Raw genomic sequence first — 288,358 nt, forward strand, 5'->3', positions numbered from 1 at the left:
CATTTTAATTCAGAAAAGCACACTTCAGATACCAGAGGTGTGAGTCTGTGTTCACAGTGTGTTTTTTGGTTCAGTAACATAGGCAAATGATGAATGAAAAGGGGTATAGGAGGACGGCCCATATTCTGCATTTTTTGGCTATTGTGTACCAATCTGAGCAAGTCTGTTAATGACAGGATTTTTAGAAGTCGTTAATTCAAAGAGTCGCCGTAAGTCAGAAGCAACTTGACAGCACATAACACACACGTCAAGTTTTAACTCTCTCCTAGTGGCATGTACATACAACCCTGATCTGGCGTTTCCTGGACTGTGCTAATGGTTGATTCTGCACACGTTGGCTAATGCACTTTCAATGCACTTTAGCAATAGTTTGGAAGTGGATTTTTTGTTTCACACACATGAAAAATTCAGTTCCAAATGATCTCTAAAGAGGATTGGAAGTGCATTAGCCAACGTGTGCGGAATCATTTTAGTGAAATTATTCTTTGGCTAATATGTGCGTGTTGTATTTTAAGGTAAGCTTTGGAAAAGAAAGCGGTAATTGGGGATGGTTCTTGAGTTTGCTGAAACTTGGGAATCTCTAAAAATGCGTGCAGCCCTATCTAATAAATATTCCAGGCTCCTAGTTATGAGGGAAAGGCCTTAATAAAGTCTACTTTGCTTGGAAGTTGGGTTGAGAGCAGTTATACTGTTAGGTTCAGAATTTAAACGCTGCAATTATTAAGCAAAGAAAAAAATCACACATAGCTGACATCAGACCTGCCCCCTTTTGATTTCATGATATTTTACAGTAGGTTTGATGACCTGTTAGCTAAAACCTATGGTCCTCTGGTAGCAATTTTCAGTCGCTGTAGGCGATGCAGTATGTGGCTATTTGTTTTTTCAAGGTCCTTCCAAAGTGATTCAGGTACACACTGGATTTCATGTTCATCTCTGAGTTTGAAAGAAATAGAACATGGGGTTGTTAGCTCCAAGTTGGAAAATACCTGAAGATTTGTTGTAGAATCTGGGGAGGGTTGAGTTTTGGGAGGGGAAGGAATGCCAATACCTTCCAAAGCAGCCATTTTCTCCAGGGAAACTGATCTTTGTAGTCTGGAAATTAGCAGTCATTCCAGGAAAACTCCAAGCCTCACCTGGAGATAGGAAATCTTATACTTGTCAAATTCTTCTGCTGTCACTCTGGATAGCAAGCAGTCTTCATCTTTGAGCTTGTGTCGTTCTGTGGTTAAAAGCCTGAGCGGAAGTTCTCCCTCCCTTCTTTCAGTTCAGATCACACCTTGTCCATGAACTAGCGCTTTGGAACCGGCAGGCCACTGTCTCTCAGCCTCTTCTTCCTCTCCACGCATCCCCCGTTTCCATTTGGTAATGGGAGGGTCAGAGCTGCTGAACAAAACGGCTTTCAGATTTTGGAACAAGCTGTGGTTTATAAACCATCATCTGAGAGTTGCGACACCCAAGTTCAGGTGGTTCGACAGATCAGAGTTGGTTGGATGGCACCGAACTAGAGCTTATGGCTGCCTTTTAGAAACCATTATTTTGTACTAATTGTAGTTTATTGCAGTATTTGAACTCGTGGTTTGTTTAAAAGCCCTGCCCTTTCTGTCTCTGTGGACGCAGAGATGGCCGTATTTATTATTTTTATTTTATTTACTTCATTTATACCTCACCTTTCTCCCCATTACATTACTGCTTATGTTGTTCTCCTCTCCTCCACATTATCCGTACATCCACCCTGTGAGGTAGGTGAGGCTGAGTGTGTGTGGCTGCCCCAAGGTCACTCCACAAGCTTCCATGGCAGTGTGGAGATTCAAACCTGGTGTCCCAGGTCCTAGTCCAACATTCTAACCACTACATTACACTGAATACTGAGAGGTTGTAGGAAGCAGGCAAACTGAGGTTGATGCATAAACTAGGTGTTGTTGTTTACATCTGGTAGACTAACCAGAGTTTGCATCCATAATCTCTATGTCTTTACCATAGAGATTCAGGGTAATTTCTAGAGCATCACCTGGAATGTCCTGAAACTCCTCCCTCTCTAGGGACCACTCCCCAAATCTGCTGGCATTTGCTAGTGCAAGGCTGGGAACCCTAGCTGCAATCCTTAGGCTGTTTTACTTGGCGTAAGCCCCATTGAGTAACATGAGACTTACTTCTGCGTAGACTGCTGAGGCTTGCTCCCTTAGTATCTCAGAGGAAGGAGGGTAGGGAGCACACCTCTGTGTGCAGTGGATTTATTTAGAAATGTTTTTATTTGGAAAATGTGTATGCCACTTCTCTAGAGATCTGCTTGAGGTGATTCACAGAGTAAAAATAAAATAAAGACATAACAATAGTCTGATCAGTAATAAACAAGGCAGGGGCATAAAAGCAATAGTCAGCAGCCTAAAATGGTACCTGTAAAAACAGTCTTCAGGTTAGAAGCAGACCATAGAAACAGTTTAAAAAGATGGAACCCCTCAGTTAAAATCCTTGGTCTATGAGTCTCTCTACACAAGGCAACTTTCATGAGGTTGCTCAAGTGTAGGGAGACACACTTGACAAACTATGCTGGGAAACATTGTTTAAAAAGGTAGAGCTGAAGGCTCTGTCAATTTCACCTCTCTGCACAGAGCAGGTGGAGATTGCTCCTCAGAGGGTTTGTTAATTTCATCTTTGCCTCCCCAAAGGCTCTGTCAATTTCACCTCCCCTTCAGGGAGGCAAAGATGAAATTCACAAACCCTCTGAGGAGCCATCTCCTCCGGCTTTGTCTTTTTAAACTACCTTCATATAGAGAGGTGAAAAACTACGCTTCCCAGCTACCATTGCGGTTCCCTACACTAGGCGCTTCCTCTTGTAAGATGGAATGTACATGTACAGAGACTCTATATTATGTGGCATTTTAATAGTCACCTAGCTGTGGCAGAGGAGGGATCCACTTTTTAAAATCAAGGCTTTTTGTACTACAGAGTTACCACTGGTTTAGAGTTCTAGGGGTGGCAAAGAAAGTGGGGTAGGAAATCTCTTTCCCCGTTATCTGGAAAGTGTATGTAATGGCAATATAACCATCCCTCCCAGTTTGTTTGGGGGTGTGCTGTTGCACATCTGAGCATTTGGGTTGGTTCTAGTTGTGGTTCTGTGTTGGCGAGTGGAAGTTTTCAAGATATGAAAACCTTTACTGAAGTTGCAGAGCAACATCCAAGTCCAGTAGCACCTTAAAGACTAACTAGATTCCTAGGCTATAAGCTTTTGAGAGTCAAAGCTCCCTTCGTCAGAGTTGTTACAGATATGTCGGTTACAGATATGTTGGTGCGGTTCACGGGAGTCGTTTGTGGTTTAGTGGCATGCGGCAAAGAGAATGAACTGTAGCCTGGAAGGTGAGTCCTGATTCAAATCTCTGCTGTGTGAGAACTCACTAGATGACTCTTAAGCAAGCCGTGTACTCTTAACCCCTTTTCTGTTATATGGGGTAATAAAACTGGCCTACTTTACAGGGCTGAAGTGCTTTGAACACCAAAAGTGTGATGTTAATGCAAGCTGTGGTGCTTATTAGATCTGTTGCTTGGGAAATGCACATTGCAGAACTTTGCTTCTTCGAAGGCACAAAGCAAGCATGTGGGATCACTCAGGTAAACTCAGGATGGATCGTGCCTACCAGATCGTAGTGCCAATGGTGATGATCCATCTCCGGATCCAATAGGAATCCTGTAAACATAAACACAATTGCGTGGTCTGTGTAAACTCTAGATTACTTGGCCTTATATTTGCGACATTTCTCTGTGGGGTTCATTCTTTTTCATTAACAAGGTCAGCTTTTAGTTGTATTACATTTGATAGAAGTCCATAGGTTTTGTTTAAAGTAATAGTTGGGTTTGAACATGGTTGTATTAAACTTGTTGTGCAATCCTAAACAGAGTTACTCCCTTCCAAGTCTGGGCTTAGAAGGGTATCACTCTGTTTAGGATTGCACTGTTAGATTTCTGCTCTCAGTTTTGAAGAGAGACTATAACTAAAATGAATACGGGATAAAATTAAAAAATGCGTTTGATTAACTGATTAACCGTTGATTTTCTTTTTATCTGCCTGTGCTTTGCTTTAAAGTTCATGCTTGTGGGGTGAACCTTCCCCTTTCTTGACTGGTAACAGGATAGGGAAAGCTGAACTGCTTTCAAAGCAAGCAGGGCTGGAGAGAGGCTGTCTCCCCTTTCAGTGGCTCGCTGAGTGTTCATTCATTCTGTTCGCCATCTGTTCTGGCACAGGAGTGTGCTGAGACGTTTCCTCTGTCTGACCCACTTGGCAAAAGGACTTGAAAATATGCAGGGCTCTCTTGCTGCTTGATGGGGAAAGCCTTACAGAACTTAAGCAGCGTATGACTTTTTAAAAGCTTGCTTGTTTGCAGCGAGCTGTGAATTATTTTGTGACACAAGGGTAGCTGTAGAGGGGGAGGGATCAATCTTCTTTTTTACCCCTCTTGTAGAAGTTTACCCTTCCTGGTCGCCCGGAAGCAGTATTTTTCTCGCCAGTGGTGAGCTGGCTAAATGCAACTTGCAAGCTTGTCTTCTCAAAAGGCGTTACAGATTTGTAATATGCGATGGAGGAGTTTTTCCTTCTTTGTTTCAGTAGCATACATTCAAACACTGCATGCTGTCCCAACTGGGAGAATTAAATAATTTTGATTTAGAGACTGTTCGCAGGTTTCATAAAGCAGACATCCGTTGCAGATGAACAGGCCCTCAAAAAAACTGCAGAATGCCTTCCCTTTAAACCTCTTTGGCTAGGCGAGGACAAAATACTATTTTGCTATCAAATGGGTAATGTTGGGGGTGTGGTGATGGTGGAGAGTGCCCTCAAGTCAGAGTTGATTTATGGCGACCCCTGTGGGGTTTTCGTGGCAAGAGACTAACAAAGGCATTTTGCCATTGCCTGGCTCTGCAACCCTAGTTTTCGTTGGGGGGCGGGGTCTCCCATCCAATGACTAACCGAGGCCAACCTTGCTTAGCTTCTGAGATCTAACAAGATCAGGCTCACCTGGACTATCCAGGTCAGGGCGTGTGTGGGGGGGTGTTTCCTAGTTTTCCCTTTCCAGTCTTATGTAGGGAAGTATTGTTTGAATCATGACACAAACAGTTAGCACAGCAGGTTCTACACAGCAGATGTGGGTCTAAAAGTGTCCCTTGTTGAAAAGATTCTCTTGTGTGACCCTGCTTCCCTAGCAGGATGCACCAGAACTACTTTCTTCCGGGATGGAAATATTACGCTGGAGTTTCTTGCTATTGACTATAACTTAGTGCAGCCTGGTCTTTGATCAATTTAGCACTTTGCTGCACAAAGTGGGTCAAAGAAACCTATAATTTGACTTGTTCTGTGTCAAGCTTTTAGTTCAGATGTGGATAAAGTAAAGAATTTGATCAAATCCATTTGTGTCAGATGTGCTTTGAAATAATTGATGTGGGATACTGGCAGGGGTTACTGCTTGGCCAAGGGTCTTGGCTTGCAGAAGGACAAAGAGGACCTATTGGGGGTTACACGCTCTGGTTGTGTTGCTTGACTGTATGGTGGTTTGATGAAACTGAGTTTTAAGGGTGCAGGCACGTTGGGGTGATTGGTGGCTGGGCATAATACCGGTTATGTAATGTCATCTTTTGTCCTTTATGGCCGATTTGCACACAGCATCAGTATTTGCACTGCATGTGTGGTGTGTGACAATGAATGCATGCTTTCACTTTTCTTCTCCTGAGTGTGAAATGTTCAGTGTAGATATCGCCCAGCGTGGGAAAGGTTGTCAGCCCTTTTTGAAGTGAACCGATTGCATTTGTGGGTTGGACTCTTGAGGGCTAGAAAACAATTTAGGCAAAGTAGCAGGGGAGGGGGGATCTGCGAAAACAACCGCCTTTTCTTCTGCAAGCGGAAATGTGTCATTGGAGGAACTGCATGTTTGGAAAGGTTCCAGGCTTTGCAGTTTAGTCCAGAAGAACAGCCGTATCATTTGGTTTACAGCAAAAGGGGTGGAATCTTAAATAAGCTCAGAAATGTTTCTAGATGGTCTGCCTATAGAAAGCCTACATCGGTGGTCTTTGACCCATAGGTTGCAAGTTCCTGCTGAGCCTTCTTTTTGTGTGTGTGTATGCACCATTGTTTGGAAGGAACTTGTGAGTGCCACATCTCAGCTTACATGCTGAGAGGGCAAGCAGGATGGTGAGATAAGGTCACTCGGAGAGAATGCGGACCCTTGTCAGTCGCTTTCTTGCTGGGCTGCCCATGGTCCGGATGTTATCATTGGTGTCTTCATAGGTCTGGCTCCTCCTTTTCCTGTCACGTGATTATGAGGTCATGTGCTTGCAACTCAGAGGATCCCTAGTTAACATACAGATATAAAGGTGGGCCTAGGTCTTCAAAAGGTGGGGCGGAGCCATGGCGCAATGACAGAACATCTCCTTTGCATGCAAAAGGTCCCAAGCTCAATCTACAGCATAGACGTATCTGGTAGGAGATGACGGGAAAGACCTCTACATAAGACCCTGGAGAGCGGGCTACCAGTCAGTAGACAAGAGTGAGTTTCTTCGTCATAATCTCTTCATGAATAATTTTTAACTCAAAAACAACTTGAAAGAATCTTGAATTGTCATCTGCAGCAGGGTGGGGGAATCAATGGCCACCTGCTTGTTCAGTCGCCTCAGGATGATTCTGACGTTGCCCCAGGTGACCAGATGAATGAATTTCTGCATATTTTATCTTTTACAGCAGGCTTACAATTTTGGCAAATATTGCATAAAAGATCAATTTTGGGGACCATGTGTGAAACTAGCCTCCAGTGGGTTTGGAGGTGAGGCTGTTGCACGCTTAAGAGTGTGTGTGTGTGTGTTTGCATTTTTCTCCTGTTTCCTGTGAACTCTCCCAGCCAACTTTCCTGATGCCTTTTGCTTATTTTGCCTAGTGCTTGCTTGCAAAAATCGCGTTCGGCCAGCTGGCATTTGGGTAGAACGAGCCGTGCGCACTGAGGAATGCAACACGAACAATCCTGAAACCAAGGTTCCCCTGGCAAAACTGAGTGTTATCTCCTTGTGAGAGCCTTCTTCAGAAAAAAGGACGTGGTTTCCGAAGGTTGTTGCTTAACTTGGGGTGGGCAGACTTGATTTGGCTGGTTCCGTTCCTGTAGTTCCGTGTAGCTTTGAACTTTTGAAGATAATCTTCCTGAAAGCTGTTGTGTTGCCTTGGCATAAGCCTGTAGCCTTGTCTCTGCATGTGAGTCTAGCCACAAGTGGTTTGCAACCCCAGAATGAAGGAACAGACACATGGAGTTAGTTACAAACCTCTTGTTTAGGCTCAAGAGTGCTAGCAAACAAATGTTAGGTAGACAGAGGGCTATCTCAGTGCTGAACGAGACTAACTTGAGTCTCTCTGGGTGAAACTCTCTGCCGTGAGAATGGGAGGTTGTTGCTGAATAATTCATTTCTTTAATTTATACCCTGCCTTTAAGTCCTTCACAACTACCCTGTAAGGTAGGTTAGGCGGAAAGTGACTGGCCCCAGATCACCCAGTTTGCTTCCATGGCAGAATGGGGTTTCGAACCTGAGTTTTGCAGATCCTAATCCAACACTCTAACCACTACGCAACGCTGGCCGTCTCCTCTTAAGGGAATGGAAGAAAAGCTGTCCACTTTTGTCACACCATGCGAAGTTTTGTAGATGTCTTATGCCACTTTTGAAAGCTAAAAAGCCCTAGAGTTTGGGGGGTGGGCTAGAATTTGAGGCACCCCTCTCCCCTATTCTGGAGAGGCTTCCAGGGTGAATGCCACACCCGGCCCTGCAGTTAGAAGGCAACACTCCTGGGGCCTGCTTTGACGTGACTTTCCCAATCTTCTTTCCAATTCTCTTCTCTTGAGAGCTTCAGGCAAAGTTCTGTGCCGTGGGCCTTCCGTGGAGAAATTAAGTTGTGATCTCTCCCAGAAAGTTTTGCCCTTTTTCCCAGGCCAGAGCTTGCACCTGTGCTGAGACTTTAACCCTGCTAGTGTTTTGTGTTTTGTTCTGACCCAGCTCTGTTGCATAAGCTTGGGTCGTGTGTTTTTTCAGCTTGTGTGTTCCCAAGTAACAGGTGTAGATTTTACTACTCATATTCTTATTCCGTACTCCACCCTCTGTTGCATTTATGGGGTTCCCCTCTTTAACTCTCTCTCTCTGTCTCTGTCTCTCTTTCTCACACACACACACAGTCTCTGTCTCTCTCTTGGGTTTTCTCCCCTACTTGGGGACCCAACAGTGGCTTACAACACCATTCTCTTTTCCTCCATTTTTCTCTCACCACACCAACCCTGTGAGGTAGGTTAGGCCGAGAGAGAGTAACTATCTCAGAATCACCCAGAGAAAAGCAGGATGTAAATAGATAAAATAAAGAAATCCCAGAGACGGAAAACGGAATGAAGTTGCCTCCCGTTTTTTGACCTGTACCAATACTGATCTAGAATGACTCTTTTTTGGATTTCAGCACTTTAAAAATATCTCACATGGTAAGCTGTGTGTGCAAGTATTTACATTTTGTATGTTTATGTTGAAACTTCTAAATGATGTTTATATCTTTTTGATACATAACGAAGAATCTTAAAAAGATACACACAGGAGATCCAACTGCAGATTTCCTAGGCAATTGTTTGTTGATTTCTTATTTTTCACCCCTTTTTAACATCATTTTCAAAACAGAACCGGCAATTGTTCCTCAATTGTTAGTTTCTGTTTTGAGGAACTACTGATGCACTTTTCTTGACCCCTCATCCTTCCATCATCACCTTTCTGCCTTTTGGGCACTGATCCCTGTGAGAGCTACCAATTTACGGAGCACAGCGCAGTCTTTCTCTAGTTATAATGGCTGGGACTGGCAGAATGGGACCCCATTCCATTGGCCAGTGTGCTCAACCCCGTTTACCAAAGAGGAGGAGATGGCATCTTTCTGTCGATGCCTTATTTTTTTTTTAAGCGAGAACAGTTGCTTTCGAGTTAGGCCGCATCTAGGCCGTTTCCACACGTGTTACCTTTTGCCAGAACATCACGGAAGACAGCATCTTTGTGCGCGAAATTGCACTAGGAAGATGCGGTCATTGCGGAAGACAGCGGCTTCCCATGTGATTTCGCGCGAGAAGACGCGGTCTTCCGCGATGTTCCGGCAAAAGGTAAGAAGTGTGGAAATGGCCCTGATCTTTTGCCTTCTCCAGGGTTTTTTTGGTACTGTAATTTGGAAGTCGAGACTGGTGTTTTGAAATACAGAGCTGACCATTTTCCAGCATGCTTGAGGCCCACCTTGTTTGGAGGGTGTGTAAATAGTGTTGCTCGTTTTTGACGGTGCCGGATCAATACGCTGGGACAGTGCCTGGCTGCCTTTCTGCTTCAGGCGGATCTACGTGAAGAGTATCGCTTGCAGCAGCAACTTCATAGCATTATAGGCCAGATTCCAACAGTGGGTTGGATCCAGTGCAAGGGTTGTGAATCTTGGAAAGGCCCCACAGCCCCCATACATAGACTGTCCTGGGGTTGGAGAGGATGGCTGGCTGCAGGGGAAAGCGGAGAAGATCTGCACACGTCAGGGCCTTCTGCTGGAACCTGGTATCTTCTGATTAAAAGATTCATATTTATGGAGGGATGGCTGTTAGGGTTATCTCTCAGGTTAGCTGAATGCAACAAGAGTAGGGATCCCAGACCCCTGGTGGGGGAGGGGGATCCCCTGCCCCTGCCCCCGCTCCCCCCACCCCGCCCCCGCTTACCTAACCGGGGGGGGCGCACCTTCCCTGCGGGCTTCCCTGCGGTGCTGCGCGCTTCTGTGCGCAGCTGCCACCGGGATCGGGCCCGTTTCAGCCAGGATCAGGGCCACTGTGGAGCATGGGAGTGCTCCTGTGCTCCGCAGCGCCTGGTCCATCAGTGGCTATTAGCCACAGGAGATAGATGGTATTCTCTTTGTGGGGAGGTGGTGCTCTGTTGTCTTGGTGCTGGAAGGAAGGCAGTGGGAGGGCATCTGGTGTCCTGGCCTCACTGACAGTCCTTTAGATGGCACTGGATTTCTAGCCACTGTGTGTGACAGAATGTTGGACTGGATGGGCCACTGGCCTGATCCAACATGGCTTTGCTTATGTTCTTATGTTCTTATGTAAAACTGGCCCAGTCCGCACTGCAACGGGCTCGTTTTTGGGTACTGGGGAGTGCAGGAGAGCTCCTGTGTGCCGCAGAGCCCCCAAACAGGCCTGTTTCGGCATGAATTGGGCCCATTTTGAGGCACTGTGGAGCACAGGAGCGCTCCTGCGCTTCGCAGTACCTCAAAAATGGGCCCGTTTCAGCACGGATTGGGCCCGTTTTGAGCCCCAGCAGAACCTGGACGTGCTCCCAGGGGCTGCGCGATGACCTCACTTCTGAAGTGACATCATCACGTCTGTGGGGGGCGCGTGCCCTTTGCACACGCGCACCCCCTCTCCTGCAAGGGAAGTGCCAGGCCCCTATCCCCCGCCTGGAGGTTGAGGGGACCTGGCAACCCTGAACAAGAGGCAGTATTCCTCTGAATGCCAGTTGCTGGGAGAGGGGAGGGTGACCCACAAATAGAGTTGCCATCTCTGGGTAGTGAAATTCCTGGAGATTTTAACAACAACCGTATGCTTATATACCACCCTTCTGGACAGGTTAGTGTCCGCTCAGAGGGGCAAACAAAGTCAGTGTTATTATTATCGCCACAATACAGCTGGGGAGCTGGGGCTGAGAGGAGCGGCTTACCCAAGGCCACCTGCAGAGCTCATGGCAGTCGAGGGATTAGAACCAGCAGAGTGCTGATTCGCTTCCCAACCACTGGAGGTGGAGTGGGGAAGATGAGTTTTGGGGAGGGGAGGGATGAGACCTCAGCCAGGTATAATGCCATAGAGTCTACCTTCCAAAGCAGCCATTTTCCCCAGGGGAATTGATCATCCGGAGATCAGTTACAAATCTTGGGAGATCTCAAGCCACAACCTGGAGGTTGGCAATCATACCCACAAAAGAGTCCTCTTTCCTTCATTCCTGGCTTTTGTGCTTCCTAGAGATACTGGGTTGGCCATCACAGAATAAAAGAACCCTGAACTCGGATTTGATTGAGGCGCACACTTCTCGTCTTCCTAAGCCGTTTTTACGAATGGAACGCCTTTCATGCAAAATATTCTGCCATCTTTGTAATTGTCCTTATCGCGTCTCCTTTGGGGGAAGAAAACAAGGAAGTGACACTTCCTTTGCCTTTTGTTTCGTTCCTTCTCCACCGGCCAGGGTAGGCAGGGGATGGTCACAGCTGCTGGCTGCTGTGTCAACTGCTAGTCCTTTGCAGCTGTGTTCAAAAGTTTGGTTTTGCTGGCTTCGCACAGCTCTTTCGCCTCCCCCCCCCCCTTTCCCTTGCCTTTCATTCACCTGGGCCCCTCTATCCTTGGGGTTTATTTCCTGCCCTCCTAGAATGTTAGCAGTCACGGCTTCAGTAATTTATCTCCGGCTTTGGTGATTTATCTCCAGCTTTCTCCCCCTTTCCTTGCTTGGCACTGGACCACGGGATTCCTTTGTGGAAGACAACATGATATAGCGTGGGAATAGTCTCGGTCACCGGGATAAAAACCAACCCTCCGACTTGCTTATTTAGGCTATCATACCACCTACTCCCACAGCCTATCAACTGATTCCTGCCCACCCCCCAACATTGGCTCTTGCAGTGTCACGGATCGATTACTTTGATGCTTTTTAATCTTTTTGCAAAGGATAAGATTCTGGCATTGTTTCATATTCTCTGCTTGCTGTTTGTGGGGGGCTTCCTTGAGTTGTAAATAACTTTCTTTGAGAGTCTGAAGGTGGAGATTTGGCAACACAGATCTCGTGCACGTGGCAAAGATTCTGCCAAGTGACGTTGTCCGGCAGGACAGCCAATCACATGTGTGACTCGGACCTTACCCTTGTAACTCCCTGATCGTTCAGTAAGATGCACAATCGGTGTATTTCTCTCTCGAGCAATATATGTACAACCTGCAGAAATAAATATACTACTGAGCGTATCTCTCCAATCTGGTAATTCCCTCCCATCGCGGAGCCTTCATGTTAGCCAGGTTCAACCTCTTTCCCTCGGCTGTCTCAACAGGTAGATAAAAAGGTATTCCCTATAAAGAAAGAGTTTGTACTTGCTCCTACAATGAACCTGACTCTGTGCAACATATCCTCCTTCGCTGTCCTCAGTACTCCTCTCTGCGTTTCTACCTGATCCGCCCCCTTCTGCTTTCTGCAAAGACCTTGACAGCTAATGAAACTAATTTCTTGCTATCTTACAAGTCCCCCGAAACCACCGCATCTGTTGCCGAGTTCCTAGCACATGTATGCAAGCTAAGAGCACGAGTTTATAATACCTCGTGTTTATTGCACATTTTCCTTTTTACTTAGTGTGATATTACTGTGGGATCTGACCAGTGGGGAGCCCTTATTTTCTGTCCTATTGTTTTTATTTATTTATCAGTTCATTTTCTTCTTTCCCTTTTATAGTATGCCAACAAAGGTAATTGAATTACTACTGAGCAAAACGGTGAAATGGTTGGTGCTGGATTGCGCAATAGACAGATGGTGTTTGATAGTATTGTATAGCACTTTTGGTGGGTGTTACTGCATAAGAGAATGTGACTCCAACTGTTGTGTTGTAGTTGTGGTTGGGGCTTGCACAAGGGGCTTATTGCTTGTTGTTTGGCCTGGCTACCAAAATTTTATAGTCTGAAGCCTGTATCTGAAGCATTGACTCAAAAACTCGTCCCTGAAAATCTTGCTGGCCTCTAAGGTGCTGCTGCGTTCAAATCCTGCTGTTCTACTATAGACCAACACAGTTACCTACCTGAAAATGTGCAGGGTCCAGGTGTTTGTTGGGGAGATTTCAGTGGCAGAGTGTATGCTTTGTGTATTCCAAGCTTAGCATTTGGGTTTTTGCATAGCATCTCCACTGTCCTTGTTTTTTCCTGTTAGCAGTTGTAAAGCCTGGTTGTGGCCAGAGGCACAAATGTGACCCAAAGAACACTTGGCCCTTGGTTTTTAGTCTGTCTTGAGGCCTTCAGGGATAGGCAGGTTAACAGTTTTAAAATAAATAAGAAAATAAAACTTCAGTGCTCTTATATTAGCATACGTTATGTTGTGAGTCAGTGCAGTATAGTGGTTAGAGTGTCAGACTAGGATCTGAGTGATCGAGGTTCGAATCCCCGTGCTGCCTCAGAAGCTTACCGGGTGATCTTGGGCCAGTCATACACTCTCAACCTAACCTACCTCACAAGGTTGTTGTGGGGATAAAATTGGAGGAGAGGCGAATGATGTAAGATGCTTTGGGCCCGCAGTGGGGTTTTATTCCCCACTCCTCCACTTGAAGCCAGCTGGGTGACCTTGGGTCAGTCACAGCTCTCTCAGAGCTCTCTCGGCCCCATCCAGCTCACAGGGTGTTTGTTGTTATGGGGATAAAATAACATTCTTTGTAAACCACTCTGAGTGGGTGATTAAGTCATCCTGAAGGGTGGTATATAAATTGATGATGATGATGATGATTGTAGGGTATAATTGAAGTAAATGATGATGATTGTAGGGAATAATTGAAGTAAATAATAAAATAAATGATGAATTCATTTATGTAGAAAATGTATATGCCACCTCTGCAAAGAACCTGCTCTAGGCAGCTCACAAAGTAAAATATAACGAAATCATAAAACAGCATAAAAAGCATTAACACTTATTAAAAAGTAGCTCAGAGAGATGCCTTGGTAGGGTCGGGACTAAACACTATGCCACTGGGTATTGTCTTCTGATGTGATGAGACTCAAAGGGAAGTATATTCTGCAGGTGAGGTGCCGCTACTGAAAATGTCCCGACTCTGGTTGCCGCTGCCTTCACCTCTGCAGTGTGTAGAAAGCAGGGCTTGCAAGGATAACCTTTTTAAAAAATTAATTTTATCACATACGATATTACAAATACAGAAATAAGCACATGCGATAAAAGTTTTAAAATTTCTTAAGGATTTTTGATAATATAAGGGGAAATTTGGTTATTATGATGTTACTGCAAGGATAATCTTTACTGTTGCTCTGTATAGTACAGCAGTTTTATAGTTACATGGGGATGCAAGGGAAAAGGGGAGGGTAGAGATTCCATTTCTGAAAGAGAGCAAAATGGTTTCTAATAAAGCACTAAATCAGCATTCTAACCCATTCTTAACGGCTCCTCTCTTCTCGAACCCGAACCTTGTCTCAACCTGCTCCTGTTGTTTGATTCTGAGCACTGCTGTGCTTGGTGGGTGAAAATTACTGTGTTCTCTCATAGATCCAGAGGAGTTAGCTATGTTAGTCTGTAGTAGCAAAATAGTAAAGAGTCCAGTAGCACCTTTAAGACTAACCAACTTAATTGTAGCATAAGCTTTTGAGAGCCATGGCTCTCTTCTTCAGATGCATGAGAGAACACATTAATTTTCATGCATCTGACGAAGAGAGCTGTGGCTCTTGAAAGCTTACGCTACAATAAAGTTGGTTAGTCTTAAAGGTGCTACTGGACTCCTTACTGTTTTGCTATTACAGACTAACACAGCTAACTCCTCTGGATCTCTGTTCTCTCTGTCACTTCTTCATTAAACCACCAATGCAGGGATAATAACCTGGACTTTCAGGGTGGGAGTGAAAACACTGGAGATAGGAGTCTGCCCTGACCTTCCTGGAGGAAGGCAGAAAATATGATAAAATATTCTCAAATAACAATACGTAAATGCTAGTGTTCTCTTACTGTGCAACCTACTCGAACCTTAGTTTTCAGGTAATGCCACAACAGCAATAAGCACATACGTGCCTCATGCCCTTTCCTGAAAGAGCATGGCTAAATCCAGCGTCTGCTCAGCCTCTATGTATAGACATAGACAAAAAAACACAACTGTTGGTATTCCTTGGCCCAAGGGAGGCCCGCCTCAACCAGAGCCAGGGCCTTTTTGGTCCTGGTGGAACTCTCTGTCTGAGGAAACCAGGGCCCAGCGGGATTTATTATCTTTCCACCAGGCCTGTAAGACAGAAATGTTCCGCCAGGCATATGGTAGAGGCTAGGTTGGGCCCCCACTGGCCACACTAAAGATCTGTCCACTACCCTACATGCCAGGGCTTGAAAAGCAGTATTTTATCATCGCCATCTGAAGAGAAGCTGTATTGTATAAAGTTGTTTTAATGTTATTTGTATACTGTTTTATCTGTTTTTAACTGTATTTATGTAAATTGAAATGTTGTACTCCGCTCTGAGCCCACCTGGCGGGGAGGGCGGACTAAAAATCTAACATAATAAATAAATAAATGTCTATATTCTTGACAATACCAGAGGTTCCAGTGGGTACCGAAAGGGTTTTTCTGTGTGTTGCGATACTATTTCCAGCAGGTTTGACTGCTGATGTTCTGTTTTATCTCCAAAAGGGTTAGTTTAAAATATTACAGAGCCTTAAAAAGGAAAGAAAAAAAGTATCTCTCTCTCTCCTTTAAATCCCTCTCAAACCTCTGGTTGCACTTTAAAAATATTTCAGGCTGAAGAATGTCTGCTTTTATGACGGGGCCTTGGAGTGGCGCTTTATAAGCCACTGAACAAATAGCAATGTCCTGTTCTAATCAGTTGCTTGTGCCGTTGCCATGGAATTCTGGCTGCAGAGGAGCTCTTGGTAGGACTGTGCTGTGAGTGTGTGTGTGTGTGTGTTTGTGTGTGTGTGGAGGACCTGGGACCTTGAGTCTGCCAATGCTGAAAAATGCATATTTCCCCCCCTTCATTGTGCATGAAGGAAACAACTGAAGTAATAATTGTTTAACCCACTTATTTATTTATTTACTCCTTTTTATCTCAACTTTCTCCCCCAGTGGAGACCCAAAGCATTTTACATCGTTCTCTTCTACATTTTATCTTCACAACAGCCCTGTGAGGTTGGTCAGCTAACTGTCTCACTTTGGTAAGGCTAAGTCAAGCCTCGCTTTTGAAACCTCTCTTCAGAGCTTTTCCTTACTGCAATGTTTTCTACCTTGGTTAAAAAACAAGTTAAAGTCTGAGCATGAAATTGTGCCCTGATAGCGCATGCTAGGTATCCCGTTCTTTTCTCCGCTACCAGAAAATTGGCTGTGATAAATCTATGGAAAAAGAAGTCTTAGAAAAACAGTGCAATCCTATGCAGAGTTACTCCAGTCTAACCCCACTGATAAGCAAGTTCTTAGAACTGTAGGTTGTGGACCTATCCCCCACCCAATTAATCTTTTATAAAACATTAGGAGGGTTTTTTTGTCAGTATCTTAAAGCGGCTGCAAAAAAACCCTACTGTGGCAATATCAAAGTCAGGGTACCGAAAACACTTGGGCAATATGTACAAACCCTTTATGACTAGTAACACACAACAACAAGGGATCACAACACTGTCACAAGTTCTCCAAATAGTTCAATAACATATATTGGACAATTCTTCCTTCAGGTGTCTACCAGTGGCAGATGGATACCTGGCAACCCTAAATATAGAGGTGACAGTGTTGGATGTGCAGCGGCAACAAAAGGGATATCAAAAATTGGATATAACTTTTCTTTGCTCTGCAAATAATGGTTCATAGAATTTATTTATTTACTTCATTTATTCTCCACTTTTTCTCCCCGTGGAGACCAAAAGCAGCTTGGGTCATTCTGCTCTCCTGCATTTTATCTTTAAAACATCCCTGTGAGGTAGGTTAGACTGGAAGTGTGTGACTGGCCCAAGGTCATCCAGCAAGCTTGAATGGGAGAGGGGGGATTTGAACTTGAGTCTCCCAGATTCTAGCCTGACTCTTAAAACTACTACACCGTGCAGGTTCTCCTTCATGCATTTTTGAGTGTTTGAAATACTTTTCATATGTTATTTTAGAAATCCTGAAAACTGCCCTGTAAGGTGGAATCATATTGATGTATCAACTGTGGAGGGAGACAGAGGCGAGCCAAGTGCGGCAGCTCTGTTAAGGCCACCTATAGCAGAACCCTTGTCTCGAAGTTGAGACTGTGGGCCAAGCTACACATGACGAATGACACTTGAACGGCAAGTGGATTGAGTGGAGGGCAAGTGAACAGGGAGAAATACACTTGCTGTTCAAGTGTCATTCGTCATGTGTAGCTTGGCCCTTTATCTGTTCTCCCTGGCTGTTCTTCTTTGAGTTTTCAAAGGGTTTTTAAGTGGAATGGAAAGGAAAGAAAATGCAGCAAGGTGAAATCAGGGCAGAGATGGGTGGCTTAACTTGCAATTTCCTTGTTGTTGTTAGCTTAAGGCTTGATGCCATCTATTTGTTTTTAAGTTTTTGTATTTCATATCCGTAGTTTGAGGAACACGTGGGCATTTTGAAGACATGTTTTTGTTTCCACTGTAAATGTGCTTGCTGTCCTAGCATTTTTGGCTTGCAAGGCTTCTGTGAACTGGTTTAGGGTATGTCTACCACTCCAGACCCACCTTGCGTAGAAAGAAGCAGTGACATCAGAATAACTAGTGGCTTGCTTAGATCAAAAGGAGAGTTTCTGACTTTCTGTGACTGAGATGATGGATTCTGTTATGGGATATGTGCATGTTCGTGGAGCTCCGCAGAGCATTTTGTGAGACCCATCTGTGTGCAAAATTGGGCTGGACTCGAACCTCTTGCTTTCTGCAAAATGCCCTTTGGTTTTGTCTTGGTTGGGGCTGTGTGGCCTGGCATTTGCGTTTTACTGTTTCTGCTCTGATAGAGCAACAAGAAGGTGGGTATTTACCCCTCTTGTTTACTATATACATAGGGTTTCCAGCCGCCAGGTAGTGGTTGGAGATCTCCCGTAATTACAATTAGTCTCCAGGCCACAGAGATCAGTTCACCTGGAGAAAATGGCTACTTTGCGGTGTGTGTGTGTGTGTGTGTGTGTGTACGTGTACTCAATGGAATTAGGCCATGCCAAGGTCCTGTCCCTCCCCAAACCCCACTTTCTCCAGATTTCAACCCCCAGATCTCCAGGAATTTCCCAACTTGGAGCTGGCAACCCTACATAGTGTTAAACAGGCATGCTGAAGCATAATTTGTGCCATGTCCCCCCCCCCATGTTTTATTTTTGAGGTGGAAGACATGTTACATTTATGTATTTAAAATTTTTAATATGCTGCCTTCCACAAATAGGATCACCAAGGCTGCCAAGAACAGGACATTAAAAACATTAAAACAGCATTTAAAATGTAGATATAAATATTTAACAATACAGTGAAAACACATAAACATACAAATACACACAACCAGGGAGGAGGGTCAGTAAGATATTACTGGCGGTGTGCTAGATGAAACAGAGAAGTCTTCACCTGCTGACAGAAGACTATAACAAAGGGAGACAGACGAATCGCCCTGGGGAAGGAGTACCGAAGTTTTGGTGCCATGACCAAGGAGGCTGTTTCTCAGGTTGTTGCCTATCCAGTCTCCAATGGTAGGAGCGCCTGAAATAGAGTCTTCAAAGATGACTGGAGTGGATGGGTAGGTTCATATGGGAGAAGGCTTCTGTGACTGGCATTTTATTTATTTAAAATATTTATATCCCTCCTGCCCAAGGTGGCTTACAAAGTATAAACATACACAGTTAAAATGCATAAATGTACACCAAGTTAAAACTGCAACCTCAGCAACAAATGTCACCATTAGCTTGCAATCAAAGTAACCGACGAAGTGCTTCTGCCCAAGGTACATTGAAATAATTCTGCTTTGCTTCTTTTATGGAAAGGATAGAGTGTGGGGGCTTTCTATGCTGTATTCGGCAGACTGTTTCAAAAAGTCAGAATGGCCAGTGAAAATGAGTGCGCATGTGTTGTAGATAACTTTCGTTGCTGAATGGGCTCCTATGGGGCAAGGAGGTTCATTAGGAAGGTCTTCTGGGGCCTCTGGAAATAAATGCTAGGAGCATAGCCTTACAATGGAGTACATACCAGCTGTGTGCCATCTTGTGTATTAATTGAATGCATGAAGCTTCTTTCTCCTGAGTCAGACCCTTGGTTCATTAAGGTCACTATTGTCTACTCCAGGGGGTAAAAGGTAAAGGTAGTCCCCTGTGCAACCACCGAGTCATTACTATGGGGCGGATGTTGGATCACAACGTTTTCTTGGCAAACTAGAGGTGGGCACGAACGGCAATACGAACAAAAAAAAGCCACAAACAGCCCGATCAGCTGTTCGCAAGCAAGCTGTTCGTGAGACCCCGTTCCCGACGAACACGTGTTCGTTCCAAGCCTGTTCGTGGTATTCATCAGCCATTCGTCAAGCCAGACAGTCTGGCGCCTTTCAATCAATTCCCTTGGCAACAGTAGGCATGGACTTTCTGAACTCTGTCTGAACTCCTGTTGCCTTGGAAACCCCAATCTAAGCCCAGGGGCACTTCACCCCCGACTCAGCCACTTGTCAGGGAAAACCCTGACAAGCGGCTGAGTGCAGCCTGCTGGGGTGAAGTGCCCTTCTCCCTGCTGCTGCACAGCAGCAGGGAGAGGGGCACTTCACCCCCGACTCAGCCACTTGTCAGGGATTTCCCGACAAAATCTCCCCCCTTCCCTCCAGCCGGTTGGAAGGAGGGCGTCTTTGAAGGGAAGGAGGTTCCCCACACTGTTTGCAAACGGGCGCGGGTGACTTTCTTCCCTTTCCAAATCTCCCCCCTCCCTCCCACGAACAGCCAACCACGAACATGTTCGTGAACAAGGTCATGTTCGTGGTTGTTCGTGATTCTCTGTTCGTGGATGACAACGAACATCGTGTTCAGTTTTTTTCCCTGTTCATGCCCACCTCTAACTGTGACTGGCAGCCTCTCTCCAGGGTCTTGTCTTCAGTAGGGTCGTTGCATTCAGTGTGTGTCAGCTGTATCTTGGTTGCAGAAAACTTCTGAACATTAGCTACAAATTTGGTTCCGTGTATTGCTGCTAGTTGCAAGTCTGTTTGGCCCCGACAGCTTTTCGATGGAATTCTCCAGTGATTCCGTTCTGGAAGGGAGCCGGGTAGGGGGAAAGGTGGTACTTGAATCGCTGCTGAAGCGAATCTTTTCATCCCATCCCTTCATGTTTGTTTTTCATACCAGTGATATAACACCTGTAGTTTCTCCCTTTTTTCCAGAGGAATTAAAAGTCAGTTTCTGCTCCTTGATCTTGGTGGAACTTAGAACCTTCAGCTGGCATCAAGTTTGTGGACGCAACAAAATTGTGTTCAGCGATGTATGCCAAATGTCTAAAAAGAATGGAGATAACCACTGACCATATTTGTTTCTCCTGGCCTTGGAAATCTGTTAATTGAAACGTTCCTTTTCAAAGTTCCTTTTCTTTTTACTCCCCAAAAGAAATCTTGCCTGTGCTCCGCTGTGCCTTTGTGCCCTGTGCTTTTTCACTACTTTCTTCTAATTGCACAAGACATTTACATGAAAACAGGATCCTTGTTGCTTAGGATTTAATCTGCTCCCGCTGTTTGTTCTCCATCTGAACTTCCCAAGAGATCGGTTACTTAGGTAGCAGGCAGGCATAAAGACTCATAAAATCGGGAACGGGCTCACGTGGTGGGTTTGCCGTGGCTGCTGGCTTTGTGTGTGTATGTGTGTTGGAGAATGTGTGTTCATCTACCTGTTTCTGGACGATTAGAGAGAGAGAATTCTGGTCCTTTTTATCTCTCCGTTGGGTAAGTCAATGCACCTTCACTTTCCAAGAGCAAACAACAGAAGAAAATACTCATAGATATTTTTATGCATTTTTAAAAACTTTTATTAGGAAAATGTACAACTACAATAACAAGAGAAAAGATAAGAAAAAGAAAACAGTAGATTTGTGAAATATTAGATACAGATACAATTAGTAGGTAGATTATTTTTACACATTGTTCGCTAAATACACGAGGAGTTAGCTGTCAAAAATCATTTGATATAAATGGTTTGGAGGAGTAAGGTCCTTGTTGGCGATGAATTCAAAAAAAAGGCCGCCATTTTTCATGGAAGGAAGAAGTATGTTGATGTGTGTTGTGTTTTTGTAACGTATACGTTATTTTTTCTAGTATAAATTGGTCCCAGACTTTTGTGAGCCAATGATCTTTGGTTGGAAGTGTATGCTGTTTCTTTATGCATTTCTTAACTATACTAAAGAAATTTCGACAGGAGCTTTAAATGCCAATCTGGTGATTCCAGGGTGGATCCCTTCTTAAAACTTGGTTTTTAAACCATCTGAAGAACAACCATCTTGATAAAGGGTACAATAAGAAGATAAAAAAGAGAGAGAGGTTGAAGGTGTATGTTGCGGTAATGCCAGGCAGCATAGATGCTGAAATCTTAATGTATTGGGCACTTTGGAAAAAGGGCTTATGGCAGATTCTAACCTAAGGACTGCAGCATTTTGCTTCAGCAGAGAGAGCAGATTGTGATACGTGCCATGGGTTCCCTCCCTCCTGAGCGATAAGCGATGTTGCCTTGGTCTTTATTTGAATGTAGCCCCGATCCCTACTATGATGGGATGTAGGAAGGACTTTTAAATTGCAGCAATCCTTGCAATAGCAAAGGCCTCCCTGACAGAGACCCACCCCCAGGTGTTGGATGTTGGGTGGACTTGGCAGGCCAGACAGGGGAATTGGGACTGCCAGCTCCAGGTTGAGAAATTCCTGGAGATTTGGGGCGTGGGGCCTGGAGAGGGAAGAGTTTGGGGAGGGGAGGGACTTCAGTGGGGTATAATGTCATAAAATTAGGATTGCCAGCCTCTAGGTGGTGGCTGGAGATCTCCCGGAATTACAACTGGTCTCAGGCCACATAGATCGGTTCCCCAGGAGAAAATGGCTACTTTTGGGAGTGGACTCTATGGAATTATGCCATGCCAAGGTCCTTTACCTCCCCAAACTCGACTTTCTCCAGGTTTCTCCAGGTTTCACCCCCTAGATCTCCAGGAATTTCCCAACTTGGAGCTGTCAATCCTACATAGAATCCACCCTCCAGAGCAGCCATTTTCTCCAGGGTAGCTGACCTCTGTGGCCTGGAGGTTAGTTGTAATTTTGGGACATCTCCAGCCACTACCTGGAGTTTGGCAGCCTTTACGAGAATGGAGGACACAGAGTTAGCTTAACTGCAACGGGTGTGCTTGGATGCGTTCCTTGAGCTGTACACAGCTATAGGAATCAATGGTAGCCTTTCCCTTAAGCAAGGAAATGAAGGGCACCTTTAGGGACCCCGATCTGCTTCCTCTACCCATTGAGTGTCAAACTTGCTCCTACCTGTATAGCCCCATTAGGGGTTTCCTTTTTGCATTGTGAAGTACGATGTGATGTGGGAAAACTAGCTGTTGTAAAGTTAGCCTGTGTGCAGGATTTTCGTTTCTGTGGAAGTGTAGCTACCATTGCTGCAGGACTGATTTTGTACAGGGCTGTGTGGACACCATGATTTCATGGAGGGGTACTGAAAATGTGGAGACTATGGTGTTGCATGTAGAATGCCGGTTCCTGAGAAGATTAACCTTGCATTTTTTTAAAAAGGCACGTTTCAATCTCTTATGGCAGTGCATGTATGTGAACAGTGCCCTCTGACCCAGAGGTGGTGCTAAATAAAATCTCCAGCTGCTGGAGTTGAGGTTTCAGTCCCGTACCATTAGTTCTTCCTCAGATGTGTCCGTGTCTACCAGAACCTATGTCAAATGATGCAAACTCGTGAAAATGGTACAATAAATTATGCAAGTACGGTTTGTCAGACAAGGTGTGGGTGGCTTTGGTACAGACTTGGAAGTCACAAGGTTTAGAGAGGTTTTTGTGTGTGAAGCAGCAGGTATACGCAGCAGCCAGGAGCCTCTGAATAATTTCATCTGCTGTGGGAAACTATTCTTTGTGGAGAGATTCATTCTCTTCTTACCTCCTCCCCTTGGTTCAAACTATCCTCATTTTATTTATGTTTGTTAATTTGAATATTTACACCCCGTTTTTCTCTCCAAAAGTGGCTTAAAACCCTTCCTCTGTTTTATCCTCACAAGAACAATCCGGTGAAGTAGATCAAGATGGGTAGCTGTGTTAGTCTGTCTGTAGCAGTAGGAAAAAAAGCAAGAGTCCAGTAGCAGACTAACAAAATTAGTGGTAGGGTATGAGCTTTTGTGAGTCGCAGCTCACTTCTTCAGAGAATCTGAAGGTGCTACTGGATTCCTGTGAAATAGGTTAGGCTGAGAGAGTGACTCGACCAAGGTCAGCTTTTTATGGCATAGTGGGGATTCAAACCTGGGCCTCCCATGTCCTAGTCAGATTCTTAAAGGGTTTGACCGTTCAGTTTCCCCACTTAGTTTCACTGTTTGGAACTGCCCCCCACCCCCAGGCTCTGCTCTTAGCATTTTTAGAGGAGAAAAGAGGAGACTTTGTTTTTCTTTTGAAATATTAATAGCCAGGGCTCATTTCGAGGGGGAACGCGCAGGAACACAGTTCTGGCAGTTCCTCAAAGAGGTCACATGTCAGGTGGCCCCGCCCACCTGACTCTCGGCCATTATGGTCCCGTTTCGTCCCGGATTGGGGCTGAAACGGCCTGGATCGGGCCTCTGATGGGTGGTGGATCACTCTCCTGTTCAGCAGTGGCCTGATCCTGACCATTTTGGGCCCCTTTTCAGCCATTTTCAGCCCCTTTTTGCCATTTTGGGCCCAATTTTGTCCCTGAATGGCCAGGATTGGGTCCAAAGTAGCCAGGATAGGTGACGTCTGAGGGTGTTGCATATGCAAATCAGTTATGCCAATGACACATTTCTGGTGATGTCAAGGGGTGTGGCATATGCTAATGAGTTATGCTAATGAGTTCCTCCAGCTCTTTTTCTGCAAAATGACCCCTGCTAATAGCTGAGCAGGGGAGCTGGTTTTGAGTAGTAAAAGCATGAACAGGTTAAATGGTTAAGCCTCTTCCCGGCATGGTCCGAGCCAAATTGAGGCTGTTTAAGGTTCCAGTTTGCATTTTACGGAGGACCCCCAAGACTTGGCCTGAATAATTCTTATATCTACCTCCCTGCCTTTCTTGTTTTCCTATGACTAAAATACCTTTTCTTTTATTCCTACCTAGGATCCAGCCATCACTACTTATGGTCAGTCTCCGTGCCTGATTTCTTGGAGTTTGGCAGAAGTTGTTGGAGTTTGAATGCTGCTTCATGCAGTTACAGTAAGCTTTTGTTCACCTTTTTCAGTTTAAATGCAGAAAATGTACTATGTTTGGAGGCAACTTTATCCTTTTGACCGTGGGGGCTTCAAAAGGGCATGCTTTGCAATACATCTAATGTGCTGGAATTAAGAGAAGAGCATCCTCAGGGTGGGGGAGGTCTTTGAAAAGGAGGCCCCTGGGCTGCTTTGGAAAAATCCTTTTTTGTCTCAAAAGCAGTGTATTTTGTGATATTGGAAGACTGCTGTTTCAGGAGATTCAAGACACAGGAAAATACAAAACTGCTGGCTCGATCCCTTGGTGTATCAATGTCAGTATTTATTTGCTTTGACTTGGATGACCCAGATTAGCCTGATCTCATCCGATGTTGGAAGCTAAGCGGGGTCAGCCCTGGTTGGTACTTGTTTGGGAGACCACTTCAGAAGTCCGGGGTTGCTACGCAGAGTCAGAGGTGAACCACCTCTGTTTGTCTCTTGCCTGGGATACCCGCTGGGATTGCTGTAATTTCACTGCCATTTGGAAATGAGTGCCTCCATCATCAATCGTGTGGCTTGGAAACTTCATAAGAATAGAAGAAGAGCTGGATCAGACCAGTGGCCCATCTAGTCCAGCATTTTGTTTTGCACTGGGGCCAACCTGCTGTCCTGGAGGGCCAACAACAGGGCATAGAGGCCAAGGCTTTCCCCTGATGTTGCTTCCTAGCCCTGATGTTCAGAGGTTTTCCTCCTCTGAATATGAGAGTTTAGTCAACATGGTTGACATCCGGTGATGGACCTTTCCTCCATGAATCGCCCTTCTAAGCCAGCATCCTCTTGGCCGCCATTTTGTGATTGACTGTACCACCTTCCATCTTGGCAGCCATTATATGATGTGCCCCCTAATGTGTCCTCAAAATACAAAGGTGGCCACGGGCTCAACCAGGTTCTTCTGAGCTTGGAAGCTGAGATGGCTTTTCAGGCTGCCCAACTGCTTATGCTTTTTGGGGCTGGAATGCTTCTTAATACCATGTCCCTCATTTTTTCTGTCTCTTGAGTGCTGCAAGGGAAGAAATGGATTAAAACACACACACACACACACACACACACACACACACACACACACACACACACACACACACACACACACACACACACACACACACACACACACACACACACACACACACACACACTTCTAAAAACTAGAAAACTGCCAGCCAGATTAATAAAGGGCAGTCTTTTTAATCTCTCCATCTACTACTCGGTGCCCTAGATTTTTAGGACTGACTTGGAGTTGTGCAGTTGGTAGTTTGATTGCTGCTGAATTTTCCTTGTTCAGTTTTTTTTACTGAAATATTTTTGTGTTAGGCAGTATTGTGAGCTGCCTGGGACGCAGGCGGAGGAGAAGTGTAAATCTTTTCAAGAAGATGTTAACTTTAGGCATGATGCAGTCCTTGGTCGGCGTGAGCAGCACCCACCCTCCTTTGAATCATCTGGTCTGTGTCTCATTGCTGATTTGGCTGCTGATGCTGGTTAGTCCTGAAGAGAAATGAGCTTTCTGTATTCTTATTTGATTTTCTCTACAATCCAAATGGGAAGCAGAAGGGGAGTGAGTTCAACCATTTATAGAAATCCGGAGTAGGAAATAAAATCCTTGCTGAGCTTAATTTCAAATGAAGAATGTTCTACCAATGTATCCACCCCAGGACTTGATGAATCTGGTTTTTTGAAGGGAAAAAAAGGGGGGGGGGACGAGACCAGCCACAATTTTCTTAGAGAAATGAACATACAATAGTCTTCAGAAGGTTGCAACCACTGATTTGGGCAACCTCTTATACAAGACTCGCTCTTCTTTGGAAGCAAATTCCTATGGAAATATCTCCAACCGTCATTTACTCTCCCTTCCCTTTCTATCTGGAAAGCCAACAAGCTCAGTATAGGGCAGTTGAGGATTCAGGGCCCCTATGTTGTGTAACAATCAGATGTCAGTCGTGGGTTTTCTTTCAGCTCCCCCCTGCCTGGTGCACTGTTTGAGGCACTGGTGCTTGCTTGAGTCAGGCAGTGGGGATTCGAATTCAGGTTTCCCAAGTTCATTTGTGCAATCCACAGCACTTGGTGTGTATAAAGCTTCCTTCCTTTAGGGAGTTGTTGTCCATATGGACTTGCCTCTGGAGGAACCCCTAGAGGCTGGGGTGAATGCAACCCCGATACTTCCTACTCCATTGAGAAAAGTTTGAAGCCTTCTTCCAAATTAAGTGACTCTGCCTGCAACATAAGAGCCACTTTCGTTGGAGGAAGGCTTCTTGAAGATGGTTGGACCCAAACCATCATTTGCATGATGCAGAGAATTCTGGGGCATGTTTTTTGGCACATAGTTTACTTGTGATAGGCCTGATGGACAACACCAAATCAGATTTTTATTTAGTGCTCTGTGTCTTTTCTTAACAAACGCGTGATACAATAGAGCCAGTTTAGTGCAGTGGTTAAGAGTGGTGGGACTCTAATCTGGAGAGCCGGGTTTGATTCCCCACTCCTCCACTTGAAGCCACCTGGGTGACCTTGGCTCAGTCACAGCTCTCTCGGAGCTCTCTCAATCCCACCTACCTCATGGGGTGTCTGTGTAAACTGGTCTGAGTGGGCATTAAGTTGTCCTGAAGGGCGATATAATAATAATAATAATAATAATAATAATAATAATAATAATAATAATAAATTTATATATCGCCCTTCAGGACAACTTAATGCCCACTCAGACCGGTTTACAAAGTATGTCATTATTATCCCCACAACAAAACACTCTTTTATTATTATTATTACTCTCCAACTCTCCAATCTACCTACCCTAATCCAAGAACCCATGTCAAAAAAGAAAGCACATGGAAGACACTTGGAGAAGAAGAAGAAGAAGAATAGAAATAGAGGGAAAGAGTGATATTTTTGTGTTCATGGAAGTCCAGAAGAGAGCCATTTCCACACACGTTGAATAATGCACTTTCAATGCACTTTAGCAATCCTTTGGAAGTGGATTTTTTGTTCCACACATGGAAAAGCAGTTCCAAATGTTCACTAAAGAGTATTGAAAGTGGATTATTCAGAGTGTGTGCAAGCAGCCATTGTCCACATATACTCTGGAATTTATTCTCAGTTTCTTGATATACAAATGTCACCTTTTCTTTTGCAGCAAGGTGAAGGTCTGCCCTTTGTATGGTGAACAGTGAACTGTCCTTTACTTTCAGTTACCCTTGGTCTTTTGTTTCTTCTCATTGGGGAACCCCCGGATTTTTTAGGTCACCATTCCAAAGACCAGTGCAATACACCACACTGATTCAAACTAGAGAAGAATAAAAATATTTAAATTCATGGGGTTGAATCCTCTGAATTCCTTCCTCTTAAGAGTCTCTCTACACAAGACCTCTTACACAGGGATGTTCAAGTGTAGGGGGACGCAATGTTAGCCGGGAAGCGTAGTTTAAAAAGACATTCTGGAGAGGTCGCTCCTCACAGGGTTTGTTAATTTCATCTGTGCCTCAGGGAAGGCCCTGTCAATTTCACCTCCCCTTTGGAGAGGTGAAAATGAAATTTACAAACCCTCTGAGAAGTGATCTTTGCAGTTTCTGTTGTATAGAGAGGTGATATTGACAGAGCCTTTGGCTCTGTCTTTTTAAACTATACTTCCTGGCTAACATTGCTTCTCCCTATACTTGAGCATCCCCATTTAAGAGGTCTTGTGCAGAGAGACTCTATGTAGCTTCTAGTGACTCTTGCCTACAAAGGTTGCTTTCACACACATTGGATTATGCACTTTAGCACTGTGTGTAACAGAAAAATCCACCTGCAAACAATCACTAAAGTGATGGTTGTTGTGGGTTTTCCGGGCTGTATTGCCGTGGTCTTGGCATTGTAGTTCCTGACGTTTCACCAGCAGCTGTGGCTGGCATCTTCAGAGTGTCACTGAGAGATCTCTGTCTTTTGGTGCTACACCTCTGAAGATGCCAGCCACAGCTGCAGGCGAAACGTCAGGAACTACAATGCCAAGACCACGGCAATACAGCCCGGAAAACCCACAACAACCATCGTTCTCCGGCCGTGAAAGCCTTCGACAATAAATCACTAAAGTGCATTGAAAATGCATTAGCGAATGGGTGTGAAAGCAGCATAAGTCTTCCTTCAACAGAGAAAGTTTTAGGTGGGTAGCTGTGTCGGTCTGCAGTAAAACAGTAGGATTTGTGTCTTGTGGTACAAGGTTTTGAGGGTATAAGCTTTCGAGAGTCAGAGCTCCCTTCTTTAGATATTTCGGAAGCTTATATCCTGAAAATCTTGTTGGTCTCTAAGATGCCACTGGACTCAAATTCTGCTGTTCAACAGAAAAAAAACTTCCTTCGGTGGAAAATGACTTTTTCTCACGGAGGAGGACTTAATGAAGGGAGTCATAGAATACAGCCCATGGTCTGGGAAAAGTCTTTTAAAGAAATTTTCTCCGCTTAGGCAACGGCCAAATCTTTTTAAGTGCATCCACTTCCTAGAAATGCAGCCAGTATTTAAAAAAAGGCTTAAATTTTGTAAAGCAGGACAAACTCTTCCAATTACAGGAGCAAGCTGAGTAGGGGTGGGGAAAAACTGGGATTTATGCAGAGAGATGGAAATAGACAGATGTGAACGGGTAGTGCGTGTGTTTGATGGGGAGGCGGGCTCCTCTAGATCTTTGTAGAACTTTGGCTCTCCACCAAATTTCCAAGCACAGTTTCCAGGTCCTTGTATTCTGTGCTCTGGAGTTTGTCTTCATATAATATATCTGGCTGTAAGTGTGTGTGTGTTTGTAGTTCCTTCATGACCATGTGAACTTGCACAGCTAGAAGGAGCTTGAGGGTATTTCTCTTCCCTGCAAGGTTGAGGCTCTTCACAAGTTTGTCTCATTCCCATCTCTGCATCTTTAGGATCTGGGATGAGGCCCAAAGGTGAAGTTGTTGGTTCTTCTGCTTTGGGGCACCGGCGACTGAAAGCTGTAAATGATTTGTGAATGCCAGAACTATCGAATGCACAGGCTTCAGACGCTACCCATTATGCACCTGAGCAGTCAGAAAACAAAGCTGGAGAAAGGTGTCAGCACAGTTGCCTCACTTTATGGAATCTGGTAGCACATGAAAAGAGGGAAGGAGTTGCCTTTATTTGTGAGATTGCTTCTGGGGGCTGTGGCTCAACGGAAGAGCCTCTGCTTTGCAGGCAGAAGGCCTAGGTTCAATCCTGCACGTTTCCTGTTAAAAGGACTGGGAATTTAGTAGTGAGAAAGACCTCCCCCTGAGACCCTGGAGAACTGCTGCCGGTTGGAGTAGACAATACTGAACTTGATGGACCAACAGTCTAATTCATTATAACACAGCTTCATTTGTGGCCATGCAGGGGTTCTTCCATTACGACTCTGCTAGCTTTAAAAGTGGATTCTGCTTTGTGATTTTTGCTTACATTTTTTCCTTATTTGGAGGGCAGCTCCAAAGCCTTTTAGGTTCCTGAGGGTGCCAAAGAACAATAAAAAGTCCCTGTCAATATGTCCGCCGGTGTCCTTGGTTGAGTTCCCCAAGTTGAGGCCTGAATCGCTAGGGGTGAACTCGACAGAACAGAGGAGCTTAGACATTCCGATGAAGGCTGAAGGTGGACTTTGAAGCCTTTGGTACTCCAGCAATGAAGCGGGGGCGCAAGCTCTGTCTCTTTTGGATCAGGCTACCAACTCATAAAGGTTATGGCAGCAAGTGCTCTGAAGGGATTGGGGTGTTTTTTGGCCTTATGTGAAGCTTGGGAGAGATCACTAGAGCTGCAGCGGTCTTTGAGTTGCAGTTTTCAAACTCTGAGAGAGAAGGCAGGACTGTTTTCACGGTGAAAGAGCGGATCCCGCATACTGAAGGGGGCTTCTGGAGGTGACTTGGATGCTTCTCTTTGGAGTGGTACTAGGATTTCATCCAAGTCTTTGGCTTCTTTGCTGGGCGAAGAAGAGTAGTCAGCGCCTGGAACTGGTCCCTGACACTTGGGTAGCCACTTGTTTTGTGTCTCTGCATCCTCATCTTGACTTGCCGTGAACGTTACATGCAGACCCGTGTTAGTCTGTATTATATGATTGCCCTGCTGTTTTGTATTAAAAGCAGGAAGAATTAAAAAAAAAACCTGCAGGAAACCTAAAAATAGAAATTGTATTGTTATCATATTGCTATTTTATCAGTAATTCCGTCTCTCTAGACGAGATGAGTCATGTTGACCGAGCAATTGTGTGTGCTCCTTTCTACTCTCTGTACATCATACTTGTAGCAAAACAGCTCACATTGTGTTGCTGATTCCGGACAAGGAAAAGAGGATTATGACAAGGCTGGGATCAGCCCGTATTATTAGAGCCAGCCGATTAATCCTTTTTACACACCCGTTCCCGCGTCAACAATACTCCCATTTAGTTGGCACCGAGCGCAACCGGCTGAGAAGGGTGAGCGCTTTGAGCTCTTGCTGGCTGGCAGCAGGGTTTTTAAAAGTGTGTGTTTTCTAGGGAGAGGGGACAGCGGGAGATGGGATGGGGGGGGGCAGAGAAGAAAGCAGCCAGATGTCTAGGTTAAAGAAGAGGAAGGTTTTAACTGTCCTTCATTCCTGGAGTGGGCGGGTGGGGCAGGGGAGAAGATGGCATTTAACAACTCATCCCTGCTCTTTTTGCCTCCGGGTGTTCGTTGGAGAAGGGGTTAGAGGCTGCATTGCTAACAATTTTTCAGGAGGAAAACTTGAAAGAAGAATTTCAAGATTTCTTCCCAGAAGGACTTTGAATTATTTGCAAAACGACGGGTTCCCCCCTCCCCCGCCATATGTTGGATGTTTTTGTGTTTCTTGAAGTGGTTCTCTTGAAAACAACTAATTGCCCTCTGTATCTGGTATCTCATATGTACGGAGGCTGTTGTCAGACACCCTTCAGGGCAAGAGAGATGGATGAGCAATAAAGGCCTCTTCCCGGCAGAAGCCATTGGGAACTGGAGATGATAAGAAGGCCGTTATCTGATGAAAGCAATCTGAGGCTTGGTCTACATGTGAGGGGGTAAAATGGGTTTGTATCACTCTAGGGAGGGGGGAGAGAGATCTTGGTTTTATTTATTTATTTACTTTATTTATACCCAGCCTTTCTTCCCAGTGGAGGCACAAAAGTGGCTAATGTCATTTTCGTCGTCTCCATTTTATCCTCAAAACAACCTTGTGAGGTAGGCTAAGCTGAGAGTGTGTGGCTGGCACAAGGTCGCCCAGCAAGTTTTCATGGCAGAGTGGGGATTCGAACTTGGGTCTCCCAGATCCTAGTCTGACATTCTAACCACTACACGACACTGGCTAGTGCGCTCTAATATACCCTCATGGAATCTTCCCTGTAAATCAAAGGTTGAAAGCATCTATCCAAGTTTTTTGCATGGTGTGCTGGTTTCTTCATTAATGGGATTAACAATCTGCAGGAATTGTGAAAAATGTAATCTCCCGTGGCCTGGAGTGGCACAGTTCATCCTACCACCTCATACTACTTCATGTCTAGAGCAAGCCATAGTCTGTAATTTTGTATTTCATAGGTTTTGAAATATAAAAAATATGCAGAAAATTCAGTTAAAATTATTTTTAAAATCCTTCTATTTTAAAAGGATGCCTGTGTATGATCCTTGTGGTGCTGCCTTGGTTATTTGCAAAATGAGCCATGTTTATAGATGGATCTAGACAAAGTTGGAATTCAAATTAATTTTATCTTTTTGTGCATGCAACTCGGACCATTGATGCCCGTGCTAATAGGAATGAACGGTGGTCCGCAGGGCAAGGACCCCTTTCCCTTGGCCACCTGTCTTTTCTATATATATATATATATATATCACCCCACACCCAGCCCGAATGAGTCTCCATTGCAGCTGCTGTGCCGCAGCACGTGGTTCTCTTTGCCTCAAACAGGATGCAGCTGGCAAGCAAATCTCAGTGCTGTACGGAAGCCTGTTTGCATCGGGTTCGTCGAAGAGCAGACAACTCGCAGAAGAAGCTGGGATGCTTTTGTTTCAAACATTGGCAGTCCCAAGCAGAACTCGCCCTCCTGAAGGGCACAGATCAGGCTTTGGTGTGACTGTGACGTGCCAGAGTATCTGTGTTTGGCTTTTGTATTTTGCTAACGGCTTGGTCTGTTTTGGGGACCTTGCAGTTTCTATCTCTCCCCATTGGCGTCTAGTCTCTTTCATCACTTCTACCTTCATCATGTCTTCAAGAAAATAAATGCATTATGCCTTCTCTTGGAGACACCAACCTTGCAGGTGACTACATGAAACAGCGTTGTCCGCCAAGGTTGGTATTGTCTGCTCTGACTGGCAGAGTCTCAGGTAAAGTTCTTGCCCGTCACTTGCTACCCGAACTTTTTAGCTGGCAATGCCAAGTTTTGAACCCAGGACCTTGTGTATGCCAGACAGATGTTCTACCACTGAGCCACAGCCCTCCTCCAAAATTGACTACTCTACAAAGCAGTAGCCCACCCACTTCGCACATAACTATGTCAGTTGAAGGTAAGGCCTTTAAAATAAACAAATGCCTTCTATATTGATTAAAGCTGCTTTGTGTCCTTTGCCTAACATTCCATGTAGCACAAGTGATCAGATAGATTGCTCCAGATCGGGGGAGCTCATGTGGCATACCAGTGAGGTAAAAGAATGTGGTGTAGTGGTTAGAATGTCCAACTAGGACCTGGAAGACCTATGGACAATCCCCACTTGGTCTTGAAGCTTGCCGGGTTACTTTGGGCCAGTTGCAGGCATTCACGCTCATCAACCTTGCAAAGGTTTTGTGAGGATAACTCTTGGACTGTGTATGCCGTTCTGAGCTCCTTGGAAGAAAGACATAATCAAAAAATACTCAATGGATTGAGCATTGATTCCAGAGGTGGGTAGCTGAGATTTCTTCACTGTGACAAAGTTGCTTGGTGGCCAGAGGCAAGAGGTGCTCTTTCAGCCTCCGAATAATACTGGCCTCCTTTTTAGGACTATTGGAAGGATTACTATAATGATATCTGTAAAATGCATTAAATACTGAAAGCGGTATACCAGTGATCCTCTGAGCTTACATACGGGGCCCCAAATATTGTTTGGTTATTGAATGCTCCTAGGTCTGCACCCCTGTCCTGGAGAGAGACCATCTCTTCTTCAAAACGGAGGCAGGCTGCAATTCAAGTATATGCATTGGTCTTTAGGGATCTTGGTAGATGCATGCTTGCTCAAGAGCAGTCTTCGGAGCTCCTGTGCTGTGATTACTCAGATGGAACCAAACTGAATGATATTTGGGGAACTGAAGTTCTTCTGTGCTCTAAACAGTCTGGGACAATGATCCTCTTCCCCTTGGCCTCTGTAAACATCCTTGTACATGTCACGTTCGCAGCAGTTGTTCCTTTGTTTAGTCTTCAGCTTGAATTCAGTGCCTTTCCTCCATTATCCCCTCCTTATGTTCACTGCTACAAAGGAACCGAAAGCACTGCTCTGCTTTTAGGAAGACGTCTGCAGGTACCTTGCCCTGGATGGCTCCTCTAGCAGGGCTTGTCAGGCTATTAGGAATTGGCAGCTTCTTCTGGTATTCATCTGGTGGTGGTCGTTGTTGTGCATCCAGGTGTTTAGTAACGAGCAAAGCTTTTGGAAATAACTGTAGTTATGTATTCTCTGTGGTCAAAATGGCCCATGCCTCTGGGCGGTCCAGATTCCGCACCCCTGTGTGACTTTTATATTTTGAGCATATTTGCAGTATGCTGCACAATTCTGTAGTTATAAACTTTTATTTTAGATCGATATAAACCCCGCCTTTCTCCCCTCTGGGGATCCAAAGCCGCTCACATGGTTCTTCTCTCTTCCATTTTATTGTGACGACAACCATGTAAGGTAGGTTAGATCAGAACAGTGGGTTCATCTAGTCCAATATCCTATCTCACGCAGCAGCCAACCAGTTGCCTGGAGGGGGCCAACAAACGACATATAGGATGTTTCCCTGATATGGCCTCTTAACGGTAGTATTTAGAGGTTTTACTGTCTATGAATATGAAGGTTCTCTTTAGTTGCCACGCCTATCGGCCACTGACGAACCTCTCCCCCACAAATCCTTTTTCTTAAACCTGCTATCTACGCCCATGGCCATCGTTCTAATCCTTCCCTACCCCGAGAACAACATTTCTTCAGGAGACCAAATGATAAGCAAGCCCGTTTAAATTGGTACTGCAGGTATGTTGTTTGACTAGAAAGAGGGCTGGCACCTGTGTTTCCTTGTGTTAAATGTGAAAGGAGAAACTATTGATGGTTGTCTTGTAAACTTTTCTAAAAATATCCTTTAAGACATTTGATGGAATGCTTTTTAAAATCCGCAGTGCCCTGTCACTTCCCCCAAATCTCCGTATCTTGTTTCTGTAGAAAAAGACATTGTCTTGGGGGGTAAAGAATCTCTCTTGTTAAAAATACCAGGAGCCAATAGTCTGCGGACTCTTTCTGGCAGAGGGGAACGAGAGAATCGTATAATAAGCAACTGTATAACTCAGTAATACTAATGCCATACATGGAAAAGTTCAATCAGATTTTGAAAACATTTAAAGAACAGTTAATAACTGAGTCCTCACAAAGTGGGAACCAAGTATGGCTTTGCTTTTGAGTTTTAAGACATCCCTGAGCTGGGCAGACTTTTAAGGTATCAGCTAAATTGAGCATTGTCTACTTTGCAGTCAAGAGGGCGCCCAGTTTTTGAATACATATTTTGTATTTTCTTTTCCACAGCAAGTATGAAGTATTAACAGTTCGAGAATTAAAAAAAAAATCAAACCAAGGAGAGTCCAGAATAAACCTTAGAATGAAAGGGGCAAACAAAACCATGGCCAAATAAAGATATATAATTCTCAAGGCTCAGACTAGGGTTGCCAGCCTCCAGGTGGTGGCTGGAGATCCCCTGGAATTACAACTGATCTCCAGGCCATACAGATAAGTTTCCCTGGAGAAAATGGCTACTTTGGGAATATGGACAGTATAGAATTATACCCTGCTGAAGTCCCTTGCTTCCCCAAACTGTGCCCTCTCCAGGGCCCACTCTCAAAATCTCCAGGAATTTCCGAACCTGGTCCAATTGACTTCGGGGCTGTTCAGGGAACGGAGAGAGATTTGGAACCTTCAGCCTCTACCTGTTTTCATACTGCTTGAAATCCGGTCTGTTACTTTGTTTAAAATTGTAAAAGAGGAAAAATATGTTTTTTAAGGATGTCTTTTCCCCCTTTTAAACATGATAATCGTGGAGAAGGGGAGCTGGTTTTGAACGGTGAAATGGATTGGAGCTTGAAGGGGTTAAATTGCACCTCTCTTTCCTGGCTCTTTCAGCACGGAAGACTGCTCAGTATTGCTGGCAAATGGGATGAAGCTTGGTTCTCTTAGAGCGGAACTACAAGTGACAAATGACACAGGTTGTACACTTGTCAGCTACCCTCAAGTTTTGATGGGAAATGTAGGCAGCTTGGTGGAACGTTGGACAAGTGACAGTTGAAAGTCCATTGGACAGCAGTCAGAGAGCCAAGCTGCAAGACCAGGATGCCTACATTTCCCATCAAAACTTGAGGGAAGCTGACAAGTGTCCAACCTGTGCCTTTTGTCACTTGTAGTTCCGCTCTAGTCTGCATAAGCATGCATTGACTCTGTGGTCCTTCTGTCATGTTTATCCTCACTGGTGAGGAAGGTACGGTGTTAACTGGAGCAGCACATTGCAATAGTTTCTTTGATATGAAGTTAGTAGCTGGTGGGTTTTGAAGTTTGGACGCGGTGGTGCAATGCTTTAAGCCTTGCCCATGTAACAGGTGTGTGCATTCTCCCAGTGTACCAGTGGCACACGTCCTCTTTGTGCTGCTCTTTGCACCAGTGGGGGGGATGAGCATGCACCATCAGCAAGGTGTGTATCCAGTAAATTCAATGGATTAAGACGTGAGAGTAGCTGTGCTGGATCAAACCAGTGACCCGTTGAGTCCAGCATCCTGCTTTGTACCGAGCAGATGCCCTACAAGCCAGATATGGTGGCCAAAACCTCCCTCTCTCTCTTCACTGCTGATATTTAGAGGAACATGGAGGTTCCATTTAGTCCTTGCGGCTGATAGCGGTTGCTTGACTGGTTCACCATGAGTTTGCCAGTTCCTCTTTGAAAGCTGACTACATTCTGAAGAACTGGGCTTTGACTCCCGAAAGCTCCAGCTGGAATAAATGTTGTCAGTCTTTCAATATGCCACTGGACTTTTGTTTTATTTGCTTCCCTTGTAACCCCACTTTTCTCCCCAACGGGTGCCCGTTGTGGCTTACAGCATTCTCCCCTGCTCTTTTTTACCCTCCATTTTGTCTGTTCATCTTAAATTAGCGGACATCTCTACAACTCGCGGCGAGTGTGTTCGACATGTAAATTGCTCTGAGTGAAGTTATTTGTCCCTGAATTTAAACCCATTAACTTGGTTGGGTGCTCGCTAGGATTGCCAGGCTCCCTCAACCTCCCAGCAGGGGGATGGGGGCCTGGCCCCCACAAGTGCGATGACATCACTTTGGGAGTGACGTCATCACATGGCCCCTGGGAGCGTGCCTACACTCCACAGGGGCTCAAAACGGGCCCAATCTGCAGCAAAACAGGCCCGAAACAAGCCCGATTTCAGCCGAAATGGGTCCGTTTTGAAGTGCTGCAGAGTGCAGGAGTCCTCCTGCGCTGTGCAGCAGCCCCGATCCTGGCCCAAACGGGCCTGATCCCAGCGGCGGCTGCATACGAGAGCGCACAGCGCCATGGGGGAGCGTGCATGGAAGGTGCATGCGCCCCCTGCTGGTTAGGTAAGTGGTGGCAGGGTGTGGGGAGTGTGTGTGTGGGGTCCCTCGCCCCCACCGGGGGTCTGGCATCCCTAGTGCTCACAGCTTACGAAAGAGGGGCATCATGGCTACAGTTACCAGCTTTGAGTTGGGAAATTCTTGGGAGATTGGGTGGTGGAAACTGGGGAGGGGGCAGGGTTTGGGGAGGGAGGAATCTCAGCAGGGCATAATGCCTTAAAGCCAACCCTCCAGCAGCCATTTTCTCCAGGGGAACTGACTTCGGTCGACTGGAGATCAGTCATAGTTTTTGGAAATCTCCAGGCCCAAGTTCTTTTAATTTTAATTTTTATATATTGAATTTATATACCGCCCTTCCAGAAACTTAACGCCCACTCAGAGCAGTTTACCAAGTGTGTTGTTATTATCCTTACAGCAATCCCCTGTGAGGTGAGTGGGGCTGAGAGAGCTCTGAGAGAGCTGTGACTGACCCAAGGTCACCCAGCTGGCTCCAAGTGGAGGAGCGGGGAATCAAACCTGGCTCTCCAGATTAGAGTCCTGCCATTCTTAACCACTACACCAAACTGGCTTAAAGAAGAAAATAAAAATAAATAGTAAACAATACATAAAGAAACAAAAGCAGGATATATAACAGAGTACTTAAGCTACATAATACTTCTTCTTTCCATCCCTGTACTTATTACTTTACGTCCAACAGTTTATATTCAGTATTTTATGTTTAGCACTATATAATAATTCTTAGTTTTTGTTAATTCCCAGCTACATAATCCAATTCATTCAATTTGTTCGTCCATTCAGTCGTATCTGGACAGGATTCTGCTTTCCATTTTGTTACGTAAACTACTCTTGCCACCGTCGCCATATATTTCAAAAGTTCACCATGCTCTTTTATTATATTACTTGGAAGAATATTTAATAACATATTTTTAGTGCAGCACAAAGCGGAACTTTCATATCTTTTTCATCTCGCGTATTTTTATCCAGTATCTTCTCCTCTAGGTCCAACTTGATGTACCCATGTGTACATCAGTTCATCACAGGCACCGTATGTTGCTCTTTTATTTTATTTTTTGGATCAGAGTTTAAAGTAGCGTACATCTTGACACTTCATTTCTTGGTACTTCCAAACTTTGCAAGTAGTAATACTTGCTTGAGAAACTTGGGTGACAATGTATTGATGTTGCAGAACAGATTATTTCAAAGTCTCTGCCTACATCCACGAGTGTTACTGGATATTTATCTATGAACATTCCCCCACCCCGAAGTAAGCTGCTTGTTTTACTGTGGATGTTGAACAGTATTCTAATTGTAATTTTCTCTTCTCTTCCAGCATTCTGGGTCATGAAACTTAATCCCCAGCAAGCTCCATTGTATGTAAGTAAAATTATATTGTTTCCCAATTTTTTCCAGACATTGGCCGCTTTCACACAGCCAGGCACCTGGAAGATGGCACAAAACTCACGGCATAAAAGCGTCTTCCTAGCGCAATGTCTCAGCACGATCCCATTTAATGGCCCTTTTTCTGATGTCATCGGGCCATTAAAGGGGATCGTGCCAGGAAGACGCTTCATGCTGTGAGTTTGTGCGATCTCCCAGGGCGTGTGTGAAAACGGCCACTGACATTTTAAAAACTAATTTTGATACTTTGTTTCTCAGAAGTAAGGCTTTTAAAAGACCATCTTTATTTAAAATATTTGCATTTGTCTTAAATCTTATTATTGATGAAAAGTTGTCCTGAGCCACTGCCCAAAATCTATTTCTGGCAGCCTCTAACTCAGAGTTTCAAGTAAGTATTGTGAGGTCTGTCTGTTGTTGCATCCTGGATCCCCTAAATGGAATATTTCAAAAAGGGGCATTTCTACAGTTCCCCAAAACACAGGGCTCAAAAATATACCCTAAAATGGTTAATGTACATTATGTGGCAAGCTGAACTTCAAATCCGATGTGGTTAGATGCTATGGTTGCTAGTAAATTCTGACCATGATACTCTTCCTTTAAATACTTGAGATGTGAAGTTGATTTTATATTAGAGGTCAGTTCTCCAGGCCCTGAGAAGAAAATCCTTATCCACTCTGAACAGACCTGCGTCCAGAATCAATGCTCTGACACAAAACTGATTGGATGAGTTTGAGCTCAGCCTTTCTCACTTTGTACTAGCCTACCTTAAAGGGTTGTTGTGAGGATACAATGGAGGAGAGGGAAGATCCATGTACTCTGCACATGAAATGAAATGTTGGATGGTGTGGGAATTCTGTGCCACTTCCCCGCCCGCTCCAGTTTCTCATGCTGAATTTAGGAAAGATGTAAAGGAGCCTCTATTGATATTTTGCTATATGTACACCTTGATAGTACTTCATTAAAAGGATTTCTTCAACTAGGATGTTTTTTAAATATCTCATTTACCTTGTGGTGAAGCAGCTGCCTGTGGTCTCTCCAGTTCACATCAGCAGAACAGATTGCCTTTTCATGTGGTCCTAATATTGAAGTGTGGTTGCAGAACATGTTTGTGTTTATATGCCAAGTCCTTGGATGATATCCCAGAATCCCCCATGCTTTCTGTTCGGTGCTTTCGTCCAGGTATTTGTAATCCTCTCACATTAAAAGGGACCTGTAAAAAAAAAAAAGGGTGGCAAATCGTTTGTTGTGTGCTTGAAGAAAACAAAAAAAAACCGCACTGCTGGCATTACGTCACTGTGTACGAACAGGCCTATTTATTTGGTGCGCCTGCAGTGCCTTTTGTGTAAAAGGTTTCGAGTCATTAGTCTGAATTTGGAATGGGTTTTTGGAGAGGGGAGAATGCGAGCAAAGGAAGAAGAGGGGGGCAAGAGAGGAGGACACAAGAGTGACTCGGTATCAGCTGATCCCACCCTGCATGAAACGGTGAAGGAGCTCATCTGAATGGGGTATATAATTAGCAACCCTGTTCCAGATTCATCCTGCTTATGGTCTTATTTTAGGCCAAAGCTGTGTTTTTTCCAAATTGTGTTCCGGGACCCTTGGTGTTTCTTGGGGGTAATCGGGGTTCCTTGATGAGAAAAATAGTATCAGTTTTTCTGCAAAGAAGCCCCGCTTCTCCTGATCTTCTTAGCATCTGGTACAGCATAGGGTTTAAGAGAAGGAGTAATTGGGGGGGGGGTCTCCGTCTTCATAGCTCACCTGTGTCTTAGAGTCTTTCTCCATGAGACATCTTACACAGGAAAGAGTCCAGTAGCACCTTTACGACTAACCAACGTTACTGTAGCATAAGCTTTCGAGAACCACAGTTCTCTTCGTCAGATGCACGACTAACTCCTCTGGATCTTACACAGAGATGCTCAAGTGTAGGGAGATGCAATATTAGCCAACAAGCGTAGTTTAAAAAGACAGAGACAGAGGCTCTATCAATTTCATCTCTCTAAACAAGGGTAGTTTAAAGATAGAGTACGCATAGATCAATCCTCAATGGGTTTGTTAATTTTATCTTTGCCTCTGGGAAGGGGAGATGAAATTGACAGAGCCTTCAGGGAGGCAAAGATGAAATGAACAAACCCTCCGAGGAACGATCTCCACTGGCTCTGTCTTTAAACTACCCTTGGGTAGAGAGGTGAAATTGATGTCTTTTTAAACTACGCTTCTTGGCTAACATTGTGTCTCCCTACACTGGAGCATCCCCGTGTAAGATGTCTTGTGTAGAGAGACTCTTAAACTTGCTGGATTCCAGCTATTCTCTCTTTGCCACTCCCTCACCTTATGCAGCATAGGGAGAATAATGCTGAATTACTATTTATTTTATGTATTTATATAGATATATTCTGCTCGTCTCCCCAGTAGAGACCCCAATTCACATATACATAATTTTCCTCTTCTCCATTTTATCCTTGCAACAGCCATGTGAGGAAAGTTAGACTGAGAGCGTGCGACTGGCCCAAGGTCAACTAGCAAGCTTTCATGGCAGAGCCTGAATTAGAACCTTGATGTCCCATAACCTAGTCTGATTCTATAACCGCTATCCCATGCTGACGCTCTAATGCATATGAAATGTTTTGGACACAGAAAGCACTACAGAAATAAATAGTATGAATATTAATACTGTTGGATGGCCTTAGGATTTGTATCCAAACATCTGCAAAATGGCTAAGGGAAAATTTTCTGCCAACCCAAGGGAACCTCTAGTCCGTAGATAATCCCAGGAACTTTTTAATTTAAAAAGATTTGGGGGCTTAGAAGTAAAAGGTAAAGGTAGTCCCCTGTGCAAGCACCGAGTCATTACTGACCCATGGGGGGTTGTCGGATCATGACGTTTTCTTGGCAGACTTTTTACAGGGTGGTTTGCCATTGCCTTCCCCAGTCATCTACACTTTACCCCCAGGAAACGGGCTACTCATTTTACTGACCTTGGAACATCCCTAAACTGGTAAGAATGACTTCTGTATATACACAGATATCACAGATTGGAAATCCTTGGGTGAAATTTTGAGTTGGTGGAAAAGGATGGGAGAGGGAAAGAGAAATATGGGAGAGGGGGGAGAAAATACCAAAGGGGTGAAGCGAGTGGCTAGGTGAGAATGAAAGAGCAGACAAGAGTTTAAGCAAGAAGACAGGAAGGGCCCACATGGGTCCATGGGCCCGTCCTGTATTTTTTTTTGCAGTATTCTTGCAGAGGAATATTAACAAAAAAATTCCTGGAGAGGAATACGGGGGCCATCCTTGGATGCACGGTTTGTTTGTGCAGCTTTATGATGATAACCAGCGGGGTGCAGAATGCATCCGATCACTTTCTCTGGGAACCTCTTTGAAGGTTCCCCAGCCGGTAAGTTACCATTGAAAAGACACCCCAAAGTTTAAAATGTTTGAAAACCAGGATATGAAAGCCCTGCAACCACTGAGGGCCCTGATTAACATGGCGTCCCAAAGCAGCCCGTTCTGAAATGGGCTGCATGTCTGTCCCCTCCTATCCCTTCTTTCCTCCTCTTTGTATGGAGTGTCATAGGAGGTGAGGCTTCGCTGTGCTATATGCTGCCATCCTGTGGCAGGTGCTGAACACACAGATTGTCCACTGGTAGTTTTTGCTCCCTTTCAAAGGGAGCTTTATTTCTTTTTCTTTTCTTTGCATAGACGTATGTTATTTACGAAGAACAAAGCAGCTTGCTTCTTTTGAGGTGGCAACAGCATAATAAAGTAAAGATGACCTCCACGCCCTTCTTATGTAGTGCTAAACCCCGTTGCTGCTTTCAGAATGACCCCTGCTTGAGTTAAAGCTGTTGCAGATGCTGCTGCCGGATCTCTTTATTCGAGGTTTAAGAGATCAGACATCAGATATGAAATCACAAGTCCCTCACTGCAGGCTCTGTTTTCCCTGGAATAAACATTCCCCTTTTGCTTAACTGTCAGTGTATTTACTTCATTTTCACTCCACCTTTCTCCCCAACGCAGCTAACAACATTCTCTCCTCCTGCCTTTTATCTGCACAACAAACCTGTGCGGTAGGTTAGTCTGAAGGTGTGTGACTGGCCCAAGATCAACCAGCAAACTTCTGTGGCAGGTGGGGATTCGAACCTGCGTCTCCTCAATCTTTGCTCATGATCCTATTTATAAAAACATAAACTTTGGAAAAGTTTGGTTATTGCCCATAGTCTCTGTTATTGCCAGTTGTACAGCCAGATAACTCTTAGATTTGTTTCCTGTTCGCGTGAGCTTGAATGATACGGAGGAAAAGTGATGGGGCTGTTTTCAAATGATGATAAATGTGTAACTTATACAGTCTCCTATTTTGCTGCTGCAGCAGAGAAAATTAGATCTCCGCTCATCCAGGAAACTGCTGATGGTCGCTTTAATATAGGCAGACTGGAGTCCCCTTGTCTGTATGTTAAACCATTTATATGTACTGGTGTTATGACTCTTGTACTGAGCGTTAAAATCCTGTAATTCCACGCTGATGTATTTGTGGGGAGCTGTTGCCAGTGCTTTGTAACAAATAAATTTGACAAACAGAAATTTTGATAGTGAGAATTAGGAAATCTGCATATATCCCTGTTTTACACCTGAGATAGAATTTTCATGGCATGTATCCCATTCCTTTGATGGAGTGAAGTTTCCCTGAAATCATATCTGTTCCTGCATCCCTTCTGACCCCCTGGAAAGATTGTTCCTAGAGCAGAACCACAAGTGACAAAAGGCACAGATTGGACACTTGTCTGCTTCCCTCAAGTTTTGATGGGAAATGTAGGCATCCTGGTCTTGCAGCTTGGCTCTCTGACTGCTGTCCAATGGACTTTTCAACTGTCACTTGTCCAACATTCCGCCAAGCTGCCTACATTTCCCATCAAAACTTGAGGGAAGCTGACAAGTGTCCAACCTGTGTCAGGTGTCACTTGTGGTCCCGCTCTGAGGGCCAAGCTACAAGTGACGCCTGACACAGGTTGGACACTTGTCAGCTTCCCTCAAATTTTGATGGGAAATGTAGGCATCCTGGTCTTGCAGCTTGGCTCTCCAACTGCTGTCCAATGGACTTTTCAACTGTCACTTGTCCAACATTCCGCCAAGCTGCCTACATTTCCCATCAAAACTTGAGGGAAGCAGACAAGTGTCCAACCTGTGTCATTCGTCACTTGTGGTTCTGCTCCTAGTCTCTTGAGAGCCTTGTGGGTCTCAGTGGTGATGCTGGAGTGAGGAAGGAGAAGGAGATGAAATGGTGCCACAACTTTCTTCCGTAATAGCTGCTTTGCTGAGGAAAGAAGTCAGTTTCATCCCATTGTCCTCCTTCACTCCAGGGAACAGAGGGAAACGCTGGGCAACACTGTAGGCCTTCTTCTGTGCCCAGGTGGTTGGGACTGCTGAATCTTCTGGAAGAAGGCATGGTCTCTCATAGTCTCTCTACATGAGACATCTGACACACGAAGAACACGTTTTGGTAGAAGCAATGGTAGCTGGGAAAAGTAGTTTATAAAGACAGAACCAGCGGCAGAACAAAGGCTTTGCTATACACTGAAGCTGTGAGAAGGGGCTGTGAAATGCCAGAAGGGAAACTTCATCCCATTATAACCTCTCCAGGTTCAAGCCCGGCTCTGGAAGGCAGCTCCAGCCCATTTCCATTCCTCACTGCCGCCTAGCTGCGATTCCACACAGTTGTAGACTGCAGAAGTGAAATTGACAGAGCCTTTGGGGAGGCGGAGATGAAATTAACAAACCCTCTGAGGAGCAATCTCCGCCTGCTCTGTCTTTTTAAACAACGCTTCCCGGCTAACATTGCATCTCCCTATACTTGACAAACGTGTGCCAGCGTATCTCATGTAGAGGGACTCTTAGAATCTATATGTTGAAAAATAACTTTTATCTCCTTCCTCTTTCCCCCTTTGCCCCTTCCAACATGGCAATGTTCCTTTCCACTTATTTCTGGAATGTTTTCGCTTAGAGGCTTTATCTACAGAAAACTGTAACACAGCCAGCAGATGACATGAGTCGTTCTCCCTGCATGCCTGACCCAGGTCATTGCTTTTGCAGAGGGCTGAGTCCCGCCTCCCCTATTGCCCAAACCGGTTGTATCTCTGGAGTTTCTGAACTTGCTCTATAATATGAGCACTCCTTATTGGAATGATTGGTGTTCTTGGCCAATGTACTTTTTGTTAGTGGTTAGTTTCACTAACCACTGCTTTCTGGGTGACAATTGATGGCAAATGTTGTTGAACCTGGGAAACTATGTCAGTGGGAAGCTACCAGAAAGCTCCATCAATGTCCCCTTAAGTTCCATGAAAAAATAAAGTTGGGATATGAATATAAATTAATAAATGCTAGCCCAAAGCCATCCAACTAAGCTCCCTTGTATAATTGCTTGTGTCCAAGAAAGACAGAAATTTTTCTCAGGAGGCATGTTTTTAAAAACGGTTCACTATTGTTTATTTATTTACTTCATTTATACCTAGGGTTACCAGATGGGGTTCGGAGAAATACCGAACCCCGAGGAGAGAAGGGAGTGGCACTCACCAGTTGTTGTTCTTTTTTAAAGCATCATGCCGCTCCAATTCTGAATGGGTGGCTTGGCCAGCCGCTCCCAGGAGGTGCCACAGAAGAGGCTGGGTGGCTGGCTACTCCTGGGTGATGTTGGCGCTTGTGGCCACTCCCAGGCAGCACAGCCACAGGAGGCCAGCCAGAGCCCTGGGCTGGCTGGCCACTTTTGCTGGTGCCACGCAGCCGCAGAAGGCCACACTCCTCTGGGCTGGCAGCAGTGCCACATGACTGCAAGAAGCCACCTGGGCACCCAAGCTGACTGAATGCTTCTCCGGGCCAGCAGTGGCGCCGTGCGGCTGGAGGAAGAGATGGGGATGGGGAAAAGGAAGGGCCAGGAGTCTGGTTTCGGGGGGACATTTTCTCCAGACAGTCCCCCCAAATACCAGACTGTCCGGGTGAAAGCCCAACACCTGCCAATCTTGTTTATACCTCACCTTTCTCTGGGGACCTAAAGTGACTTACATCGTTCATCTTTGTGGCTTCTGTGCAGTCCCACATTGGGACTGCATATGCGTAGGCCACCCGCGGAGAAGATTTCTAGAAGACTACGAGCCACCTCTCTTCCGTTTGGTGCTTTCTAGCCAAAAGCATCACATGACCAGGAGCACTAGTCCCTCCGCTGTTCTTTCTTTTTTGTCGGCACAGAGATAGGCTCTCCATTGCTCTTCTCTGCTTTTTCCTCTCCTCATCCTTGAGGCTGAGAAGAATTATTTCTTTTAAAAGTTTTTAACCACCAGTAGACGTTCTAGTGAAAATTACAACTACATTTAAAGGAGAAAAAACTCAAGGCCTAGCACAGGCCTTCCCTAGCAGTCCTTCAGCAGGTTTACTCAGACATGAGTACAACCTGGGCTGATACTGCGCCAGTATCCTGGAACTAACGTAAAACGTGAAACAGACTCCACAGCATTACAATCGCTGCTATGAGAGAGTTCTTATTGCAGTCGTGTTCATCCTGTCTCTGGGGTTGTTCCTGGATGACAACATTTCTAACAAGAGCTAGTTTTGTATAGTGGTTAGATCATTGGGCTAGGATCTGGGAAATCCAGATTCAAATGCTATTCTGCCTAAAAGGCTTGCTTGTGGCCTTGGACCCGTCGCATTCCCTCGCCCTGGCCTGCATTGCAGGGTTGTTGTATGGATGGAGTGGAAAGATATAAAACAGTAGTAGTAGTAGTAGTAGTAGTAGTAGTAGTAGTAGTAGTAGTAGTAACTGTGGTTATATACTGCTCTTCTAGACAGATTAGTACCCCACTCAGAGCGGTGAACAAGTAAGTGTTATTATCCCCATAACACAGCTGGGGAGCTGGGGCTGAGAGGCGTGGCTTACCCAAGGCCCACCTACTGAGCTCATGGCATTAGGGTGATTTGAACTAGTAGAGTGCTGATTCGCAGCTGAACCAGTTAACCACTGTGCTACAGGAGCTTTGAGTCCCCATTGGGGCTGAAAAGTGGAGTTTAGATAAACTCCACACCCATCTTTTTACAGTTCGTTAAATTGACTGCTGTCAGGGTCCCTGCTGCAATCCTTTAGCTCCCTGCTTCTTTAGAAGCACCTCTGGGTGAATGTCAGTGAGACTCTTTAAGCATCTTTTGGGAAGATGCTTAAAGTTTCTTACTTTGTGAGCTTCACGGCCTCCTCCTTCAGTAAGTGAGCTTGCCGCTCTCCCGATGTGGGAATGCACAGAAGCCACAACAATGAAAACAGGCTTTTGTGCACTAACTGTTGTTCATGGAGTGATCTTTTGTGCAGGCACTAGAGATGAGCACAAACCAGAAAAAACCGAACCATGTGGTTCATCAAATTTCACGAACCATGAACTTTCATGAACCTACCCCCCGGTTCGCGAACTGGTTCGTTTGCTTCGTGAAAACGTCACATCTGAGTCAGAAAACCATCACTTCTGGGTCAGCAAAAGATCTGCAGGAAGTCCATCCCCTGTTGCCTAAGAAACTGATTAATCAGCACCAGGCTGTCTGCAGTGACGAACTAAAAAACGAACCAAACGAACCAGCCTAAAGTTCGTGGCGGTTTGTCAAAAATGGGATCTGACGAACTGCTGGTTCGTGAACCTCAAACCGGCCTGGTTCGTCATGAATTTTGGTTCATATTTTGGTTCGTGCCCATCTCTAGCAGGCACACATCCCTCCCTCTTGCCCTGCTGTGAACTCTCTGGAACCTCAGTTTCAATGGGGGGGGGGGGGGGTTGGGGTTGTCTCTGATGGTGGCATGGAGAGACCTGAGGAAATAACAATCCTTCTGATCATGTAACGATTTTGGTGCTCTTAGTCTCCTAGAAAGTTCTGGAAATCTCTGTGGCTGGCCTGCATGTGTGCAGTCCCGATGTATGCCTGCATGGAAGGCCACTTGGTGAACAACAGTTACGGGTAGCTGCAACTCTTGTTTTCTGCTCTCCTCCATTTTATCCTCACAACAGCCCTGTGAGATAGGATAGGCTGAGTGTGTGTGACCAACCCAAGGTCACCCAGCAAGCTTCATTGGCAGAGGGGAGATTTGAGCCTGGGTTTCCCTGTCCAACACTCACCACTGCACCAAACTGGCTCCAGAGGCCAATACAATAATTGCAATTTGACCCCAGTGGTGTGTTTTGCTCGTTATTTTTACTGCAAAGAGCTAGACATGTTAATAGGTTATATTATTCTCACTCTCCTAATCTATATACCAAGCTGGGCACTTTAATAAAGCAGCAGATCCTTTCCTGACTGACGGCTCTTTGCAGGGAAACCCGATGAAAGGTGACAGAATGTTTTTTCGCACACCCTCATGGGAAATCATCTCTGACCATCTGTGACCATGCTTTTGTGCCCTGTCCTGCTCTATAAAACCTGTCACCAGAAGTTGTTTCACTTCTTCATATGAATAATCTTGTGCTAGCGCACCAAACGAATGTGTTATTAGCAAGTGTTGAAGGTTGTGTTCCGTTTAGCATTCTCCTTTGAATAAAAAGAACTGCCTTTCATTTCTGTTGTGTTTTTTTAAAAAAATCCTGTTGTGGTTGACATTAGGGGTTCTTTAACTAGTTATAGGGTTTTGGAGATTCTTAAACGCTGAACTACGGAGCTCCCCAAAACTTCTTGTAGCTCAGGCGTGCTGCTTCTTGAGAAATGTGATGGGGGAGGGCCAACTTTTTTGCTCTGGTTTTGTGTCTCAACCAGAACACACTTTTTGGAGCTTACACACATCATCACACTCTTTGTTTCTTTGTGGTGACCTTTCTCACACCTGGTTTAATGCAGTCTTTTAGGAAAAATTGCAGTTGAAGCACCTTGGCAAATTGTGTGGGCTGGAAGATCCCCATTTTTTCCCCAAATCCTGCCCAGGTTGGCACCATTCTCCTGGCCTCACTGTGGCTGCCATTTTCCTCCTCTTGGGTCACCAGAATACTTTTTCAGACTTAAAAACAAATCATTAACTGACCCATTGCTATGGCTTAAAAATTGGTAATTGACACATCATTGTAGCTTAAAGCTAAAGCGATATGTCAATTGCTGATTTAAAAGACTGGGAAACCCTTCACTGAATAGCAGCTCCTGGGAACCTTGGGGCAAGAGAAGTGTGGGGGAAATCTACTGCGTGGGCACCCCATTGTTGCTGTAAATGCTTCTGCAGAAACAACGGAAGGCCTGCGGAAGTCCATCAGTGTGTGCATACAGCCTAAGAAGAATTGTTCTCCTTCAGAGTAGCATATCCACTATGCTTCTCTGTGAGTTCCCAGTCTTGGAAGTGGGTAAGCTCAGAACATGGATACAATGGGCAGCCTTCTCTACATCAGGAGAAGTGGACCAGATGTCACTTCTGGTCACTTCTACCTTTCCATCAAAAGGCACAAGGAAAAATATATGCGGAAAATAGGAGACTTTAAAACGAGGCTACGGTTTTCTGCACTCCCCACCCCATTCAGGGGCACCATACCTAGTCCAACCCCTAATTTTTATATTTTGATTTATTTAGATGTTTATACCTCACTTTCCTCCCCAATGGGGACTAAGACAGTTTCAGTATCATCCCCCCCTCCTCAGTTTTATTCTCACCACAACAACCCTGAGAGGTAGGTTAGACTGAAAGGAGGACTGGCCCAAAGTTATACAACAAGCTTCCATGAGTAAGTGGGGATTTGAACCAACATCTCCCAGATTTAGTCCAACACTCTAACCTCTGTGCTCCACTGACTGACACTCACCCTTCAGAGACAGAATAGGGTTATAAACAATCAGGAAAAAAATTATTTTAAAACCCCTGGTACTCTTTCTACATCTCCCTGGTGTGGTGTAGTGGATAGTGTGTCAGATATGGGAGATCCAGATTCAAATCTCCACTCTGCCATGGGGGCTTGCTCGGAGGCTTTGGGCCAGCCACACCATCTCAGCCAAACCTACCTCACAGGGTTGTTGTGCGAATAACCTAGGGAAGGGGGAGAATGTTGTAAGCGTCTTTGGGTCTCCAATGGGGAGAAAAGTAGAGTTCTAAATGAATGAATAGCATGGACGGACTGGGCTGAGTAGAGACATTCAGAAGGTCCAAACTCTCTGAGAGGTTCATCGCTTGAAAGTAAAGATGTCTCTCTCTGTCTCTCTTTTTTTTTTTGCGTTGAATGAAGGAAAATGGCATGTTTTAGTTGGCAGCCAGGCTTTAAGCCAAGTAAACATGATTCAGTCCTAGCTAGGTATGAAATGAAGTTACCCTTGTGTTTGCGGGCCTGTGCCAGGGAAGGGCTTTGATCTTGTGCGACTTTCTCCAAATGGGGCCTGGCAGCTGGGCTTTCCATTTGTTAGCTGCTTAAATTGAAGGGGGTTATAATAACCACCTTGTGTGGTGGTGATCTCAAACAGATGACAGTATTTGGGCAATAATACACGGGGAAAGGTAAACACACTTAAATTAAAACGTCTCTCTCTGGGAGGAAGGGGGAGCGCCGTTGAGAAGGCCTTGCTTTCCCAGGTTTCAGGAATTCAGCTACATTTTGTGTTGATTCTGGAGTTGTTTAAAGTTGGGAACGTTGCGTGGCAAATTGTGAATTTATATTCCTGGCAGGGTTTATTTTTGTGTGGGTGAGCGGGTGGGTAGAATAAATGGGTTGAACCCTGGCAGTCTGTATTTGTTCACCCATCTATCCATTTTTTTATCTTGCCCTTCCTCCAAGAGCTCAAATATGTTTCTTTAACCCTTAGTTTTATCCTCTCAATGACCCTGTGAGGTAGGTTAGGCTGAGAGAGTGCAACTGGTCCAAGGTCACCCAGCAAGCTTCCATGGTAAACTGGGTATTCAATCCCAGGCTTCTTGGATCCAAGTCTCTCTGGCAGTTCAGGGATTCCAATCCAGATCTCCCAGATCTGACATGCCAACCACAACACTGTGATCAAATTTTTGTGCTGTTTTCTCCTTTAGGGCGACTGTTTGATCTCCGTATTACTTACCAAAGACGACAACGTGGAAGGCGACGATGTAGTTTTTTATCTGGTGTTTACCGGTTCTGCTATCCGACACTGTACCAGCACTAGGAAGGTCACTGCAGGGACGTTGGAGACGATTGCTCCTGGTAAGTATGTCTGTCCTCCCCGAAAGAAAACCTCTTTGAGATTTTGTCTGTAAGCCAGGACTACGCAAGTTTTTGCCGGTGTTTGGGCTGACTCGCCTGGTTCCTCCCCAAAGAGGGACAGATGGGTTTTTGTCTGTGATGTTCCCCTGAGCTTTGAAGATAAGTTGTGCACCTTTGAGGCTTAGTGCCATTGGAAAAACTCCCCTCACCCTAACCCTGTCATGCCAAGTGCTGGAGACATTCCCAAATTTTCCTGTGTATCACACAGCGAAATAAGCTAAGCAGGACATCTTTACTACAGAATTGTGAAATGGACTATAATACTGCACATTATAGAGGCTGATGAAGAAGCAGGGTACGGCGAAACGGGGAACCATCGAAGCCGGCATACCCGTTGCCATTCTCCCGCCGGGAGCTCCTTCGGGGGCAACATGGCGTTTAAAACAGCATTGCTGCGTATCAATGGTCTCATGGCTATGGAGGTTTTATGCCTGCAAATATTGAAAAGTAATGGGAAAACACTGTGACCATAGGTGCTGTAGTCACTGTATGACATATTAGATTCTTTGGTTGTACATTGATTGACAATAAGAATTTGTGATGAAGTATATTGCATCTTTTTGGATTGATTGGCCCTCTTCTTTCGTTATCATCTCATGAAGACCATTCCCTCATTGTATTGCTGTCTTGATATGGTAACAGGGGCAGCCCCTTCCTTCCTTCAGCTTTCTTCTGTGCTGTCTGTTCTGATTTGTCTTATGGCTGCATGAATGTGTCTAGGGGGGCATTTGGGCGTGCAGTAGGAGCGGGGAGGCAAGAAAGCCATACTCTGTAGGCAGAAGTCCTTCCTTTCACAACAGGGCTGTGTTGGATCTAAGTCTCTCCAGCTTTTCTGCGCTCCCCTCCAGAACTGTAGAACCAACGTCCCTGAAGTTTGTATAAACAGAGATATGAACACACATTGTTGTTGCTAGGATGGTGTTTGTGAATGCCTCGGTTCCATATTGCAATATTTTAACCTACTGGGGCCCTGAATTGTTGTGGATGTTGAGAGCAGATCAGGAGAAGGCTTTTCTTTCAGCTGTCCGTAGCAGACCTCGCGTCAGAGCAGCTGTGCGTCTTGGCTTTTGTGTAACAAGCAGGTGGGGGATGCAGTTCACTGCTAGAAGGGAAGTTGGGTGGAGGAACTGGCAGGGGCCTGCCTGATGAGACACATGAATTACCGCTGGTCTGTTCTCCTGGGTGAATTCCCTCACATCTAAAATGGTCATGTGTAGGGTTTGTCCGTTTGGGACAGCTCATTATATCAGATGTGGATAATCAGTTCTCGAGTCGACATGTTGGTTTTATTGACTGTTTCTTGCATAGATTGAGGCTGGTGGGTGGGCTGTGGCAAGATGATATTGATAGCTAGACTCCTAGGGAGGAATGCTTTCTCTTGTGCCCCTTGCTCCCAATTCCCAGTGTTTAATCAATGTACTTTTTATTTTAATCATTTGTACCCTATAATCCTCAATCAAAATGATTTTAGAGCGTCTTTTACAAAACAGAACATACAGACAATTTCTATTTTTATTGGTTTAACTTTAGAACGCACGAAGCTTCCTTATACTGAATCAGACCATCTCTCTATCAGGGCCAGGACCGTCTATTCAGACTGGGAGCAGCTCTCCAGGGTCTCAGGCAGAGGTCTTTCCCATCACCAGCTATTTGATTGTTTAAACTGGAGATGCTGGGAATTGTTCCTGGGACTGAACCTTCTGCATGCCACGCAGGAGCCACAGTCCTTCCCGTAGAATGATCAATAAGAATTTAACAGCTTACAAGGATTTAAAATGCAGCAGATAAACAGTGAAGTTGTGCACTGTGAAATATATCCTAGTAATGTTATAAAATACTAGCAACAAAGCCTATTGTGGGAAAAAAATACAACGGGTTGGCAGGCGGGCATGGCCTCCTCCTCCGCGCCTGATCTGAGCTGGATGAAGGGAGGGTGGGGGGCGGGAATTCCGCCTGCTCCGTGCCTGATCCCAACTGAGTGAAGGTGGGAGATGGGCATTGCCACCTGCTCCATGCCTGATTCTAGCTGGATGAAGCAGGGGCGGGCATTACCTCCTGCTCTGCGCCTGATTCTGGCTGGGTGAAGGGGGAGTGGGCATTTCCTCAAGCTTCACTCCTGATCCCAGCCGGGTGAAGAGGGGAGGGCATTGCCTCCTGCTCTGCGACTGATCTCGGCTGGGTGAAGGGGGAGTGGGCATTGCCCCCTGCTCCTCACCTGATCCCAGCTGGGTGAAGGCAGGTGGTGGGCATTGTCCCCTGCTCTTCTCCTGATTCCAGCTGGGTGAAGGTGGGTGGTAGGCATTTCCACCTGTTCCCCTCCTGCTCCCAGCCTGGGCTTCCCACGGTGGCACGCTCTGTGGAGGGACAAGCTGCCTCGCCTGGGCTTCCCTCCGCGAGAGCGCCCTGGGAGGCGCACCAGTATAAGAGGTGAGTTGTCTGGAATACGGTTTGCCTTTTATATAATAGGATCTTTTAAATAATTGTCTCCAACACAACATATTTATTTGTTTGCCTTCATTTATACCCTACTTTTCTCCCCCTGAGAATCTGAAATGGCTTATAACATTCTTCCTCTTAACCACCTTATGAGGTAGGTTACGCTGAGTGGGTGTGAGTGGCCCAAGGTCACCCAGTGAGCTTCCATGGCAGAGGGGGGATTCGAACCTGGGTCTCCAAGAGCCTAGTCTGACACTAACCACTGCACCATGCTGTCAGCATTAATAGCAGTGAAAGCAGCAGGATTTTAGTCCAATGTCACCTTAGAGACAAGCAAGATTTTCAGAGTGTAAGCTTTCCAGAATTAAATCTCCCTTCTTCTGGTCTGCTGCTTTTACTGCAGACCAACATGGCTAGGCACCCGTCTATCCTCGCAGAAAAGCAGGGGAAACAGTTAATGTAAAATCTGGTATGCAGCAAGGCAACTACTTTCAATAAAATGCATGGGGAAAGTAATACTTTCTGACCAGCTGCTGAAAGATTTGGGACTAGATGAATGAAAAGTGGGAATGGTGCCCTAGTGCCATAACCAAGAAGGGCCCTGGCCTTGGCAGTTGTTTTTCTCACTTCAGAAAAATAGGGGTAGATCGAGTAGGCCTTCTAATCTTCCAGGTGGCAGGCAGGTTCATGTGGGGAAGCCCTGAATAGGTTGCTCCTTCTCTGGGAGATCTAGGGAGGCTACCTCCCCATATAGACTCCACCACCATCACCCCATCTAAGTCCCTTCTGATCTCTAGAAGGCATGTTGATATCTTCTGGTTTTGCTAGAGTTGCCAGCCCTGTGCCAGCAACCCCCTGGAGCTTTCATGGTGCAGAGCATAGGGAAGGGCAAAGTATTATTGATGTGGCAATGTCACTTTTGGGTGGTAACCTGGAACTGACATCACTGCATCAGTGATGCTCTAGGAATCCCCCCAATCTTTACGGTAAAGAGCATCAAGATTGGGAAAACTCCTAGAGCTTCATGGATGTGGTGACCAGAAGAGATGTTGCTGCAGCCACAATATCATTTCCCCCCATTATCTTCCGCTGCTCAATTACCCAAGAGCTGGCAGGGGTGGTAGATTGGACATTCATCAGGCAGGCATTTGGCCTTTTGTGTTAATTGCTTGCTTTAAAACCCAGCTGATTCCTCCCTGACACATCTATGTGCAAGGAGTTCTTTTGTGATGGAGGATTCAGGCATATTGTGTGCTCCCCTCCCCGTGCACTCACCTGAAACGGTACCATCTGAGAAATCTTTACTGTGTGATTCTGCTGGCTCGTCACTTAAACCCTGAATGTTCTTTCTAAGTGAGCGATCTATTGCTCTGTATGCAAAGACTGAGAAACATTTATCTGCAATGTGTGGGGTATGCAGAACGCAAGAGGAATAATATGCTTTTGGCTCTGTTCTTTGCCATCCGCAGTACGCCTGCACGCCCCTTGGATACAGCAAGCCTCAACCTGGTAAATAAAGGCCTGTGGTTTGGTTGCTGTTTAAAGACTGCAGCTTCTCCTCCCCCGGTTCTGGCTTTATCTCTGTTGGCCTCGCTCTGTCCCCTGCCGGCCTCTTGCTCCATGCATAGTGAATGTTAATCATGTGTTTAAATTGTATATTGAACCAGTTTCCTTGGAAATCATGGCAGTGACTCAGAGGCAGTATTATTTGACAGTGGAAGGATTAATAATGGGCAAGAGGCAGGCTAGAGCAGAGGCCAGGCCCTTGTTTATCTGTCAGAGTTGGGGGGGATTGAAAAGTGCGCAGCGATGGAGGGTGGTGCGGAGGAAGTGGATCTTAGGCTGGTGTGGCAGCCCCATCATGCTCCTGTGCAAATTTGTGTCTAATTTGTGTCTAATAAAGCAATACTGTAAGAGTAGAATGAGAAATTAGATACTTCCTTGCATTGTGTCGGGTAGGATACGTCAAACAATGCAGAGAATGGGTATTGCAAAAGTAAGAAAACAATGTAGTAAGAGCCAGATAATACATAACATAAACAGCGGTGTAGACTACAGCCCTGTTCCCTTTATTAAAAGCATCTTCCCAAATAATTCTCACATACTGTAGACAGAGCGGGTCAGAGATCCCCACTGTGGGCCAAGCTACAAGTGACGAATGACACAGGTTGGACACTTGTCAGCTTCCCTCAAGTTTTGATGGGAAATGTAGGCGTCCTGGTCTTGCAGCTTGGCTCTCCGACTGCTGCCCAATGGACTTTTCAACTGTCAGTTGTCCAACATTCCGCCAAGCTGCCTACATTTCCCATCAAAACTTGAGGGAAGCTGACAAGTGTCCAACCTGTGTCAGGTGTCACTTGTAGTTTGGCCCTGAGTCACAGTTAGGTTTGCTGACTTAGGATTGGTAAATTCCCAGAGATTCCTGGGGGTGGTGCCTGGGAAGAACAGGGTTTAAGGACGGGAGGGACCTCAGCAGGGTATGATGCTATAGAGTCCACCCTCCAAGCCGCTAATTTCTCCAGGGGAACTGATTTCTGTCATCTGGAAATCAGTTGTAATTCTGGGAGATCTCCAGGCCCCTGTTGGAAGTTGATGGTCCTAGGCACAATCAGATGCAATTTATAGATTATCCTCAGTTCCTGCATGTGTGGTGTTTGTTGAGGATCAAGAATCCCCCCCCCCACACACACACATTGTTTCTCCAGCCTGAGGGGATATTTGGGGAAACCACATGTATCCCAGGGAAAACATGGCTCTCCCCGAGTAGCATAATATTTGTACGGTTGCAGGATGAGAAAATGGCACAGTATTTAAGGTTCACCATTAAACCAGCAAGCAAGCAAATCCTAGTGAAAGCAGCCTCTATTTAGGTATTTATAACCCCATGTTTTTTCTCTGTGGGGGCCCAAATCATTTTCCAAACTTGTTCCCCCTCCTCTGTTTTATCCTCACAGTGACAAACTTGCAGGTTCCCTGCCATGTGACTGGAACCAGCTCAGCCAGTACTAGAATTGCCGGATCCCTATACCCTCCTGGCTGGGCTGGGGGGAGGCATGACACTTACCTCATGCCTCCTGTGTGGTCCTCCCTTTGTATGTGCTTTGTGCACATGTGCTCCTGGCACATGCACAGTGACGTCACTTCCGGGAGGGACATTATTGTGCTGGCCACGGGCGAGCGGTAATTCTGGCCCATTCGGCCCCAACGAAGCACAGGAGCGTGCCCGCAGCCAGCGTAACAACATCACTTCTTGAAGTGATGTCATCGTGCCCCCTGGAAGTGTATGTACCACGCCTGTTCCTGGTGTGGCTGCCAGTGGTGGACAAAGTCCAAGGGGAGGGGGTTTCCGCCTCCCACCGATTGCTGGTGGATCGTCAGACAAAGGGGCAAACCCCCTGGAGCTTGCCCGCAACTGGTGGACACCTGGGAGTTCTAGCCAACACCATGCAGCTGAGCCATAGGGCAGAGGGAAAGATGAAGACAGAGGGGCAGAAAAAGGTGGGTGCAAGGAGAGAAGGAAGCAGAAGAGAAGGGAGAGACTATAGGGGGACTGGGAAGGGAAAGGGGACGTGGTGGGGGATGGGAAAATGAGATGCCTCCCATAAGTCTTTGCAGGCCTTGCCCACATGTAAATATATTTTAAAAAGTAAATTAACTTTTTTGACATTGCCATTCATGTTGCAGCCCCCCCCTCCCCCAGTCTGCTTCCTGGAGAGCTCTTTAGGTTCGCTATAAAAAGCATTTATTTTTCATTTATGAAAATGCTCTTTGTCTGATGAATCCAGAAGAATAAACAAGTTGCGTAAGAAACGGTCACTTGAAAGAGTCATGCGGATTTGTTTTAAAAATATGCTTTATTATGAAACAACCCCCCCCCCCAACCTTGCCAAACCCAACCGAAAACAATCCCCTAAAGGAGTATTATAAAGCTGTGATCAGCAACTAGCTTTCTGGAGGGAAATTTGAGATGAGGGATTGAAGGGGCCTCAAAACCCCCCTCAAAGACACCAGTCAGCTAATTCTGTTGCTAGCGGCTGAAAGTTACTTCCAGTTTCTCTGTGGTAGCAAGTCTTGAAGTGGCCAGCTCCAGAAGTTGCTTTTCGGTAAAGTTGAGACAGATTCCATCAGTATCATTTATATCTAGCTCTTCGTCTGAGGATTTCAATGTGGCTCTCTACTTTATCCATGTTATCCTCACACTATCCCTGCGAGGTAGCTTCAGCTGAGAGTTGTTGGCCCCAGATCTCTTGGTTAGTTTAATGTCTGAAGGGGGGACTTGACCCCGTTCCTCCCCAGACATAGTCTGACACTGTAATACAGAAGGTCCCTGTGGGCGCCTTTCATTCTGACAGAGGTTGGTGGGCGCAATCACAAAATGGCTGCCATGGGAGGTGGAGCCAACCACAAAATGGCCGCCACAGGAGGCAGATCCAACCACAGAATGTCAAGGCACAAGCATATGCATAACTCTGATAGTAGTTCTTCATCATTTCAGAGAGAAGCTCTGTTTAATGAGATGCCTTTGGAAATGAACATATTCTTTAAAAATATTGTGTGCACACAAAATAAGTATGCATATTGAGCTAGCTAAGAAACCCTCATTTGGCAGTATCTGTCTTCATTTTGCAGGCATCTAAAACACTCAAGGAAAAGGACAAATGCTGCTTCTCCTGGCTGTCCCCTTTACACGAGCCCTTTTTTAATGAGCCCATAAGTTTTTAACCTGTACTTACTACTTGTAACAATGCCAGTTGGTGCTACACATATTCAATGAGAGAGCTTTTGGCTAGATTTTGACAGAAACATAAAAGTTATCAGAATTTGATGTAGTGATGTTATTATCAACTTCCCTCGGAATTATAAAAATACATGCAAACTGGAAAGATCTGATGACCTCAGTAGACATCCCAGTTAGGCGCATTAAGCATTTTTATCTATCTGTTGACCTATCCTGTTTTGTCCGAAAGAAATCCCACTGTGTTTTTAGAATATCACTCTGCTGTTTGTACAGGTAAAGTACTTAAATGTAATGTCAACAGGTTTGGGTCATAGGTGCCAGGTTGGTCTGTAGCAGAAGAGCAAGATTTGTGTCCAGTAGCACCTTAGAGACCAACCAGATTCCACCAGTAGCACCTTAGAGACCAACTAGTCTCTGGAAAGCCCATACCCTGGAAATCTGGTTGGTCTCTAAGGTGCTACCGGTTTGGCTGCATCCACTTTCTAAAATCATTTGGTAGGCACCAAGAAAGGTGTTGGTAGGCACCATGGTGCCCCTGGGCAGCACGTTGGGGGACACCAGCTTAACCACCTCTTGTTGGTATACTTAAAGTCAATCTGCTCTTTTTAACCCTCTTGATTTTACATAATGAAGTTTCAGAAAACTTGTGTTTGCACCCCTGGGTATTGGTCTACCCTCCATCCTGGTGATCTCAGGGCCATAGTTATCCTTTGGTCAACTGTATTGGGCCGTGATCGGGTGTGTCTCTCTTAAAATAGCTGCCAAAGCAGGACTTCTATTGTTTGCTCCACTAGAACCTGAATTCCCCAAATAGGCGGTGTGGACGGGGTTGGCTGCCACTCCTGCCTGGAAAGGATGTGAAGTCATGTGTCAAGTGAGGCTTCCAGCAGCTTTGTTTAGCTGCAACAGTGTTTGGTCTCCGTGGGCTCCCACCCAACGATAAGGAGACTCTTTGGAGCGTTCCCACCTGTTCTGCATACAGCTGGCTGCGATGCAAGCCAAGTGCTGTATGTTTTATTTGCTTCTTTAGAGTTTATAAATTTTTTTTTCTCAGGGACGGGCCTGAGTGTTCCAGCCGCTGGCCTTGGACTGAGCTGGAGGGCAGAGAAGTCTTCTGCACAAAGGTTGAGTGCATCTCACATCGTATGCAGGGTATGTTACTAAGCCATGGGGGCTAGAACATGCCTGTTCTATGCTGAGTAGCACCAAGAAGGTATGCTGGCCTGATTGAAGTATGAAGTTATATGGTGTCAGCATACCATACAGCCTGGGATTTCCCCCCTTGGGGAATGGAACAATTGCAGTAAGGCAAAATGGGGTCTACATAGTTTTACCAGTCATTGACTGGCAACCAGCAGGAGAAGGAAGGGGTGCAATGCCACCTCCAGAGAATTACCAGAAGCATGAGATGGCACTATAGGAGTCAGACAATATGGTAAAACCATGGAGTTTTGCCCAAATGCTAGAGTGTCAGCAACACGACATCACTTCTTGGTATTTGCCGAAAGTGTTGTTGCTCACAAAGAAGCAGCAAGCAACAAAGAGGGAGGCTGGGTGACCTGACCCCCCCCCCTGATCCAGATGTGTGCATCTGGGTGATACTGCTTTGATGCTGCCTTGGTGTCCTGCTTATGCCCAGGAGTGCACAGTTCAGCAACCGAGTGGGACATAGGAACTTGGAGCCACCCAGTGAAGTTGATGGGCTAGAGATTCAGGATGGACAAAAAGAAATACGTCTTTACTTGATGAATAATTAAATTCTGTTATTTGCTGCCAGTGGAGATCGTGATGGCAAAGAGTATGGATGGTTTTGAAAGGAGGGTCGACCGATTTAAGGAAGGGAAGGGGCCATCAATGGCTACTAGGCCTGGTGAATAAAGGGAACCTCCACAGCCAGAAGCAGCAAATCTCGGAATCCCAGTGCTAGGAGGCAACATCAGGGGAAGACCTTGACCCCTGTGCCCTGTTTGTTAGCCCTGCAGGGCCACTGCTTGGCTGCTGTGTGAAACAAGATGCTGCACTGGATGGACCACTTCTTAGGTTCTGATTGATATAACTCTTCCATTTTCCAGATATAATATATGCCTTTGGGCATAGTCCATAGCAGGGGTCATTCCGTAGAAAAAGAGCTGGAGGAACTCATTAGCATAACTCATTAACATATGCCCGCCTCTTGCCATCACCGGAAGTGTGTCATTAGTATAACTGATTTGCATATGCCACATCCTCTGGCATCACCTATTCTGGCTGTTTTGGACCCAATCCTGGCCATTCAGGGCCGAAATTGGGCCCATAGTGGTCAGGATCGGGCCGCTGATGAGCGGGAGAGTGATCCACCTCCTGTCAGAGGCCCGATCCAGGCCGTTTCGGCCCCAATCCAGGCTGAAATGGGCCCAAAATGGCTGAGTCGGGTCGGTGGGGCCACCTGACATGTGACCTCTTTGGGGAACTGCCAGAACTGCGTTCCTGTGTGTTCCCCCTCGAAATGAGCCTTGGTCCATAGTTTGAATGGTACAGATTGGAGTATAACTTACCCCACGGGGTTGTTGAAGGGCTGAAATGGAGGCGTGGAGAGAACTGTGTCTTCTACCTGGAGCTCCTTGGAGTGTGCGGGGGGGGGGAGTGCAATAAAAATCTAAATAGATCAATTTCTGTTGCTTTTGTATCTTCCTGCCAGGTGAGGCAAGGATCCTTTCTTCTATTAATTGGGAGGCTGACCGTGCGGTATGCTTACACTGGCCTGCTGTGAATCACGGAGATGCTTAAAGTGGTTGTAGAAGGGGCTTCTTGTTCCTTTTTGACCCCTTCAGGAGACCTTACTGACCAATTTCGTCAGTCTCTGGAAGAAAGCTGTGTGGATTCCAGACTGTGCGGTGGGGCTGCTGTGAGTGGAATGGACAACTGTGATGGGTATCACATACGTTCTTCAACTGTTAAAGACCACCTAAGGGGGTGTAAGGAAAACTTCTTCCTTCTTTCTGCCTGTCTGCTCAACAGTGGTTCTGGCTTCCACTTCCACCAGCAGTAGGGCTGAATTTTGTGGCAGAAAAGAGGGTCACATAAAGTAGAATTATTTGTGGATGTATCTGGACATGATTTCCAGTGCTTTTGTGCAGGAAAGGGAGTATACATTTTTTTTTAATTGCAAGGTTGTAATTTTGCTAGGTTTTTATGCTTTAAAAGTACCCGTACCTCTTTGAAACCCTTTCTTTTGTTGAATTAGATTTTGTGTTGGGGTGGGGGGGTGGGAGGGTTGAGCAAGAGAGGTTGTGTACGTGTATACAGCGTGTGTTTGTGAGTTAAGCAGGCAATCCTTTTAAAACAAAACAGGTAAGAGCTTGTTACGCTTCTGGCTTCATTTTCTTACACCTGGAAACCACTAAAGTCGTTCTGTGCAACAAGTGGATTCCATTGTAGAACGTGCAAGGCAAATGTGTGAGTTCATGCTGAAACAAGGCCGACATATCAAAGCACCGATTGGGGGGGTGGGTTTCAACTTGAGTAATTCAAGCCTCTGCCACGCTCATTTATTGAATAGCTTGCTTTGCTTTTGAACTAATTGCCAAAGTCAAAATTTTGTCCTCTCGGTCTGAAATCTTTGTCAGTTCCAAGGGAAGGACATCAAAGTGTGTGAAAACCAGTGAACGCGTTGCCCTGGAGGAAAACATTAAACTCTTTTGCTTCAGCCGGACACTTGTTTGATCTGATTTAAACTCTACAGTCTTTAATTCTTTATGCTCTCCACCATTTCAGGACTGAAAACAGGGGCGCTCACTTGTCTATTTGTTACAGGCCAATTATCTCTGAGCTATTTTATTTATGTTGTTCATTAATTTTGATTATTTATACCCTGTTTTTCTCCACAAAGGGGGCACAAAGCAGCTTACAACACTGCTGACCCCTTCTGCTTTTTACCCTCATGCAACTCTGTGTGGTAGGTTAAGCTGAGAGAGAGAGAGAGTGATGGCTCAAATCTTTCCACCCAGCTTCCATGATAGAGTGGTGATTCGAACTGGGGTCCCGAGATGCTAGTTGGCCGCTAACCACTACACCACATAGGTTCTCCCTCTCACATTACTGAAAAGACCTATTCTGATTGCTATTGCATTCATAGGTACTGAACCAGTCACTTTTGTGCAGATTTTCAAACTAGTCCTAGCTACAGAACTATATTCATGATGATCATTCCCCACGTGAAATGTCTGGAATTCACCAAGATGGACTTCCCTAATTTTGTTTTTTAAGTTCTATTTTTTTATCTGTATTTGGATGCATGTGCCATAGAATGTGACAAGCAGTTGCTTAGCCTGGGTTTAAATAAATACACAAATAAGCAGAGCCTTAGAAGACCTTTGCCGCTCCTTGCTCCAGAAGTCACCATGACTGAGCCAGTTTTCGTGCGCTGACGTCTGAAATTTCAGTTTTCTCTTTCGCTGGTTTCTGTACTGCTGGGAAAGGAACCTCCTTAGTTCCTATTCCTCAGTGAATCCTTGGAAGTTTTTGAGCCTTTTTTTTTTGCAGGATGGGGGGGGGGGAGAAATGAATCCTTTTACATGCACAAAATGAAGTCAATTAAAAAAGAGGGGTAAGAGTCGATTCACGAAGACTGAGGTAATGGGCAGAACAGCAGTTTCCAGTAATTAATGAATAGTCTGTACTGTTTTGGCACCAGTGGCCGTGACATCACTGCAGCGACGGGTTGTGCGGGAAAGCGAGAGAGAACAGAGTCTGTAGAGAACTTGAAACTTCAACCTGATTATTAAAGGCGCTCCGCTTGGCAATTACAAAACAATGCCCAGGCCTGGAAATATGCAAACTTCCCTCTCTGAAATTGTCACTGGAGATTGTTCCCTGGGTCTCTGCCGTTCGTGTGTTTCTGGGCCCCTGCTAAACAATGTAAACCGCAGAGAAGCTGTGAAACAAAAAAGGATTAACTTTGGCCACTGGAATGTTTGTTTTATTTTGTCTTTGCTCCACGGCCCACAGATTTTGGCTGGCTTTGGTACCCCAACATATGAAGCTGCCTTGTGCTGAGTCAGCCCCTTGGTCCATCAAGGTCAATATTGTCTACTCTGACTGGCAGTGGCTGTCCAGGATCCCAGGCACAGGTCTTTTGCATCACGTGCTACCTGGTCCCTTTTAACCGGAGATGCTGGTGATTGAATTGGAGACCTTCTGCATGCCAAGCAGATGCCATACTACTGAGCCACAGTCCTTCCCTAACACACATTCTGATACCATGGAGATCTTGAGCTAAGACTTTTTGCTTCTCACTGCTTCTCTATGGATGAGTCGTTCTACCTCTCCGGTGTTTTCTGAGGATGGAGTCTCATCCTCAATATCGTGCTGAGCTTCAATGAGACTTTTTAGTCCTTTCTAGACATGGACACGAATGGGGAAAAAACCCCGAACAGGCTGTTTAGTGTTCATTCCCGACGACGAACACGAACAGCCCACCGGACCTTAACATGTCGTGTTCCCTAATGTGTTCGGTGTTCATTGGTGCCAGGGCGCCCCCCTTAGCACTTAGAGAGCCCATATTCACAGGGAATGTGCAGCAGGCTCTTCTCCAGCCACCACCCAAGTTTGGTCAAGATTACAGTATGGATCTTAGAGTTATACATTCTCAAATTCGACACCCCCAGGAAACTCCCAATCAACATAAATGGAGCCACCCTCCCCAGTTCACTTGTGCCCTGTGCAGTGGTCCTGAAGGCGTGCTGCCTCCCCTCTTGGGTTCAGGGGGTCTGGCCACTCGCCAGAGGCACCCCCCATGGCAGCAGCCCTGGAACCAGAGGGGATAGCTTCCTATCCCACCCACCACACACAGAAAAAAGCCCAGCTCCAATGCACTCTCCCACTCTCTCCTCCCAAACGCTATTGAGAGCTCTGTCCCACTCCACAGCTTGCTGAAAGTAAAACCAGAACTGAGAGAGCAATGCCCTTTTATAAGCTGAGGACTCATGGAGAAACGCAGGGGGCCTGTGTTTGGCAGTCAGAACTGCCTAACAGGGTTTGCAGGGATGAGATTGGAGTTCCCATGGCCACAGAACAACCCCCTCTTCCCTCCCTTCCCCCTGGTGTCTGCTCCCACATTACCAATTGTTACCGATTTGCAGCTCCACGCTTGGAAGGAAGACCTGCCCATCAAGCTAAGTTGGGCTTTGATTGGGGTGTCCAGGGCGACAGAGGGAGTGCAGACAGAGTTCAGGCACTCCCCTCCTCCGTTGCCGAGGCAATTGATTGAAGGCGCCTGAGTGTCTAGCTTCCTGAACGGCGGCCGAGCGCAACGAACAAGGCTTGCGCCGACCGTCAGTTCGGCTGGAGTGGCGCATCACGAACAGCCTGTTCGCGAGCAGCCTGTTCGTGGGTTTTTTTCGTTCGTAATGCTGTTCGTGCCCATGTCTAGTTCTTTCCATGTCCTTTCCAAACCCAGCATGAATTCCAAGAGGAGTCTCTGTCCATGTCTTGCAGGGTAAAATGTACTTGCCCCGGCAAGTGATTTTGTAGACCCTTAGGAAAACGCATGGCTTTGCTTTTGCCATGAGAAACATATATGTGTATGGTGGTTGCAGTGGCTGAGAACTGGGGGCACACAGAGTGTGCCTGAAGCTTCTGTAGTGTTGTGTTACTACTGCTGCATACTGTTTGGCTTTTGGGAGCACATTATTTTATTTATTTACTTATACCCCAGCTTTTCCCATAATGTTGACGTGCATCATTCTTCTCTCCTCCATTTTATCATCACAACAACCCTGTAATGTAGTTTAGGCTTGTAAGTATGTGACTACCCCAAGGTCTCCCATTTTAGAGTGGGGATTTGAACCAGGGTGTCGCAAAATACTCTGTGCCAGATGAGAATCTTGTACATATGAAAGCGTGACATATAGAATAGCTATGCTATTTTTCCCACAGTGCAGAGAACAGATTGAAAGTGGTTTAGAAGGGAACAGGTGTGACTTAAGTTACAATGCACTTATACTGGTAGACGTTTAAGTGATGGAATAATTACTCCTGAAGTAGTGTTGCCAACTTTGCGTTGGGAAATTCCTGGAGATTTTAAGGTAGAGCCTGGAAAGGGAAAAGTTTGGGGAGGGAACTCAGCAGAGTGCAATGCCATAGACTCCAGGCATCAAAGCAGCCATTTCCTCCAGGGGAACTGATCTCTGTCATTTGGAGATGATTTGCAATTTCAGAAGACCCCCCAAGCTCCACCTGGAAGTTGGCAACTGTACCCTAAAGTGGTCATCAGTATAGAACAAAAGGTGTTACCGATCTGCGCAAATGCACCCTCTCCATTGCTTCCCTGTTTTACTTTTGTTTCACAGGCCACGACTGCTGTGAGACGGTGAAAGTCTCTCTTTGTGCCGTCAAGCAAGGCTTCCCTGTTCTGGTGGTTGCCGAAGGCAGCTTCCAGTTTGTTCAAGATGAAGCTTATGATGCAGCCCAGTTCTTGGCGAGCTGTGCAGGCAACCAGCAAGCTCTGAACTTCACAAGGTTCCTGGACCGGTCCAGGCCACCCTCCGGAGATGTGGAATTTCTCGACGAGAAAGTGGCTTTGGCTTTCCGTCACCTGAAGCTGCCGACAGGATGGAATGTACTAGGGGCAGATCATACCCTAAATGGTAAGATGTGGTTGCTCGTTGATTGTTGATTGCATTTGATGGTACTGAGTCTCAGATTTCGTGGAGAGGGTAGTGGCAAAGGATAGCCAAAACAATCTAGTATAAGAATCTCAGAGGGGAAGCTGTGTTATTCTGCTGAAGCATAATCAAATGGAAGTCCAGTGGGATCTTCAAAGACTAGCATGGCTTAAGACAAGCGAGTGCCAAACTGGGATCTACCAAGAGACTGAATATTGCATCCCCCCCACCACTTAAATAAGAACTTTCTCTCACACAGTATAGATGCCAGTATTATTAATTATTTAACACATTTATATGCCACCTTTTCACCCAAAACAGGGTCCCCAAGGTGGTGAACAGTAGATAATTAAAACATTAAAATAATATTTTAAACATTAAAATAATATTTAAATAATATATAAACACAATAAAAACATATAGGCATACACACACACACAAGGGAGGACAGTTTACTGTAGGTATGCCAAACAAAACACAAAAAAGTCTTAACCTGTTGGCAGAAGACAGTGACAAGAGAGTAACAGCATGACCCATGCTTTACCCATCCATGACCCATCCTTTATGGAAGTTAGTTGATTCTATTCTTTCTTCCTTCTACTGCTTCTTCCCCAATTTAGATAAGATTGCAAGTTTATCCTACTCTCCCCAGCTTATATACTTTGAATAGTGTGAATTCTTTTTTTTAGTGAAAGTCTTTTTGTAACCTGTCCTGTCTTTCTGTTGCTTGCACCTCTAAGTATAAACATTTCTTCCATGCATGTACACTCCAGACATCTGATGAAGCAAGCTCAGAGTCTTGAAAGCAGATGCTAGAAAATCTTGACGGACCCGCTGCACTTTTCAAGATGCTTGCATGAAGTTCACATTGACATTGGGGTTTTTAAGATCTTTAATTGCTTTAAGTTGTTTTCCATGGCCCCAGGGATTAATGTGGCTTTTTAGAGTGTGTGTGTGCGCGCACGTGGAACATGTCAGGAACCTTTCAGATTTAGGCTTGGATAAATTCACTTTCTTCTACATAGCTGAAGTCTTTGCCCACTTGGGTATTTGGAGCCGCTGGCTCACAGGCTATTGTGTAACCACCCCCGTGTGTTCTTTCTGTAAACAAAACTTGAACACGGTACCTTTTTTAACTGAGCGGTCACAGTGCTGTGTGTATTCAGTGGTTTTGGGAACTGAAGTTTAGCCACACTGCTGTTGGATGCTTGCAGCAGCGTAATGCGCACCAGTCGCTCTGCATATCGTCTCACTTTTTCAAACTTTCTAATTCCCCCCAAAACTCACAGTTGACCTGTCTGTTCAAGAGGCCTCAGATAAGCCACGGAACTCCTGTGGGCTGCAGAGGATTCTGGCATATTTAGGGAATTTATATGCCACCTTGGCAGAGTCTTGCTCACGATGGCTTAACTTTTCCTTGCAGCCAGAATGATACCCAAGGCATGAAGATAAGAGGTAGCTGCCCCAGGAATCCTTTCCCACCCCCTTCTGCATCTTTGTTCAGAGACTGGGCTCAGAAGCTGCTGCCTCCCCACCACCCCTAGCTCTACAAATTATCTTCCCACAACTGGGATCAACTATTTGGAGCAAGAGGTTCCTCCATTGTTCTCAGCCCCAACATATGTCCTAGAAAATTCATTCAGTTCAGTTGGGGCGTCAGCCAAGCCTCTGGGTCCAGCAATATGTACCCGCCTCTGGGAACAGAAATTCCCCCGCATTCTTCTTCATCCTTGCAGCCCCTTCTGACTTCCTGAAAGCATATTCTCGTGGTTGTGGGATCCATGCAGCAGGACATCTGTGTAGGTAGGTAGGAGTGAGGAGGGGCAAGGGAATGAAATTTACCTGTTTCCTCAGCAGAAGCGACCCTTGCAGAAAGAAAAAGGAAGAGTGGCTTTACCCCCTTTCCCCTCCCTCTATTCCCCAACCCATGTAGTTTTTCTCCTTGCGGACCCTATGAATAATATTTTTGCAATTAAGAATGGGAATGCAGGCGAACGCTACATTCCATGCAGCAAGTGGCAAGATAGATACTAGGATTCCTTAAAGGTTCTCTGCAGCTGCATGCTACAGGACAGAGATTAGAGGGGGTGGTACTTGTCTTGGTTGATCATCATATGGAGGAACCTTGGAGTTCTCTCTTTATTAGACAATCAGTTGCGTGTTATATGCCATCAGATCCCTTCTGAAGACCCTATGAATGAATAACCTCCAAAAAGTCTTGTCATTGACAGCCCTGCTGAGGTCTTGCAAATTGAAGTCTGTGGCTTCCTTTATTGAGTCAATCTGTCTCCTGTTGGGTCTTCCTCTTTTCCTACTGCCTCCAACTTTCCCCAGCATTGTTGGCTTTTCTTTCTCACTTTTCCAGTGAGACTTGTCTTCTCATCATGTGGCCAAAGTACCATAGTCTCAGTTTAGTAAATAGTTGATTATCTTTCGGTAATATGACGCAGTCATTAAAACAAATATTTGTACGTGCTTGTTGAACAAAATTCAAAGATCTAGTCTCAGTGGCTACATTGTGTGTGTGTGTGTGTGTGTGTGTGTGTGTGTGTGTGTGTGGTGGGGGGAATAGCCCCTCTTTCAGTAATATATAACATTGTCCCCCAGCAAAGAAAATTGTATCTAGATCTTTGGCTGAACAGCCCAGTTCAGTAGCCAAAAGTGGAACAGTGAGTTAATTTCTGTCTCCTTTAGAGTAAATTACAAACAACAACAATAACAACATACGATTTATATACCGCCCTTTCAGGACAACTTAACACCCACTCAGAGCGGTTTACAAAGTGTGTTATTATTATCCCCACAACAATTACCCTGTGAGGTGGGTGGGGCTGAGAGAGCCCTGAGAGAGCTGTGACTGACCCAAGGTCACTCAGCTTGCTTCAAGTGGAGGAATGAAGAATCAGACCTGGCTCTCTAGATTAGAGTCCTGCCGCTCCTAACCACTACACCAAGACTCGCTCTTCTTTGGAAGCAAATTCCTATGGAAATATCTCCAACCGTCATTTACTCTCTTTCCCTTTCTATCTGGGAATTCTGGGTTCTCCAGATTAGAGTTCTAATCTGGGTTCTCCAGATTAGAGTCCTGTCGCTCTTGACCATTACACCAGACTGGCTCTCCAGTGACTATAGGAGTAACTACAGGAGTGCATGGGGCACAGTCTTTTGCCCTGCAAAGCAAGGGTGGAGATTATCATTGAAGAAATTTGCTTGTAACAACCCCTTCCCTGCTCCAGCATTCACAATCCTATTCAGTTTTAGAAGCTAAGCTGGCCCAGGTACCTGTTTATAGCTCTTGGCATCATTTCACACTCTGTATTTTTTTTCTCCTTACCAACATTCAGTCTGCATTGTGTACGGAACAAAAGTCATTAGACTCAAGGTCCTTGAACTCAACAGACAGATAAAAAGCAGTGTGGCCTGAAACATAGCCAACTGCCATGTGGACCCTATTGTAACTGAGATGATAAGCATGTCTTTGGAGCATGCTATAATAATAATAATTCTAAAAAAAAATCTTATTTATTTATTTAGTTATACCCCATTTTATACCCCATTTTCTCCCAGTGGAGTTGCTTACAACTTACAACTTTGTAAGCAATTTACAAAGTTGCTTTCAACTTTGTTCTCCTCTCTTCCATTTTATCATCACAACAGCCACTTGTGAGGTTGGTTGTGGTGGAGAGTGCCCTCAAGTCATAGCTGGCTTAATTTGTAAATTAATCAGTGAATATTTATTGTCTCTCCCTCCAGTGTGGTTTTACCACCAAGTTGTTTGGCTTTGACGCTGGGGGTGCCTCTTGCTTTGTTTGCCTAGAACCACCCCTGTTAGTCTCTTTGCCATGAAACCCCTGGCAGGGTTTTCATGGCAAGAGACTAACAGGGGTGGTTTGCCATTGTCTGCCTCTACAACCAACCCTGGTCTTCGTTGGAGGTCTCCCTTCCAATTACTAACCAAGGCCGACCCCACTTAGCTTCTGAGATCTGACAAGCTCAGGCTCACCTGGGCCATCCAGGTCAGGGCATGAAGTTGTTTGGGCTGATGGAAAGTGACTGGCTGAAGGTTTCTGAGCGCCATAGAAAAATGGGGGTTTGAACCTGGGTCCCCCGATCCTAGTTTGACACTTTAACCAGGTGCAGAACACTTAAAACATTGCCATGTCGTAGTCCTTTACAGCAAGCTGAGGAGGATTGTTAATGGTTGAAATGTAAGCCTTTGGATCATGTAAGCAAAGAAAACATTGGAAAGGAGGACTCCCTTCTCACAGTTCGTGGGACGTGACCAAAGGACACACGGCCCTTTTGAATATGTCTGCAAGGGCCGAATTGATAGGTCAGACATTAAGCTGCTGGTTTTTAGAAAAGCTGGAGCTGGTGATCGGCTCTGAGCTTATTGAGAAAATGAAGAAAATAGTCAAGATTATGTTGGAACGTAGCAGAGAGGTGGGGAAAGGGCTGCTGAAATGAATCTGTTATGGCTGCCGAGACTTAGAAAGGATTTCAGAAGTTAATCTGGAATTAAATGTCACCAGGAAGCAGATTCTGTACAACAGAGTTCTTGCGATCCTTTATTATGAAATGCCCACATGCCTGCGGGGCGGGGAGAGGGGTCCTTTCTGATTGCAATGAGTAAAATAAATTCAGGGCTGGTGAGAGAGCATGTGGTATGTATGATATGGCCGAGTGGAATGGTAATCTAGCTACTCGAGCTTTTCAAGCGAGACTCTCCTTTCCCTGCCTCAGTGGAACCTGCAGTATATTTCCAGTGGGTGGTTGTATTTAAGCATTTAATGCAAGGAACAGGTCAGTAGTTGAATGGGCTTTCTTTTGTTCGGACAAGTGATGGTTTGAGATGTCTGGAGAACACATTTATTTATTTTGTCATTTATAGTCCGCCTTTCTAACTGAAACTCAAGGTGGATTACAGAGTGTGAGATTAGTACAGTCAGTTTCAAGGACATTTCAATGAATAATGCAATAAGATGTATAAATGCAAATGTACAAAGACATAACCTCTGCAAAAATCCAATACAGAGTTGAAGAAATGCTGAAACAGAGCGCGCAGTTCTAAGATTGACATTAAACAACATAGAACTACCCAGTAGGATCATATTTAAAGCAACAGACAGTATATAGCAGCACATATGTGAAGCAACAGATAGTACATGGTGGGGAAGTCTGTGGTCTGTCTCTTTAGTGAAGCATCTCTTTGAGACCACCGTCCTACAGTACACCCTCCTATCTGAGTAAAAAGCCTTCTTGAATAATTCAGTTTTGCATTGTTTGTGGAAAGCCAGGAGAGTGGGGGCTCTCCTGAGCTTCTCAGGCAGGCTGTTCCATAGGGGTGGGGGCCACCATAGAGAATGCATGTGTATGGGCAGCTGTTGATTTTGCCCATGTGCAGGGTAGCACTTGCAGGAGACCCTGTTCCGATGAGCGAAGCTGCCATGGAGGAACATAGAGAGAGAGGCGGTCCCATAGGTATGTTGGACCAAGGCCCTGTGAAGAGCTATATATATATGATGTCCAATACCTTGAATTGAGCCTGGTAACTGATAGGTAGCCAATGGAGAGATTGCAGAATGGGGGTGATATTGCATGCTCCCGCTTGCTCCTGATAAAAGCCGAGCTGCATTGTTCTGCACCAGTTGGAGTCTCCTAAGTTGACTTAGTTGGGAGACCTATGTACGTTGCATTACAATAGTCAAGTCTTGATGTTACCGTAGCATGGATCAAGGTGGCCAGAACAGCTGTGTCGAGGTAGGAGCCTTCTTCCATGCTAGAGTGAGGTTGGAGAAAGCATTTTTTTTCAGCTGCCTTGACTTGCTTTCCTAGCAGTAGTGCTGAATCCAGTATAACCCCCACGCTCTTAACAGAGTATGCAAGCGTCAGATGAACTCGTCCACTGTGTCACACTAGTTTTTAGTGGAAGTGACGTCAGTGCACTACTGCACTTTCTATTCCCTCCCCCCATTTCCTTCCACCGGTGGCTGATGTGCCAGCAGGCGAGGAGCCGGGATGCTGGGAAGTCTCCGGTTATAGCAGGACGCTTGGCATCTCTATGTAGTGGCAAGCCCCAGGACCTAACAGCCTTTTAGAAAAGGGCATTGGTGACTGCTGGGCACTTGGACTTGTGTTCTGCCACCTGGCAATTTCTTTTGTTACTTTCTTTTTAAAAATCAAGTTCCTAGCCCTTATGATTGATTGCAAAGTTATGCTGAAAAGTGTACAGGTGTGGCCTGCTGAAATCTCTGAAGCCACAAAGAGGGCTGAAAAAACCCCAGTCTCTGACAGCAAGGCTTCAGCACCCTCTCTAGCTCCTGTGACTTGGAAAGACAGGAATAATTTTTGCAAGTTAAGTGTGTGCAACTTTTGTTTAATCTACATAGAAGATCCATGTTGCAGAGTTGAGCTTTCTTCCCCCCCCCCCCCGCCCTTCTTAAAGCACAAAGCCCCAAGCATTCTTGGCTATGCTTTATCAACATAAGAATGCAATCTTCCCATTTACATGCCAGAGGTGTCGTGCGTTCTCACCGTACATTTGTTTAGTTAATCTGGTTGTATAAACTTTCTTTTAAAAAATCATCATGAGATTGCTTGGGGGTGTTCTTCTAGATCCCTTAGCCTAATTGCTCTGCTGCAGCTGTGTTTTATAAAGCTACATAGACGCCAAAACTGGCAGAACTTTTTTTCCCAAGGAAGCCCATAAGTCCTGGCTAAATACAGAAATGATAAAATGCTGAGCTTTTTACCAAATACTGAATGATGCATATGGACTGATGTAGACTTGGTATTTGAAGCTGGTCACAAAACTGAGAGGTGCAGTACCATTGATTATTCTGCTCTTTGTGGGTAAGAGTGTATGCAGGCTTCTGGGTTACACAGGTCTGTTCATTGAATAGAAATGGTTTTGTCTTGCTTAGGTTGCATCTGCATGTATTTTGAGTTCATGTTTGGTGATGTCTCTCACTTTTTTCTTTTTTGAGGTTTGGCTTTTTTTTAAAAAAATGCTTCATGTAAAAATACTATTTCTTTACAAAGCAGTATCTTTACAGAGAGTGCTGGGTGGCATGTTCTGTTCTTTGGGGCAGCCACAGCTCTTTGCTGATGCTACCCTGCAGAGTTCTGCAGCCACTTGTGAATAATCATAATCATAATCATAATCATAATCATAATCATAATCATAATCATAATCATAATCATAATCATAATCATAATCATAATCATAATCATAATCATAATCATAATCATAGATCCAGATAAGGCCTGTTGACTTGTTATACTAGTTACGCTATGGACTAATGCATTTGATCTAGCCGGACTCTTCTTACGCTCGCTCTCTCGCTCTCTCTCCCTCCCCCCTCCCTCCCCCCTTTACTGAGTCTCAGAGCAGATTGCATAGATTTAAGCAGGGCTTTTTTTGAACGGGAACACGGTGGAACAGAGTTCCGGAACCTCTTGAAAATGATCACATGGCTGGTGGCCCCGCCCCCTGATCTCCAGACAGAGGGGAGTTTAGATTGCTCTCTGTGCCGCTGAGCGAACTGGAGGGCAATCTAAACTCTCCTCTGTCTGGAGATCAGGGGGCGGGGCCACCAGCCATGTGACCATTTTCTCCAAGGGCAACCCACTGAGTTCCACCACCTCTTTTCTCAGAAAAAAACCCCTGGGATTTAAGTCAACATGATCTATGGTTGGGACATCCAATAAACCATGCAATAGGGTTTGGGTAGCATAACATCTGAAAACAAGGCGAAATCTGATACAGAGCTAAAATGACTCATGCTGAAATAGCATGAGCAATTTAACATGTCATGCTAAGTGATGCAGAAATTACCTAGTAGGAGCATCCTTACAGCAACAGACAGTACGCAGTAATATAATCTACACTCCCTATCCATCTACGAAAGCATATTTCTGAACCATTTCCTTACACTATGGCCCTCCTGTGAATGTACTGTCAGATCATGGTTTGGCGCTGGCTGATGCTCTCTTGCCAGTGAAATTACTTTGTATGTGCTGTATTTTTTCTTCTGATATGATGATAATCAGGAGAAGGCATCTCGTCTAGCTTCTCTCCCCTGACCATTGCAAGGTATTCATTTACATGGAAGAGCGCTTGATTTAATGAGTTCCCACACCTGCTATCTGAAGTTGTACAGCCAAGACTTCAGGGAATTGACCTAGGGATGAAGTTGACCTGTGGGGTGAGTTTGAGGGCAAGAGGTTGCATAAAGAACAGCAATGGTTAATGATGGACATGCTTTCTTTCTTTTCTTTTTTTTCAATTACACGTATACCAATAACACAAACAACTAATCAACATACAAAAACATACATAATACAGAAAAACAACAACAAAAATCTAAATTAAAAGGTTTCCAGATTTGTCCAAAACAAATATTTGTAATCATGTCAAATCTACACTTTCACTAAGTAATGATTAAAAGCTTGCTTTTTTCTAATGTCAAAATCCCTTAATCCAGAAATCATCAAATCGTTGTTATCTGAATAGTCTATGAAAGGTTTCCATTCATTAACAAATGAATTTATTGACTCTTTTTCTGATCAGTGAAGTAAGCCTTGCCATCTCCGTCAGTTCCATCATCTTTGTCAGCCATTCCTCCATTATAGGCAGGGTGAATTCTCCCAACTTTGAGCGCACTGTAGTCTCACTGCTGTAATCATATATAAAAAGAGAGTGCTGACACTTTTTTCCAACTGAAAGTCCATCATTCCCCACAAAAATGTCTCAGGTTTCAATTGCACTTTAATCTTTACAGTCTTCTGTATCGATGATTGTATTTGTTGATGGACATACTTGCTGAGATTGAACCCATTAAATGCCACGCTTCGGTTATATGCTTTCATTATCGGAGGCTTCTTGACTTTAGGCTTTTGACACGCTGTCGTGCTGCCAAGGAGGTTTCGAGAGACCATACTGGCCTTAACCTGAGGTCCTAACCTTTTTGGTTTTTCTTCGGATTTCTTTCCAGAGAATGTTCCCCGAGAGACGTTGATGCATTTCGCAGTCAGGCTGGGTCTTCTGCGCTTGACATGGTTCCTCTTACAGCAGCCGGGTGGGAGAGGAGCCCTCTGTGTCCCCAACAGCGAAGGAGCCACTCCGGTCAGCTTGGCCTTGGAGAGGGGCTATCACAAGCTGCACCAGCTTCTGACACAGTAAGGATGGCTTTGGATATGGATGGGTCTTCTCGTGCCTGAATCTGCTCTGACCTTTTGCTTTAACCACAATTACAGGTTCTTTCTGCACTGACCCTAACCAGAGCCTCTTAAATGGAGACGGCAGGAATCGAACCTGGGACCTTCTGCATGTCAAGCAGATGGTTGGCACTGAGCCATAGGTTAAATCCACATTACTCATTCTAAGTTGCATGTTCCCCCCATTCCCCATGCAATCCCGAGTGCCGGTCACATTACCTCATTAAACAGACGCATTTCATTCGCATTTCTCCCGAATGTGGTCACAGGTTTTCAACGGGAGTTTCACGGTGGCCGTGAACGGGCCAATGCGCAATTTATGCTGTTTTTTTAAAAACCACCCCCCTTCCTGTCTCTCCGGTCGTTCCGAGAGTTCCTATTGGCTGATTCAACTTGCAAGTGCTCCGTAGTCTGCAAAAGACTGTTTTTGACTTCATAGCATTGGATTTATTGATTATGCTGTTTCTGAATCAAATCTGGTAGTTTGAAAAATCATTTTGGGGTGAATCCATCCTCAGAACGGACTCGCGAAACTTCCTTTTTAACTGTTTTTTATTTTTTTTATTTTATATTACTGTAATATCGAAATTACGAAATATCGAAATAATGACACTCCAAGGAAGTGAAACTTCAGTAAAATTCAGGCACTGAACTGTCCTGCATAGGAAATGCCCACGAAAGCTTCCCACATGCTTCCAAATTTCCAAAAAAGAAACGGGAGAGAGCCATCAGTACTGTCAGTGGGGGAAAGAGAGGCATCATTATCTTCAATGATGTTTCTTTATAAGGCAAGATCGAAATAACGGAAAAGTGCGCTCAAAATTTTTTTTAAAAAATGGGCGGGGAAAAAGGTCCTGCCCAAAAAAAACGGTTTTCGAGTGGCCGTGTGACCGGAGGGACGCGCGAGAAAGACGGATTGGAAGCAGAAATGTGAACAAAGAGGAAAAATCTCGGATTGGAGGCAAACGGAAGATATCTGATAAACATGCGGGTAATGGGTGAATGTGGATTCGACCATAGTCTCTCTACAGGAAGCTGCCTTCACCAAATCTAGGGTTGCCAACTTTGGGTTGGGGAATTCCTGGAGATTTGGGGATGGAGCTTGGGAGGCTGCTCAGCAGGGATGTGTTGCTATAGGGTCTGCCCTCCAATGTTGCTATTTTCTGATCTCTGTAGTCTGGAGATCAGTTGTAATTCTTGGAGAACTCCAGGCCCCACCGGGAAGTTTGGTTTTCTACTATCCGGGTGGATTCCCTTGTTTGCTTAGAGACCCACCGGGAAGTTGGCAACCCTAAGTGAGTTTCTGATCTATCAGGAGCAGAGCCAGTGTGGTGTAGTGGTTAGAGTAGGATCTAGTAGACCTGGATTCGAATCCCCACTCTGCCATGGAAGCTAGCTAGGGGACCTCAGGCCAATTACACATGCTCATCCTAACCTACCTCACAGGATCATTGCAAGGATAAAATGGAGAAGGGCTGAATCTTGTGGGCCACTTTGGAAGGTCCATTGCAAGGAAAAGTGGGGTATATATGAAGTAAAATAAAAGTACGATCACACTTGTCTGCTCTGACTGGTGTCGGCTTGCCAGGACCCCAGATGGAGATCTTTCACATCACCTACCACCTGATCCTTTTAGCTGTAGATGCTGGGGATTGAACTTGGAACCTTCTGTTTGCAAAGCACACGCTCTACCTGGCAAGCCACAGTTCCTCTTCCTGATATGGTCTGTCTCACACCAGATGCAGAGATGCACAGTAGAATCACCTGCCCTCTGCATGGCTTGACTAGAAGCAAGGAAAGACAGAACAGCGAGTTTTCTCACTGTGTTTTCACATGGACTTTCAGTAGGCAACATGCTCTGTGGGCTAAGTAATTAATATTACTTAGTAATTCTCTTGTGGGATTTCGGGATGCACGGGGAAGTCATTCTTGAATTATTATTCTGTCAGGTCCCCAACTCAGCTGTAAGTAGATGTGTCCATAGGGAGCAACCTTAATCTCTAAGGCGAACAACCTTCTTTTTCTCTTCTGACTTCCCCTCCCATCAGCTTGAAAATGGGTCTGCCAAACGTCGTCTTCGTAAGCTGCTTAAGCCGCTTAATTTAAGTGCCTGTAATCTCTTTGCGTCTAATTGTGACTCTGGCACTTTTAAGGAAATGCTAAGGGATAAATGGGTCCGTAAGGAATACTGCTCCCCCCACCAGTCTGTATTTTTTTTTGGACCCTTCAGAGTATTTAAAGGTTGCATTTAAATCTTTGGGGATCTGTGTTCAAGGTTAGGGCAGTTCATTTGGGGGAACAAGCCTGTGATTTATTATCTCAAGTTTCTGCTAATAAAAAAGACTTTTAAACCACGGGTAGGATCTGGCGAAAGGTGGGCTACCTGTATCCAGTGGTCCAAAACCTGCCCAGGTTTTCCCCCTCTCTCTTTTTAATGATCTGAAGCTCTAGATGAGCTGATGGGAAGGCAAGGCAAAGCTGTGCGTTGTGTCAGAGATGGAACGCAGCTGCCAAGTTCAGTCTGACCCAAATGCAGTAAACAAAAGAGGAAACCCGAGTCCATTATAACGGAGGTGGTCTGTGGGCAAAATGGATTCTGTGGCTGCGGTCCAAGACTTGTTTTTACGTATTCAGCATGTAGCAAAGATTTTCCTGGTCTTCAGTATGTAGGCGTGGCCTTGACATATCTGAATGTTCTGAATGCAAATCGGCCGGGGACGGGGAGAACCACAAAACTCTCCACATGCAGAAATCTAGCCTGCCATGCCGAGCCATCTTATGTGCGGAGATTTGTTCGTGGGGATGCCTACAGGGCTTTTTGACATCACACTCGCTGTAGGGTAAACTGTGTCCCCCCCCCTCCAAAAGTTTCAGAATTTCCAGAAACTGTACATTTCGACACCCGCCCCCCCACAGCCTGATTTCAACACTGCACCCATTTATAGAAGTCTTTAGAGAAGGCAGCTGTGAAAAGCAAGCAGAGATAATGTGGGCTTGGAAAGGGTTCAGATGCATGATTTCCCCCCGCTTTTGTTTCAGAGAAGGAGCCAGTGAACCGGATTCCTGGAAAACCTTGTCTCACACAGTGCATTCTGGGGAGTACTCCGTGAAGTACCACCGTGGGCTGAACGTTTACACTCTGACGGACGAAGTGAACCGAGGAACGGGGTCTGGCGTGGAGAATGACATCAGCTGTCTCCAGGCCTATATCCAGAGCTGCCAACTCACGGTGAGGGAAGGAGTTGTTTCGGCACATAACTTGCCTGTGACTGTTTTAACAGTCTCTCTCCCCTACCCCCTTGTTGGGAAGTGGGAAATGGGTTTAATGGGTTGGTTTTGAGAGCAGGGGCCTTGGAAGACAGGGTGGGCCTTAGCAAACACCTGAGGCATGCACTGTCAAGGTGGAGGCAGGATGAGGGTAAGTGGTTGGACCCAGGACTCACTCAGGTAGATCCAGGTTTGAATCTCCACTGTCGTGAAGCTTTCTGGATTTTGTTTAGGTTTTTATACGGCTTTATTCATGAGGGCCAAAGCAGCTTACAACAGCATCCTCACTTCCTCCACTTGGTTCTCAGAATAACAACCCTGTGAGTAAAGTTGCTGGCAACTGGCAGGAAGGTTGGAGGCAAGCACGATGTTGGTTGTGTTGCTATGTCACTTCCTGGGAAAACCCAGAAGTGACATAGGGCAGCTCTAGGAATCGCTAGAAACTTTATGGTAAAACCACAGAGTCTCTGGCAATTCATAGAGCAACCCTTCGTCACTTCTGGATTTTCCCCAGAAGTGGCATTGAAATGCAGCCAAAGTCACTGCCCCCGCCCTTCATTTTTTTTCCTGCTGCCATTTGGAGTGATGGTGAGCAATGAGGACTGCTGGCAGGAGACCTCCTACCATAGTGGGAGGTAGGGTTACCAACCTCCAGGTGGGGCCTGGAGATCTCCCAAAATTAGAAATGATCTCAACAGCAGACTGGGATTTAGAATCCGGGTTTCATAGTGCTAGTCTGATATTCTAAGCTGAAGACATTTTGTTGCACAAGGTAAAAAAGGTGCCCCCTTGCCTTGATAATATATTAGAGATATAGATATTATAGATCTAGATAAAGTAACTGACAACTTGCTGTGCTTTCCTGGGGACCAAAATTTGCTTCTTGAAGAACCCCGCTAGGCTCCACCAGCCCTATGTATGTGCTTTAGTTGCTTAAGACAGAAGTCCGCACGATACTTTAGTTCAGGAAAAATGTTTCTGCTCAGACTGATTATCTGCGTGTTTAGAGATTGGCAATGTTGGGTGCAAGCAGGAGACCTGTGGGCAGAGCTGGGGTAGGAAAGAAAGAGTGTTTGTACTAAACTTGCTATTTTTCTGCTTCTCCCCCTTCTCTCTTGTTCAGATCAATCAATCCGCTGCTGAAAGAGCTCGGCAATTGGACTCTTCCATCATATCTCTTAGCTTATAAAGAGCTGGGACAGGCAGATGAGAGGGAAAAGACAGCTGATATGGGTCAGCTCTTGTGCTCCTGCACTGTCTTCACCCATACTATGGCTGTAGAGATTTGTACGGAAAATACCGCTTGCCAAGTTCTCCCCCACCCCAGTCAAATCAGCATTCCACAAACTTAAAATCCACCACCAGTAGATGGAGCTCTAAGGGGATGTACAGATGCAAATAGAGACTCTATAGGGCAATCCTAGACAACTTGTGTGTTCGTGTGTGCGTGCGTGTGCATGTGTGTGTTTGTGTGTGTGTTGTGAATGGGATGCTTGAGTGTTAATGTGGGACTGGAAACAGGAAGAACTTTGAAACATTCTCGGTTTGTTCATACAGTCAGCGCATGTACATTTCTATCAGGGCTGGGTGTCAATGGAGTCAGGTCCGGCAATCGTCCAGCAATCGCAGAGCAACTGAGCGGGAGGGCTGAAAGGATACACACGCACGCCAAGCATTCCCCCCTATCTCCTGCCTGTCGCCTCACGAACTGGAAAGGAGCGGAGGAAAAGTGATAAATTTGTTTTGGGGAACTGGGGGTGGGGATGGGACGGAATAATGACAGAAGAAAGCAAAAGGGGAAGGGGAAGGAGAAAGCGGGAGGGACCTAGAGAAACAGCTGCACCTCAGGGTGTGCGCTCTGAATGAGCCGTGGAAGACGCAAATCCTTCTTCCAGGCACAAGCCTTCTGGACTCGAGGGCACCCCGAGACCATTCCGGGGTGGGCTGCTGCTGCTCTCTCCCAGGATGCCCTCGTCGGGGGTGAGGAGCGGGGCTTGTGCCCGGAAGAAGGATTTGCGTCTTCAGCAGTTCATTCAAAGCGCACACTCTGAGGTGCAGCTGTTTCTCTAGGCCCTTCCCGCTTTCTCCTTTCCCTTTACTTTCTTCTGTCATTATTCCAGCCCATCCCTCCAACAAAACGTGCGCAATTCTTGTCTCGTTTGGTCTGGCTCTAAGTTGCCCTGTGCTGCTGCCGCCGCCGCCGCTAGCGCACAGCTGCAGGCCAGGTGCGGCAGGTGGCCAGGGCGGTGCAGGACAACTGAGCAGTCTGGTGTGCGCTAGCATGTGTGTGCGTGTGGGGGTGGCAACAGCCCTGAAGCTGCCCCTGGCCTCAGGCGCCAGAAACTCTGGCACCGGCCCTGATTTCTATGGACAGAGGTCCAAGGGTCTGAATGGAGTCTCTTCCGTAAGAGGAAACCCAGTCTCTAGATGGATCAGATAAAATGGGCATTAGGCAGATTCGTGGAGGAGAGTTCCATCTGTAGCTGTTAGCCGCAATGACTAAAGAGAACTTCCGCATCCAGAGGCAGAAACTCCCGAATACCAGTGCTTAGGAGGCAATATCAGGGGGAGACCTCGGCCTTGGTGCGGGACTAGATGGACTGCTGTTCTGGTTGTGAAGGTTCTCTTTAGCTGTCAAGGCTGGCCGTTGTTGGTGGATCTAGACTCCTTTAAAGAAGCCAGTCTTTGTGACCCTCCCTTGTGGCAAGGAGTTCCGCAAGTTAATTACGCATTACATGAAGAAGCACTTTATTTAATGGTTTAGATATTTAACCCTGCCTTTCTCGCCAAAGGGGACTTGAAGCGGCTCACCTCCTCTCCTCCATTTTATCCTCTTAGCAACCCTGTGAGGTAGGTCAGTCTGAGAGTGTGTGACTGATCCAAGGACTCCCAGTGAGTTTCCATGGCAGACTGTGGATTCTCTCAGATCCTAGTCTGATGCTCTAACCACTATTCAATATAGACCTGAACTTGCCACTATCAAATATCATTGGGGAACCCTCAGTTATATGAGAGAAAAACCCATGAATGCTCCCCTTTCCACAAGTAGTGGATGCGGGACTCGGTGTACCAATGTTCTAATCCAGCAGGGCTCTTCTTATGTTCATGTGTATAGAAAGCTGCCTTTGACATAATAGGAACTAACAAACAAACTCTGAGTTGACCCCCTCTGTATCCACGCAGTCTATCTGAATAGATCAGCAAAGCTTTGGCCTGTCCCTCCTCTCCGAGGCCCTCATCTTTTGCTCTCGAAATGGTTCATATTTCAGCATGCTTCAAATATTAAAGCAAAGCTGGAGATACGGATTGTGTGTGGATGTGTGTTGTGTGTGTTCTTTTCTTTTCTTTTTTTTTAAAGAGACCACTTTAAAACATTTCTTGGCACTCCAGCTGTCTGTCAGTTGCTGGTAAAATATGGCCAAGTGCCTGTCTCTCTCCGGCCGTTTTTATTGATAGCACAAGCTCTGTCCTGGTACATCGGAAGGGCTATGTTTAGATGGCCCTTATTCGAGGCCTGCTTTGCTTCACGTCTAATCAGATTTGAATGTGGACCCAGGCCTTGCTATTATTTAATTTCAGTTCATATAGGGTCAGCAGAGAGTCTGTCGGCTTCCTCTGGAAGAAGAGTCTGTTCTTTTCAGCCTGTAGCGGTAGAGCGGACTCCATTGAAAGGGTGGAGAGAGGTCCCATTTTGTGTCTCTCTCTGTCTGCTGTCGTGCCCCCCCTCCACTTCTGAAACACTTGCTTGTTCCAGAACAAGTACTCCTTCTGTCTGTGTCTGCTTTCCCTACTGGCTGGGAGCCAGAACAAGTGCCTTTCTCTCTCTCCCTCTCCTCTTTGCTACACCATTATCAGGCAGCTGAGGCTCCATTTGAACGGGCCCACTGGCACGGATATGTAAGGAAAAGCACAGCTCTTCGCTCCCAAGTATCGCTGCATATTTCAGGAAAGAAGCAAGAACAGATTTGAGAAGTCAGTCAGTTCTCTGTGGACAAGCCAAGGAATCTCTGTACACGAGATGCCTCGACACATGTTCATCAAGTGTAGGGAGACGCAATGTTAGCCAGGAAGTGTAGTTTAAAAAGACAGAGCTGGCAGAGATTGCTCCTCTGGGGGGTTTGTCAATTTCATCTTCGCCTCCCCAAGTCCCTGTCAGTTTCATCTCTCGGCATGGGATAACAACCAGAGGGCAATAAGGAATGGAAATGGGCTGGAGCTGCCTTCCAGAGCCAGGCTTGGACCTGGAGAGGTTATACGGGCTGAAGTTTCCCTTCTGGCATTTCACAGCCCCTTCACATAGCTCCAGTGTATAGCAAACCCTGCCGCCAGTTCTGTCTTGTATCTCCCAATACGTGTTCTTCATGTGTCAGATGTCTCGTGTACAGAGTCTCAAGCACAACTGCCAAACACAGAACAGGAGAACTGAGTGTTAAATCCAATATCCCCCAGCGCTCTAGTTGTGAGTTTCTAGTCCTCAAGGTATAGTAGATGTAAGTTTTAAAGGAGGAATGGGCCATACTTGGTGAAAACAGGAACTGGGGTGCATGTGTATTCTTTCTCACAGAAGCAGCCTTGCTGGGTCAGACCAACCCCACCCCCACCCACCCCAGTCTTGTCCAGCTTGAACAAAACAAAATAAGCTTCCTGATTCCACAGGATGCCTTTGGGTAATGCCACAAGCAGCGCTCAAAGGCAACTGCCCTCTTCTGGTAGCCTTTATTATCTGCTGTTCATTCGGAAGCATACTGTCCCTGGAAATGGAAGTTCCATTTAGCTGTCAAAGCTGGCAGTTGTTGGTGGCTCCTTTTTTATTTTTATATTTATTTATGTCATTTATATTCCACCTTTCTCACTGAGACTCAAGGCGGATTACATAGTGTGAGATCAGTATAGCAAGGACAAGGGCAGGCATTTCCATACAGCGTCAAGGACATTTCCATAAACAATGTCATAGGGCAGAAGAATACAAATTTACAGAGACATAGCATTAGCAAGGATCCAATACAGGGTTGAAGGATTGCTGAAACAGAACTCAATCAGCTCTAGGACTTACACTAAACAACATGAAGCACTGGTAGTACATAGGAGTACATATTTAAAGCAACAGATAATATGTAAGGCAACATAATGGTGAATATGGTTCCTAACTCATAAGCAAAACATCTGGGCCCCCCTCTGTACAATACTGCCCCTTTAGCTGAGAAAGAGAAAAAACAGAAAGAGGCCAGTTGCTGTGGCCCTCTCTTGTGGCAAGGAGTTCCGCAAGTTAATTACACATTACATGAAGAAGCACTGTATTTAATGGTTTAGATATTTAACCCTGCCTTTCTCCCCAAAGGGGACTTGAAGTGGCTCACCTCCTCTCCTCTATTTTATCCTCTCAGCAACCCTGTGAGGTAGGTTAGTCTGAGAGTGTGTGACTGGCCCAAAGGCACCCAGTGAGTTTCCATGGCAGAGTGTGGATTCAGCCCTGGGTCTCCCAGATCCTAGTCTGATGCTCTATTCACTATTCTATGCAGTCCTGAGCTTGCTGCTATCAAATTTCATTGGGGGACCCTGAATTATACGAAAGCAAAACCCATGAACGCTCCCATTTTTACACGTAGTGGCTCTCAAAGGGCTCAGAAAACTTTAAAGAAAAAGTAGAAACCACAATAACAAACACAATAAAAACAAACAACAACAAATATGAGAAACTTCACAGTATGAGAATCCTAAACTGTTCCTTTTATTCTTTGCAGAGCTGCTGAGGGGACAGGGCTGGTGGGGAGGGGCGGTGGGGCGGGGAGCTGGTCTTTCTCCAGGCATCATCAATGGTTGTATAATATCAAATCCCCACTCTAACCTGGGAGCTTGCGTGCTGGGTGGCCTTGGTCCAGTTACACACTCCCAGCCTAACCTATAACGGGGTGAATGGCCTTGGTTAAATCGCTTTGCTCTTCATTGGGGAGAAGAGCAGGAGGTACAATTATCTTAGTAAATAGGTTTGCTGGCTTTTTTAACCCTATCGATAATGGTTGGGTGGCTTTTGCTCGCTCTTGTTTGAAGTATTATCTGCCAACAAATGTGTGCATCTATAGAGTGTGACATGTCATAAAATAATCTCTCTGCTCTGCTTCTTCCAGAATGTGAGCGAACACCCACATCCTCCAATGAAGAGCTGCTGTTCGAACACTGAATCGGAAGGCCACGCGGCCGCTCCAAACCACAGTACTGAAGAAGGAAGCAGAGCCGGTCCTTCTACCCTGGTGAATCTTGATGCAGTGTCAGTCTCGGTCCCCGCCTGCCCCGAAGAGGAAGGCTGCAGGCAACCAGAGGAGCGCTCGAACACTCTGCAAAGTTTGATGAGCCTGGAGGAGGAAACAGAGAAGCCGGAGCCGTCTTCTTACAGTAAAAACAAAGCCAGCTTGCTTCACAAAGAGGAAGAGGAGGAGCCATCCTCTGCCATAAATTCTGGGGTAATATCGGAAGCCAGCGACGGCAAGCTGAGCCCAGAGGCTGGACTTGAGGGTGCTGTGGACCTCCTGTATTGCACAGTGAAGCAAAAGGATATTGGAATGAACTCCCCCGATCTGGGGTTGGAACAAGGCAACCTGGGCGACCAAAGTAATTTTCACCAGGAGGTAGAAACAGTTGAAGAAAGAACTGCTGGAAGTGCCTCCGAGCTGCCCACTTCCTGTGATGCTGGTATGGGGCAATCAGAATGCAGGAGCTGTGCAGGGAATGTGGATGGTCCTGCCGTGATCCCGCAGCATGCGGAGAATGGGGACAGTCACAGCGGACTCTCTGTATCTAAAACTGTGGAAGGAACGTCAGCTGTGTGGACAGATCCTACCGCACCCTGTTTTGTAGATAACGGCAAGGCTGTTACCTGCAGAGGTAAGCAATCAGCGGGCCCTCAAAGTAATGGAAATGTAGCTATCGACCCAGATACTGGACCTGTTGAATCCAGCGGCTGCCAAATGGCAGGGGCAGACCTTCAGGTTGATACGGCAAAGCACCATTTCCCAAAATGTCTGGAGGATCCTGAGCTCCCAGCAAAGGAAGTGCAGAGGTCGACTTCGAGCCCCAAAACAGAAGCTGTGGCAGAGAACACGGCAGCCGAAGGGGATCCCGTTTTGGAGGCAAACAATAACGGGCAGCAAACGGGTGCTGGCATGGTGGTGATGGATCTGAAGAACAATAATTCCGGTGCCAAAGTGGAAAACGGCAGGCCTGATGTGGAGCTTGAGGCTGCCTGGGCCGGCGATAGGATAGGAGAGCTTAGGGCTGACGGACAGCCCGAGCAAAAGACCTGTGAGCAAGTACCACCAGGAACGGAAACCCCAAGCCATGGCTGTGGAGGAAGTGCTGATTCGACCAGCCTCCATCAGGGGGGCATTGCTGCATGTCATGCTCAGAAAGAACAAGCTGGGAAAGATGAATTCGGTAGTGCTTCTGAACTGGGCGCCGGTCCTGCATCTGCCTCAGAGCCGGTTCCAAGCTGTCTCAGTCCTGCAGTGCCATCCTCTGCAAAAGAAGAGCCCCTTAGAGCGCTGGAGGTCGCAGAAAACAGTTGCAAGATGGACCAGTTTAGCCAAAGCACTGAGGATATCCTGGTTGTGGCTTCTGCCTTGCTGGACGAAGTGATCCAGCAGGCCCAGCTTATTGTTGCGAAAGATGGCGGCGCCACAGCGGCCCCTGCTGGCCAGGAGGCATCTCCACACCTGGAAGACCTTGCCCTACCTTTGCGTGGCGAGGGCACGGAGTGTGTGCAGGGTAATTTAATGGGCACACCCTCTGCTGTTCATAATAAAGAATCCAAACAAAACCAGGAAGTCACCGCTGAGGCAGCCTCCCAACCGACTGCCCTCGCTGAACAGGGAAGCCCTCTTCCCGATGAGCTAACTACAGGGACACTCCTGCCTGTGGATCATCCGGAAAAAAACAAAGAGAACGGCTCTCTCTCGCAGCCGTCTGCAAGCAAACTGGGACGGGAGCTGCCTGGCGAGGAGGAGCGTTTTCCCAAGGCCCCAGCGTTGGAGAGTGTTGCGCAATCTCCTCTCTGTGATCGGGGCGAGGAGCTCCAAGCGAGCGACGGTAATACTGAGCCTGGATTAAAGGTGGGAGCCTGCAGCCCTGAGGCAGATAAGAATGTGAAAACAGGTGCAGCCGCAGGTGGCTCACAAGGGCCAGAGGGGGCCTCTGTGTGTGCCCATGGGGCTCCCTGTCCTCCTGCCACCATGCTGAATCAAGAACTGGACCTGAGCTCTGATGCGCAGGTCATCTCTTCACCCTGCAGAGCCCCCTTTTTCATGGACGCTCCTCTGGCCAGCTGTGAGCTCCCTGCGTTAGCTGAGCTTCCTCGAGACGGGGAGGAGGTGGGGAACGTATCTCCCAGGGTATTGCTTCAGCCGATCGCGGAAGAACCCCCCTGTGATTGTGACTCCGGCACCGAAGTCTTCTTTTTAGCCAGCGAGGAAGGATCCAGGCCTGAAGTTGCCCTGTCTCAGCCCAATGAGGGTAGAAAGGAAGAAAGGAAAGCCGAGCCAGAATCTCAGCTTCTGACGTTGTCGCCCTGTATCCCGGCGGAACAAGCGGGAGCAAAAGATTCTGTAAGTGCAGCAGAGGGTACTTTCGTTGACAACATGGCAGAAAACCCCAGTCAGACTACGATGCCACGTGATTCCTTGGGATCTGTAGTCGGAAACCCCACAGAAACTTCCCCTCTAATGGAATCGAGATCCGATGACCAGCATGTGACAGATGCTAACCCCATCTCTGACGGAGAAACGGATTTAAGTTTACAGTCCGGTGGATCGATGAAGAGGGCTGCCAATCTGGAGGTGTCGAGACCCTTTCCTGTTACAGGTAAGCCAATAAGAGTTCTGTACTAGAGTGGTGGTATCTTTCTTGTTTTATATTTTCCTGGTTAATCAAGGGGGGGATATGCTTTTGCTTCTCTCAGCAAATTCATGTGGGATGAGTCTGCCGATGGCTAAAACAAATCCTCTGTCCCCAACGGCCAGTTGTGGGGGATTTGTGTGTGGCAGGAGCCTGCTGTTGTCTCTGTGTCTTGTTTAGGGGTTGTTGAAAATGGTGTCGAACTAGATGGACTCTTGGCCTGCTCCAGCGGGGCTCTTTGCAGCGTTTAAATTGGGTGTGCGAGACTGTCCCTCGGACAGGCTGATGTGATTTCTAAAGCTCCCCCCTTCCCCATCTTGTTTCCCCCAATTTGCTTTCTTTTTTTCGTTCGGAGAAAGTCAATACAAGGGGTCATTAAACTCAGTGCCGTGTAAGAGACGATGGCTTAAACACGACGTTGTTAGGGCTCTTGGTTTTTGTGGCTTTTGTCTTGCAGCAGGTGTCTGGACTCACTCATGATTCAGTCCTGCCACTTCCTCCACTGCTGTCTTGGAACTGGAGAACACAGCGGGACTGTGTTTAAATCTGCCCCCTCCCCAGGCAGCTGTTGTAGTTCTAAAAGCGTCCTTCCAAAATGAGCCAGCCAGGTTCCAAAGCGGTGCTTTTAGGTCACTCGCACAGAGAAAGCGAGCGAGAGGGGGGAACGCTTTCCCCCGCTCCGATCCCTTGTTTGCATTTCCAAAGTCCGAACGCTGTGCCAGAGGTTACCTTTCCCCAGAAAATTTGAGGAGGTTCCTGGGATTCAAGCCTTCGTTTCCGACTTAACAAAACCAAAGGGCGGGGAGACGGGATTTTGGCTGCGGAGCAGAGCTGACAGGAGAGAACTTGACAACATCAGGACAGACCGGTTGGATGCCTTTATTAAACTATTTTGCACCTACTGCAGCAGGAGTCTGCAGAGTGCATTATTATTACAATTCAGTGTTATTATTTGAAAGGTGAAGAGAGAAAAGTCTCCTCCAATCTGAGCTGAAATTCTAGAGGCAGAATGTTTAGTGACCCTTAATGATCGCTTGAGGCTGGCTTTGTATGGCCTCACCTGCTCAGACAGCTATTAAAATGTGAACAGCAAATCTTTCTCCTTCCCCACTGCTATTAACATTGTTGGCCGCAGGGGAATCAAAGGTGTGGCTCCCCCCCCCCCGCCCCTGCCATAACCTTAAAAAAAAACAACCTCTATCCACACAAACACAACCAAAACAAGGGCTGATGGGCAACAAAATAGCTTCCAAGGATCTACAACGAGGCTGTAAAAGCATGAAAAGTTTTCGGTGCTTTTGTGTGTGTTTCTGCTGTGCATGAGCACAAAATGACGGTCTCTCATCACTCCCCCTCCCCTTCTGAACAGGGACTAGAGGTAAGGGCGCTGACGTCCGAAACAGCATGGGGTTGGACGGCCTTGTGTGTGTTTGGTAAAACACACGATTGGAAAGAGTTTTGCTTTGCATGGAAAACCTAGCCGGCCGCAGCTGTCGGACTTGTCTTGAAATGAATCAGCATTTAACGAGCTCCATTTTATTTTTGTGCTATATTGTGGTTTGATATTTCAGTAGCAGAGGAGTGGCTGTCTTGGATCCTGGTTGCTCCTCCTTTGCCGTGCTTTCTCTTACAGCTCAAGGTTTCTACCTCCCCTCCTTCCCTGTCGTGTTTTTTAAAGTCAAGACAGCGAAGATGAGAATGGAGGGAGAGGGTTTGACGGTACAAGAGACGAGTTGCTGGCAATGGAAAGAAGTGCAGCTCTGTGGCGTTTAATATAATTAAAAACCGGCTTGCTAGGCGGCATGCGGAGTTTGGCGAGTGGGTCATTGTGCCTTGAGTTTCAGAGCTCTGACTCCTTCAAGGGCCCTGGGATTTACCCACGTGACGGTGCTGAATTGGAAGCAGAACAAAGAGAGAGGTTTCGTCGTAAAAATGGCTTCTTTGTGGAGCTGTGGGTTTAACAACGCACGGGAAGACACGAGCGAAGAGGCTGGAAATTGAACCTGTAATTAGATGTACTTCCTGAAATGTACCTGCCATGAATTTGACGTTGGGGCTAAAAATGGGGGGGAATGTTCTGAACTGGGGTGTGGTTTGTTCCGTGGTGGCAACCGTGGGTGGCAGGCCACGTGTAGCTTTCAGAGAACGAGGAGCTACTGAGTTCAGCTGCACCTTCTTCTGGGTCAGAACAGAGAGGAGGCATGGGTCCCATGTATCCCTTGCTTGGAAGGGGTAGGGTCTCGAGGGATGAGAGTGGAGGATGTGGGAGGTGTCCAGCAAGTGTCCCAAAGATGTGTCTTACACAGAGACGCTCAAGTGACTTACTTTCTGTGTGGTCTTATATTCAAGTGTATTCCTTCTCCCTAGTGGCGCATGTGTATTCACAGTGGGAGAACAAGTGTAAGATCTTTCACTTGATCCTGCTTGTGTAAGATGTCTTGTATAGAGGGACTCTTAAGTAGCTGCTTGACCTGGAGAAGTGGGGTGGTCTGCCAGATAAAGGTATCGGTGAGTTGGAGGAGAGAGGAAGGAACGTGACTTAGCATTTATATAGTGCTTTCACTATTCGGAGTGTTTTATGCAAGTGTTTTATTTATTTATTATTATTATTATTTTGCAAAGAAGAATCAGGTCTGCACTTTCCCAGCAGTCCAACGTGTGCTGCAAAGTCCCAGCCGCGGCAACTTTTGTGGACTCATTTGGGAAGCTGTGGATTGTACTGATTTATCTTGGTTTACTGAACAGGTTGTTATAGGTTGTGAGACAAAGAGATAATGCTGGATAAGGCAGCCTGTAATTTACGTTAGGAAATAATTGTGCTTTACTTATTTACCGCACTTTTATTCCACCCTTCCTTGGAGGGGTGTGCAAGGCACTTCCCCCCGGTTTTATTCTCACAACAATCCTGTGAGGTAGGTTAGGTTGAGAGAGAGTGGCTGGCCCAACGTCACCCAGTGAGCTCCATGGAATGGAAAACAGAGCTTGGGTCTTCCATATCCTCTTCCAACACTCTAACCACTACGCCACACTGTCTCCCCCTTAACTCTGACTGCTTGCCGTCTTTCTATGGCTGATTCTGCACACATTGGATAATGCGCTTTCAATGCACTTTATCAATCGTTTGAGGTGGATTTTTTGTTCCGCACATGAAAAAATCCCTTCCAAATGATCTATAAAGAGGATTGGAAGTGCATTATCCAACGTATGCGGAGTCACTCTATGGCACTAACAAGTTCTGTGTTCGGCTTAACAATAGGTACCAGAGTTCCTAGCCCGCTTTCTCCCTCGGGCCTTAGGGCGGGTTACAGATTTATTTATCCTCCTCCTTGGAATGCCAGACTGGCCAGCTCAAAAATAACAAAACCTTACCTTTCCAGGAATAATTACCCATAATAAGGGATGAGTCGAGAGTGCCAACAGGCACCCTTTAATCTGACTGTGTCCCAATAACATGGAGAACTTGCAACTTGGATCAGAAAATTAGCTAGTGAACAATCCCCGGGGTCAGCTCACATGTACACAAGAAACTGCTTTATCCAGTGGTCTATGAAAGACAGTGTGTCATAGTGGCTAGAGTGTTATATTAGGATATGGGAAGACACAGTTCTAAATCCCCACTGTGCCATGGAAGCTTGGCCCGGTTGCACGCTTTGCACGTGTAGTTGTGGGCATACGACAGGGGACAGTAAAACAACATCTTTCTTGCTCTCCTGGAAGGAACGGTGGGTTTAAATATACTAGATTCTTGCAACTTATTTTAAACATTTCCCCCTTGAACGGAGCATCCAAGGCTGTTTGCCTTATGCACTCACCCTTTCTGATGCCAGATTGGTCTAAGAAGCAGAAGGCAAGCTGCCTCCTCGGTTGCAGCCGTGGTGCCTAATGTGGTAGATGGGACTCCAGGTTCACAGCGTCCTGTTTCCGTCAGTGGCTGGGGCGGTTGAGAGGGGGAGATTCGGGGACAAAGTCTCCAGGATCCCAGTCACCTTGGAGGTCCACAGAGTTGGGCACGTAATGTGATTTGTGAGCCAGTGTGGGTCAGGACAGCAGGCCACCCGAGAGAATGTTTAGGGGCCCATCGTGGCCCTTAGTGTCCTGACAGAATCTAGTCAGAGGTTTCTAGCAGGTTCACCAGCAGGGCAGGAAAGCAGCAGCTCTTCTTGGTTGTGTGCACCCCAGCAATACTTACAGGTAGAATGCCTTTGAACAGGAGGTTCCATTTTGCTCTCATGGCTTAAGAGCCATTGATAGATCTGGTCTTTGTGCCCCTCACCCCAAATCCTACCTGCTGATGGCTGTTCCCACATAGCATGGGGAGGAAACTGTGTAAGCAAAATATGCTTTGGGTGAGCTACTGGTTCTTCTTGTCCATTGTAACCCTACTGCTATAGGACTGCAAGAACCGTCTTGCTGGATCGGAACATAGGCCTACCTAATCCCTCATCCACAGGAGGCATTTAGATGCTCAGGCACAGAGGACAAGACAAACTTTGTGTTTTATGTCCTCCTCCTGCTAATTTTTGTGTGTGCTGATTCTAAACCTGGAGATTCCACTTAGGCGCTGAAGTTAGTAGCTGGTGGTGCAACTGTCGTGCACACCTCTCCCAGCATAAGGACAGGAACAGCTTCTCTGTCTCCAGGCCGTACACTTCACTCCTGTTTCCCCTCTGTTGTCATTTTTTCTCAAGTCAAAAAGCCACAAACATTTGTGGTGTTTTTTCATCCTAGGGAAGGCGTTTCAACCTCCTGATTGTACCTGTTTTGATATATGCGGCGGGGCATTTTTTTAAAGGGTGTACTACAGGGTTTTTTTTTAAAATTCCCTCCTCCCCCTGAGGTTTTGCTGCCCCCCACAAAAAACCTGGTACAAGATCTATGTGGTTTGTGTGTGTGTCCTTGTGGTCAGCACTTCTTGCCAAGCACGCCTGCGTTGTTTGTTCAGAGCTAGAGCTGAGCTTGTTCTTGCTTGCCAAGACATGCTCTGGGCACCCCCATGTTCCCCTCCCCCAGTTTTGTGTCTGCAAAAAAGTAACCGCTGCTCTGCAAAAATAAACAGAATCCACTTCTGGTAACCACTTTGGCATGCAAGAGGGGATTTGTGGCAAGTTCTATCCACTCCTTCTCCAACCCTTCTTTTAAACTTTTTCAATTGTTGCTTTTGTTGTCAGAATTTTGTGCTGTGTAATTGGAAGCATTCATACTTCTTTCCCCAACCAAAAATAAAGGGGGTGGGGGGTGGGAAGTGACAGACAAAGGAAGAATGCTATGACCAGGGCTTTTTTTCAGTGGGAACACAGTGGAACGGAGTTCTGGCACCTCTTGAAAATGGTCACATGGCCGGTGGCCCCGCCCCCTGATCTCCAGGCAGAGGGGAGTTTAGATTGCCCTCTGCGCTGCTGGAGTGGCACGGAAGGCAATCTAAACTCCCGTCTGTCTGGAGATCAGGGACCATTTTCACCTAGGGCAATTTAAACTTTTAAAAACTCCTTGTTCCAGTTAACACAAAGTGACGTCATTGTGCGGTCCTAAGTTCCACCACTGAGTTCCACCACCTTTCCCCCCAGAAAAAAAGCCCTGGCTATGACAAGCTGTCATTTTGATTAGAAGTACTACCATATGCAATATTGTGTATTTCTGTGTCAGGCGCTGATTTGTGTATGTATTTATGCTATTTGATCTAGTTACACACCATGAGAGCCAGCATGGTGCAGTGGTTAGAGTGTTGGACTAGGATTGGGGGAATCAGGTTCAGATCCTCACTCTGCCATGGTAGCTTGCAGGGTGACCTTGGGCCAGTCATAAGCTCTTAGCTTAGCCCACTCCACAAGGCTGTTGTGAGGATAAAGTGGCTGAATGGTATAAGCCACTTTGGGTCCCTATTGGGGAGAAAGATTGGGGTATGAATGAAGTAAATAATACTCTCTAAAAAAAGTTATGTCTATTTCCAGCAATAAAAGCCCAAGAAAATCCAGCAACAAATAAGAGGATAAAAATGAAATTGAATAGCATTAGCAAAGCAAGCAGATAGCTTGTAAATCTCTAAAAGCATTTAATGATCATAGATCCAGAGGAGTTAGCCATGTTAGTCTGTAGTTGCAAAACAGTAAAGAGTCCAGTAGCACCTTTAAGACTAACCAATTTTATTGTAGCATAAGCTTTCGAGATCCACAGCTCTCTTTGTTAGATGCATCTGACGAAGAGAGCTGTGGCTCTTGAAAGCTTATGCTACAATAAAATTGGTTAGTCTTAAAGGTGCTGCTGGACTCTTTACAATTTTAAAAGTATTAAAATGTCTTAAATAACCATAAAAAATGCAAATGATCAGTGGACAGAACAGGAAAGATAATAAAACCAACGCTAATCTCGCTTAGACTTCCAAGATCAGAGGAGACAGGGTTTGCCTGGGCTATCCAGGTCAGAGCTTTGTATCTGTTGGAGAAACCTTGTGCAGATTTTCATGCTCTTTCAGATCAGCGCAGAACTGTGTGGTCTTTTAACTCGCACATGTAGGAAAACGCAGGAAACTTGGTAGGATACTCAGTGCTGGTATCTTATACACAAAGGCAATAAGCCGCTAGGCCTCATACTTTCAAAGGGAGCGTGGCCATTTCCCCCCTGCTTTTCTCCCCCAGCAGCCCTGGAGTTTCTAGATGCCTGCTTGCATATAACGCCAAGCAATCCTATTCAGTCTGCAACACAAATTCCATTTTATGGTTCCAGAAACTGCACACTCAGGGATTTGCTACTTGTTTTTGGTTCGGGGCATTTGTATCTTGTCCTTCCTCTAAGGAGCTCAGGGTGGCGTGTGCCTCCATATTATTCTCACACAGGGTTGCCAACCTCCAGGCAGGGCTGGAGATCTCCCAGAATTACAGCTGGTCTCCAGATTATAGGTATCAATTCCCTTAGAAAAAATGGCTGCTTTGGAGGGTGGACTCTGCGGCATTATACCTCCCCCCCCCTCCTCGGCCTCCCCTTCCCCAAACCACGTCTTCCTCAGGCTCCACCCCCAACTCTCCAAGATTTTCTCAAACCAGATTTAGCAATCCACAACTGCCCTGTAAAGTTGGCTAGGCTGAGAGGGAATAACAAGCTCAAGGCAACCCAGGTAAAAGTTTATGACTAGTGGAGAGTTGAACCTGGCTGTCCTCCGTCCTGGTCTAGCACTCTTGTCTGCTGCTCCGCAGTGCCTTCCTGTCATGATTCTACCATGCCTTGGTCCATTGTGGTGTTTCCCCTTAACTTTAAAAAAATGTTTTGTTATTAATATTGAGAACCAGCGTGGTGTAGTGGGTAGAGTGTTGGACTACAATCTGGGAGACCCGGGTTCGAATTAGCACTCTGCCATGAAAGGTTGCTGACTTTCCTTGGGCCAGTCACATACTCTTAACCTAAACTACCTCGCAGAGTTTTTGTGAGGATAAAATGAAGGAGGAGAGACTGCTTTAATCCACTTTGGGTCCTCATTGGGGAGAAAAGTGGAGTATCCGTGAAGTAAACATTTTTTTTTTTTACTGTACATTTATACCGGTGAAGATTTCTGTCAGACATGAAAACTTGCACATTGTTTTGTGACATTTGGTGGTCTTAATAAAAGCTGCTATGTGACTTTTGCTTGAGGGTTTCATGATAAGCTTGAGAGTTTCCAGGTTCTGTTGAGAAAATAGGGGAGGGTAGTTTGTGCATTACCTGAAATCTTCTTCTTGTCCGCTGATGTCTCTCTTCTTTTCTGCTGGAGGAAAGAAAACAATGATAATAAAAATAAAACAAACCAGCTGTGTTGGTGGATTAATACCAGCTGTATACTGTTAAAGGGACATGTCGGGGAGAGTTACTTGTTCTGTTACTGGGGGGAAATCCACTCTGTTTTTCGGTTGTACAAAGAAGCCTCAGCAACACTGGGGATGCGGGGGGAGCATTACGTTTATTGAAAAGTACGTGACAATTTCTTCTCCTGTTTCTGCAGACGCTTTGGAGGTGAAAGCGGAAGAAGGGATGGATTTTTTGCGAGGTCTGGCAGAGAACGGCACTTCGGAAGCAATCGTAAGTTCTTCTCGAGACCCCTGGTTTTCACGTGTTCGAAAGGCGTATGGCTCGTGCAAGCCGTGAATTTCCTCCTCCTTCGTTATGAGGAAGCCAGATTTGCTGTTTTTATTCTCTTCCCTTGTTTCTGTTGCTCTTTGAGCAGAGAGCCTCATTGGCTGCTGATAGGAGAACCTTTCAGTCACATCGTGAAAGAAATATCACACGGGCCCGGTTGATTCACCGCCGTACATGTTGGTTTGGGATTAGAGCGTCTCCTTTCTCGAGATGTAGTTGTGATTGTGTAGGCAACAGTGCATGGAGTCCTTCAACCAAATGAGCCAGACTGAGAGTGGCTTGGCCAGCTGTGCTGTACGAGCTTGACCAGGAGTCCAGTTGTGGCTGTTCCAGCCATTTTTCATTGACCTGTTTTGGGAAATGCATGTCTCTGTGGCTGTGTGCAAAGCAGGGCTTTTTTTCAGCTGGAATGCAGTGGAACAGAGTTCTGGAACCTCTTGAAAATGGTCCCATGGCTGGTGGCCCCGCCCCCTGATCTCCAGACAGAGGGGAGTTTAGATTGCCCTCCGCGCTGCTAGAGTGGTGTGGAGGGCAATCTAAACTCCCCTCTGTTTGGCGATCAGATGGCGGGGCCATCAGCCATGTGGCCATTTTCACCAAAGGTGATTTAAACTTTTAAAAACTCCCCCCTTGTTCCAGCTGACCCAAAGTGACATCATTGGTCCTGGGAGCATGCGCGCACATTGCGCACGCGCATGTGGTACCAGGGCTACCACCTCCCGCCAAGAGTTGCCCCCTGTGCTGGCAACTCACTGAGTTCCACCACCTCTTTTCCCAGAAAAAAAAGCCCTGGTGCAAAGCCTGTTGAGGATCGGCAGCTGGCAGTTTAAGGGCTCAGTCTGACCTCCCAGCCGATCCAAGGGATACATCTATTGTCCCAGGGGGCCTTTTGGTTATGCACTCAGCTGCTGAGTACATAGATCATAGCCCAGAAGAAGCATGAGATCGTATTGCATTGGGTTGCATGGGCAATACAGGATTTGTGGCTGGCTTTCTTCTTGGGTTTCTGGTATAGTGGTAAGCTTGTGTTTCCTGTTATGTGAATTGCGTCTTTTGCCAGGTGTCATGGTTAGAGTGTTTGACTGGGATCTGAGATAGTCAGGTTCAAGTCAAATTGCAGCTCTGCCATGGAAGCTCGCTGGGTGACTTTGGGCAGTCACACCCTCTCAGGCTAACCGACCTCACAGGGTTGTTGTGAGGATATGAAAAGATGAGAGGAGAATGGTGTTGGGCCACTTTGGTTCCCCACAGGGAGAAAAGAAGGGCATTGATAAAGTAAATATATTGCATTGATAAAGTAAATATATTGCTGAGTCTTCCGCATTGCTTACCATTCACAAGGCAGTGCAAGCAGCGTTTATAACTGCACAGATTTAGAGGAGGGAAACACTTTCCTCGTTGATTTACATGCAAGTAAGACCATTGGCCCATTTAGCTAACTTCTTTGACTGGCAGCTGCTCTCTAGGAGCCTAAAAAGATCTTTTTCAGCCCTTGAAATCCTTTAACTGGGGAAGTTAGGAGTGGAACCTGCAATCTTCTGCATGTGAAACAGGTGCCCTACCCCTGAGCTGTATCCATTCCTACTGTGTGCCAAGTTGCAAGGGATTTTAGGGCATGTTCTCCGATGCCTGCCCCCGTGTCCATGTGCTTCTGAACCCTTAAAAAGGTAGACAACATTTGATGGCTGCTTTCCCCCCATTCCTTGCCTGCACCAGCCTATGTTCAGAACCAAATTTTCCTCTCTAAGTGGAGACGCATGGGGCTAAAACACTTAATAGCAGTGGCAAGCTGATGACCTACGTAGAATCACTGGGTGGAGGGTGGATTTTGCATTGTAAGTGCACCTTTTAGCAGCCTAGTCTCTTTATCTACCTTTCCCCTCTTTAAGTGAACACATGAAGCTGCCTTATATTGAATCAAACCACTCGTCTATCAAGGTCAATATTGTCTACTCTTAACTTGAAGCCACTCTCCCGGGTCTCGGGCAGAGGTCTTTCACATCACCCACTGCCTGGTCTTTTCAAGTGGAGATGCTGGGGATTGAACCTAGGCCCTTCCACATGCCGAGCGGATGTTTTACCACTAAGACACAGTAACTTTAAGCTGCTTTGTGTTCTTGGAGCTTGCTCAGTTCTTACTGGGGTGTTTGTTTGTTTTTCTTTTGCCTTCGTTAATTAACCAAAGTGTTATTTTTCTGTATACCTGGGGAGTTGCTCAAGATATGCTCCCCCTAGTTTTGCTACTTTTGTGATTAGCACTATACTGTCAGATAAACTGCGAGATGTATCTTCCAGGTTTCTCTATTTTTTTTTTGCATTCGCCATCTCGCCTCGCAGCTGTCACATCTCATGGCAGGGAGTTCCACAGGCTGGGCTCATTGAAGTTCCGCCAGGTGAGGGAAGGCTCTTTTCAGCAAGGATGAAATACCTGTCAACACAGCCGGTCTTTCTACTTTGCTTTATGATGCAGGGAGTAATGTAGTAATAGGAGACACACTTTTGTAGAAGTCGGGCGGAGTCCGTGAAGATGCAGGGCAGCTCTCTGATCTTGCTGAGGCAGGCTGATGGACCTTTTAAAACCCTCCTATGTTCCCTTCCTCTGTCTGATTATGTGCAAGCATTTTCTGATTCATAAAAGAATAAGTGATATAGATTAGCATTTATATGATGCTTTAGAGCATGCTTGTGTCTCATCTGGACAGTCTCAAAACAGCCCTGTAAAAATAGGTCATGTGTTACGTTGCAGGAGGAAGTTCGGATGTTGAGGCTGTTGAAAGAGAGGCATGGCTAAGAGCAAGATTTGAGCCCAGTAGCGTCTTAAACACCAACAAGATTTCCAGGGTGTAAGATTTCAAGAGTCAAGCTCCATTCATCCTTGGAAATCTTGTTGGACTTGAATCTTGCACTTCTACTGCTGACCAATAAGGCTACCCACCTGAAACTTCCAAGACAGGGACTTCCGTAGTCTTGATGCTCCCAGCTGTTCTCCAAGGGGGGCAAGTATGGCTCAGTGGTAAAGCTATCTGCTTTGCATTCAAGAATGCCCCAGGTTCGATCCCTGAATCGGGTAGATTAAAAGGCTCATAATATTTATTAATGAAAAGATTTACACACTGCCTTTCTTCTAGGCTTGAAGGCAGATTACAAGAAATCAGGGCTTTTTTTCCGGGAAAAGAGGTGGTGGAACTCAGTGGGTTGCCCTCGGAGAAAATGGTCACATGGCTGGTGGCCCCGCCCCCTGATCTCCAGACAGAGGGGAGTTGAGATTGGCGGCGCAGAGGGCAATCTAAACTCCCCTCTGTCTGAAGATCAGGGGGTGGGGCCACCGGCCATGTGACCATTTTCAAGCGGTTCCGGAACTCCGTTCCCCCACGTTCCCCCTGAAAAAAAGCCCTGCAAGAAATGAAGTGACAAGTAGTAGGTGATGGGAAAGAATTCCGCTAGAGAGCTGCTGTCAGACAAGTTAGACAATACTTACCATGGTGGTCTGATTCAGTATAATGCAGCTTCTTTTAGGGGAGTGCCCGTGGCTCAATGGTAGAACATCAGCTTTGCGTGTGTCAAGTCTCAGGGTCACTCTCTGGCATCCCCTGTTGAAAGGAGCCTGCAGGAGACCTTGAAACTCTGTGCCCTTATTTATTTATTTCATTGATATCCTGCCTTTATCCCCAATGGGGACCCAAAGGGACTAACATTGTTCCTTTCTCTATTTTATCCTTACAACAACTGTGTGAGGAAGTTTAGGCTGAGTGGCCCAAGATCATCCAATGAGCTTTTAAGGAAAAGCGGGGATTCATATCTGGGTTTCCCTCATCCTAAATGAGAACCAGTGTGTTGTAGGGGTTATAACAGACAAGATGCCTGACGCATGGAGGACACATGTTGGTTTCCCGCAAGGTTCTATGGAAAGTGTAGTGAGAAAGAACCTCTGGCTGCCGAGTGCATTTAGGAGAGGAAGGGGAGCGTGCTGGCAGCAGCAAGAGGGACAAGGAATCGATCGCTGCGGCCAGCTCCCTCTGACCACTGCCAACACAATCGACTCCCTCTCTCCGCCACCAGCACGCTCAGCTCCCTCTGGCTGTGGGGTGCTTTTAGGAGAGCAAGGGGAGCTGGTAGTGGCGAGAGGGAGCCAAGCAGACTAGATGAGACAGCTAGAGAAAAAACCTCTGCCAGGGAGAAGATGGATTCTCTATCTTTTCTCCCTGGCAGAGGTTCTTTCTCACTACATTTCCCATGGAACCTTGCGGGAAACTGACACGTGTCCTCCACGCATCAGGCGTCTCGTCTGTTTTGGCTCACTGTCAGATGATTATCTGAGAGAACCAGGTTTGAATCCCCACTCTGCCATGGGAACTTGCTGGGTGACCTTTAGCCAGTCACACACCGTGAGCCTAACCTACATTAGAGGGTTGTTGTGAGGCTAAATTTTATGAGAAAAAAATGATGTTAATTGCTTTGGATCCCAAGTATAAACAAAGTAGATAAAAGCAGTCCACTATAAACACTGTGATTGACAGGCCACCGGTTTGACCTGGGATAACGCACCTTCCTGTGTGTACATGGGCTACCTGTGGGAACTGTGGGAACTTTCTGGTACAAGGTGCGCTACCTGTGGGAACTGTTCGCTAACCAACTTTCTGGTACAAGGTGCGCATTCTTTACATGACTGGGATGCAGTCAAGTTAAAAGATGCTTGTTGACATGTTCAACTTGCCCCTTATTATGGGTCATTCCTGTGACTAATCCTTGGGTGTTTTCATTGTACATAAAGTCCATCAGTCAGAGGGCTCCTAAAGAACACACCCCGTGTTTTATTTGGTCTTTCTTTCGAGCAACCTGATAGGGAGCTGGTGCTGAGTTGTATTTGTTCATGTTGTCGTTTGCAGTGGAAAAGAAGGAGAAATGCTGCACTTGCAAAACGAGCTGCTAATTTGCTCTTCTCTTGATTTCTCTGCTGGGGGAAATGACCACATGCCAATTATTCCCCCCCTTTCTCTCCCCTCCCCCCCCCCCGCGCTCCTTTTCTAATCTGCCTGTCCTGGTATGGGATTTGGGAGTGCCAAAGCGAATGGAAAGTTTGCCGCAGGAGGGGTGACCGCAGTTTCCTGTTGCTAAGTTTGATGGAAACAAAATATAAAAACTGCACTATATTGAGGCCACTTAAAATGTGCTGAAGCTTTTTTAAAAACCCTCCTACACACTGAGCCGTATAGCTGACCCCAAATGGTTTAAAAAAAAAAAGACTTCTGACTGAAGTTTCTCTTAAAGGGGTAATTGAAAGGGAGACGCAGCAACGTCCTTCCAAGGTATTAGGGGTTTAAATGACCCCAACAGGGTGAAAACTTTCATTTAACACCACGATAGCTGCTTTCTACTGCTGATTAGCAGTGCAATCCTAAGAATATTTTCGTGGTAGTAAGCTCAATTGAATAGACCTGAGAAGGATTCTGAGGAAACCTGCTCAAGATTGCACTTTAAGGGCCAAACTAGATGTGATGGTATCCTCGTGGCCACTGTGGCGATGCCTTCACCATTTAAAGGTCAATTTAAAAATGCCACAAAGGCCCGATCCTGATCAGGCCTGCATAGGGTTGCCAGCCTCCAGGTAGCGGCTGGAGATCTCCCGGAATTACAACTGGTCTCCAGGCCACAGAGATCAGTTCACCTGGAGAAAATGGCTACTTTGGGGGATGGACTCTATGGAATTATGCCACGCCAAGGTCCTTTCCCTCCCCAAACCCCACTTTCTCCAGGTTTCACCCCCCAGATCTCCAGGAATTTTCCAACTTGGAGCTGGCCACCCTAGACCTGCAGTGTGGCAGGGTGAGGTGCTTTTGCCGTCTCCTCAGCACCTTATCAAGTGCTGAAATAGCCACACACATGCTCTCTCTCTCTCACACACACACATGGTTGATTTGGCACCTGAAGAGGCATGTGTGTGGGGGACAGAGAGACAAGAGCACACCAGCCTGTTCTTCCGCAGGCCCTCACAACATTTTTAAATCACTTAACATGGTGACAGTGTCCCCATGGTGGCTGCTAGGATGCAGTCATATCTCATTTGGCCCTAGAACAAGAAACTGTATGATATTCAGTAGGTAAAGGTAAAGGCATTCCCCTGTGCAAGCACCGAGTCATTACTGACCCATGGGGGGACGTCGCATCACGACGTTTTCCTGGCAGAATTTTACGGGTTGGTTCGCCATTGCCTTCCCCAGTTATCTACACTTTACCCCCAGGAAACTGGGTACTCATTTTACTGACCTCAGAAGGATGGAAGGCTGAGTCAATCTTGAGCCGGTTACTTGAACCCAGCTTCCGCCGGGATCGAACTCAGGTCGTGAGCAGAGCTGGGGCTGCAGTACTGCAGTTTACCACTCTGCGCCACGGGGCTCAGTAGTGTTTTCTAATTTGTACACCTTGGCGGTTTTGAGTTGAAGGGAATATGTACGAGCTCAGTATCTGCTACATCTAGGCTTGCCAACCTCCAGGTAGGGCCTGGAGTCCTCTTAGAATTACAACTGATAAGGTTGCCAGATCTACCCTGGCAACTGCCGGGAGGGTGTTTTTGTGTGTGGGCACTCACCCTGTGGCTTCCTTGTTCCCTATAAAATGACGTCATTTCCAGGTGACATCATTGCATGGGGCTGAGAATGTCTGTGTGCTTCATGTCAGGGCTGATTCGTAAAGCGCTTTGGGCCAATTTATCATACATGGAAATGCGTGTATAGATATTTGCCTGGGCTGCCTGCCTCCTCCCGTCTATCACCAGCGATCAGCTGGCAGAAGGGCAAACTGCTGGCATGTTGCCCAACACCAGTGGCTATCGGGCAAGCCTAGCTCCTGACCACGGATAAAATGGCAGCTGCAGAGGGAGGACTCTATGGCATCACATCCCCGCTGAATTCCCTCCCCTCCCCAAACCCTGTCCTCCAAAGACACTGCTCCCCCCCATTCCAGGAATGTCCTAAACCAGAGTTGGCAACCCTAACTACATCCCACAGGAATTAGCTTTGGAGGGCTCATTATAAGCCCCAGAATCTCACTTTTGTACTATGAATACCAAACTTTAATATTCTTTCATTTTAAAAATTACATTACTGGAGTGGTCCGTTGCCTGTTGACCCCCAATACCTGGTGAATAAAGTGTTTTAAAATTTGCGCGTGTAGATCGAAATGGTGAAATGGAGGGATGTTCTTTAGCTTCTGTCTTGTTTTTAGATCTTGGTTTCACTCGGTTCAAGTTTAGGTTCTTAGTCGGTATCTGCGGCAGCTGTTTCTGGTGGCCTTGCTGGTTTTAAATTAGCTGCGTGGTTTGTTGGCTTGTTCCTGTTCTTATCAGGTCATCATCTCTGATATTGCTAGGAAACAAAGCTGAAGGGTTCTGTGAGCTGTTGGGCTCCAGGTTCAGAATAGCGATGTATTTCTGCCGCTTTCCCCATCCGCTCTGGTTGCCTTTTGCATTGTAGCAGAAGCCTTTTATATCTTCCCAAGTTAGTTCTCGGTGGATTGTGTCTTTCCATATCTCGTGTGTAAGGATTGACATGTAAAAAATACTTTATTGTCCAGCTCTTGGCTTGGAAGCTTTGTCTCTCAAATAATTCTTCCGGGCTGTGGACGTTAGGAGCCCTGTGGCTATCACCAGCTCCCTTGGGTAGCGAACAAGGCCAGCTGAAGCTTGGGAAAGATTGACGGGGAATGGTTTGCTGAGCTCAGGAAGAAAATGCAGATTGGTACATGAGTGGGAAGTCTGGGAACTTGACAAACAGAATCTGGATTGGTTTTTTCCTGTCCGATGTCCAGAGTTGACTGAAAAGCTGCAAAGGACGTCTGAGTCACTGCAGGGGGAAATTAGTCCTTGTAAGAGAGGGTGGAGCCTTTGGGCTGCTTCTGCATTTCCTTCTCCTGCTGTGTATCCTGGAATTGGGAAGAAATGGAATAATCTCGAGATCTGAATTGGATTTGAGGCCTACTTGCAAGCTTGTACATCAGCACTGAAGGGAATTGGTTTGACAAACATCAGCCCCTATGACTGGCAGGCTGTATGAAGCCTCTGGACAGGTTAGTACTAGACTTCCCAACCTCCAAGGGGGGCCTGGAGATATCCCAGCATTACAACTGATATTCAGACTGCAGAGACTGGTTCCCCTGGAGAAAATGGATGAGTTTTTATTTTTGGGGGGGCGGTGATTCTGTGGCATCACATTTCTGTTGAGCTGCCTCCCCAAAGCCCACTCTCCTCACGCCCCACCCCCTTAATGTCTAAGCATTTCCCATGCTGGAGTTGGCAGCCCTGACTGATCTGGCTAGCATCTGAAAACTCTCCAGTTGGCTGATGCAAAAACCTGTGAGAATCAGTCCGGGGGAAACAAGAAACAAACAACCAAGGTGAGTCCAGGCAGATATTCTTCATTAGAGTCTGTCTACACAAGATGTTTGACAGGTGAAGAACACGTGTCGGGAGATGCAATGTTAAGCCAGGAAAGGTAGTTTAAAAAGACAGAGGCGGTAGCAGGGCAAAGGCTTTGCTACGCACTGGAGCTGTGGGAAGGGGCTGTGAAATGCCAGAAGGGAAACTTCAGCCTCTCCAGGTCCAAGCCCAGCTCTGAAAGGCATTTCACAGCCCCTTTGCACAACTCTAGTATATACCAATATCAAAGAAGAAATCTCGAAGGTCAAAAGGAATAAATTGATATTAAGAATTTTTGAATTTTAAAATATATTTTAGAATTTCAAACTGCAAAGTGCTAAAGTGTCAACATGCAATTTCTAATAATTAATACACATAAATATCAATGGCTCATCCCATAAATATGCAATAGATATCCAAATATACAATTATGTACAAATACAATCAGGAGTCCAACCGGTAAAGTTCCATCCTATGACGATAATGCAAGTCTTCCAGAGATGTACTCCGTGATGTACTTCTATTTGCTTATTCCTTTATAGGTGTTCAAATGGAGTTTTCTTCAAAGGACAATGCAGTTCAATGGTTATAGTAGATGGCTAAGCATGCGTTCTGTACCATTCTGGCTCTGGAGGAAGGCTGGTGTACGAGAACTAGTGTCTCTTCATTACAGGGGCATGTTTGGCTGGCAGGTAGGTTTGCCAGTCTTCAGGTGGAGCCTGGAAATCTGCCAGGATTATAACTGTTCTACAGACAACCGAGATCACTTCCCCTGGAGAAAATGGCTGCTTTGGAGAATGAACTCTGTGGCATTATACACCACAGATCTCCTTCTCCCAAGCCACACCCTCTCCAGGGCCCAGCCTCAATTCTCCAGGAATTTCTCAACACAAGAGTTGGTAAGCCTGCTTGCAGCGTGTGCTGAATGAATGTGTTGGCTCCCCCCACCATTGCCAAGGCACGGAAGAGAGAAACTAACCAGTCTTCCAACTCAGTGCAGAACTACCCATTCTGCTCAGTGCAGAAAGTCAGTCTATTCCAGGAAGGGATGACCTTATAGTCACTCGGATAGTTTAGTCATTGCTTATCTTTTCTCACACCCACCAGCATCCTCTTTGGGACTTGGGGGGTGTTGATAGAGCAGTGGACTGTGTACAACCAGTTGACTGTTTGTTTGTTTTTTAAAATCCTTTTTCTCATCTTGGCAAACTTCTGATTGAGACCCAGTCTTCCCCATTTGGTGAATATTTTCCCAGCTCAGTTTGCCTCCTGCTTGGAATGCGGAAAGCCCGCTGTCATTGCGAATCCAGCCAGCCATTCTCTGTGACCAGAGTAGTTCTAAATAAGCTGATTTATTTATTTTTTTGGTGGAGGGGGACATCTCATGTGTTGCAGCTTTCTCTCCTTAATCTCATGAATGTGAGTGACACATGCAAAAACAAAGTAACTTTCATTTTTTTTTGTTTTAAAACATTTATTAAAATTAATTTAACTTCTTATAAACAACAATAACATTAAAGATCAACAACAATAACATTAAAGATAACAATAAAACTTGCTGCTGCAAGGTGCGAAATTGACATTCCTATGTTATATGTCTGTTGAGTCAATAACTCAGGTTATCTGCATGGATTCTTTCCGTGTTACATGAGATTGAAAGCTTTATTTTGTTGTCGATTGTTCAGGAGGATAAGATGCATCATGATGAACCAAACGTTTGAATAAGTTGTTTGCACATGTCATTTGTTGTTGTGCGAGGTACGACTAAGGATGTATAGTCATAAGCGTTCATAGATTTGAAATTTTTGTAACATCATGGTTTGGTGCACTGGATTTTTTTGGTTGTCGTTCTTGGCTGTATGTTCAATTAAGGGGAGCCATTTTTCTGTAAAATGTGTTGTTCTGGGGTATATTTCAGCTTGAAGGAGGCCACCTGTGATTTTCTCTATAATGTAGTGGTCCCATAACTTAGAGTACCAGTTTGCTAATGTAGGAGGTTTCTTTGATTTCCACTTTGAGGTTATTGCAGTTTTCTCTGCCACCAAGAAGATCCTTACGAGATCAACTGTTCCATGTTTGATGGTGGTGGTCCAATGGAGAAAAGGTCCCTCCCTGACAGCATCATGTAGTGGTTAGAGCATCAGACTAGGCTCTGAGAGACCCTGGTTCTAATCTCAGCACTGGCCTGAAAGCTTGCTGGCTGACCTTGGACCAATCACTCTGTATTAGCCTAATCCATCTCACAGGGTTGTTGTAAGGAGAAGGGAATGATACAAGCTGCTTTGGGCCTCCATTGGGAGAAAAGAAGGGCATAAATGAAGTGAATAAACTGCAACTTCTTTGCCATTCCCATGCACAGGGCAGCACAACTGCACAGATGTAAATAAGTAAATAAACTCCAACTTGTCGGGTGCATGCAAAACCTCCTGCTTGTCTTCAACCTATTACACAACAGTTGCTGCATTTGGTTCTGTTCCTTGACATCAAACCATATTAGAATGATAGAAGTGAAATGCCTTCATCTCTCGGTATTGCATCTTGCTGTAAGCAAACCTGCTATTTGGCTCCCGTTCTTCCTTCCCGAAGATGGAGAGAGAAAATTGGACAAACACTGACTTTTCAACATGGACAGCTGCTCTTAAAAAAAAAAAATCTTCGAAAACCCACATGGTATCAAAATCTGCCATATGTCATTCAGAGGGAAGATGCTCTTATTTCTCCGCCCAAAGTTGAAAAACAAGAGAGGAGCTCATAGGTAAGCGGTACAGGGTTGATCACATGTATGAAGTTGCCCCAGACTATGTCAGGCTATTGGTGCACCCTCCTCAGTCTGCTCGCCTCTAAGTGGCTGCAGCTCTCCAACGATGTCTCAAGGCACATAGAGATCTTTTGCCATCACCAGCTCCCAGCACCTTTTAATTGGAGAGAGCAAGGATTAAACTAGGGATTCTGCCTTCTTATTTTATGCACAAAGACACAAACCAATGTAGAAGTTTTAGAAATACCTAGCTAAACCCTTCAGTGCTATGTTACTTGGAGCAGGCTTGAGAGAATGGGAAAGCAGCCTTGGCCAGGAACCCAAGACAGGCAGAAGATGCGCTGCCCAGCCCTCGTATCAAGAGAGGCGACGCATGCCAATGTTTGGCTTCCTTGCCCTGCCTCTTCCTGGTTAAGGAAGCCTGCTGAAAACCCTTAAGTTGAGTAGCTCTGAAGTTCTCGGTCCAGTCCCCCTGCAGCTTTTAAAATGTCTCAGGGCCAGGGCTTTTTTTCTGGGAAAAGAGGTGGTGGAACTCAATGGGTTGCCCTTGGAGAAAATGGTCACATGGCTGGTGGCCCCGCCCCCTGATCTCCAGACAGAGGGGAGTTTAGATTGCCCTCCGCACTGCTCAGCGGCATGGAGAGCAATCTAAACTCCCCTCTGTCTGGAGACCAGGGGGCGGGACCACCAGCCATGTGACCATTTTCAAGAGGTTCGGGAACTCCATTCCACCACGTTCCCCCTGAAAAAAAGCCCTCCTCAGGGCCAAGCTACACATGACGGCTGACGCAGGTTGGACACTTGTCAGCTTCCCTCAAGTTCTGATGGGAAATGTAGGCGTCCTGGTCTTGCAGCTTGGCTCTCCGACTGCTGTCCAATGGACTTTTCAACTGTCACTTGTCCATCATTCTGCCAAGCTGCCTACATTTCCCATCAAAACTTGAGGGAAGCTGACAAGTGTCCAACCAGTGTCAGGCGTCACTTGCAGTTTGGCTCTCTGTTATTGTTCACATAGAGGGGCAAATATGTTGGAAAATAATGAATTGGATGGAAAACTGTGCTTTTTGTATTGCCCTGCTTTGTCTTAAGAATCCTGGGAGAGAGTCTGGTTCAGGAGTAGGAGCTCCTAGTAGGCTTACCAAGCAGCGATGTGCAAGATAATTTTCTTCAGCATGTTGAGCTGGTTCTCTTCCTGAGGAACAGAAGTGAAACTCTTAAGGTTTGCCAGTTTGGTATAGCGGTTAAGAGCAAGACTCTAATCTGGAGAGCCGGGTTTGATTCCCCACTCCTCCGCTTGAAGCCAGCTGGGTGACCTTGGGTCAGTCCACAGCTCTCTCAGAGCTCTCTCAGCCCCACCCACCTCACAGGGTGATTGTTGTGGAGATAATAACATACTTTGTAAACCGCTCTGAGTGGGCGTTCAGTTGTCCTAAAGGGCAGTATAAATCGAATGTTATTATTATTTGCCTTGCCATTGGGAGTGGTGGTTTGGAAAAGGGTGATGGAAATGGCTTTTGCCTGTTGTCACCTCCTGAGCTGTCAGTGACCCGAGGCTCTGGCAGTGCCGTTTGAACTCGACTTGCTCCCAGGGTGTCTGGCCAACTGTGATGCTGTCTGTCTTCTTTCTTCCTCTTTTGTCTGCCAACACAACATCTTCACAAGTAAGTGTTGCATTGTTGACACCGCTCCCCACCGCCCCGCCCCGCGTTACTTAAGCATACCGACACCTTATCGTCTCAGTCCATCTACTTAATTTGTTCAAAACATACATATTTTGATTGTCTGAATGTGGCCATTGTGTTTCCCATGGTGTCAGAAAGTGCTGGCGAGTCACCACTGATTTACGGTGACCCCGTAGGGACATAGATCCAGAGGAGTTAGCCGTGTTAGTCTGTAGTCGCAAAGAAGTAAAGAGTCCAGTGGCACCTGTAACTTTATTGTAGCGTAAGCTTTCAAGAACTACAGTTCTCTTCGTCAGATGCAGGGACAAGAGACAAACAAGAGTGGTTTGCTGTTTGCCTTAATGAACCTGGTCTTTCTTGACGGTCTCCCATCCAACTACTAACCAGAGCCAACCCTGCTGAGCTTTCAAGATCTGACGAGATCAGGCTAGCCTAGCCTGGGCCATAGTCGGCATCCAATGTGAAGTATCTTTCCTTCTTTGCCACTACTGTACCAGCAGCAGCATCTCTTTGCAAGTGGTAAGCTGCAAGGCAAAACCAGAGTTTTCTGCTAGAACTTGGTTAGCTTGAGTTCCAGGGAGCATCAGATAAATTGGGACGCTTCCAAGAGAAGAGGGGAGAGGCAAAGGGTTAAATCCAGTTACTCAGCTCAACTCTAGATGGGCTTGTCCTTTTGACCTTGGTGCCGTTTGTCACCTCCCGAGTGTCATGAGAATGCACCAGGAGGCTTTGCTGCTGCCTTTGACCTCCCTCACCACGGTGTGCTGATAATTCTTGCGCAGAAGATAGGAGCCAGGCTAGTGCATTAAGCCAGAGATTGGGGACGTGCTCTGTTTAACATCAGTGGTGGTGAACTTTTCTTCCGGAGATAATAGGACATGTCGTCATGGTTCAGAGCTGGGCATCTGTATCTTAGCGAACCAACTGCTTTATTTTACTGAGCTCTTAAATCGGCCCACCTCCCAAGGAGTTTGGGTGGTAAGGACCGTACATGGGGTTTGGGACTGGCTTTTAACAACAACCCCCCCTCGCACATCAGTTTCATCACCTCCATACATACTTATCAGTCATGAAAAAAACCAAAATGTCTATTTTGAAAAAGTCATAAATAGACCATCTTGTGGTAACGGGGTTCCAGGTCTGTTCCGACTGTTCTGAATTCCCATGTGTCAGTAAACTGTACCCACCCACCCCACATGCTTGGATCCTGGGTATGTATGGTTCCCCCCTGCCTCCCCCAAACAATCCTGTGTTGGCAGATTAGGCTGAAATCAAAGCTGGCGGGTTTTCATAGCTGAGTGGAGGTTTGCCCCATTCTTTAAGCCTCACTCTTTCTGCTGCATCATACTGGCCCTGCCTGTCTTTGCTCAGTGGAGATTTTGAAAATCCACATTGATGTTATGATCCGTTGTTGAGGAAGATAGAGATGAAGGAATGCCTCCTTCTGCACTATGCAGCCTCCCCCAGTTACGATCCTCTTCTCAAGTCCTGCTCTGTGTGCCCCCCCATTCCACAAAGCTAAGCCAGGTGGCAACCAAAGACAGGGATTTTTCTGTGGTGGCACCTTGCCTTTGGAACGCCCTCCCCGTTGAGGCACCTAGTTTGCTTTCCTTTAGGTGCCCACCAGCCAAACATTTCTTTCAGGCTTTTAACAAAGATGTTCTGTCTTTTTTTTTTTTTAAACAACTGTTTTGTGGTCTGCTCCTAGCCTTTTTTGGCAGTATCATTGCTATGTTTTTTAAATGTGCTTTTATGCCCTGGCTTGTTTTTTATTTTTTGGGGTTGGTTTTGTTTTGCTGTTTTTAGTCATGAGCTGCCTCCAGCAGGCCTGAAGAGAGGGCCTACACATTTCCTTAATAAATAAATAACTTCCTTGTTTCGGTTTTGATCCACTTGCTGCCCTACTGCAGGCTCCCTTTCTCTTCCGAAGCCTGAGTGCTGTTCTTAGAGATGATTATCTGACACGCGAACGGTGATGGATCGAGACAGCTGTCATCGCTGTTGGGGAGCTCTTAGTCACTCCCTCCCCTTTTCTTCTTCTCTTTCCATATTTGATCCTGCATTTTTGGACTTCTGTGTTGCAAGGAGGCGTCTCCTTGTCTCTCTACCCAAAGTGGCGAGAGGCAGAAATTTTGATGTGTGTGTGTGTGGTGCAGAATAGCAGCTTGCAACCGAGGCACTGATACATTTCTTTCCTTTTAATTGGTGGAAAATGCCAGTTAATTTTACCCTATCTGTATTAACATTTAACTGGGCTGAGAAAAAATGGCCCAGTTAGACAAAGTAGGGTTCTATAGGCCAGGATTAGCATACAGTCTGTTGGTTGTGTTCCTAATACTGCAAAAGTCCCCAAATACTATTGTGCATCTCTGTCTTGTGTGGTTTTATCCAAGGTTACCTCGAATCAGTTGCACAAGCCTAGGCATAGTGAATAACGGTCGGCAGCTTTCCTGAATGGAGTTTGCTTACAGTTGAAGATTTAATCTCGGTGCTATTATTTGGCTGTAGAGGGCTGTGTACTTCGAACAAACTCATTATATTTACTTACTTCGTTTATATCCCACTTTCTCACCTAATGGGGACCCAAAGTGGCTTACAACATTTTCCCCTCCTCCCATTTTGTCCTCAAGAGCCCTGTGAGGTAGGTTAGGCTGAGAGTGTGTGACAGGCCCAGGGTTACCCAGCAAGTTTGTATGGCAGAGTAGGGATTTGAACCTGGTCTCCCAGATCCTAGTCCAGTACTCTAACCACTACACCATGCTTAGGGCTCCCAGGTGCCCACTGGTGGCAGGCATACTCCCAGGGATTTGCCCCGTCGTCTGTCGATCAGCCAGTGATCGATGGGAGGGGGTAAATTCCCAGAGCTTGCCCGCCACTAGCAGGCACATCAGGAACACGCGCTGTGCACGTGCTCCCCGGCGCGGCGACATCACTTCCATAAATGACGTTCTCGCACCAGCCATGGTAGTGTCCCTGCACTCCGTTTGGGGCCAATTTAGGCCCCAAACCGGCCGAATCAGAGCCAAGCAGAGCACAGGAGCACTCCGGTGACCGGTGCAACAACATCGCTTGCAGAAGTGATATTGCCACACACCTGGCGTGGTGAGGTCACTTCCGGAAGTGATGTCGTCACATTGCCGCCAGAGCATGTGCACATACCAAGATTAAAAACTGCCCTGAAAAAGGTAAGTGCCAGATCCCAACCTTCCCGCCAGGAGGATAGAGGGCAACCCTAACCATGCTGGATCTCCATGGATGCTTTGATGTTTTCCCACAGTTCTAACTCTTATGCAAAAATAAAACTTTAGTATGTATACCTGCCCTGATGACAATTCATCGCCTTTATTCTTCTTTTCCCTACCATGTTCCCTACCCAATGTTCAATTTATATAAATTTAGACTGGATTTACTTTACTTGCTTACTTACTTCGCACATATATAAAAAACACCATCTAAGCCACATAACATTCAAAGTTAAATAAGGGAATAAAGAAAGAAAAACAGATGCGATAAAAGAAGGGAAAAGAAAAGAAAAGAAAAAAGAAATCAGGCAACGTTGAATCAACCTATTAATGAAGGGCTTTTCAGCTTTATCTTGTACTAGAACTCAGAGAGGAAATTTTAATGGCATTTTTTCTAGAGCATTTCCATGTATGCTACAAATCTAATCTCTTCTCCACAGTTTGAGGAAGGGTTCAGATAAATGTTGGTGTTGAGTAAAGTCTTGCCACGTTTCATAAAAATCTAACATTCTAGCATTATCTTTGACAACTCTGAGTCGGTACATCAGTTTTTCCGCCATTGCAATTTACCGTAATTCAGAATACCAAAGATGCACCGATAAAAGATTCTGACGACTTCTAGCTCGTTTCTATCTCCTTACGTGCTGCCATGAAGCAAGAACACTATCAGCCCTTTTGATAACACTTTTCAATTTTGTGTCCCCTAGATTGTGAACAGGGCCAATGCTGGTGCGGCATAGATAACTTGATGTGTGATATTTTTCTTACTTCATATATGCCTTGCCTTTCTCCCCAACAGGGATCCAAAGTAGTTTTATAAGCACAGCAACCCTGTGAGGTAGACTAGGCTGAGAGCGTGTGGCTGGCTCAATGTCACCTGCACCCTGCTTATCTGCCATGTGTGTTTGTTATACTCCGTATTGTATTCTGGGCCTCTGAGAATGTGTAAAGAAATATCTGTGTAGCTGTCTGTGTAGCTGTGAATCGCTTATCTTCCAGGTGGCTACTTTCACTTTCTCGACCTGTAGGGGAAAGTGTCCTTGAAGTGCCCGTGGAGCCGTATCTCCCTGAGACATGAAATGAGCTCATCCTTGTCTTTCCCTCCCCTACCCCATCCAACCTTCTAGGCCCTGTGCGCCTACATTCTAACGGTCCTTATTCTAGGGCGGGAACCTTGCCCTATAACTAACATTGCCTTTCCGCTTTACATCACTTCTGCCAATGCTGTAGTCTGAATGCACTGAGACTGATGGATCTCTAATAAAGAAACTTTAACTGGACTCTTGGAGTGTCTGCAGTGAAGTAACTGGGGATCTAACTGGCAGGCCCTGACATCACCCAATGAGCTTCCAGGTCAGAGTGGAGATTTGAACCAGGGCACGAGGAAAGCGGACTATAAATCAAATAAATAAATCCTACTTTGGCACTCTAACTACTCGACCACACTGGATGCAAGACCTGTTTGCTTGGTTGCTCTGGTGTGACCAAGAAACCGAGTTTCAGGTAGAACAGTGCAGACAAGAGCTGGCTTACAGATAGAGACAGTGTGGTTTAGGGGTTAGGGTCAGTCTGGTCCTTTGGAGACCTAATCCCCACTCAGTCAGAATGCTGATGGGGTGACTTTGAGCCACTATGCCTTTAGCATAAACTACCTCAAAGATTTTTTTAATCAGGATCAGGGGTCATTTTGTAGAAAAAGAGCTGGAGGAACTCATTAACATAACTCATTAGCATATGCCAAACCCCTTGACATCACCGGAAATGTGTCGTCAGCATGGCTGATTTGCATATGCCACACCCCCTGACATCACCTATCCTGGCTGCTTTGGGCCCAAAATGGCGAAAAGGGGCCTAAAATGGTCAGGATCGGGCCGCTGCTGAACAAGAGAGTGATCTACCACCTGTCAGAGGCCCGATTCGGGCTGTTTCAGCCCCAATCCGGGACAAAACGGGCCCAAAATCGCTGAGAGTCAGGTGGGCGGGGCCACCTGAAATGTGACCTCTTTGGGGAACTGCCAGAACTGCATTCCGGCGCGTTCCCCCTCGAAATGAGCCCTGATCAGGATGAAATAGAGGACGGGAGAGTCATGTGTGCTACCCTTGATCCCCAGGGAAGAAAAAGCTGGTGGTGAAATAAAAACCCATTAAGTGTGATTCTTAAAGCCCTGAAGCCACAAGTGGCTGGCAGGGCTGGGAACAGGTGCGAGAATGAGGGCACCGTTACTGCCGCGTGCACTCACCTTTCCTAATAAGGGGCATGTCACTAGTAATAAATCCGTTTCATCAGAATTACACAAGTCTGCTTTGCATTTTAAAAAGTTAATTAAAAAAAAGTGTTCTGGTTTTCAACACAATACCCAAAGCATATTTATGGGATGAGTAGCTTAGTTCAAGCGGCCGTCATTTGAATGCTGGGGGTGGGGAGAGGTGCTGTAGGCTCCAAACAGCGGCCTTCAAGGAAAAATCTTTTTCTACTACACTGAATGAGTCTCTTGTGAGCATATAGACTCCACAGTGAAAACTGGCACCATCTAGCTGTGAGAATTTCCTGGCAATCTATGGCATGTGCTCGGAAAACCCCTTTCTATACCTGTGGGAATTTGCAAATCCCAATCAGGTTCAGCATTTACAAGAATTTATTTTGTATTTACTTCATCTGTATTCTGCCTTTCTCCTCCATGGGGACCCTAAGAGGCTCACATCATTTTCTCTCGCAACTACCTTTTGAGGTAGGTCAGGTTGAAAGTGTGTGTGACAGGCCCAAGGTTAGCCCATGAGCTTCCATAGCTGAGCCGGTAATCAAAACGTGAGTCTCCCAGATCCTGGTTTATCACTCTAGCCACTACACTGCACTGGGTGTAGAATAGCAGTAGCCATCCATAAAGTTCATAAGAATTAACGGCATTATGCATTTGGAAGAGAGGGTAGCAATCTCTGCTGATTCCCTCCTCCCCCTGTAGATCTCACTTGATGTTGTTCTTGAAGGTCTGCTGACCCCAATGATCAAAGTTTTAGAGGGCTCAGCGGAGTGTAGAGGAAGGGAGAAATGAGACAGCTCCACAAAGTCAATGTATGGTTGGATTAGGGTTGCTAGGTCACCTCACCTCACTGTCCTAGTACTTACTGTAGTTTCTTCTTGTGCATACACGCTCCTGACACAGCATGATGATGTCATCATCAGGAGCGGCACCAGGGTTTTCGGTGCCCGCGGCACACGCGTACACCAGCCTGCATGATGATGTCACGTGTGACATCATCACGGGTGCGCACGTGATTGCTGCGGCGGGCAGCTGGGACGGTGCATGGGTGGCCTCCCAGCTCTCCCGCTCGGTTGCCCTGCGCCGCCCCAGACGCCTGCCCTGCGGCTGCTGCGCCTGGCCAGGGGCGTGTGCTGGCAGCGGTGGCGGGGCGGGAGAGCTGAGAGGCTGCAGCTCCATGTCACGCGCTCCCCCCCCAGCGCCTCCTCCGGTGCCCCCTCCAGCACCCCGCGCCCTGAGGCAACCGCCTACCTGGCTTCAATGGGCGCGCTGGCCCTGGTTATCATGCAAACCCCAAAAGTGCTCCCAGGCTTCGTGCCAAGCCAATTCAACCGGTTTGGGGGCCCAAATCAGCCCTGCACAAAGCCCGGGAGCACGTCTGGGGTCTGCACGATGATGTCATCGCGCCTCACTGGGAGCACGCCCTGGGCTTCGCGATCCAACCCTAGGTTGGATACATCCCATTATTGATATTATTAGAAACAAAAAACCCTTTATAATTTTCCTTGTAAGTGAAACAGTGGTTACATTTCTTAGTGTTTTGATTTTTAAAGAAAGGGAGCCTGTCATCAGCTGGTATCTCTGGTTTAGCTGAACTTCTGGTCTTCCTTGATTAGAAAATTAAGGGGGAAAATTCTCCTTGTGTTCAGATTTTGTGCTGGATTTTCCTCCCCCTTGAGCATCTTCATGAAATAAGGTTCTTTAACAAAACTTGATCCGTTTACAAAAACAAAGAATACTGTCAGCGTCTGCATATGGGATTAGTTAATTTTTTTGTTATGTTTTGAATGAGTGGTTATTTTTTTGGTGATTTCAAAAACATCAGACTTTAATACTGAACAATAGGGCTGCTATAGAGGTATACATGGGGAACAAGTGGCCAACCCAATTAATTCACTATTCCCAAACGAGAATGTTTTTTTCTTTTCTTACTTTGCAGAATAATCTCCTGTAATTCTTGTTAGGCCTGAAAATCCTTTTATTGCACTTGTGTATTGATTTCACTAGAATCTGCTTCTGTGGATTATCCTCAGCCTTCTTTGTGACAGTCTAGAGAAAACGGTTCAGCTTTTCAACCTCTAAATAAAAAATTATCCGCTGTATTTTTGGTTTAAATCTCTGGGTAGTTACTGGGCATAATTCATAGGGTTGCATTTGAGCTTCACAATGTGGTGGCCAGACTACCAGAAGAAACGCTATTGCTGTTTTTTGATTGAAGCTCTAGGAGTAGGGGATCCCCTGCCCTAGGGTTGCCAGCTTCAAGTTGGGAAATTCCTGGAGATCTGGAGGGTGAAACCTGGAGAAAGTGCGGTTTGAGGAGGGAAAGGACCTTGGCATGGCAAAATTCCATAGAGTCCACTCCTCAAAGTAGTCATTTTCTCCAGGTGAACTGATCTCTATGGCCTGGAGACAAGTTGTAATTCCGGGAGATCTCCAGCCACTACCTGGAGGCTGGCAACCCCACCCTGCCCCCACCCACAGACTGGCAATCCTATCTAATATTCTGATGTCACTTTCAGGTGATTACTAGGATGTGATGTCACTCCTATAGAATTCCCCAGATCTATATGGTGAAGACCATAGGGATTGGGGAAATTCCTAGAGCATCACTGGAAGTGACATCCCGGTGTCTGTGACATCCTCCCCCCCCCCCCTTGTTTTCTCTCACAGCAAGAATAAGAAGAGCCAGTGTGGCCAGGAGGTTGCCAGCTGTGGCAGGCATCCTGGTAATCTTTGTACTGTGTGATCCATGTTAAGAGTTCCAAAATTCAGTGCCTAAACAATCCAGATACGCATTCTGGAGTTGGTGTGTTCTGTGACCTGGATTAACATCGCCACAAGATGGAGGTTTTACATCGCGTCTGTTGTTTCCCCTTCTACTAGCTGGCTTCCCAAGTCAACAGTTGTGCTTCTCTTGCCACTAAAAAAATTCAGTGGTCCAGACTGGCATCCTCCAAGCAAATCAGAGGGGAAGTGGGAATGGAGATGGAGAATCACTAATGCCACTAGATATTGTCCAGGTAGTGTTTATTGTGATGTCTTTACAACATTCGTATTATTCTAGGATATGTGGTATCCTTAAATAAGTCAATGCAGTCAACAGGACGGGACATCCAATAAGAAATGCAATACAATTATTATCTCCTGCTGTTTTCCCCAACAGGGACCCAAATCAGCACGTCGTATTATTCTTCCCTCCTCCACCTTACCAAACCTTACCCTGTGAGGGTAAATTAATTGAATTTAAATTGAATTAAATTCAGTTTTGGGGGGAAGTAAGGAATAGTCGTAGAAATTAATAGCACTATGTAGAGAGTTGTTTTAGGTGTTGGTCTGCAGTAAAACCGCAGAAGGTGCAAGCTTTCAAGAGACAAAGCTCCCTACTTAAGACACCTGGACTCAAATCCTACTGTGTAAAGAAAGCATTGTGGGTAAAACCACATTGTCAGTCCATCGTAAATATCACAAGTGGAAGCAACCCCTGATGTGATGTTTTAATTCTGGTTATATTATGTGAAATAGTTATGTTTTATGTGTACCTTAGGTGAAGGCATCATCTCGGTCTGTTACAAAAAAGTGTGTATGTGGTTGACCACTGACGAAGACGGCTTTGTTGAAATGGGTTTGCTCTTCCACTGTATAAATGACAACATGTGGGTTTTAATAAGTTTTGTTACACATTTGCATATTTCTTAAAGTATGTTTCCTTATTTATTTCAGAAGTCATTGGATGTATATTTTAGTCCTTATTTTCATGCATACGTCAAGATCTCCGTTTTTTGTTGGTGGCAGGATATTTTCTCTCGCTTTTGGGTGTTCAGTTCAGCATGGCAGTGTGCTTGCTTCGTGCCCGAAGCCAGGGTGCCCTTGAGTTGGTTGGGATGTACTCATGGCACCAACTTTTCTAAAGCAGTCTTATTTTAGTCCCTTGCTCCCATGTAGGGAAAAAAATCCGTAAACAACATACACAATACGCCTGTCCAAGTGCAGTTCTCCTTTCCCCCTCCTCCTCTTGATCATCAGCACGCCATCTCCTCAAGTAGGCAGATGTTTCCTTTTTGGCGTACTCGGCAAAAATGTTGCCTGCTTCTAATATAGCTCATGCGCCACATCAATGTGATGTAGAGGCCAGAGTGTCAGACTAGAATCTGGGAGAACCAGGTTCAAATCCTCGCTCCGCCAAGGAAGCATGCCGGGTGACCTTCGGTCAGTTGCGCACTCTTCAGCCTAACAAACCTCACAGGGTAAGGTTTGGTAAGGTGGAGGAGGGAAGAATAATACGATGTGCTGATTTGGGTCCCTGTTGGGGAAAACAGCAGGATGTAATAATCGTATTGCATTTCTTATTGGGTGTCCCGTCCTGTTGTCTGCATTGACTTATGCTGTGTAATCCACCTTGAGTCTTAGTGAGGAAGGTAGACTATAAATAAATATATACTTATATCATGGCTTGATATTGGGGCCCCGGGACTGGCAAATCATCCCCCCCGGGCATTATCCTGCTGATGCATCTAGCTGATTGTTTCCTTCTTTTTCATTTGTTGGAAGTCCCGGAGCGTCACAATTGCTCCAAGCTCCAGTTGTGCCTGTTTATGATTCCACCTACCTAAATGGCCTTGAGCCAAGAGGAAAGGTGGGGTAGAAATATTTGAATAAATAAATAAACATGCTCCTTTTCCTGCTATCTGGTAGAAGGGGTGAGAAGAGGAGGAAGAAAGCCGTGCCCCCATCTCTCATCCCCAGGATGGGGGAAGAACAGGATCACTGGAGCCTCCACCCATCTTGCACCCACCCACGCTGTGCAGAGTGCACGGTCAATGTCTGGTGGAGGCAGCGGCTCCTGCTCGCCTGGTCAGGAGCCACTTGTTCTGGCATGGCGGAGGTTACTGGCTTGTGGCCACAGCAGCTCTCACCACCCTCAGTGGGTCAATGGCTCCTGCCCACTTTGCATTTGGCCATCATGGGGTCATGGGAGGCCCTCCTGGGCTATCAGTCCACTGGGACTCACCCCAGTGGTCTTAATGTCCAATCTGTCCTTGGTTCATACCCACGGCTGCCAACCTCCAGATGGGGGCTGGAGATCTCCCATAATGACAGCAGATCTCCAGGTGACACAGATCATTTCCTCTGGAGAAAATGGCTGCTTTGGAGGGTAGCCTCTACCTTACTGAGGTCCCTCCCCTTCTTACACCCTATTACCTCTCAAAGCTCAACTCCCAAATCTCCAGGTATTTCCCAAAGGGGAATTGGCAACCTTAGTCTGACTAGTAAAGAGTCCAGTAGCACCTTTAAGACTAACCAGCTTTATTGTAGCATAAGCTTTCAAGAACCACAGCTCTCTTTGTCTCTTCGCCTTTACTACTTTGCAACTACAGACTAACACGGCTAACTCCTCTGGATCTTAGTCTGACTAGTAACTTGTACCAGCCTTGGGTTGTGGTTGAACTGGATTGTTTGTGGGTCAAAGGCAATTAAAAGACAAAGGAGGGTAGGCAGTGTTGAACACAAAAGGAACACTGGAAAGAAATAAACACCTCCTAGGATTGATTCTAAGCAGCACCTGCTTATGAAAAACCAGCTTTCATTGCAAATCCTATTTGAGGTCAAGAACATTGCTGTCTTAAAAATAAGCCATGCGCTGCGTATCATTTTCATGGACATGTTGGATTGTTGCTGTGATTTATTTGCTGATGCGATAAAGACAGACAGGGTATACCATTTTCTGTTTGTTTTTTTAAACCAGTGAATTAAATATTTAGCAGTGCAATTCTAAGCAGAATTACCCCCTTCTAAGTCCCTTGAGTCAGGACTGAGGGCCAAGCTACACATGACAAATGACACTTGAACAGCAAGTGTATTTCTCCCTGTTCACTTGCCCTCCACTCAATCCACTTGCCGTTCAAGTGTCATTCGTCATGTGTAGCTTGGCCCTGAGTCTGTTTAGGATTGCCCTATAAGAAACTTATAGAGCACCTTCTGTGGTTGTAAAGGGCCTCTATTAATTTTTAAATCTAAATGGGGTCATGGCTAGAGCAGTTAATTAGTGTGCACTTTTGTTGATTAAGAATCAGAATAATACATGAACCTTTTAAAATGTTAATTAAAGATTTAAATCTGTATCCCTCCTTTGCTGATTTAAAACATGATTCAAATCAGTCTACGCTAGAGGAAGGGCCGAAGGAAGGAAGAGTAATAGGTTCCGCAGCTTCTCTCAGCCGAATGATGGGCTGTTTGTCTTTATGCTTAGCTGTTTAGAATATTCCTGTACCACCTTTTCAGAGTTCTTCTCAAGGTGGCTTACAGTTAAGACTACATCATGATTTTGTAAACAAGCCATTAAAGACAAGCCGTTGGACATAAAACGGCGTAAAAATTATACATAAAACAGCTTGCTTTTCTCAAAGCAAGTTTAAATGTGAATGACTTCATAACCTTGGATGTAAACCAGCCTTTGTGATCTTTCATTTTACTCAACAGGCATTTGCGTCTTCATTTTGCACACAAGCAAGTATTCTCCTTCCAAGCCCCCCCCCCCCACACCATTAAAAAAATCTTTTCTGTTGAAGTTTCCTTCACTGCCCCTCCTGCCCCCTTCTCTGTCCTGAATTTTGGCATGAAAAGAACAAAAAGTATTCTGGCACCTCGACCTGGAACACTCTTCCTTGGCTCTTAGTCCAATACAGCAGGGTTTAGTTCCAAATAAGGACCAGCATTTGCACGTTATGCATTTCTTAAACAGAAAACACTTCTGTCCTGCGAGAACACAAATCCAATATGTAGGTTGTTTTGCGTGTTTGGTGGATAGATTTGCCAGTGACAGCAGGGGATCCCCACCCCCCAACTTTCACCACCACTGCTTGCAAAAATATGTTTAGGGCCCCCGCTTATACCCTGCCGCTTCTGGTTTTCAACCAGAATTGATGTCATCGGGGCCTCCAGAGTTCACATGCCGGATCAGGCCCTCATGCCTACAGCAAGAACCCTCTGTCTCCCACTTTGGGGTCCTGGCAGCCCTATCGGTGGGAGTATTTTCAAGTTAAAAAATATTGACAAAGGTACATATGGGATTCTAAAACCCAGAACACAATCCATAGAATACCTTTGCTTAGGATAGGGTTGCCAGCTGATGCCCGACACTCAGTGGGGGATTGGGGAAGGACACTGTTGCACATGACCTGAAGGTAATATCAGACCTCTCTAGGAATAACTGGAAACTCTTTGGTAAAGCCGTAGTGTTTCCAGTGATTCTTAGAACAGCCCAATGTCACCTCCAGGTTTTCCCTAGAAGTGACATTGCGTTGTAAGAATGTTTTTTTCTCTCACCACCTAAGGAGTGCTGATGGGAAGCAGGGATTGCTAGAGGGAAGTTTCCCACCATAGCAAGAGACTTCACAAACCCGGATTAAGACCAACCAAATGACACATAAGAGTGCAAACTTTGGAGTTCTTCAGAACTCTTCTTCGCACTGGATGTTACAAAAAAAATAAAGAACAGGGAAAAGGAAGAAGCTTCAGGCCATGGTGTAAAAACCTGATATAGTTTGCATTGTGCTATAGTTGTTAGCTGCAGAGCTGATGTTGTTATCCAGTGATATCCAGCTTTTTTACAACAGGAGTCTATAAAATGATCACATTCCACTGAAAACACAAAGGAAAGCAAATAGTTCTTGTGTGAGGTCCACAGCCAACTCTGGTTATGTAAAGTACCGTGTAATCCAGTGTTGATTTTATTTGGTCAAACGGAGAAAAATTCAGAAAGAAAGTATGTTTATTTTATTGTTAAGACATCTTATTGTTGCGGCTAGAAGATTTTGATGCAGTATCGGGAACAGAAGACATTACCGTCAGTAGAAACAAGGCTTAGAAAGTATCGGTTCACTGTTTTGATGGATAATTCTCTATAAGGAGAACTCTTACGCAGTCGGTCTTATTCACAGATGGAGACCCTTCATTTTATACTGGAAATGAATGGGATAAAACCAAACGAAAATGTTCTATTGGAGATACTGGTGTGCTTGTTACGTTTTTGTTGACTTGTCAGTTTAATCTCTAAGCCTCAGGGGGGGCAGGACATAGGGTGATGGCCACTGACCCAGCTGCTTCCTGAGCCCCCGAGGGGAAGGTGGTTTGTGGCTACCACGAAGCTGGTTCCCCAAGAGGCAGAAGGGGTCGGTGTGAACAGTGGTGGGAGCTAGCCTGCTCTTCTTCTTCTTTCCCCTGTGTTGGGAGGGGCAGGGACATGGCCAGTAACCTCACCAACCCATGACCTGGGGTGGCTGCCCAGGATATCCCGTGGTTAACACCTCTTTGGGGAATGCCCTGCATGAAAGGAGTGTGCACACCCTGTTGCCTTCTCAGAATCCTCTGCCATGCAGACAAATCCTTGTAAAAATTTCCTTGAGGGTAGTAAATTTTGAAAGCCACTTATCAGGGTTCCATAAACCCAACTTCCAGATTCCTAGCGGGGATCCCGCTTTAGGGTTTTCTCTTTCTTGCCTTTACTGGCCATACTATAGTGTTGTATTTATGCCCTGTTTTTTCTCACCATCGGGGGTCCTAAAGCAGCTCACTGCTGCTCTATTCTTCTTCTCCATTTTATCCGTACAACAACCCTATGAGGTAGGTTAGGCTGAGAGAGTGACTTGCTGTGTGAATGCATGAAGCTGCTTTATACTGAGTCAACCTTTAGTCTGTCAAGGACAGTATTGCCTAACTGGCAGCAGCTCTGTAGAACCTTGGGCATGTCTAAGGTTGCCAGGTCCCTTTACCCGCCCTGGTGAGAGGGAGGTTATCCAGTACTCACCTTCTCTGTCTCCTATTCTGTGACATCACTTCTTGTCAATGGCATCACACAGGCGCAGAGCATGCGCATGCTTGCTTCGCAGCAGGCCGATTTGGGCCTCAGACGGGCCCAAATCGGCCCATTTGGGGCGCAAATCAGCACGCAGCAAAATGCGGGAACGCTCTCAGGGCAGTGCAGTGTCATCACTACCAGGAAGTGACATCGTTATGCCACCCTGGGAGTGTGCTCAGAAGGCCCGTTCCCATGCCTTTCCCCTCTGCCGGCCAGATGAGTGGGGGCAGAGGGTGGGGGCAGGAGATCCCTCCCTCCTACCAGGGGACTAGTAACCCTAGGCACGTCATGTCACCGACTGCCTGACCTTCTTAACCTGGAGATGCCAGGGACTGAATCTGAGACCTGGATGCAAAGAAGATGCTCTCAGCCTGGATCCCTCGTCCCGGCAGGGAATAGTAGTTACTGCAGAGGATGGCGGGATTCTCAGCAGAGTCCAAATTTGTGGGCTCCCTGCTTTGACTCCACGCGAATACGTAATGTATGCTGTAATTGTGAGTGTGCTGATTTTTTTTGTTCTAATTCTGGTTAATGGGCTAAGAATCTCCACTGCTGTACTTCCTCTTCTCTTCCTTTTAATTCGGTTAGTTCCTCTCAAGAACGGCTCAGCTCAGAGTATTAATGCGCTGCCGTATTTCTGCAGATTGCATCATTTTTTCAGGGTTTCGTAACAGCAGGGCCAGCATAATATGGAACAGAAATCAAAGAGGTCCTCTGTCTTTTTTGTGTTTTTTTTCTTGATGCGACTATCATTTCCTCATCCTCGAAAAGGTCAGCAAATGGAAGGAGACGAGGGGAAGAGGATGACTTGGATCAGCTGCCGCACAATTTCAACTGGAAAAAAGGGTCTTTTTTGCCCTCTTTTTAAAACTGCAGCCTTAGACTTTGGTTTGGAAATGAAATGGCTGGTTAACTCTGTAAAGTACAGCCCTCTGCAGCGCTTCCAGATGTTTTTAATAATGTGGCTTGGAACTGTCACACCAGCAGCAGCCAAACGGCCCAAGCTGCAGATTTTCTCTTCTCTCCATTTTAAGTCCTTCTCATCAACTTGTTTCTTTTCGAACAAGGAGTTCCTAAATGCATGTATATATTTTATTAGTATTTGAGAGCGAGTGTGGTGTAGTGGTTAGACTAAAATCTGAGAGACCAGGGTCTCTCAGAAACCCTGATCTGCCAAGGAAGCTTGCTGAATGATCTTGGCCAGTCAGTCTAACCTACCTCCTAGGGCTGTTGTGAGGATAAAAAGGAGGAGAAGAGAATATTGTAAACTAGATGTGGGCACAAACCGGGAAAATGGCGGTTTGTTGCAGTTCATGGTTTGTTGTGTTTCACGAACTGTAATGAAATTGCTCAGTTCGTGAACTGGTTCATTTGGTTCGTGACTCCATCACGTTCGGGGCAGCAGGAGGTCTACAGAAAGCCCATCCTTCCCCCACCCCCCCAGTGCCTAGGAAACTGATTGATTGGTACCAGGCTGTCTACAGTGATGAACCAAAAAACAAACCAACTTAAAAATCATAGCAGTTTGTCACGGTTCGTCAAAAATGTGCAAACCAAAAAACGGCCTGATTTCTGACGAACTTTGGTTCATGTTTCGGCTCTTGCCCGTCTCTAATGTAAACCACTTGGGGTCCCCATCGGTAGGGTTGCCAGCTCCAGATTGGGAAATTCCTAGAGATTTGGGGGGTGGAACTTGGGAGAGGGCTGGGTTTGTGGAGGGGATAGACTTCAGCAGGGTATAATGCCATGGAGTCCACCATCCAAAGCTGCCACTTTCTCCAGGAGATCTATGGCCTGGAGATCATTTGTGCTTCTGGGAGATCTCCAGCCATCACCTGGAGGCTGGCAACCATACCCATTGAGGAGAAAGGCAGGGTATGAGTGAAATAAATAAATAAAAAGTATTTATTCAAAACATTTCTGAATCCACCTCTCCATAAGTTGCTGAGGTGGAACACAGTGATATAAAATATCAAATCAAAAGAGTTTATTGTCTATAGCCATAGACCGTAACAATTCACCAAACATTGGTTAATGATATAAAACATAGAAACTAATCAGTTTCAGGTGGGTAGCCATGTTGATCTTCAGTAGAAGAGCAAGATTCGAGTCCAGTAGCTCCTAAAGGCGAAGTGACCTTGTCTCTCGATAGTTTGTATTCTGGAAATCTTGTTGTTCGTTAAGGGGCTCTTAGACTAGAAACCAGGCAGATGAGCTAAAAACCATTTTAATAACGCTGGCAAAGCTAAAGCAAAGGTGAGTTAAGTAACATGAAGCAACTAATTAATCAGCCAATGTGTAGTATGATTAGAGTGTTGCAGTGGGAGATCCAGGTTCGAATCCTCACGATGCCATGGAGTCATTCGCATAAGGGAACAGAGTTCTTCAGCCTTTTCAGTCCCAGAACCCCCTGGGCACATGGCCGAGAGGGGTGCATGCACGTGACAGGAAGTCATGTGATATCAGAGTCATGTGAAAGGAAGAGGGAGAACCAGAGCTGTCTCCTCACTGATGTTGTGACGTGGACAAAAAGAAGCAGATCGAAAGAGCTTACCGCACGAAACACGCACCAATCGCAAGAAGGGATGCGATATGACAGGCCAGGGCTCGGAGGCACGGAGAAGTCTTCTCCATCACCGAGTGAAGTGCCTGGCCATCCTGCTGCTGGGCATGTAGAGAGAGGCTGTGCTGTCAGTACATGTCCACTAGGAACAGATTATTCCAGAAGTCCATACAAAAATTGGTATCTTTTTAGGGCCTTGTGACCTGCCTGAGAGTCCTGCCCCATAGATTGAAGACTCTGCTATATGGGACTAAACCTGCACCTTGAGTTGGGACCGGTAGCAAACAGGTAGCCAGTGAAGGTCTTCCAACATTGCTGTAAATGCTGCCTGTTGTCCTCTTTCAACCGGCAATCTTGCTGCTGCATTCTGGCTTGGTTGAAGCTTCTGGGCGCTCCTTGATGCACACTATCCCCTCCGTATTATAATTTCACCTTTCTATCTGGAAAGTATTATTTATACAACAGTATAAAGGTAAAGGCATTCCCCTGTGCAAGCACCGAGTCATTACTGACCCATGGGGGGATGTCACATCACAACGTTTTCTTGGCAGACTTTTGTTACAGGGTGGTTTGCCATTGCCTTCCCCAGTCATCTACATTTTACCCCCAGGAAACTGGGTGCTCATTTTACCGACCTCGGAAGGATGGAAGGCTGAGTCAACCTTGAGCCAGCTACCTGAACACGGCTTCTGCCAGGATTGAACTCAGGTCATGAGCAGAGCTTGGGCTGCAATACTGCCGCTTACCACTCTGCGCCATGGGGCTCACTATACAACAGTATAAAAGAATTATATTCCTTCAGAAGAGTGCACCCTATGAGTTTCTGCATGAGTCATTGATCTTGGGATGTCTCCAGGTTGGTAAGAGATGGATGGAGGATAGTGACTTATGAAGAGATACAACAGGCAGTTTATCTGAAGGGAGGGTCATTCAGTGTTAGGTTCATGCTTTATGGAGAAATGCAGCAGAACTGTGCACAAGATAATTCAAAGGTGGCAAACCAGATCCGGAAATCATGAAGAGAGACAACAGGCAGCCTCTTTTTATGGTTGGGTGCTTTTAGTGTATTTCCCCCCCTCTGTGCACTAGCTGCTGTTTCATGGTATGCCAGCGTGCACCCAGCTGACGATTTTAGCATTGCTGCTACCCATATGCTTGCTTGTTGTGTGGCTTTTGTGTACATTCAAGACGGCGATCTGTACAGGGTTAACTGAAATGTAAATACTTGCATGCACAACACAACAGCTCCCAAGTCCTTACTTTTGAGCATGCAAATGTTGGCTTCCTTACTTCCTTTTCCTCTGTGTGCAACTGTAAAGCGTCTGGATTGTGTCTGAAATTTGAGAACGGCAAACGGTGGGCGACTGAGCAGATTCCATCCAAATGCAAAGGGAGAACACAGTGGCCTCTTTCCCTGTGAGTGCAAGCACAGAGCCTGTTTCTTACCACAGCTGTTTACAGCATAGAATCTGAGGCCAGCCAAATCCCAGAATGAGGAGGGGAAGGAACTGCTGTTGGTAACCATAAGCGGTCGAGGCCTGGAGAAATAGAAGCAGATGGTCTTAAAACCAAGAAAGGCACATAATCTGTGTGAAAGCCCTGGTTTCTCCAGGTATATGCTGAAGGATGTCCCTGAAACAGGCTTGAGGTTGTGAATTAAGAACTTGTTTGCATATAGCAAGTTCTGCTGTGGGCCAGGAAAGCTTCTCTGATGAAAGCATGAATACTCAATTTATACCTCGTATTCCTCCCCCCCGCCCCGCCGCTCTTTCTCCATTGAACTCACAGTGGTGTACATACCTCTCCATGATATCCTCACAACAGCCCTGTGAGGTAGGTTAAGCTGAAGAGTGTGTGAGTGGCCCATGGTAACTCGGTGAGCATCCATGACAGACTGGGGATTTGAACGTGGTTGTCCTGGCTTCCAGTCTGACACACTAACCACTACACCATATTGGCTCTCTCTCATGCTGAGGTGCTCCAGGATCCCCAGTCTTGTTTTGCTTATGGGCACTTCTGGAATTTTGAAAAACAGTACCAGCCACCACCACAAAATGGCTGTCATGGGAGGTGGGACTAGTTGCAAAATGCCTGCAGTACAGAGCAATTAAAAATGGTGGGACCTTCTAAGCCAAGCATGATGGAAACAACAAGGGCTCATTTCGAGGGGGAACGCAGTTCTGGCAGTTCCCCAAAGAGGTCACATGTCAGGTGGCCCTGCCCACCTGACTCTTGGCCATTTGGGGCCCGTTTCAGCCTGGATTGAGACCAAAACGGCCTGGATGGGGCCTCTCACAGGTGGTGGATCACTCTCCCACTCAGCAGCGAGCCGATCCTGACCATTTTGGGCCCCTTTTCAGCCATTTTCAGCCCCTTTTTGCCATTTTGGGCCCAATTTCGGCCCTGAATGGCCAGGATTGGGTCCAAAACAGCCAGGATAGGTGATGTCAGGGGTGTGGCATATGCAAATCAGTTATACCAACAACACACTTCCGGTGATAGCAAGGGGTGTGGCATATGCTAATGAGTTATGCTAATAAAATGTCCTGGGATCTTCTGAGGCACCTTCTGCTCCACTGAGGTAGATGAAAGCTGGGGCTGGCCCTTTGCTTGGGGTAGGCTTGCCAACTTCATATTGAGACATTCTTGGAGATTTGTACCTCTATATCTGACCAGTTTCTTCTTACCCTCCATGCATCTGACGACAAGAACTGTGATTCTCAAAAGCTTATGCTACAGTAAAGTTGGTTAGTCTTAAAAGTGCTACTGGACTCTTTTCTATTTTGGAGATTTGGAGGTTGGTGAGTCTGAGGAGGACAGGGTTTTGGGGGGGGGGACCTTAGTGGGGTATAGTGAGTCTACTCCCAAAACAGCCTTTTTCTCCAGGGGAACTGATCTCTGTAGAGTGGAGATCAGTTTTAATTCCAGGAGATCTCCAGGATCCTCCTGGAGGTCAACAGATCTAAACTGGGGAAAGAAACTGTGTGAGGAAACAGTTTTATGGGTGATATGTCAGGGGTGACAGAGGTAGGCTACGATTTGGGTTGTGTTTGTTGATGTGAGTGACCCCATTCACTTGAAAAACTGCAATCCTGTGAGGCATTTAATTTTCGTAACAAAAGAGGGAAAAGCTAAATCCTCCTCCTTTCCCCTATTGACCTCCTCTGGGTCCAGTTGAGCTCACGGCAGATATCATAGCCGGGTTTGGTGGGAGGAAGTCTGGGTGATGGAAAATGGGAAGGTGAGCTTATCCATCAGCTGCCATGGCTGAGCAGGTCTTGGAACTCAGGTCTTCCTAGCCTAAGAGCCAGTGTGGTGTATTGGCTAGTAAGTGACAGACTAAATAGACCCTTCAGTCATGAGAATGATTTGATGCATATACACTGAACATGGGGAAAGAGCCATGAGAAAGCTCTGTGTGTGTCATATGGTTGGAGCACTGAAGGGTGGCAGGTGCCGTCTTTTTAAAGTGTGAAATGCTGGCACCGCTTCCTGTTATTGCCTTCTCAGCATTTTGTTTCTGACTGCTGGAAATGTCTGTAGACATCTGTCAGTTGCTGCCTCTTAAGAGAAACCCCATCTCATCAAATGATCTCTTGCTGTTAGCCATTGGGACCAATTTCAATGGAATGGATCTTGCCCTAAGCTTCACATCAGAGTGGGAAATCAAACCTGAGTCTCCCAGATTTTAGTCTTTTACACCCTAGCCACAATAATACATGGGGGTCACTGTTGTGAATCTGCTACGGAGACCCTCCTCAACCATCCAGATTTCTAAGTAGTTTGGGGCCCTCAGAATACAAAATGGTTCCTTGACAGTTAGTTCATCAGACATCAGTGGGAAAAATCTTGGTTGCCCAGTGATAAACAAGAATTTTTATTGGGGGAAGTGGCGATGAACTCAAATGTACTTTAAACCTAATTAAGAGATGTTTTGAACGGTGTTAAAATACAAATTACAAGATTCAGCAATAGAACGATGAATGCTAATATGGTGACTTTGAAGGATTTTAGTACTTCCGTTTAAACTTAAAATATTTGGGTTTCTTTATGCCTTCCTAAGATCCCCTATCTTTTGTTCAGGTATGCTGGTTAGTTTTTTGATGTATCTTATTTTCTGTAGTTGTGATTCATATTTTCATTGGGCAAGAGGTTTTGATTTGGCATTCTTTTTTTTTTTAAAGACATCACCATTCTCTTTTAGTTCCAAAATGCCTTTCTCAGAATTAATGGCTGTAGCAACAACAGCAGAGAATGCTGCACAAAAGTACATGTCACCTTTTGGAAGATTTGGTTATTTTTTTTAAAAAAAATGCTTAACGTTTGACACTATTGCAGTCATCACTGAGTCTCCTAGGCTTTCTTCTCACTCACACAATTTAAAACTAAAAGGCATTGTGAGAAGGCCTGTGGAAGTCTAATTCAGCCTGCCGCATCTCACATTATGCTCACCCATGCCATTCAAAGTCGTCACAACTCTTACCAGGGGCAAAGGATAGAAGAATTTCATTTGCAAATAGAAAGCATTTGCAGGGGTTTGGATTTCCCCCACCTTTTGCACTGAAGGCAATGAGTAATGGCAATAATGTCATGAGACGTATCTGATGTCTGGGGGATACATGTAGGGAATTCACTCGGTGACACTGCAGTTCTCGAACCCTCTTCCCAATTTGGTCATTTTCAAGGCATACCTTATTGAAAGGAGAAGTATCTTGATGAACACTGATCGACATTTTCAGATCTGATCTTCTGATTCAACAACATTGAGCAATACTGGAGGACTGGCATTGTTATACGAAGGGGTGAGAATTGCCCATGGCTCTGGAGAGAACGGGAGTAAGGGTTGTTGTTGCCACAGGACATTGTGAATTATATTGCTTTGGGGGTAGTTCCTCTCTCTCCTGGTTAAGAACTGGTTTAAGAGGAACCAACTTTGCTTTTTTGTGGAGCAAAATGTCTGAGAAGAGAGATCTGCAGCTGGCTACACGGGGGGTGAGCGAAGAATCCATTGCCACTACAACTCCACTATTTTTGTTTCGCACAGAATTTCTTAAACAGTGTGAGAACTTGAATTCTCTGTTCCTTCCCAGTAAAGGTGGTCTGTTGAAGGGAGGTCATAATAACCAACCAGCAGGAGATCCCCGTTAATTCTTGCAAACGGGACTAATGGTTTAGTCATCAGGCTGTTACTCAGACCTTGTTAGGATGTCTGATTTAAAGGTCCCTGGCTAGATGGTCATCGTGCACAAAAGTTTGTAGAAGCTCATTTTATGTATCTCGGGAGGAAATGGAAGCTGAGTCATTCCTGCCATCATGTAAATGTCAATTGCAAGAAATCTATTGATCCCCCTCTTATCTTTCCTCTGTGACTTTGCGAAGAGCTATCGAAACCTTCAATTGCACCACATCAATGCCTTGAGTCTGTGCCTTGGGGCAGTTGGGTCAAGAGAGAGACCACCTCTTGAGAAATCAGATCATGTGGCTGCCCTCACGTCATGTGGAGACGGTGGCCTGTAGGACCCATCCACGTTGGCAAGTCGAAACGCTCCTGCAGAAAGTGCAAAACAGATTGGTTTGTTGGTAGCAGCTCGTTCTGTAAACTTGAATAGAATGCTGTTTTCCAGAAATGCTGAGGGGAGATCTTGGGTGTTTGAGAGACTTGGGGAATCAGTTTGGCATGAGATGGTTTTGCACCCTTTGGTTGTCACCTTCTGTATCTTTTCATGGTTTAACACAGCCCCCCCCCCCTTTTGCTTGCAATAGAAGGCTTGAACAACCGTGTTGCTGTATGCAACAGACTGACTGCCATATGACTGCAGCAACGATGCAAAACGTTGTCACGATCACCAGGTGGCCACTCTTTTCTTCCCTACCCAGCAGTCTTTATAGGTCCTTGTACTAGACCCAGCCAACAGCTACTGCCAACAGCTTGGATCCATACTAAATTTTCCGGTGACTCTTTCCCTCGCTCCCCATCCCTGCATCCCACTGATCTCCAAGAAATGTTTCTCCCGAGTAGAGTTTTCTCCTTCTTTTTAAAAGTAGTTTTATTTGAAAATAAAAAAGTAAGTATTATACACAATAGAAATAAGAATAATAGAAAGAGAACTGCATATAAGCATCTATAAATCATTTCCAGATATCTAAAAGTAAGTCAATTCTCAGTTGTTGTTTATGTGGCATGTGTTCAAATAGGGATAAGGTCTCCCATCCGCTGAATTATGGAAGGGGAACATTTGTCTCTCCAATGTTGTAATATAAGTCTTAGTTAAGGTAAGAGCAGAGAGGGTACATTTTCCTTGACCATTGGTTACAGGAAGGTAGCTTAAAAGTACATAAACATCCTCAAAAATCAATGATTGTTCTAATACAAAATTAATGTGAATAATAACTTCCTCCCAAAAAGATTGAATAACCAGACATGTCCAAAGTGTATGCTTAAGGGATGTGTTCTGTAAGCTACAGCACTGGAAGTTAGACAATGTACTTAACCCTTTACTAAAACGGCATTGTGGTGTCCAATATATCCTAGACATATTTTTTTGCTGAATAAGCAGGGCATTTTTTCAGCTGGAACGCAGTGGCTCTACATGCCATGTTTACTAACCAACACCAAATATTTATAAACAAATATGGTAGGTTTCGGTTTTTGCATAGCTTCATTAAGAGTTTCCCAAAGTAGAGAAGACTCTGAAACACTTAGTGCAGCAGGGCCATATTTGGATACCAACAAATGCTGTAGCTGTAAATATTGCCCATTCAGTGAAATTTGACAAGTCGTATTTAGACCTCAGCCGAGAAAATGATACACTACAGTCCTAAGCAGCGTGACTTCAGTGGGTTTAGACTGGAGTAACTCTGCTTAGGATTGCACTGAAAAATTCGTCATAGCCTATCAATTGATCCAGAGTAAAAATCTCTCACTCTGTGTGAGCGTTCGATAGAACAGATTTCCTCCCTAATGTACTCCGTTTAAAGAAGGGAAGCCTCCAGAAGAGCCCAATATGGATAATCCACCTAGGAGGAGCAGTCCCAATAATTAGTACAAGTTAACAGTCAGGGCTTTTTTTCTGGGAAAAGAGTTGGTGGAACTCAGAGGGTTGCCCTTGGAGAAAACGGTCACAAGGCTGGTGGCCCTGCCCCCTGATCTCCAGACAGAGGGGAGTTTAGATTGCCCTCCATGCCACAATCTAAACTCCCCTCTGTCTGGAGATCAGGGGGCGGGACCACCAGCCATGTGACCGTTTTCAAGAGGTTTCGGAACTCTGTTCCACTGCGTTCCCCCTGAAAAAAAGCCCTGTTAACAGGTATGCCGGATGATATAAATTAAGATCAAGAACGATCAATTCGCCTTCATTAAGCTGAAGTTGCATCCTCTAGAGAAATCTGAGGCCGTAAGGAGTGCCATATAAAGTATTAATTTTATGAATATTTCTGCAAGGTGTGTAAAAAAATTGCACACAAAACATAATTCTAGGTATAACAACAACAGCAGCAACAGCAGCAGCAGCAACAACAACATTCGATTTATATACCGCCCTTCAGGACAACTTAATGCCCGCTCAGAGCGGTTTACAAAGTATGTCATTATTATCCCCGCAACATATTCATTTTAAGTGTAGATCAAGATGGGTAGCTGTGTTAGTCTTTCAGTAGCAGTAGAAAAGAGTAAGAGTCCAGTAGCACCTAACTACTCTAACAAAATTTGTGGTAGAGTAGGAGCTTTCGTGAGTCGTGTGTATCTGGAGAAGTGAGCTGTGACTCACGAAAGCTCCTACCCTACCTCAAATGTTAGTCTTATAGGTGCTACTGGATTCTTGCATTTTGAGTGTGTTTACTTTAACCCCCGTAGTGACAGATTTAAAAGTATCTACCTGTCCAAATCAAAGGGATATATCTGCAATCAAATTGTTACAATTCTGCGTAATCATATATTTAATATTTCTACAAATCAATATTCCAAGAGAAATGATAACATCTGGGCAACATCAAACATGCCCATTAGCGAATACACTCCGTGATATATTGTTTCATCATGGCGTCAGTTCCGCTTTTGTCTTATTAACCAAATAGCCGGGCAGATCACTAAAAGTATTAATCACATTCATAGGATTGATGTTCTGGAATCAACAATAAAAGAACATCTGGATGTAAGATTCCAAAGAATTATGTACAAAGCCATAAATATTATTTTGTCTAACGGCACAAGCCAGGGGTTCCAAACATAAATAAGAGAAAGAGGACAACATTGTCTAGTACGTCTCACAAGAGGAAATGACTTTTCTGAGTTGGGTTGCCAACTTCCAGGTGGGGCCTAGAGATCTCCTGGAATTACTCCTGATCTCCAGACTACGGCGATCATTTCCCCTGGAGGAAGTGGCTGCTTTGGAAGGTGAACTTTATGGCATTATACCCTGCTGAGGTCCCTCCCTGCCTCAAACCCCCTACCCTTCCGATACTCCTCTCACAAATCTCCAGGAATTTTCCAACCTAGAATTAGCAACCCTAGTCTTGAGGGATGGAGGACACTGAGGAAGAACATGGGGGGCGGGGAGGTGGCCTGCAGCAGGAAAAGGGAAACTGGTGGAAATTGCATATTGAGTCTAGATCCGGTCTATTGTATGGAGTTATGCTAGGTGGCCAGAAAAGGTCTGTGGGAGAGCATCAGTAAGATTTCAGTTAATTCTGCCTACTCAGGTTTACTATTGTAGCTTTGATGATTGGGGCATGCCTGTAGCATCTAGGTTTTGTGGAGTTTGCTGTGTTAGATGCAGCTCCTAACCTGCATTCCCAGTTCACTGTCCCATCTGGGCACATGCGCACTTCGGAGTGACAGCGGTTCAGATGCTAAAGTTAGTACCCTGGGAAAATAGATGGTAACTCTTACCATGATGCTCTTCCGTGCTAGCAATGGTCAATGGTTACTCAGCTTCCGCTGCGATGGCATCTTCCATTTTGAATCTTTTTCAAGAGTTCATTTTCTTATCTTCAAGGAAAATTTACTCAGATCATGTTTCCATCTGCCTCACTGCTGGTCTTCGTAAGGTGCCTCTAAGCCTTTTTATCTCCCCACTTAGCCCACGCTACTTGTTTCGCAATCCTAGAAGCTGATGCCTTTCTAAAGGTGTGTCTCCAGCTGTGTGCACAAATTTTACATCGGCGTCTATTGCAATGTTTGTTGAATGTAATCTCTTGTTTTTGAAGCCTTGTCTTAATTAATTCTCTGCATTCGTTGTGGCCTTTCATGCCCTATCCATCCACCCATCCTCATTGCCATCTAATTCCATAATCCTAATCCTGTTATATTGCTTATTGAGATGTTTTATGTTGTCTACTGATTGTTTATATTTTTTAATCCAGCTTGAGTCTCCGTGACAAAGATAAGCTAAAGGAACTAAATACATACACTTTGTACGGTGCACCATCATGATATGCAAAACTTACCAAGAAGTGGTGACGAGGAGTTGTCAGGGGATTTTAATAGACCTGAATTGGGTGAAGACGTGATTTTTTAAGAACGGTGTGTGTCTGGGTGGTGGGGGGGCAGGAAAACTCCTTTCCCACATTTAATTCCTTTTTCTATGGCAGGGCAAGCGCTGAAAAACTAGTTTGACTCAGAGGAAAAAGAACTCAGAAGTGACGGGTGCATATTGGCTGGCGCTCCCACCCACCCCCATCGCCAAGAGCGGTTTTACAACTGTGTTAGCAGTTTGGGGGTGAATAAAGGGAAGGATTTCTGTATCATTTTAAAGCCTTCCTGAAAAATCAAGGGAGGAGCAAATCGGACAGCAGTTACCAGAGTTTGATTTTCTAGTATGTCTCTGTGTATTGTCTGTTGCGAAACCAGGCTCGCTCGGCAGGTGAAGAACCTACTGTTCAAAATGTTGCATCTCTCTTTGCCCTCAAGGTATTGTTCTACCTTGTGTTGGAGGCGCTGAATACTTGAGAGATCCAAAGCCAGGATATGTTTTCTCCTACAACTGAACAATGACAAGGCCTCGCTATATATTCCTCTTTCTAATTTTTATTTACATCCCCTCCATTCCCTGCACACGCTCTCTTCTCATCCTCAACTGAACACAGAAGCTAAGCAAGCTTCCCCACAAGGTGCAGGGGAAGGCAGGGTGGAAATTAAAAGGGGGGTTAAGAGGGTTCGGTCAGGTTTGGAAGCAGGAAACCATGTGGCAGGGTATGTTCTATGCTAGGCCGATGTGAATAAGCTATTGAGGGGTGAGGGGGGAATAATTGTAGGCAGGCACGGGGTGTGTGCGAAGAGGAATGGCTCTTTGAAGCCCCCTGTGGCTTAGTTCCTCCCGAGTTGGATCTCACTTCCATTTCATTCTTTGAACAAGTCCTTCACTTCCATTTCAGTGTCCTGCACCAAAGCATATTCTGCAGATTGTCGATTGCTTTGTTTTTCTTCACTTCTTGGATCACAACTCTCTGTTCCTGTTTGTGTACTGAGAAGCCGAGAGTCTGAGTCTCTCTTTCTAAATTAGGCAGTGGTGGTGATGGGGGGGGGAGCGGGGGTTGGAGGCTCCTACAAAATTTCTAAATCCACTCTCATGCCCCTCTCCCTCTCCCTGCTTGCCTCTCAAGGCGGATGACACACACAAACTCTCCAAAGAGATGAATCACATTCCCACCAGGGCAATGAAGCCTTCAGCTCTCACAGAACGCTGGAGCAGCCCTCTCCGTGAGCAAACAGTGACGTCTTAACCTGGGGCAGCAGGAAGGAGTGGTTTTATTTTTAACTCCCTTTCCCTTCTGCTGTCATTTTAATCTTTGACTTATTCACGGTCAGCCTTTGTGGCTAAGTTACCATACTTGCAAAGGAGATTAAGAAGGAAAGTGTAGCTTATTTTGTTTAAAAATTTAATATTTTTAAAAGCTTGGACTTTTCTACTCCCTCCCCCCTCCCTCAGTCTGTAGCAATATTTTCTTTGGATTTTGTTGCTACACCTCTTTGGAATTGGACCCATTGAGGTTTAGTCTAGCATTGGGGGTCTTGGTTTTTCTTTGTTTTTGTTTTTCAATTGGGGGCTGTTATAAAAGTTCCTGTTTTACCCATCTGGCTTTCGTACATTCCGCACACACACACACCCTTTTTTTCCCTGGATGTGAAACTGTTTCTGCTATTTAAAAATTGACAAGGAAACTTTTTTTAGTAGAGGTGAAAAGTTACAAGGAAGATTCAGCATGGACTTTTTTTTAAGAAAGAAAAATGTCATTCTGCCTAGCCAATCCTCCTTTTTTCCATATCCATCCTGTGAGCTGCATGCGAGTCTTCCATACAAGTAACTCTGTGTTCCAAGACGACTTTTTTTTTTAATCAACCAGTCGCAGTTGTGAGATTTTTTTTCTTCTTCCTGTTAAAAGAGCTGGCTGGACAAATCTGATTCAGAGACTGCATTACTGAGGCTTAAGAATCCTCTGTGAACACAACTACAAGAGATTTTTCAGGTTTTTTGGACCTTGCTGTACCAACTCTGGAGTTAATGGTTGGCTTCGATCATCATTTTCTTACTTCTCAGGCAAAATGTATGAACGGCATAAGAGACGGTACAGCCTGTGCGAGATTTCCAAAGTGGACAGGGCGGTCGATGTTGTGTTGCTAAAGGTACGGTTTGTGTTCACTGTCATCTGTGCCTCTAAACCAGCTCCCGTGGTAGGAATATGCGCTGGGCAACGCACTGCTCTTTGCTTTTCTGTTTGGCTTGATGATGCTGGGTAGGGTGTGAATTCTCTTGCTTTTAAGTGCATGACTTTTGGGTGCCAGTTGACTGAGCGGTGTGTAGCATTGATTGTAGGCGTTTGCCCTCAGATGTGTCCCGCTATGTTCATAGGTAAGTATGCACAGTTAAGTATGCACAGGTCTGTTAAACAGCTATGATAATCTTACCTCTTCTTGAAATCACAAGTCATTAGCTGAAGAGGTCATTCGGGGCATGCTAATAAAAGCAGTGCAACAAATAAGAAAGATCAAGACTGTTGCGTACATTTGTGCAAAACTAGCACCCCTATTTCCAAGCAAACGTATTGACGATTTGCTTTTTAAAAAACTTCTGTGGTCAAAGGTATTGTTTCTGCTGTATTTTTTGCTATCTTTTAATAGGAAAGTTTTATGTAGTTGGACAGTTGATCATTGGTTAATTGCCTTCTAGCAAATGACTTCTTTGCAAACTCTCAAAAAGGTATCTCTTGTATTGGCGATTTAGTGCAAGAACTAAAAAAAAAAGGGAGGGGGAGTAGTAGCCAACCCCATTCCGTTCAGAATTTAATTCCCCCCCCCCATTACTAGCAGATTGAAACTCCCACACCCTCCCTGCAGTGCATTTAGCCCTCTGAGCCAAGACTGACTTAAGCCTTTTGATTTTCGGGTTTTTTTCTTCTCCTTCCCTGCCAGATCTGTGTTCTGCTGGCCCAGTTTATGGATCTTGCAGGAAGGGTCACCAGCAGCCCACACAACCCTTTCAGAGTTGAATGTAATACCCCCCCCTCCCCGGCCGCCTTTTCGTTTTTATGTATTTTTTTCCTTATTGGGATCAGGGTTTAGTTTTGCTTTTAAATAGGGTGTGGAGGCGAGAGCTGCAAATATCTCTCTTTGGCTAACGGTTCTTAGCATTCTTCCCTTCCCCCCTTCAAAAATCTAAAATTAGTAACTGCTCCGCCAAATAGCAAGGTGGTAGTCTGGGAATGTTTTGTCACTAAAAGAGCTTTATTTTCCTGGCAAAGGAAGTTGGCTGAAGGAAGGCAGCCAAAGTGACTTGTGAATGGCAGCCCACTTTGAATGTATCGACCTGAGAAGGAGGGACCTCTCTGAAACAGAGACTATGAGAGAGTTTTGCAAACTTATTTCTCAGGTCTTGCTTGATATAGGTTTAAACAGGGATTATTTTGTTTCAGTTTTTTTTAATATAGTGGTAGATATGGGGAAGAAATGGGAGACCCCACAGCGATTTTGGCCAAGCTTTGATTCTGTGCGACGTCAGAATTGCAACTCTACACCAGGGCAGTCTGAACTCAGTGCTGAGTTTTGAGACCTCTGTCCATCATTGTGCAAAAGTGCTTAAAATTATGCAGATTTGGAGCCATGACCAGATGAGACACATCTTTTTACAAACCTGGAAAAACCCTGTATTTGCAAAAAAAATTCTTTAATCTTACAAAAGAAAATGGGGGGCTAACTCCCCAATGGATAGGAAGTAGCATCTGTAGCTTTAAGAAATGAATGCCCTCAGTGGCTGTTGCTAGGCAACCCAAACATTATTGCTAGCCTTTCAGCCATGGTTTCTGTATGTGGGAGGGCAGGGGCAGGGCCTTTTCCAGGACTGTTTTGGCCTTTGAGGGGAGACGACTTGATACCACCTGCCTTTGCATGACTCATCCAGGCCCAGCTGCTTGCTGCTGTTCAACAGCAGCCACTCTAGAAAAGCCAGTATGAAGTAGTGGTTAGTGTTTTTGACTACCATCTGAGAGACCCAGGTTCGAATCCCCATTCTGCCATGAAAGTTCATTGGATGACCTTGAGCCAGTAATACATTCTTATTCTATCTCTCAGGGTGTTGTGAGGATAAAAGGGAGGCTAGGAGAAGCTGCTGCTTTGGGCTCCCCATTGTGGAGAAAGGTGGAGTATAAATGATTTAATACAGCTGAAGATGGGGGGCGGGATAGTCTTTAGTTTGCCCTTATTACAGGTGGTGGTGGCAGAGAGGGCCCTCAAGTCATAGCTGACTTATAGCGACCCGTGGCAGGGTTTTTATGACAAGAGACTATCAGAGGCCATTGCCTGCCTCTGCAGCCCTGGTCTTCGTTGAAGGTCTCCCATCCAACTACTAACCAAGGCTGACCCTGCTTAGCTTCTGAGATGTGATGAGATCAGGCTCATCTGGGCTGCCCAGATAAAAAGTTGGTTGGTGGGAAGGAGATGAGGAAATATTGAAAAGGTGAGGATATGGGTGTTGCCAGGAGGAGGAAAAGAAAAAAATAGTGTGGGCAGGGGAGTTACAGAAGAAAGCGAGGTGTTCCCCGCAAATCCTTGTGCGTCCCCCACTGTATAGCTGGACCCAGCCCAGCAACTGGCACTGCAGACCTGGAGCTTTCTCAGGACAGACTGCCAGGATGAGGGAAGGAGGGAAAGCTGAAGACCCCCATGGAGGAGGTGGGTTGCTGGTGGGTGGGAAGGAAGCTGGAAAAGTTGAGAGATAATAAGAAATTTCAGGGAAGGGAAAGAGGAAGTAGTGGGGAGGGGGAAATTTATATCTCCTATTTCTACCCTGCTATCACTCCACAGAGTTCAAGGCAGTATACATTCTTCTTCACTTTTCAGTTTTAATCCATAACAACTTTAAGTAGTAGGGTTTGAAAAGTGAATGCCTGGCTGATTTTTTTAAGACAATCTCGGGTCCTAATTGAACACTCTAGCCCCAGTGCCACACTGGCTCTTTTATTCATATTTGCAAATCTTGAGCACGTTAATAGATTTTACGGGTGAATTGGAGCTGCTGCAGCAACTGGTGCCTGTACATCTAGTTCACACCCAGTCCCTGAGAGCCAACCTACGAGAGCCAAATTACACGAGGAGGAACCCGTGAAGGGAGTCGCAATGTTAGCTGGGAAGCTGAGTTTTAAAAGGGATCGGAAGGCTTTGTCAATGTCCCCTCCCTACAGAGCCAGAAAGATGGCTGCTCAGAGGGTTTGTTAATTTCCACTTTGCCTCCAGAAGGCTCTGTCAGTTTCACCTCCTCTTCAAGGAGGCAAAGAGGAAATAAACAGACCTTCTGAGCAGGGATGTTTGCAGGCTCTGTAGAGAGGGGAAATTGACGGAGCCTTCCAGTCTCTTTTAAAACTCAGCTTCCCGGCTAACGTTGCGACTCCCTTCACGTGCTCCTCCTTGTGTAATTCGTCTCTTGTAGCTTGGCTCTGAGACATTGATTTGGGGTGGCGAAAACCCACATATGATGAGACAGCACATCTCTGGGTGACTTTAACTAGACATGATTGGGCAGGGTGGTAGTGGGAAATCAGGGAAGAGCTCATCAAAGAGATGCAGTTTTCAGCAGCAGCTCTGGGTCTTCTTTCAGATCAATTTCCACACCAAGTGAGAAGGCTCAGGCAGTTGTTAGATCCATAGCAAAAAAGGAGGGGGGTATTAGAAGGTTCATGCAAGCAAGGCCTCCTTGTTCATGTACTGGCACATGTTGGTCCTGATTCATGTTGAAGGTTGTGCAGGTCATAGGTGGGTGCAAGAACTCTGGAGGCGTAGAGGTTAGATGTCAGACCAAGGTCTGAGAAGTCTAGGTTCAAATCTGCTCTCTGCCCCGAAAGCTCACTAGGTGGCCTTGAGATAAAATGGAGACGAGAATGATGTAAGCTGCTCTGGGTCTCCATTGGAGGAGGGCAGACATGGGCTAGGAAAGGGACATATATAAAGAGGGCCTGGGTTGGCAGGTGAGGAGGTGAATGCTGTAATCCAAAAACAGGGTGGTCAATGGTCCCTGAAGACAGGGAAGAAGGTGGAGCACCACCTTCCCTCTCAGCTCTGAGGCCTGTTGGGGCTTCTCCCTGGCAGGTATTGCCTGGCAAGGGAGAGGGTGCACAAGGACTCTTGTATTTGCACTTTGTCTTATGTACGTCTTTATAGGCTGTCACTGTAGATGAACTGGAGTTTCTCGTAAATGTGATGGTTAGAAAAGGTATGTTGCCTAATGCCATTTCAGGGACATTGTATAAACCATTATTGCCCTGGCTTCTGCTGGCCGAAGTGCTCTTGTTAGATTTGCAGATTGGCTTCCGTGTTCGTTTGTTATAACACATACTTGTCTTGAAAAATTCGCACGGCGGGGATCGAATGTCTTGGAAAGTTCTGTCTGAAACTCCTTTTGGCTGCTTTTGCACAGAGAGAGATTAAAAATAACACATGTAATTCTTTCCCCCCCACAACAAAGCAGTTCTAATTGCATTTTCATGGTGATAACTCAAAACTTGCTCACCTTGGAAAAGGGGGGGAGGATGGAACCATTCAGGCTCCTTGCTCTGCATTAGCAGCCGAGAGACGGCACGACTGGTTTAGCCGGCTCTTGGTGGGTTCTGCTAATAAAGGGGAGGGATGGTTGCTGAGCTCCTAGAATAAGGCTTTTCTCTACCTCGAAGGGTATACTGGAAAGGCGCCGGTGGAGATCGGGATTGCGTGTGACTGTACAAGTCTTAACACCATAATTACCCCTGTAATTTTGTCCGCCACGGTAGTTTTCTTGCTGGCTGGTGGTGTGCTTGGGCTACAAGAAGATTGAGTTGAAATTGTAATCCGCTGGACAAGCTTTGCCTGCTTGTTTGATGTGCAGTTCTTTTTGTACACCTGAACAGACTTCATTGGTGTTGTCATGATTGTAGCTCTTTTTATGGACTCTTGTGTGGGGATAGCCATGCGGGATTCACTCTCTGAAATCAGATTCACTGTCTGGGAGTCAAATCTAGGTAGCAATAATTCACACATTGCACAGGACTCAGGTTGGGTCTGGCCTTCTCCAACCTGGGTGACAGCTGTAAGTGACAGGTCAGGTGTTAGCGGTGCCTGATTTGGTTGGGGATCATGGAAGGTGTGGAGAAGGGGGTTAAGCCACTCCTCGGGGTTGTTTTTCTGAACAGAAATAATGCTGCACGTCTATGTGGGGGTACTGTGTGGCTCATTTGGGAGGACCACATTTGGGGAGGGGATAGACGTGGATTTTCCTAGTGGGCCAAATAGCTCCCCTGCCTGGCCGTTTCAGGTCAGCGAAGGCTGAAGCCCTTTCTCCCTGCATGCCATAGTCCTGGTCCAAATTGGGGATTCCACACATGGAAAGTGAGGACAACCCGCAGCTGATGTCCAACTTGTCGACAGGGTGAGGAGGACCCAACCCGTGTACTCTGCAGTGAGTGAACTGACTCTTCGTATAAAAGGAATAAGAGACAAATAAGGGAGAGGCAGTGTTGTAGAGTGGTTGGAGCCTCCGAATCATAACAGAGGTAGATCTGGGGTTTGAATTTCCCGCTTTGTTGTGATGCCTAGCCCAGTGTTGTTACGAATAAAAATGGAGAAGGGAGGAAACCACATAACTCCATCCTGAACTTCTTGAGAAAAGATAGAGGTGTGATATATAGGTGGCGACTAGACTGGTAGGGAAACGGGTATTTTGGAGGCCATGGGTGAAAGAGGCATGTCCTAAACCAGACCCTTTCTGGCCTGCTTTGCAAGTATTTGTAACCAGTGGGAGGTCTATAATATTCCAAGGGATCCCAGACATAATGCCGGCTTGGATGGCACTCCCAGTGCTGAATTGAAATGGAACATTGTCACCGCTCATAATTCCCATAAACATGCATACATTTTTTAAACCCCTTCTTCCAAGGAGCTCTCTTGTCTTCCTTTTGATCCTCACAACAGATAGGCAAGACTGAGAATGAATGTGACTGGCCCAAGGTCACCCAGTGAGTTTCATGGCAAGTAGAGATCTGGATCCGGGTTGTTCCCAGGTCCTAGTCCAACCCTCTGACCCGCTGTCCCGTATTTCCTCTGTGTGTTGCAGACTGATTCCCTTTGGTGAACTTCATTTTTTATGCTTTACATCTTAAAAAAGAAGCACAACTAAAGTTTTTTTGTGGCTAACACCAGGGTAGGGTTGCCAACTCCAGACTGGGAAATTCCTGGAGATTTGGGAGTGGAACCTGGGGAGGGTGGGGTTTGGGGAGGGTGCTTAGCAGGGCATAATGTCATTAAAATCCACCTTGTAAAGCAATGATTTTCTCCAGGGGAACTGATCTGGAGATTAGTTGTAATTCCAGGAGATCTCCAGGCCACATCAGGTGGTTAGCAGCCCTGCACCAGGGGTACCAACTCCAGCTTGGGAATTGGGGTGGTGGTACCTGGGAAGGGGGTTAAATGGGGGTGGGATGCAATACAGTCTGCCCTCCGAAATGCCTCATTTCCTCCATGGGGACTGACCTCTAGTGTGAAGATTGGTTGTAATTCTGGAAGAAGTGCAGTTCCCCTCTGAACGTTGGGAACTGTACATAAGATTGCAAGATTAGGGGAGCAATGGGACATAGAATATTTTCTATAAAACACTATCTGCTTGTTGTTCTGACCTGGATAGCCCAAGCAAGCCTGACTTTGTTAGATCTCTGAAGCTAAACAGGGTCTGCCTTGGTTACTAATTGGATGGGAGACTAACAAGGAACGCTAGGGTTGCTATGCAGGGGCAGGCAATGGCAGACTACCTCTGTTAGTCTCTTGTCTTGAAAACCCCAGCAGGGGTCGCCTAAGTCGGTTATGACTTGATGGCATTTCCCCCACCACCTGCTTGTTGCGTGCATCTTGCCTCTTTGCTAGGTTTCCTGCATTATTTATTTTCCACTGTTCACCTGTTATTGCTTAGATCTTCTACTTCACCAAATAAATAAGCGAAATCTCTTTTCAAGCATTTGTGCCACTTTTAAAAAAACTCAGAAATGTGTGAAACGTATAACATGAAGATCAAAAGTTGTTTTTTGTTGATCAAACAAGAAAAAAGTATGTGTTTAGTAGGTTTAAAGTTAAATTAAAATGTTTTTAAAGGAAACAGGGACCCTGGGGTTTTACAAGGAAATACAAGCTAAAAATAATCTGCTTTCAGTACATTCCTAAACAGAGTCATACCTTTCTTAGATCCATTAAAATCAATGGGCTTAGAAAAGTGTAACTCTGTTTAGGATTGCACCATTTAATTTTGATTTATAAGCCCTATGTCCAGCAGAATCTTGCAACATTTTTAAAATTATGGAAAGGTTTTCCTGTGCCAGAAGCACAAACAGCTTAAATATATGATCTTCTATTTGCATTGTACTCTGTTCCTCTGTTTCACCCTCACCTCATGTCCCTGCATGTGTGAATCAGGCTGAGTAATTCTAGCAAACTGTAATTTCACACAACTGACCAACCATGCAATAGCTGCATTATTACCATGTCACAGGTGACAGCCAAGACGAAGAAAGTGCTGTCAAATCACAACTAACTCAAGGCAATTCCAACCATGAGACTTTCAAGGTGTACAAATCCTAACAGCTGTTCTAAATGTCACATAATACATTAGTACAAGTAAGTTTGCATTCAGGCCAGAAAACAGCAAGATTAAAATTCACCTGTGTTTTGGCATGACTCTACTGTGATAGAAGAATGCAGAATACCTTGATTAGCACACAAGAGCCGCTGGCTTCTTGTCACCCTCTTTTCTGGGGATAAAGCAGTAAACTCCTCAGATTTCAAGGCAAGAGATGAGCAAAGGTGGCTTTCTGTTGTCTTCCTCCACGTAGCCACCCCAGTCTTCCTTGCCGGTCTCCCATCCAAGTACTGACCATGGCCAACCCTGTTTCGCTCCCAAGCCCTGACATGCATGGGTCAAACTAGGTTATTTGAGCTGCTACCACATTGATATCCGAAGCAGGTTATCAACAAAGACAGGATAAGAAAGCCCATTTCCATAACTGAAACTATACACGTTAACATGATGGATAATTTGCCACAGTGTTTAATAACCCAGGAAATGTCCATAGCCCCAACACTGGTTGTTGCAAATCCTTTGTTAGCAACAAGCGCATAGTAGAAAGTTTCACAAAAAATAATCAATATATAGAGGAGCACCCCATACAATGGCTTTAGGATCACTGCGTACAGTGGCTATAGCACACTGGCATACGGACTTGGATTCTTGGCAGCTGTTCCCTTCTATCACCTTTCTGGAAAACATTTCTAAGAAGCCCATGAGTCTTATCAAAATCTTTGCTTGCCGTTTCCTTCCCATTGTTCTAGCATCTCACCTACCCTTCCAGCAGACTTCAACCTAAATCATTTTGTTTTCTTTTTTTGAAAAGCCATATTTGGTTCAGTGCTGAGCTGATATCTGGGTCTAGAGCTGTAGGTTTTAGGCTCCTACCATAAAATATTGAAAGATGCTTTGCATAAATTGGTTGCATGTATCATCTCTCAGGGGAACCAGCTCTGTGCAACTGATGGCTCTACCATCAGTCAAAGTGCTTTGGAAAGCAGGCAAGTATGGAGTCCCCAGAAAGCTAGGAAATGATCAGTGATTTCATTAAAGTTTATCGTTTTCTCGAGTATATGTTTTGCGTGGGGCATGGAATTGCTTTTCGCCAGGTCCGTTGTGGTCCGGTCAAATTTTGTTTGCTGAAAACCAGAGGTAGTTCTAATCCTGTAGAGGTCTGCTACTCAATGAATAGTGTTTATCGAAATCATTGCGGGGCCCAACTCTTGACTATTCCAGTTTAAGCTAATCTGGGAAAGCAGATAAATGTTTTAAAATCAAAATAGATAATTTACGAAGACTATCTTGAAATATTCCCATGTTCATTTGTCACCTTTCCACTTTATCGTAGATTAATCGGGAAAGTTGGTGCCCTGTAGAATCGTCCCCTGATCCTTCTCTGCTGAAGACGAAGCGTGCATGTAATTCGGCAGGTAAGCCCATTCTTTTGATTATTCTGGTGTAAGGCTATTATTACAAGTCTTTTTGAGGTACTAGCAGCATTTTTTATAGTAACATAACATTCGATTTATATACCGCCCTTCAGGACAACTTAACACCCACTCAGAGTGGTTTACCAAGTGTTATTATTATCCCCAGACAATCACCCTGTGAGGTGGGTCGGGCTGAGAGAGCTCTGAGAGAGCTGTGACTGACCCAAGGTCATCCAGCTGGCTCCAAGCAGAGGAGTGGGGAATCAAACCTGGTTCTCCAGATTACAGTCCTGCCGCTCTTAACCACTACACCAAACTACTTCAGATGCCACAACTGAATCCTTACCATTCTGCTGTTCTCCATTTCAGAGACGGTGGAAGTTTAGGGTTGCCAACCCTGGGTTGTGAAATTCCTGGATATTTGGGAGCAGAGCCCACAGAGGGCAGGTTTTGAGAATGATAGAGGCCTCAGCACGGTACAATGTCTTACAGCCCACCCTCCAAATCAACCATTTCCTCAAGGGGAACGGATCTCTGTAGTCACTAGAGATTATTTCCAGGAGATCTTTAGGCCCCATCTGGAGGGTTGGGGAAGTCGGACTGGTGGAGGTGTTTCGGTCAGTGTTAGGAGCAGGTGAGCCCACTTCCAGCTGATGTTAGCAATCACTGATAAAGCTTTACAAAAGAATCTGAGGTGAAAGGTTATTTTGGCAAGTCTGCTTAATGAATTGTATGCCAGGAAGGACTGTGGCTGAGTGTCTGCTTGTCACACACAGGATCCCAGGTTCTATTCCTGGCATGTCCAGTTAAAAGGATTTGGCAGTAGGTGATGTGAAAGACCTCCGCCTGAGACCTTGGAGAGTCACTGCCAGTCTGAGTAGACAATACTGCTCTTGATAGCCCAAAGGTCTTATTTAGTAGAAGGCAACTTCGTGTGTTCACGTTGCTGGGAAAAGGCTCCACATTCTTTCACGCATTAATATTTTACCTTGATTTCTGGCTGCACATTTCTCATCACAAGCAGAAGCCAGCACTTGTTAAAAGTTAAACGTCTTGGGATGATGTCATTAGCTAGCTGTCTGGTGATGTGGGTTTCCCAGAAAATGATGAACCACCAGTTTCCCGACTCTCTAAATAGTTTGTGATCTGCTTTGGCATTTGATTTTAATCTGTTTTGTTTCATTTATATCTAATGGGGACCCACTGTTCTCCTCACCTGTATTGTATCCTTACAACAACCTTGTGAGGTAGGGTAGGCCAAGATTGGGTGACTAGCCCACAGCCACCTAGTGAGCTTCCATGGCAGAGAGGGAATTTGAACTTGCGTCTCCCAAGATTCTTGTGTGACACTCAACCCACTACACAAGCTTACATAGTTAGTAACCAAAGCTTTAAAAAAATGCTCCCTGTGCTAATTTTATTGCCCCATGTAAATATCTCAGAGGGTTGCCTAACGGCTACAAGGGTTTGAATTGAAATATTTGATTGGGGGGCAAAAATTCCATAAAGCAAAATTTCATGTGGTTTGAATGTTATGGTTGAAGCTTTATGTGGAAATTATTTTACTGTAATGCTTGTAAAAGTTAAAGGCAACACGCAATAACGTGGTCTTCCTTTATTGTTTGAATTTTACTAAAAAAAACAGTGTAAGTGCTGAAAGCAGTTGATAGACTGAATGATGGGTCACTGTTATTAATTTACCTCAGAGTTAAATTGTCTCAGGGCTGCCTGTCAGGTATGGTGAGGCCTATACAGATGGTTTCACTGTGCCCCCAACTCAAGTGCCAGTGCAGCTATTTCTCAAGAGCCAGTGTAGCATAGTGGTTATGTCAGACTAGAGTAGAGAGCCAGATTCAACCTCCCTATTTTGCCATGGAAGCTTGTCTAAGAGCAGAACTACAATTGACAAAAGGCACAGATTGGACACTTGTCAGCTTCCCTCAAGTTTTGATGGGAAATGTAGGCAGCTTGGCGGAATGTTGGACAAGTGACAGTTGAAAAGTCCATTGGACAGCAGTCGGAGAGCCAAGCTGCAAGACCAGGATGCCTACATTTCCCATCAAAACTTGAGGGAAGCTGACAAGTGTCCAATCTGTGCCTTTTGTCACTTGTAGTTCTGCTCTTAGATCAGTCACTCTCTTTCAGCCCAACTTTCCACACAAGGTGGTTGTTGTGAGGATAAAATGGAGGAGGGAGAGAACAATGTTAAGTCACTTTGGGTTCTCCTGTGGAGAAAGGTAGGAAGTAAGCCTATAAATAAACTCCTTCATGAATGACACAGCATGCAAATAGCTAGGCTTGATCCTTTCTTCTTTGTGTGCTAATATTATTGATAGGGAGGTTTTATATGAGGGAGCATTAAGAATGCAGTCATTCCTCCCCCCCCCCCCCACGCACATACTCACATCCTGAACTGTTACGGTCCATTCTACCTCCAGGATTCTAGCTGTTCATTCTGATTCATGTGTAGACCAGACTTTTCATCAGACTTAGGGCCAAACTACAGGTGATGAATGACGCAGGTTGGACACTTGTCAGCTTCCCTCAAGTTTTGATGGGAAATGTAGGCATCCTGGTCTTGCAGCTTGGCACTTCAACTGCTGTTCAATGGACTTTTCAACTGTCACTTGTCCAACATTCCGCCAAGCTGCCTACATTTCCCATCAAAACTTGAGGGAAGCTGACAAGTGTCTAACTTGTGTCAGGCGTCACTTGTAGTTTGGCCCTCAGTTCACACATGCGAGAGAACATTGATATTAAAAGCTAATTCAATCTTCACGTGGAAGATCACATTTTGTGGAGTACCCCTGTGTTTTAAAAACACACAACAACAACCACTCCACAAATAGAAAATCATCATATCAAGCAAGACAAGGTGGTGTGCACTCTTCTCTTCCTGCTCTCTTCTCTTTTCTATTTGCAGTCAGCTTTAAGGTAAAGGTATGTTCCAAGCGGCATAATATGCGAAATGGCTATGCAATACAGCCTGATGCTCAGACATGTTATATGCTTATAAAATGCTAAATGTGAAAAATAAAATGGAAACTTGTTCAGAGTTAATTGATGTGAAACATAGCATGGAGTTCCATTGCAACAGTGGCATCTTAAGCAGAGTTACCCCTTTGTTATTGTTTATGTTTTATGTTATTTTATTTGGGTAATTATATTTTATTTTGGCTTTAACTGGAATTTTTTTAAACTATTACTGTAAGCTACCGTTTGTTTAAGTAGATTTATATTCCGCTTGCCCTTGAAGTGGGCTCAGAGCAAATTACAACCAGAAGATATAAAATCAAACAGGGTAGCATAAAAATATAAAAACTTCAATATAAAAATTCATTTAAACAGCAGCCCACATATTGTACAACCTTCCAGTATCAACAAATCTGTGGGGCAGGGTGGCTAATTGATAAAGGCGGAACATGTAAAGGTGAAATATAACTGTTTTAATAAATAAATAGAATTCCTAAGTCCGCTGAAGTCAATAGGCTTTGAATTGAGGTGAATCTGTTTAGAGTTGCACTGTGACTTGAAAAGAGGGCCCCATTGCAAAAAGGTTTGAATGCTCCTGCTATAGAATGTAAAGGATTTCATCTGAAGGTTGTACATTTTTCTTTCTTTAGCTGAAATGGAATTCCTATATTGATATAACCACTGCTTGATTAATACAAGATTTAAGTGCTAGAGGATACTTCTAGCATCCTCTAGAAAGCTTTAACTTTCTGCTGATTGTGTGGATCAGGGCTTTTTTTCAGCAGGAACATGGTGGAATGGAGTTCCAGAACCTCTTGAAAATGGTCACATGGCTGGTGGCCCCGCCCCCTGATCTCCAGACAGAGGGGAGTTGAGATTGCCCTCCGTGCCGCTGCGTGGAGGGCAATCTAAACTCCCCTCTGTCTGGAGATCAGGGGGCGGGGCCACCAGCCATGTGACCATTTTCTCCTAGGGCAACCCACTGAGTTCCACCACCTCTTTTCCCAGAAAAAAAGCCCTGGTGTGGATCATTATGGAATAAGGTGGGGGATGAAGGAGAATGGCATGACACGATGCAGTTTTGAAGGTTAGCTTTTTTGTATATGTTCAGATCCATGGAGTACAGGTTGTGTTCACATTAATGATGTTATTGTCAGAGATGGGTGGAGAAAGCTTGAGCCATAAATCACGGGCACCTCAACCGGGCACGTGCGCTGAGAACTTGTTATCCTTCCAGCTGGGTTATTACGGTGCTGTTGTTTCCTGTGGCTTATCAGGCCATCAGAAGAGGTGGAGGGAAGCTCTGATTGTGAAACAGTTGCACGGTTGAAAGCAAAAACAAATGAAAACATGTCAGAAGAATAGTGTCCGTCCCACTCCTACTCCTGAAAATCAGGGGTTGCACTTTTCGCAAAATGATCGTAGAGTTTTGAAAATTCTTAAAGTTCACAAGAGAAATCTGTGCATTGACAAGCTTTCTTACTTTTAATATCCCCTCTCCTTTTGCACATATTTAGGTCCTGACCGACCCCAAAGAGAGATTTAAAAATACTCTAAGAGTGTTATGTTGACTAAGTTGTTCATAGCCGTGTTGGCTCAAAAGAAAAATCAAAAAGCCAAGAACACAACCCATGTAATACCTTCTTATTAGGATACACAACAGTGTGGAAGTGTTAAAGTTCCCAAGAACTCTTCATCAGGCCAGATGTTTATTATTCTGTTGGCTCGTGCTTTAATAGCCCCTCGTAGGAAGCAAACTGAACTTTTGCTTTCCAAAAGTTCCACCTAGGTTTACCAGTGTCCAGGTGGGGTATGGAGATCTCCTGGAATTACAACTGGTTTCCAGGTTACAGAGGTCAGATCCCCAGGAGACAGGGTTACCAGAATAATACTGGACCCTAGGAAGAGGGGTGGGTGGTGGCACTCACCTTTTTTAAAAACTCACGCTCGCTCCCTCTCTGGCCTGATGACATCACTACTGGAAGTGACATCATCACGCCAACCTGACTTGTGGGTGTCCAAGCTGATTGGCCACTCCTGGCCTGCACAGCACAGCCGCAGGAGGCCAGCCAGGTGTCCGAGCTGGCAGGCCATTCCCACTTGCACCATGCAGCTGCAGAAGACTACTTGGGCTGGGTTGGGTGATAGAACTACCACTAGAGGGAGGGGCCAGCCAGATGTCCGGTATTTGGGGGCTATCTTCCCTGGACAGTCCCCCCAAAAACTGGACTGTCCAGGTGAAAACCAGATACTTGGAAACCCTACCTGGGAGAAATGGCTGTTTTGGAATCTGTGGCATCACATATGTTTTCAGTTCCAGCTGGTGAGCTGAGGCTGAGAGGAGTGGCTCACCCAAGGCCACCTGCTGAGCTCATGGCAGTAGTGGGATTCGAACCAGCAGAATAGTGATTCCCAGTCCAACCACTTAACTGCTACACTAAGCTAGATGGAGATTTCATTTCAGTGTGACGCGCATGCCACAATGCCCATTTATAATTCTATGCTTATCCCCCCCAGCCCCCTCTCCCTTTTAGATGCAGCTGTTTCTGGGGATGGAGCTCATGGTAGTGGTGGGATTTGAACTGTCAGAGTGCTGGTTCACAGCCCATCCACTTTAACCGCTCAGTTCTTCAGACTTAGAGACCAGGCAATAACTGGCCCCATTGTTTTTCTGTAGGGATGGTTCTTTAAGTAGTGGATAGATAAAAGAAAATATAATATGTACAGTAGGAGGTTGATTGATGTCTTGGTCACCCCGTCCCCGTTTGTGCCTGTGCTTGTGTTTTAATTCGAGGCCTACACTTCAAAGCTGTTGAGATTACTTAAAGCCCCAATTAAAATCAATGGAAGTTTGAGTTGAAGGGGAAAGTGCTTGGTATCTGGAGTCCGAGAGATCCCTTTGGGGGAATCATTACCTAGGCTGGTTTTACTGTTCCTAAATGTTATACCTTGCTGCCCTAAACAAAAATCCATAATATAGCTTCACATTTTTTCTCCATTAGAGTCAGTGTTGATTTGTTTGTTAAACTTGGATTCGCTTAAGTCCCTTTTGGCTCCAGCAGTCGATCAGGAAAGCATTTTTTTTTTTTTTACAGTTGTTAAAGGATTTCTCTCGTCTTTAAGCCTTCCTTTCTTCCCTGCATCGCTCCTGATGTCCTTTTGCTGACCTTGTTCTACCTTTCAGCACGGGACTTGATTAACTTCTTTGGGCAAAGCATCTGCCCAGCCGCCAATCTGGAACTTCCTCCCCCACCCCCCACCCCAATTTTCCATCCAAACTTTTTGCAGAGCTGGTTTGGTTTCCAGTCTGGAATGTGGACACGCTCTGTTAAGGTGCCAAGGCAGCTGGATGGGAGGGAGCTGCTGGCTTGCAAATTGTTATGGCTTTTTTTCTCTACTCTCTCTCTCTCTCTCTCTCTCTCTCTCTCCTTTCCCCTTCCCTACTTATGGAAAAGAAATTCAGAGTTTCCAAATTGGTTGAAAGTGGAGAAGGTGCAGGGTAAGGAACCGCACCTGATACAACAAGACTTGGTCCCTCTGTGGAGTGGCAGCGCCTCTGCGGAATGCTGGGGTTTCCCGTCTTTAGCTGTCCTTGCGAGTAGAATTTCTCAGTTTCTCAGGAAACATTTATTGTAGCGATGGTGAACTGGCGAATGTTTTGGCTCCAATTTCATTCTCTCGAACTTTCTAGGAAAGGTTAGGCAAGCTACTGTCTTTCAACCTCAGTTTTCTGCCTGCAGTATAGATATGAGAATACTAACCTACCTTTAGGGCAAGGTTGTGTTATATATTGCTATGGGAACAGACAAAAAAAACATATACAGGTATGCCACTTAATACAGCACCCTGCTTTCTGAGACTCACAGCTTTCATTCAGATACACTAAGTCTCTCTCTACACGAGACGTCTTACAGGGGGACGCTCAAGTGTAGGGAGAGGCAATGTTAGCCAGAAAACGTAGTTTAAAAAGACAGAGTCAATTTTACCTCTCTAGGGAGCCAGCAAAGATTGGTCCTCAGAGGGTTTGTTAATTTCCTCTTCACCTCCCGAAGGCTCTGTCAATTTCACCTCTGTAGGGAGGGTAGTTTAAAAAGACAGACCGGGTGGAGATTGCTCCTCAGAGGGTTTGTTAATTTTATGTTTGCCTCCCCAAAGGGGAAGTGAAATTGACAGCGTCTTTATGAGAACATAAGCTTGCAAGGCTGTGGGCCAGGACTGCAAGGTGATTGATAAGATTCCTGTTGGGTAGCGCTTTGGTGATCTGCATGTTTTGCCCCTCCCCATGGCTCTTGAAACCAAAATAAACTATTTAAAGTAGTAAACATTGCTGAATAAATAGAACAAAAGGAAAGTGTGCAGATCTGTCCAATTTGCATAATTTGTGCACACTAGAGATTTTGGATTTTCTTGGCACAGGCTCTGTATTATATTGGAGCATTGAGTTACTGGTTTTTATAGATATGAAGTGCTACATAAGTATTGTCATCAGGAATTAAGCTATAGAATTTGGGAGACAGTGTGGTGCAGTGGGCAGAATGATGCGCTTGGCTTGAATTAAAATCCACACTTGGCCATTGAATGCAAAGTCTAATCTACAGAAAGTGAAGATATGCCAATGTGCCAGCCATGACTGCAAAGAAGAAAAAGATGTTTTTCTCATCCTTCTAGTGAAAAATAGGCGAAACTGGCCTTTCCCCATGCAACCAGACCTTCCCTTTTCATTATTGTGCTGTGCAGTATTCTTTAATTTAATTTATTATATTTATATTCCGCCCTCCCCGCTTTCGCAGGCTCAGGGCAGATCGCAGGCTCAGGGCGATCCTCTTCCCAAATCTAGCCTATCTCAAGGCACATTCTGTATATGTTCATCTGAAGAAGAGAACTGTCTTTTTCGAAAGCTTATGCTACAGTAAAGTTGGTTAGTCTTAAAGGTGCTACTGGATTCTTTTCTGTTCTGTATATAGGAAGCCAGTATTGTATAGTGGTTAGAGTCTTGGAACTAGGATTTGGGAAACCAAGGTTCCATTCCTTCTCTGCCATGGAAGCATGCTAGATGACCTTGGGGCAATCACTGTGTCTCAGCTTACCCTATATCACAGGGTTTTTGTCAGGATAAAACAGAGAAGAGGAAAACAATGTAAACCACTTTAGGTAGCCATGGGGAGAAAGGCAGAGTAGAAATGGTGTAAATAAGTGAATAATTAAATCTGATAGGCTTCATTCCTGCTTCCTCCCATGTCCTTGCCTACAGGAGCCAAACGTCAGCTATATTCTTATTTTTAGTAGTCCCCCCAAGTCTGCTAATAGCATAAATCAGTCCATGCATAAAAAGCAGTTAATAGCATTACCCAAAAGTTAGCATTAAAACCATCAAAGTGGCAGACAAAAAAAAATCCATTAAAAACATTCTCCGAAAAAACATTCTCTGAAAAAATAATCAGACAATAGGACCTCAAGCAGACAGAATAAAAACAGACAGCAAGATCTGAAAAGCTCAAAAATAGCATACTTTAAAAATCCAGGATGGTTGAGGGATAAAAAAGAGGGAATAGAAAACAAATATCACTCCCACAATTCCAGAAGTTCCTTGTGCCTCTCTTAGAAATTTGTAACCCGAGTTTTTTATGTCTGTTCTGTTTGTTTGCTGCGACCCTTACAAGGAGCCAGTTAAGAGCAATTGCTCCTTACTCTCCCCTTATTGCCAGTTGTGGGGAAGTGGCTGAGAGAGAATAACTCGCCTAAGGCAGTCTAGTGAGTTTGTCTCAGAAAGGCCTGATCCGTACCCTGATCCATAACTAGCTCCGTCTCTTAGCTGCCAACTTGCACCAGATCTCAGGTCGTATTCTGTCAGTTTGATGGATGGTCTCAGAAGCAGAAGCCAAGTTCTCGTTATTAATACTTCTTTCCCTCCTGCAGAAAGCAGCAATTTCCTAGAAGATGAACTAAGTGGCGATTGCACCTTGACACAAGATCTCCTTAAAAGGGAATCTGGGAGCAAGTCCCATTTTTTCCCTCTGCCAAGCGATGGGATGGATGAAATCGACTTTGGAAAGGTAAGGCTGAGGTTGGTTACTGTCCCCAGTTTTCTTTCCTGCAGATCTGTCTGCTTCAGTTGAGCTTCTGCCCCCTTGGGCCATCCAGGAAGCTCCTTGTCCCAGCCTGCAGAGGACTCGTTCATTACCTGCCCTTGCAGCACAGCGAAAAGGGACCTGGCACCTGGTTATCTCAGAAGATGATTGGATGAAGTCTGGTTAGTGACACTCTGGTAGACGACCTGGAACCCTAGCATAGGCCTTGACGGTGATGAGATGGATGAGATATTAACGCACTAAATAAATGTGATCCATAGTGGGCATCTCGGCTATGCTGAGCTTGGAGAGCCGGCGCTACAGCCGCCTGCAGGCAGAGAGCATCCGGGTGAATCCTTCCCCTGTCCCCCCCCCCCACTCCACTGAGCAAAGTTTGAAGCCTTCCTCTTGCCCAAGGAGTCTTCCTCCAACGTAAGTGTCTCTCTTCTGTTTCAGGAAGAGATCCAGAGGAGTACGCCGTGTTAGTCTGTAGTTGCAAAACAGTCAAGAGTCCAGTAGCACCTTTAAGACTAACCAACTTATTTGTAGCATAAGCTTTCGAGAGCCACAGCTCTCTTCGTCAGATGGATCTTGGGATCTAAGATACATCTTAGATAAGTTGGTGAGTCTTAAAGGTGCTACTGGACTCTTGACTGTTGCAGGAAGAATCTCTTAAGTTGGTGGAAGGCTTGTTAAAAGATGGTTGGATCCACCCCCTTGGCAGTGCCCCCCCTTTTTTACTGTGTTTCATAAGACAGTATATTTGCATAGCCTTTATATTCTAAAAGGAAGGTACAGGGGCTCAGTCCTGTACGGGATTCTTGCCATGTAATCTAGGACAAAAGCCCTGCTTCTTACTACTTTGAGGGCAAGCTGTTCAGTGATGAGGGAAAGGTCCTCTGTACATGCTCAGAGATCTATATATTTTGCAGCTCTTTCTATCAAGATGGGATGTGATCATAGGGAAGAGAAGAGGGGGTGGAGCCACTGTCGTGCAGTGGTCAGAATGTATGCTAGGATCTGGGAGGCCCAGGTTCAAATCCCTGTTCTGCCATAGAAGCTCTCTGGGAACTTGTGAGCCAGTCGCCCTCAGCCTAGCGTACCTCACCGGGTTGTTGTGATCTTGCAACATCTGGATTCACCTCATAGAAAAGAGGGAAGCAAAGGAGAGCAGCTGTTGAAGGTCTTAAACTGTTAGGCAAGCAAATACCAAAATTAAATTATTTTAAATGTATCCAGTTCAGATCCCACACAGGAGAAAAAAATGACTACCGTAGAGGGAGGAGGCAGAATCCCAAGGAAACGAAGCATGCCTGACAGCTGGCAGAACAGCCCCTTCTGTATATGAGCCACAATCTCATACAAAAGCATGAGCTGAGATCGAGTGCAGCAACGAGGGGCTGTAGCACTACAGGTTTTCAATCAATAACCCAGTTAAGCCTTCCCGTCTTGCTCTCTGAATGGGATGAAATGGAGGGAGGAATCAACAGCCTGGCAATGGTGCAGCTCTGCTTAGGATCTCACAGCCAGCTCCCCAGATTGGAGGTGCAGGATCCTTATTCAAGTGTGTTGAGGGATACATTCAATCCAAGTGTACTGATTTTGCAGCGCGGGCCTTGGCCGTGCATTTCATCGTTGGCGAAGTCCGTGCAGTGTGCTGGTCGGAGACCTATTGTTTGTACGCCTGGCCCTCTTTCTCCTCCTCCTCTCTTCAGTTGAACATTTCAGTGTAGCGGGCAGACATTGCGACATTCTCTGTCTGAATGAGTCATGCTGTCGAATGTCATTTCCTGAAGTCCTCTCTCTGAAGCCTAGCCTCGCGTCACCCCCCACCTCCTCCTCCTGGCAGACCCATGCGCGTCTAGTGACCGAGCACAGAAGACCTTGTTGCTTTTCCAGAGCTGTCCTACAGCTTGTAGAGTAAGGGAAGGGGCCACCCTTGTGGATTAAGTGGCAGCCTTGATGCAGTTGGAGCTGTTGGAGTGGCAGCCCGCAGTGGTGGATGTGAAGTGGGGGGAAATAAAGGCAGGCCTCTTTGGCACGGTTTCTGAACCCTGAAGCCTCATGCGCAACCCAGGGAGTGGCATAGGAAAGGGTGAGGCATGAGGATGAATAGTAATTTTCATCTAAGTAGTTCTGGCTTTGGTTTCAGAAAAGGAGAGAAAATAAGTCCAGCAAATGCAATTCAGATTTTTTTTTTCTTTTGGCTACAAAAATGATCTAATAGTTGGTGTCGTTGCAACAAAACTCTATTCTGTCTCTTTTTCCTTCTCCATAAAGGACTTTTTACATGCATTTGAGTAACGTCGCACCAAAGAATTAAAAGGAAGTTATCACTTTAGTATTTCAGAGCACGGTATCGAAACCAGATGAGGGAGCTGTCTCCAAAAAAATTCTCCCCAAGGCACCAATTGCAGCATTTTCTGTGCAAGTGATTCCTGAACACCATCTTTCGAAGGGGTGGGAGCAAAGTGCAGCTTGCAACGTTAAACCCTTGTGCAGGGCATATTCACCATTCTAGGCCTGTCAGCACAGTGACTTCAAGCCTTCTTTTCTCTGCCACTGTCTCCCAGCAGAAGACTGTGTTGGGATATACTGGGAATCCCAGAAGCTTTACCAATGTCTTGGATTGTCATGTGCCTGCCTGGTGTGTGATTTTCCCTACCCCCAGTAGGCCTTGCCCACTGGCATTCCAGCTGCTGTCAGGAGAAGGAATTTTAAAATAAATCTCCACCAGAGTTGGCATGACATCATGCCTATCTAGGAATCACCAAAAACTCTGTGATAAAGCCACAGAGTTTTCAGTGTTTCCTAGTAAGGACTGAGTCCAGTAGCACCTTTAAGACTAATCAACTTTACTGTAGCATAAGCTTTTGAGAACTACAGTTCTCTTTGTCAGATGCATCACTGTCACGGCTAACTCCTCTGGATCTAGTGAGGACTGATGTCACTGGTGGCCACCTCTCTGTCCCTGCCCATGGTCTCCTGCTGTTCGTCAACTTTCCTGAAAGAAAGCTCCCATCCCTTAGCCCTGGCTTAAATTTTAAAAGCTGGTGGATATGGTACTGATACGGAGGAGACTCTAGATCCATCTCTGGAACTCTTTACCTGAGAACTCTGGCCTGATTGCTTCCTTCTTGCCCCGGGGAAGACTTGCAAGCCTCTTCCTCTTCATGAGGGACCCATGTAGCATTGATCTCTCTGCTCCCCATCAGCATCTGGGCTGTTAAGAACTCCCGTGGAAGCTGACCTGGCTGGGCAGAGGAGACAGGAAGGAAGACCACAATTGGCTTTGTGAGCATGCTCATTTGAATGTCTGCAAAGCTAAGTCTGTCCTGCTGGAAGGGTTCCAGGTCCATTTGCTGCAGGAGATTCGAACCTGAGTCTCCTAGTTCCTTGTGCAGCACTCTTAGCACTACATCAATCTGGTTTTCTGGGAACAAGAGAAAGAACCCCCAAAGAACTATAAATCCCAGTTCAGCCAGGTGGAGTGGGGCCGGACAGCGGAAAGGATGGTGTGGCGAGTCGTCCTGTGTCTATCAGTCTTATCCTCAGAAAGAAACCCTGGCCCTTTATCAGGAAGTTGCTTCGCTGCAGTCTAGTTTAGTCTTCATTGTGCCATAATGGAAAGTTTTCTGGGTTCAAAAATAACCCCCTGAAGCAGTGCTAGGGAAAGGCCGAGGACTGTGATCTTACGCGTCTCCGGTGTTTGCAAAACTAATAAATGCAGAAGGGGATTTCTTTCAAGCTGGCAGCTCCATGCAGGGCTAGAAAAGTATAGTGAGAGTGGGCTGAGGAAGACGCTTCTTGATATCCTCCAGTAAATAGGAGACAAGAGCTGTTAACAGCCCTGCCTGCCCGCAAAAGGCTCTTTAACCCCCTCTGTCCCAGGAAAAACAGCAGTGGAAGCTTCAGCGAAACCTTCCCCCTTCTTTCTTCAAGTTCTGGCTTCCGTGTGCATGCCGGGGCACAAAGAAGTAAGAGTGAATCACTGAAGTGTGTTGGGGGAGAGCTTTTGCCATGCCTTGGCTGCAGACACACAGAGGAAAGATGAACGAGTCCTTCATCTGTGCCTTGCATGGAAAAAAAGAGCAGACATTCTCAAGGGAGCTTTTTGGTATTAGACTGAGCCCTGGGCCACCAATTGGCTCTCCCTACTCATCCATTTTTGATCTAGGGTGATCTTACTGCATACAGTGTATGAAATCTGGTAGTATAAACTACTGTAACAACTTCCTTCCTTCTGTTTAATTGTGTGTTGTTGTTGTTTCCTTCTGTTGCAGCATGAAGAGGAGCAATCGGCTGGAGACAGTACGAGTTCCAGTTCCTCGGCAGACGATACGATATCCCTGGAAAGGAACTCTTCCCTGGGGAGTGATACTTCGCTCCCCCAGGCTTTGAATCTCCTCAGGCCCAAGGACCGGTACAGCCTGGATGGCGCTGGTGGCAACATGGCTAGCGCCGAGGGGCCTGACGGTGAGTTCACCATCTCCGGTGAGCTGGAAGAAGAGCTTGATAGCATCACAGAAGTGCCTCCTCACTCATCAGCCCTGAGGAATTCTATGAGACCGTTGTCCCCTTTCCGCCGGCACAGCTGGGGTCCCGGAAAGAACGCCAGCAGCGAAGCAGAGATCAACCACAGGAGGTGAGTTGAAGGGCCCCTGGGAGCATGCATGTAAAATCCCCTAGAAACTTGATTTTTTATTTTATTTTTTAAAAAACAGTATAATTATCAAGAATCTGTAGCTGGAGATGGCCGGTTCCATGCGATAAAAGCCAGATTTGGTGATGGCTGCAGACCATTTGTGTGTATGTTTATATATCTGTGTCTGTGTGTGTATTTGTATGTAGTCCTCTCCTATTGTTAGGTAACACAGCAAGAGTTTATCTGAGTCATTCTTATGATGACTCATTCTGTTGCACCTTCGCTTGCAGGGTGGGGTGAGTGGCTGACAGTGAATACAGACCCAGAGTCCTTTGCCCTGATCCCTCGGGTTTCAAGTTTCCCTTGAGTTCTGCCAATGCTGGTTTCCTTGTGTATTTCAGTGGGCAGACCCTGTGCCAGTGGATGCAGTCAGCAGCATCGTGTGTTGATCCATTTGCCCACCCTCCAGCCCCTATTTCCTACCCCCGAACGGAAGAGTGGGAGAACAAATGGACTCCGCATGGTGATGCTGTAGGAACTTCCCCTAGTCCAGAGGTGGCCAAACTTGCTTAAATGTAACAGCCACATAGAATAAACCTCAGATGTTTGAGAACCGCAAGACAGTAAGCATTGAGGTGACTTTAGAGGAAGAGGTGGGTTTGGGGGGGAGTGCCGTGAAAGTGACATCACAGGAAGGGGTGGGTTCTCCTTTCCCGTTCTCTCTTTTCTCCCAACAACCTCCGTGGGGGGAGTGTGCAAGCTTGCCTATTTTCCCCTCCTTCCCTGCTTAAATAAACTGTACGGCCACGGCGATGCTCAGAGAGCTCCGGGAGCCACATGATATGTGTAGAAGAGCCACATGTGGCTCCCGAACTGCAGTTTGGCCACCCCTACCCTAGTCACTAGGGGAAGGACCACAGAAACGAAGGAGCAGCCTAGAGCATCACTCAGAAGTAACATCACATCCTCCCCAAACTCTGCCCTCCCCAGATATTGCCTCTTAAATCTCCTGGCCTCTGCCAAGGCAGTGTTGATCTTTTCCTTAGGATTCAGGATGCGGGCAAGGGAGTTGTGCGATGGAATTGGAGCAATGGGAGAAAATGGGAAGGACCTCCCCGCTTCCTTAGTATACAAAGAAGAAATTGCACGAAACATTTCTCCTCGATATGTTTTTTTCTGCTTGCATAAATGTATGTTTGTTAGGCTGAATGCTAGAGCATGTGAGGCTGCCTTAGACTGAATATCAAGACCAGTATTTCCCCCTCTGACTGGCAGCAGCTGTCTCAGGTCTCAGTAGAGATCTTTCCCATCACCTGCCAGAGATCGAACTTGGGACTTTCTGAATGCAAAGCAGATGATCTACCCCTGAGCCATGACCCCGCTGTAAACAGCCCCTTCTTCTGTCAAGGACAACGTGGTCCGTACTGACTGGCAAGGGCTCTCCAAGGTCTCAATCCTGTCGGATCCTTTTGGCTGGAGATGTTGGGGGTATAACCTGGGACCTTCTGCACACAGATCAGGTGCCCTCTGCCGCCGAATTGTGGCCCCTCTTCCAGCTCTCCCAAAATATCCAACCCCTAGCACTTGTCTCTAGGAAAAGGTTCACCATTTGAATCTGCTGCGTGCACGAATTAGACGTGGACAACTTTATTATTGTTTTGTGTAAATTCAAAAACTGCCTTAATCCTACCGGGAGGATGTTCCTGGGTGGTGAAGGTTTAATTGTACCCGAAGCCCAAACAGGTCTCCTTTCACAGACCCTAAACAAATGCATCCTATTTCGCCTATCTTTCAGGATTTCCCCTCTGGTTCCTCCTCTGCCACCCCAGATCACCCTCACAATCTAGGGATTTCTCATTTGTTCCTGCCACTCCCTTCATATTACTGACCGTTTTGTCCATGATTCATTTTCAGTTCAATGCGCGTGCTGGGGGATGTTGCAAAGAAGCCTCCCACCCATAGGAGAAGGTACAGCAGTCACTGATGCCGACTAACCATGTTGCATATGAATCGGCTACTAACTTCCTGCTTCCCTGTGAATTGCCCTTTAGGGTCTGACTCAAACCATCTTATCCCAGCCAACTTGGTCAGCGTTCCCCTTTAGGGCTCAGCATTGCTGCAAAACATTCCTCAACCATTTTTCATGCAGACAATTGACTGGTGTGGGGGCCATATGCCTCTTGCCCTGGGAGAAAGGAGGGTGTTATAGGATCTTTAGATCCAGAGGAGTTAGCCGTGTTAGTCTGTAGTAGCAAAATCAAAAAGAGTCCAGTAGCACCTTTAAGACTAACCAATTTTATTGTAGCATAAGCTTTCGAGAATCAAGTTCTCTTCGTCAGATGCCTGATCCAAACTGGCCAGCTTATGCTACAATAAAATTGGTTAGTCTTAAAGGTGCTACTGGACTCTTTGATTTTGATAGGATCTTTAGACGCTGTGTTTAGTAAATTTCTGTGCGGCTTTTTCACCATCTGGATCTTGTGGCAGTTTACAAAAAAGAAAAAAAGAAAAGTACAGAGTCCCAATTCTCCATCAGCTCCTTGGTATAAACTAATCAAATTTAACCATTCAAGATCTCCCTACCTAGCCAGTATTTCTCATTACAACCTCAGAGTGTCTTTCACTGCTCTGCGCTTCCAGATGATGCAGACAGCTCTTTTGGCAGGGCGTTATTCTCACACCCCTATGGAACATCGCACCTGCTTTTGTGGATTACCTACAGTGGAGAACCTTTCCCACTACCTACTTTATTGTCCATTATATAGTGTACCCAGAGCTAAATTTATGGCTAGAATCCTATCAGTGACAAACACAGACTCTGAAATCGAGAAGATTGTGTTTTTGTTATCTGACACTGATAATCATGTGTCCTATAGAGTCTCTTGGTTCGCACTCGCAGCCAAAAAGATAAGATCTAAGGTGGTACTGAATGAGGCTGTTTCGTGACTCATGGGATAGTTTGGCATACTGTATTGTTTTAATTAATTTTCAGTAACCTATATAAACTGTGACAAGGGACTTAATTGTTTATTAGTCAATGTTTGGTGAATTGTGACGGCCTATGGCTATAGACAATAAACTCTTTTGACTTTGGCAAGAAGGTAATCCTAGGAAACAGTATATACGCAATACACAAAGAGTGATTCCACACACATTGGATAATGCACTTCCATTCCTCTTTATAGATCATTTAGAATGGATTTTTTCATGTGCGGAACAAAAAATCCACCTCAAACGATTGATACAGTGCATTGAAAGTGCATTATCCAACGTGTGCGGAATCAGCCAAAGTAAGGCAATTCTCCATGAATTGTAGTGTTTCTGGATGTACCATGATGACACCAGATCAGCCAATAACTAAGTGATCCTTGTAGGCAATAAATGGTTTTGAAATAGTTCCTTAGTTTTTAGAAGAGGCAAATCAGAAGAGGCAAACCAAGTATTCACGACCCCTTCATGTGACTTTTGCACTTCAACAACAACAACAACAATAGCATAAAGGCCTTATGGAAAACAGATTTTTTTTTGTTGGTTTTTGTCTGTGAAAATGACAAGAGATACAAAAAGGATAAATATACATATAAAGCATAGTTATTTGTCCATCTGATTCACCATTTGTCTTCAGATATCAGTATTTTTGAAGGTTTACATTTTAAATGTTCCGTTATAGGAAACATGCCATTTAGTGTCTCTAACCATTCTTTTTTGCTTGGGAAGGAATTTGTCAAGGCGAGTTTGTGCCTGAAAACTTCCACGTGACTAGTTCTGCCAGACTTCATAGCACTTCTCTTGCCTGAGTGGTGCTTCTGTGCAAATATGGGTGGATTTCAGTTAGAAAACTGATCTTTGTTTTTGCTGTTGAGTATACTTAACGTTTTGGTGAGCTTTGATGCTGAGAGATAGGGGAAGACTCCATGTGATAAACTGTACCTTGTGTAGAAATAAATGGGAAACATTGGGGAGCGGAGTGCTAAATTAAGATTGCATTGACTGGTGCTAAAAGTTTGCTGCCAGAATTATATGGGCAGAGTTAACTTTTGCATACTCACATCGATGACGATGCTTTGGTGCCTTCAACCTGTAGTTCCTTAGCTTCCAAAGATGCTTTGCTTACTTCTTCCTTTGGTTGTCATCAACATTCATTTTCTGCAGTTCAAAATCCTCCTGGATATTTTTCTTCCATTCTCTTTTCTCCTCTCCACAAAAGCCATTTCCTAGCTGTTCCTCAGGCCAATAGAAAAGAGTCCAGTAGCACCTTTAAGACTAACCAACTTTACTGTAGCATAAGCTTTCGAGAATCACAGTTCTCTTCGTCAGATGCATCTCAAAAGCTTATGCTACAGTAAAGTTGGTTAGTCTTAAAGGTGCTACTGGACTCCTTTCGATTTTGCTACTACAGACTAACACAGCTAACTCCTCTGGATCTCAGGCCAATGTCTCCTTCCCTTATTTTCCCTATGTTTTTCACCTACACGTCTTGCCTTCTAGGTTGCCTGTTCATTTAAACTCTCTTACCTCCTATGCTGTTGCAACTCTCTGGCCTCTGGTTGTCTTGTCTCTTTCACTACTTCCTGCCAACCCCCTAACATTCCTTCCTGGAGGATACAACGTTTAAGTTCTGGCCAAACTGGCTGATGGTTTCCCACAGGAAAATTGCACGGATGGTATATGGAGTGATGCTTCTCTGTGGGTTGGATTTGCTCCTAGACCTTCCATGACCTCAAAGCAGATCAGCCAATGGTATAGCTAAACCTGGAAGTCTTTTAAAGACAATTAGAGTACTTAGCCTACAAAAGCTAGGCTACCAGGGCTAGCTAAACCATTGGCTGATCTGCTTTGAGGTCATGGAAGGTCTAGGGAACTGTCCTGCATTAAGCTCTGATGTCATGAACTGGCTGAGAAACACCAAGATGCATGTTCAGTTGCACTGTCCAGCCATTCTTAAGATCTAAGTATGCAGATCTCCAGCTGGCTGACTTCAGGACTAGTAAAAATGAGCTGCGACTATGGGCTTTACCAGTTTACTTGACTGTCTCAGGTTCATAGGTTCATTTATTATTTATATTTTTACAAAATTTATACCCTGCCTTTCTGCCTTCGTAAGGGCCACCAAGGCAGCTAGTGGCTTAAAACGACATCATAGAAACAAGTCTTAAAGATCATTAAAACCAAGAAGGAACACATTATTATTTAAATAATTAAAACCAAGCCAAAACTCACATACAAAAACAATTAAATCATAGGGCAGAAAAGCGGTATCGCTGAGGGATTGCCAGGCAACATTAAAAAGTCTTCTCCTGCTGGTGGAAGACGGTAGTGAAAGGGGACGGGCGAGTCTCTCTGGGGAGGGAGCACCGGAGTTTTGGTGTCATGACCGAAAAGGCCGTCTCTTGGGTCGCCACCCACCTAATCTCAGAAGGCGAGGGCAACCAAAGCAGGGCCTTCGAAGATGACTGTAGTGGTCGGGCAGGTTCATAAAGGAGTAGGCAGTTAAGTATTTATTAAAAGGCATACACCACACCTTTCCTCTTGGCTTAAGGTGGATTTACACACACACACACACACAGACACACACAGACACACACTCGCCATTTTTAAAGGGTAGCTGCCTTTATAAGCATCTGCTTCTCTGACAGCCCTGTAATAGCAGGCCTCCTTTCTTTGATATTCCCAGTTTGAGCTGGTGTCCCTCTGGTGTCCAGTGCAATGCCGTGGGTGCTGACTTAAATGGCCGAAGGTAGAGTATGAATAAATGGGCTGGAATAAAAGAAGGGGCTTGCGAGCCTGGCCTTGCCTGCTGCTTGTGTGGTGTTTGTGTCTGCTGGTGTGAGCTGGTGCAATCTCTGTATCTGTGGGCTTTGTCTTGAAGATTTGAAGGAAGTCATGCACAGAAAGTTGCCCAAAGTGCTTAGCTCACAAAAGATATTTCCTAGCCTATGCCCACATTTCCCTATTTTTGGTCATTTGTAACAGGTTATCTTAAAGGCGGTATGAGAGATTCCCTCTCTCTAGTTTAGAAAAATTCACTGTCTGGTCACCTGGATACAAGGGTTACTCACCACATGTGAATAGCCTGTGTAGGTATCTCCATTGCACTTTATCACTGCTGGTGATTTTGCTAGAGTCTGGCTGAAATCCTCCAAGCACTGAATGAACAGTCAGTGGATGGGAGCCTTCCTAAAAGATGAGCCCTGCTTGTTTTGTTTCATCTGAGCTTATGCTGAAGATATTGCCTATAGATTGTGTCCGGAGTGGTCAATGTTGCTAACTGCACTAACGCTGGATTGTATTAACTAATGAGGGAAGATTTGTGTGAACTTGCTGCCAAGGAATTTAAAATGTCATTTGATTTGAACGCTTCGCACCCAACCCCCCTTAAGCCAGCAGCACGTTTGTACTCCGATCTCCCGGGCATCTGCACGATGCTTGATCCCTGCTGTTTGTCTTCAGTTACAGCTTGGAAGGCCTTGCGGGGGATGCTGACCATATTAAGAAGCCTTCCTCGAGTCTTGAGACAGCATCACTGGATGCCAAAGACCTCCAGAAAAGCCCCTTGGCCAGTGATGAGCGGGGGTCATTGGTCTCCCTGACTGAAGAGGAACTGGAATCTGAGCAAGTGGAAGAGAGGGGTTTTGACCTCCAGGTAAATGTGATTTTGTGTGTGTGTGTGTGTGTGTGTGTGTGTGTGTGTGTGTGTGTGTTTGCATCTTCCTTACAATTTAGATCTTATGCACTTGAAGGACTATGATTAGAGATGGGCACGAACCAAAATACGGACCAAAATTAAGCACGAACCAGGCCGGTTCGTGGTTCGTGAACTACAGTTCGTCAGATCCCATTTCTGATGAACCGCCACGAACTTTTAGGCTGGTTCGTTTAGTTCATTTTTTGGTTCGTCACTGCAGACAGCCTGGTGCCAATCAATCAGTTTCCTAGGCAACAGGGGATGGACTTTCTGCAGACCTTCTGCTGACCCAGAAGAGACCTTCTGCTGACCCAGAAGTGACCTTTTGCTGGCCTGTAAGTGATGATTTCCTGACCTGGATGTGACATTTTCATGAACCAAACGAACCGGTTCGCAAACCAGGGGCAGGTTTGTGAAAGTTTGTGGTTTGTGGTTCGTGGAATATGACGAACCATGAACCGCATGGTTCAGTTTTTTTCTGGTTCATGCCCATCTCTAACTATGATTCTCTTAATAAGCCTCACAATAAATAACAGCAACAACAACAACATTCAATTTATATACTGCCCTTCAGGACAACTTAACGCCCACTCAGAACTGTTTACAAAGCAGGCTATTATTATCCTCACAACAATCACCCTGTGAGGTGGGTGTGGCTGAGAGAGCTCTGAAAGAGCTGTGACCGACCCAAGGTCACCCAGCTGGCTTTAAGCAGAGCAGTGGGGAATCAAATCCGGTTCTCCAGATGAGAGCCCTGCCATTCTTAACCATTACACCAAACTGGCTTTCGTACAGAAACCATTGCTCTGCTGCAGTTTTGGTTTCCCCACTGCTATCTGCTGTGTTGCAGAGGCAAAGTGAAAAAGGAAGAAGCTTAGAAGGTTATCGATTTGGATCCAGCTCTGATTGGCTAGCGACCATGAGGTGTTGGGTTTTGTTTCTACTGTAGCACTTGGCTTGGCTGGCTGGCTTAAATTCTATGGAGTTATTTTGTCTTGCAGTCACCTGCTTGCTGCAGGGTGTCTGCCAATGCTTATGATACAACTCTGTTTTGGACTACACAAATTCAACAAGAATGGCTGAGAGGGCTGGAACTTTGGTTGGCGGTTTGTTTGTTTTCAGAAATTTATATATATACTGCCTCTCTGAAGATCTACTCGAGACAGCTCACAAAGTAAAAAAAGTGATGAAATTCTAAAACCAGAATGAAAATCATTCAACTTCACAAGTTGTTAAAAATCTAGCCAGGCCGTAGACATCAAGCAGTATAAAATGATTTTATGAAAAAGCGTCCTCAGATCAGAAAGAGATCAAACCCCTGAGTTAAAAGCGGGGGAGAGACAAAAAGAACTGTTTTGGCCTTGCGCCTACAAGACAGTAGAGTTGGCTTCCACCTCAATAGCATCCCTGATTACACTCCATGATTTTCCCTAATATCAACAAATAGTTGCCATTTGCTTCTTTGGGGAGTGATGGGGGATGCTGTGACAGTTAGAGGTGTTATTGGCTGGCAGGTAAGGTACCTTGCTCATCAGAATGCCCAGTGTGTTCTGTATCTGTCTACACAAGATGCCTCAGACTGTGTTCGCCAAGTGTAGGAAGATACAATGTTAGCTGGGAAGCATAGTTTAAAAAGACAGAGCTGGCAGAGATCACTCCTCAAAGGGTTATTAATTTCATCTTCGCCTCCCAAAGGCTCTGTCAATTTCACCTCTCCAGTCTAAAACTCTGTGAGATTGCAACCAGAGGGCAGCGAGGAATGGAATTGGGTTGGAGCTGCCTTCTAGAGCCAGGTTTGGACCTGGAGAGGTCATAATGGGCTGAAGTTTCCCTTCTGGCATTTCACAGCCCCTTCAAACAGCTCCAGTGTATAGCCTCTGCCCTGCTGCTGGCTCTGTCTTTTTAAACTACCCTTCCCAGCTAACATTGCATCCCCCAACACGTATTGTTCACATATCAGATGTCCTCTGTAGAGAGACTCTAGAATAGGCAACTTAGTGATGTCTGAGCTGCTGGTGAAAGGCAAGGTATAAATCTGTTGCTGGGACAGTGACCCAAAAACAGGACCACAGACAAAAGTTCTGAAGAACTCTGCACCACATTGCCACTTACACTGTCCTAAATAATGCGCCCAAAGTAATTATGTCTGGTGGTCTTCTTTCTGTAAACAGAAAAGCACTCCGGACAGAAGACAACCCCTTTATCTCATTCATTTTACATTTTTGACTGCTTTTCCATCAGAGGCTTTCATTTACTATACATCTCGGACCGCTTTCACACATGTTGAATAATGCACTTTAGTGACCAGTTGCAAGGGGATTTTTCAGTTTCCCTTGAGAAAATCCACTTGCAAACGATCACTAAAGTGCATATACCATGTATGTGAAAGCAATCGAAGTGGCTCACTACCCAGCACAAGCCAACTGCCAAATGGGCTAGCAACTGAGATACATATGGAGAAGACTGTGCCGATGTCCTGGTGAGAAGTCAGTAGTCCCCTGTTTGCTTTGTCACAGTTATAAGGGGTGTGTGGCCAGGGCAAATGCAGGTGGGAGGACTTGGGATTCAGGGCTGTGTTGATCTAGTGGGAGCCCACCGAGGCTGCTGTGAGCCTCTTTACCACCTGCTCTCTGTCCCCATCAGAGTGTTATAATTGCCTTGTATTCCACAGAGAGGCAAAAGATCACAGCCACGTGCCTTCAGCTTCTGTACCCACCCTGTGGCTTCTCCGCTGACTAAGTCCACATCCTTAATGGCTATCACCCAAGCTGGACCGGACAGTGAGTACAAATGAATCTTTTCATTGTGTGTTGGCGGCTGACTGCATCGTGGGCATGCTAACATCACCACCTTCTTTCTTGTGCCACTCTTGCTTTGCACCACCTTGACTTTGGATCTGTAGGAACGCATGCACATACCGAGTTGCCCAATGCGAATTCAAACTGTTGGCCCACCTAGCTCAGTGCTGTTGATGTATAGGCTTGCTAGGTCTCCTGCTAGGGTGGGACACCTCCCGTCAGCAAACTGCATTGCCCACCGTAACTTGGAGCGGCAGCAGGATAAAAATAAAATACAGTAATGTCACTACGTCACTTCTTGGTACAACCTGGAAGTGGCAAAAGGTAGCTCTAGGAATCAATGGAAATGATGGTTTTACCCTTTCTAGGTTGTACTTGGAAGTGGCGTCATGACATAGGCGACATTGCCAATGTCATGCACACATCCTCTTGTCCCTCCATTTAGCTTGGCAACCCTACCTGCATAGCAAAGGGGTACTCAGGTCTTTCCCACACCTGCTAAATAGGATCCTTGTAACTGGAGATACTTGGGATTTGAACTGGACAAATCCCAGATTCTACTGCTCAGCCATTTTCAGTGGTAGTGAATGATAAAAACTGATGTCTTTCACTTATAAATGCGAAGGGAGCTTTGATTCTCGAAAGCTCCTATCCTGGAAATGTAGTTGGTCTTTAAGGTGCTACTAGACTCGAATCTTCCTCTTCTATTGCAGACCAACCTAGCTAACCACTTGAAACCATCCCTTTTTAGTTTCATTGCTTTATATTGTACTGCTGCGTTTGACAAAGTTTGAAGCCTTCCTTCTGCTGGACAAAAGAGCCACGTTAATCGGATAAAAGGCCCCTTAGGCTGGAAGAAGGCTCCAAATACTGGCAAGCAGAGTTGTACAGTGCCAATGACTGATAATAAAAGCACCATCCAATCACCAGTAGACATCTGAATATACCATTGCTTTAACAGACTGCAAAAACCCAATGGAATAAAAGTCTTATAGCTAAAGTTCTCTTAGACTGGGAACCTTTGCTCTCACATTTTCCTTGCCGATGGAGACTTCACAGATGCCAAGGATGGCCTATACACAATTGACTTTCTTTTCTAAGGTAAACACAATCCGATGTCTGTCTAGATGATGCAGTCCCCTTGCTGATATACACTGATTCATTCAGCTTTTAAAAACCTTGGTGAACAAGGCTGGTTTTGCACAGGTCTGTTGAGTATCTGACTGTATCTTGCAGAAGTGCAAATTGCATCACTGCATTGCAAACTCAAAGGTGTTGGATTTATGCATAAATGGAGTAAAGTCAGCCTCCAGTTACAAGGGACCTTTAAATACAAAAGACAAGAATGGGTGGAAGCCTGGGAGGGGAGTCTAGAGTCTCTTCCAAAGGCAAGGCTACTAAGGAAATCCCTCCAAAGGCATTCCCGAGAGGGGGCGCTCTGGTGTCTTGGAGAGGAGTCTGTTGCTGCCTTGTGGACAGAGGAAGGCCGGTAGGAAACTCTTAACAGTGAATCACCAATAAAATCCATCCTACACAAAGACAACTGTTTGGTAGCTCTTCATTGGGCTGGGAGGGCTAGAGTGTTTGAAGGTACTCTGTCCCCTGATCAGAGCCACGGACACGTATCATGGTTTTAAGCTAGCGGAGCCGGATTTCACGGTCTGAACCTGGGACTCCAAAACTGAGTAACCAGCAGTAAGCCCCCTTCAGAGCTGGGATTGCGGAATGAGCCTCTTCGGTGCTTCCAGGGCAGGCTTCTGTATTACCAGGTCTTTCTCGATCCCTCTATGAATTTGAGAAAAATAGTGAGTGTTGCCTTCTTATTTTCATCCAGCCCCCCAAAAGCTTTCTGAATTTTCACAAGAGAGGGGAATAGTTTTCTTTTTTTCTTTTTTTGTAACGTAGGGGGCATCCACTCTTGGACTGTATTCACTTCTAGGAGGAACCTCACAAAGAAGGAAGCTTGTTTTTAAAAAGATGCATTTTGACTTTTTGTGACTAATAAGAATGTTGACTAGAAGTCGCCTATCCCTTAGCAACTGTAACCAAAACACTACGCTGCCCATCCATTAAAATAACAGCATCGGTTTCTGTGCCGTATTGCACCAATTTTCCTGCCTTTTCTGAAGCCCTGGCCGCAAATAACCAAATGCTTTAAAAAAGAAAATGCAAGTAAGCAGCCCTTCTCTTGCAAACCAACCATTTTCCCTCCCCGCTAGACGAACACTTTCCCATCCAGCTTGAAAAAGGGCAGTTCCATTAGTCGATGGCAAACGGTGGTTTCTTGCACGCATCTCTCTCTGCCTGTACTCTCTTCTTATAAGTGCCTCCAAAGCTTGATTCAGGATGAGGAGGGGGGTGGGTTGGCCAAAGGAAAACTGGATTTTGTTGGCACACACATTCCCAAAAAAACCTGTGGCTGCCACTGAGTCCAAGCCCACATCCTGTCCTGTTCTACACCCCAGTTATCACCATGCATCTTAAATCATCCATAGTTTTATCGGAGGGTTAGTAGGAGCACTTGCCTTGAATATTCAGGTGGTTTTGGAGTAAGCTTTGGGGCTATCAACACGTTAAAAGATGGAGTTCCTAAATGGAGGAAGGCCCAAATGCTTCCCCGTTGCAGTGTTGGTTGGCAATCCTAATCGTTCGCTTCCCTTCAAAACATCCGTCTTGTGAGACAAGCTTTCAACTTTTCAGCCTATGTGACTTTTTGGGGGGTGAATCTGAGAACAAGACTTGAGGCGCGTTTGGCATCACTGCTCAAGTTGGCACAGAAGAGCAAACGGGGGCTGGGCAGGGCATTGCAAGAATTTCAAGGGAAGAAGAGTTTCAGTAAAGTTTCTCCGTGGGAGCTGGGGGTCAGGGGGATGTTTGTTTGCCTCTGTTATATAGTAAAATGAGCAGGGAACGTAAAAGAAACATGTTTGGAGGTAAATTGACTGCGTGGGGACATTTTGGGCAAATGAAAGCTTCGGCAACCTCCTCTCTGATTCTTTACATGATTCCCCCCTACCATGGTTTTGTCATAACCTATGCTGGGGTCCCCATCTGTTTGAGCCTGCAGGCACATTTGGAATTCTCACACAGTATGGTGAGCACAGCAACAAAACAGTTGCTCCAGGAGACAAAACCAGCCACAAAATGGCTGCTACAGCTTACCTTCAGTGAACGTTCTTGTGCTGTGGAATCTGCACAGCCAATCCAGACTCCAGTGGCCAATCACTGCTTGATTGTGCCATGCTTTGCAAATGCCCCGCCTGGCCCCAGCCACTTTCTGAAAATACTTGGCGCAAGAAAACGTGTCAGCAGGCACTACTGTGCCCACAGGCACCATGTTGGAGACCCCTGAATTACACCATTTGGCCGTGGCTTGGATAGGTTCCTTTCCCATGCTGCTTTGCTATTGCATGTGTAAGATGTTGGTTAGAGATTTTCAGCTGCTACGCTGCTTGCAGGCTTTTACTATAAACATAAGAGTGTTTTCAAGCCCTGCATTTTGGACCATGCATCTACTCTGTATTTGGACCCCAACGACACAGGCATAGTGCTCAGTTCAGTTAAAACGGCGCACTTTTTAAGTCATCTTGATTTCAGCAGATAACTGCACAGGTGCTTAAATCCCTCTAGTTTAATTGGGTGATCTTAAAAAATTCCTCCCTTCATCTAGATCATACCCATTATAATGAAGCCCTTTTGAAATAAGAGTTTATGGATCCCAGTGTAATAGTATTGGTGTTGTTGAGCTAGGATCATGACCAATGAGATTTACTGTCGTTTTTTTTTATTTACTCTTATTGCTTTGTGGGGTAATGGGCAGGAAGAGTTCAAAAGAATTACACAGCTCCTTTCAAAAGGTTTCTGAAAGGTAGGTTGTGTTTGGAAGTGCTGTTCCTTTAGGAGATGTTCAAGCGTAGCTCCTATCTTTCGTCGGTGCCTGTGGTGATGCTGGCTTGTATGGCGACCCTAAATTTGATCTAGCTCTGCATTCGTTTTTAGCAGTAATTTCCAAACTCTATACCAGTGGAAAAGTCAATAATGCTAGGAAAAGTGGAAAGCAGTAGGAAAAGAGGAAGAACCAAAATGAGATGGCTTGACTCAGTAAAGGAAGTCACGTCCTCCGATTTGTAAGATCCGAGCAAGATTGTTAATGATAGGATGTTTGGGAGGGAGGTCTTTCATTCATAGGGTCGCCATGAGAAATAAATTAATAGACAAGAAGATTCCTGTGAATCCCAGAGACCTACCCGCAGGAGAGTCTTGGTCGCCGCAGCTCTAGTGACGTACTCATCATCAAGTCTCACTTCACCTTTCAGTTGGCGTGGTTTTCGGAGTGAGCCGTTCCGCTGCATCTCTGTATGAGTTGCAGTCCTATCTTTCAGCCTTTCCGGCATTAGTAGATTGACCTAACTTCATAGGTGGCTGCCCATTGTGTCTCTGCCTGAGTCACTACTGGAGGGATATAAGAAAGAGGGAGTTAATTCCAGAGAGAGGGCAAGTGTTTTAATCAGTTGCAGCAAAATTAAACGGGGATCCGGTGGTCCTCTAAAGATTAACACAACAGATTCCAGCAGAAGCCTTTCGTGAACGAGACTTCCAATTCATTGGAAGCGTATGTTGGCTTATTTTATTTAGGAGAATATAAAGGGCCGTGCCGGTCACGAGATAAAAACAAGGAGAAGGCCGATGGCGCCATAAAAGGGGAAAAGTTATGAAAAGGGTTTATTTTATTTAATTTAGATCATTTCTAGGCTGCTTCTCCAGAAAACCTGCTGGGTGCAGCTTTCAAAGTTAAAGCCCCGTATGATCATAGACAAACGCAAAATCATGAAAAGCCAACAAACTATTAGAAGCTCAGCCAGAGCATAAAAACAGCACAAAGTTAGCAGCCCAGCAGAAGAGCAGGCAGGGTGCCTCTGCTTGCGCCGGCTGGCACCTCTTGAAAGAAGAAGATGAGAGGGCTGTGCTGCTTCTGTCTTGGGAGACAAGTCCGCTGCCTTCTCCCATCCGGGCGCCCAAGCGCCATTGAACAAAATAGTGCTTATTTCTGAGTAGGCCTGCTTAGTCTCTCTCCCCCAATTGAGCTTCCATTCAAGCAGCTAGACCCTTTAGAGCATCCCTCCAGTGACTAAAGAAAGGTGGCTGTTGTTCATTCAAGCTGGGTCAGAATCGTGCGTTCCCGTTGAATGAATGGCCTGCTGTTCATCCACGGGCTGCTGAAGAAACTCATTTGCACATTCCGTGTATGGCTTTTGCAGAGCCGCCAGTAAATAGTACGGAAGTCTGCAGTGGATGCCTGAAAGGAAGCTTTCCCCTTCTCCAATGCAATTTATTTGCTCTTTGCCTTCCTCTTTACCGCTGCTGTTCCTCCTCTCCTTTTGTCTGTGATCGTTGCTGTCGATGAAGATGAAATGCATGCCTCTAACGTTTACTGTTAAACCACTTCCCAGCCCAAGGACGGATTCGGCCATCCCGACGAATCTCCTTCTCCTTCAGCATCTCTCCGCTCATTCCTAAGTCTAAAACTGTCTTTTCTATTGGCTCTTCTTCCAGTGAAGAGGAGGAGGAGCTGGCTAGTAAGTAATCTGTTTCGGCAAACCGCAGTCCGGCACCGTAGCAGAAGAAGCATGTCGCCCGGCACGGCTTTTCCCCGTTGACTGGGGTCATTCGTTGCTAAAGTTTCCTACCTTGCTCTTTTCTGAATCCTTGAGAGCTTCATGCGCAGCTCAGTCAAGGATCGCTTGCGCTTAGGCACTTTTCCTTTGCAATTGCTTGTCAAAGTTGACATTAGCAGGGATGTTGTCTTGAAACCATTCAGTGTATCAGTGCTCAAGCTTCGTGTGTTTGTTTCACCGTGGCTGAGGACCTCATCAAGAAAGATGCATTTGCTATGCATTGACACTTGGGCTTCACACCAGCCTTGCGGTTTTGCCACATCATCACTTCTTTTTCGCGGCGGGTGGGGGGTGCAATAAGGCTCACAAAATATGTATATTTAACTGCAAAATCGGGATCAAGAATTGTGTGTTTGATGCTTTAATCAACTTTTCCTCCCAAAAAATTGTGTGACGCAGGACAGAGCGCTGTGCACAGTTGTTCCAAGTGGTTTATGTTGGCAGGTGTAGGCGTTGGCTCCCCAGGGTCTCAGGCATCACCTGCTGTCAGATTCCTTAACTGTAGATGCCGGGGATCAATCCTGCGAACATTCTGCATCCCAAGTAGATGCTCTACCACTGAGCCATGGTCCCTCCCCCTTTTAAGGCTGATCCAAGACCACTACGTTTTGAGAATGTGTGACTTTTGTTTATAGAAATACGGTGTGCTCCTCCGAAGCGGCAGTCCTTAGTACAGTTGAGCTATGTGATCTTGTTGGTTTGCACAAGAGGCAGGTAATACCCAAAACGATATACATAATCTGCAGCACTCGCCATTCTTCGGCAGGATAGAACCGAGGCAAATTTTTCAGCTTTTGGTCTGCATCAGGGTACCTGTCTAGTTTGGAGGGCTCTGAGCTGACCGCCAGCTTTTCCCGTTTCTAGCACCAGCAGACCCGCCAGGTCAGTTCCTGCTGGCCTGTGTTCACAAGTGAGTCGGAGATGCAAGAAAGCCTTTGGGGGCCGCTGCACGGGGACACCCTCCTGCTCTCATTGCCTGCCAGAGCGGGTGATGGGAGGAGGGGGGGTGTTGACCTACAGCCCTGGTGGTTGATGTTTCTGACAAACTGCTCAAGAGCTGGGTGAAAAGCCACTACAGGCTGGATGTGACCACACCTCTGAATTAGGGTTTTACGTCATGGTATGGTTGGAGCTAAAAGTGTGAGATCCCATCCATTCCTTGCTCAGGGGGTTAAACTAAACCAAACGGGGCAACTCCAGAAAAGGAACTCACAAAATACTCCGGAGGAATACTATAAATACTATAATAAACATTCAGCTCCATTCTTCTCAACATGATAGAGGGTCGCTCTTATGAAAGTAACATCTGTTGATAAAACTGAAGGGATATTTATTAATATATGACTCTTCACCAGTTGGACTTTTGTACTATGGATTAGTGATTGTATTTATTGACTGTGCTGGATTATTGATGGAACTGAAAGTGACTTACTATTTTTGTAACTATTTTTGGAAATATTTGAGATTGCACACTATTAGCACTTTGCACTTTAAAAAATTCGTAAAATTTCTTTAAAATTTATTACAGTATTTGTAGTATTCCTCCGGAGTATTTTGTGAGTTCAGGGGGTAAAACTGGCAACACGTGTTTCCATGCTTCATCTGTAGATTTGTCAGCATCAGGGCCTGTTCCATGATGTCACAAGTGTTAGCCAATATGATCCTGCGGTAACTTCTACAGTCACGTTTCAATCAGCATGCTATGCTCCCATTTCCCAGCGTAAAATCTTTTATTGAATAACCCCGATGTTCTAAACAGAAACTTGGTCATCTGGCTTTCCTTTGTTTGCTGTTATATAAATGGATCTCCTGGAAAGACCTGAACAACCAGGAACTATGGATGCTACGGAGATGTATCTTTTGGCAATGGTCTTCTTGTCAGTTACAAAGGTTTCATGTGAACGGTTGCTCTGTGCAGGAGAGAAAGGAGAAAATCCAGTTTAGAGTGATTGCTGGCATATATAAAAAACCGTTCTAGCAATCATATAACTTTAAAAATGTGTTTATAAATGTATGTTGAAATAAATGAGTCCCACAACCAGGACATGCCAACCGTCCATATGCAATGTATAATCTTCATCTTGTCTTTTTCCAGGTAGTCGACCTTTTGGTGGCAGCAGCAGCAACGCAGTGTCTCAAGGGTGAGTTGTTCATTGTGCTGTTGAACCTCTTCTTCCTCCACACAAGCAGGCAGATGCCCAACTACCTTCTGAAATGAAGACACAGTCGTGACCCAAAATGCCTTACTGGAAAAAAACAGGCAACACATCTGTCCTACGTGAATGTGCTGGGCCAAGAGAGTGAGGTCAACAAAGATGATTTTGCCCTTCACAGCTATGCATGTTCAGTAAACTGCATGTGAATTTATAAACATAGGGTTAGACCCGCACTAAATCTCCCAGTGGCAGAATGGAACGTTCCTGCTTCCCTCTTCCCATTCCAGCCTACTGATCTCCATGAATTGCTGCTCCTGGAGGATAGGAGACCCCTGAAGAATGACAAGGGGTGGGGTCTGCAGGGGGAAGGGGGGAAACGCCAGTTTAGTCTAGATCAGAGGTTCCCAAACTTATTTGGCCTACTGCCTCCCCTTTTCAGAAAAAAAAAATTACTCAGCGCCCCCCTAGAAATCTGCCTTCAAGAAGTGGACAAAAAGATGCAGTGACAAATTTGTCCCCTCCCTCCCTGATCCCAGGGAAGACCAGGAGATGGCAGGAAAAGGCTGCTTTAGATAGGTTCTGGACTCTTCTTTCTTTATGCTTTCACTGCCCCCTTATTTTTATTCAAAGCCCCCCCCCCCAATTGCACCCAAGGCTCCTACCACCCACCTAGATCATTCCAGCACCCCCCAGGGGGCAGTATTGCCCACTTTGGGAACCACTGGTCTAGATCCAGCTCATCCTTAGCATCCCATAATAAGGAATAGTCTAAATGTATACAGCTTGTATGCACATAGGGTCGAGGTCTGCGGCTATGCCTCTAGCGTCAAATGAGGCTTGGCACAGAACCAGGTATGGTTTTATAAAATGTAAAATGAAATCTCTAAGTTAACATATATGGGAGGAGTAGGTGGGATGCTGGAATGACCGGTACGGGAGGGAAATGGCTGGTGCAGATTTTTCTAGGACTAAAAGCTTGGTTAGAGATAATTTACAGAAAGAGAAATGTTAGAGGAGAACAGTTGCTAGTAATTTTTCTTTATTTTCTTTATTTGTTGGATTTATATTCTGCCCTTCCCACGAACAAGCTCAGGGTGGGTCATAGCATCATAAAACCACAATTTCAAAAGATATATATACAATAAATACAATAAATTACAGTTTAAAATCATAAAACAATAAAATATCAATACAAATCATTCTGGGTAGGCACAATAAATCTCCTTAGATAGTGGAGTGGAACAAAACAGTGCGAACCATGCACCGATTTGTGCCAGTGTGCTTAAAGAGTCACACAAAGTGCTCCTGTGTATATTACTTAGTGTGAAATCTTATGCGTATAACTTCTTAGTGTGTGTATTACTTCTATGTGTATCACTTCCTTCCTCACAACAGCCAGTGTTTGGGCTGCAGAAACTCTTATGGATTATTAATCAGTATGTCAGTTATCACTTTTGTCAAGTTGTGTATTTTCAGTTAAGCAAAAGGGGCTCTTTCATATTTCATCTCTTGCTCTGAATCTTGACATAGGTTGGCTCTTTATAACAGAGTCTTCTCGCACAGTCTAGTTAAGTGAGCAGAAAGGTTGATGGTAGCAATCGTGCTCTTTCACTCTCCTACCTGGAGGCAATACAGCTGTTATGGAAAAGGGCTTCTATCTAGCCCAGATTTTCCCAGAGACTGTATTGGCAGTTTCAAGCACCAGAGGGCGCTGTGGCTTATTGCAAGGGTACACACAATAAAGAGAGCAAACATGAAATCTTTGCTGTTAGACATGCCACATGGTGGGGGGAATTCTGCATGGTGGGAAGAAATTCCGTTGGGGAAGCTTCTCCCCAGTACTGGTGGGACAAGGCGTCCAGCTGAAATGGCTGATCTCCTGGTTGCTGGAGGCACAGTAACACTTGCAAGGAAAAAAGCAAACTGTTTGCATTATGTGACTCGGCAGGCATTAGGGTTGTAGGTGATTGTTCTCATTCTAGCTGAACTGCCTGCTGCAGATACGGTTGCCACCTTTGCCCTGCCGGGGGTTACTCTGCCTCTCAGAGCAGCCTAAAGGAATGTCACAAGTGGTTCTTTTCCTGGCGTGGATGGAAGAGAATTCAGCCGCATAATTTTTGCTGCTAAAGGCAGAAGAGCCAGGGCTGTCAAAACGGAAGAAGTTGGCAATCTGAGCTGCTGCTAAGTAAATCTGGATTTAAAATGACAAACACTTAAATGGCATCAACGGACCAGGATTTGATTACAGTAGAATGGTAAACTGAAAAAAGGGAAAACGTGGTCGGGCTGCAGGAGAGAACAGGGGTGCTGTACGTACGCTCTTTGAAACATATGTCTGTTGGCTTCCAGCATTTGTGAGGAAAGCTGCAATTTCCTGCCTCCCAGTCCGTCCAGGAAAGACCTGGAAGGCAAGAGTGGGACGAAAGTGAGTCGGACATTCAGCTACCTGAAGAATAAAATGTCCAGTGGTAAGAAGAGCAAAGTAAGTAGCTCCAGGTGTTTGTTACCTTGGGCATGGCTTGAGAGGAACGAGGGTGTTCTGTGTGCATCGGCTTGGCTGTTCGAGCATTAGCTCTCAAATCCTGGGACGGGCTCCCCCTCTTCCCTGCGGCAATTGCAAGTTATCTGGAGAGGGTGAGCAGAAGGAGGATCTTACAGTAGATGAAGCCGGATGGATTTTCCTGCCCTCCACAGAGGTGACACATAGCAGATAGCTGGATTGTGGCGCTGACTACAGAAGCTGCAGAGAGGCAAGGAATATGCAAGCCAGAAGCACCCCCACCCCTGCCCCATCCTGCCTCTTTATCCGGCTGGCTAGTGTGAGGAGGTAGTGTAACACCTGGGTTAATGCTTCAGTAGTTAATGCCTCAGCAGCTCTCTGCAAAAATTCTGTGTTTAGCCGTCCAAGACTTGGCTGCTAGTGAGTTGAGAAGAGCTGGAGAGGCGGGGATCTTGGAGTGTTCTGTAGATATAATTCAGCTTTCATTTTTTAAAAAAATTAAGCACCTTGCAAGTTTCTAGTCTTTGTAGCTGAGAACGTATGACTGAAATGGAGTCTCAGGGAGAAAGGTAGGCAATAAATAAAGTATAAAAAATTGTCTATGGACTTTTTCAAATGTGACCATGCATATAGAATGACAGCACGGTATGCAGTGCTCCTGATGTACGTGATCTCTCTTTCTTCCAAAAGGGACAATGTGTAAATTTTTCACCTTGGTGCATGCATACCAAATTAATCTAGTTTTATTTCTAGTTTTGTTTTATTTATTTGATTGATACCTTACCTTTCTCCACAATGGGGACCCAAAACAGCTTTACATTGTTCATTATTCACCCACCTCACAGGGTGTTTTGTTATGGGGATAATAATAATATACTTTGTAAAGTGCTCTGAGTGGGCAATAATTTGTCCTGAAGGGCAGTATATAAATCGAATGTTGTTATTATTATTCTCCCCTCCATTTTATCCTCACAACAACTTTGTAAGGTAGGTTAGGCCGACAGCATGTGACTGGGGTTTTAGTAAGAACCTGCCAGATGCTTGGGAAAAAAAGGACTTCATCTTTCCCACGCAGAGTCGCTCCTGTGCTTCTCTTTCGATAGAGAAAGCGGTATAATATTTGGGGGCAAGTTCACAGCCAGGACCTGGTGTCTGGTTGGTTATGTGCCGAGGAGGGAGTGTTTCTGCATCTGAGCTGCAAATGGTGCAAAATTACAGGCCGGGATTGTGTTTAAAGCAGAAGTTCTTTAATATGGAAAGTGGCGGGGGGGGGGGGGGAGTGACCTTCATTCAGCGTAACAGACCCTTCAAATTAAATCAAGGTTGAGGCTGCTGTCAGTGTTTGTTTTCTCTTAAAAATGCACTGTGCAGAAAAACTCAGTCAGCTTCACTGGCAGATGTGGTCTTTTTCCCTAAAGATTACAACACAGTTAGGTGGTTGTGCAAGGGAAACTGGTTTCCTTTTGCGGGCCTGAGTGTCTCTCCCTTGTGCACACAGAGGTCTTCGAGATGTCTGAAATGCCTCCATCTATTGGCTGCTCAGTAGACTGGATTCTCCCCCTCCCCTTTTTCTTTTTCCAAGCACGCTGTCTTTGCATGTTTTGAAAGTTAGAGTTCTCTTGCTTTATACAGGTTATGGCTTTGAGCGAGCATCTTAATTTCAATGTACGCAATGTCCTGCAAAGCCTTTCAGCCCTTTCCTTAAAAAAAATAGAGTACAATAAATTACATTACTATTAAGAGGCTGCCCAGGCCTCCCTATTATGTAACATCCATGGATTTCATTCCATGGTCGTCTCAACATCATAGCCAGAAGTTCTGAGAAAGCAGTAAAAAAAAAATGAAGATGGTTATCATATCACCTCTCTGTTGTCTTCTTTGTGAAGGATTTCACAAAGAAGATGACTGAGAGGTGATATGATAACCATCTTCAAGTACTTGAAGGGCTGTCATATGGAGGATGGTGCGGAGATGTTTTCCGCTCCCCAGAAGGTTGGACCAGAACCAACGAGTTGAAATTAAATCAAGAGTTTTCGGCTAAACGTTAAGAAGAACTTCCTGACAGAGTGGTGCCTCAGTAGAACAGGGTTCCTCGGGAGGTGGTGGGCTCTCCTTCTTTGGAGGTTTTTAAGCAGAGGCTAGATGGTCATCTGACAGCAATGCTGATTCTGTGAACCTGGGCAGATCATGAAAGGGAGGGCAGGAAGGGTTACATCAGTGTTTAGTTCTCGTGGCCCTTTCTTTTATGCCTGGGGTAATGCTGATCGCCACTTTGGGGTCAGGAAGCCAGTTTGGCTAGGGATCCTGACAGTGTTTTGCTATCTTATGGACATAGGGCAGGGGGTCACTGGGTGTGTGTATGGGGGTAGTTGTGAATTTCCTGCACTCTGCATGGGGTTGGACTAGATGACCCTGAAGGTGCCTTCCAACCCTATGATTCTGTGGAAGTCTTTTACTGCTATAGTAAGAAAGCAAGCAAATTGGACTTTAAAAAGACATTTCAAAAAACAAAATCTTTGTTTAACGAAATGCTTGGCTAGTTTTCCAGAAGATGTGCCCTCTAGGAGCAAAAGTGCATGTTAAAAGGAATGTAGGGTTAGTCTTTCGAACGTTAGCCTTGTTTAGAATCCCGCGTACTTTCTCTGCGGTGGGCACGGCAACTTCTCCTATGTGCTGGTGTCATTACACAGTGTTTTGATGCCTCCCCCAGCTTCGTAACATTAGGGTGCCACGAGTGGGGGTGGGGAAATCCAAAGTCTCATGACATTAGGAAAAGTCAGCTTGGCTCAGGACTGCCATTTTCAGCAGCAGCTCAGTGCTCTTTATATTTATTTCAAAATGTTTATATCCCTCACCTTCTCTGCAAAGTTGCGTGATGCTAGTGAGGGGTGAGGACATATGCGCCCTGATGATGCTCAGAAGAGGCAACTTACAGTGAAACCCTAAGTAGAATTACTCCAGTCTAAGCCCGTTGATTTCAGTGGGCTTAGACTGAAGTAACTCTGTATAGAATTGCATTGTGAGTACATCACTGCCATTTTCTGCAGCAGTTGTGCTCTGTGTTCCGTGTATTGATTTGAAATTTTAGTGGTCCATATTCTCCGCCCTGCTCTGACCTGGATAGCCCAGGTGAGCCTGATCTCGTCAGGTCTCCGAAGCTAAGCAAGGTAGGCCTTGGTTAGTAATTGACTGGGAGAGCTCCAACGAAGACTGGGCTGCAGAGGCAGGCAATGGCAAGCCATCTCTGTTGGTCTCTTGCCATGAAAACGCCACCAGGGGTCGCCATAAGTCAGCTGTGACTTGAGGGCAGGTTTTCATTTTTTCCCCCCATTCTCTACCCAAATTGGTGTTCAATATTAGTGAGGAGTGGGGAAATCCACAACCTGGTCATGTTAGGAAGAAGCAACTTGATCCGGGGGTTGCCATTTTCAGCAACAGGCCTTTTGTTCTTCCTCTGCATTTATTTTCAGATTTTGTACCCTGCCTTTTCACCATGGCTTTCAAGATGGCAATAGGTAGTTCTTTGCTAGCCTTGAGCATCTCTGTTTTTTTTTTCTTGTTCAGGAATCCATTTTGAATTCAATTAATGTACACGCAAGGAGCTTCTTTTAAGTCGAATCACTGCAAACTGTAGCCATTTCTCGAGTGTGCAAGACTGGTGTTCTGCCGCTGTGGAAAAAAAAAATTAAAAGAGGAAGTGAAACAGGAAGGCTCTCAGTACCTACTTCTAATGCTGCTGGTCGTTACGTTGTCTTAAAGCTGCAATTGTTTGTCTTGACAATTGTGCTTTCAGTGGAAATTTGATTTTGGAGGATGGCCAGGGAGGTGAGGCATAAAACGCTTCGAATCCGTTCTGGCTGACAACTGGAAATGAGGGGCCGTAATGTTAGCGCCCAAGAAAGATCCTTTTGAAGTTCTGCTGTTCCTCTGTTTGTGGCATTGCCAGAACCCGCTTTTTCACAACTTTCTTATAAGTCTCTGCAAGAGAAGGCAATGACATCTCCAGCGCCAAAACGGTTAACAACATCTTCGAGGAAGCCCACAAGAAACAGCCCTTCCTTCTCCCCTCCCCTGCGCCCTTTCCTTGCTCAACTTGTTTCTGACTTCCTTTCCCCCAGCCATCCTTTTATGACAGCTGCCTCAGCAGTGAGATAGATTTTGGTTCCAGCATTATGGAACGGTAGGTCTACAACTCGACATCCCTGACGCCGTGTCCAGAAAGCATGTCCATAAAGTGGAACCGGTTTTCCGACGTGCCGCACATAACCGTGAGGCTGGTCGGACGGTCACGCTCCGAGGTAAGCAAGTGGTTGTCTTGTTCTGGACATTGATGCTGGCGTGGTTGCAGGCGAGGAAACGGCCGAGAGGTGTTTTTTTTCCCCCCAGACTTAACAGAGCACAACGTGGTTTGTTGTGCCAGAGGGAGTTGAGAGAACTCTCAAGCTGGTGTGTTCCCAGAAAGCCTGGGCTTTAACCATCAAGTGGAGCATATACTCTAGGTTAATCTCTGCATTTGATGTGACAGGAATAATTGTACTAGCCCTGTGGTGTCTACAAGAAGATTCATTTCTATCCACCTTAGATTGAAGCAATGGGTGACTTTTAAAACAAGTCAGTGTTTTTTTAAAAAACTCTTTTCTCTGTTGAGCACCGTTTCCTGTTTTCTAACTGAACTTGGTTGCTCTTTCTCTCTCTCTCTCTCTCTCTCTCTCTCTCTCTTTCCCAATTATTAAAGACTGTTCCTTAAAACAAACCAGAGCCCCACGCTGCCTTGGACTGCATCTGTGTGTCTTGATAAATTAGAATCTTGGTAGTTGTTTTGGTTTCAGAGAAGGAGACAGAGTGATCGAGAGATACTGTTTGATGTCCAAATGTGTGCTTTAAAAGACTGCAAGGCAGTTGAGTTGTATAGTAGCCTTCTCAAAGCATTGGTGTTGAGAGCAAAGTTAAAGAATCGTGTGACATGTGCAGCCGTCTGTTGGAGCTGAGTGTATATTCTGTAAGCAAGGAATAGGTGTTTTAGAGTGTTCAACCAACAACCTTGCAAGGTAGATCAAGATTAGTGTGCCCATGTACACAGTGCACTGAGTTTATGGCCAGGATCATTTTTCTTGCTGAATGACATTCTTAGTCACTATGTTTGGTACATGCAACAAGCTATAAGAATTGCTTTTCAGTTCTTTCTCCACATTTTTAAGGCCTGGTTCTCACTGACATAGGAAAGCTGTATCTGGGCTTCTCCGCTTCATGCTACTATGAAGGGATAGGGCATTGGGGTGGGGGGTGGACGTCTCCCACACACACACCCTCCATGCAGAAAACTAGCATATCAAGGGGAAAGAGTATTGCCGAGTCTTCTTCTCTAATTTTCTACATGTAGCGTTTTTCTTTGGGGCCCAGGGTTCAAAGTGGTACAGCCAAGGTTCAAAACAATCACCTCAGGCATGGCAAAAGGGACTACTTGAGGGGGTGAGCTCAGGGTCTCTCAAGTAGACTTAGGAGTATTGCTTCCATGGAGTGTGGAAGAGGCAGACAATTGTGCACAGGCAGATTGCAACCTTGGTTGAGACAGGGCAGAAAATCTCCATCTCTTCCTCTGTTACAGAAGTAGGCTGCGGGTAGTCCCTTAAGCTGGCCTTGTGGGGGGAAAGTATATATTAGAATCGTGCAAACACCAGTGTCGCTTTTTTTAAAAAAAAAAGTAAATTGCTAGTCCTCATGATTGCAGAAGCTATCAAATATTCAAATGCAAAAATGAATTTCTAGAGTTTAGCCGGCTGGGGGAAGTGGGGTGCAGATGGAGCTAGTCTTTCCGCTCAGCCAGGCTGCTGCCACGTTGGTTGAACGTTTGCATCATTGATAGGAACCTGACTGCAGTGGTTTCAGCGAAGAAGAACACGGCACATTGAAACCTGTTTGACCGAGAAACTCTTGTTGTTTTCAGCAGAACCTCAGGTGAAAAGCTGTAGTCTGACCTCTTTGGGCTGTCCCTTCCATTGACGCTTTCCTCTGAGCAGTTGCATTGTTAGGATTGGTATGGAAGGCTCCGTGGAGGGGACTGTTCGGAGAACTGAACGCAGGGCATTGTGGCAGCTCAGTCCTCCTTACGAGAGCTTAGAAAGCACCCCACTTCCCCCAGCCGGCTAAACTCTAGAAATTCATTTTTGCATTTGAATATTTGATAGCTTCTGCAATCATGAGGACTAGCAATTTACTTTTTTTTTAAAAAAAAAGCGACACTGGTGTTCGCACGATTCTAATATATACTTTCCCCCCACAAGGCCAGCTTAAGGGACTACCCGCAGCCTACTTCTGTAACAGAGGAAGAGATGGAGATTTTCTGCCCTGTCTCAACCAAGGTTGCAATCTGCCTGTGCACAATTGTCCGCCTCTTCCACACTCCATGGAAGCAATACTCCTAAGTCTACTTGAGAGACCCTGAGCTCACCCCCTCAAGCAGTCCCTTTTGCCATGCCTGAGGTGGTTGTTTTGAACCTTGGCTGTACCACTTCAAGAAGACTTGCTCCCTGGTAATTACGCACACAGCAACCTTGTTTGAAATAGAAATGGATGTTACTTTTTCTGTCTTGGAACGCAGCCCCCCCCAAAGCAGGGCTGGTAAACGTAACACACACAAGAATCCCCTGAGGGGTTTGAAGTTAGAATTGCAGGTATGTGTGTTAAGCTCGTAGGACTGAATTCGGAGACAGCCAGCCAGCGTTGCGTAGTTCATTGCCAGGATCTGCATGCGTCATCTGGGGCGTGGAGCTTTCTTTATGATGATTGCAGAACTTGACATCTGTCTCTCTCCCACCTCATCCATGCAAGCTATGAGAGGGTTAGAAGTTTAATCAGAGGGTTGGAAAGGATCTCTAGGTTCATCTAGTCCACCGCCTGCAGAAAACAGGAAATTCACAATCACGTCCCCTCCCCACATACCCAGCGACCCCAGCTCCATGCCCAGAAGATGGTTGTCACTTTCATTGTCCTGCTACAATTATCTTAATACATAGGCTTGCAATGCTGCCCCTTCTGCCCCAAGATTATCAGTAATAATGTTTATATACTGCAAGGCAGTATTCATGGTGCTTCGAAGAGTGATAATAAAAATGCAGGCATCTGCCCTAAGGAGCTTACAATTTAAAATTCAACAAGAATGGTACAGTGCTAGAGCACAATGAATGTGGTGAGCTATAGATTCAAGACAGGCAAAAGGAAATACTTCTCTACTCCGCAAGTCATTAAGTGGTGGGATTTGCTGCTAGTGGGTGATAGTGCTTGAGCATAGATGGCTTCAAAAAGGGAATTCGGCAGGTTCGTGGTATAGTGAGAGAGCCAGCATAGTGTAGTGGTGGTAGAGTGATGGACTAGGATCTGGGAGAACCAGGTGGGAATCCCTGCTCTGCAGTGGAAGCCTGGTGGGTAACCTGGGGCCAGTCACACACGCTATCCTACACCTTACAGGGTTGTCGTGTGGATGAAATGGAGGAGACGAGAACAGTGTCAGCAGCTTTGGGTATCCATTGGGTCAAAGATGGGGTATAAATGAAGTAAATCATAAAATAACAACAACAAGATTTGATTTATACATCGACCTTCAGGACAACTTAACGCCCACTCAGAGTGTGTTGTTATTATCCCCACAACAAACACCCTGTGAGGTGGGTGAGTCTGAGAGAACTCCAGAAAGCTGTGACTAGCCCAAGGTCACCCAGCTGGCTTCAAGCGGAGGAGTGGGGAACCAAACCCAGCTTTCCAGAGTAGAGTCCCACGCTCTTAACCACTACACCAAACTGGCTCTCCTGGAAAAATTCTTGAGGTATTTCTAGCTATGCTGTTTAAAAGCATCTGGGCAGTTGTCATTTCTGGTCTGTTCTGTTGTTTCTCCCACTCAGTATGTTGTTATTATCCCCACAACAATCACCCTGTGAGGTGGGTGGGGCTGAGAGAGCTCTGAGAAGCTGTGACTGACCCAAGGTTACCCAGCTGGCTTCGAGTGGAGGAGTGGGGAATCAAACCCGGTTCTTCAGATTAGAGTCCCACCGCTCTTAACCCCTACACCAAAATGGAGAAGAAACCCATCAGTGGCTACTAGCCATGACCGTTGATGGACCCAAAGACATCAAACCTCTGATTATCAGTTATGGGAGGCAACATAAGGGACTGCCATTAGTCTGTATGCCCTGCTTGTTGGTCCTTTCGGGACAAATGAGTGTCCGTTGTCGGAAAGAGAACGCTGGGCCCTGTGGTCCACTGAGTAGATCATCTCTGTGGTCCACTCTCTAGACCAAATTCCTGCATAGAAAATAAGAACTAAGAAGAGAACTACTAGGGCAGTTCTTATATTATGTTCAGTACATGAAAGTGGAGATGTGGAGTAAGCAAGGGATAAACATGCGTTCAGTTCTGTGGTCCTAGTCTTTGCTGTACACTTTGTTGTGATGTGGATGGGGCAGATAGCAGGATAGCCTCGAGGAATTCCAGTAACGTGGGTCCAGAGTATAGCTGGAATATGATGCAGCCACGTTGCTGAAGCAAAGCAGGCTGGTGCCTGTACGGGAGACCTCATGGGAACCAGGTGGCGTCACTGCAGTGAAAGACCGGTGGGTTACAAACAAAATGCATTAGGTCAATGACTTCAGATCAATCGCCTGAGAAATGTATGCTGTCAGGATCTAGCAGGGCATGCTGTGACATACCTTTAAGAATCTGAATCGAAAACAAACACTGATATGACGTATGAGTTAAGAAAGAAAGCCTCTCCTTCAAACGTTGCCGTGTACAGGACATGTCTTTTTTTAAAGCTGTTTTATGCGTCTTTGCAAAATTCCTTTGGTTTTCTGGGTTGCAGTCCCATTAGTACAGGCACCTTAACATGTCTTGAGGGGCGTTGTCCTTCTCCGGAGATTTCGATTAGTTAGATCAATATATTTCCTCTTTTCTGTGTCAACTTGTCACCTGAAGTGTGTAGTAGTGCTCTTGGGAATATATTCGGGAAGGCATGCTTGTTTTACACGGGGGCTTTTTCTGTGTTTTGTTCTGCATTGTGCTCTAGAATACAGCTGCATATGGCTGAGAGTGATCCATAGGGATGGGAAAACTGTCCTCCGGAGAGCTTTGTCTGTCCTGACTGGCCTCTCATTGAGGAACTCGGATAAGCTTCTGAGCTGTCCACGGATTCACCGGAGTGTAGATTGAAAACTATAGACTTAGGTGGATCTGAAGGGAGATGTCATGAATGGTCGGTCCTTCTTGTTTGGGAAGAGGGTTGTCTAGAAGTACCTTTCTGTTCTTTCCGACGCTGTGATCCTATGGCCAGTATTATTAGCAAAGTGATACTTGCAGGGCTCATTTTGAGGGGGAACGCACAGGAGCGCAGTTCCGGTAGTTCCCCATAGAGGCCACATGTCAGGTGGCCCTGCCCACCTGACTCTTGACCATTTTGGGCCCCTTTCGGCGTGGATTGGGGCCAAAATGACCCAGATTGGGCCTCTGACAGGTGGTGGATCACTCTTCCACTCAGCAGCGGCCTGATCCTGTCAGGGGGTGTGGCATATGCAAATCAGTTATGCTAATAACACACTTCCGGTGATGTCAAGGGGTGTGGCATACGCTAATGAGTTATCCTGATGAGTTATGCTCATTTGTTCCTCCAGCTCTTTTTCTACGAAATGACCCCTGGATACTTAAATCGATTTTGTGGATTCATGTGCCTGTTGAGATACATGATGATGAGATGTTTGTTGCTCCAAACGTAAATTCTTGTTTATAATTCTTTTACTGGGCAAAACCAGTGTACACGTAGGAAGGAAATGAAATAGGTAGATGTAGCCCTCCAACATAAAGTCCATCAGGCTGGCATGTTCTCAGATTTTGAAACAGGGCTCACTGAACAAAGGACATTCCCTTTTCTTCCACAAGGATGTGATCATCATCTTGGCGGGAATGAACCTCTGAATGAAAATGTCTAAATCAGAATAGCCTACAAGATGGCAAAAGTAATCAAGTCATCGAAATTCAGAGCGATGAGTCATAGATCCAGAGGAGTTAGCCGTGTTAGTCTGTAGTAGCAAAATCGAAAAGAGTCCAATAGCACCTTTAAGACTAACCCAACTTTACTGTAGCGTAAGCTTTCGAGACCCACAGCTCTCTTCGCCAGATGTGTGACGATGAGTGTCACTTACTCCCTCTCCCTTTCTCCCCATCTTCTTTTTTTAAGGAAAAAGAAAGAGAGAAGGAGAAAACCAAAGACAGAGATGCCAAGGAGAAAGACAAGGACAAGAAAACGATCAACGGGCATGCCTTCAGCGCAATCCGAATGGTGGGACCCATCGTCTGTTTCCACTGCTCAAAGAATTTTAACAAGGATTCCTTTGTGTGTGGAAGTAAGTGACCTTTCATTTTGTGCTGCGTATAATTATGGATTTTGTGCTGCATATAATTAGGCAAGGAGCTCCTTAATCAACATGTAGATGAGGAGGAGGGAAATCTACTGGAATGGTGGTCATTTTGGCCCCTTGGAGAGGCTGGATGGGATACAGAAAGTCTTAGATGATATGCACTCCCCCCACGTGTGTGTTACGTGCCGTCAAGTCGCCTCCGACCTATGGCAATGCTATAAATGGAAGACCTCCAAAATGTCCTATCGTTAATAGACTCGCTCTGATCTTGCAAACTGGAGGATGTGGCTTCTTTTACTGAGTCAAACCATCTCGTTTTAGGTCTTTTTCTTTTCCTACTGCCTTCCATTTTTCCTAGCATTTTTCACCCTGACCTGGATAGCCCAGGCGAGCCTGATCTCGTCAGATCTCAGAAGCTAAGCAGGGTCGGCCTTGGTTAGTAATTGGATGGGAGACCTCGAGCGAAGACCAGAGTTGAAGAGGCAGGCAATGGCCAACCACCTCTGTTAGTTTCTTGCCATGAAAACTCCACCAGGGGTCGCCGTAAGTCAGTTATGACTTGAGGGCACTCTCCACCACCATTGACTTTTTCAGAGAATCTCGTCTTCTCATGATGTGACCAAAGTACAGTAGCTTCAATTTCCCCCCTAGGCTGGATGTATCAGTTAGCAGTTGAGGCCTGGTTTGCATGACATAGTGGAATGAGATGGTAATGTGGACAGTACCACTTCAGGCTATATGTGGGGGTGATTCTCATTTAACTCTATCGTGTTTTTAAAACCTGTACAAAGCACCCAAGACTGTCAGAGAGATGAAGCCATAAGAAAATTGCCCCATAGCGATACAGGTAGCAGGTGACCAAAGTAAAAGAGCTCTTCCTTGTCAATCAATAAAACAGCCAGTCCTATATTATTATACAGCACCATAGATGGGCATGGTTAGTTACAAGTCAACAAAGGTTCTGGCCTAAGGAGCTTATAGTTAAAATTTCAACAGAGGAAAGGGAGGAAGGACAACAGAGGAACAAAGAAAGAATATGATCTGATTTAATGGGGGGCATTGTATCTTTAGTGTAGGTTGGGAATGAGGATTAAGAAGCTGAAAGGAGGATTTTGAGGATGGATTTTATTTACTTAGTTAGAGATTTATACCTTTCTACCCAGTAGGAATCTTATTCTCCCCCACTCCTTTTCATATTTACAATGACTGTCCTATAAGACAAGATGGGTAGCTGTGTTAGTCTGTCTGCAGCAGTGGAAAAGAGCAAGAGTCCAGTAGCACTTACAAAACTAACAAAGTTAGTGGTGGGGTATAAGCTTTCATGAGCCACAGCTCACTTCTTCAGCACTCTTATCTGGGATGAGAAAGTAGCCCAAGGTCACCTGGTGAACTTGGATGGCGGAGTGGAGATTCGAACCCAGGTCTCTCAGTCTGACACTCTGCATCACACTGGGTCTGAGAGAAGCAACAGTGTTCTGAATAGATATTTCAGAGATGGGGTAGCGAAGAGATCCGATATTTAGAGAAAAAAAAGACTTCCAGGGCTGAGGATATGACTAGTCACACTTCAGTTCAGTGACGTTTTAAAAAGAGTTTTTAAAACATGGGACTTCTCTCTTGTTACCCTCCCTTGAGAATTCTAACTCGGGAGCGGCATGTCAGAATTAACCTGCATGTTAATTTGGGTTCAAGTGAGGTTCTGAGGTGGGGAAACACGAAGACCTGTGAACAGCAGCTGTGCATATGGAGGGAGGGGAGACGTGCCTGAGTCATAGGCGATGACGCAATTTGGTATTTCCCTCCCCATCACTTCAAGTTTAGAAACTGGTTCTTGTTATCTGAAGAAGGAGTTTCCTGCACTCACCAGTTTGTTGCTATTGACTTCGGTGGAAACCGTAGCGAGCAGTAAAGGTCGTCTAAAAATGTTGCCCAATCACTGTCGACGACAATAAGGGTAATCTAAAGCAGTTTGCCTCCCTCCCTTCTTTAAAAATGATAAATAACTCCTAAGTCCCAAGTGGTTCCATTGGAAAGACTAAGCTAGTTAAGGGGAAATTTCCTTGTTTAGGACATAGAAGGGTCCCGTTCTTCCTTCCAGGAGCTTCACAGCAGGTATTGAAGGATGTAGAGGTCGGTTTTCGTTATAGAAACGCTTCTTCTAGCAAACAGCTGTCCTGTCAGGGAGCCAGGGCTGGCTTGACCTTCCACTTGCATAAATGCTCAGTGGCGATCCAGACTGAATGCTGTGGCAGCTGATATGAAATGGGGGGGGGGCATGAAAAACATAGAATCATAGAGTTGGAAGGGACCTTCAGGGTCATCTAGTCCAACCCCCTGCACAATGCAGGAAATTCACAGCTACCTCAGCCCCCCCCCCACACACACACACAGTGACCCCTGCTCCATGCCCTGAAGATGGCAAAAAATCCTACAGGATCCCTGGCCAAACTGGCCTGGAGAAAATTGCTTTCTGACTCCAAAGTGGCAATTGGCAGTACCCTGGGCATGTAAGAAATAAACACTGATGTTTCCCATAAAAGAGAGCCAGTTTGGTGTAGTGGTTAAGAGCGGCAGGACTCTAATCTGGAGAACCGGGTCTGATTCCCCACTCCTCCGCTTGAAGCCAACTGGGTGACCTTGGGTCAGCAACAGCTTCTAGGAGCTCTCTCAGCCCCACCCCCCCTCACAGGGTGATTGTTGGGGGGATAATAATAGCACACTTTGTAAACTGCTCTGAGTGGGTGTTAAGTTGTCCTGAAGGGTGGTATATATAGAGAAGGTTGTTGTTGTTGTTGTTGTTGTTGTTGTTGTTGTTGTTGTTGTTGTTCAGTCTGGATCGCCACTGATCCAAACATTTTAGCAGTAATTCCCATACTCCTCATGTACTACTCAATTGTCTGAAAGCTCTATTTTACTTAAAATGCCCCACTTTTCTCCCCAACATGGAGCCAAAGTGGCTTATAACATCATTCTTCGCACCATCGTTCCATCCCACAACAATCTTGCAAGGTAGATTAGGCTGAGTAAACTAACCTGTGGTCGTCCAGTGAGCCTCCATGGCAGGATGGGGGTTCAAATCCGGATCTCCCAGGGCCTAACCACTATTTTTATTTTATTTTATTGATGTCTATTCCGCCGTCTCTGCCAGCAGGCTCGGGTGGAGCACGTCATTTAGAAACACACTAACATAATTACAATAATTAAAAACATTATAAAAACCATTAAAAACATTATATGGCATACTGATTTTGTATTATGGAAATCTTGGAATGGAAAGCATGAGTTTTCCGACTACATACGTGTGCTTTTCTTCTGCATCCCATTTCCCATCGTTATTGATTTCTACAGCTTTCTCTCTGTTCCAGTGAATGTTTTGGGTTCCATCTCCCCCAATCTGAGTGCGTGTCAACCAGCCCTTTATCTGAAGCTTGTTTTTCATCCCTGAGGCCATCTGCTTCCACTGAGTGTTTTCAAACAGAACTCCCGGTGGAAATCAATGTAGATCTCTTGTTAAGAACCAGCCGGAGTCCTTGTAAGTCAGCCGGCTGTTCGCCTTCTCTTTGAAAAACCAAAGAAGCCGCATGAAAGGCAGCAAATCATGGTGTCCCAAGAGCTGCTGTGTGTTGTAAGAAGCTCGAATTGTTGAATTTGAAAGGGCGTCTTGAAAAACATTAAGTGAAGAATGCAAAGGCAACCAGGTCTTCTGATCTGGCACATGCTCACCTGTGTTGTCCTTCCTTTATGCAGCCTGTGACATCATCGTCCATAAAAGCTGCATGGAGACCGTGAACGCTTGTGGTGGCAAGGCCAGAGCAAAGGTAAGAATGCTCATCTTCTTTGGTGCGTGACTTAGTAGGCCAAAACACAGGAAAAGGGTGTTGCGTATGTATGTGCAGAGAAGCCATAAGGCTATAATTGTGCAAGGAAGTTTGAAATATGGATATATCTTTTGAGTAGGGTTGCTATGGGTTGGGGAATTGAACTTGGAAGGAACTTTATGCATCGAGATAAGTCTCAAGACTCTTGCTTATTTTTACTTACATTTTTACAAGCTTCGCTTATCCCATCTGGGCCTGTAAGATCCCAAAAACTTAATGCTGGAATAAATCTCGCTAGTCTTTAAAGGAACCTCTCTGGACTCTTCCTTTATTGAGTTCCAAACCCGAGCAGATCTGGCTGGCTGAATTTCCAGTGGGAGATGGCCAGCCACATGCTATGCTTGCGTCTTAAACCGGAGGCACACGCCACTGTCTTTGCTCCCATCCATCTAGGGATGGAAGTTGTCAAACTTTAACATGGTTCATGAAACAACTGCAAGGACTGAAGTTACGAAAGGGTGCCTTGATTCCTCTGCAAAGGGAAATCCTGCTTTAAAAAGAGAAAAAAAAGAGTAAGAGAAATCGTATTGTCGAAGGCTTTCATGGCCGGAGAACGATAGTTGTTGTGGGTTTTCCGGGCTGTATTGCCGTGGTCTTGGCATTGTAGTTCCTAACGTTTCGCCAGCAGCTGTGGCTGGCATCTTCAGAGGTGTGGCACCAAAAGACAGAGATCTCTCAGTGCTACACCTCTGAAGATGCCAGCCACAGCTGCTGGCGAAACGTTAGGAACTACAATGCCAAGACCACGGCAATACAGCCCGGAAAACCCACAACAACCATAGTAAGAGAAATCCATGCCTATATCTAAAAAAGTGAATTTTGGAAAAAGGCATTCATAAACTTTAATAATCTCAGCCTCCGTGTTTCCTTTCAAAAAACACTGTCCATTTCCAGTTGTTTTATGCTGTACACTCTCGGGTGATGCTGTAGCAGGAAGATGTTGCCTGCCTCTGTGAATCTACAGAGTAAAATTCTGACATTTTGCAGAACTTCCCTTCCTGTCCCTCCTCTCTTCACATTTCTCTTTGATCAAAAAGGGATTGATTAGAAACTGATTCCATATTCCTAAAAAGAGGGGACAGAAAAAGATTGTTGGATTTCAGGAAACTGGGTAAAGAGGAATTAAGAAATGTTCTCTTTACATCCCTGCTTGTGATGGTTTTCTGAGGCTTTGCAAGTCCCTGGCACTTTGGTGGGTTGACTTTGAAAGTTTCTGGCCCTCTTGGTTTCAGAAAAGAACTGGAAGCTATGCAGGAGCTTTTCCAATCCACTCCAGAGGTCTTTTCCGATGGGTTAAGGAGTAAAATCTCTTGTACCCCGTACATTTTCAGTCTTTCCTTGTGGTTGCCAAATCTCTTTCACTCACACGCTTGGCTAGTTTAATTGCTTTAAATGTTTTTATTGTTGTTGTCTTGGTATTTTTTTTTTAGCTCTGGTTTTAATTCCTTTAATGATGTGTTGTTGTTTGGTTAGTTTGAATGGTTTTAAAATACGATTTTATGGTGTGTGTTTTAATTTGTTAAGCACCTTGGTGAACATTGTGAAGGCAGAAAGGCAGGATATAAATTTTGAAAAAAAATAATTTAAAAATTCACTGATTAAGTCACAACCACATGGATTCCCACCTTCACCTAAAGACGGGTGAACATCTCTTTCCTTAAGTGACTATGGGACACTCACAATCTCATAGTTCCCTGAGTAACAGCCAGTAACAGGAAGTAAAGGCTTTTGATCTGTCCCTTTGGCATGATGGATATTCTTCAGAAGTAGCTAATACAGTCTCGGTGATGACTGCCAGGCCAGCTTTAACATCTTGCCAAGGAGAATATCTCTTGACAGTCTTTCGCATTTAAGTCACTTGTGCAAGTTTGTTTGATGTGAGGGAAAACACAGTCCTGGCGTGAGAACATATTGGTAACTGGCATGCTCTCTGGCTTCTTTGCATTTCCTGACTGGGATGTTCTTCCTAGTATTGTGCTAAAAACTATGCATTGCTACCTTTCCCCTGGGGGTGATATAACGCAATCTCTTCAACAGACACAGACCATTTGTAATCCCATTTAGAATGTCTCCATTCGTTCTTTGAAGAATGCTCAGTGGCATAAGGTACATCTCAGTCGATATATCCATATCTCACGCTTCCTTGTGTAATTAAAACCCTGTGGCGCTCGCCTACATATAGTCCTAGTTTCCTTTGTGCAACAACATTTGCTTCGAGTCCTGTTCCTTGGATCAAACGTGCCGTTACGGAACAAGTTATGCTAGAAGGCTACAGCTCTGTGTTGAATTCGTTTAGAACTCCGGTCTTTTGTAATCTCAACTTATATGCTTGTGATGCTTCCGTCTGGCCAATGGAAGCTGATGGAATGCTGACCTGGATGGCCCGCCGGTCTGAAGCAGCTCTGCATTTCTTACAGGCGACAACTTGGATTGCTGATTTTGGGGAGGAGGAGGGAATATCTCGCTTATCTAAAAAGTCAAAATCCCCTTCCATGAGGACACCTATAAAAAAGCTTTCTGGTGTCTTTCATTGAGTTGAAGATATCTTAAGGGAAGCCTGCATCTGTGCACGCTCAAGGATTTGTGTTGCTGCGATGTAACGATCCCAGTGTCAGACTAGGGCTGGGGGGAAAGCTCCAAGTGGCTTTCATGGTTCTTCCTTCCTTTGTTGATCCTCACAACAACCCTGTGAGGTAGGCTTGGCCGAGAGAGCAGCAACTGGCTTGAGGTCATCAGGTGATTAGCATGGCAGAGGGGGATTTTGAAATTGGATTGTCTAGGCCCTATGTACCTCACTGAAATAAAACTGTAAGGAACAGAAATTATTTCTAATCTGAGGTGGAAATTCACCTTGTCTTTTTCTTTCGTCTTCAGAAAGGTGGCCTTCAGACGCATGACACGTCCTCATTACCTACAGTAATTATGAGAAATAAGAGTGAGTACCTTTTCCTCCTCCCTCCCTTCTTCGCTACAGCTTCTCAAAACCTGTTAATTTTGTTCTGCACCAAGACCTCCTTGATCTGGTGCTGTGCTCTTTCTTTCAACCAACAAGCAGAAGATACCTGATTTTTTTGAGATTGCCTGAGCTTACCATGCCTTTTGTTGCAACAAAACCATTCAGGTTCTGAAAACTCTTCTAAGATCTCTGGATATCCTAAAAGAGGTAGCAGAGCCACAGAAAAAATAAAGCCAAGCTTTCAAATCTAAGTCTTTACAGAAACTATAGCACAGCTATCAGATCTGGAATACAGCTATCTTTTCGTATGCACGCCCGTTCTTGGAAAGTAGGACATGGTAGTGGTAAATGCTTAAATGGATACTCCATGCTCACACCGTGATATTTAGCATCAGTTAAAGAAGCCCTGTCAGTTTCATTTTGGGAGGGGTTTGGGGCAGAGCATCTGCTTTGCAGACAGAAAATCCCAGGTTCAAACCTTACTTCCTGGAGAAGGAAACGGAAAGGTCTTTTCTTGCGTTGGATAGAAGCTTCTACTTCACAGGTGGACTGGGCATATTTTATTTTACAGAGGGTTGTCTCTTCTTGTGAGCTCCCTTGTTGCCCTTCAGAAGCTACAAAACACGGATAAAGAGTGGTGTTCAAGTCTCTTGCTATATTCTTGCTGTGTCTGCACGTGATGAACATTGTGCACGTGGGAGTTATGAAATTTTCAGTGCTGACCCACAGTGTGTGATGTTCATCTGTCCACGTTCCCCTTCTAGGTTCTCAGCCAAAGGAGAGACCTCGGTCTGCCATTCTGGCCCCCGATGAGACCGCTGCTACCGCCGTCTTCAACAGTAGGAGATCCCAGCAGAACATCTCACTTTCCAAAAGCGTCTCCATCCAGAACATCGCTGGGTAAGGTTTCACAACCTACAAGAAAACATGCACAGTCAAAGGTGGTAAAGGTGGAACCCTTGGCAGAGTGTTTATAGAGCAGTGTGCTTTGCACAGCGCTCCAGTTCCTAGTGTGTCCAGTTAAAAGATCTTGGGTAACATAAGCAGCCTGCAGTATGTCCTCTGCTGGGCCAGACCTGTGGTCTGGTGGCTACGTAAACTTGTTTTGTGTGTGCATCTGTTCTGGAAACGTGCTCAGTGCTCCATGTTTTGCACAGAGATGTCAGGAACCGCTTAGTTTATTTGAGTTGCAGTTTGCAATGTCTTTATTTACTGCTGCTTGGAAATTCCAAACCACAGTTGTGCCAAACAGTGGTTGGGAAAAGCTGTATGGAGGAACAAGGGTTTTTGGAGAGAGATGTGACGGGTAGGGTTAAGCATCTCATTCTACAGTTGTTTCTCCACTCTGTGCCCCATCCCTGCTGCTTTGCTGCCATTTAATTTATTTATACCCAGTAATTTATTTCTGTGTTCCACTTTTCAGTCTATTCCTGAGATAGCATCTGATGTTAAACAGTTTTTTTTAAAAAGAAAATCAAGTAATACATAATAAAATTCTGGGGACTATCAACCCCCACACTAAAATGTTGTTTAGCGGAAAAACTTTAGCGGAGACCCCAGTTTCCCAGACTCAAATGTCTGCTGAATGTGTTGCTTCCACCTGAAATTCTGAATCTTTCCCCCCCCACCCCCACCTTTTGGTTCCACAGAGTTGGAAACGATGAAGCTATGCTACACACTTGGAAGTTCCTTTCTCAGTCCACAGACTCTTTGAATAAGATCAGCCGAGTGAATGAGTCCATGGAGTCGTTAACAGACGAAGGTAATGATGTGAGGGCAAAGTGCCTGAAGAAATGGTCAATTGAAGAACAAGATTTTGAATGTTTGCACATGCAGTGTGTCAATGGCTGATTCGCACACGTTGGATAATGCACTTTCAATGCACTTTATCAATTGTTTGAGGTGGATTTTTTGTTCCGCACATGAAAAAATCCGTTCCAAATGATCTAGAAAGAGGATTGAAAGTGCATTATCTAACGTGTGCGGAATCACTCAATGACTAATATATCCAAGGAGAAAATTTGAGTGTGGTCTCTGTTCCTACCGCAGTAGACAAAAAGACCTGTAAGTGGAAATCTTCAGAAGTCTGTCCAGAATAATACAACCTTCAGAAAACTCTTCTTAACTACTCTGTTAATTTACCAGACTAAACAAAGTGAGATCAGTTATATGATCATAGGAACACAATTTCATAAATGGTTGCCTTGCAATAAAAATTGTGGATTTTCTTGGATGTACCTAACAAGTAACTTAGAAAAGGGTTTTTTGTTGTTGTTGGCACATTGCATGACATGGTTACCTCTCTGGTGATACAGGGATTCCTGTATTGCTGACCTAGAATGTACTGTATATAGCAGCTCAGGTAGTGTGATGGCCAGATTAAACTACATGGTCAGATCTCACCTTGGTCACAAGCAAGCTTGGTAGCCCTATGGAGCTCTCAGCATTAGCCGCCTCCATTATAGGGATAACAAGAGGGGGACTTGCAAGGAGCTGTAGGGGACATCTCATTTTCCTCTCCCTCATTATTTCCTTTCTGTTTTCTGAAAGCCCTCATAGCCTGTCCCCTTTTCCTGCTTATGAGCCCGGGTGAGTTATGCCAGTTAGGTGGTAGCAAATCACCTGGTGGTTGCTGTCAGGCCTGGCCCCGATGAGTCCCTCCTCAAAGGCCAAAACAACCCTGGAAAGAGCCCTGCCTCCTTCACCTGCCTTTTCCGGACAGAAACCAAGGCTTGAACTGGCAATATTGTTGGGGTTGCCTAGTAACAGCCAATAAACAGCATTCATTTATATTTTTTTTCAGCAAACCTGGGGCTTTTTTCCAGCTTTTTAGAAAAATCTGTCTTGCCTGTTCATGGCTTCAGTATCTGGATTTAAGCATCTCCGGCCTTATTCATATTAAGAATTAGATGTATTGGTGTTCTCATACTCAACAGAAGCAGTCCTTAACATGGCATCTATGGGCTCCATAGCTCCCATGAGCATGTTTCTTAGTGCAATCTTTCTCGAGGAAAGCCAGAGATTTAAGTGGAAGAGAACAAAAATATCCAGGGAGCTTTGGTAACTCCCTACCAGCTGACTAACTGAACAGGCACAACACTTCATGAGATTCCTAGGACAAATCCTGATTTGGGATAATCTTGGAAGAAGTGTCCCGTATCCAGGGGCTGTATCACAATAGCAGCATGAATAGTCCAGGATTAGGCTGCAAAGCAATAAATTTGGGAGATGGAGTGAAGGGGGGTGGATATTGGAAGCTCGCCTAATGAAAGTGCGCCCGGCCCTTACTTATATGCAGGTGCAGATATGAATGACGACCAGCTCATGGGAGATTTTGAAGTGGACTCAAAGCAGCTGGAAGCCGAGTCCTGGAGTTTGGTGGTCGACAGCAAGTTTACGCGGCAGCAGAAGGAGGATGTTGTGAAGAGGCAAGATGTCATTTACGGTGAGCATCAGTTGTGATGTAGTGGGTGGAGAGGCGGGCTTGGATTGGAAAGGAAAACTTTGGTTCCAGGAAACTGAACACCATGACCAGGTAGTACATCCTGTGGCTTTTCTGTGCTTTGCCAGAACGATCCCCTTCGATAACATCCTTTCGCTTTGTCCTCCACCTGCAGAATTGATGCAAACGGAGATGCATCATGTCCGCACCTTGAAGATTATGAGCGACGTGTACAGCAGAGGGATGGTACAAGAGCTCCAGTTCGAGCAGCAGATGGTGGAAAAGGTCTTTCCGTGCCTTGATGACCTCCTTGTCATCCACACCCAGTTCTTCCAGAGGATCCTGGAGAGGAAGAAAGAGTCGCTCGTGGACAGAAGCGACAAGAACTTCCTCATCTGGAGAATCGGAGACATCCTGGTGAATCAGGTTAGCAGCAGAAGGTGTCTGTGCAGGCTGAGAGCAGGTGTGAACACCATAGTTCTATCTCTGGGCTGGGTATACCAAAACAAAGCTACCCATAATTCAGAATGAGAAAAAGCATCACGTTGCAACAGGAATGAGTTGTGCAAATTATTTACTTTGCATAATATGGTCTACTCATCGTGAAGAGGAGCAACGAGCAACACAATTCTACGTAACGTCCATGTACTGCAAGCACAAAGCTCCCTCCACGCACACACTCACTAATTTGTTTGGAGTCTCATAGGCCCCAGAATTCGTGTGCTGCTTCATTTAAAAGCTTGGAGGTATTACAAAAATACTACATGGTTAACTTTTAGTTATCTTAGCTGATGCATCTACAAAGAAGTGCCTACTGGGATTTCAGTATGATAGGGGTTATTTAGAACCCCCTATTTTGGATGTGCGCTGTTGAGACCTCGTATGTGTTCATGGCTAGGAGACTGTCTCTTAAACCATAGATTGGGCTCTAGTGCAAATCCTGGTATGGACATCTTGAGTCGAGCAATAGGCCAATGGAAGGTTATCCATCCCACTCTCATCTAATTGTACATCTCACAGTTTTCAGGCGAAAACGCTGAGCGAATGAAAAAAACATATGGCAAGTTTTGTGGGCACCAGAATGAGGCAGTGAATTACTTCAAAGACCTGTATTCGAAAGAGAAACGGTTTCAGGCATTCATGAAGGTAGGAGCATGTTACTTGCAAGTGTACAATTGTGTGGGGTATGCATGTGCGCAGAGGGGGATGTTTTGTCTTCCCTCCACAAGAGTCAAACTTACACAATTATAAGGGCAAGCCATGCAAAAACAGTAAGTAGCAAACTCATTCTCCGTCCAAGTTTTCATTAGATCTGGAATCGTTTGGTGTTTTTTTTTTCAGCAAAGACTTTGGGAGGTGGAGGAAAGAGAGAGGTTGTACCAGGCACTGAATTAAAAACCCTGTCTCCTAAGCACTGTGAATGCTGCAGTGTACAAGAAGTCTTTCACCCTCCTTACTTTTTCCAATTTTTTTCCCTGCCACAATCATAAGGACCAGAAAGTTGTGATTCTTAGGGTCTGTATTGGAAACCAAGTTCCAGAGTGCTGCACGCAGGACAAGTGGATCATTGGGTAACTGTGCCCAGTTGTTCCAACTGCATAAATACAGGGCTAGTTAGCATGGAATAAATTCTCGGTAACAGAAGGGAAAGCAGTCTGATCATAGAAACTGGAGTTACGGTTATCTCGGCTTGAGGATCTTCATCTCTCTCTCCTTACCAGGTGTTTCTGTTTCATTTCTCTAGAAAAAAATGAGCAGCTCCGTGGTGAGGCGCTTGGGCATTCCGGAGTGCATCTTGCTAGTGACGCAGCGGATCACCAAATACCCAGTTTTGCTGCAAAGGATACTGCAGCATACCACAGGTACATCCTTCTCCCAATCTTGACATGTACTTTTCAAGTGGGAAGGTTTGACCACAAAGATATTCCTTACTGTTGCCATTTCTGGCGCCTGAGGCAGCTTCAGGGCTGTTGTTCCCTCACACGTGTGCGTGCAAAGCGTGCACGTGCGCTCCCAGCCCTCCGGCTGCCTGCCGTGCCTGGCCTGCAGCTGTGTGCTGCAGCTGTCTGGCAGAGGCAGCAGCAGCTCAGGGCAGCTGAGCGGGAGTGCTGGGAGGCTGCCCACTCAGCTGCCCCATGCTGCCGCTGCCAGCATGTGCTCCTGGCTGGGCGCAGCAGCTACGAACCAGGCATGGTAGGTGGACGGGGTGGCACATATGCGTCCTCCCAGCCTTCTGGCTCAGTTGCTCCGTGCGCCGCCCCAGCCACCTGCCGTGCCTGGCCCACAACTGTGTGCTGGCAGCGGTGACAGCAGCACGGGGCAATTGAGTTCTGTGGCACGCGCCCCTGCCCCTGGCAGCGCCTTAGCACTCAAGGTGGCTGCCGGCCCGGCCTCAATGGACGCGCCGGCGCTGTGTAAGAGAGAGCAATATGACAACCATTTTAGGTGAAATGCATATCCCCGTAAATAAGACCATGCTACAGTCTGCTTAAGGTAGTGTGCAACCTTGGCTACCTGCTGGCTGTTTTCCCAAGTGGGTTTTGGCCACTGAAAAGGTCTAAAAGGTAAAACGACAAATCCTCTGTGCTGCATTATGTAGAAGCAGATGCCTGGGTGGGACAAGGAAGGGGGAACAGATGAGGAGCTGGGTTTGCAAAAACTCAACCAAGTTTGCAGAAAAAGAGGAACGGGAAGGCAATTCTCTTTATGTTCTAAAGAAAACGACAAGGAACAGGAAGATCTGGTGCAGTCGCTGAACCTGGTGAAAGAAGTCATCGTGGCGGTGAATAGCAAAGTCAGCAAGTACGAGAAAAAGACGCGCCTGAATGAAATCTACACCCGGACCGACAGCAAGTCCATCATGAGGATGAAGAGCGGGCAGATGTTTGCCCGGGAGGATTTGAGGCGGAGGAAGTTCGTACGAGATGGTCAGGTGTCCCTGAAAAATGCAGCCGGGAGACTGAAAGGTGAGAGAGCCGTGCGATCAGAATCCTATTCCCGTATTATGTATTATAAACCGTTCATTAACATTTTTGTACAGGTGGAAACGTAGGGGTCTTTCGAAACGATGCGTGGTAGAAGGTTAGTTTGGAGAAATTCCTTGGAGTTGCCTTGCTGTGCCTTCTTGCCTCCCCAGTGCATGAACTGTTCAGGAGCGTAGTAGGGGGAGTGGGCAGGGGGAATGCCCCTCTTCCTGTGAAAATGGAGTGATAACGGGGAGGGAATGGAAGCTGAAACTGCCCAGAGCTGCAATTCGTACTCGAGAGTAGCAGCTTTGCAGAACAGGTTTTTAGCTCGAGGACAAAAGTATTGATTATGAGTGAGCAACGTTTATGCTGTTGAAATAGCTGTTTGGCTGTCGCTTCTCTCTTTTCCCCTGGCATGCAAAGAGTTTGCGATAAAGAAATGAGTGTCAGCAAGAGTGGATGTGTCCAAAGAGGTTACTCTGAGAATTGTGAAGGCTGTTTCTCCTCCTGGAGCAAGGCCTTCTCTCATGAGTGGCATTTGAACCTGTCAGGCAAAGGGATATAATAATAACCTTGTTGGACCCGTCCAAGAGATCCATCTAGCGTCCTGTTGAATGTCTAGCTGAGCATTCCAGCAGTTCACTGCCAGATACCTTCGAGAAATCCACAAAGCAGGGCACAAAACCAGCAACCCCCCCTGTTGTCTCTTTCCTGAAACTGCAATTTAGAGATTTATTGAGTTTTTGCATACAAGTTCATTCAAGTTCCCAACTTCAGTGGGTTATTTCCGCCCACGTGGCATCGTTACACATCTCTTATCTTTCCATGGCTGCCTGCAGTTTCCCAGTATTTTCTCAAATCACCTGTGAACTGATTTCCCATAGGTATACATCTGACTTGTGCTTTCTTCTTGTTAGAAGGCCTGCTGAACTTCCAAAGGTGTCTTTCCTTATGTGGGTGCTGCTTCACTTGGGGTACCCCTGCAGGCACCACTGGGGGAAACCACACTTTTAGAAATCCCTGACCATCCTTAGAAATAGTGACTGATAGCAATTGATGCATTAGTCCTCCATAGTAGATCAGTTTTCAATTAATTTATCCACCTTCCAAGCTATTTAAGCTGGTGGAACTTTGTCCCTGCTTGAGGGAGTAAATTCCTGGACTGAAGAAGTGCATTTTCTGACCTGAATCTACTGCTCTTACTTTTCTTCAAGCTCTAATGCAAGAATGAAATTCTCTTCTCCCCATTTCTCAGAACCGTTGACCATCACTGGCTCGAGTCCAAGGAAATAAAGCAGGATAAAAATGATTTGAATGTATAAGTAAATCCCAAGGATTGCATTTTTCAGTTTTCTTTGGTAGACCACTCTCTGACAAGATAACCTACAAGGAGAATAGATCAGTGTTGCCTCACATGCTTGAATACAAAAACTCCTAGAAGGACAGAGTAGAAAATGTTGGGCTTCAATGGACCAGTAGGCTGATTTGGGATAAACTAGTACAACCCTTTTACCTTTAAAAGGTTAGTGCTCACAGTGTGGTGGATGCACCATGCAAAATCATCATTATTTAACTTGGCAATTGAAATTTTGGCCAGTAAAATAAAGCAGTGTATTTGGGATATTCAGCACCAAGAAACTGAAAAGAAAATAAGTTTGCATGAAGTTGATGATGTATTTGCAGTGCAAGATCCAAAAAGATCTACTGAGGCTTTGCTGGATGTTTTACACAATCTTGGTAACATTTCAGGCTATAGATAATCAAGCAAAGTTAGTGCTGTTAGAACTGAGAATGCAGGAGGTAGAAAAGGAGGAAATAGCTGGTATAACAGGATCAGTGCAACAGAAAAATAATATTAGTTATCTATACCTTGACCTGGATAGCCCAGGAAAGCCCGAGCTTGTCAGATCTTGGAAGCTCAACAGAGTTGGCCTTGGTTGGATGGGAGACTTCTAATAAAGACCAGGGTTACAGGTAATGGCGACATTCTCTTGCCACAAAAACCTCTTTAGTGGTCGCATTAAGTCAGCTATGACTTGACTGACGGTATTCCCTACCATCAGGTGTCCTATGCCCAGAAAACTTGGAAGCTATGATGCTAAGTAACACTGAATCGCTAGTAAAGAAAACAGAAATGGATCTAAGTGGATGGTCCAGATACACAATCCACAATCTCTTGGCTCAGAAGGATAGAGATAATAAAGACAATCATTTGCTTAAATTTCTATTTACTTTAGCAGTGGTATCTTTAACTGTAAAACATGCCATGTTGATGAGAATTCAATCAACTTTAATGGATTCTGGGTTTCTTACCATTCCAAATAAACCTGACAATCCATTCTTGCAAGTCAGGGCACATGGGGGGTTTGGTAGTACCAAATATTGAGGTGTATTATGCTATTAGGTTGATGACCCTTTCTTTTTGATTCAGGAAGAATTGAAAATCTACTGGGAGTTAGAACAAGCAGAAGTAGAGACTACAACGAGTGTTTAGATAGGGTGTGATAAGCAGAACCACTTTGGTTCTGGACCTAATCCTATTAGAAAAGTACTGGACCAAGTATGGGATAAAGATGAACTAGGTCTATAGCCGTCTTTATTTATGCACAATTGAGAATACTCTTTTTGTAGAAGCTTTTAATACATGGACTGCAGCTGGTTTAATGAGATTAATAGATTGTATCAAAGATCACCCAATTCTTATCTTATTTGGAAATAAAAGAAAAATTAAATTGAGTATCTGCTTCATGGTTTCAATATCTGCAAATTGAAAAGTATGATACAAGACCTACAATCTCAGTTTAATGTATTTCACTCATTAAATAAAATTAAGCTGATGTTAGGAAAAACCTACCAATTCTAAGAAATTTGTAGTAAAAGTATATGGTATATTAATTGATTTGGAAATGAAAAATTTAGGTTACAAGAACAGATGGGAGAAAGACTTACAAAAAGATATCTTAGATTATTCTTGGTTTAAATTGCATATGGAACGTTTTTATGATAAGCTTTCTCTAATAGTAAGCAGTAAAGGTTTATTTTGTTTAGCCATAGGCCATTACAAGTCACGAATAACAAGAATAAAAACAGAAATGTATTTGAATAAAATTGATGTGACATAATCAAAACGGTAAAATTTAAAACTAAGTAAAACCAATAAACCATTTTCAGTAAATTGCATAAGGAAACAAGGGAATACAGGAATTAGAGAGAATGGCATCAAATAGTTAAAATGTCAACTTCAGACTCCATATCGCAATGGAGATACTATGAAGAGGCGCACTCTTTCACATTTGGTGACTTTGCACCGAAATTAAGCCTTTTTGGCAAAATATTTTAGGTTATGAGCTTCTATATGATCCAAGAATACCTTTATTCCAATATTTCCCTCTGGAAGTACAGATGAAAGCATAAAACTGTAGTTAAAAATTTAGCAGTAATACCACAATATTAGTAGCCCAAAGTTGGACAAAAAAATCAATTACACAAGATGAATAATGGCTACATAAGGTGTGGCACATTACGTTTCTAAATAAGGCAATGGCTTTTAAGTATATTTTGAAGAAGAAAATGTTCACACAGATATCTTTTATTAATACATGGCAACCCTTTGTACTGTCTTGGAATAGTATCAAACTGGATGAGTATGTAAGAAAAGAAATTTACCGTGTGTATAAATAACTAGACAAGTTTAGGATAGAATGGTTATTATGTACAGCATCAGTATAACTATAGTATCATTTATAATTATTTACAAAATCATTAACATTTGTATCCCCTTTCTACGTTTCTAAAAAAAGAAAAAGTTAAACTCTGAACTACTGCTTAAACACAGGATTTATTTAAAGGCAGGAAAAGGGGGTATCGAACCGGGTGCTTGCACAGAACTCAACAATAAAATCCCAACATCAGGGGGAAAGGAGAAGTCAGTTTCTTTAGTCTCCGGTCTTTGTCTCACTAACTCCAGGAAAAGGATTCTCGGTGAGGTCTCTTCTTTACAGTCTCTGAGAAGCAACTTCACATCGGCAGGAGAAAGTCCTATAAACGAAGCCAAATAAAAGAGGGCCTCTCTTCTGCCAACTGCCCTTTTCACTGCTCCTTGGGCCCACAGCCGGAGCCTGGAGGCTAGGAGCAGAAGGTTGCCGGCCTCATTAGGCAACCTCGCAACCTTAAAACAAGTTGGTTGTTGTGGATTTTCCAGGCTGTATCGCCGTGGTCTTGGCATTGTAGTTCTTAACGTTTCGCCAGCAGCTGTGACTGGCATCTTCAGAGGTGTAGCACTAAAAGACAGAGATCTCTCAGTGTCACAGTGTGGAGAAGATGCGACACTGAGAGATCTCTGTCTTTTGGTGCCACACCTCTGAAGATGCCAGTCACAGCTGCTGGCGAAACATCAGGAACTACAATGCCAAGACCACGGCGATACAGCCTGGAAAATCCACAACAACCATCATTCTCCGGCCATGAAAGCCTTCGACAATATATTAAAACAAGTTGGTAAATTTTGAATGTGGATTGATTTTGTCAGGGGGTTAGACCTTTGAGCTTTTTTAAAAAAATGATCCATTGAAAGATTCTGTCAGGTACATTCAGGTGTGCGTTACAGCTTGGTGTTTTCTTCTGTTGCCAGAGGTCCAAGCTGTTCTTCTCTCAGACGTCCTCATATTTCTTCAGGAAAAAGACCAGAAATACATATTTGCTTCTCTGGTAAGGCCTTTGTGGCTTTTTCTTCCATCCTTTAACGTACGCCTATTATATTTGCTGTTATTATGAGGATAGGGAGCTCCTTAGGGGAACGGTGGGAGAAAAATCACCACAGAGATGAACTCTTTTACCACTTTTCCCTTGAGGCCTTAGCATCCTTAGTAAGGAAGACATTTAGGCTGGATTAGCAGGGGGGAAATGTGAAACCTATTTGCTTTCCTCTCCCCCAAGGATCAAAAATCCACTGTGGTCTCTCTGAAGAAGCTGATTGTTCGAGAAGTGGCCCATGAGGAGAAAGGTTTGTTCCTAATCAGCATGGGAGGAAAAGACCCAGAGATGGTGGAAGTTCACGCCAGCTCCAAGGAGGAACGCAACAGCTGGATCCAAATCATCCAGGACACAATTAATACGATGTAAGGAGTTCAAAGGAAGCCAGCACATATAAGCTGGGCTGCTTCAAGGCCTGCCAGAATTGATGAGGGTCGGGCCCCAGGGTGCTGTTTGTTTATGAAATGTATGTGCTGACTCTCCGGAGACCGGCTTGAGGAGCCTCACACGTTCAAAGCAATACTGTGGGGGGAAAACAACCACAGAAATTAGCAATGTTAAAAACAAGCCAGGGGCATAAAAACATAATACAGCCACTGGACACTCTAAACAGTCCTCAGGTTAGAAGAAGAACAGGTCAAAACAAAACACAGATTTTGTTAGTGTTACAGGTGCTACTGGACTCTTGTAGGGAGGGAGTTATGTATACCATAAGATAGCAGGAAATTGCTGGTACTGCTGCAGAGAACGAGATTTACCACCATTTATGGTAGCTATGTTGAAGGGATCAGGTTTTCTTGAAGCTAGTCAAAATAACTATATGAGAGGTGTTAAGCGTTCATTTTCTTTCTAAGGCTTTTTTTCTGAATTGTGTCAAAACAGTGAACATTTCCCATCAAGATGTAATACTAAACTTTACCACTAAACTATGGTAAAGGCCAGTTTCTTGCACGTTTCTGGAAGTCTCCGTTACCAAATAAAAGAGAATAGCTAAAAAAAAATTGGGATGTAGTAAAAACCGTAAAATTGACTGCAAAGAGTTAAAGTATTGTAAATCTTGCTGGCTCCTGAGGCATTGCTATCTTGATAATGAATTTATTAAATGGATTAATTTATGGATAATTGTTGTTTTTGTCCAAGCTTTTCATGACTTGGGACCCAGGAGTTAAGATCATAGGGAAATGCCCTCCTTAGTGTCCCGTCAGTCAAAGCGGAGGGCCTTTTTGGTAGCTGCCCCACAATTATGGAACAGTCTCCCCAGGGAGATGTACCTGGCGTATCTGTAAAGATCTCTCGCGATCTTTAGGAGGCAGCTGAAGATAGTTTTATTCAGGATAGCATTCAATGACTTAGGTTTTTTTACTTAAGGGAGCTCTGACTCTTGAAAGTGCAAACTCTGGAAATCTACAAGAGTCCAATAGCACCTATAAGACTAACAAAATTTGTGGTAGGGTATGAGCTTTCGTGAGTCATAGCTCACTTCTTCAGATACAGCTAGAATGTGAGTCCATCTGTCCTCATATCTTGGAGAGCGGAGTGATTTCAGATGTCGAATGACAATAGCTGGTGAATGACAAAATCTTTAAGGTTCTACTGGACCTGAATCTTGCTCTGTGTACTTTTAATGTTTCTTGTATTATTTACATTGTAAGCTGCCTTGAGTTCTGTAAGATAGAAAGGCGCAGAGTGGTAAGCGGCAGTACTGCAGCCCAAGCTCTGCTAATGACCCGAGTTCGATCCTGGCGGAAGCCAGGTTCAAATAGCCGGCTCAAGGTTGACTCAGCCTTCCATCCTTCCGAGGTTGGTAAAATGAGTAGCCAGTTTCCTGGGAGTAAAGTGTACATGACTGGGGAAGGCAATGGCAAACCACCTCGTAACAAAGTCTGCCAAGAAAATGTCATGATGCGACGTCTCCCTATGGGTCAGTAACGACTCGGTGTTTGCCTTGAGTTCTGTAAGGTAGAAAGGCAGCTAATAAATGTTTTAATTAGAATAAATATTGAATTATATGGAAGGATTTATGATGTCTTAAACTTTGTAATTTTCAGTTTTTCTTAGAATAAAAAAACAAACGGACCAAAGCCCCTCTTTCAGGCTTCTCTGTTTCACTCAAATGTTGCCATCTTTCCCTGTAGGGACAAAGATGAGGACGAAGGTGTCCCCAGTGAATCGGAAGAGGAAAAGCGAGTGCTGGACATCAAAGCCAGGGAACTGAGAGGTAAGATAAACGGATACTGCAGTCTTGGCCTGGAGTCAGCTGTGCTCAGGCAACACAGCCAACTTCACAGCAGAGCAAGGATTTGAACCCAGATCCCCAGAATCCCGCTCCCAAACTGTGGCCAAAATTGACCCCCTACATGATTGAAGCTGGCAACACAAGCCCTGTTGCACCAGTGTGACAAGTGGTAGGCTGTAAGTGACAGTTCCTCCCTGTACTATTCTACCAGAAGAGGGCAGGCCTACTGTGGAAGGAAGCCAAAGCATGGGCTTCTCATATGTTGCCCACGGCTTCAGGAGTTTTAGGAAGGAGTGGCTCCCTCTTAGCCAGCTTTTGGAGTTGTAGGCCTGTCTTTATAAGGAGATTGTGCTTTTGCATTATGTTGTTGCATAGCGAATCTCTGACCGTGAGCCCAGAGTCCCCCAGTGAGCAAACTGCAATTAAGGCATTTCTTATTTAAAGGAGAATATGCTTTGCATCCGCTTGTTTGACTCATCCTGTGCCCTAAAATCAGAGAATTGTTCTTCTCCAAAATGACTTGTGAGCAAAAGCTGCTGCTGGCCTTTGCAGTTCTCAGACTCCCCAGAAGGTGGGGCCAGAGCTTTGGGAATGACTTGAGTTCCTTTGGGTGAGTTACATTGGATGTACCATAGAAGTTCTTAGCTCGAACTCCTTCCCACTCCAACAGAGCAACTCCTGCAGAAGGATCAGCAGATTATAGCATTGCTGCAGGAGAAAGAAAAGATTTTCCGCTGCATGACCGACTGCAGTGGGCATGAGGACAGCTCCGGGACCAGAACGTTGTTCCGGGCCAACACAGACGAGGCGCCCAAGGGGGAGAGCATTATCAAGAATGTGATCAGTGAAGGTAAGCTGGTCCCCTGCCCTCTTTGACCATCTTCTCCCGCAGTGCGCGATTATTAGAGCTCAGAGTAGACCACGTGCTTTTATGCCAAAGTTCAAAGGTTCTCCGAGAAACAACCGACTCTGCTTCTGCCCAAGACCTTACTAAACTGGATAGTCATTTAGTACACTTGGCATTCTTCACGTTCATTCAGTACATTTTAAGCCCTGCCTTCCCCCAAGGATCTCTCGGTTGTTGCACATCTTTCTCCCCTCCTCCGTTTTTCCTGACCTCTGTAATCTTCCCCTTTGTTTGAAACTGAGATGATAAACGTCTTGGGGCAGTGACCAGTCTATATTTTATTGCACCTGTAAATATGATTTGGTACTATTATCATTGCATCCCTAAAGTGCGGAGAACTCTCCAAACTTTTCTTAATGGAAAGCAAGCCCCAAATAGCTAAACCCTATTATATAGCTGCACGTGTAGCTGAGATTCCTGTTAACATTTGTATAAACCTTAGCAGATTAGCTGGGATGAAAGCTGGTTTTACAATGAATTTCTTCCCATGTTGTCCTTGGTCCTTTCAGTTGAGTTGTTGCAAAGGCTGGTGAGTCGGAGCTTGGGGAACGCCCTTGGGCAGCAGATATGTAACCTCTCCTCAGAGGAAGAGGGCGTCGGGCCCGTCTCCCTCCCCAGGAGGGCAGAGACTTTTGGAGGATTTGACAGCCATCAAATGAATGTATGCAAAGGTGAGCGTTCTTCTCCCAAGGCCCAGTACAATCCCAGTTATTACACTTTATTTTAGCATTTTGCTTGTCCGCTGCATAGAGGAACTGTTAAAGGAGGGAGAGGCGTACTGGGCTGTGCTTCTGCTGTACTGCATTTGCTATCGACTGTGCCTTAAAGTGCGAAGCAGCTCATGTCAGCTTCTGAGTTTTCTTTTTTTAGGTGGAGACAGGGATGAAGGAGATGATATCCAGGATCTTCGGAGGACAGAATCAGACAGTGTTTTGAAGAAGGTACGGTTTTGGAGGAGGGTTCATAATTTTGGGTGGGAGTGCATGTTCTTTGCACATGGGGAGGTCGCAGATTCGATCTGTGGAATCTCTAGCCACCAAAATACCTTCCTCTGCTGGAGATCTTGACGAGCGGCAGCAAGGCAGAATATGTCCTGTGTTGCTAACCAGATTTATGGTCTGAAGGCAGCTTCCTATATAACTGTTGGAAGACAGGGTAGCTGCCAGCAGCCAGTTAGGTGTTGGCCTTGTGGGTTGATAGCTCTATGGAGTCCCAAAATGACACAGGAATGTCTGGGTCTGTGTGTGCACTGCCAGTGAAATGCAACTTTCCAGATAACATATTTCGTTACAAATAAGCAATTTTACCATATAATGGAGTTTACAGTTGCTCAAGTTGCAGGTCATCTGTCTGTAAGTGGATTAAAAAAATGGGTCTAATTTAGAGCTGCTATAGCACAGTGGTTAAATGGTTTGGCTGTGAATCAGCACTCTGCTGGTTCAAATCCCACTACTGCCATGAGCTCAGTAGGTGGCCTTGGGGAAGCCACTCCTCTCAGCCCCAGCTCCCCAACTGCATTGTGGGGATAATATAACACGTTAACTTGTTTATCGCTCTGGGTGAGTCACTAATCTGTAGAAGAGCGGTATACAAGCGCAGTTATTGTTGTTGTCGTCGTCATCATCATCATTATTATTACTTGAATGCTGGGACCAAGCAAGATCTCGAATCCATTCTGAATGGGTTATCAGTTGGCCAAAAAAACGTGCAGAATAAGGGTAGCATTTGTTGCAAGGATGAATTGCTTTGCTCTTTTGGTGACTCTTTATTGCTGATTATGACAATGTGGTTTGTTCTAGGGAGGAACGGCTAATTTGATGCTTGTCCTGAAAAGGAACAATGAGGTAAGAACTTCTCACTTGTTTGTGAGGGTTTCCAGGGTTCGGTTATGGGCCAGTCTCTTGATTTTCCAAGAGTAGTTAATTCCCAGTGAAATATTGTCTTTATATTCAAACTTAAGACTTACTGGATGGCTTGTTTTTTCTTTCCTGTGTTTGCTCAATATATTGATAGCTTTGTGTTCAGTGTTTCTTCTGCTTCAGCGTTCACACTGTATTATAAGCCTGGGCATATAAATCTGTGCCCTGAAGCTGCAGGGTGTTGCTGCTTTGGCACCATTTGTTTATTATTTCCCCACATGGATAAATCACTTTTCAGCATGGCAAAGCAGCACATTAGAAGGATAAAACAAACAATTCATTTTAAAAGGGTCAGGCATAATATAAAAAGTGGTAGATGTTGATGTGGAAAATCCGTTCCCCTTGGTTTGGTGCTACTGAGGTCAATCACACATGAGCAAGTAGTCCACCGGCTTATCCTTGTTTACCTTCTGCTGTCTCCTGGATCAGAACTACCCCTTGAATTTCCTGTGAGTCCAGGGCAGAAAATACATTCATTAAAAGTGAAAAAGCATGCACTAAAAGCATAAAAACGTTCATAAATAAAAAGCATAAAAAGCTAAAATGTGGTTCCTGTTTGTTCCTCTACAGCAAGTCCTCCAGAGCATCACCCACCTGCATAGTTTACTTGGCACATTGCAGGTAAGTTGCTGGAGGGGGAGTATGGGGGGTGGTCAGGGGAACCCTAAAAGGGCTCAACGCAGGTTTTTCAACTGAGAAATGGACACGTCTTTTCAAAGTCACCCTTGCTGGGTCCTCAGAACCGTTGGGAATAAAACAAATGGGCGCCATTTTGAAAGCCTGTCTAACATGCCGAAAAGCTCAAATAAATAGAAGTTAGCCAAGAGTTGTAGGCCCTGATGTTTACAGCTAGAAACTCAACACAGAAAGGTCAGGAGAGGAGATTTGTCTGCCTGAGTGAAGAAGCTGGCTTGTGTTTTAATAGGGATTCAGCAGAAAAGGTGGTCTAGAGGTGTAATACAAAACCAACAATACAGAAAGTATAAAAAAGGATTTTATTCAACACATTAATTCATAAATATCAACAGTTGCGTATTACAAAAATGAATGAGAAGATATAATATATGGATAAAGATATAATAATGTCTTCAGTACTTCTAACATTGTATAATTGACTGGAGATTATATGTTTTTAATATATAATAATATATAATATAAACTTAGGAGCTCTTAAGGAAAGTGTGTGTGGGAAAAAGAGACATTCGTACATGGCTTTGTTGGTGTTGGCATAATAATATATATTCTAATATATATTATAAACCTTTATAAAATTATGAGCACTCAAGGAGAGTGTTTGTGGAAAGAGAGTTGTACAGAGCCTTGTTGGTGTTGGCATAATACATGATAATATATACATAATTATATATTTTAATATATAAGCATATATTATAAATCTTTATAAGCATAGGAGTGCTCAAGGAGAGTGTTTTTGGAAGGAGAGAGAGTTGCACAGGGCCTTGTTGGTGTTGGCATATTATATATTTTAATATAAACATATATTATAAATCTTTATAAGCTTAGGAGTGCTCAAGGAGAGTGGGAGGAGAGAGAGTTGCACAGGGCCTTGTTGGTGTTGGCATCTCTCGGGAGTCTGCTGTTGGGCTTTCCCAGAAAGAGTCCCGGGAGCAACCTCCGTTTCCACCTTTATAGGCTGTCGTCGTGCAGCAGGACTCCTACATTGAGGACCAGAAGCTACTTCTGACGGAGCGGGTTCTGAGCCGTGGCTCCTTCCGGCCCAACTCCCTGATTGAGCAGGAGAAGCAGCGCAGCCTGGAGAAGCAGCGGCAGGAGCTGGCCAACCTGCAGAAGCAGCAGGCCCAGCACCAGGAGGAAAAGCGGAAAAGGGAGAGGAAGTGGGAGGTTCAGGAGAAGGAGCTGGTGGAGAGGGAGGCTCAGCTGGCCCAGCAGGAGGAGCAGGCCCAGAAAGCGCTCCAGAGCCTGGAGAAGGAGCGCGAGGAGCTGCAGCAAAAGAAAGCCGCCTACCAGCTCGACCTGGAACACCTCCGGGCAGCACAGAAGCAGCTGGAGAAGGAAAAGGAACAGCTCAAGAGAGACACGGAACGGATACCCCAGGTGGAGCCCGGCCGTGGACTGGTGAGTACCCCTGGAAATCATCTTCTGCTGAACCCTGTCTCGGACCTATCAAGGCTGGTATTGTTTGCTCTGATCAGCAGAACCGGCTCAGTTCTGCAGGGTCTCGGGTAGAGGCCTTTCACCTCCCCTGCTGTGGGATGTGAGGGGTTGAACTTGGGACCTTCCCCATGTAAAGCAGAGGCTCTTCCACTGAGCTTGGGCCAGATCTGAGCCAGGGGGGCTCTCCTTATGCTAGGGAAGCCCTGAGAAGTCTTCTGCTTCTGCTCAGCAAGTACTACCTGGTTTTGCTTATTTCTATCGACTTGTCAACCTTTTCTCCTTGACAGCTTTCCAACCAGCACACCAAGGTGGCCAGGACCCCTTCTATGCCTGTGTCTGAAGACTCCTCTTCCAAACAGCTGAGCTCTTCTCTACCCAAACAGACCCACGGAGACACCGAGATCTCCATTTCCCCCAAAAGGAGCAGTGTCTCAAGGACACACAAAGAGAAGAGTACTTTCCACTTGCTTGGCACAACGGCCTCTAACCAAACCAGCAAACCAGCTGAGGGGCATGGCCAGATGCCCAACCGTCTCTTCAGCTTGACCAAAGCCAAGGACAAGAAGGAGAAGAAGAAGAAGGGCAAAGGGCACCGTTCCCAGCCTTCTGGTAATCAAAGAGCTCTTTTTTGATTACTGTCATCTCCAGCATGAAATGCTTAGTATTTCTGTAGTGCTGTAAAAAGATATTTTAAAAGAACAAGACAGGCTCCCATTTTTGCCTGTCTTTTTTTTCCCTTTAGAAAGCTATAATGATGTAGAGTCCAGTTTCAATTATTAAAGCCGTGCAGGTTTGGAAGGATTAAATTCCCTCTTTCCTTTCCCTGTCTCTTGGCTCCCAATCCAAGGCCTCATGTGGATATTAATTCAAAAACACTGGGTAGAGATGGAATTGCAGATCTCTCAGTCTCTGTTTCTCCCTCAGTGTCTTAGTCCCTGTGCTACTTCAGCTCTCCTCAAGAGTTCCCCCCCTTTCCTTTAAAAAAACTGTGTCAGAGGCATGTGCCTTCTGCATGCACATTCGTTCCTCAGGATCTCTGCTTAGAGCAGTTGTCGGGGAAAGATCTTTCTCTACCTGAAACCCTGAACAGCCACTCCCAGGCAGAGTAGACTCTACGGAGCTAGACGGGCCAGTGCGTTAACTTGTAAGGCAGTATTTGGCAGCGCAGAAGAGCACATCTCATTGTGGTTGACAACTTTACATGGGTAAAGCCCAAGTGATGATAACCCAGAAGTACAAAGCAAGTCAATCAGGAAGACTTACCGTTTGTTTCCAGATGCATGTGGATGCCTGTAGTGGGGAGAACATGCTCTGCATATGCTCAGAAGAACTTGGATACGTCACACACTTCAGGTCTGACGTTGGGGTGTAAACTAGGGGTGTGCGATTCGGGATTCTGATTCAGCCCCAGCACGTGCATATATATATAGAGAGAGAGAGAGAGAGAGAGAGAGAGCGCTTATTTCCTAATCTTTTTCCTGCTTCGGAAATCCCGAAGCGGGAAATCCGAATCTTTTTGGCAGTGCACACACCTAGTGTAGACCCTTTCATAGAACCAGAAAAACTGGAGTGAAGAAAGGAAGGACCTTTTAGCATGATTTCATGGATAATGCTTTTCTCTCTTTTTTTCTTAGATGCTCACTCTCCAGAAGGAGCACCAGAGGGTGAGGAGATCTTCTGTTGACTGACCCCCACCCACCCCTCTCCCTTTCCTGACTATGTGACTCCACCTCTTCAACTGTCCAATGGAGGGCATGCAAGTGGGGAGAAGGCCTTAGCAACTTTCTCTCAAACTGTACCTGGCTTTTGGACATCAAAGACCCACCCGAACATCTACCTACAGCTTCCAGTTTGCTCCCTCCCTCGGTATCTGCCCATTTCCTGAACACAGTGACTTTTTGTATTTTTAAAGGTGCCAAAAGGGCATCAGAAGACAGGGTTGCTGACGGAACTTCTGAATGTAGCTGGATGGGGCGGGCTCCATTCTGTCTGCTCTTCTTTCCACAGCACCTGCTCAGTATGTGGCGCTTAATCTTGAGTTGCACTCCTGCCTCTTCCGTCATCTCCAAAGCTTGGGGAAAAAGTCCCCTGAGGCAGCCTAGCTGCTCTTCTCTCGGGGAACTCCACCAAAAAACAAAAACAGCCCTGTACAGCAAAACGCTGGGGGCTTTGTAAGCAGTGTTTGTACACTGGCACACGCATATATATATATAGATAATACTGTATATATAAACTTATAAATATATATAAATATAAATAATTGTAGCAGCATGTCCTTTGGGATATGCTTTGTACAGAAATATTGGGTGAGCTTAGCTCTTTCCCAGAAGTTTAGTTGAAACCTGAACTTTTGCAGGGAATTGTGTTGATATTCAATATCTCTTTCTCAGTTCAGTTGATTTGTGCTCTGCCGTTAATACTTTTGTATTTGGGGCATATATTGAAGACCAAGTGGCAGCAGAAGGGTTGGCTTATTAGCAAAGGAAGGAGGGAGGGGAGTTGGTAGAGAATTGAAGGATCTTGTTTCCGTATAGAAAAAATGTATATGGTAGGATTCCGGCACAGATGTATGCAGGAATTAACAGAGGCAGTGGGCTTCCTTATCTCCAGCACAATTCAAGGAATGGCCATAAAAATCTTGTTCTTGATGGTGGGGAAAAATTGTGTGTGAATGGATTTGAAGCTTTGAAGGGCCCCGATGCTGAATGAAATATTGAGGGGTGAGTTTTGGCCACTGATGAGGGGTGGGTGGTTTCAAGACCACCTGGCGAGAGTGACAGCAGGCAGATATTTCAATGGTAACACCTCTTTTAAAGCTCCCATTTGATAGAAACCTGAAGGCTTCTGCAGAATGCATGTCTTCCAACTAGACGTTAGGGATCGGTGGTTTCTTCTAGAAAGTTGCTAACTTGTATTGACATCATAAAGAGATGGTGGCGATAGTTTAAAAACCCCCGAAGTTCTCTCTTTCTAGATCCTTAGCTGGTTCTAGGAACTTGTTTGCACTTTATCACCTTGTTTCTCCACATTTCCTTGTGTTTAGCTATTATCCTAACCAAAAGGGCTACTGCTGGAGCTATTTTTGAAAGGTGTTGGAAAAATGTGTTTGAAGTGGGATAGCTTAGGGTCAAGCTAAACATAACGGCAGGCACGTATTCTTTAACGTGTCTGGTGAAGCAATGTTACCTGGGAACTGTAGTTTTCAAAGGCAAGAGTAGCCAGCGGAGGCAGTGAAAGGCAGTGAGAGAATCCTTCCCCTCTTCAGCGATCCTGAGCAGCTCTGTCTTTTAAAACTACAGTTCCCAGGTAAAATCATGTCGCCTGACTCATTAAAGAACCCACAATGGGCATCGCATTTAGCTTGGCCATAAGGGAGGTGGGAAATGATGCTCAAGTAGAAGAATATTGGGCAGAGAGAGTAGGGTGCTTATATGTAGCATGTCTGGTTAATAAAGCCTTGGCCAAGCATTTGCTAACAACTGATGGCCCACAGTTGAGTGCATCCCTTGTGGACTAGAGTAGCCATCTCCCCATCCTGCTTGTAGATATAACTGCATTTCCTTGTTCGAAGAGGTAATCCAGATACCCCATTCTGTTTGGGGTACATTTGATTTGGCTTGTGCAACTTGATCCTTAACAGAAACCTTCCTTGGTAACTGGAACTCCAGATACTCATCTGTCCATTGTCCAAATCTGCAATTGTAGAGTTTGATCCCATAAGAAATGTGCATCTACCTGGTATAATTTTCTCACCTTCTCCCTTCCAGTTGCAACCCAGAATGCTGCTCCTGGGGGGTCATTGCAGGAATGCATTCGGAGTGCGGGGGAGATACTGGGAATAAGATAAATTGCAGCAGGAGCTGTAAGCCAAACCTGAGGACATAATTCATTCTTTTTGCAGGGAAACGAAATCACACCATACATTTCACCTGGTTACTAATGGATATTCTCTCTTTTTTTAAAAAAACCAACAACTATAAACATTACAAGTTCCCTATGTCTAACTCTCTTTTCTGTGTGTCCTAGATGTTGGAATAGAAATTATTTACTAATTCGGTTAACTTATGATTAAAATTCAACCGTGAAGGCACCAATGTTTGCATTCAGTCTTTGTCTGAAAAGACTAGTGTAATTAATAGATGATCGTGGAACATTATGTGTTCCTGTTGTTTTTTTTTTAATGGATTGTACAAAGGTACCTGTTGCATATTTCTGGACAAAAATCTATATATAAAAACTGTGCAACAGTGAAAAGTGTTTTTTTTTAATCTAACGTGCTGTATGTTAATTTGTAAGTATGTAAAAAGTTCAACTTGGTTATTGACTGTAAAATTTTAAGGCGTCCTCCCTCCCCTCTGTAATTTGCAAAAGAAAAACCCATCAGATTTTTGTAACTAGCTTTTATTTATCTGCCTTCCTAGTTAACATCAAAAGCAACTTCTTGTAAAGTCCTTCCCCCACCTTCCCTTTAAAAATATAAAATAAAATTTGATTTTAAGTGTAGCAACTCTTACCCACTTCCTTCTGTCCCACCCCCCTCCCCCTGGCTATATCAAATAAGAATTTTATGAGTCCTTAATTCAAGGTTCTGGCTGTGGTGGATGCTTTTGTTTTAGCATATTGCAGAGTAGGGGAGCAAAACGGGCAACTTATGCTTGGGGTGTAAGGAGCGGAAATGGCTTCATGTTGCTCTTGAGAAGGAAGGGATGTGGGGGGACAGAGTTTATCTCCCACTATGAGAACAAAATTCTCAGCTTTGCAATATCTTTATGAATTCTGGAATACAGAAGATACTTTGTTGTTGCTATACACTGGCCATTTCCACACGCCCTTAAATGGCGGCCCACTCACTAAACACTGGCGGCTTTTCCTCATGAATCCAGACATCTCTGTTTGCAAAATGGTTGCAGGCTGTTTGGCTTCCATTTTTTCAGCAGCTTTTTTGGAAATGCACTTTCCGCGGTCTGAGAAAAGGCACTGAAAAAACAGAAGTCAAACAGCCCGCATCCATTTTGCAAATAGAGATGTTGCCAGCATTCCATTTGTGTGCCATCCCTTTAAGGGCATGTGGAAACGGCCACTGTATGAACATGATTTGCCCTGATCAGGCCTAGAAAGGTATACAAGATATTGCAAATAAGAGAGTTCCCATAAGTGATCCCAGATACAACATAATGACTATCTGTGGAAGGCTGGGATTTATATTAGCCCATTCCATGACCCCACACAGCATTTTTTTATTCATTCTGTACCTGGTCAGGTCTGTGTTACTTTATAAACATATAAACAGCATATAGCAATTTATATTGACCGTTAAGGAAGGCCTTATGGCTAGAACACTTACGGTCTTGTGATCATAAAGTTGTGCCTGCTCATTTGAAAGTGATCTACTGACCTCCTTCTGTGTATTCTTATACCTTCTTCATTATTTGTACTACACAAGAGGAAAGTGCCAAACTTAATAATAACAGTATGCTTATATACCACCCTTCTGGACAGGTTACTACCACACACAGACCATTGAACAAAGTCAATGTCGTTATCATCCCCGCAGTACAGCTGGGGCTAACTTACCAAAGGCCATGTGCAGAGTTCATGGTGATAGTGGGAGTTGAACTGGCAGAGTGCTGGTTCACAGCCCAGCCTCTTAACCACTATGCTGCAGCAGCAAACTTAGGTTCAATACATATGACCATTGTTTTAATTCTACATTTTTATTGTTCTATATCTTTTTAAAAATTATCCGTTTTTTAATTTTTTGAATTAACATTGGTATTTTGTTCTTTTGGTTTGCTTTTCTCTGCACAATTGACTCCTAATTCATTTTGGGTTGGGGCTTTTTCTCTTGTTTATTTTTGAGGAGTCTCGGGCCAGATTTTGTCCTGCTGGGTGGAATCTAGTCAGCATGACTGTTGCCTACGGCTGGTGGCAGCTACAGGAGCCTGGAGCTGTGTCAGCTGCCGCTGTACTTCTGCATATTTTGCTTTCAAACTGTTTCTACTGCAGGCCGGGGCTTGGTAGCTCTTGCTGAAAAGTAAGAGATAAAACTTTGTCATAAATTAATATTCTGCGCTCAATATAATTCTGTGCCAGATTCTGCTTTGACTACTCGAAAAAAGGGGGAGGTCTCCAAACAAGAATAAGAAGACTAGGAGGGGGGAAAGCCCCAGGAAGACCAGGAACAATCATAAACATACAATGTGTTATTATTAATTATTACAAGTGGTTAGCGCACAGTGTGAGATTAACAATCATCTCATTTTGACATCCATAAACCAATGCATAGAAATGATCAGTCTTTTCATTAATCAAGAAGAAAAATGTCTCCGTAAGTCTTTTGGCATCTTCAAAGTAGAGCAGCAGTAATTGACATGAAGGCTGTTGATATGAAGGCTACGAGCTTGCCGGCTTGAAATCCGCTCGTTTCGAGATTCTTCTTCCTGGCCAGTATTTATTACATTTCTGATTCTGAAATCTCTCATCCGTATTTAGGAGTGATGCATTGGTAGGTGATATCTACCTAGGTGATTTCTTTTGGTTTGCTTTTCTTGTAATAATAACAGACTTGTAATAATAACACGTTGTAGATTCTGCTTTGAGACAAGGGGAGGATTTGGGGACAACTCGTGGCTCTCCCCCAAAGATATGGGGGGAGGGGGGAAGAGACGCGGAGTACAGCATGAGGATGGAATTAGTCCTGTAGGCAAAGCCGGTTTGCTAAAAATGAAAGCTGCTTTGTCTGTGACTGTGTGTGAAAGAGACTCCACAGTGCCAAAAGCAGTCCTGCATGGAGTTCATGTGGCTGGTTTCAGAGGCAGTCACACATACCCCTTTTTCTTTTTGAAATGAGCTTGGATGAAAGGGAGCAAACGAGCGTGAGAAATGCCATTCTATTCTCTGTTCCTTTGTACACAGGACAGACACGTTTGCACTTCTAACAACCGAGCACAGAAACTTTGAAATTGGCCTATTTCTCACAATCCCCCCCCCCGAGTTGTGGGTCTGTGCTGGATGAAAATTCGCTTGCTAAACAGGCTGCAAAGATTCTGGACCTGCTCTGTAAATATTCAGTTTGAGAGCCAGTTTGGTGTAGCGGTTAAGAGCACGGGACTCTAATCTGGAGAGCCGGGTTTGATTCCTCACTCCCCCGCTTGAAGCCAGCTGGGTGACCTTGGGCTAGTCAGTTCTCTGGAGCTCTCTCAGCCCCACCCACCTCACAGGGTGTTTGTTGTGGGGATAATAATGACATACTTTGTAAACCGCTCTGAGTGGGCGTTAAGTTGTCCTGAAGGGCGGTATATAAATCGAATGTTGTTGTTACTATTATTATTATTCCTTGCCCACTCCACCTTCTGATCATTGCTACACTTGTGCCTGAAATGCTCCCAAGAGAACAAGCTCCTTGGAGTAGAAACCAACTCTGTGGTTCTGATCCCATTGATCTATTCTGTTAAGACTCCTTGCACTGTCAGCGTATAGTCGAACTGACCCAGCGTGTATTCACAATGGAAAGAGTGACTCTTTTTCTAAATAAGAAAGCAGAATTAACTACTTTGCCTTTCCGTTTACACCATGTTGCCTCTGGTCCTATTCTCAAGGAGGTAATGCCATTTACAATGATGGTCTGCACCTAAGTAGATCCAGAGGAGTTAGCCGTGTTAGTCTGCAGTAGCAAAATAGCAAAGAGTCCGATAGCACCTTTAAGACTAAACAGCTCTCTTCGTCAGATCTGACGAAGAGAGCTGTGGCTCTCAAAAGCTTATGCTACAATAAAGTTGCTTAGTCTTAAAGGTGCCACTGGACTCTCTGCTATTTTGCACCTAAGCAGGCATTCATCGGGGGAGGGGAGGGATCCGAACTCCGCTGCTGGCAAGTCCAAGAATGGTGATGCCGTGCTAAAGATTCATTGGGTGAATATGGAGGGACTTTTAGGCCTGCACCCACAATTCCTTAGAGCAGGGGTCCCTAATATGGTGCCCATGGGTGCCATGGTGCTTGCCGACACCTGGTGCCCACCAAGTGTTTTTAGGAAACGGGAGGGACTGATGGGGCTTTTGCCCTGCAAGGCTTTTGAGATCTGATTGGCTGTGCATTTTTTTAAAAAAAAAATGGTTCAGCAGCAGCTGCCCGCCTCAGTACACTGTGTAACTGAAGGGAAGCTGTAGCAATTACTTTGTGGCTGTGGCCCCCACCCCCTGGCTGTGGCAGAATTCCAAAGGTGCCCATGAAATCAAAAAGGCTGAGCACACCTTCCTTACAGCTATCTTAGGGGAGGCTGTGTGTACTGAATCTCCCATTTTGTTCCTGGCTGAAGCTTCGGGTTACCCGGAAGTTTACAGCACTGGTTGGTATATTTCAGGTTGCCGTTTGGAAGAATTTGTAATTCCAGCCTGAATTACTTTCCCTGATTCTAAAGTGTTATCCGAATCCATTGAAACTGGGAGAAGTTTCAATGGATTCGGATAACGCTAAAAAAAAAAACTGGGAGAAGTACCAAAATAGGCATTCTAATGCTGTCCCTTCATGTTTCACACAATACAAAGTTTTGCGAGCAGATTTCAAGAGGCGCGTGAGAGGCCTGTGTGCTCCCTTTCCCCAGGAACGATGCCAGAGATTGCCTCCAAAGTGACCCCAGAGCAGGAAACTCAATCTGGAAGACAGCACCAGGGCATGGGAAAGGAGAAATGGCTGACCCCAGAGACGGACAACCTGTGAATGCTTAGAAAATAGGCTTTTATTCTCTTTCTTCCATGTGGAGCACGAATTCAAGATACAGCTTCTGCATGCCCTGCTTCCACCCACCCCCCTCCCCTACAGCATTAACCAAACTTTCCCTGGGACTGACCCTTATTTTTCTGTTAGAGCTCAGACTCTTTTGTACCAGCCTAGCTTCCGGCTTAATCCCTTAGCAACTGATTGAGGCTATGCCCATCACCTCTGAATCGTTTTTCAAGCCCACAGAAGACTTAAGATTGGCAGGAGAGGGGAAGCTGTCTGTTTTGCTGCCATTAAAGCTATCCATTTGTCAACCTCTTTACTAGCCTTTTCCCAACCCAGGGCCCTGTTTTCCAACGGGGGCACAACACTAGCCCAAGGCCCCTCCCCCCCCCACATTCAAGAATCCAAATACTGCAGCCAAGCCTTTGTGCCCAGAATTACAGAAGTTTTGTAAATGCAGAAGGAAAAGAAGAACCAAGAAGGAATGCTTGGCTGGAGGAGGCCTGGCAAAGCAAATAATTGCCCTGAGTGTGGGGGGGGGGGAAATGGGGACCCTGCAGCAGTATTTGTAGATGTAGGTCCCTGATGAAAGCAAGGCAGTAAGCAAACTGCAGCCAAGTTTAACCAGTTTCACACAAACTTGTTTCCAACTCAAGTGTTTACTCATTACCTTCTTCCAACTTGAGTGTTTACTCATTACCTTCATACGGTTGCCTGCTCCTTGGCACTGTTGAGATCTGTCAAGATCTTTGACCTGGTGTGTGCAGAAGGTAGAAGGTGGTTTAGAAGATGGGAGGAGCCATGGCTCAGTAGTGGAACATCTTGGCTTGCAGAAGATCGCTAGCTCGAGCTCTGCCCTTTCCAGTGAACAGGACCGGGTATGAGGCGATGTAGAAGACCTCTACCTGAGACCTTGGAGAGCTGCTGCCAGCCAGTCGGAGCACACACTACCGACTTTGATGGACCCAAGAGTCTAGCTCAGAAAACAGCTTCATACATTCCGCTGTAAAGCGGCTATCTTTTCCTTGTGCCTTTGGTCCGTGTCAGTGAACATAGTCTAATCCTACACATTGCTCTTCATCAATACCTATTTCCAATAACCTGAAGACTAACAAAACTACTCCAGCATTTGAAGATTAACAAAAAGCATTGGATGCTTAACACACTGCAATAATTTTACTTGTCTACCTTCTATTTTATTTCGTTGCAGCAGACTTTGGCTGCTATCCCTTCGGAATTATTTTTGAGGTATTCTGTTTGCTTGCCAAGATAGCTTTGTTGTGGGAGGGCTATCGTTGTGTTTTGTCAGAAGGTGATATAATTTGTCAGTTCTCTCCTGTGTTAAGAAGGCAAACTCCAAACGAGCTGGAAAAACCCAATCTGGAGAGGGGCGCATATTGAAACCCAAAACCACTGAATGTGCTTGTTCAGCCGACCACATGTAATTTCAGTCTGATCTCTCCCTAATTTATTATTTCCTTATTACAAGAAGAGGTATACAGGAAAGTTAAAATTGTGGGATCAGTCTTGGGCGTCTTCTCTAATGCGAGACATTAATTCTAACCCTCACCCCCTCCCAAGTTCTGCAGCGATCTCCACTTTTCCTTGAAAATTAGGGACTTGAGTTTTCCTGCAACAAATCATAGGAATAATTTTTGACAGTGTCAAGGAGTCAGTTGTGGCAGCAGTATTTTGCAATTTCGCAGAGCGTCCCATCCCTGGAAGTAAACAATGCATCTGTAATTATTGCTCTAGCAGCCATTTTATTCTCCCCCAGTCAGGGCTACTTCAAAAGGAAAAGTCCCATGAAAAGCCATGTGGTTTCTTGAAGAATTTTATTAAAACTGCCAGATGCCAAGGGACATCAAAGTATAAAATGAGATCATTTTCAAAAACGATTAGACCCAGTTCTAGCCCTTGCGGCGATGTGCTTCTTACTGAAATTCACGCAGCAGCCCAGAGTTCTGGAAGTCATGGAAGACGTTTGGAAACATGGACAGGCTTTTGAAGTCCCTTCCAGAATTTGGCAGGCTCTCTTCCCAGCCCAACTGTTACCAATATGGTGCCTTTGTGGTACTGGGTAATCGCCACCTCACAAGCACGTTCTGGTGCTTAGTTCTCTTCCTCTTCTTGGAGTGGACTAAGAGGCCCACCCATCCCATCAGTGTTACCTTAAGTTTTTTCTTGCGTCAACCTAACACATCTCCCCACCCTGATGCTTTTGAAGGAAAGAACCTCATAGGAGCAATCTGTGTGGTCTTCAGCATCAGCAGTGATCTAATGAACTTGACATTGGTATCTGGAAAAGAGGAAAAGAGAGAGCTCATTCAGACCCCAATTGCTCAGCTACACTGTGGCCCCATGAAAGAACTGGCAATAGGCTCATATGGTATAGGGTTAAGAACATAAGAGAAGCCACGTTGGATCAGGCCAATGGCCCATCCAGTCCAACACTGTGTTACACAGTGGCCAAAAAACTAGGTGTCCTCACAAGGTCTGCCAGTGGGGAGGGGGCACTAGAAGCCCTCCCACTGATTGCCCCCCCCAAACACCAAGAATACAGAGCATCACTGCCCTAGACAGAGAGTTCCATCTATACCTTGTGGCTAATAGCCACTGATGGACCTCTGCTCCATATGTTTATCCAATCGCCTCTTGAAGCTGTCTATGCTTGAAGCTGCCACCACCTCCTGTGGCAGTGAATTCCATGTGTTAATCACTCTTTGGTTGAAGAAGTACTTCCTTTTATCCGTTCTAACCTGACTGCACAGCAATTTCATTGAGTGTTCACGAGTTCTTGTATTGTGAGAAAGGGAGAAAAATACTTCTTTCTCTACCTTCTCTATCCCATGCATAATCTTGTAAGCCTCTTATCATGTCACCCCCTCAGTCGTCGTTTCTCCAAGCTAAAGAGCCCCAAGCACTTAAATCTTTCTTCATAGGGGAAGTGTTCCATCCCTTTAATCATTCTAGTTGCCCTTTCTGCACTTTGTCCAGTGCTATAATATCTTTTTTGAGGTGTGGTGACCAGAATTGTACACAGTCTTCCAAATGAGGGTTGAGAGTGCTGGACTAGGATCAGACCAAGGTTCCAATCCCGCACTGTCATGGAAACTCATTGGGTGACCTGGCACCAGTCACACACTCTTTCTCAGTTTGATTTACTCTGCAAGGGGTTTGTGGTGAGGATACAGTAGAGGAGGAGGGAGAACGATGCATGCTTCCACCAAGCTCCTTAGAAGAAGAGCTGGATAAAAATGAACGAACTGAGAGGTTTAGCCTGGAGAGGAGATGGCTGAGAGGTGATATGATAACCATCTTCAAGTAATTGAGAGGCTGCCATGTAGCACATGGTATGGAGTTGTTTTCTGCTGCCCCACAAGGTCAGACCAGAACCAGTGGCTTGAAATTAAATCAAAAGAGTTTCCGCTAAACATTAGGAAGAACGTCCTGACAGTTAGAGCAGTCCCTTAGTGGAACAGGCTTCCTCGGGAGGTGGGTGGGCTCTCCTTCTTTGGAGGTTTTTAAGCAGAGGCTAGACGGCCATCTGACAGCAATGCCGATTTGGTGAACCTAGGCAGATCATGGGGGGAGGGCAGAATGGGTTACATCAGTGTAGTTCTCGTGGCCTTCTTATATGCCCAGAGTAATGCTGATCACTACCTTGGGCTCAGCAATTTTCCACAGGCCAGTTTGCTTAGGGATCCTGGAAGTGTTTTGCCATCTTCTGGGCATGGAGGAGGGGTCACTGGGGCAGTCAGGAGGGGTAGTTGTGAATTTCCTGCATTGTGCAGGGGGTTGGACTAGATGACTCTAGAGGCCCCTTCCAACCCTATGATTCTATGAGTCACCTTCAGGCAGGCCGATCACTCTTATTGGCTCACTTGAATGGTTCTAGAATGCACCACAGCACTGCCGTGCATGCTTGTTGGACTCGAGTTGTGAAGGATCCAACCATTTTAAATAGGAATGATGACCACAATGCAGCCTTGCTGGATCCGTGCCCAGGAGGCCGGCTGCCCAGAGATTGCCCATCATTGGTGGAGGCAGGCCAGAGAAACGGGCGCAAATGTGCCCATGTCCCTGGCTGGCGATGGTGCCATGGAGAGCATGTGCGCTTTGTACATACACAAGGTAGGGACTTGCTGCAAGGCATATTTTATTTATTTACTTCATTTATACCCTGCCTTTCTCCCCAGTGGCTTATGTTGTCCTCCTATCCTCCATTTTATTCTTGCATCAACAACCCTGAGAGGTAGGCCAGGTTGAGTGTGTGTGTCGGGCCCAAGGCCACCCAGCATGTATCCATGGCAGAATGAATGTCCAAACTTGGATCTCCCAGATTCTAGTTCAACACTAACCAGTTGCTATTTTTGAAAGCTTAGTATTTCCAAATCTATTTTTCTTTTTTGAAAAATTGTATTTTCAGAAGGATCACATACCTGTGAATTTGTGACACCCAGCTACACCCACACATGCACTCTGCAGCTGTAGTAAATTAAGGTCACCTGGGGACACAGGATAATGATTACTGGAGCTATGGGACTTTGGCTTGCCCAGCAGCAAAACTGCACACCAGGCTGAGGAGCGAATTTCATACATGCCTGGAGCATGAAAGGAGACAGCACAGCACCAATGCCTTCAAGTGGTGGCTGGGCAGCCAACCAGACTGGAATCACAGAGCAATCACGTTTCACCTCCCTCCCCGCCGCACACAAAAGTGAACTGCCAGATCAAAGGTTGAAAAGGTGATCAGTCAAGGGGGTCTGATCTCTTGGTGCAAGTATGGGGGGGACGGAAAGAGAGAAAACATGACCATCCCTTGTTTCCTGGGATCCTTGAGAAGAGTGGTCTTCACTCCTTCCAGAGGCTAGGCCCACCTTTAACCACCAGGTGGCAACATGGGACCCTGTGAGTTGCAAGCACGTGACCAGAAGTAGCATGACATCAGAGTCATGTGACAGGATGAGGAGCCCTGCCTCTACTAAAAGGGAGTCTTCTCCATCCATGAATGACCTCACCTTGACGACCTACTGAACCTCTCAGCATGTCCCTACAAACAGCAAGAGTCCGTAAGGGGTTGTGACCCTTTAGAAGCAGGGCTCTCCAACCCTTTTTAGGGTTCCAGCCCATCGGTCAAAGACCACCACTTTTTATTGTTCCTGTTCTGCAGAATTTCAAGCATCTGTAGCAAAAGTGTAGGGCATTTTGAACCACTATTCCCAGTTCTGGAACTGGACCCATCTAAATTAATTTCTCCTGACTTGCAGAGGAAAGTGTCAGGCCTACCACTTCGCCAGGATGTTTAACTTTTGGGGATAAACTGTTCTACCCTTCAGGGTTTTTATTTAGTTTCATGTGGGCTTGGCTTGATATTGGACTTTGCTGAATGTGTTGCTGTTCTTATCTCTTTTATGAAACAAAAATAGAGCTGTCATTCAAGGAAAGCTTTTTATTTGTTAATACCAGTGTTAACGGATCAATTGAGCCTACCTACGAATAAACAATCGTTCTAAAGAAAAAAGCATTCTTCGTTTTAGCCAGTGCCTATGTTCGGTCACAGCAGGCAGCATGGCCAAAGAGGCACTCCTTTCCATGTAAAAGAAGGAGAAATGTCTGTTCTAAGATGATGTCTACTACTCATGGATTTGTATGTAGTTGAATTTTAAAAATGTAAAGCATCATAAAAAGCTGTTGCCGGAAGCAAACTTGCTCAGTCTAATTGAGCCAGAGATAAAACACTGCAGGCTGTCATAATATCATCAGAGTAGTACTACTTATACATTTTATTTTTTAAAAAAATCTTTGGACTGCCTTGACTACCTGAGCAAGGTAGATGTGTGAACCTGGCTGAGTGCACCTGGGGCTCTGGAGGGGGTGGATAGCTTCATTTTGTGTGTTGCGTAATACATACTCAGAGTAGAGAATTGAGGGTTTTTTAAAAAATAGTTGCTAAGAGGGAAAATAACATCTTCGGGGCACTTCATCCTGGGGGGGGGGGGTGTTTATGTTTTTAAAATTGTGGAGGGTTTTTTTTTTTTTTTTGCAGCGTGACCTGAAAGCAACAGGAATAGACTGGCCTAACTGCACAGAATTTGCCCTCCTTGCCATTTCGGTCCTTTGTTAAGGTGTTTTGATTCCTTGTTCTCAGCAGAAAAACATGCATTGTTTGAGATAAATAAATCCCCACATTCCACTGAGGCATTGTGCCCGGGGCTCTAGAGTTTTCATAATATTGGCAATCTCTAGAGTTCAGGAACACCCATGACTACTGGGGCACATAAAAACTTGTGCCCCAAAAGGAGTAGAAATGGGTTCATAATTAAAAAAAAAAATTCTACCTTACTGCCTCTGACTGCTCGCCGTTTGGCAGGCTGGGTTCTGCATCGGTTTTTCAGCAGAGATTTGGGTGAAGCCTGCTCTGGGTAGACACCTTGGTTCCTCTTGCCTGCCACTCCCACCCAGCTTGGCCTGATAAACAGGCTTCCGAGACAAACATCTGCTTGGCAATATGGAGTAGCCGTTCTCTTCCCCGCCCATGCAACTCCCAATGTGGAGCAGCCAAGATGCTTGAGCATCTCAGCTGTAATGTGGTGAGCGAATGCGTGGCCTGGGCGGTGGTGATAACGCCCTGATGTTTGGGGCACAGCTGACGAAAGTGATTTGGTTGCCCACTGGCTGAGCTGCTCTGACCTTAAAGACTCTCTGGCTGCTCACTGGCTGGGCTGCCTTGACCCTAAAGATACTGTAGCTGACCTTTGGCTGAGCTGCTGACCCTGAAGATTCTCTGGCTACTTTGGACGACCAGGGCAGGCAGAATGGCCTAAGGAAAGGAATCTAGACTGATGACTGATTAAGATCTGTCAGAAGAAAGGAGGGTGGTAGAAGAGACTGGTCTGGAAAAGGAGGAGAAAGGGAGGAATGTGCAATGATAAAGAGGGGTAAGGGCAAAAAGGAAGGGCCCAACACATACTCTGGGTCCTCCAGAGACAAACGGTTTGGTTTCTTTGTCCTCCTCCCCACCTCTAAATAGGAGGGTACTTTTGCAAGCTGGCTGCAACACACAGAACAGGAGCACAGATGGTGACAGATTTGCATCAGCCTCAGCAGGAATTTTGCAATCACCGGGGAGCAAAACAGATTCCTGCCCTGAGGGGCTACACAGTTCGCAGCTGGCTAAAAGCAGCAAAGGACGATCACAGTATCTGCCTGTGCTAAAAGGTGCTGTTCAGGCGCGAAGCAGCAGCACCGCTTTCCCATTTCTACTCAGGTTTCACGGCTAAGAGTAGCTGAGTCACAGGCAAAAGAGCAAAATTGGAAGTCCAGTAGCACTTTAGGGACTAACAAGATTTCCAGGGTGTAAGCTTTTTGAGAGTCAATGCTCTCTTCGTCAGATACAAGTAGGATAGGAGATCCCTGAGCCTTTATAACCCAGTCAGAAGGTGGGAGGGGAGGTTGCAAAGATGGGAGTCATGCAAAGGTACAAAGCAAAGGAAGGAATGCAAAGGGTTGCCAGCACCAGGCTGGAAAATTCCTGGAGATTTTGGTGGTGAAGCCTGGAGAGAGCAGGTTTGAGGAGGGAAAGGACCTCAGCATGATATAATGTCATAGAGTCCCCCCCCCTCCAAAGCAGCCATTTTCTCCAGGAGAACTGATCTCTGTGGCCGGGAGATCTGTTGTAATTCCGGGAGATCTCCAGCCACCACCTGGAGGCTGGCAACCTTAAGGTACAATGCAAAACATAGGCAGCCTTCAATGTTCATTCACTGTGGAGTCGGGGCTTTGGAGCTGGCTGAACTGTAAGCGAACTGGTTGGCAGAGGCCGCCCCGTTCAAATGCTGCCCTGCTACTTGTTATGGGCGAGGTGGGAAAACTATACGCAAAACCAATTTGCCTGTCATAGCCTGAGTTATGAGGAACACCAGAGTTGCTCATGTTCTCTATCGCCAGCACTACAGCCAGCTTCTCTCAGGAATGGGAGCTCTCTCTCCTGCCACAGGTACTGCAGGCTCCAAGAAAAATAATCACGTACAAAGTGCCGTGCTACCAGTCCTGAACTTGTACACCTTCCAGCGTTAAGGGATCCTGCTAAGAGCATGAGAGATGAGCAGAAATGCTAACTTTTCTGTTAACAAGGCTCCCGTGCATTTAGCAGAGCAGATGGAAATGTGTGTCATGCAGCTTCTCCTCTCAGGGAGGTGCAATGGTGGGAAGGAGGTACTGCACCTGTTGAATTTACCCTGTGCCTGTTAAAATGAAGTGCCGTGCCAGATTTGGGGGTATCAAAAACGAAGAGACTCTCTACATGAGGCATCTTACACAAGGACACTCAAGTGTAGGGAGACGCAATGTTAGCTGGGAAGCCCAGTTTAAGAAGATAGAGATGAAGGCTCTGTCAATTTCACCTCTCTACACAGAGCAGACAGAGATTGCTCCTCAGAGGGTTTGTTAATTTCATCTTCGCCTCCTCAAAGGCTCTGAATTTCACCTTCCCTGTTGGTGAAGGGAAACATTCATGGGCAGTTAAAGTGCCTTTACATCAGAAACTGCTGGTCTACAGTTTAGCTTCTGTTTAATTAAGAAAATCAGCCATGTTCAACCTGACACACGTCTCGATCCCCACGGCTGCTAATGCCACTGATTGACAGCTCTGGTCTCCAGCACCTATACCTATAGATGAATTTTCGGTGCTCAATGAGCTCTTAAGGGCGGCCTTGTAACCTGAGCTGAAAAGATGAAGTCCTCAGGCATTCTGCAGCAATATTTTAACGGACGACTGGCAGTTTAATTAGGCACCCAGGCAGCTGCTGGTCAATGCCGTGGCACAGCAGGGGTAGGGGACTGCAAGAGCCGTTATCCTCCAGTTGGGAACATGCAGCAGATCAATCCTTTGCTAACAGACTGTAGCTTCAGGGGCAGGGAAGCAGGCCAGCACTTTCTGCCTCGGTGCCCATCAGGACTCTAGTTCGTATTTGCAGGCTGTGGAGAAGTAAAGAGCCAGTCGATGTATTGTCGAAGGCTTTCACGGCCGGAGAACGATGGTTGTTGTGGGTTTTCCGGGCTGTATTGCCGTGGTCTTGGCATTGTAGTTCCTGACGTTTCGCCAGCAGCTGTGGCTGGCATCTTCAGAGGTGTAGCACCAAAAGACAGAGACTGTCTTGGACACTGAGAGATCTCTGTCTTTTGGTGCTACACCTCTGAAGATGCCAGCCACAGCTGCTGGCGAAACGTCAGGAACTACAATGCCAAGACCACGGCAATACAGCCCGGAAAACCCACAACAACCAAAGAGCCAGTCCTCTGAAACCCAGCAGGCAAAAGAGAACTTGTCTGCAATAACCTGCACAGTTATTTGGGAGTAAACCCTGCTGAACGCTCAAAGTATGCAACGGGTTGTAGAAGCAAGAACTAGAATGGCCAAGTAGAAACACCCTGTGATATGGTGATATGTGTGTGTGTGCACTATTTTAGATGGCAAGTGAGGAAAACAAATCTTTAAATTCTGCCCTCCTCCTTAAACTGGCAGGTGTTAGAAAGGTCTTTCTCAAACCAAGCTCAGGATCATGCGAAGAACTACAACACTTTGAAGTGTTCAACTACTCCCCCATCCATAGAAAACTAGCAAACTAGGCTGGCGTGATTTGCATGTCAAAAGCATTTTTTTAAGTGGGCAGAGCGCTTTAATATTCAGTCCTCCATCAACGGTAAAAATTTGGTACAGGGACATCAGATGGGGGTCCTTTGAACCGCCACAGGTTTAAATCTAGAACAGGTGAGCAGTTGAGTGACATACGTCACGGTGCAGGGGGGGGGAACCTGCCTCCCCCACTGCTGCTGGGATATTGTGATAACACTGCTTTGTTGTTATCGTTCTGAAGAGGGGAGGCACTAAGGTTTCCTAGTTCCCTCTGATGCTTCAGTAAAACTTTTAACGCACAAAGCAAAGCTGTCCTGCGAGCAGACTTCAGAATGCCCTTGGAAAAATAAAAGAGGAGATCCAATTTTGCACTTTTTCTTTATATCTGTTTCTCTGCCTGAACTAGGACTGCTTGCAGCCCAGCGCTTAGGCATGAAAAAACTGAGAAAGTATCAACATACACGCCATCAGAAGTTTGAGTAATCTGCAACGCTCCTCTCCTATAAAAAGCAGGGGACCAACTATGCCGTTGTCCATAAGACTGGTGGGCCAAGGGCTGAAGACGACATCTTACCTCCATAAGCTGCTCATTTTGAGAAGTAGACTTCATCAGGCTGGTAAGTGTTTCCACGTGCTGACAAACGCTGTGGGGATGAGGGAGTAAGGCACCGTCGTGATACAGTTCCACGTGTCGGAGGTAGGGTCATAACAATCCAGTGTTTTGCACCTTTGCGTCCCAAAATAGCCGCCCACCACATAGAGTTTGTTCCCCGAGGCCAGAGCGTGGCATGACATCCGCTTGGCTGTCATGTCTCCGATCCGCGTCCACTGGTCCGTCTCACAATCAAATCGATAGGCAGATGCTGCTGTGAACTCTGTATCCCCACCCATGATGAAAATCTGGCTGCCGAGGACTGCAGCTGCCGTGTACCGCCATGGCTGGGGGCACTGTGCTTTAATCGTCCACCGGTTCTCTGCGGGATCGTAGCACTGGACTTTGGATACCATGTCCCGGTGAATACTGGTCCCACCGAAGACATAGAGCTTCAGTCTCGCACTTACGACCGCTGCATTGCTGACGCCATCCCTCAAGGGGGCTACCATAGTCCATTTGTTGGCAATGGGATCATACTTTTCCACCTGCTTCAGAGAAACAGACGGGGAAGCGGGAAAGACTCCAGCCACGGCAGTGTGGCCACCAACCACATAAAGGCAGTTTTCTAGTTCCGCTGAACCATGTCCAAACCGAGCTATAAGCATTGGGGCAGCTTTCGACCACTCCTCGTTAACAGTGTCGTAAACCCAGACATCCTTTGAGACTCCATTTTCTGAGCCTCTCCCACCAGTAATATAAACTTTGCAACCGATGGCACAAGCGCTGAACTCCTTTCTCGGACTTGGCAGGTCTGCTTTGGGAATGATCTCTTTTGCCTTGTGATCTACTTGGTAGACCTTATCGCACATGAACGTCTGTCCACCCAAGATGAGCAAAGTATGTCCAGCTTTGCGAGGCCTGGCGCAAGGGCTGGTGACCACCCCATCATTCTGCAAGATTTTCTTTTTGCACTGAAGGGCCTCGTCCAGAATTTGCTTGTTCTGCTCCTCTGAGACGATCAGCTCCTCGTAGGTCACGGCTTCCTTGAGGCATTCGGACGGCAGCAAGGCCAAACGCACATTCTTCAACAGTTCTGGGAGGAAAACCTTCCGCTTGTCCGAGTCGTATTTCACCCATTGCATGACAGCCTTGAAGACCTTCTCCTCCTCCTCGATCTCCAGTTCGTCGCTGGAGATCAAGTCTAGCAACGTGTCCTTGGAGAGGGTGTTGAAGTCTTCGCTCCCGTGGACTATCTCAAAGTTGACCAGGCACATCCGGCAAGAGAGCTCGTAGAGCCTCCTGCACTGGTGAGCGTCCGATAGCATCATCATGCCCAAGCAGTTGGAAGGATACAGATTCTTCTCGAGAAACTCCGCAGCGGCATCTCGAATATCGTGGAACTGCAGCATGTCGCCAGCTTCCAGGAGGGACTCCGCATTCTCCTCGTTGATGATGATCTTGGAGGAGTACGCGTAGTCCAGAAGCAGCTCCAACACCTCCGGGTGCAAGCTATCGTGGAAATTCACCTCGTCTCCAAGGCTCTCGCGAAGTCCGTTGCTGAACATTGCTTCAAAATACTGGCTGGATGCCGCCAACACCGCACGGTGGCACGGGAATGACTTATTCCCAGCCCAGAGGGTAACATCCGTAAACATGCAGTGCTTCCTCATGGTGTTCAAGTGTGACAAGACACAATCTGGGTGGGAGGCTTTGTGGAACAGCAAGATATTCATTGAACCGGTACTAGTTCGGGACTTACGGTTCTCGTGGACGCTCACCGACATTATTACAGGAGTGCTACCTGCAGAGAAGTGAACAGAAGAAACAAAGATCTTGAGTTTCAGGAGATAATTCAGTTTGCTAAACCCACAATTAGAAAGCCCAATAGAGTGAGCATCTACTTTTTGTCAAACTAAGAAGAGTAAAATGTGGTCATGGTGGCACGTAAACAGCCCATCATACTATAGGATACATATGTGGAGGAAAGGTCTGATTAACAGCTATTATCATACTTAATTAAATAAGAAGTGTCCTGCTGGATCGGAGCTGTAGTCCATCTAGTCCAGCATCTCATTTCATACCAATTGCCCTGAACAGTCAACCAACAGGGCATAGAGGCCAAGACCTTCTCATGGTGGTGCCTTCCAAAAACTGCCTCTGGATGAGGAGATTCCCGTTTAGTCATTGATTGGCCACTGATGGCCTTCTCCTCCATTAAGCCACTTCTAAAGTTAACTGCACAACACATCCAGTGGCAGTGAATTCCACAATTTAAACAAGTGACCATGTTCAGAATGAATAGGCTTCTAAGGATTATGAGAGGCTTCAAGAGGGGGTGACTAACTTCATTTTGTGGTGTTCAGGGGTATCTCGTTAGCTCAACGTTAGAAAGAAAAATCTCCAGGAGTAGGCTGGCATGTAAACAAGTTGTCTGTGCACGGTAACTGTGCTTCACACAAAATGGTGGCCACATATATGAGGTGGATAGGCAGCATGCATTATGAAAAGTCCTATGCATGCTTCCCAAGTCAAACAATACTTAGGGATCTCTCTAAGTTCAGGAAATCAGTAGCAGAGGAAAAGGTTATGGTGCTCTTCCTTACTCTGGTCCTGATCCAACTCCCCTCCACCCCAATATTTACCAGTAAATCCACTTGGGAGATTCATGATTAATTTGATCCCTTTTCCTTTGCCTTCTTTTCCTTTCCTTAGAAGCTCATTGATTCATACATCTTGAGCAGCAGAAATTACTTATTCCTTATCTTTTTTGGATGCAAGGGCTAAAAGGACTGAGACGAATTTTGAAAACTGCCAAGGTAAATTTAGGATCCTTATCACTAAGCGAATGAGCCAGGGTTTCTGGAGTATTAGGGGACGGTTAGTTAATTAAAGGCTTAACATAATATATTATATATGTTATATTATTATATAATAATCCCTTATATTTTTGAAGATTTGGTCCTCTATTAACTTCTCAAACCCTCCTTCCAGTGTCAAAAGAAAAGAGAATGAACAGGAAAGAAAATTCACTTAACAGCTTTGCTTAATTGGAGAGACACAAACATAAAGATTTCAAAATAAACTGGAATTTTTCATCGCAGTCCCTACTGGGGGCACCCATAAACTCGGTTTGTAAAAAAAAAAAAAAAAACTATACAGACCATTTGTTTTTTTCTGGTAAAGAGACCAGAGCCTTTGGAGAAAGAGCGAGTACAGAAGCAGTTTTTGGTTTAGCTGGCTCATGCTGGCTTTCAGTACAGAGGAGATTACTGCAGTTTTCAAAAAGGTAACTGACTCGGCTTATTTATGAAATTGCTGGCTAAGAGACTCTCCTGTGTTCTCATTTCTGACTGACCTATTTGCTTTGCAAAATAGCCTACCATCGGGAGACAGGGTTAGAAACAGCAGATCCCATCCAAGGGCTGATGGGAACCAAACACAGCTATGGCTTATCAAATAAATTCTAGCATGTTTGGGCTGGCATGGCAGGGCCCCACTGCTTGCCCATAGCTATGTCTGTAAGTAGAAGGATCTTCAGAAGCCAGAAATGAAAACACAGTGAGCTTACAGGAGCCTGTGAAGTGCTGAGTTCAAGTCTCTCCATTTTCAACCAACCTAAATCCCCTTTCTCAGTTCCCTGCCAAGACACCAACTACGAAGAGACCATACCCTAAGAGCCACCAGTTCAATCCCTGGTATTTCCAACTAAAGAGTATCAAGGAGGAGAAAGACCCTCAAGACCCATTACCGGTCAGCTACTCAAAGTAGAAAATCCAAAGCTCAACAACATCACTGAAGGCTACCCAGCCATTGCTCAAAGGGCAAAATTAGAAACCGCTCCACACCCACCCTCATGTAATTAATTCTCTTGTTGCACTACCTTTACAAATGAAAAGCTCATCTGTTTCTCATTACAATTCATTAGCTTCTCCTTGGCCGAGTAACAATCTTAAAGCCTAATTTATCTCACAGAGCTGTTGTGAAGATAAAATGCACTGCCTGAAATCCCCCAAAGAGCTCAAAGGGGCATAAGGGCAGCCACCAAGGTGATATTCTAGACCAACACCAAGTCATCACTCCAGTCCTCACGTCAGAAACTCCCAGCATGGTACTTTGCAGCAGCTTAGATTGAGCCATTGATTCCTATTAATTATGCTACCTCCTTTAGACACCTGATTGGCATCTACTAGGAACCAGACTCTCAAGGACTGCCATTTTATTGTGGACCAGTCAGTCTGAAGGAATGGGCCATCCCCTTTCACAGCTGGCCTTCTGTAAAACCTGGCTATTCCAGAAGGCTTTTATTAAACTCATCATGTCACATCATTTAATTTTTATTTACTAAGGTATTTAAATTAGGAGGGAAGGCTAAGCTAAGGGTCAGTACTTGGATGGGAGATCAGCAGGGAAGACTGCAGAGGAAGGCAATGGCAAACCACCTCTGCTTCTCACTTGCTTTGAAAGCCCCAGCAGGGGTCGCCGTAAATCAGTTGTGGCTTGACGGCACTTTACATACACTTTTATTTAAATCACATTCCACCTTCTCAAGGTGGATAACCAGGTAGCCACAAGTTGGAAGAACACAAAAGAGAGCCAGTTTGGTGTAGTGGTTAAGAGTACGGGACTCTAACCTGGAGAACTGGGTTTGATTCCCCACTCCTCCACTTGAAGCCAGTTGGGTGACCTTGGGTGCTCTCAGCCCCACCACAGGGGATAATAATAACATACTTTGTAAATTGCTCTGAGTGGGTGTCATATAAATCGAATGTAATTAAAAACACAAGCTGATCATCTTGGATCGTAACAATAAATACATACAAATTGATTATCAAGGTAAAAACAAAAATTAAGAGTCAATACCAAATGAAACCAAGGTTTTCCTGATTTTCGTATCTTTAAAGGGATTGGCAGTAGGAGGAGGCTTTTTTGCTTGGAGGAAAAACTGGGTTTGAGTTTTAACTTCTAGTTGACAAGGTTTGTTTTTAAAACCTTTTCCAAACCTTTAGAAAGGGTGGGATAAAAACATTTTAAACAAATATTCACAAAACAAACTTGTTTACCAGGCCTCGCTGGTTGTTATTTTGAGAGACAGTTTCCTTAAAACTATGTGAGGAACATAAAAGACGGCGCAGGCCCTGCCCTTGGGCTTCCAGTCTGAGAAAAACAACCAACAAAGGAAGGAAGAAATGGAGAGAAAAGGATGTATTGTGCCAAAGCCAAGAGGTGAATACTAAACAATTTGGGCCAGGCTTATCATCTCTTGCACTGGCAGCCATACCATGGCAGCAGCACATTTGCGGCCTACAAAACCGAACGCAGCCTGCCACCACCAAACTGCATGCCTGGAGTCCGCATGGCGTAGTGGTCAGTGTGAATCCCAGCCTATCAAACGGAGGGATAAGGCTGGATAATATCAAAACTGGGAGGATATCCGTGAACAGTTTCTGAGATATGCTAAGCATCCCGTATGGGAGTTCAAGTAGGGTCACATGAAAGGAGCACCTTTGCGGCCTACCAAACTAAACCGAGCCTGCAAACTGCACATGGTGGATCACGTTTTAGCAGCCTTCTTGGGTCTATTTAAACACACACACAACAGAGGGGTTTTCAAGCACTGTGCAAATCACAATACCTTGTGGGTGGAGCAGGCCTCTCCTCCCAAGGCCATTCTAACTCTCCCTCCTTACCTCTTTCTCTGCAGTGACTCATTTGCTTTACAAAACCTCTTTCCACTTGCTACCACAAGGTTTTGCCAAAGCGATTACCCAGACAGGTCTTTTAGACCCAATTTGGTTACATAAACTGTCCGTGTTGCTCACTAACCCACCAACTGGAATCTAGCTTGAGGGAAACATTTTTTTTTTGGACAAACATGCAAGTCAGATGAGAGAAAATTAAAGCCGGGGAATCCTAGAGAAATAATTGAGGGATGTTTTCTTTTGCTCTGATGACTATTGTTGATACGCATTCCCAGAGACAGAGGCCTGGAGGTTTAAAAAACAAATTCTGGTAGGAATTGAAACAGATTCAGAAGAGTCCCGGGTAAGCTTCTAAAGTCAATGGGAGGAAGAAGCTTGTTCAAAAACATTCCAACTACGTCATCGTCATGCCCAAACAGACGATAATTTTATCACAAACTACACCTGGAAAGGTTTCAGAAGAACCTAGGAGGCAGCATCACCTTTTTATCTGCAAGCAGCACCAATTCAGAAACAAAAGTAAGAAAAGGCTTGACCTTGCAGCCCCCCATCATTTTGTGACTGCCCTCGATACCCCTTGGTGGCCATTTTGTGATTACCCCAACCCTGAGTCAACCATTTAGTGTTGGCACCCATTCTCCATTCTCAGAACTCTAAAAACTGCTCACAAGACTAACAGGATTGGGAAAGCACCTGGTTTAATTTGTGTGTGATGAAGGTAGAGTCTCTGCACTTAAATGCATGTGGGGAGAAGACTGGGAATGAAAGTGGACACACCGTACGCCCTTTTCATCTCTCTTCCCCACCTGGGGAGGAAGAACATCAGAACTGGGCTTGAGCGATAGCATGTTCCTGACCTCCGCTATTCCTCCTACAAGCCTTGCTGTGCTGCCCAAGTTGCCCGCTTCAATTTAAAAAGAGCTGTAGGTCAACCCACATGAAGGTGGCTTGCAGTGGTGACTAGTATGCTCTTACTAGCAGAAAGTGGCAAAGCGGACAAAGGAAGCATTAGCCACAAACAAAGGAGCCATATGCATCAGATTCAATACAGGTAAACACATTTCTTTTTTTTTAATTCAGAAGTTCAGAAATATGACGTGAAAGTGGAGCTAAAGGTGGTGGATTTAGATTAGTATGTACTACTGCTTTTTAATGGCTGCATCACACACATGCACGCACACACACTTTTATTCCCCCATCCCCTTTTGATAATGATAACACACAGAAAACATTAGGGTCACTAAACTGATTAGTTTGGGGAATGACGGACAGAAAAGCATCAGTCAGAAGGAAAATGTGGATGGAGGAGAGAGAGTATATTTGGAGTTTGAAGAGGGAAGTATAAAGGACATTTGCATTAAGATCTGGAGCAAAAAGTAAGGAACGCTCACACAGCATTTAACTTGCTATAATTGTTTAATGCTCCTATCTGGGCAACCAAAGTTGCTAGTCCTCAAACATTTTACTAATCTTCCATTTTTCATTTATACATGTGTTTAACATGAATGGCCTAAAAAGGGAAGAGACTCCCATTTTTACAAAGATGTTATTTTCATTCCAGGCCTGAAGGATTTTTTGCTAAACATTACTTCTCAGTCACATATTGGCAAAGTAGGTGAGGGGCCTGTGGGTAAACTTGCTCCAGATTTAAGATGAGAAGCAGTTGTTTAGATGTCATGGTTGTGCTGCAGGACTGGATCCAAGGGACGGATTACAGGCCAAAGGGGAATAACAAATGATAACTGTAAACCCATGCCTCCTGAAACGAAGTTTGGGATCAGTCCCAGTTTTGGAGAGTGAAAGGAGATTTGCAAAAGTTGCATCACCAAACCAAGCAACAGAAAATGAAATATTTATAAATCAACTAAAAGGTATTGATTCTGGCTCCTGTTCCAGGCAGCCTCCGTAAGCATCCACATGGTCCCATAAATACCTTGCCTGTGCAGGGAGCTAGGTTAACCAACAATTTCACGGTTCCCAGAAGGCAAAAGCACCCACTTAAGACTCCTAGCCCCCTTCTCTCACCAATCCGAGCCCTCAGGCTAACAATTTAGAAATCCAAACAACAGCTAGGATTTAAAATGGAGTTCATAACCAAAGCGCAACGCAAACAAGCTGAGGTTTGCTGGCCACTGGCGAAGTTATTGTGTGGGGCTACTCCCAGGCCCATCCCACTCGATGCCGGTTCTGACCCCTTCCCCCAAGGTGAAGAGTCCTTGACCCCTGTTCCTAGAAAGCTGGCACTCCACATCATTTGGAATGGTCTTATGAAGGAATCACACACACATCCAAATATCCTTGCAGATCCAATAGTCCATGGGCCCAAGTTTGAGAAGTTTGGCTTTGGCTGGTGTTCTCCTAACATATTACTGTCAACTTGATTTCAAGCAGGGAGATCCCAGCTTTTTGTTTGTTTGTTAGCAATTTGTCTTGCGCAGATTTCTGGAGAAATGCAATGGGTAATGTTCTAGACGATCATAAGATTTTATGTAGGGCTGAGTCCTATCTTTTAAGCAATTCATCCAAGAGTATGAGGAGAAACAGCCCCTTCTCCACGGCTGAGCCACAAAGATACATCTTCTACTTGCCTTTACAAAACAGAACTGCTGGTTCCAAAACACCCCTTTTCTTTTAAAAAAATCCACATTGCATTTTGCTTTGAAGATTAAAAAAAAGCTTACCAGATATCAAAAAATGGAGGTCCCTCATCCCATATTTGAAACTTAATATTTCAGAATCCAGGCACCTTGTACTTCTCTCAATTGGTCAGGAATAGATCCCTGCTGAATTTTTTTCTCCACAGTCTCGTGGGTATAGGAGCTTACCAAGAAATGACAAGTGTCGAGTTACCCATTTGCTAAATAGCCATTAAGTATTCTACTCCACCAACTGCAGGCGTCTCCAGAAGCCAAGATTATTATCATCATATAATGACTGCACGGGCAGCGGGGGGTGAGCCCTGGTGTTCAGTGTCGGCCAGATGTTGATTCTGGGCAATCCTCAGTGACTGACGCCGCCTCGCCCCTAGTTTCATTCGAAAAAGGAGGAGCTGCAAGTAAATGATATGGATTGATTCATGTAATCCCACTGATGATTAATAGACTGGGCTGGTGGGTTAAAGGAATTTTGGATGGAATGACAGCAACCAGAAGCAAAGCTTGGGAGCGGAGAGGAAATCTTGCTGAGAAAGCCAAAAGGAAGATGACACAAACAGATGAAAGGCAACAATAAAGGCTTCCATCAGCACCATCATTAATTGACATTTCAGTGCCAGTCAGTGGGTGTATTATATAGCTGTGCTGCTAAGTAGATTCACATTCCTGGATGCTACTGGAAATTCCCCTGCCCCCCGGGTGGTTTTAAGTGTGCAAAGAGATATCATCTTTAGTTCATGTGTGCTACAGATTACCTGTCTAGCTAGTGTGGAAGCGGCTCAATCCTTTCAATTTATGTCACATCTTCCATTCAGTATTTTAGCAATTAGGAGACCTGGGGCAACACACACACCAGATCTCAGTTTTTTGGGTGGTGTCATTTAATGATTTTTGGATACTTGTTGGATCTCCCATTTAGAGGGAGAGATGTATGAAGCTCCTGACTTTTGGAATACTTGGGGTATCTTGGGTTGTGTGCACGGAATTCCACCTTTCTAGATCACAGGAAGCACTTAACAAATTTTTATTCTCCTGTGAGTGAAACCCAAATATCCTTAGGACTCTGGTCAGTGTCCCCAGCGGGGTGCCGTGGTGCTTGCCACTATCTTTTTTGGTGCCTGCATGCTTCTTGAATTCTGGAGACAAAGTCCAAAAGGATCTTCAATGGAGCGGAGGAGTGTCAGCTAACAAGTCACTGAGTTCCTCACAGGCATGTCACAGTCAGAGAAGGAAGTAAACCCTCTTTGTCCTTTGGAAACGGACGCCAAACAGCATCTCACAAAAAACCAAACCCAGTTTTCTTCCGCTTGCTTAGAGCAGAGGGTGCTTCTCAAGAGCCCGGACCACTTTGTGTCTGCAGAGAGTATCCTTTTGGAAGTAGCTGTCTCTGCTGTAGGAGGAAGCTTGGCTGGAACCTTCCAATGTTTTGTGGAACTTCCCTCCTTTTGTTATTTGCTACGCTCTCCATCGTGGCCATGTTTCCCACTACCCTTTCTCAAAATTCCAAAAAATGCCCACGAGCCAAGGTTGGGGAAACCTGGTCTGTGGGTGCTCAGATATAAGCTACATTGCACCCTTGGTCTGCCCATTGATGCTTGCGGTCTGTAAGTGGATGCTCCTACTAAGCCCATTCAAGGGAACAGTTTTCTAGGTTGCCTGCAAGAAGCGCTTCTTTAACATCAAAGCTGAATATCTTCCACCGAGATCTTCTTGCAGCAACACATTCCCCCATGGGCCACTGCAGCTGGTTGGTCCTAAATAGATCTGTTTGTACCTAATTACCCCTTCCAGTAAACAAGGCTTGGAAAGGGAGGAGTAAAAATAGAAACTGATACTTAGTGTAAAACCATGTTCACAGCACAGCTCCCAAAAACGGGTGTAGAAAGAACCCCTTTGCATTGGCAGGACGTCACATCGGCAGAAACACCAGCAGAGCTTTCAACAATTTTAGGTAATAAATTCCTCAGTTACGAGAAGACTCCATGGCAGCCATTTTGTGGTGGCACTCACCAGCAAAGCTGTGTGTGAGATGAAACCTTCCAAATCCCTACATGGGAATTTGATGCCAAGCTGTCTCCAAAGAGATAACCCCTTATCAGTTAAACATGAGGGATATATAAAATGCAATGTAAGCACATGTTCAGGCTGGGGGAAGAAGCCAAAATAAAACATTCAGTGATTCCGCACACGTTGGATAATGCACTTCCAATCCTCTTTATAGATCATTTGGAACAGATTTATTCGTGTGCGGAACAAAAAATCCACCTCAAACGATTGATAAAGTGCACTGAAAGTGCATTATCCAACATGTGCGGAATCACATGGTGATCTCATCATCAGACACCCTGAATTACACCCAACAGGCATACTCATATAAAATTATTTCATTTCCCCCCAATTTATTTGGTCGCTGGGTTGAACCCCAGTTAGAGACAGCACACCAAAAATCTTACTGCAATGCAGGTCTAACTCTTTAATGCCTTTGTTTCATTGATTGCCAAATAAACATCCTGGCAGTGTTTTGAAAATCTATCCATATAGAACAGGAGCCAACAGTAGTTGAAATGCCACCCAGCGAAAGAAATTCTAAAATGATCGACTGTATCTGTTTTAAGCAATTAAACTTGCAAACGAAGGGAGCCAATAATTTTAAAGGAAGTCAACATACTTCGTACATGCACGGGCTGCTGCAGAATTGGCATTCTTTCCTATGTATGCAAAAAGAGAGGATGTCCCTTTTAAGATGCCGTCTGCGTTATTTATAAGGAAAAATCCATTGCTCAATTTTTTTTTGCAGCAGGTCAATCGGGGACAGCTTTGTAGTTAATCAAAAGTATAATTAAGCTAAACAAGAGGTCTGCAACCTATGGCCCCAGCGCAAAATGCAGCTCTGTATGGAATCAAATATGGTTCTTTTAAAAACCCAAATGAAATTTTTAAGGTGTTTTGGAGAGGTAGGTGGGAAGGCTAGAATCTCCAGTGTACAGAGGGAACAGCAGGCAAAGTTTTTTGAGACTACAGGGCTTCTTCGAAATGCTTTACAGAAAGGGAAAGGACAGAGGTGAACAGTTGCCAGTAATCTTAGTGTGTGAACTATGCACAGATTTTATGCTAGCGTACAAAAACTCCATAGGGTGCTCCTGCGTTCTTTGATCACTTTTTGGAGAGATCTTGTGTCTGCCAGTTCCTAAGAAAGGTCCCACAACAACCCCATTTGGGCTGCAGAAGCTTTATCATCATAACAATTATCAGCAATGTTAAGCTGTATATTTTAAGTTATGCATCTGGGCTTCCTTCCACGGGCTCACCGATAAGAGCTGGCTCTGAACATAGATGTAATTTGGCTCTTTACTGACTTCCTGAACTAATCAGTACACTCAAGACTGGCTCCTAAACTGGGGTAAAACCTTGATTTCAGAGTTAGTTTCTATTAGGCTAACCATAGGAGAGTTTAGAGGAGTTAGCCGTTAGCCATGTTAGTCTGTGGTAGCAAAATCAAAAAGAGTCCAGTAGCACCTTTAAGACTAACCAATTTTAGTGTAGCATAAGCTTTCGAGAATCAAGTTCTCTTCGTCAGATGCATGGTACAGAAACGGAGAGTTTTTCACTCTCCAACTCCCCCCTAAAATTAGTTGTTGCCGATCACGACCTGTGATCCTTTAAATCTTCAGCTCACTCGCTCACTAACACATAATTCTATCACACGGGCTATTAGGTCACAACACAAGCAGGAGGCCTCTCTGCAGGAATAAATCAAAGGTCTCTGCAGTTTGCCAACTGTGAAGGCTCTCGGCATCCTTCTACAAAGCAAGGGAGATTCCCAAGCAGGAGGGATACCACGCAGCCGCACTGGGGATGTAAAGTTGATGAGCCAGGACACATTGATGGGATCACTGTTAAAGGTCACCTCCGGGGACCTGATGCAGCTTGTTACTGCTAAACAGGTCTTAGCAGGGATTCCAACGTAGAATGCTCAGTTTGGCTGCTGAAATGGGGCAATTGTACCTGTATACTGCACAGGGTGGGAGAAAACTCAAAGAAAAGCCCAGCCATGGGCACTTCTAGCCTGCCTGTCTCTTTCAACAACATGGCCAGTCTACAGATTGCCGGCTCTCCCTGCTAGCCAACACATCCCACTTCACCTTGGGTCATTTGGCTTCAAATCGTCTTGACAAATGCACCTTCCTTCAAATTTCTCCAGAGCCTATAGACCCAGCTGGTAAGTATTTATTTGTTATTTGTGTTATTTACAGTCCACCTTTCTCGAAGGGACTCAAGAAGGATTATGCAAAGTAAATTAAGACAGTCAACAAGATGGGACGTACAATATACAATTAACTGAACTTCAGCCATATGTGATCCAGTAATCGTGATTAACGGATCAATAAGCTAGTTGAGTCTCTAGTGTTTAGTATCAGGGAAACAAGCTTGCAAGCATAACAAGGATTAGGTGGAATTCCAGAACCCCGGCGAACAGCCAAGGTTCTTTGTGGTCAAAAATATAGAACTTTGATGTGCTACAGATCTGAGATAGCCTTTTACTGAGTCAGATCACTGGACTATCAAGGACACTACTGTCTAATCTGACTGGCAGCAGCTCCCCAACGTTTCAGGTTGCGATCTTTCTCATTACCTAGTACCTGCCCCTTTTAACTGGAGGTGGTGGGGACTGAATCTGGAAGGTTCTGCATACCAAGCAGATGATCGTCTTCGTCCTTCTGTGCAGCCCCACATTGGGACTGCGCAGGCGCAGGCCAGCCACGGAAAAGATTTTTCTAGCTTTTAGAGATGTGAAGGGGACGTTCGGATCCACCGCGCATGCGCGCCGGTGTTCCCGCCAATTTTGAATGCATATATATCCGAACGTCCCCGGCATTCCCTCAGTTCCTTTTTCGCCGCCGTCGAAAAGGTTCTTCTTCTCTAGCGTTATTTGTCTCTCAGCGTCTCTTCGGAGTTTCTTGGTCTTTTTCCTGTGCTGTTCGGTATTTTCTTGTGTCCATCTGTCGGGGAATACCGTTCAAAATGTCTCAGACGTCCTTATTTAAAAAGTGTCTGAAGTGCGGAACGAAAATGACACACTCGGATGGCCATGAGCTCTGTCTCATCTGCCTGGGCGAGGGGCACGTCGTGGAGCGTTGTGCGGTGTGCATGTCTTTCACCCCGAAAGCGAGGAGCGATAGGAAGGCCAGGCTCCGTGCCTTCTTGTGGGATGCCAACCTTCTCCCCCCCAAGCCATCGGGCTCTTCGGGAGATAGGCCCCGCTCCGCCGCTCCGTCACCGGCGCCGTCTCGTAAGTCGCCAGAGCCGCTTCCATCGGAACCGACGGGGCAACCCGTTCCGGAGGCCCGATCTGACTCCGGTTCCGGGGATCGTCCTTCGAGTCGGAAGGCCAAGAAACGTCCGTCATCCAAATCGAAGCCCTCGTCCAAAACTTCGGCCACAGAGGCTTCTTCGGAGCCCCCGCCTAAAAAGGCCAAGGCCAAGTCAAAGGCCAAGGGCCGTGCTCCGTCCCCGGCTCCAACTGTGCTTCCCGGTACTCCGCCCAGGCCGGTCCTGATAGCTGACGATGTGGTGAGTCTCCACACCCCGTCACCTCCTTGCACGCCTCCTCCGTCGGTTCCGGAGGAATTCCTGTCGTTCCCGCCTTTTTCGGAACCATATCAGCCATTCGAGCGTTCCCTGCCGTCTGCCCCGGCGCCTTCGGAATCCTCCGTTCCGATGCCGTCCGCCTCGTCGGTTCCGGCAACATTCCGCTGGCCTGCCCCGGTACCTGCTCCTCTACCTCCTTGCCAGTCTGTCCCAGGAGTGGGGAATATGGCCTCCTGGCAGGATTTTGTGGCCTGGTTCCAGCAGTCCGTGCCCTTCCTGCAGCATCCTTCGGTTCCGCAGCCTTCCGTTCTGGCTCAGCCGATTGTGCACCCTGCGCCTGCTCCTCCTGCGGCTAGCGTGCTGGTCCATTCCTCGGTTCCTATGCCTCGTCCTTCAGCCCCAGTTGATCGCCGGACTTCGGTTCCGACGCAAACGCCGGCAGAATTTTCAGATTCCGAGGATGAGGAGGGCCTGGCTTCCCCGTCAGAATACTCTTCGGATGCGGCTTCTGACCCTTCCCCGGATGACACCGTAGGTGGGTCCCGTTCGTCGTCCCCGAATGACGACTACAGGCTGTTCTCCGAGCAAATGATGCGGATGGCCGCCGCGCTGGAGATAGACGTCTCCTCCACGACCTCCAAGCCCAAGAGTAAGCTGCTGGAGGCACTGTATTCCGGGTCCCCCGCGTTGGTGGCGTTTCCCCCTGTGGAGGATTTCGTTGACAGCGCTCTCGCGCTCTGGCAAACACCGGCGTCCGTGTCCGCAACGGCGAAGAAGGTAGAGAGGTACTACCGTTTGAAGCAGGATGATTGCCCGTACCTCTTCAGTCATCCGAAACCCTCGTCCATCGTGGCTGAGGAAGGTCAGGCTCGGTTCCGTTCCGGTTCCTCGTCGGCCCCGGTGGACCGAGAAGGCAGAAAGCTGGATGGCATGGGCAGGAAAGTCTACTCGTCCGCGTCTTTGGGATTCCGTATTGCCAACTTCCAGGCCATAATGGGGTCCTACAATCTGTTCCTCTGGAAGCGGCTGTCCTCTTACCTTTCCGATCTCCCCGAGGATCGCCGCCACTTGGTGAAGGCCCTTCAGGCAGAAGCCATACGGCTGTCAAAACAGCAGATGACAGCGGGCAAGGATGCTGCCGATTCCGCGGCGCGCTCGATGGCGACTTCGGTGGTCCTGCGTCGACACGCCTGGCTCCGGTCCACTGCCCTGCCGCCAGAGAAGAAGGCGAAAGTGGAGGATTTCCCATTCGAGGGGCCCCAGCTCTTCTCGGAGAAGACGGATGAGTCCCTCTCCCTGATGAAAAAGAATCAGCAGACGGCCAAGTCCCTCGGAGTCGCCCCCTCAGCTCAGTCGTCGGGTCCGAGGTATCGTTATGGTCGGTTCCGGTCCTACCAGACCCCTTACCAGCCTTACCAGCAGCGTCAAGGGCGCTTCTTTTCGGGCCAGTCCTACGGTCACCGATCCTATTCAGCCCAGCAGCGTCACTCTTCCAGGCGCTCCGGCCGGTCCAAGGGCAGGCAACAGCCCTCTTCACCCAAGCCTTCGACCTCGGTGCAGAAGCCCTCAGTCTTCTGACTAAGCCTGAACGCTCCCCTGTTGGCCTCTGAGGACACTCCCTCTACTGCCCGGTTCTTGGACAGGCTTCGGCCTTTTTTGCCCTGTTGGCAACTTGTTACATCTGACACTTGGGTCCTGTCTATTGTGGCCCATGGTTACAAATTGTTATTCGTTGATGCACCTCCCCTTTCTCTCCCTCCCCGTTGTTCTCCATGTTGTGATATTGTGTTACACAATAATGTTATAGAGTTGGTGAACAAAGGTGCTGTCCGACTGGTCAATGTCGCTACTTCCCCTTGGGGATTTTACTCGAGGTATTTCCTGGTGGATAAGAAGGATGGAGGTTCCCGGCCCATTTTGGACCTTAGGGGCCTCAACAGTTATTTGAGGGTTGAGAAATTTCGGATGTTGACCCTGGCACGGGTTATAGAGCTCCTGGAGGTTGGCGTTTGGTTGGCTATTCTAGACTTGAAAGACGCCTACTTCCACATCTCCATTTTCGAGGGCCACAGGAAGTACCTGCGGTTTGTCTATGGGGATTCTGTGTATGAATATACGGTGTTGCCCTTTGGGCTGGCCTCTGCACCCAGGGTCTTCACGAAGTGCATGGCCACCGTGGTGGCATACCTACGGTCCAGGGGATGCTTTATCTACCCATACCTGGATGACTGGCTCCTGGTGGGACCCTCAGCTGACTCTCTCCAGGCCCATATTGCCCTCACTTTGTCTGTACTGGCTAGGTTGGGCTTGGTGGTTAATGGGGATAAGTCCGTCCTTACTCCAGGCACGGCCATTAGGTTTATTGGGGTTCATCTCGACTCTCCCCGGGGCAGAGCCTTCCTGCCCCCCGATCGCCTGACCAGGCTTTCCTCCTTAGCCCGTCACTTCCTGCATAACCGTTTCCAGATTGCCCTTTTGATCCAAACGTTGTTGGGCCTTATGGCCTCCTCCACAGGGGTAGTTTTTTTCGCACGCCTGCATATGAGGCCTCTGCAAAACTGGTTCGTCCGGAGGTACAACCCCCTCACTATGGGCCAGCATCAGAAATTCTCCATCCCCAGGGTGGTGCAGCGCTCCCTGGCCTGGTGGACTGTCCCTGAGAACCTGTCCGAAGGTTGTCCCTTTGGCCCTTTCCTGGCAGAGGTCACCGTCTTTACTGACGCCTCCAACTTGGGATGGGGAGGGCGCTGTGGGCAGCTCTCAGCCCAAGGTGTCTGGTCCCCAACTGAGGCATCCATGCACATAAACCTTTTGGAGCTTAGAGCGATCCGTTACTCCCTTGCTTGTTTTGCAGATATCATTCGGAACAGGAAGGTTCAGGTCCTGTCGGACAATACCACAGCCTGCTATTACCTCAACAAGCAGGGAGGAACGGTCTCGCTCAAGCTCTGCAGGGAAGCGACGACTCTCTGGACGTGGGCCATGGTCAACAACGTCCTTCCCAGGGCCGTTCACATTGCCGGGGAGCTCAACACCGCAGCAGACACACTGAGCAGGGTGTTTCTACCTCAGCACGAGTGGTCCCTCAACAGGGTTTACCTCCACCAGGTCTTCCGATCATGGGGCACACCACTCATCGACCTCTTCGCCACGGCCCACAACAAGCAGGCCCCGCTGTTCTGCTCCCGGGCCGGAGTTGGCCGTCACTCCCTAGGGGATGCTTTTCAGATACCCTGGTCCCCGGGGCTCTTTTATGCCTTCCCGCCCTTTCCACTCCTGCACAAGGTCCTCTCCAGGATAAGGGCCTTCAACACCCACTGTATCCTGATTGCCCCACGGTGGCCCCGCCAGGATTGGTTCCCGCTCTTACTCTCCCTTTCACGGGGACGGTGCCTAGCACTTCCGCCGGCCCCGGACCTATTGACCAGGGACGGGGTCCGACACCACAATGTGGCAGTTCTGAGCCTGGCTGCCTGGCTCCTGTGCGCTCCGGAGTAGGCCTCTCCTCGGAGGTTCTTAAAGTCATTCTGAATGCCCGGAAGCCATCCACCAGGCTATCCTACCAGAGGAAGTGGTCACGTTTTTCCCAATGGCTGGCCTCAAAAGGGGTCTCTCCCTTTGATTGCCCTTTGCCTGTGATTCTCGACTACCTCCTGTATTTGTGCTCACAGGGTCTTGCCTTCTCCAGCATTAAGGTCCACATGGCTGCGATCTCTGCTTTTCATGAGCAGATTGATGGAAAGACCGTTTTCACTCACTGGCTTTCCAAGCAGTTCCTAAAGGGCCTGTTTAAGACCTTCCCTCCTAGGGCCCCGCCGATCCCTCAGTGGAGTCTGTCCCTGGTACTCTCCCAACTGATGCTCCGGCCCTTCGAGCCCCTATCCACCTGTCCCCTGCCCTTGCTCACACAAAAGGTGGCCTTTCTGGTGGCGGTCACGTCCTCTAGGCGTGTTGGGGAGTTGTCTGCTCTGAGGTGTGACCCTCCCTTCCTGCAGTTTTTCCCTGGTACGGTCATGCTCCACACTAGCATGGAATTTCTGCCCAAAGTGGTCTCCAAATTTCACCTACAGCAAAAGGTGGTCCTCCCTTCCTTTTTTCCAACGCCCTCATCCCCAGGGGAGCGAGCACTACACACATTGGATGTAAAGCGTGCTTTATTGTTTTATTTACATCGCATCAAATGCTTCAGGAAGTCTCCTGCCCTGTTTTTATGTTACTCTGGCCCTCGCAAGGGCTCACCTGCTTCTGCCCAGTCCATCTCTCGCTGGATTGTGTCTACAATTAAACTTTGCTATCAGCATGCTGGAGTCCAGTGTCCCTTGTTGGTTACCGCTCATTCCACTCGAGCGCAAGCTGCTTCTGCTGCCTTCCTGCGAGGAGTGCCGCTCCGGGACGTCTGCCAAGCTGCGACATGGTCCACTGCAGACACTTTCATCAAACACTATTCTGTGGACGTGAATGCACGGCGTGAATCAGCTGTTGGCACGGCTGTCCTGCATTCTTTGTTCCAGTAGACACTCACACCCGCCCCCATTGGTGAGATGCTAATTATTCTCCCAATGTGGGGCTGCACAGAAGGACGAAGACGATAAACAGGGTTTCTCACCTGTAACTGTTGATCGTCGAGTCTCTTCTGTGCAGACACACATTCCCTCCCACCTACCCCGCTGTGAGTGCTTGGTTTCCGAGTTTCTCCGGCGGCTCAGGTGAACTGAGGGAATGCCGGGGACGTTCGGATATATATGCATTCAAAATTGGCGGGAACACCGGCGCGCATGCGCGGTGGATCCGAACGTCCCCTTCACATCTCTAAAAGCTAGAAAAATCTTTTCCGCGGCTGGCCTGCGCCTGCGCAGTCCCAATGTGTGTCTGCACAGAAGAGACTCGACGATCAACAGTTACAGGTGAGAAACCCTGTTTTTCTCGGTTTCTCAACGTCCAAATTTTATCCAGACTGAAGAACGTTAAGCATTCTTGTGCAAAATCCAGGTTGTCTGGATGCTTAAATATTGAGGCATGCACAGCACTGCAACGCTTTCCTAACCACAGCTGTTCCACCTCCATCTCTGTGTTTAGCCCAGTCCGGTGAGTCTAGTTCCACTTGCTCCTAAATGTTAAGGGTTGCTCAAGAACTTGGTGAGCCAGCAAATGGCACCCGGTTTGAGCTCTGCCTAGATCAAGGGTGGCACGGTGAAGAGATTTAGCTGTTCCTCAGCAAGGATCCTTAGTTAAAATCTCATCTCAACTGTGAATTTAATCAGGTGGCCTTATGAAAGTCAGGAACTCCCAGTCTTATCCCCCCCCACCCCTATCTGTAATACATTCGCTATTTTACATGGTTGCTGCTTCAAGAATAACTGTGGGTTTCTGCTATGGCTCTGTGACAGAGCTCCCGCTGAAGTTTTTATTTTATTTATGTTATTTATATTCCGCCTTTCTCACTGAGACTCAAGGCGGATTACATAGTGTGAGATCAGTACAATTAGTGGCAAGGACAAGGGCAGGCATTTCCATAAGGTGTCAAGAACATTTCCATAAACAATGTCATAGGGTAAATGAATACAGTTTCAAGAACATTTCCATAAACAATGTCATGGGTAAAAGAATGTAAGTTTACAAAGATATAGTATTAGCAAGGATCCAGTACGGGGTTGAGGAATTGCTGAAACAGAACATAATCAGTTCTAGGACTTACATTGAACAGGGACGTTTCCGCACTACTCACCTTCAATCGGAACACCGCGGAACATTACCAAAAAACTGCGGAAGATAGTGTTTTCTCGCGTGAGTTTTGCGCGATGTCGCACAAACCTCGCGTGAGAAAACACTATCTTCCGCAGTTTTTTCGCAACGTTCCACGGTGTTCCGAGTGCAGGTGAGTAGTGTGGAAACAGCCCAACATAAAGCACAGGTAGGATATAGGAGTCCATATTTAAAGCAACCGATAATATGTAAGGCAACATAATGGTGAAATCTATGGTTCCTAACTCATTAGTGAAACATCTGGGATCCCTTTCCTACAATACCACCCTCTTAGCTGAGGAAAAAGGCCTTTTTGAATAATTCAGTTTTGTATTGTTTGTGGAAAGCCAGGAGGGTGGGGGGGTCTCCTGATCTCCTCAGTCATGCCATTCCATAGGGTAGGGGCCGCCACAGAGAAAGCCCCTGTACGGGCTGCTGTACGAGATGCCTAGTTCAGTCCAGGCATCTCCAGTCAAAAGATTGCTGGTAGCAAGTTGTCAAGTGGCACCCTTCTCTGCCCATGAACTGAGAAAGCTGCCACCAATCAAAATAGAGAATACTGAGAAAGATGGACTGGGTCGGACTCTGCATTATCCCATGGGGAGACCATTGGGTGAGACCGAGAACAGTCCTAAGAGTGGTGGTACCTCTTTAGCTACCAAGAGGAGGGGAAGGCACGACTGATACCTGGGACTGGATAAAGGGCAGGCAGCACAATTACAGTGTTGTATAGCGGTTAGAGTGTTGGGACTAGGATCTGAGAGACCAGAGTTCGAATCCCCACCCTGCCATGGAAACTTGCTGGGTGACCGTGGGCCAGGCACACTCTCTCAGCCTAACCTACCTCACAGGGGTGTTGTGAAGATAAAATAGAGGAGAGAAGGATATAAGACGCTCTGAGTATAAATGAAACAAATAAATGACAGCCAGTATTAGCTTCCGTGGGAAGTGAAGGCCTACTCATGAGTAGGCCGAGAACTCCACGAGTGGGTGTGGCAGGAGGAAAGGGACAAACGGCCTGGGGCCTGAAGAGATGGGGCTCTCTCGAGGATGAGGGAGACAGCATTTCCAGCCAGGAGAGCATATTCTACTGTGACCTTGGGGCCTAGCTACTTCAAAGCCTGACCCTGTAGTAAGAGTGCAGCAGCTAGAGCAGCCAGTAAGAAATCTTGGGCAAAAACAGAGGCCTGAGAGTTGGTCCAAAGCCTCAACAGAGGAAGGAGGAGGAAGTATTTTGATAAGCAGGTGATTCTCTGGACAATGAGCCTACCTTACAAGGTTGTTGTGAGGATAAATGGAGGCGAGGAGAATGATGTTCTGTGCTGCTTTAGTATCCCATTGGGAAGAAAGGCAGAGTTTAAATTAAACAAACAAGTAAATGGTTGTGAATACATGCTTGGAAGGCTAATGAGCCAAGCTACGTCAAACTCAGAACCTGGTAGGGTTGTTGAATAAGATTTATAATGGGGCAGAGGTGCAAACTTGTGTTTTCCTAGACTAACTGAAGAGCCCAGCAGGAACTTAAAGGCAAACAAATTTATTCTGGTATAAACTATATTGATAAAAATAAATAGTTTTTAGAATGCAGAATAAAGGGCAAAATTAAAAATAAAGAATAAAGGGCAAAATTGTTTTTAAAAGTTAAGGGCAAAAATGTACAGAGCTTGGCACATTCTTCATGCACAATTTAGATTCCTCCTACCCCTTTAAAAAGAGAATCAGTGCTGGCTTGGAACTGGCAAGAGCCAGGAAACAAAAGAGTTCAACTATTTTTTCTTCAGGTGGACATCTGGTCCAGAAAAAGTGTTTGTTTTTTTTAAAGGAAGGTGATACAGATATGAACACAGTACCTGGATGAGAGAAACAATTGAAAGCCTAGGGAATTGGGAAGGGGGTAGAGAGAAATGCAGGCAGGCCTACAAAGGAGGACAAAGAGAGCCATCTAAAATGATGCAGAACTGACAAAAGGTATCTCGGCAAGATGTGTCAGCAGAAACCAAGTGAACGCGATCAGAGTGTTGGATGTTCATCCTGCTAAGCAAGGGATTGATTTCTTTTTTTGAGATCATTATGGTTGAAGCAAAAAAAAAAAATCAAACATGCCTCTTAGGAAAGCTGGCGGGGGAAAGCAGAACACCGAACATCCCAATTATTGGCAAGCTATTTCTTCCCAGTCTGTATGTTCAAACCAGCTTCTTTCTTCTTACAAAGGTATACTTTCAAACACACTTTTATCACGATTCCACTGACCAGTGTGAGCTCTGATGTTAAAAGCATTATTGGCTTCTCAATCTCAAAGTAAAAGGGTTTTTTTTTTTTTAGAACTATGCATGATAACAAAGGATTTAGAAACCCTTTTCATCACAGGGTGGGAGGAAAGGAAAAGGGCTTTTGTATTCAAACACACTTCAACACATTCCATCTCACCATATCCGTCCAGCAAAGTAACACATCAGGTTTTCTCTAAGTGAATTAGGACAATAAAAAAGGAGGATCTGGATTTAAAAGCTTGGTCTGCTCTCTACAGACAAAGGGGAGATGACTCCAGGGTCCCATTTACTAAGGTCTGTAGAGGAAATGGGTATTTACTATAGGAGAGTAACATTAATTAAGTTTCTGCTGAGTGTTCAAATATACTCCAGAGAGCAGGTCAGTGCTATAAAAGGACTTTAGCATCTTCTCAGCCCATCCTGCAAAGTAGCGCCCCCCCACCACCACAGCCACACACAGTTAAAACACATAAAATAGCCAGCGCTGCTCTGTCATTACATGCATGCCTTTAAACATCCCCCCTAAGTGACCTAACTGAAATGCTCGCCTGTCACACTGAGAATCTTTGTTGGGTCCTAACAAAAGGCCATTTATCTTACTACCTCCCCCCAATCATAACTCACTTGCTCCCAAAGAGAGCTGAGATTGCTTCACATTGGGGGGAAGGGGCGGGGAGACCTCAGATTCCCTTTGCTGAAGAGTGCTGGAAAGCAATCTGGGTTTTTTGTTTTTGTTTTAAAAATCAGCCCCCACTTCTGAAAGTCCAAAGAGATGCTGATCTGGGACGTGGGAAAATCCACACACCAGCTTTTGCCAGCGGCCAAATCTCTCGCCCCTTCCCCCGCCATTATTTGAAATTTGCATAAAACCTTTTTTACTCAATCGCGGCAAATCGGATTCGCAGAAACCCCTTGAACTGGTTCGTTTTGGGCTGCAGGGCTCAAAGCAATCTGTTTTGGCAAGACCCCCCCCCCCCAAAGCTCCCCTCCCCAAAAGTACCCCCCAAGCAATGTCACGAGTGTTAGCGACACCCACACTCGATTCCACTTCTTTGCAAGATCCCCTTCAGATTTCTGCCCCATTTCCCACCCAAAAAACAAAAAGTCATCAAGGCACTCACCTCTCAAGGCTTCCTATATCCCCTGATCAAAGCAGATCCCTCTCCAGATCACAACTCATGCCTTTCCCCTCTATGGTTAAAAGGGATCCACTTGAGGTTCTTTCACACGATACGATGTAACAAGGTGGGGGGGGTGCTTGAAAGTAACCAGTTTCCCAAGTACGAGGCGGAGTCAGCAGCTTTCGGTGCGGGATAGCCAATCATAAGAGAGAGCGCATTGTGACGAAAGATGCAACCGCACCAATCGGGATGTCTTCTAGGAGGAGGAGGTGGGAAACCGCGGGATCAAAGAGAAACTAACCAATCAGAGGTGAGAAAAGGTTCTTGGGTGGAGCTATGAGATTGGACTGGAAAGTGGGGAGGGCTACCGCTTGCTCCTTAAAGGTGCAGGAGTTTCTACGTTGGAACAAATGGAGAATGTTTTTTGCAAGGAAATACGGAGGCTGAGGTTATTAAAGTTTATGAATTGAACTTTATGCATCGAGATAAGGCTCAAGACTCCTGCAGATTTTTGCTTACATTTTTGCAAGCTTCGCTTATCCCATCTGGACCTGTAAGGTCCCAAAAACTTATGCTAGAATAAATCTCGCTAGTCTTCAAAGGAGCCTTACTGGACTTTTCCTTTATTGAGTTCCAAACCCGAGCAGATCTGTCTGGCTGAATTCCCAATGGGAGATGGCCAGCCACGTCTTAAACCAGAGGCGCACGCAACTGTCTTTGCTCCCGGTTGTCAAACTTTAACACGGTTAATTTGCTGTATATGTATTTCTGTAAACTTTTAAGCAGTAAGGCCAGCGATGAGCAGCCAGCGAGACTGTTATTGAAAGCAGAGGGAGATGAGAACCTGCACCTTCTTTCCAATTAATGCTACCCAGGGCTTTTTTTTCTGGGAATAGAGGAGGTGGAACAATGCGGCACAATGACCTCACTTTGGGTCAGCTGGAACAAGGGGGGAGTTTTTTAAAGTTTAAATCGCCCTGGGCAGAAATGGTCACATGGCTGGTGGCCCCGCCCCCTGATCTCTAGACAGAGGGGAGTTTAGATTGCCCTCTGCGCCACTCCAGGGGCACAGAGGGCAATCTAAACTCCCCTCTGTCTGGAGATCAGGGGGTGGGGCCACCAGCCATGTGACCATTTTTAAGAGGTGCCAGAACTGTGTTCCACCATGTGCCCGCTGAAAAAAAGCCCTGATACTACCTAAATAATCAATTTTTTAATAGCTGAAATGGTTGCACTTTCTAAAAGAAAAATGATGTTTACCCTGCAAGATCTGCCCTTTAATTAATGTTCTCTTCACCCATCCCCTGTTTCCACCCAACTACATTCACCTAAAGACTACACCTAAATTCACCCCTAGTCTGAACTGAGATTTTGGCTGCATTGTTATCATAATCATCATCCTGCAAAAATTCACATACGCAACTGAAGACAGTCCTGCTTTCCCATCTAAGGTTCACTTATACACCCCTGTTTCATTAGTAAAAACTACTGAACTAATTATAATCTAGGTGTGATGCGCCATGGGTTGCCAGCTTCTTAACCAACCTTGGTTGCTCTGCCTAACTGGTGCATGTCACAGTGCAGAGTCCAATCATGTCCGCTGCTCATTAAACCACAGCTACAGGGGCAAGTTGGAAAACTGGCAGTGATAGCTGCAGCCATTCGTTTCTGCAGCAGTTGCTTGTCTGAATCTGGCTTTTGAAGCAGGTTGGTGCAAGTAATCTGACCATGATGGACTCCTTTATTTTATGGTCAGTTTTTAGAACACCAAAAAAAGCAAGTGCGCCCTAAAGGCATCTCTGAACGCAAAAATAAAGAGCAGAAAAGGGACAGTGATTTATCAGGGACGAGATCCAGAATATAGGTATAGTTGGATAGTATAATTATTCAGGGCTTTTTTTCAGCAGGTGGAACGGAGTTCCGGCACCTCTTGAAAATGGTCACATGGCCGGTGGCTCTGGAGGGCAATGGTTACATGGCAGCGGCGCGGAGGGCAATCTAAACTCCCCTCTGTCTGGAGATCAGGGGCTGGGGCCACCGGCCATGTGACCATTTTTGCCAAGGGCGATTTAAACTTTAAAAAACTCTCCCCTTATTCCAGCCGACTCAAAATGACATCATTGTGCATTCCTGAGTTCCATCACTGAGTTCCACCTCCTCTTTACCTAGAAAAAAAGCCCTGATTATCATTATAATTCTTATTAAGCCTCTGTAGGGGAAAAGACATGCAAAATTAATATTAACATAATTTTAAATAAAATATTGTTAAATTTGTTATTATGTATTATTACTGGGAAAAGGAGAGCAAACTGGTGTGAGCGATTACAGTGAGACCTCTAATCATCCAACAAACAACCACTAGATTTAAAGGCCAAGTGTTTCATTCCCCTTTCCAGCTGTTTCCATTCTGCAACCTAATTCTTCTAGTGGCTGCCCTACGGGCAAAGCCCCCCGTCTCATCAAACTCTTGGGGAACCAGCCTGCTATCCTCATACTTGAAATGAAGCAAGAACTAGAGGAAATGTATAGCTGTTGTCTGGCAAGAAGGTCTTCTGAAAGGCTTTCCAGCAATCTCAGATGGGTTCCCCCTACCAGTGTCTCAATGCAATTCTAAAGAGTTATATCCTTTGTCTTAGAAGGTGTAACTGTGTTTAGGTCTGCACTGTAATTCTGCAATAGATTTCTACCGGTGAAGCTTTTTCATCTTTAACACCGCTGCCCCTGTTTTTCTATCAAGAATATTAAATAGAGGATCAAGTCTCTCCAATTTGCTTTACAAAGAACAGTTTGAGCCACGTCTGCTTTGAACGGCTACTCAGTTGCAAGGTTTGCAAAAACCAGTGCCCGATAAATAGTAATTTAAACCCCACAGAGTGCCGCTGAGAAGGCTTTTGCCCTAAGTGCCTGTTGGTCCATGGGAATATGCCTCAAGAGGGCAGCTCTCTAGAAAGCAGCCAAGCCCACTTGGCCAACCCACTGAGCATTCAAGGCCAGCTGATTTTACCGCAGATAAAATATCCTGTCTGACAATGAACAGCAAGCAAGGTTACAGGATGCTGTACTTGTAAATGTTGGAATGCTCAGACAGGCTTGGCCATAAGACTGCCTTACTGTATGGTGGCCCTCTGCTAAAGCTCTTGTTCCCGGTAGTTAGGGTCGCCAGCTGCAGACCAGGGATTTCCTGGAGATTTGGGTGGCGCCTGGAGAGATTGAGATTTGGGGAGAGGAGGGACTTTAGCATGGCATAACCCCATAGAACCTGCCCTCCAAAGCAGCTGTTTTCTCCAGGGGAACTGAGCTCTATGACCTGGAGATCAGTTGTAATTCCAGGGGAGCTCCAGCTACCACCTGGAGCCTGAATATTGGTGACCACCTGGAGCCTGATGACTACCTGGAGCCTGGCAGCCCTAAAAGGTAACAAACCTGTGGCTTCACTGCAGATGAATTGCAGATTGAACCATTGGTTGCTTCCCTCTACAGAAGTGCCTCTCTCCCCCAATACAGGAAACGAGACGATTTCCCCCTGGTGTGCTAGCTTTCTGTGTGCGGGGATGTGAATACAATCTTCATGCTTCTTATAATGCAACTGAAAGAAGTCCATCCGAGTTGTCAATTTTTTTTAAAAAAAATGACTTTCTCCTTTTTTTTTTGCTAAGTGTTGCTATTAAATATAGACTTTCACGTGGAGACTGTGGTGAGGGAACAACGGCTGGCATTGTGTGCCAGAATGGGAAGGCTGCATCTGCCCTCTCTGAGAAATGCTAATGGAGAGCTAATTAGGTATTCAGGAGCAGTTTCCCTCCCTCTTTGGGACAATGGCTGCGATTATGAGATCCAGGCAGGCAGTGGGGAAACTGTATGGAAGAGGTGGAAAGTAATCAAAGATTTTTTTCCTTGAGTTCTGGCCAAATTAAGACGAGTTGAAGACTAACAATGTCTTCGCTTTGAAATGCTTCCAGACGTCTCACAAGACAAATGAGGTTTATTTTGTTCTTGGGGGAGGCTGGGAAAGGCAGAAAGGGGGTATCTTGTTTCCCATTGAAAGATGCAGGTGTCACATTCAAAAGGGGCCCCTCGGAACCTCTACCTTAACACGCAAGCTCCAGTGGTTCCCATTTAGCAAGGATTGTCCCAATTTTCTAGTATCTGTCTCTGATAAAGAAGGACTTGCTATTTATCCACCTTTTGGGGCTATTGGGAGGGGGGGGAGCCTTATTTTATACTGTAAATTTGCTATTCTTTACATTTCAGCTCATGGCCCATGCAACTAAAATCTCCAAGTTGGGAAGGAACATCCATGCGTCTTGTATGTTTTGCACATAGAAACACACACACAAATGTTAGGGAGACAGGGCGTACCCAGGCGGCCATTTCCGCATGCTTTGAAAGCAGATGAGTTCATTTTGAACGGCAATAAGCAACAGTTATGAAATTGCCATCTGATCAATCCGCCCTAAAGGGATCCGCCCGAAAGGGACTGGCTCCAGAGCCTGTGTTAGAAGGATATTATTGATGGTTCTTAATAGCTGTGGAATGTTTCCTCAATGGGTGCTAATTGTTTGGAGATGGTTCCCCAGTGGCTCAGTACTGCATCTGGCAGGACTTAGGGAAGGTGGCTTCTCCAGCCGAGCAAAGGGAGCAGATGTATACATGCATAAAGAAAGAGTAGGCTTTGAGTTGGGGAGATCCTAAGGCTGCTGTATGTAGGATGCTTTGCTAATAAGAACATAAGAACATACGAGAAGCCATGTTGGATCAGGCCAATGGCCCATCCAGTCCAACACTGTGTCACACACTGGCCAAAAAACCAGGAGTCATCAGGAGGTCTGCCAGTGGGGAAGGGACACTAGAAGCCCTCCCACTGATTGCCCCCCCCCCCAAACACCAAGAATACAGAGAATCACTGTCCTAGACAGAGAGTTCCATCTATACCTTGTGGCTAATAGCCACTGATGGACCTCTGCTCCATATGTTTATCCAATTCCCTCTTGAAGCTGTCTATGCTTGAAGCTGCCACCACCTCCTGAGGCAGTGAATTCCATGTGTTAATCACTCTTTGGGTGAAGAAGTACTTCCTTTTATCCGTTCTAACCTGACTTCACAGCAATTTCATTGAGTGCCCACGAGTTCTTGTATTGTGAGAAAGGGAGAAAAATACTTCCTTCTCTACCTTCTCTATCCCATGCATAATCTTGTAAACCTCTATCATGTCACCCCTCAGTAGTCGTTTCTCTAAGCTAAAGAGCCCCAAGCACTTTAACCTTTCTAACTTTATTGGGCACTGAGTACGGTTAGTATCACGTTGTACCCTTGGCATGCTGATATCAAGAAGCAAGAGAAAAGACAGAAATCCATCCCAATGCACACATAACAATTGTTGTCTCTTAATTAAAATCTGAATTAAGTTAAACCAAACTTGGTGCATAAAAAGTCTCCAGCTGCACAAAAGCTCCGTCCTGGGACAGCGATTTGGATCTCTCTTTTGAGTGCAACTTGGGAACGCAGAAGTTCTTTGTAAGGCAGAGAGAAGAAGTAAAGGAAAAAGTATTGGTGTTTACGTGGACCAAACTGGCAGTTAATTTTAGGTGATATACCAGATATAGTCTCCCCATAGAAGGCATAGTGTCACCTAGTGGTTGGAAGGCATACTTCATAAACATAGTCGCATCCCATTGTTAGGCTCTAAACAAGGCGCCTTTGGAATCCTGCCACAGGTTGGTGGGCACAGCCCTGACCAGGATGCTGCAAGAGGCAGAGCCAAATGCAAAATGTCATATGTATAACTCTAATAGTAACTTTTCAAGTAATACCTCAACATTTAACAGGATGCCTTTTAAAATGAAGATGCTGTTAAAAATATATTCTTACATACACACAGCTTACCTCCAGTCATGCAGTGAAGAAAGATCCTTGTGATGTTCTGGCAGCTGCTGCTGAAGCAACTTTTTAAAAATCTGCACAGCCAATTAGATCTCCATTGGCCAATCAGAAGGCTTGCTGAGCAAATTCCCCACCTGGCCCCTTCCACTTTCGAAAGACACTTGGCAGGCGCAAGGGAAGATGTCAGCTGGTGCTACACTGGGGATCCTTGCTCTATAAGATCATCTTTCTCTAGCTGTGAGAGCCATCTCTTGGGTAGCTAAATTCAATATTTTGCCAAACAAGCAAAAATCACAGCAAGCCCCTGTTGGTCCATTGCAAATAGAGCTGCCAGCTCAAGGTTGGCAATTGCCAGGAGCTTACCTGAGGAAGGTGTAGCCTCACCGGTGACATGATGATGCTGATGATGACACAGTGACATCACTTCTGGAGTGACCTGGAAGTACCATCACCATGTCAGGGCAATGCTCTAGCATTCTATGGTTAACCATAGAGTTTGGGGCAAATGTTAGAGTGTTACCAATGTGATGATGTCACTTCTAGGTTGCTCTGGAACTGACATCATAGTGCTGACACCAACCATCCCCCATTCCCTGTGAATTTTTCTCCCCCTACCCAGCTGAGTAGTGGGGGGAAGAACAAACAGAAATTATTAGGTCTTTAAGGTACTGTTGGATCTGAATCCTGCTCTTGAACTGCAGTCCAACACAACTACCCACCTAGGAAAAAAAAGAGCATTCCTGGATGGCCTGAATACCTCTTTGTAAACTGAACCTGGAGTCCTGTGCAAGGGCTTGTATCTCAGAGCCAAACTACACGAGACGCCCCACACATGTTCTTCACATGTTGGGTCCCACAAGGTTCCCTGGGTAATGTAGTCTTACAAAGAACAGCCGCTTGATGAGATTCTCTGCCTGGGGAAGAGCGATGGGAGGCATTCTCTCTATGTCTCTTGCAAAAAGCCTCGGCTCGGGTTTTCCTCCAGAGAGATGGAGGGAGAGAGAGAATTCCCCCACTGCTCTTTTCCTTGGTGGAGAATTGCATCGCGGATTCTCTTTCTCTCTTGCAAAAAGCCACTCTGGATTTCCTGCCTCATGTTACTCTCCCCCTGCCCCCGAGCTCTCGGAGGAAAACCCAAGCGGAGGCTTTTTACAAGAGACAGAGAGAGAATCCCTCCCATCTCTCTTCCCCCAGGGGAGAATCATATCGAGCCGCTGTTCTTTGTAAGACTACACTACCCAGGGAACCTTGCAGGAACCGACATGCACCTGGGCCTCTTGTGTAGTTTCTCTCTTAGTGGCAGAGCATTTGCTTGGAATGCAGAAGCTTCCTGGTTCAAGCCCCAGCATCTCCAGTTTGTAGGATTCAGGTAGCAGATGATGTGAAAGACTAATAAAACCTTAAAGACCCTGGGCTTGTCAGAGAAGACAATACTGACCTTGGTGAATCAATGGTTTTATTCAGGATAAGACAGTTCATGTGCATTTGGGCAGGGGATTGGGGGTTAGGGGGATACTTTGCAACTCCTGGATGTATTTCTACAAATGGCGCCTTGAAGTCTTCATTACATGGAGATCTTTCTGCTGCAGAGAGCCCTCTAGTGAAAAATAAATTCAACCACAATCTACTGGTTGTTTTGCATAAGGTGCTCTTGGCTCCCAGAATGCACTTTTTTTTGTTTGTATTTGAGGATTGTGGAAGAACATTTTAATCTTCCAGGACATTTTATTGCTGACCTAAGAGTATAAGTCCTCAAACAGAGGCTCAAGGAGAGATTACAACACAAATTTGCTGAGTTTGAGTTTGTTCACAGATTTAGAACAATGGACCCTGCAGGACTGAATAGGAACATGGAATTCTTATCTCACTACAGATTGTAAACAGTTGGCCCGGCCTCCGCCATCTTTAATGGCCGTTTAATATGGCTACCTGTGATATTAAATGTCACCAGGCCCTTGGATTAAAATGGCAGTTTGGATCGCAGCCAGGGGAATTCCAGCTAACAGTTGCTGAGTCCCGCCCGGGAGACCCAGGCGTGAATGGAATGCTGCATGTAAATGTGGAGAGACTAACAGTGACTAGTTTTGCAGTCTCCCCAGCACCTAAAGGAAACCAGCATAACAAAGGTCTCGCAGAGTCACCCCCACTTAACACATTCCTTTTCCTCCCTCCGTGATGAGATCTCCTGTCCATGATTGAGGAGAACATCATTCATAAATATTTATAATTCTTTCCTGGGAAGGTACATTCCCCAACTAAATTCATCAACTTAGCTCCAGTGGAGTTCATTAACAAACTGCCCCTTTGTGTAGTGCCGGGACAAGTTCTGCATTCTCTTTCACATGCCCCAGCAGCTACCAATCAAGGTAATCAAATCCTTTGTTACTCCCAGGAACTGACTTGTTGGAGTCTTTGTTCCAACAGCTAGGTGAGATCTCCCACCTCAGGACACGTTTTACCTATAAGAGTACTCCCCTGGCCCCATTCAAATTGTACATGCTTACTGGATCCAAAGCGCTGTTCCCTTGACATTTGCCCTAAGCCTCTTGCTCTCCTGGCTGAGAATGCTAGTGTTTGAAGCTGCCCTCTTCCCCGTGGACTGGACTACTCTTCAGGATAGGTAGATATATTTTGCTCTCCCTCACTCTATTCCAACTTCTGCCTAGCTTCCTAGGACTCTGTGTGTGTAACCATTTTTACTATTTACCCTGTGTGTGTGCGTGTGTGTGCACGCATTTTCCTCTTTCAATAAAATACTGCTCTTTGAAATTTAAACAACAGCCTTGTTTGCTATTTTGGGAAGGGGCCCTGTAAACATTGATGAAAAAGATCCCGTAGTTACCGGCCTCTCACATAGCTGTCTTCCTTGCTTGCTAATTCCCCCACAATTCTATTATTCTCAAGGAGACCATTTCAGGTAACAAGATGCGGATTTTCTGCATTTCCTACCCCTAATCATCTCTCCCCTACTCTAAGCAACCTGCATTGTACCATTGCACACTGACTCCCCTCTTTGCAACATCACTCCCACTTTCTGTCTGAGATATAAGGATTCAGGGATCTCAGTTCCTACTTTTATCTGAAAAAGAGAAAATGGACACTTGAAATCTTATATCCTGGAAATTTTGTTGGTCTTTAAGGTGCCACTGGACCTGGATCTTGCTCTTCCACTGCAGACCAACACAGTTACCCAGCTGAAAACATGTTTTTGTGTAATTTATGCCTGTCTTTCTTTTCTATATGTGGCTTGTGATGCAGAGCACCTTCATATGGAAGTGACAGCCATTGAAAACCAGTGGAGTCGTTTAAAATCCAATAAATGAAGTAAAAGAAAGTCAAGCAATAACATATTTGTTTTGTTTGTTAAAAGAATTTGTATGCCACCTTTCCACCTAAATAGGGTCCCCAAGGCAGTGCGCATCAATACAGTAAAAAATTTAAAACATTTAAAAACCAATTTAAATGTAAACCAACATTTAAATAGTACAAAAATAATTCAATAAACACATACACAAACACACAATGCCGAGAACAGGGAGGAGGACCAATAACAGTTATTGGGAGTATGTCAAACAAAACTAAAAAGTCTTCGCCTGCTAGTGGAAGAGAGCAATTGAAAGGGAAAGATGAATAACAACAACAACAACATTTGATTGATATACCGCCCTTCAGGACAACTTAATGCCCGCTCAGAACGGTTTACAAAGTATATTATTATCCCCACAACAAAACACCTTGTGAGGTGGGTGGGGCTGAGAGAGCTGAGACTGACCCAAGGTAACCCAGCGGGCTTCAAGCAGAGGAGTGGGAATCAAACCTGGTTCTCCAGGTCAGAGTCCCATGTTCCTAACCACTACACCAAACTGGCTCTCAAACTGAATCTCTTAAGGGGGAGGGAGTTCCAAAGTTTTGGCACCACCACCAAGAAGGCCCCTTTTCAGGTTGCCATCAGTGTAACCTCAGATGGTAGGGGCACCCTCAGATGGCGGAGGCACTTACATTATATCTCCCTTTGATCTTGGAACTCAAAGCAGGTTACACTCGGTTCTCAGAAGGTCTTTTATCCAGAAACTGACCAGGCCTGGCTTAGGTATCAAATGTCTTCCAGTCATACTGTAGAATACCTGGATGACTGCCTCTAATAGCAAACTAGCCTGCTCCTGCAAGTGTGGTAGACACTGCAGAATGAAGCCTCCCACACAGCCAGTTTTAGCTTGCTCTACAATATCTTGTTCTTTGCAGGGTTTTTTAAGGTGAATGTTTTGGATCTTAATTATATTACACTTTGAACCTTTGTTAATTTTAACTGGTTTGTGTACGTGTTGATTGAATTGCAATTATCTTGTTTTTGTCGTTCTAGAACACTGGATGTTGATGTTTTTAAACTCAGCATGCATTTGTGTACCTTGCTACTATCACCCATGAAGACCTTTCTGTTGACTGTCGAAACATGTTTGATATTAGCGAGTTTCTTTTTTAGGCCGAACCATTCTTATCTTTAATAAATGTTTGGTATGAAAAGGTTGATGTTAATTACGGTGAGGGGGTAATCTGCAGACTTTGTTTACTCACTTTTAAGAGCCTTCTTCCTTTAACATGATTTGTAGTTTGCAACCCACTGGTTATTTTCGTACACTCGGTCGACTGTTTATAATCCATGTTGAGTCTGTTGGCAGAGTGCAAATAAAGCTGTGCTGATTAAAGAGGCTAAAATTTTATTTAAGAAATACATACTTGAGAGTGAAGAAGAGAGATAGAGACAGGGTCCTGACTATCTGACTACATCTTGGAGAAGAGTGAGTGATTAGGCAGGAGAGAGAAGAAGCCGGATATTGCCCTGTTTAGCCCAACAGGAAGAAAAGTTAATCAATAATGGATATGATGTAATCAATTTAATTATCACACATTGTAATTGCATACCTTTGTTTATTACTTATATTGAATTGAGATAAGAGTGGCTTTAATTGCATACTTAGAGAGCCCGTGTTTTTCTTCCTGTATTTTGTTTGCTCTCTCTTTAAGAGCTTCTGTTCTAGTTAGCCCAATAGGAGACAAGACAAGGAAATGACCCCCAGGAAACAAGAGATGCTGCTCTCACTGGCCTAACTAAGAGCCAAGCTACAAGTGACGCCTGACACAGGTTGGACACTTGTCAGCTTCCCTCAAGTTTTGATGGGAAATGTAGGCGTCCTGGTTTTACAGCTTGGCTCTCCATTACAGCTGCAAGACCAGGATGCCTACATTTCCCATCCAAACTTGAGAGAAGCTGACAAGTGTCCAACCTGTGTCAGGCGTCACTTGTAGCTTGGCTCTTAGTGATCCTTGCTGCCCCCTGCATAAAAGTCTTTCCTTCCCTTCTTGCTGCTGCAGTACACCAGACATTGCAATTTCCAACAGAGTATTCTTTGACTTCTGTATAATTTTGCTATCCGAGACCAGGGAATAAGCACTGTGTCCAATAAACAGAGACCCTTGCAGTGCCATCCTAAGAAATGTTACACCCTTCTGAGGCCATTTAAGTCAATGGGCCATGAAAGTGTGGAGCTATGGCTCAGTGCTAGAGCATGTGCTTTGCATGCAGAAAGCCCCAGGTTCAATCCCTGGCATCTCCAGTTAAAAGGACCAGGCAGTAGATGATGTGAAAGACCTCTGCCTGAGACCCTGGAGAGCTGCTGACCATTGGAGTAGACAATACAGACCTTGATAGAGCAAGGGTCTGATTCACTAGAAGGCAGGCTCATGTGCTCGTGTGTCTGTGTTCTATATAGGATTGTATTGTAGGGGACAGAAATTTTCCTTCCTTCCTTCCTTCCTTCCTTCCTTCCTTCCTTCCTTCCTTCCTCATCTGACTTATAGATCTTAAGTAGTAGCTGTCGTATGAGACTGGGAATATGAGGAAGAAAGGAAGACTTCACGCCAGAGAAGGTCAAAACACAAGCTACAAAAAAGCCGGCTCCCTGTGAGTGGCCTGAATTCTCATGGCCTGAACTAAAAATTCAGCTAAAATAAGTAAATTTTCTACTCTCGGATCTGCTAGGAATTTAGGGATTAAAATGCCTGCTGTAGACACTGTTCATTGTAATATCAAGGGTTCAATCCATTTCTGCCTCGTCTTGTTGCACCAAAGACATTCAAATAAAACATGACTTACAGATTCAGTAGCACCCAAGCCACAGCCACAGCTGAGAAAGTGGGGGGGACGGGACAGAAATCATATGCACATTGAGAAGTGCAGGGTGGGCAAGTGATTGTAAATCAACCTTCCTGCATGGTAGTCGATCTGTTCAGAAATCTGGTACAAGCACAGTTAAAACCATATTTCCCTTTGGCACACATACAGAGAACTGAGGAGGAACTCTGAGAAGATGGGTATGAACACGGCCACTGGCATCTCTAGGTCCAGAGCCAATTGGGCAACCTCCCCTACTGGTTTTAGCCTTACTGTTTTTATACCTGTCCTGCTCCTTCCAGCATCATGTTTGGACTAGTCCTCCACTGTAATTGCAAAGCATCCTTTCCTCTTTCTCATACCTGCACCTCTAAGTGATTGCCTTGGTTGGTTGTTCCTTCTGAAGATCTGTCTCCCTTAGTCTGCTTCGCCCATGGCGTGGCAGCCAGGAAGGATGCGTAGATAATGAGTCCTCCATTCCCATTGTTTGCACACTTATTCTTTGTCGCCAGCACTATGCGCTGTTTTATGAAGTCATTGTTGTTCAACACAAAGGGAGGCGTGAAAGGAACACAGCCGTTAATGATGCCGCAGTTGACAGCAGCTGCATGGGGGAGGGGATTTGGGTCATGTGCAATAATTGTAAATGAGGGAGGGGCAGATGTGGGTGGATTTTGCAGTGATGGAGCACAGACTGATTCTGTGGAAATTTATCAGTCTGTTAGATAAAGTGCTTTGATTTTGCAATGAGAGATGGGTACCTTTCATGCAATTCTATATTGTTCAAGAGTTGTTTATGGTTTGAGTGTGTCATAGGGTTATCATTCTCAAGAAGGGACCTGGAGTGTCCCAGAATTATAATTATAGAGATCAGGTCCCCTAGGAAAAACGGTGGCTTCAGATGGCAGTCTTTTATGGAATCACATTCCAGCAACTCCCTAATTCTACCCTCCACAGGCTTCTCTCCCAAATCTCCAGGAATTTCTCACCACAGAGTTGGCAATCCCAAGTGCACGTGTGTTTGTGTAAATAATCGTCTCTCGTGCTACCTTACATGTACTGCAGTCTTGCAGGAAATGCAACACTGTTCCAGAAGCATTGCACTTATTTTGAAAATCAGAAGTGGATTCCTGCTGATCTGCTCCGGGAGATAGGAAGGTCGTTTGCAGGCCCATAGCTTACAGGGAGCGGAAATTTGGGGATAACATCCCCAAATACATCATGCCACGAATTCCCCGGTTTCAAAAAAAAAAAAAATCAGTAAGCAATCCTAGCTAAAAGAAGTTGAGGGGTTTTTTTTGCTGCATTATACGATAGTTTCTGTTCTCTTTTAGATTCCATAGTGACAAGCAAACATACCGAGCAGAGAAACTGTGTGACATTTGTCCTGTTTGGGGAGGTGTCACCTTCTCTGTTTGCAATGGGGCATCTGCCTTAAGCATGAGGGTGCGTGGGCTAAGGGGAGGGGGAGGGAATAGAAAAAAAAAAGCCCAGTTGCGTTCAGCTTGGTCTTTGGTTTTAATCATTAATAAAAGTGAAATCCTAATTTCCTCCCTTGCCCCAGTCTTAACTGTGATTTCAATGTATTGATTCAGAAAGGAGGTTTTTTTAAAAAACCCACCATTGTGGGTGTTGTTGTATTTATGATCGGCCTGCAGGTGTCTCTGCCGCTCTTTGCTTGGGGATGGGAGTCCGAATCTGCTGTTGCTATGGCAACAAGTTTACTGATGGCAGGCTGCCTGCAGCTTTATTTTGGCTGAGGCGCTCTGCCTTGTTCGCCCTCCCTTCTCCCATTCCCTCCTCCCGCTCAAGTCAATTAGGGTGTCTGCTTCCTAGAATGGGACGCGTTGTCGAAGATGTTCAGCTGTCAGGTGGAAAGAAAAGCAGCCAGACGTGGGTGCCCACACGGCGCACTGGGAGGCTTCAGGAGGCAAATAAATAAATAAATATATTGTTTAAAAAATCACCATGCCAGGGAGGCAGCGACAGACACCTGGTTGATGTGACAAATTGTCCTTGTAATGCTCCTGATTGGCGCAGGTCACCGTAACATCTCTATCTGGATAAAAGTGATGGGAGATGTGCTCTCCCATCACAACGTGCGCTGAACGGGCTTGCCAGAAGAATGCGCCGTTGTGTCTCTCTCCCAAATCTGTGATGACCCCCGAGCATCACCTTTTTGTCCTCAAGGGAGCACTTTCTAGGGCATTCGGTTGCTTAAAGAATCCTTAGGAAAGGGATCCTATTTATCAATTTGCTGATTAATCAATCGATCGATCAAATTTGCAGTCTGAATAGGAACAAGTGGACATATAAAGCTGCCATATACTGAATCAGACCAGTAGTCAGTTAAGGCCAGTATTACCTGCTCTGACTGACAGTGGCTCTGAAGGGTCTCCAGCAGAGGTCTTTCACATCTACCCCATCTTTGTCACTGGAGCTGCTACTTTCTGCGTGCCAAGAAGAGCCATGGCTTTAATAATTCCCTTCCCATTCCCATCTTATACCGGCTGCTGATCTATTCAGGGGGAACTCTGTAAGGAGGTAGCGTTAAAGGGACCAAGGGTCAGTAAAGGAACATTTGCTTGGCATGCAAAAGGTCCCAGATTCGATTCCAGCCCTCTCCCGCTAAAGATCAGGTGGCAGGTATTGGAAAAGATCCACCTGAGATCAGGGGTTTTTTTTCTGGGAAAAGAGGTGGTGGAACTCTCAAGAGGGAAATGAGGAAGAAACACATGGGATTCTTTGAAATCATATTATTTTCAAGCACTACTGCCGAGTATTTTCAAGAGGTGCGGGAACTCCGTTCCCCCGCGTGCCCCCTGAAAAAAAGCCCTGCCTGAGATCCTGGAAAGCAGCTGCCAGTCCGAACAGACAATACTGACCTTGATAGGATAATGGCCTGACTCAGTATAAGGCAGCTTTAAGTGTGTGTTCCAGTGCCTGCCCCCGTGCTGGGCCATCACCATGCTAGGCATTTTGTTTAGATCTTTGCAATAATGATTTCTTTTCACCTCTTTTTGCTTCAGCTTGGAAGGCATAGCCCGCATTGCTGCTGATGAGACTTCAGTTTCCTTTTATTACTCCATGCTTAATTAAAAGCAGAGGCGTCCGTTTTCCCCCTTGGTGCTCCTGCTTAACTCCCATGTTCCAGGCTCATCAGGCTCTGGAGGGAGTCCTGATCCTGCCGGAAAGCCTGTTTTTATTTTCTTGTTAATTGCCAGCAGGAAACTCTGCCTGCATGGCACTTGGGGTTAAATTAATTAGAAACTGTTTGGAAGGCAGCAGGCTTAATGGGGAAGGTGGTAGATCGCGGGGTGGTTGAGTGTCTTGCTTATCAACAAGAACCACACTCCACCAAAAGGCTGAGTGAATCAGCCCCTGCAATAAACAAAGACATTTGTTTATTTCGGCTTTTGATTCTGCAACCTCATAAGGTCCTGGAAAATGGTGTAGGCTATTAGGGGTGTCCATTTAGAAAGTTTCTGCTTCTGTTTCGGGTTTGGGAGTTATGGAACAATTGCGGCTCTTTACCGGTCTTTTCTGGTTCGAACAGTGCCAACTCGGAATTGATCCATATATTTTTTTTCGTTTCATGAGTTTTGTCCCCTTGTGTGTGTGTTGGCTGCATATGCACAAATGCACGCTGTTTTCAAGGAGGTGAGGCTCTGGGGCAGCTATTTTTGCACACAACAACACCAAAATTGCACAGAAAACACAGGCCTCCCTCTAAACCATTGGACCACTGAGTTTGAGAGCATGCAACAATGAGCTTCTGTTTTTATGGGCCCCGAGGAATGCTTGGGGAAGGTGTGCACTAATGTCATATGCACGCCCACCTGTCCCTGCCCCCTAGTCCTTTCTTCAGTTGCCAGGCTCGGTCTGACAACTCTAGCCCTAACAGCCCATCAGTCTAATTGTGATCAGGGATGCTCAATCACTCACTAGTTTGGCTTGTGTCTGCCAGTTGCAAACTGGGAATCATTTTTTTTATTGTTTTGATGGACTATTCTTCTGTTCATCTACCCATTTGTGGCTTTGGCAGGTTGCTTCAACATTGTCCATCCTGTGTGTAGTACAAGACAATCTGCTTATCCTACACATTTGTGTTCTTGCACAGCTGATGGAGTTCTGTTCCCTCCCTCCTCACTAACCGAGCAGGCACTTGATAAAGTAGAGAGTTAAATGTCATAAATCATACAAATGTCATAAATAAATGATTTTTAAAAAAACAATCCATCCTCAGCAACATTAATGACTGCTGATCTGTTTGAATCAGCAGCGGTTTCGTGTGCGTGCTGTTTTGCAAAAATTCAAAGCAGAGCTGTTCAGCAAGCATTTGATCATTTGGTGCTGAACCAGACAGCCGCAGTGAAACACGATAAGTTTGACTATTGAACACATTTGAGACCAAATGTGCACCATCCTTAATTGTGCTTTATAAACATCACTACGGAATGTTCATTCCCAGATATGGAAAACCACCTGCCTGCTATAAATCGGACAATCTCTTTCGGAAGCTGGTAGAGATGGCACTGAGATAACTGCCAAACCCGGAATTGGGGTGTTTTTTGGTTTTTTGGATTTTTTGAATCACGGAGGCTAGAAACTTTCCTTTTTGGAAAAGTAGAAATTTTTCAGGAAGCTGAATTTCAGGCTTTCTTTCTCTGCCTTCATGGCAAGCTCAAAGAGCTATAGAGTATAAAAAGACCAAGTGGTAGCTTTTAATCAGACATTTCCTCTTGCCCTTTTGCCAATCTGTCTCTTTGCAAGAGCATGAAAATTTCTCTCGTCTCTGTGAAGTATCAAAAAATGCATTTATCACCTGCTTTGGGATAAGTCTCTGGGGACGTCTGAACTGGACTTGGCATTTCCCTGACACTTGCTCACCCAGAAGGAGAGAATAGACTCTGATAAACAGCGCTAGTCCTAATTGGCTGAGGCAATCCACTCGCTCTGTATTAATAATTCTAGACGGTATCCATTGATGTTATCGTATTCCATCCATCCACATCATTAATCTTCCTCCAGTGAAATTTTTCAACATGACGAGCTTTGCATTGAGATGAGCACCGTGGCTTCTTCTCTGTGACATTTTTTTAAAAATCAAGAAATAGAACCCTGCTTTGTTAATCGTGTAAATGGACATTGGAAGGGGTGGGTGATGCCTTCTTGACTTAATTCAACGACACTGTTGGCATGAGTGGGCTAGAAAGGCTCTTTCTTGAGCTCCCTGCCAGCGCAGATGTCTTTATGACATACCAAATGTGCAAAAAAGTGGGGAAAAAGAGCAATGGGAAAAATGTCATAAAGGGGACTGTGACACTTGTGAACTTTACTGAATTAAACCTTATGCAAAATTCATAGCAAGGTGTCACAAATCAAAGGCAGTTTGTTAATCCAATTTCTATAGAGCTGGTAGGCAGGAGTCACGCTCCATGGCTGACACATGACTGTTTCACTCTCCCAACTGGCAGCCTGTTCAACGTCTTTCTGCTAGGCAGTAAGTCTGGGAGAGTCTTGGACACCAACAGGGTCACTTGTTGTTGCTCTTCTCCCCACTGTCTCCTTCCTTCAGAGCTTCAGATTTATCATGTGTCAAGTGTAAGAAGGCTAAGCAAACCAACATGTGAACAGAGTGTGACCCCAGGAGAACTGAACATCACCCGTTCATATTCCAGCCATGCGACAAAACGTGTGTCTCTTCCTTCATTGCATTTTGCATATTCTCTGACTAAATTCCTAGGCTGGCAAAAAAGGAAGGCAAAAGAAAAGAAAGGCAAGATATTTGCTAGGCTCCCTGGCTGGCTGGACCAAAATCTTAAGGGGAATTGATGCCTGTGGCAGATTTTTTGGGGGGTAAAATTATTTATATATTTAGATGATTTATTAGCTGCCTTGTTACTGTACGGCACTCAAGGCCGGCTTACAATGTAAAAACAACAATCACAAAAAATACATAAAAAACAAGAATTTAAAACCACAGTTAAAAGAAAGGCTGAATCAAATGCCGTAATCCACCTTGGATCTCAGTGAGAAAGGCAGACTATAACTAAACAAGCAAGCAAACAAATAAAAATGCAGTTCTAAATAGTCTTGAACTGCCTTCTAAAAATCAACCATGAGGAGATCATATCCACCTCTGACAACGTTGTTCTATAATTGTGGGGCTGCCACTGAAAAGGACCCGTCTCGTGTACCCACCAAACATCCTTCCCTGATTGAGAGTATAGTTAGGAGGCTCTGCCTGTGACCTTAACTTCAGGGCAGGAAAATTTGGGAGAAGACTGTCCTTCGGACACCACGGCCTCAAGCCGCATAGAGCTTAAAGGACAAATCTTTAAAACTCTAAATGGCACCACATTGCCTCTTACTGATTATTATACGTTCTTATCTCTGCCAATTGGGTTTTATTCCATTCTTCTGCTGAACATGGTTCTTCACTTTAATAGGCATAGCTCATGTGCTACTCACAGCCTTGCACACAGAGTGAATTTCAAACAAGCACATACATGAACACATGAAGCTGCCCGATGTTGAATCAGACCATTGGTCCATCAAGGTTAAGTATTGTTAACTCAGATTGGCAGCTGCTTTTCAAGGTCTCAGGCAGAGGTCTTTCACATCACCTCCTACCTGAGCATTTCATCTGGAGATGCCTGATATTGAACCTTGGACCTTGCGCTTGCTAGGCGGATGCTATACTGCTGAGCTATGGCCCCTCCCAGTTCACTGACTAACGTTTCAAGAGAAAAAGAATGATGTGAATGAAGGGCTTTCCTGGGAGGTGGTGGTCTTGGGGAAAGCTTGCTGGAGGAGGACCCAAGTGCCCATGGAGGGCAGTCTTTGAACAAGGAGGGTTTTATTTCAATCTTCCATTCAGGTATGTTGTGAAGAAGAACGTTCTTTAGGGGCTGTACGTCTGGCTTGGTGAAAATGAAAACTTGCCCTCAAGTCATAGTTGAATTATGGCGACTCCTGGTGGGGTTTTCATGGCAAGAGACTAACAGAAGTGGTTTGCCATTCCCTGACTTTTTTTTTTTGTGGCAATTGTTTAAACAAAATTTTCAGGCCCGAGTGGTGACTGGGTGATGCCAGTTTGAATCTTGTAAGGATCATAGTGTGAATAACGAATATCTTGACATATTTGAATCTGGGGTGATCATAGAATCATAGGGTTGGAGGGGACCTCTAGGGTCATCTAGTCCAACCCCCTGCACAATGCAGGAAATTCACAACTACCTCCCCGTCCTCTACACACACCGAATGACCCTTGTTCCATGCTTAGAAGATGGCAAAACACTGTCAGGATCCCTAGCTGAACTGGCCTGGGGGAAATTGCTGCCTGACCCCAAGGTGGCAAGCAGCCTTACCTTGGACATGTAAGAAGGGGCCACGAGAACTAAGAACTGATGAAACCCTTCTGCCCTCCCTCTCACGATCTGCCTAGGTTCAGCACTGCTGCCAGAAGGCCATGTAGCCTCTGCTTAAAAACCTCCAAAGAGAAAGAGCCCACCACCTCCTGAGGAAGCCTGTGATTTTTAGATTGTTCATGATTTTAAAGGCTGCAAGCTGCTTTGAGGGAAGCAGGGCTGGTGCCAGGTTTTCTGGCACCTGAGGCCAGATACCTGCACATGGGGGCAGCTTCAGGGGTGTTGCTGTCCTCACGTGAGTGTGTGCAAAGTGAGTGTGCATGCACCCGGACTGCGTGATGACATCACTGCGTGTGATGTCATCACGAAGGGAGCCAGCTGCCCCATTGGCGAGGCAGGCAGCCGGGACGGCGCGCAGGTGGCCTCACAGCCCTCCTGCTCAGTTGCCCTGCATCAACCCGGCCACCTGCCGTGCCTAGCTGGCTCACAGCTGTGTGCTGGTGGTGGTGGCGGCACAGGGCATCTGAGTGGGAGGACTAGAAGGCAGCTGAGGTGGCACATGGGAGCAGCTTCCCGGCCCTCCTCTTCAGTCGCCAGTGCTGCCACCATCAGCCTAGCAGCATGCACCCCTGCTCCCGGTCAGCGCTCGAGGCAGCTGCCAGTACCGCCTCAATGGTTGCACCAGCCCCATGTGGCATAGTATAGCTTTATCTTAACAGATCTCAGAAGCTAAACAGGGTCGGCCCCATTCAGAACTTGGATGGGAGACCACTACGGAAGTCTGGGGTTGCTCTGAAGGCACTGGCAAAACCACCTCTGCCTCTCACTTGCCTTGAAAGCCCCTTGCTGGAGTTGCCATAGATCAGTTGCAACTTGACAGGACACACCTTCCTACCTAAGCTGCTTCGACTCCTGTGATCAAAGAGAAAAGCAGCATATATCTATTTTAAATAAATCTTTTTTCTCTAAAAGGAGGGCAAGTTTCTAGCTATTATAGCTTGGTCGTGCTTGAGCAGTGCATGGTACTAGTTGGCTGGGTAAGATTTTCATTAGTGGTGATGGTTTCTTGTCCCTCCTTCCGCTAGCAATAGCAGAATTAAGCTGTTTGCTCAATTTCCACAAGTGATATTTATTTGCTTAAATGATTTCTCTTCTGCTTTTCAGTGTGCTCACAGACTCCAACCTGTTTCTTGATGCATAAACTATTTGGATCGCACTGAGTGTCATTCAATTTATCTTGTTATTTGGATGGTTCAGAATCTACCTCAGCAAAATTACTCCCGAGGTGGCATACAACAGTATAAACACCATTTGAAAAAGCTTCACTATTACAATATAATCTAAACCCACCAAATAAGATCCAAAATATAACCAGAATACAATCATATCTTTGCAGTCCACCCGAAGAATCCAAGGTCACCTGAGAGAAAACCAGCAGAAAGCAAGAGATACAGCTGGCTGCCACAAAACAATTAACAGTGCAATCCTAAACAGAGTTACTCCAGTCTAAACTCACTGATTTCAATGGGCTTAGACTGGAGTAACTCTGCTTAGGATTGCACCGTAAGAGTATAAAAATGATGATCCAAAAGCCAGGTTAAATTAAAAATGAAGTCTTTACTTGGCATCTAAATCTTGATGTTAGACTTGAAGTAAAACTCAGTAGGAAGGGACTTTTACAATCAAGGTGCCACCACTGAGAAGTCTCTGTCTGTAGGGACCACTCACCTTGATGGCAGGAGCACCACTAGTCTTTTTAGCGCTTAGCAGAGAAATCCTAAGCAGAGTTACTCCAGTCTAAGCCCATTGAAGACATTGGGCTTAGACTGGAGTAACTCCGCTTAGGATTTCACTGTAAGTGTAGAATAGCAAGAAACCCTTACTTGACTTGCATTCAGGGCCATTGCCAGCTTTCCAAGTTAGGCTGCCAACCTCCCAGGTGCATCTTCAAAGAAATGAGACGTTTCCTCCACAGAAACCCTGTTCGATGTATTGTCGAAGGCTTTCACGGCCGGAGAACGATGGTTGTTGTGGGTTTTCCGGGCTGTATTGCCGTGGTCTTGGCACTGTAGTTCCTGAAAGACACTGCAGACTTGGACAACCTGAAAAATCAGCAGTGGCTGAACATAGCCTAACTCAAACAGGGCACAGTATCTTATTCCAGGACACCAAAATACTGGACAACACTTCCAACTACTTTGTCAGACTGCACAGGGAAGCCATTGAAATTCACAAGCATAAGCAAAACTTCAACAGGAAAGAAGAAACCTCAAGAATGAACAGAGCATGGTTTCCAGTTCTGAAAAACACCAGGCTAACAAAACACTCTATACCCGACAATAGCCCTGCAGAGAAGATTAGCACATCAAGTACCAATCCATATGCAAAAGAACCTCCTCAGGATACAGTGAAGCCTCCCGCCATTAGCATTCCACACCCTGGGAAACTCTTACAGGATGACTCAACTCAACCCCACCCCTCCTGAGTAGATATAAATGACCTGCCAACATCTTTTCCGCACTGTGACACTGAGAGATCTCTGTCTTTTGGTGCTACACCTCTGAAGATGCCAGCCACAGCTGCTGGCGAAACATCAGGAACTACAATCCCAAGACCACAGCAATACAGCCCGGAAAACCCACAACAACCATCAGAAACCCTGTTGTTGATAAGCCCAGGTAATTCTTTCTGCCTTTTTACCATCAACGAATAGTTAGCAGCTGAACCAGGCAGAATCTTAGGTGGGAAAAGATGGGCTGGGTTTGGGGGCATTTCTGCTTGCAATTTCAGGCCCATCGGCTAGCCCAGGACACTTTGTGGCAACTGCTGCTCACATAAATGGAAGGTGGGGTGATAACTGAGGACTTGCATCTCCATTTCATTCACAGTTAGGTTTTTTGGTAGAGTGAATAGTCCAGATCTTCAAAGCCATGTGAACTCATAAAGCTGTCTTCTGCTGAGTCAAAACTGTGGTCCATCCAGGTCAGTCTTGTCAACTGGCAGCTGCTCTCCAAGATCTCAGACAGAGGCCTTTCCTGTCACCGCCTTTTAATTGGAGATCACAGAATCACAGAACCACAGAGTTGGAAGGGGCCATGCAGACCTTCTAGTACAACTCCTTGCCCAGTGCAGGATGAGTCTAAAGCATCCCTGACAAATATTCCTCCAGCCTCTTCTTGAAAACTGCCAGTGAGGGGGAGCTCACCACCTCCCTAGGCAGCTGATTCCACCTTTGAACTACTCTGACCGTGAAAAGTTTTTCCTAATATCCAGCCGGTACCTTTGTGCATGTAATTTAAGCCCATTGCTTCGAGTCCTACCCTCTGCTGCCAACTGGAAAAGCTCCTTGCCCTCCAAATGACACCCTTTCATATATTTAAAGAGAGCAATCATGTCCCCCCTCAACCTCCTCTCCTCCAAACTAAACATTCCCAAGGCCCTCAGCCTTTCCTCGTAGGGCTCAGTCTCCAGACCCCTGATCATCCTCGTCGCTCTCTTCTGCAACCTCTTGATTTTTTCCACATCCTTTTTGAAGTGGGGCCTCCAGAACTGCACACAATACTCCAGGTGTAGCCTGACCAAGGCAGTATAGAGAGGGGCTATAGATGCTGGGGATTGAACCTGGGCCCATCTGTTTTCAAAGCAGATACTCTACCACTGAGCCATGGACATTCCCCTAGACTCACATGATTGTGTGACTACACACATACCATCCAGGACACTTATTAGTATGTGGTGGATGTACTGTCTTTAGTACTGCTGTTCACCAGGTCCTGTATGATTATAGGTTTGGGATGCTAGGGACCAAACCGGTCTCAAGGTACGGGATGCAACTGTCTTGCTGAACTCTGCAGCAGCTGCATTGGCTCCCCGTGGAATTCCGGATCAGGTTCAAGGTTCTGGTTCCAACCTATAAAGCCCTAAATGGACTGGGACCAGCATATCTGAGGGACCACCTCTCCCCATATGTACCTTGGAGAGCTCTTAGATCTGCAAGTAAACACCTACTGGTGGTCCCTGGCCCCAGGGAGGCTCGGCTGGCCTCGACCAGGGCCAGGGCATTTTCTGTCCTGGCCCCAATCTGGTGGAACTCTCTGTTGGAAGACACTTGGGCCCACCAAGATCTTGTATCTTTTCCGCGGGCCTGTAAGACAGATGTTCTGCCAGGCATATGGTTGAGGCCAGCACTGGATCCATCTAATTAGCCTCCCTGCCGGTCCTTTCGGGGGGGGGGAGCATATGGTCCATCTGCCTCCCCATGCTTGAGGAGTTAGAGGTTCACTAACCCACACCTCCACCCTTTTCTTCCCTTGTGTATGGTGGGCAGGGAAAGGGGGAAGGGTGTCCCATTTGGAATGTGGATATCCATGAGATGTTATTTTATTGGTTTTACTTCTTGTATCCTATTTATGATTGTGACCCGCCCTGAGCATGCTTGCGGGGAGGACGGGCTAAAAATCTAATAAATAAAAAATGAAGTCAGACAGTTCTTCCATCTGTGCATTGAAAAAATAATGTGCCCCTGTTCCTGCTATGTTGATAGAAAAGATTGGAAGAGCGGGCTGTACATTTCTAATGCAGTCTGGTAGCTTCCCCTAGACCACAAGATGGCAGTAGCGGTTTAAGATTGACCAGGTTGGTCCCTTGCAGCTTTGGCCTGCCAGATTCAATCTGAGATGGGCACAAACTTGACTTTGTTCTATTAGGGCACATTTGACTAGTAGGAACGAGAAAGTTTCAAAGGTTGAACTTGCTTAAGAATTCAGACGGCACGTCCGATTAAGAAGCATCTCCTCGGGCCTGAGGAAGTGGTCTTTTGTCTGAAGAGACAAATTGGCTTCGGAACAGGCTGAAGGTAGTCACGGTGGAGTGCTTTTGGACTCGCCACCTTATTGCACATTAAACAACATTTGATGTGTTAAAGGGACCCACACACACATAAAACTGAATTATTCCCAAAGTCATTTGGCTGATGAGGCTACTGTGATAATGGCTTTTGTTGTTTGTATTTGTGGTTTTTGTACTCCTGTGGTTAGGTGGGTAGTTGCTCGTCCATCATGGGTGAGCATTCAGTGGGACACTTGCAAAATGTGTGTGTTCCCATGCACATGCAGAGGTACCCTCTCACCTCCCCACCCTTCCGCAAGCCACACATTTTTATTTTTCCAAGTTCTGAAGGATGGCAGTTTAAACAGAGTGTAGGTTCTGACCAGAGACAGTCTGTCTTCCCAGCGTAAATGCTTCCTGGGTTGCAAAAACCGAATCTTTAGGGTTTAGGCGACAAAGGTCCAAATCTTCACTTTCTCCAGCAAACCTTTCTATGTGATCTTGAGCTATCACACACGCTCAGCCTAATCTATCACACAGGGTTATTGTTGGGAGGCTAAAATGGAGGAGAGAACAATGAAAGCTGCTTTGGTCCTCACCGGGGAGAAAAGCCGGGTGTATAATCGAAGTACATAAAACAACAAATTGCTTAGGACTGTAAATTTTTGTATGGTGGTTTGTCCACCTAAAACATGGAATGGTTAGCCACCTCATCTGCTTTCGAAAGAATTTCTGTCTATTTCATATGGGCCCTGACCTGGATAGCCCAAGTGAGCCTGATCTCGTCAGATCTCAGAAGTTAAGCAGGGTTGGTCTTGGTTAGTAATTGGATGGGAGACCTCCAATGAAGACGAGGGTTGCAGAGGCAGGCAATGGCAAACTACCTCTGATAGTCTCTTGCCATGGAAACCCCACTAGGGGTCGCCATGAATCAACTCTGGCTTGAAGGCATCACAGAGAGAGAGAGAGAGAGAGAGAGAGAGAGAGAGGTGCAGTGCTACCCTGGTGCTCTTTACATGGATCTGTGCTTTCTGAGAGCCAGTGTGGTATGGTGGTGAGAGTGGGGAATCCAGACACTGTTCCTCTGTTGGTTAGAGATGTAGCGGTTAAGGGCGGCAGGACTCTCATCTGGAGAGCCGGGTTTGATTCCCCACTCCTCCGCTTGAAGCCGGCTGGGTGACCTTGGGTCAGTCACAGCCCTCTCAGAGCTCTCTCAGCCCCACCCTCCTCACAGGGTGATTGTTGTGAGGAATGGATAATGATAACACACTTTGTAAACCATTTTGAGTGGGTGTTAAATTATTCTGAAGGACAGTATATAAATTGAATGCTATTATTGTTATTATTATTTGTATCCATGAAGGAGTTTACATTTGAGAATGGGGAAAGGTGCCTCCCCACTTCCTTTTCTCTCCCTCTCCCCAGATTTCAGATGGAATCCTAGTTATGTATGTAGTTGCTATAGCCAGCTTGGTGTGTGTGTGTGTATCAAGGTGTATTAACTTTGAAAAGCTGACTGACTCAGGCTTAAAATGGAGCCACTTAAAGTCAGATGAAAGATCTTTTTTATCAGTGTTGAACAAAGAAGTTCAAAAGCGGCTGTGAGATCCCCCCCCCCCGAAGACAATAGCATCCCTTCTCTTACTTGGCTACTTTGATGGAAAAGACCAAGGTTTACAAGACCAATGTTGTCTGTTAGAGAAGAATGGAATACACTAGGGGTGGAGTAAAAAGTTAATAGGGATTGTATTACATATGGCTTATGGTTTTTTAAATCCGATAATAATACTCTCCCTCTCCATAGTTTTTTTTTAAAACAGATAAACGTCTAGCACAGATTTGTATCCTCCTCCTTTTTGAAATGACCAGTAAGTGGTTTTTCTGCTTGACTGACCACAAACTGACAGATAATTTATTTTTAAAATATTATTTCATGGTCCACCCTCCCCCATTCAGGTTAATACTTACTCATAGCCTCAGAGAGAGAAACGGAGAATGAAAACAACAGAGGAAATAGATATATTTGATTCTAAGGATATATTCTAGTGCTATACTATACCTTCACTCCTTTTGATTTGGGTGGTATTTTCTTTTCATTTTACTCCATTTATATCCTGTCTTTCTCTCCAATGAAGACCCAAAGCTGCTTACATCATTTTCCTCTCCTCCATTTTCCCCTTTACAACAATCCCGCGAGGCAGGTTAGGCTGAGAGTATGTGACTGGGCCAAGGTCATCCAGGTTAGGCTGAGAGTATGTGACTGGGCCAAGGTCATCCAGGTTAGGCTGAGAGTATGTGACTGGGCCAAGGTCATCCAGTGAGCTTCCACGGCAGAACGGGGATACAAACCTGAATCTCCAAGATCCTAAGCCAGCACTCTAGCCACTATGCAATACTGTGTAGAAGTAGTGGCTTGGGTCCCAGGAAAAATTTCAGGAATGTCTGTCAATGGAGCATGCCTTCTTTACCTTCCCCTCCCACTTTTTCAAAGGCAGCCCTTCTACAATACATAGCAGTAATCGTATCTAGATTTCTCTAGAGCATGAATGCTCATGGTTAGGTCCTTTTGAGCTTCAGGTGAGAACAGGTACTCTTGGCTGTTGCCATAACCTGGAAAGCAGTGTCCCCTTTATTTAATGAGAGCACCCATCTTTTCTCAGTCATATTCATTGCTGATGTGCAGGTGCCAATTTCTCCTGTCTATGAGCCAAGCTACATGAGATGAATTACAAGAGGAGGAGCACATGAAGGGAGTTGGAATGCTAGCCCGGAAGCTGAGTTTTAAAAGAGATCAGAAGGTTTGTTAATTTCCCCTCTCTACAGAGCCAGCAAAGATCACTCCTCAGAGGGTTTGTTAATTTCCTTTGCCTCCCAAAGGCTCAGTCAGTTTCACCCCCCCTTCTAGAAGGCGAAGAAGAAATTAACACCCCGCCCCCCCACCCACCCACCCCCGCTCCGAGCAGCTATATTCGCAGGCTCTGTAGAGAGGGGAAATTGACAGAGCAGTCCAATCTCTTTTAAAACTCAACTTCCCAGCTAACATTGTGACTCCGTTCACGTGGGTGTCCTCGTGTAATTCGTCTCTTGTAGTTTAGCTCTGTGTGTTGACATCGATGCCACTGAGGGCAGACAAAAGACAATGTACAGCAAGGGCAGCAAGCAACACTTCGTAGATTGATCACATGGATGATCAGTTGATGCATGAAATGCCGAAAGCATCTATTATCTATTTCTAAGAAAAGGGATAGCAAATGCCCTTTCCATTATCCAGAGAAGCTTCCTCCCACTCCCCCCACCCCCTGGTGTCAAGTATTTGACTTAACTATTGAGTACAGGCTGGAAAATATCTGGTAGAAGCAGACACATTATTGTGGGTCTTTGACAGAACTGCCAGAGAAAACGTCCGTGTCAAGTTGAAAAAGAAAGGGTGCACGCTATCAGAAAAAAAAAAGAGAGGAAATTGCAAGAAGTGACAGCAAATAAAATAATGTTGCGGTGAGTAATCGAAGGTATCACTACAGGTCTGGCCAAGTCAATACATACCTACCCTGTATTTTTCAGGCTAGACAATAGAAAGAGCAAATGTGGATAAACAAAGAGAAGACAGAAGTTTAGTAAAAAGTAGATGTTGACATCTTTATGCATACTGGCAAAGATTACGAATCCTCACTAACGTGGAAATCTGGCAATGTGCTGCATTTGTATGCCATTAAAATGTATCTTTTAAAGACATGACATATCAGTCATGTTAATGTGTGATAACGACTCCCAGTTTAATGAACACAAATTCAAGAAGAGTTTTCCAGATATTACAGCTTTCCAAAAGGTCACAAATACAAATCAGCAGGGCTTTTTTTCAGCTGGAATGTGGTGGAATGGAGTTCCTGAACCTCTTGAAAATGGTCACATGGCCGGTGGCCCCACCCCCTGATCTCCAAACAGAGGGGAGTTTAGATTGCCCTCCACGCCGCCAGAGCAGCGCAGAGGGCACTCTAAACTCCCCTCTGTCTGGAGATCAGGGGGCAGGGCCACCGGCCATGTGACCATTTTCTCCGAGGGCAACTCACTGAGGGCCAAGCTACACATGACGAATGACACTTGAACGGCAAGTGTATTTCTCCCTGTTCACTTGCCCTCCACTCAATCCACTTGCAATTCAAGTGTCATTCGTCATGTGTAGCTTGGCCCTGAGTTCCACCACCTCTTTTCCTAGAAAAAAAGCCCTGCAAATCAGCCATAATTAAAATGGCTTGTTAGAAAATTGGATCAGGATAGTTCCAGGGTTTCTGAATAAGCTAGGGAGAAGTCTGTCACTGAACATACTAACCATCAGGAAAAGGATTTGGATGGGAGTAAGACAGGACAAAGTGACAGTCCTTTAGGCTGCTGACAGTGAAATTCGCAGTGGAGTCACTCCAGTCTAAGCCCTGCTTAGGATTTCACTGTGAGTGTTGTTTTTATGTCTAGCTTGGTTTTATGGTTGGGTTCACATCAGCCCATTTGGTATTTCTCTCCCTTTCTGTTGGTTAATTTACATATTTGTTTACATGATTTTCATATATTTGTAAATACCTATGGAGTCCCCTGAGTTTCTAAAGACTACCTACTTTGCCTGTGAGTGGCTTTCTTATGCAACTTTTGTGACTGGCGTTTTTATTATATAGAGATGTAGCAATGATACTTGTGTTTCCTAACACCTGTTTATTACATTTTTTGATGAGTGCCTGAGAAATGTATTGGGTGAAGATGTCTGTGTTCGAAGCTTCACTTTTGGGCTTCAGCTTTGCACAGATTCAATTATGCTCTCTTTCAAAGCTATAAAAAGAATGTGATGACATGTAGTAGAATGTTATTTTTCTGTTCATGGCATAGAAATGGAGTGTAACCGGTCTAAAAATGGTGTAAAAAAGCATAAGGGGAACAGAACAACAACAGAAACAAATGAACAAAAGACCAAACACATGCTCAGTTCAGACATCACATAAAGTCCAATCTGTAATTAAGCAAACTCTTGTTATTGTGATTGTCTGAATGCAGGCCACTCTACTAACTATGACTCTGTGTGTGTGTGTGTGTGTGTGTGTGTGTGTGATGTGCCGTCAAGTCGCCTCTAATCTATGGAGACCCTATGAATGAAAGACCTCCAAAATGTCCTATGGTACTGAGGCTGAAAATTTCCCTGGTAGTAAGCTCCATTGAATATAATGGTTTTTACTCCTAGTAGACTTCCTCAGGCTTGCTTTCTAGTGTCTGTCAAACCAAGATCTGAAACTGCTTTATTAACCACAGTTAAGTCTTAACTATGGTTTTGCATCCTGTGTGAATATGAACATCTTGGCTTAATCCGGGTTTAATCCTGGCTTTTTCGGGATGACAACCTCCTACACTACAGAATGAAGGCCAGCATTTGTCAATGGAAACAAGGATTTGAGTGATTATCTGTGAGCTGAATTGTGGTTTCACAAGCTGTTAAAATAAACCATGGCTTTGCATAATGTTTGATGGAGCCACAGAATCAAAGTTTGGCTCATTCCTGAACCAATTAACAATTGCAGCAAGTGGAGAAACGTTTTCAAAATGCCACCCCTTTCAGGATAAACAACTTTACTGAAAGATGTTTTGTGGCATTTCAACTCTTGGTGTGAACACGGGTCGGAAATCCCCCTTTCCTTGCCAAAGCAATTACTTTAAATTGCTTCAAGTGTTCCTTTAAAAACAACAACAACAACAACAACAACAAAAATCAAGGATCTTTTCCAGTTTCTTCCGCAATGCTGTGTGGAGAAACTTCTCTCGATAATGACAGCTCTGTTTCATGTTAGCCGAAACAGCTCTGCGGCTCTGTGTTGCTATGCCTGTATATTTATTATTAAACCTTAAATAAAATGAGAGGCTTAGAGTATGTTTTATGGCCTTTTTAAACACTAACTACTGTTTTACTTTAACTAAATGCTTTTGTTGTACTGCATATATTTCAGGGCATAATAAAAGAGAGAGCCATAAAAAGAGAATGAACAAATGATACGGTTCCCTTTTCAGAAGCTTTGTTCTCGTCTAACGCCTGCAGAGAAGTAGGCTTCACTGGCACTCCGGAAAAGAAATGGTACAGAAAAATTGTTTTCTAGAAGTTCCTGCTTCAACTGATGATAATTTCAAAGAGGTAGCCATGTTAGTCTGTTGCTGCAAAACCAAACAATTCTTGTAGCGCCTGACGGACCAAAAAACGTTTATTCTAGCACTGTGGTCTTTAAACTGTGGCTTGGGAGCTGGTTTGCTAGATTTCCACTGGCTGTGGGGGAGCCCTGCTGCCACTCAGCTGGTCTGCAGGAGAAAGATAAGTTCCCCGTCCACACTGCAGCCCCTACATCAGGTCTTGCCAGCCTTTCTGAGAGGGAAACTACATGAGACACCTGGGTGCGTGTGGGTTCCCGCAAGGTTCCCTGGAGAGTGAGGTCTTACAAAGAACGGCCACTCGATGCAATTCTCCACTGGAGGAAGAATGATGGGAGAGATTCTCTCTCTTTCAAAAAACCTTGGTTCGGCTTTTCCTTCGGAAGCTCAGGGGTGAGGGTGGGATGGGATGTAACAGGAGGCAAGAAATTTAGGGTGTTTTTTTGCAAAAGAGAGAGAATCTACGATATGATTCTCCGCTGGGAAGAAGAGCAGGAGGGGGGACTCTCTCTTTCTTGCAAGAAGCCACCCTGGATTTCCTTCCCCCGAGCCGTCCTGTCCCCCCACCCTGCCCCGAGCTCCTGGAGAAAAACCTGAGTGGAGGCTTTTTGTAAGAAAGGGAGAATCCCTCCCTCCACTCTTCCCCCAAAGAAGAATCGCATAGAGTGGCTGTTCTTTGTAAGACTACACTACCCAGGGAAACTTGTGGGGTGTGACATGGGAAGAACACGTGTCTGGTGTCTCGTGTAGTTTGGCTCTGAGTCTTCAAAATTTGAAATTTTGAGAGGGGGTAGTGAGAGCCACTCTCAAATGTCTGCTGCACGAGACAGAGTCAAATGAAATACTTCCCTCCATACATTTCCTGGGAAGTAGAAAAAGGCTTTTATTTGAATGAAGGCAGCCAATAATAGGTCTTCATTACAACGGCCCCACCCACTTTCTGAAAAGCTTGAGAAGCCCCAAGAGAAGTACTGATGGTGGCCATGGTTCCCATAAGCACAGTGTTGTGCTTATACAATATTATACAATACTTTGTCCACAACAATCATCCTATTCTCAGGATATGGTAGATTGGTGGGGGGCTGATGGGGGACGAAGGCAGGAAATATATGTTGTGCAAATTGCTTCTGCTCACACAATGATAGAATTTACCTCACACAATGGTAGGATTCACCCAAATGTTTTCTAAAGTATTTTAATGTCCTGGCAGCTCTGAGGTTTTTTAAAGCCGTTTTTTAAAAGAAAAAGAAGAAGTTTTCAAAGTCAGTGGAGATGGCACTGTCTTTGGCTTGACTTATAGACCTGGATTTTATTGCTTTTTAAATGCGCCGTAAACCCATCTATCTTCAGGATCCAGGATGCTATAAAGCCGATCAATTAATCAGTCAATTTATATTATATATCAGAGAACGGATTCTTAATAAAGGAAAAAAAGAAACCCGTCAACACATAAATGGGAAAAAAAAGAAATAAAATATCAGCAAATAGTTCCTCATGAAAAAGGTAAGTATTGGAAACTTAGATTGCACATAAAAACACAGTATTGTGAAGTCAAAAAGTGGCTGGTCAGACAGGGTGGAAGAATCTAAAGTCAAACTAAGGTCAGGTAGCCAATGGGTCAGAGATAGGCACTAAGTCCATAGGGCAAGGTTCCCAATTTCTTTTAGTCTGTTGGCACTTCTGGAATTTTGGGAATGAGGAGTGAAATCCACCACAAAATGACTAATATGGTGAGCGTGTGTGGGTGTCACAAAATGGCTGCCACAGGATGCTGGGCC

General features: G+C 45.5%; 2 protein-coding genes across 5 annotated transcripts; one reads left to right on the top strand and one right to left on the bottom strand.

Moving 5' to 3' along the window:
• Positions 1-65,206: 65,206 nt before the first annotated feature.
• On the top strand, positions 65,207-218,638 carry AKAP13 (A-kinase anchoring protein 13). Of its 3 annotated transcripts, XM_055002140.1 has the most exons (34): positions 65,207-65,301; positions 74,316-74,499; positions 77,578-77,767; positions 83,931-86,655; positions 94,655-94,731; positions 144,965-145,046; positions 153,936-154,072; positions 158,371-158,732; positions 160,647-160,700; positions 165,183-165,375; positions 168,089-168,197; positions 175,986-176,031; positions 178,396-178,528; positions 188,766-188,931; positions 192,694-192,764; positions 195,699-195,759; positions 196,545-196,680; positions 197,430-197,542; positions 199,079-199,225; positions 199,398-199,648; positions 200,243-200,368; positions 200,967-201,084; positions 201,940-202,188; positions 206,819-206,895; positions 207,124-207,305; positions 209,076-209,158; positions 209,847-210,026; positions 210,593-210,754; positions 210,954-211,024; positions 211,883-211,927; positions 212,573-212,623; positions 213,653-214,096; positions 214,423-214,744; positions 215,770-218,638. In XM_055002140.1, exons 2-34 carry the CDS (start codon positions 74,339-74,341, stop codon positions 215,817-215,819), a joined length of 7,374 nt encoding a protein of 2,457 aa, XP_054858115.1. In that variant the 5' UTR covers positions 65,207-65,301; positions 74,316-74,338; the 3' UTR covers positions 215,820-218,638. The 3 variants fall into 3 exon arrangements, with proteins under 3 accessions (XP_054858115.1, XP_054858117.1, XP_054858116.1); XM_055002141.1 differs by lacking the exons at positions 65,207-65,301; positions 74,316-74,499; positions 77,578-77,767 and adding an exon at positions 164,407-164,469 and having other exon boundaries at positions 83,104-86,655; XM_055002142.1 differs by lacking the exons at positions 209,076-209,158; positions 209,847-210,026; positions 210,593-210,754; ... (4 more) ...; positions 214,423-214,744; positions 215,770-218,638 and adding an exon at positions 164,407-164,469 and having other exon boundaries at positions 207,124-207,309.
• Positions 218,639-224,629: 5,991 nt separating this feature from the next.
• KLHL25 (kelch like family member 25) lies at positions 224,630-266,677 on the bottom strand. Of its 2 annotated transcripts, none has more exons than XM_055002675.1 (3): positions 266,613-266,677; positions 233,065-234,886; positions 224,630-225,152 (listed from the first exon to the last, which is right to left on the bottom strand). In XM_055002675.1, the coding sequence occupies exon 2, from the start codon at positions 234,867-234,869 to the stop codon at positions 233,100-233,102; it is 1,770 nt and encodes a 589-aa protein (XP_054858650.1). In that variant the 5' UTR covers positions 234,870-234,886; positions 266,613-266,677; the 3' UTR covers positions 224,630-225,152; positions 233,065-233,099. The 2 variants fall into 2 exon arrangements, with proteins under 2 accessions (XP_054858650.1, XP_054858649.1); XM_055002674.1 differs by lacking the exon at positions 266,613-266,677 and adding an exon at positions 256,161-256,279.
• Positions 266,678-288,358: the final 21,681 nt, after the last annotated feature.

This window comes from Eublepharis macularius, chromosome 18 (genome assembly GCF_028583425.1).
Source record: "Eublepharis macularius isolate TG4126 chromosome 18, MPM_Emac_v1.0, whole genome shotgun sequence".
In the NCBI taxonomy this organism is placed as follows: domain Eukaryota; kingdom Metazoa; phylum Chordata; class Lepidosauria; order Squamata; family Eublepharidae; genus Eublepharis; species Eublepharis macularius.

Excerpts from the sequence above, each read along its gene's own strand:
- KLHL25 (XM_055002675.1), bottom strand. The coding sequence starts at position 234,869 with ATGTCGGTGAGCGTCCACGAGAACCGTAAGTCCCGAACTAGTACCGGT.
- AKAP13 (XM_055002140.1), top strand. The coding sequence starts at position 74,339 with ATGCATTTCGCAGTCAGGCTGGGTCTTCTGCGCTTGACATGGTTCCTC. Across the intron at positions 74,500-77,577 it reads CTGCACCAGCTTCTGACACA|AGAAGGAGCCAGTGAACCGG; the intron begins GTAAGGATGGCT and ends CTTTTGTTTCAG. Across the intron at positions 200,369-200,966 it reads GGTTTCAGGCATTCATGAAG|AAAAAAATGAGCAGCTCCGT; the intron begins GTAGGAGCATGT and ends TCATTTCTCTAG.